The sequence below is a fragment of the Microtus pennsylvanicus genome, chromosome 9 (assembly GCF_037038515.1).
Source record: "Microtus pennsylvanicus isolate mMicPen1 chromosome 9, mMicPen1.hap1, whole genome shotgun sequence".
NCBI lineage: Eukaryota > Metazoa > Chordata > Mammalia > Rodentia > Cricetidae > Microtus > Microtus pennsylvanicus.
The window spans coordinates 15,858,056-16,117,247 of record NC_134587.1 but is presented as its reverse complement, the minus strand read 5'-3'; the positions used below and the strand labels follow the sequence as shown (position 1 = coordinate 16,117,247).

General features: G+C 41.2%; 1 protein-coding gene across 4 annotated transcripts; it reads left to right on the top strand.

The window, feature by feature from the left end:
• The first annotated feature begins 48,078 nt into the window (after nucleotides 1–48,078).
• Nucleotides 48,079–220,283, top strand: Csrnp3 (cysteine and serine rich nuclear protein 3). Of its 4 annotated transcripts, XM_075985003.1 has the most exons (7): nucleotides 48,180–48,222; nucleotides 64,556–64,717; nucleotides 79,786–79,873; nucleotides 149,648–149,818; nucleotides 205,613–205,872; nucleotides 216,176–216,472; nucleotides 218,761–220,283. In XM_075985003.1, exons 3-7 carry the CDS (start codon nucleotides 79,861–79,863, stop codon nucleotides 219,814–219,816), a joined length of 1,797 nt encoding a protein of 598 aa, XP_075841118.1. In that variant the 5' UTR covers nucleotides 48,180–48,222; nucleotides 64,556–64,717; nucleotides 79,786–79,860; the 3' UTR covers nucleotides 219,817–220,283. The 4 variants fall into 4 exon arrangements, with proteins under 4 accessions (XP_075841117.1, XP_075841118.1, XP_075841119.1 ...); XM_075985002.1 differs by lacking the exon at nucleotides 64,556–64,717 and having other exon boundaries at nucleotides 48,079–48,222; XM_075985004.1 differs by lacking the exons at nucleotides 48,180–48,222; nucleotides 64,556–64,717; nucleotides 79,786–79,873 and adding an exon at nucleotides 131,468–131,810.
• Nucleotides 220,284–259,192: the final 38,909 nt, after the last annotated feature.

The following is a 259,192-nucleotide window of genomic DNA, read 5'->3' as shown; positions in this document are numbered from 1 at the left end:
TTGTCTATCTTTGGGATTTGTAAAGTAAAAACATGTTTCTCCTATCACGTTCTGATAAAAAAAAAAACTGTCTGTGTAAAATGTGAAGAGGACACACTGTGACAAAGACTCCATGGACCCACGAATAGTGGTTTTGTTTATTTGTTTGTTTGGTTTTTTTTTTCTGTTGTGGTGCGGTTTTTTTAATCCTGTTCATACGCACCCAATAAAATCCAATGCATCTACAACCCCTAAGCTTCATAATCAAAGCTGAAAGATGCAGACAAGCCTGCGCCACCAGACTCTGACAGTGTGGTTCTTAGTAGCAGGCCCAGAACTGGGAAGAAAAACAGAAACAAAAACGGATTTTTATTTTTTAATTAGCTATGTGAAGGAAGAGCTTCAGTTAGAGGCAACGGCCCTGGAAAGTCATGTGAGAGTCTGTTGAGAATGCATTGCTCAGCAGACTGTGCCTGTACCATCAGAGAGCACTGTGCAGCAGTATCGCTGCAGGGTCTCGGCTGGTGTCTTCCGGTCAGCTCCCTTTCCCGCTGAAGTATTTCACTGTCTATCCGTGTACCAATTTTGTTTATACAAACATTCCTTTTTCAGGTTTCCACTCATTTGCTGTTTCCATATATAAAAAGAAAATCCCCAGGCTCTCACCTCATTAGCATGAAACCATCCCATGCGAGTCTGCGCAACCCACGCATCATGTTCATGTATTAGAATGAGACCGTCTCACTTGAGTCCATTCACCACTCAGTGGGAATACAATCGTTTCTCTCCTTCCTGTGCCTGCTGTCATGATGTTGTGACAGACAGAAACACAACCTTTGATTGGTGTACTCTTGGTTAGAAAATTACTTTTCTTTAGAAAAGCAAAACCGTGAAAGGCAACAGGCAGTTTCATCTTGTTTAAAGTCAGTTTACTATAATTACACCACAGACAGGCACCGTGATGGTGTGAATACTGCAAACTCAGAAGGGCTGAGATTCTACTCCTTCAAATAGTTAATAGATAGGAGATTCAACTATTTAGTCTGTTTTTTTTTAAGAGAGAGAGAAAAAAATTAATCTTCATAAGGATGAATTTTTTCCCCAACTATGCTAGGCTAGGTTCCAGAATAATAAATGGGTAATTCCTCATGTGAAACTTAAAAGTAAAGAACTGTTCTTTTGCTTTAAACAAATTATTGCTAGTTGAGTAGACTACAATTTCTTTGGTAAATAGTGCGAAAACATTTTTTAAATATTAGTTTTTAACTTGCGTGAATGTTTCCGTGAATATATGTGTATAGATGTTTGTAGAGGCCAGAAGACTGTACTGTGTACCCTTGGAGCTAGAGGTGTGGTAGTCATGAGCCACCTTTTGGGGATTCTGGGAGCCAAATTCAAGTCCTTGGAAAAGGATGAGGGGCTCTGCCAGTCACATAAAGAAAATACTGATGGGAATGATACTACTTGGTCCAGAGGTCCCTAACCAAAGCCATTCTACAAGATGGATTGGCTCCCTCTTAAAGAGACGGTTGCTGGCATTAATATTGTACAGATTAAATGATAGTACTCATGAATCACGCTAATACATTAGGGCTTCTAAGAATAGCAAGGAAATCCCAGCCAAGCTCTTTTGACAGTGTCTCAGGGAAAGCAGTCTGATCCACCGGGTAACTAGTTTTTTTTGAGAAGCAGTGGCCCTCACTTCAAAATAAGTGCCTGGGGACTGAGTAGTAAAATTCAAGCTGTGTGTTGTATGACCTTACAAAATCAGGCCTTAGCCTGAAAGCAGGTACTGTCTTGCAGATTCTGCCCAAACGTGGCTGTTTCTTTCATAATTCCCCTAATACTATTTCTCTGACCTCTGAATTGCTCATTGGTTGAGTTCTTCATGGGAGTTCCTGTCCCTCAACTATTGGTTCCTCCTAGCCACCCTATTGGTTCTGAGCCTTACCTAGTGCCGATCTAGAAGCTCTTCTGTATGGCTCAGGCACTTCCTAGGATGAGCTGAAAGGACCTGTACAAGCAGGAATCAATTGCCTGCTGGGGAAGCCCCTGCCTGATGCCTCCTGAATAGTTGTGATTCTCTAATGAACCTCACACAAAACATAGAATGTGACAATTGATTCCTTACATCCTATGATGGATGAAGTATGTAAGCATACTTCAGACAAATTTCATAAAATACTGAAGGACAATGTCTAAAGCCATTGGCAATTGAGAGAAAGTGTCAGTTTGGGGTATTTTAAATGCTTCTTTTTCAGACCAGTGAGAGTGAGCACTCGGAGGTTACAGTGCATGTCACCGATCCTAAAGGTCTGAGTTCAAGCTTCAGGACACACCTGGAGGAAAGAGAGAACTAACCATCAAAAGGTTTTCTCCGACCTCCAAATGTGTGCTATGGCATTTGCATGTACACACAATCACATGCATGCATGCATGTGTACACACTAAGTAAATGTGATTCAAAATATTTCTTAAAAGCAAAACAACAACAAAAGCACCATGGGATCCATAAATTCTTGTGGAGGTTTGATGAAAATGTCTTCCATAGGCCCATACATTTGAATGCTTGGTACCCAATCAGTGCAACTGTTTGGAAAGGAGGTATGGCCTTCTTGAAGGAATTATGTCACAGGTAGGAGGTGGGCTTTGAGGTTTCAAAAGTCCACACGAGTCTTTTCCCCTCTCCTTGCCTGCCTCCTGTAGATCAGGATGTAGAGTTCTCAGCTACTGCTCCAGCACCATACCTGCCTTCTTTCTGCCATGATGATCACAGACTCACACTCTGAAACTGTGAGCAAGCCCCAAGCAAACACTTTCCTTTGTTAGAGTTGCTAAGACACATTTGTATAGAGAAAGCAGTGAAAGTTCGGAATGATCCTATTTGACTATGCTACAAAGTTTAGGATGAAACATTGACTGACTTTGTCTACTTAGCTCATTACTGTGACAGCGTTCATGTGCAAACAGTTTGTATTTGGTTTGGCTGTATTCATGGCTCAGGCTCTCGTTTTCCCATCCAGGTGAGGGATTCGTGTCATCAGCAATTATGTTCTGAGACGTTAGATACTTATGAAGCAAATGTTTTATCACACCATTTCTACTTTATACTGGCAGTGGCAATCTTTAAAAAACTAACCTTGCCTACATAAAACAAGGTACTTCTGTCTCCCCGTAATCTAACATCTTACATAAAGGCTTTGATTCTCCTTCCTGTCTGATTATTTTGGGGGAAATACAAGGATGCTTAGGTACTTTTCACAGGATGTTTGATTTTTTTTAAAGCATTATAATTTTTATTACATTTTATTATATACTAGGTCACAAAAGGCAATTTTGACAAATCTATGATATTCTTTAAACCTTTCTGCCTTATGTTCTTCTTCCCCTCCCACTTCAGTATTTTTTTTTACCTAGACAATTTCATGACTACTTTCATATCATCTGTACATATATGATTTAGATATCTGTATAAAACCTAAAGCCCACCAATGAGAGAATGCCCGTAATAATTTACCTTCCTGGGACCAACAGAATTAAGATTGTCTCTAGTTGCAGCTATTTTCCTGAAATCATTGTGACTTTTTCCTCCTTTCCCTTATGTATAGACACTATACCTTTTTGATATCCATTCTTCTGTTGACAGACTCCTAGTTTTGTGCTATAGCTTAGCTACTGTGACCAGAACTGTAATCAGCATTGAGATGCAAGTATTTCTGTAGCATGTTCATTTGGAGCCTTCGAGGTAAACACCCAGGAATGATATCTGGGTCGTGCTGCATCTATTTTGAAGAATCTCCATACTGACTCCCATAGTAGCTGGGCAGTGTGCATCCCATCTGCAGTCTATGACCGTTCCCTTCTGTTCCCATTTTACCAGTGACCACCATTCTGAATGGGGTAAAATGGAACCTCACTGTAGTCTTATGCAATTCCCTGGTGACTACTGAAGCTGAATGTGTTCTTCATATTTTTATTGGTCATTTGTATTCCATCTTTTGAGGACAGCCCCTATTTCATTTGCTAATTGGGTCGCTTGGTTTCTTGCTGTTTCATTTTCTGAGTTCTTTGTAATTTCTTGATATAATAATATAATAAGAATACTTCAGTCAGATGTGTAAGTAGCAAAGATTTTTCTCCTCTTCTGCAGGCTGCCTCTGCTCTACAGAGGCTTTATAATATTATGAAGTCTCATTAGTCAGCTGCTGGCATTATTTTGTGAGTAACCGGCATCCAGGAAGTCTTTACCAGTGTTGGTACCTTAAGTGATTGTTCCTGTACCCAGTTTAGTCTTACATCAAGATGCTTGATCCATTTAAAGTTGATTTCTGTATGGAGAGAGAGGTAAGATCTGCTTTGACGCATACATTCTTTATTAAAAACAAACAAGCAAATTAATTAATTGTTTGCTTGTTTGTTAAAACAATCTCACCTGTAGCCCAGGCTGGGCTGGATCTCTTGATCCTTCTGTTCTAACCTCTCAAGTGCTGTGGTTATAGGAATGAGACCCCATACCCTGCCCCCTTTATCGTAAAGATTTCTGTATACACAGCATTAGAATAGTATATATATTTTTAAAGAGTCAAACTACATTTTAAAAATATTTGATCATTTAGTTTTAATTAATGTTCAATCTTAATTGTTATCCTTATTGAATTTTTGATTAACTTTTTCCTATGACCATGTTTATAATTTCTGATTTTCAAAAACTCCCATTCTTTCCTGGCCTCTTTAGCATTGCATTTTCTTTATTTTGCTTCAGAGCCACCTGCTAGTTGGGAAATTTCTCATGGTAGCAGGTCTTTCTTGTCAGACTTTTTTTGAACTGTGAGCCCCCAAATAATCATACAGAGGTTTATTAATTATGAAATCTTGGCTTTAGCTTAGGCTTGTTTGCAAACCAGCTCTTATACCTAAAATTAAGCTGTTTCTATTCATCTATGTTTTTGCCATATGGCTCTTTTATCTCCCCTCGGTACTGTGTGTCCAACATGCTCCACATCTCATTTGCAAAAATCTGCATCCCCTGAATTCATCTGTCTGCCCAGAAGTCCCACCTAACCCCTCCTCACTAACTATTGGCCAGTCAGCTTCTTATTAAACCAATCACAGTGACACATCTTCACACAATGTACAAATATTTCGAAACGTCTCACGATCCCATCACCTTCCATTTTTCTTCCTTTTTTTCTATTTCCTATATAATTATTCTTACATTTTAGTCTTATGTTTGATGTAAAATGTGACCCCTACCTGTACACTCACCTGAACAATGAAGGATATTGTTTTAGTATATTACTGCCATTCTCTTTGTTTCTATGTGTGTGTGCATACACACGTGAGTACATGTTTGTTAGGTTACACATCTGTGTGCATATGCATTTCTTCATGAAGGCCAGATATCAAGTTTGGGTTCTCCTCCTCCTCCTCCTCCTCATCCTCCTCCTCCTCCTCCTCCTCCTCTGAGATAAAGCTTCTCATCAGCTTGGCATCAATTAGACTAGACTGCCTAGACAGGGAGCCACAGGAATCCCCTTGTCTCTGTCCCCAGTTTTGATGTTACAAGCAGTTTCCAGCTACTTGGCTTCTTTACAAGGATGCTGAGCTTAAACTCAAAAGTCTTTATTTGCTGTGGGACAATGGTCTTGTACCCTGTAAAGGTTTGTCACTTGTAACGGTTTAATAAAATACTGATTGGCCAGTAGTAGCCAGGCAGGAAGAATAGGAGGAGCAACCAGAACAGGAGAATTCTGGGAAGAGGAAAGGCTCAACCTGAAGTCGTCACCCAGATACAGAGAAAGCAAGGTGAAAATGCCTCACTGACAAAAGGTACCAAGCCACACGGCTAACACAAACAGAATTGTGGGCTAATGTAAGATATAAGAGTTAGTAAAGCCTGAGCTAACGAACCAACCAGTTTATAATTAATGTAGATCTCTGTGTGTTTCTTTGGGACTGAACGGCTGTGGGACTGGGCAGGACAGAAACTACTGCCAACATTTATTCTTGCATGGCACAAGCTTTACCAACTGATCTGTCTCTCTAGCCACCTCCCCCCGCCCCTTGTTCTTATCCACTACTTCACCTAACATTTCTACTTTAGCTTGGGTGACTCTTAGATGGTAGTTTGTTGCAGATTCTATAGGCAGGTACTCTACACATGTGCACACTGATTAGTCCCTTCCTTCCCTTTGCTCAAGTTTGCTTTTCCTGGGGTGTCTTTGTTTTGCCTTCCATCCTCCCTCAGATTCTATTAGCATGCAAGATCTGTTAGTAAGGCCAGAGAAGACAATGCTTCGCTGAGACTGGCCTTATTTGAGGTAGATATTTAAAGTAGTTGTTTAAGTGAAAATTATCTTTGTATTTTGAATTTTTTGGAGTCTAAGGACATTTTTCTAAATCGGCCTTGGAATTCATTCTACCATAATTTAGAGTCCACAAATCTATTAGTCTTTCTAGTTCAGAACTTGTCAGGAAGATTATCACCTGTTAGCACTTACCACTTCACAGCCTCTATTTTACTTCCACCTGGAGCTCCTGGGTGCTAGGTATTAAAATCTTCTAAATCTTTCTCTCGCGTCTTAATGTCCTTTCCTTCATTTTCAGTGCTATAACTGAGAATTTTACAAAATATTCATCCCTGAGTTAATTTCCATAGGTTTATTCCTCCCGTGAATTGGTAGTGTAAGATAATGTGGAATCTGAACACTGTGAACATTTTTAACTAGACATATCGAGTCCAAGTTCTTTAACAAATATTGGCTTAAGCTCTTTATTTTAATGAGTTGTAATTTTGCAAGAATTTGCTCATTTGAGCGAATAAATTTGTTTATTCATTTCTGATTTTAAAAAAATCTGTCAGTCTTCCTCTTGATTAGCTTCTCTAAGGAGTCATCATTTTGCGATCATACTAAAAACCATCTTTAGGCTAGGGGTTTTATTCCCTGTTTAGACTCCTAATTCATGGGTCTTTGCTCTCCTCAACCCATCTCACACCGGTTTCATTTCCCCTTTTTATTTCTCTGGATAACCATCCAGGACAATTCCAGAGAAGAATTGAGTGTGTTTTGGTGTGTTTTGCTTCTGGCCATAATGTGGGAAGGTGTTCATACATAATTCACCCTTGAACTTGCTGTTTAGTGTTTGTTGTTGTTGTTGTTGTTTTTAGTAGACACACATACACATCCTTTAGTAGATCTTACAGTCCCCAATTGTTCTCAGAGGTTCCCATCCTGAATGAACACTGAGTTCTGCTACCATTTCTCTGAATCTCACTGATCCATATTGTTTTCTTTGTTTTTTTTAAGATTTTATTTATTTATTTGATATATAGTGTTCTGCCTGCATGTAAGCTTGCACGCCAGAAGAGGGCACCAGACCTCATTACAGATGGTTCTTTGCCACCATGTGGTTGCTGGGGATTGAACTCAGAACCTCTGGGAAGCCAGTCAGTTCTCCTAACCGCTAAGCCATCTCTTCAGCGCCAGTATTGTTTTCTTTAAAAGAGGTTGGTTACTCCTATAACATTTGTGCCACAATTGCAATAAGTATGTGTTGCAGGCTGATCATTGTTGCTGGTTACAGGGTTTGTAGCTGAGTGATATTGGTAGTTACTCACTGGACAGCCACAGAAATGGCCTTTTCTACACGGTGGGGAACTCCTTTACATAATCTTCCTCAAGTGGGGTCTGTATTTGTTAAGTTCTCTGAAATTTGGATCTTCACACATAAAACACAAATGTGACTATGGACTTACATATTCCAAATATGAAGTTGAGATCGTTTTTTTTCATTTTCTAGGGTAACTGGTTTTTGTTCCTTGGAACAGAAAGCCTCATAGTCTTCATACAACACAGAGGCTTCAGGCAAATGAGAGAAGCTTATTGAGAAAGTGAAAGGCAATAGGAAACCTGCCAAGGCCTATTGCAGTAGGCATAAATAAGAATGTATCCATGTTTCCAATTCGATCAATCTCCTACTGGAAACAGTGTTAGCATACTGGGAGAGATGGTAGTCTATGTCCTGTTCTAGAAGCTGGTCCAGAAAAAGATAGATTTGGTTTAAAGGAAGAAAGGCCTAGTGAGGACTGCCATTCTTCTTCCAAATTAAAACCGTCCTTCAGGAAAACTTCTCACACCCTAGAAAATTACTTTCTCCTGCTTCTTAGTTGTATTTTCTGTTCAATTCCCCCAAAGATGTAACCCCAGAATTAGCATATGGCCCAGCGAATCTCTCTCCGGGAACACTCCTAAGAGAAAAGGGCACATATGTCATGACAGAAAGGATATACAAAGAAAAAAATTGTTTAAGACAGAAAAAAATGGAAACAAACCAAAATGCCCATCTGTGGCTAGATGAGTCTGAGCATATCAGCACAGTGGGCTATTGCTCAGATCTCGACAAGAGCGGAGTACTGAAAACACTAAGACTATATGGGCCTCAAGACATCGTGATAAGAGAAGGAAGAGAGAGACCACATGCCGTGGGCTGTATAATCAATCCATTTACCACGACATATCTAGAATACGTAGGTGGAAAGAAAGCCTGGGAGGTCAGAAAAGGAAGTGGGTGGTGGTTGTTGTTTATGGAGTGACCAGAGCTGTGAGTTATAGAGCCGGTGTTTAAATAACTTCAAAGTAGACTTCCAACTAACTACTTCCACTTGAAACTAATTGCATTATCAATTTCAAAACCTCGGTGAAATTTTTATGCAAACCACTATTTGGTAAGCATTATGCAGCCTTGTCCACGAGGGGGCGCTGTTTCCATTATAAAACGCGAGGTTTTATTGTTTGGGTTTGGAATGGCTTTTAGACTTGCAAAGCACTCCCCCGATTTATTCTGCATGCATTTTAGATATGAACAATGGAAGCAAACATACATTTTAGTAGCTGCTAATAGAAATTATGTTATATTTGAATGTGTCTTTTAAAACGAAGCTTGTGAAGTGACTGTCTAGCAAATATTTTTTTTTCTTTGAACACAAATCTCATGGTTGGAAAATTAAGCCAGCACCAACAAACCACGACATTAAAGAAATGGCTCATGGAAGGAGTTCAAAGTCTCAAGTGAGACAGAATAAGGGAGCCGTCCAAGTATTCACATCTTCAGGGAATTTCAAACATTTCTTCCTGACCACTGTAACTTACGGAACCCTGAAAGCTTATTTTTCATAAGTAGAATAAAAAATCATCTGTTCAAATTAGAATGACAGTATTAAAGTTCTTCACAGAAGCTACCTTTTGTAGCTCTCTCAGGAATAAAATAATTAGACCGTTGTGTCCTTGAATGTCTGTGGCCAGTGGCTCAGGGAGAATAACGCAGTGCCTGCCGTGTAGCCGCCAATGTGGGAATTCTTCCCAGCTCCAAAACCACAGAATACATGGCTCTTTATGCCATGAGAATGCCCTCTCTCCACCAGCCAGAACAAAATCAAAACGCAGTACGGAAAGTCAGGCAGGGAAAACACAAGCTCCAGAGTCGATCTGAGTCAAGGCCCTCCGACTAAGGCTTGTAATTACAGACCTGGCTTCTATATAAAGCCAGCGGTCCCCATCTTCTAAAACGTGGTACAGGGTGGCAAAGGGACAAGCTGTTGGATTTTAGGACCACACTGAAGAAAACCAGAAGGGCTGGCTACTGGATCCTCTAGGAATCAGGAAGCGGCCTTTCAACAGAAGAGAATGATTTGGAAACATTTAAGAAACTATTCTCAGTGAAGAATGTAAATGGTACGTCACGTTCCTCAGTCGCTTCTGTCCTGCCACTGTGAGAATAAGCCGCTACTGCTGAGATTGGACTCTATTGGCACCCGCTGGCTCACGTGGTGGTATGATCCTGGGATGTGAGGCTTAGCTCCGAGCATGACCCGCTAAGATATCTCTGTCTACAGGCTCTCTCCCTACCGCCTTCTTCAGCCACCGTGAAGTGAGCAGCTGGCACACTCTCTTACCACCTTCCTGCTCCGCCTCAGTGCAGGCCCAGTGAAATGGGTTCAGTCAACCAAGGGCTGAAACTGATCCAAAAAAGTATTCCCTCCCCCTAAATGGTTTCTCAGAGGTTTTTGTCCCACCCATGAAATACGGGCTAACGAAGAAAAGCAATATCAAAGAGTAAGGTTGCTGCTGTGACTTTACCTTACACGGAGGCTCAGAAGCCTTTAGAACTGGCTTGGGGGAGACATCTGGAAAAGTTTAGAGGTGCGGGCTAAGAAATACAACCCGGAGTGTTGAAAAGGAAGCTTCAGTGGACAATCTGGTGGCTCTGAGAGGACGTGAGTGTGATGGGAGTGTGGACAGCGACAACTTTGCTCACAGCAGCTCAGCCTGTAATGGGACTAGAGGCTACTGTCTAGATTTTGTCCGTATCCTGAGACTTTGTGGAAGGCCAAAGTTCAAAGGTGATGGACTACTTACTTGGCAGGGGAAACTTCAAGCCCCAACACCACACTGAAGCTTTGCTGTGGGCTTTGGAGGACAAACTACAAAGACAAACATTTTTTTTTTTAACTTGTGGTTGTGTGAGAAAAGGCACGCTGTTCAAGTTGAGACTAAAGAAGGCTGACCCCTCCAGAATTTAAATAAAAACGTTTTTCATAAAATGAATTCATCTCATCTGAGTCTAAATTTAAAACATTCCCAAGAGACTATACTGTGTATGGTAGAAGATACTATATTATCTTATTTAAGTGTGTGTGCATGTGTGTGTGTGTGTGTGTGTGTGTGTACCTATGTGGCCATATACATCACGTGAGTGTTTGAGCTAAGCCATCTCCTTGCCCACCTCATCTCTCTCTCTCTCTCTCTCTCTCTCTCTCTCTCTCTCTCTCTCTCTCTCTCTCTCTCTCTCTCTCCTTGTAGTTATTGTTAATTTCAGAAAGCATGAAAAAGGGATTTTTCCTTCATTCACCTCCTTGAAAACGGAGCATTGCAGTATTGGAGACTGCCTTTAGTGACTCTCCTAGACTGGAGACCAAATGAAGAAACAAACATAATTAAATGGAACTCGGGATGCAATTAGCATTAGAAAAAGCCTTTTATAGTGTTCAGAATGTTGCCCTGAGGCTATTTCTTCTTTAGGGGGGCTTAACAGCTTCCCAACTGTGAGGGAACATTTTAGGTAGCCAAATTTGAAATATTTTTAATTAAAGGCAAAAGGTAACAAAATAAAAGTGGGGTAGACTGAGAAACGCTCGCTTCTTACGCGGCTATTTCAAATAAACGTGTAAAAAGGGGGGCATGGCTTCATAGCCTGCATTGCTGCCGTTACATTTTCCAAAAGTCCATCTTCAGTGTCAGATTCTGACTGCGACATTTGACAAGCTAAATACTGTAGAGTAATCCACTGGGTCAAAGTGCAAAATGGGAAGAAACCGTGCAGCAGATTGCAGCCCATGCTCACCTGCTGGCATCACCTTCTGATATCTGAAGTCACTCCACGTACTCTGACAAAAGAACAAAGCGTGCTCATAATAATAAATGTACAGACTCAGAGCTGGACTACGAGCCTCTTATTTGGGTTTTGTTGTTGCTGATTTATAATTTTAGTTTTATCAGCTCTAGAGACGGTCACTTGGAAAATGGTATATGTTTGTTTGTTTTGTTGTTTGTTTTTTCAAGACAGGGTTTCTCTGTGTAGCCCTGGCTGACCTAGAATTTGCTTTGTAGACCAGGCTGGCCTTGAACTCAGATACCTGCCTGCCTCTGCCTCCCAGAGATTAAAGGTTAGCACCACCACAACCTGGCAAATTGGCCTCTTGTTATTCAAGTGTAACAAGACCAATTGTAGCCATTGCCACTATTGTTGGCTTAAATTTTGTCAAAACTCCTTGACTACTCTCCCATCCTTGGCCAGTCCTTTGCCTTACTTCAGACTCTTGGGGGAACTTAAAGAAATTGTGAGCCCAGGGTCGCTGCTAATGACTTTATTGCTCCTTGTAAAGCTCCTACCACACCTTTGTTGAGGAAGAACTACGGGTCCTCACTTGAGCCACTTGATCAACTGCTTCAGCTGACGGTGAGTGAGCCCTGGCTGGGCACAGAGTATTTCTAGTTATTCCCATGTGCAGCTGGGCTAGGGGAATGGAAGCGGCTTTGAACGCAAAGAATGGGAGGGAGCACTTGTAGTTTTGTTTGTTTTCATTTTAAGCTAAAGAAGGAAATTGTCAAAATGGTAGCGGGTAGATTTTTGTACCCGGATGTTAAGCTTCTCCACTGATGCAATAAATCAGATCATGCTGAATTAAAGTCCAGGTTTTAGTCTGAGCAGAGCACTCCCGGGTGGTCCCAGGGGAAGAGGAAAAACCACAAGGGAAAACCACGAGGGGAAGTCTGTGGGCCTGACCTTAAATAATTTGGGGGATGGGGAAGGAGCTGCTGTTGGGTGGGCTTTCTTTGGGCTGGTGGGAAGATGGCAGCTCCAGGGGAGATCCCCAACAGTGGCTGTTTTAGCTTAAAAAAAAAAAAAAAGACAACAAAGAAACAAAATACATAAAGAAAAATAATAGCATAAAGTTCTACTGAAATAATACATTCACAAGCTTAAAAACAGAGGTTTCTGACAAGACTTTGGTGCCTAAATCTGGTCCCTTGGAGACTGGGGATTGTTCATGTAGATGAGTTAGTCTAATGATGCTGGGCAGCAAAACTCGTTCTGATCATAAACGTGGAGGATTCTAATCTGCACTGGATTGAGAAGAACCAGCTAGAAGGCAGGGGGAAGAAAAGTGTAACCATCACACTGTTCTCACGGATTCTCAAAGGCTATGTTCTGGGAGTGACTCATGGGCTCCATGAGATAAGTATCACACTAGAAATGTTTCCTTTTGAGTAAAAAAAGGCAGCAGCTAAGGTGCACAGAAAATGATTTTGCTACAGTAAAATTGCATCAACTAACAAGTCTGGGGCAAGAAGTATACACCACTAAAAAAGGTTTACTTCAAAAAAGTATTATGCAGAGCAGGAATTATCTTTTTAGTTAGAGACATTTAATGATGATGAATCGAAAACATTGCTCTACGTAGATGGGTCTCAAAACTTGCTGTTAGTTGGCAATGGGAGAATTAGTTGTTGGTGTGGACTTGAGTCCCAACAGTTAGCACACCTAGAGTTGCTCAGACTGAATCACAGCACAGGACCTTGGAAATAAGGGCAGCTGCAGATCTGAGGTCAGGCAAAACTCAAGATGAGCCAATCATTATGGATACCAGGACTAATCCCAAGTTTGGAGAGTCCAGAGGAGAGTTCAGAAGACTCAGTATGTGTTTATAAATTTTAGAATCCTATAAAGGAAAATTAATGTTTAGCATAAATCACATTATTTGTGTATACACTCCAAGCACAATAAGCCAATTGGCTGTCCTTTTTAAAGTTATTCTATTTTACTTTTTGTAAAGCTGCATATTTTCCCTAGAAATTGTTTACCAGCAAAGTTTCCAAGCACTAGTCAGTGAACAAGCCACCAACCTGACCTTTCTAAAGAAAGTAGTATTGGGAGATTAACTTTTCTGTGTAGCTTAAAAGCTATATATATTGTCAGACAACTAAAGTAATATTTTTAAGAGCTGTAAAAAGGTCAGCCTAGGGATATTCAAGCATCAATGTTATGTCAAAATGAGATTCTGTATATGTATATGTGTATGGATCTATCATTCTAATCTATGAGGTATCAAGTGATTGGTAAATAAATCAGTGCCATTATCACTTTTGGAAGTAATGTAGCAAAAGAATCTATGACCAAAAGGATACTAAACTGTTATCTACATCATGCATTTAATATAAGTAGTTTATGTACAGATGGCTTTTTAATATTCTTTTCTCTCCATTACAAATAAGAAAATACCTGTTTCATTCAACACCAATCAGGCTGAACTCTGCTAATATCCTGCTTCTCTTTTCTGTATGGAGAACTGAATTTAGGGCCTTGCATGTACATGGCAAGATCTCGACCTCTGAACTATGGTACCAGCTTCCATTATTTTTTAGATTAGTATCCATCTTAACAATCACAAGTGATTAGGTTAAAAAAAATGGGGAAAAAAATCACACTTCTCTTATTTATTGATTTTAGACACTTGATCTCTGGCGAAAGGCTGATACTCGATATATTTATTGATTTGTCAGCTAACAATGAATACAGTACAGTGGCAGCAACTCCAAGGAGATGCTTAAAGGTCAGTGCTCCAGCTCCTCTTAGGTTTCTGCCCCAAGTAGCACACAGCTTTCACTCAGTAATGTCAAGGAAGATGAAAGGTAGCGAACTAAAGATAAAGGTTTAAGAAGTAATAGGTTCTAGTGAGGGGAAGCAGGGAAGAGTAAATGTCATACTTGCCAGCCTTTTATTGAAGAGGGAGACCCCGGCAATGAAGTGAAGGTCCAGGGCTAAATTGCTTAGACAAGTCTATTCTGAGTCTGGGATGTCAGAGAACCATCTGACAGGAGCACTGGATCCATCAGAGTTCTGCCTCCTCCAGCGTAGGTCCATCTCAGGAGTGGAAGGCTGACCATCCATGTGTTGGGGAACAAGGTGAGCACGTACGTACATCAGCTACAAAGTCAAACAGCTTTAGGTTTCTCAACGCTAGGTGAGCAGCACTAGCCACCAAACAAGAGGCCGTGGTGTTCGTGATTCCTACGGAGACAGGGAAGTCTGGCAACTGTGAAACACAAGAACATGGAGAAGGGTAGCCTGGCCGCAGCACGGGATAAGCACGCACTGTGCTCCTTTGAAACACACAGACGTGGGCATGCGTACTTCCGGAGGGGGGGGGATCCTTTAGAGGCTAGAGACCTGTAGAAGTCAACATAGAGGACCTAGAAATATTTGGGTAGTTGAAGTTGGGCAGCAATGTAGCTAACTCGTGGACTTCCTAATCCCGACAGCATTCAAGCCACCCTTCCTGGGGTGCCACTGTTCCCAGCAAAAGAGTTGGTCGCCCAAGTTACAACTCCCATATAATGCAATTGTGTATGCTGTTTAGAAATAGGTAAGAATTTAAATAAAATACCTTTGAACTACACATACTTGAATAACTCTTAGTCAGTCAGAAGAGCAAACCTGGTAAAGGTGTGAAAATAAACCCTGTCTTCTGGGCCAAGCAGTCACAAACCTGAGCAAACCCAGGGAACACACAATTTTTTCCCCAGTTAAAAGTTCTAGAATATTAGTGGGCCAAATTTTACAGGTTTTTACATCTATTCTTAAATTATACTTTGAAGTTATGCAATTCAGAAATATAAATACAATTATGTATGTTCAATTCCACAAGTTGGAATTTAAAATGTGATATAAAATATGATATATATAAAATGTGATATATATAAAACATATATGGATAGGTTTAATGCATATATACACATGTATATTAATTAAAATTAACGATTTCATGTGTGCTGCTGGCCTGCTGGATGGTTTTTTTAATAATTAAAAATAGTATCTTGAGCATGCAGAACATATACAACCTTCTTAATTACTTTTTCATATTTTGTTTGATTGAGAAGTAATTCTTCCAGACATGAACGGAAAGAAAGGGATAAGCAAAAATCACACAAAAGTACTGCTTCAAGAGTGGTGACCTTGAGATCTCTGCTGCGAGGTCAACGAGCAGGGAGCGGAGAGGGAGTGGAGGCTCTTTTCAACTGTGTAGCCAGCAGCTCCGTCAATCATGCCTATACATCGATACTCCAGTAAAGAACTCAGGACATCAAAGCTTGGTGATCTCCAGGGAGTAATGCTTTGAATGTTGCCACACCTCACAATGCTGGCACAATGACTGTGACTCACCGCTACTCCACAGGGAGGCTGGGGCAGGGAAATGGACAGGTTCATGCTTCACCCTCTACGTCCCTGCCTTTGGGCAGCTCCGTGGGTATCGTTTCTGTTAACGCAATACTGTGCATAACAGCATTTCCCCAGGGGCTCAGAGATGTTCTGCTAGCTGAATCTGGGGAAAAGGAAGAGTTGTCAAAAATGGTACTTTAGCCCATCAGCAGTGACAGGGTATGGATGAGGTGGGGCGAGGTCACAGCTGCTGATTAATAAGTGAGAACTCCTTTGAGGGAAACCGGCATCCACATTCTGTGAAACCTGGCTCAGTTATGGTTAGAGACACGTAGGTCATCCCCAAGGAGTCAATATGCCTTTCTCGCACTTATTCCCACAAGGCAGATCCTCACTCCTGGGCTCTCACCCTGTGGACCTGTGACCAGGAAGTGTCAGCATTTGGGGGGAGCATGTTAAAGATATGAATTCTTTTATTCTACCTCAGAGTACTGAATCAGAGACTTGGGAGTACGGTCAGAATACATGTCAGGTTAAGGTCTCTGGGGTAATTTAGATGTACATTAGAACATTAGTATAAAAGTTATGGGGCAGCTGGGCAATGGTGGCGCACGCCTTTAATCCCAGCACTCGGGAGGCAAAGGCAGGCGGATCTCTGTGAGTTCGAGGCTAGCCTGGTCTATAAGAGCTAGTTCCAGGACGGGCACCAAAGCTACAGAGAAACCTTGTCTTGAAAAACCAAAAAAAAAAAAAAGTTATGGAGCTGAGGAAATGCTGCCTACCTTCACACCCAATCACGTTCCTCTTTCTCCACTAAAGACTTGGTAGGCCTAGACACATGGAACTCCTGGGAGCTCTCAGATCCTCTGTATTCTAACACAGCAGTTTCCTTTTTTTTTTTTTTTTTTTTTTTGGCTCCAAAGCTCTCTTGAAATCCAGTATTCCTCAAATCTCTTGCAATCTTCAAAAAGCCTTTTTGTATGCATGGAACATATTCATTATGTTATAAATTAAAAATGAGATAATTTAAATTTTTATTTGAAAATAAAAACAGAGACTATGTTGGCATAAATTATTATTTTTTTATGAAAGTTACCGTCTTCCAGAAATAAGTGAGAAAAATGGCATTGGTTTAATGACTGCCTGATAGGAGACAGCTGAGTTCTTGTGTTTGTTTTTAATGCTTAAGCTGTTGAAATATGTTGTTTTGGTTGAAGTAAATGAGGAAATCTTGTCCTCACACAGACCTTTAGTAGCAGACGGAATCATGTTAATAGCCTCTGCAGATCACAAGGGCTGCTCCTGGCTGCTAGTGAAAACTTAGCAAGGGTTGTGTTTGAAAGGTGAGGTGCAATGTGAAATTGGAATGGTGTTACCTTCACCTTCGTACCCCGCCCCATGGAAACTCTTTGGTCTCTCCTAAATGGTGGTCTCATCATAGCATGTTGGGTTTTTTTTTGTTTTTTTTTTGTTGTTGTTGTTGTTGTTTTTGGTTTTGGGGGGGTGGTGGTAACACTGTGTCTTAGCTACCTACCGTTGTTTGGCTGCGGTGAAGAGACACCATGACAAGGCAACACAGAAAAGAAAGTGTTGAACTGGGGGAGTTTGCTTACATTTTTAGAGAGTGAGTCCATGACCATTATGCAGGAAGCATAGCCTCAGGCAGACAGGCACAGCACTGGGGCAGCAGCGGAAAGTTTACATCTGATCCACAGGCTGGAAGCAGAGAGCTAGCACTGGGTCTTTCATGGGTTTTTGAAACCTCCAAGTCCACTTCCAGTGACACACCTCCTCCAACAAGGCCACACCTCCTAAAGCTTCTCAAACAGTCTACCAGCTGGGAATCCAACATTTAAATACACGAGCAAACCACCATGCTACAGTCACTGGCTCACTGGGTTATGAAGAATACCAAAAGCTGTCATATGTCCTAAGATAAATACAAAAATCATCTTGTTGGTGCGTGCCTGCATTCATCTTACAAGTATCCTGATACATTGGAAAGGCCTCAGGTTAGCAATGGTAGACACATTTTAGGATTCCAGTCTTTGCTGGGAAGCTCAACGTTTACCAGTGGCAACAATCAATGTTCTTGAATTGACAGACTCATTTCCCTTCATATTCATGAAACAGCCTGTAAAATCCCTAAATCTGAAAAGCATACTGTGTCTTTTCCAAGTGAAAATGACTTCACGCCCCCCCCCCCCCACGCTCGCAAGAATGCGCACGCATACATGCACTTTGTGCTTAGCTCCTTGCTGAAATAATACCACATGCATTTTTTTCCTGAAGCAGCTCCTGTGCTACGGTAGCAAGCGCAAGTGGCTTAACCGTACTTTGCATTTAATCACACAGGTTAGAACTTAGTCCATTGATTTTTACTGCTTCATCAAAGACAAAGGGAAGCTCACTTTTACGTCCCTCCCACTCCCCCACCCCTGCAGTGAAAACACCATAGTCGCAGGACAGGACCAGACCCCTCTGGTTTCCTCTGGCATTCTTTGCTGGAACTCTGGCACCTTCACCACCCTGACTTCGGTGCCCCTTAAGTAAACGTCAGCACAGGGAGAAAGGCAAACGGTGTCTTTCGTGTGTTCATGAAAAGCATTTTCACTTCATGAAACCTCAGGAAAGGTTTTGGGAACGCGCCGGAAGGAAGTCCACTTTGAGAACATTGCTACTGCTGAGCTTTCTGGTGCCCATTGATACGGTGGGGACCTATAGGAGGCAGAGGGCCCGTCTTCTTTGGCCTTTCATTTTAAAGCCGACGAAAGTACAAACGGCACAAGATAAATAGATTTAGAACAAATAAATGGCTTGATCGTCAGCTGCACTGGAACACTTTGCTCTGCTTTACTGTTCGTGTTGATCTAATAAATGTGTACCAGCCGCTGTGGGAGGGCAGGAAAACCCCACAATCAAAAAGAAGCCAAGCCGTATGAACCAGGTCTTAGAAAGTTCTCCCTGGCATGTGAAGGTTGTAAAAAACCCATAGTGATAAGAGATTGGGTCTGGTTTCATGAGGGAATGCTTCTGGTGTTTGAAAGTGAGAGGCAAGGTTTCTGGGGTGCTATAGGATGATTCCCCATCAGACAGGCCTGCCTAGAGAGCCAGGTTTTCCATGGCAACCTCTTCAACAAATACTGCAAAACATAGTCTTTCCTTTTGGCTTACGTGTGTGTGTGTGTGTGTGTGTGTGTGTGTGTGTGTGTGTGTGTATTTCTTTTTAAAAAAAGTGTTGAGAATTATTAACTATACAACATTTAATGTCCACTCGCCCTTCTTAGTACTTTATTTTCAGAATACCTGTGACTTATTTCAAGTGTTTTGTCACTACAGGAATCATCATATTTCTCACAATTACATTGTTTTGTGTTTTTATTTTTCTATGATAAGTTTGCCAAGCTTTAAAACCACCTATCAACAGCCCCCATGAAAGAGTCAGTGCCTCCAGACACCTATGTATGCTCTCTTCTCTGTGTGGAAATCTCTCTCTCCATTTCCAGACAAGTGAAGCCCCGTGTTGTCAGCCTCTCGTCCATATAAGAAACACTGATACAGCTGGTTTATAAGGAGAATGTGTCTGCTCTTGGTGGGCTACATTGCTTGGGTTTGTGTCCAGACAGCACACAATGGCCATAGCTCAGACAGAATAAAGCAAAAACCATTCACCTCATGGCTAGGGAGTTTGAAGAGGAATCTTCTGAGTGTCCCCAAGACTCTTCAGAGACACAAGGGTGCTCCCACTATTTTCTGTCTGTCCCAGGTTCCACTGTCTTCCCATACTGGGATACTGAAATCAAATCTTCAATGCAGGGACCTTTGGGACTCATTCAAAAGCCAAACTACAGCAGTTTCTGACTGAAAATTATTCTCTTTCCAGATGTTGTTTTACAGGGATTATGTAATTCCTAAACTCGGGGTCCCCAAGATCTGATATGTGTTTAAAAAGCAGCCTTTGTCCCCCAGAAAGGGCTCTATTATGAGTCCATCTGTGAGAGCCAAAGTTTAATTTTAAGTTTTAATTACTATGCCTTAGAGAGCCAGGAAGCAAAAATGCCTCTGACCTGCGAGCCCCTTGCCCAAGGACAGACAGTTCCTGAAATGCAGGAGGCTATTGCCTATGGGAGGGAGATAACAAACCACAAGTTTTCAGTTTTGCTTCCAGAAACAAGTTTGTTTGACCCATCTGCATTGAATGTGCTTGATCACAGGTGGGCAGGAGGCTCACAAGCAGCAAAGGAGCCAGGATGTGCATTTGCTCCTGATTGGATGCAGGCCGGAGGTACTTAAGGATGTATGCTTGCCCCAATGGACCTGGTGGGAAATACTTCAACTGCTGCAAAACTTGATTCAGGGCCATTTTCTGGAAAGCCAGAGAGGGCCCGAGCACATACACTGACCAGTATTTAATTTAAACTTGCTTTGAATTTGGCTTTAAATAGTAGTCTTATTCTCGACTGTGAATACATGTGATAATTGTCTTTCTGGGTGTAGGTTATCTCACCCAAAATGATGTTTTCTAGCTCCATCCATTTGCCTGTGAAATTCAAGATGTTTTTTTCTGCTGTGTAGTACTCCATTGTGTAAATGTACCACATTTTCCTTATCCATTCTTCTGTCAAGGGGCATTTAGGTTGTTTCCAGGTTCTGGTGATGACAAACAATGCTGCTATGAACATAGTTGAGCATGATTGAGCATCCTTTGGATATATACCCAAAAGTGGTATTATTGGGTCTTGAGGAAGGTTGTTTCCTAATTTTCTGAGAAATCACCACACTGACATCCAAAGGTGCTGTACCAGCTTACATTCCCACCAGTAATGTAGGAGTGTTCCTTTTATCCCTCATCCTCTCCAGCATAAGTTGCCATCAGTGTTTTTGATCTTGGCCATTCTTATAGGTGTAAGATGGAATCTCAGAGTTGTTTTGATTTGCATTTCTCTAATGACTAAGGATGTTGAGCATTTCCTTAAGTGTCTTTCAGCCATTTTAGATTCCTTTGTTGAGAGTTCTCTGTTTAGGTCTTTACTCCATTTTTTTTATTGGATTATTTGTTCTTTTGATGACCAATTTCTTGAGTTCTTTGTATATTTTGGCAATCAGACCTCTGTCTGATATGGGATTGGTGGAGATCTTTTCCCATTCTGTAGGCTGTCGTTTTGTTTTGTTGACCATGTCCTTTGCTTTATAAAAGGTTTTCAGTTTCAGGTCAAGTATCTCACTTTGAAGACTGATATTTGGTGATCACCGTCCCCGGGGACTTGATAAAATTCTGGATTCTCCCACCCCATCCAGACCCACCCAACCTGAGTACCTGAGTCAAGATGCACGGTTTCAAGGCAAAGCATACAGCACAAAGTGACAGTATGGCCCAAATCAGTTGTTCCCATGATAGAGGAACAGGCTTGCTTGGGAATCTACTTCTCTTGGTGACAAAATTAACCTCATGTTGAGTTCTGTCCAAAGTCAGCTAGTATGGTTAGAACCTGAAATTTTGCATTTTAAGGTGATTTTTGTGTGGAAGGCTGGTGGTTTCTATGCCATGTGGTCTATATAGTTGGTGAGTCTGCAAAAAGAATTTTGTCTTCTTCCTTTCAGGATGCTTTAAGATTCATGGTTTACATGCGTTTCTTTATTTGTGTGTCCCAGGGCTGCACCAGCACAGTGTCCTGGCACCTTTAGAAATACAGCTTTTTTTAAAAAAATATTTATTTATTATGTATACAATATTCTGTGTGTATGCCTGCAGGCCAGGAGAAGGCACCAGACCCCATTATAGATGGTTGTGAGTCACCATGTGGTTGCTGGGAATTGAACTCAGGACCTTTGGAAGAGCAAGCAATGCTCTTAACCTCTGAGCCATCTCTCCAGGCCCTAGAAATACAGCTTTTTAGACCCCTGCCTGAGAGACTAAACCAGAAACTAAGCAGCTGGCCCACTGACTGGGTTTTAACAAGTTCTGCGTGGAGTTCTGATCCCACGTCCATGGGAGACTGCCGGTTTGGGTCAAAGAATAAAAGCCACTTCCCTTTTCTTGGTCATCTTTGGTCTGGAAGAGATTTTATCTTTTTTTTTTTAAGAAACTGTACGCTTAAGAGCCAGCTCAATGGCTGGGAAGATGTATTCTTGGCAGTGAACAAAGCAGCCCATTTCCTCTGTGTCCCCTCTGTGTGCTGCAGATGTTTGCAGTACAGCAGTGTTATAAACACACGCAGTGCGAGAGCCCGGGAGAGAGCAGAGCTGAGGAGATCTTCTCAGGTTAAATCCGCTCCAGGACTTCCTCTGGAAGACCCTGTGCCAGTTCGTGATTTCCAGGCAGATGTTTTCCATTATCCTGCTACTGGGTCATGACAGGCACTGCCACGGTTTGCTGTTGCCGTGGCAACCACATTTTTTGGTCTGCAGAGAATAGTATACAGCTCAGAGGTATACATTTCTTCTTGGGAATGGAAATGCTGAGCCGCTGGAGGAACTGATTAAGCTGACAACTCTCCATTTGGTCTATTGGCTGTAAACGTGAAAGCTCACATCTTCTTACACAACCTTTATCTAGTGGGCAGTCACGTGTTCCCTCTGTTAATTTTTAGACAAATAAAGATCTGTTACTAAAACCACCATTCTTTACAAAGCCTATTCTTCCACAAAGATTCTAGAGACAGTCACAAATTTTTGTGATTTCTGCTTACTGTTTTCCATTTGAGTCCTATTTTCCATTTGACCATTTATGCAAGAATAAAAGCAAGTATTAATTTGCAAGGCAATGATAATCTAATAACACTGTAGACTTGAGGATAGTATACATAGCATCTAATTGTAATTTCACTGGGGAACTTGTTACCTGAGGTATCATTAGATCCTAAAAACACGAAAATGGTTACAGCAGAAACAGTTTCAAAATTGAGTTCCTTTGAAAGCTGAGCTAATTATCATTTTTAAATTAAATCAGACAAAAGGCTTCCTTTCTCCTTTTCTACCAATGTATGTTTATAGTTGGATAATTTTGCTTTCAAGTATTATCCACAAACTGCTGGAATTATGTTCCGGTTGGTTTATATCCTCTGCAGAGAATGAAGATCTCTCAGAGAGAGGTATTTTAAATTATGGTGATTACTTGCAGACCTGGGTCCCATGAAGTCTGAGTCAGAGGCCTGTGCTCATGTGCTATTCTGGGAAATGGAACTCTGCTTCTTCTACTCCACCAGTGACCACGAGGAGGCTCTAGGCTAGGCTCATGGCCAGAATGCTTGGCTGTTTTTTTTGTCTTCTAATAAATATTTTAATCAAGTAATCAGTCATGTCATTATGTTCTAAATTGCATTATTAACAATTATAACCCCGAAACGGCTTTATTTACTTTGTTGTTATTTTTGCATTGGAAATGGTGACATTATTTGTGGACTTTCTTTGCAAGTAGTTCTGAATCACAGGCCGGATGTTATTGTGTATGGTGCTTTGAACAGGTCTGTCTACGGGCTTGGTACTAGAGGTATATGAATTTACTCTATTTCCTCATCGGAGATTGCCTGTTTCCTGAAATTCACTATTATTTCTTTGGCATTCCTCTTAGTATCTGGTGCACTCAGAGGGGCTCAGTAGATCCTTGTTATAATCACTTGAAATAAATAATCTCACCCATACATGTATATATCAATACGGAATGTATGGACTCAACACTCAAGACATCCTTGCAGAGGTTTAAGAAACACATCTACCAAACTGGGCAGGGTTGGCACACGCCTTTAATCCCAGCACTCAGGAGGCAGAGGCAAGTGGATCTCTGTGAGTTTAAGGCTAGCCTGGTCTACAGGGCTAATTCCAGGACAGGCTCCAAAGCTACAGAGAAGCCCTGTCTCAAAAAAAAAAAAAAAAAAAAAAAAACAAATAAAATAAAAACATATATACTGTAATGGCTGTTAGCCTGGTACTATTTTAAGTATTCCTGAAATTTTAAAATATGATCAGTTGACATGTCTTCTTCTGTGATCTGAAAAGCAGCACATGGAAGATGCAAAAATAGCAATGAAAATGAAATTCCTCAGCTACCTTTGTGCCTCGTCGTTCTTCCCAAAACACCACCTGGGGAACATGTGCCGTCCCAATGCTCCTCCCACTCCCACTTCCTCTGCAGCTGAGGATGGGATCTGTAAGGAGTAAACCTTCTTCTCTGAGAGGGATTTTGTCATCTGTGCACCGGAAGCTGAGCATTCCCGGGCCTCTTCATTCTGTGCTGGCAATGTGATCGGCCAGCACTCATTCTTATTCTGTGTTGGCCTTTTGGGAAAAGGAGAATCAGAATTTCAGAAGTGGAAGGGACCTAAGAGTTTGTAAGGTGTCTCTCGTGCTCCTAGCATTGCACGCAGCTCAAGGCAAAGTGGGTGCTGACTATTGACCGGAGAACATTGCTATAGACAACACAGTGCCTGTCAAGAGAGCCATGAAGTCAGTGCCTGCTCATTATTAAAATGGAAGATTACAGTCTGGCTCAGGCAGCTGTGTCCAGAGTATCCAGAAGTGGATTTTAAATAAGGTGCCCAAATTTTAAATATTGGCGACTTATGCACACACAAAAAAAGGGTATAGCCTATCAAAAGAGACATATCTTCAGGCCAAAATTAGCCAACTATCTTCTAGTTTAAAAACAAACAAACAAAGAAAAAAAACACAGTTAGACAGAACTCTTGTTTTATAAACTAGGCAGCAATCCAAAGTGACACAAGAACTTGTTCAAGGTCATCCTGGGCAGATTTAAACTAACACTGCTCCAAATCCCAGCTGTTGGCCACCCGGAGCTGCTAGTTCCTTAACAAGGCAGAGGGGGCATTTGAAAGCCTGTTCTCCATGAGGATGCGGCTGCAGGATCTGTACCACGCCTGCCTTTGACAGTGCAAAGAAAAATGTGGGTTTGTGGGTCAAGAAGTTGTAAGGAGGTTTTGTTGGTGATTCTGACTCCAAAGAGTGAAGTAGAATAACAGTATCGACTTCACAATCACTCTATTCTTTGACAACTCCATGTTTTGCTTGTTTGTTTTTTTATTCCTGGTGCTCAGAGTGCCTTTAGAACAGACAGTCCGCCTGTGAGAGTTTAAACAAAGATGCCCGAGATAGAACTGCAATTTCTACATGGCAGGGCTGGACACAAGCTTTGGGCTGAACCTTGAAACCTCTCTTCATGCAATGTTTTCATAACAAAATACTAGCTGTGTCTAAATACGATGCCCTTTTGCAAAACAATAAATTAGGGTACCACAAAAGGCTGACGGAGATCAAGGGCTAACCATGCTCTCTCCAAATCTATCAGGAACTACCTGGAAACTTTCTGCTTGCAAAAGTAATGCTTCAAAGCCAAGCTCAAATCAAGGAAAAGGGCGTGAATCGTCTAATGTCACCACTGTCACAGATTGTGAAATAATACTTTTAAAGAAAAGTATGAGTCTTCTCTGTTGATAATTCCTCCCTGATCTGATCCCAGAGGGCACCATTCTCTGTTGCTTTGAGACACACATGCCACCACCACCACCATGATGCTGAGTCAAAATTGGTTCCGCAACTGCAATCTCACAGGAGCAGAATCCCCACCTTCTACTGCTCCTCATTATTTACTCTGGTAACTAATTTTTGAGCCCTCAAGACAGCAGACCGCTTATCCTTATCTACAGAACAACTTGCCATGGACTTCTCTTCCCAGGAAGATTAACTTCAGGGTTTTATGGTAGCTTTCTGTCCTAATATAAAAGACTTTTCATTTATCTCTGTGGAAGAGGGAAATTGTGAGCTATGCATACTTGCCTAAGTTTAATCTTTAAGTGATTCCACAATTTACAGTTATAACTCTGTACACCTTCAAATGGAGGTTTGTAAGTATAAGTAGCTGTTATGAATGTGCATATTTAACATCTGACCTCAGCTATATTTGTCTAGTGAGCCCAAAACCATGTCAATGTTTGTCAAACTGCTCCAGAGAACTAGCTTGCTTCCTATGGTTTAACAAAGACACTTATGCACATGCAAACACACACACACACACACACACACACACACACACACACACACACAAGGATTTACTGGCTTGGGATATGCTGTCCTAAAACAATTGTAAATTAGCATATTTATTCTAAATGTATGAAAGTTCATGCCAATTAACATCAAGAAGAAATATTTTGAATAGTCAATCCATTTCACAGGGTTATGTGATATGACTGATTTAAAAAAAGAAAAGACCTCCAGGAAATGTGTTCTACACATGAACTGGATAGTCAGGGACCTTTACATCCCGTATGGATTTTGAATTCTGTCTTATTATTCACTGAGCCATCTTGGTGACTATGGATGAGTCACTTGATTTCTTGAGTAGAAATAGATAAATAATATGTTTTACAAGGTTGTTCTTAGATTAAAAGAGGTGAGTTGTGTGAAGACTTTGGAAATAGACATTTACAATATATCGACCAGTGTCCACTCATTCCCTCTGTCCGCACAATAATCTCCTGATTGTCCTCTAAGGACATAAGGATATGCCACCACATGAGTCTAATCAGGCTTCACACATGTATTTTGTTCTTACTCTACCCTTTCATGTGCTCTGCATGTGGCTCTGTGTTAACATAGCCCACACCGCTTAATTGGGCAGCGAGTATTTTTTGGTATCAATCACTAGCTTCATTGAACATTTCTTATTGTGCATTTGGATTATTTTCACATTTTCCCTTTCATAAATGGCTCTGTGTAAATGCTGGGAACAAATCCCTTGTTTGCTTTGAGATTATTTCTGTGGAGACTATTACCCGAAGTGAAATCACTAAACCAAAAGGGGGAAGACATTATATACTTTTTGTCGCACGTAGCAAGACAGAAAATTTGAACCAATTTATAATGTCATTTAAAATACATTACCCTCTCTCTACCCTAACTTCAGTGGGTTTTTATTGCCCAGAATTTATTCCCTGTTGCCAAGTACTTGGCCAGTGTCTACTCTGATTTATTGATGCGACACAGGGATAGTTGTCTGTTGCCAAAATGGAAACTTGTTGGGGAGGGAGGATGTGTTCTTTGACTTGTTGAATGGCTAAGACATTAACTTCCTTTTTGTCCTAAGCCTTAGTAACTATAAAATCACAGTTTAAGTTACTAATTGATGACAAACTAGATGACCACAATAAACTCTAAAACGCTATCATTTCATAGAAAATAGTGTGTGTTAGTAACACAGCAAGCAGAAAAGCTCTCTTTTGCCAAGACAAAATAAGGACTCAGTTATATGCACACACATGTCTCAGATACTGAACCCTCTGTGCTGGAGAGTATGAGGGCTTTATAAAAGAATAGTTTATTTAAGACTGTGCACTTAAAGAAAACCAGCAGGGGAGTGAACTCTGGAAATGATAACTGGCCATCTGCAGAAACAGCTCATTAGGTGTCTTGGGGCCCTTCACCCAGATTCATGTTGCCGTGAGAACCCACTGGTTAGAAAAGTATAGCCAGTTTCCTGCTAAAGAACTCCTATCACTCCAAGCTGAAGTTGGTGGAGTACGAGGGTAGAAAGAGATTCCAAGTTATAAACTTTAAGCTTTAGGCAATAGACTTTAGAGCCCATGCACTTTGACAATGGAAAAGTGATGTCATTATGCTTAGTGGCCATCTAATTTCATATAATACATCCTGAGAATAGAAAATTTTGAAAACCGAAAACCAAACAACAAAAAACAAAAAAAAGACCTTACAAAATTAGTTCCAAAGAAAAGAGTATAATATTTTTGACAAATCTAGAATTTTTTATATAAACACACACACTACACACATATATGCACACATGCATGCACTCTAAGACATTAGATCATAGAGTACATCTTACAAACTTTTAGAATATTAACACATTTTTCTATGGGCACACACTTGCAGCTTAATGGTGTTCTGATGTGGGAGTGATTTCTTTCTAATCTGTTGCTTTTATTGGTTAATTAATAAAGAAACTGCCTAGGCCCATTTGATAGGCCAACCCTTAGGTGGGTGGAGTAAACAGAACAGAATGCTGGGAGAAAGAAGCTGAATCAAGGAGTCGCCATGATTCTCCCACTCCAGACAGACGCAGGTTAAGATCTTTCCTGGTAAGCGCACCTCGTGGTGCTACATAGATTATTAGAAATGGGTTAAGAGGCTGAAACTAATGGGCCAGGCAGTGTTTAAAAGAATACAGTTTCCGTGTAATTATTTTGGGTATAAAGCTAGCCGTGCGGGCGGCAGGGTGGCGGGACACAGCCCCGCCGCTCATACTACAACAGTGTTCTATGCTTGAGATCCTAATAATTTTTTTAAATGTCAGTGTCACTACTGGAGAAGAAAAGCAATCATCAACATCACCCAGCTGCTAACCCTGGGGCCTATAATAGGTACCAGCCTGCAAGACATGCTAGTGCAGTGGTGGCATAAACGTTATGGGAAAACCAACCATTTTCTCAAATTGAATTTAAGGCCCACTCCCTGAGATGAAACACATGCCTGACTGTGCTAAAGAAGCCAAGAATTTGAGAGCAGATAGGTCATGGACCCTAGAGGAAAACCCACTATTCTTATCTGCTGAAGGAGATAGCTGTACAGTGGTTACGAAGGGTCTGTTGCTAACTCACATATCAGTGAATTGCTCAACCCTCATTAGAAAAGTTGCTTTTTGCTGTTTGTAGATAGTTATTAACACAGAAAGCCACAACTGGACAATGTGCGGAGAGGGAGAGACTTTGGAGCACTCAGCCCTGCTGGGATGTCTTTTTCAAACCACTCCCTTTAAGGCTCACGGATCTATGTGGAACAGGTGACAAAAAGAGTACCATCGAGGGGTGGTGGGTGACTCCAAAGGAAAAGCATCATGAGGACACGACAGGAATGACACACATATGAACTCACGGAGAGTATGATAGCGCTCATAAGACCTTGGCAGGTGCCAGCCAGACAAATCCCAGGACTAGCACAGAGGGAGAGTGGACACGAAGTCCCATCCCCAGTCACTAAGCTGCTAGGAAAGGGAGAATATGCTTTCTTCAGCAAAGTGTCACTGAGTATTTCCACCGCACTCCGGAGCAGATGCCACGGCCAGGAATAACTGAACAAAATGGACTTTTGTGTAGTTTTCTTTTTCTGTTGTTTTTGAGAGAGAGGGAGTGAGACAGAGAGAGAGAGAGAAAGAATATGAAGTTGGGTGTGTCAGGAGGTAGGGAGGTTTTAGGGATCTGGGAAGGGTTGAGAGAGGGAATTGAATGAGATCAAATTATTATAAAAATTTTAGTAAAAATTAACGATAACCAAAATGCAAGCTTCAGTGTACTTTATTACATGTTCATATTAATGTATATGGCATCAATAACCCTACTTAAACTTGTTTTGAACTTTTATATAGAATTTTCCTTTGAACTCACTGCATAGAAATTAAAATATGAGAGTAAGCCAAGTTTTTGATATAAAAACTGCTTACTGCTAAGATTTCAATAGTCAACTACCTATATTTATTGAACAAATTCTTAACTTTCTAGAAGTTCAAATAAGTTGATAGGAATAAATTAGGTTCTGTCATGAGAAAGTTTTATATATTAAATTATATGCTGGTGAAATTTTAAATTGTGTGTGTGTTGGGGATTGAATCCAATGCCCTGTGAATGCTGAGTATGTGCTTTTCCCCTAAGCTCCTCCACCAGTCCTTGGAACACTGTTCTCTTCAGATGGCACAGTGCTAAACAATGATGACCCAATGATGAGTTCTCTTCTTCAAGCAGCTCCAGTGGCTAAGCTACATACAATGCCTGTTCCTTACACTTGGCAACAAGTGATAGTTCCAGGAGCTATCTTCCACACCCACGCAGGAGCGGAGCCTGCTCTCAAACCTGGTTACCATGGGCTCCTAAAACTAGGTATTCATAAGATAACAGCAGCATGTTCCTAAATTGTATTAAAGAATCTATGTCTATTTTATTATTTATTCTCTCATCAAATATTTACTTTAAAACATTTGACATTTATTTAAAATTATGAACTGCGGACATAGTTGTATTAAATATGTGCCTAGAAGCAAACATGTGTAACGTAAATACGTTAAAGGGCTCTGCAGAGTAGATATTAGCATTAATCTTACTGTAGTAAGGAAAAGAGTTAGGTGTAGTAAGATTACATAACAGATCTGGGTCTAGAATCAAGTCTCTGCAACTAGAACATGAAATTTTTTTTAACTGCATCTTAGTAGGTAGTGAGGAATTAATGATGAACATATTAAAATTTTCCAGTATTTCATGGGGTGGGTTGTAGTCAGAGAGACTATAATTAAACCATTGCAAATATTAAAAGAAAAAACAATAATTATGTGTTCTAAAATGAAAATAGAGAATATTAAAATAAAACAAAAATAGTTTAAGATATAACATAGTGCTGTTAGTAGTGACTCATGCCTTTAATCCCAGAACTTGGGTGGCCTAGGCAGGAGGATTTCTGTGAACAGAGTTCAAGACCAGCCTGGTCTATAGAGGGAGTTCCAGGACAGCCGGAGTTGCAGAGAAAAGCTCTGTCTTAAAAAAACAAGACAAAACAAAAAATTACAATAAATTAGCAATTTGCAAACAAAGAACTTTTTTTTTCAGAGTTCTAAAGGCCAAGAAGTCAAGATCAAGGTAAGTCCTTGTAAGATCAAGATCTGGTAAGTCTTCTTTTCCTTGTATCAAGTACCTTTTTGTGTTATTCCTTAAAAGGCACAATGAACATCCATAAAGCTCCAACCCTTGTGACCTAACCTTCTTCTCCAAAGGCCCAGCTTAGAAGGGGACACATTCAAACTAGAGTATGGGGAAAGGGAGTGTGTTCTCTGAAAGCAAAACATGTGATTTGAGATGCATTCTGAGCACAAGGGAGCTTTCAGCTATGGAGGAAACGGAAAAGACACTGGTGGCTAAAAACGTTGTCAGATCGAAAGTTCCAAGGCAAGAGAGCACAGGGTAGGAGGAAAACAACGTGAGCCTTCCTGAAAAACATGGGGAACTCTTCGGAACAGCCAATGTCTGGCTAGTGATACTGTATATAAGCAGACTATCCCAAGGTTTTGATAGTGGTAAGAGAAAAAGTGTGTGATTATGTGGAAATAAGAGAATGTCCCATAATTACAAATGTGTAAGTTTAGAATTTCAGAAAACAAACTGAACCCTGGGGAGAAGCCGGGACAGGCGTGCAGCTTTGGATGCAGCGAGAGAAAAGTCAGTCACCATTACAGTTTAGGGATCATCGAAAGGGGGTCTCATTCTCCCGGGGGCAATTACCACGACCCACAACAGTCAACAGAAGGAACGGTCTGCATCAAATCACCATTCTATTCAGCTCGTGTAAAAAATGACATAAAAATACCACTCTTGATACTGTCATAAAGAAAGACGCATAGAGATGTAGAGACCAACCAACCACTCAAATTTTCTATTGTAATGGAAATCCATAGTCAGGAAAAACACACAAGAAGAGAAATGATTAATATGTATGCACAATGACTTGGCTCCTGATAAGCAAGCAATAAGATAACATCAGGTCTACTTAGTACATTAGTACAACTTGGCAGGATTTGTGACTTGTCTTAGCATCCTCCCCAGGAAGTGAAGTTTGGCTGAGGCAACACCATCTTAGGAAAGGCCAGATCTGCATATTATTAACATTTGTGTTGGTGGGTTCCCAGAAATGGGTGTAGTCTAACCCAAAATGAATGTTATAATGGAAAAACTGTACTTGTTCTCAGAGTGTGAAACCATCTGAAGGAAGTTAAAAAAAAAGAGAGAGACATTTCTTCAGCACAAATGGCTGCTGTCAAAACTAGGCATGCTCTGCCCAGCAGCTGCAAATGCATGGTAAGCAGGGAACTAGCTGGCTATGAAAGTGTGTTTCTTACGTTGGCATTCACAGTGGAGGATGGAGCAGCCCGTCAGGGCTCCTGGAAATGAAATGGGCTTTCTTTCTGCCCTCCAGGCCATCAGTCTGAAGCTTGGAGGGAGAAAAAGTCAGGATACGATGGTGTCTCCATTTGTTTAAAAAAAGAAAGAAAAAGAAAGGGTGTTGGGGATAGCTGAGATGTCTCAATGGGTAAAGGAAAGCAAATACCTATTAAGTCTGCTGACCTGAGTTCAATTCCCAGAGCCCACAGAAAAAGCAGGTGAGAACCAACTCCACAAAGTTGTCCTTTTATTTCCATATGTATATCGTGACAATAGTACACACACACACACTAATAGTAATAATACATTTTTAAACAAATATTTTTCTCTGCTAATAAAATGTTGTTTAGATTTTTTTATCATTCCATGTCACAGTTATCTCAGCTTTTCCTCTTTAAGCCATTTTTTTGAGAAACCCAGAATTGGCCCAAGACTAACTTATTTACTCTATTCAAAAGCTTGTTTCTCAAGCTCAGGTATCCGGAAAGTTTGTAAAATGTGTGTCTTAGACTGAAGAAGACGGATTTTTAGATCCAGTTTGTTTTTAAATCAAAAATTTCAACAACACTGCTTTCTTTTATTTGGAGGAGAACATAGATTAAAATATTAATAAGGAAATATAAAGAACATTGTGTTTCAACACCCGGTAGATTTGCTCTATCAGGCCCCTTGGTGGAACTGAAGGAAATATTGAAAGGATTGCATCTAGAAATGAAGATCTCCCACAGTGCCTTACTCTTAATTAATGACCTTAATGATTTGGAAATCTTAAGGTTTTAAAAACCTAAAAGTAAATACAGATACACATCTTTAGCAGCTGTTGGGGCTAGATGAATAAGTCAAAAGCAGAAAGGACCAATAGGTCAGTCTGCAATCCCCAGCAGATCAAGCCCAGGAGTTTGACAGTCACTAAGTCTTAGCTTAGCCTGTACTAAAAGATGGTAAAGATTTCCTAACCCACATATGATTCTTTCTCATTTTATAAAGTGCTTTTTGTTTAAAGCTGTTTTCAAGAGACCTGAAATTAAGTTAGGCTTTCTCTCCAACTGTTTCAAACTATAAAGACAAACTTGCCATCTATGTAAAAAAAAAAAATTGCCTAAGGGTTTTGCAAGTCAAGTAAAAACACTTATGCTTTGGGTTGAAGGTAGAGGCTATTAGCAAAAGTGTTTACATGAACCACAATCACAAAGCAGAAACAGCAAAGTTTTGCCTCTCACAGTGTGTATTTGAGCCAAGCCTTATGGTGCAGGTTTGTTAATCCCGGTCACTAAGAGACATAATCAGGAAGTTCCCTGACTGGGGGCTACTAAGGAAGCTTAACTCAATCCTAGGCAACTGATTGATACAGCCTTAAATTTTAAATACATAATAAATAAGTGTCCTGGAGATGTAGATCAGTGGTTGAACATCTGTCTAGCACATCCGCAGGTTAATTGCCTATTCACACAACTGCAACTTTGGGCTTTGTGGTGATTTGAATGAGAATGGCCCCATAGGTTTATATGTTTTAAGGCTTGATCCCCTGTTAGGGGAACTGTTCGAAAAGGATTAGGGAGTGTGGCCTTGCTGGAGGAGGTGTGTCACTGGAGGTGATGAAAGGTTTGAAAAGTCAACACCAGGCCCAATGTCTCTCTGCCTGCTGCCTGTGAATCAAGATATAAAGGTCTCAGTCACTGCCCTGGTGCCTGGCCTGCCTGCTTCTCACAGTGATGAAAATGAACCAGTCTTCTAAAACTGTAAGCACGCTTCCAATAAAATGTTTTCTTTTATTAAAAGTTGCCTTAGTCATGGTGTCTCTTCATAGCAATATAACAGTAACTCAAACAGGCTTGCAGAAAAATTCACACCTCTGGAACTCTAGAGGTTAGAGACACAGGGAGGCTCCTTTTAACATGGCCTGTTAGAATCAGATCTAAAATATCAAACATGAAAGAAATTGCATAAAGCTGCAATATTTACATAAAAAAGAATGGAAAAGACAAGATGTTAAATGCCATATAGCATTTGAAAGATAAAATAGTACACAGTTCTTTTCAGCAGAGTAAAGAACACCCTTGCCACGTATTATACAGTATGCTAGCAAGTTTAAGGATGTATTTTATAATTCCTTATGAAAAGAATATATTTTATTGGATGCTTCAGAAACTAAATTTAAATCATATGTTGAGAGTATTCAGAACTTTTAGCATTTGGAGAAATAAAAAAAAAATGTCTAAATGCACTCATGGGTTTTTATCAACATATTCCTTAGGAAGAATTGGTTTCCCTGCATTCTCTCATGTGCAGAGTCAGATGAACTTGTGTTCAACACTGACATTCTCCTTAAAAAAAAGTAACTTCTTAGTAGAGATATTTCTCATTTCAAATAAATTGTTACGAATAGGGAAGGTAGCAAACTTCCAGTTGAGAGCCTGATAGTCAATTCAAGGAAATCGCTAGCAATAAACTCAAAATACAGTAGCAAGAGTTTGGGCATTGATAAATAAGTACAATTTCAATATAACTTAGGACGAGGCACAGTGTAAATGGCTTATAATACAAACAAAGAGAAAAGAAAATATTTAAATAGCATACTTATTAGCTTATCAGGTATTTGTATTGGTTCCCTTTTACAGTTATGTCTCATATTTATTCTTTTTAAATTTATTTTTATTTGTGTGTGTGTGTGTGTGTGTGTGAGTGTGCATGCACATGCTATGTTTGTACAGGAGTCTGTGGGGGCCAGAAGAGGGCATCAGATCTCCTACTGAAGTTGTAGATGTTTGTAAGCTGCCTGTCCTGGGTGCTAGGAAACAAATCCAGGTTCTCTGGAAGAGTGGCAAGCACCCTTGATCACTGAGCCGTCTCTCCAACCCTCATGTTTATTCTTTTAAGATCAAAAAGTCTTAGAGAAACTTACTGCTCCAGATATATCTCAGCACTCGGGAGGCAGAGCCAGGCAGATCTCGGTGCATTTAAGACCAGCCTGGACTACATAGCAAGTTCCAGGCTGGCCAGAGCTACACTAATGAGACATTATGAAAAAACAAAGCATGTCCAGGGGAAATTCTTCCATTCCCAAACTCATATCTATGTCGAACCCTCTATTTCTTCTTTAAAAAAAAAAATGGTTCTCCTTATGAAAATAAACAAAACAAAATCCACTACCAAGCTTATCTGAAAGTAACTTGATTTTGTACTTGAGATATTACACACTGACTTCTTATTTTTCACCCATTACATTCTTCTGCTCATATGTCACTGGAACTCCATCATAGGTATCAAAGTACCCTTCATCCTGATCCAATTCAAATCCCAGCACATGACTGCATCTCTTGGGATCACGCCCACAATTCATTGGATCTATTTCTATGCTGCAAACTTCTTATTCAAATCTCAGTATTTCACCTACAGTATTGACAACAAGCCAAGATCTGACAACATCCTCTATTGGCAAGGCTGTGACAGAACAAATACTCTCAAACATGGCTGCTGATAGCCGTACAAAATGGCAAGATGCCCTTAATAAAGATATTTGGTAAGTTTTTTTTTTTTTTTTTTTTTTTTTTTTTTTTTTTTTTTTTTGGTTTTTCAAGACAGGGTTTCACTGTGGCTTTGGAGCCTGTCCTGGAACTAGCTCTTGTAGACCAGGCTGGTCTCAAACCCACAGAGATCCACCTCCCTCTGCCTCCTGAGTGCTGGGATTAAAGGCGTGCACCACCATCGCCCGGCTTATTTGGTAAGTTTTTAAAAGTTTGCCTAGCATATACTATTTGGGCACTTATCTAATAATCCTAATTTTCATGACATGTATTAACTTTTTGTGTGTATATACCTATGCTACTTGCACAGTTGATTCTTTGCTTCCACCACGTGAGTCTTGAGGATCACACTCAAATCACCAAGTTGGCAGCAAGCATCTTTGACTACCAAGCCATCTTGGAGGCCTTTATCTCATTATTTTAAAAAATAAAGAAGGGCAATAAGATTTCTTTTGTATTTATTTTCTATAGGAATCCTTAACTCAGAATAAACAAAAACTGAAGACAATAAATTTCTGTATGCCAGTTATGAAATTTAAAAAGAAAAATATGATTAGCTTATCATTAACATTCATTCTGACAAAAAGCAATGTGTATATGTTATGATTATGGGTATCTGCCTTCAGAAAAAGAAAGTCAAAGGTACCTGTCCTTACAGAAGTACGGCAACCTAGGCAGAAAGTGCCCATGGGTGATCAAACCTCTAGATTTATGAATCAGACAAGTATGTTCAACAACACTTGGGGGTGGAACCAGCAAAATTAGGACCATGTTCTCTAGTTATCAAATGCCTGATTTTGTCAGCAAACACATCAAGACAGATGTTGTAATATGGAGTGGCGGGGCTGCGTCCCCAATACCCCAGCCGCCTGCCCGGCTAGCTTTACCCGAAATAATTACACGGAAACTGTATTCTTTTAAACACTGTTTTGGCCCATTCCTATCTAGCCTCTTCTAGGCTAATTCTCACATATTAATTTAGCCCATTTCTAATCATCTGTGCAGCGCCCCTAGGTGCGCTTACCGGGAAGATTCTAGCCTAAGTCCATCCTGGGTCGGAGCTTCATAGCGTGCGTCTTCCCTGGAGCAGGTAGCATGGCGTCTCTCTCTGAGGTGTCTGCTCCCAAGAGGAGAGCTGTCGAGTCTGACCTCACTTCCTCTTCCTCCCGGCATTCTGTTCTGTTTACTCCACCCACCTAAGGGTGGGCCTATCCAATGGGCCTAGCAGTTTCTTTATTGCTTAGCCAATGAAATCAACAGATTGATATATGACACTCCCACATCAGACAGAGAAGGACAGAGACAAACAGATGAGGACATTAACCTACTGAGGGACTGCCTGCATTGTCTAGTGTACAGATTGTAGGTCTCTTTTTCTAGGGTCCTTACTGACTACAACAGAAACTAGGTTAAATTTACTAAGCACTGGAAAAACAGGAACACACAGTATACATTAATTTATAGGTGGGAAGTGATGTTTTTTTCATTTCTTTATCTCTTATGAATTTGTATGAATACCATATAATACTCTAGTGGGTTTCAACATGCAAGAGAAGTGGACAGAGTCTCGAGTGGAGAGATCATCACTGCACACTGAATTTTGTTGAAGCTAGATGAAGGGCCCACAGGAATTCATCTTAAGTAATCATAAGAATTCATTTTAAGCTATAGCTTAAGAAACGTTTGAAACTATTGTTAATAAGTGAGACTAGATAGACAGCTTAGTGGTTAAGAGTGCTGGCTGCTCTTGCTGGTGACAGGAGCTGAGGTCCCAGAAGCACAGGAAGTGGTTCACAGTCACCCACAACAGTCACCACAGAGGATCTAACACCCTCTTCTGGCCTCTACAGGCATCCACACATGCTTACATGCACTCAGGTAAAAAGAAAATAAATATTTTTTAAAAGATACCATATCTTTTCTTCATAAAATACAGATTTCTGTGACAAAAAAAAATTCATGATTTTTAAGTTCTAGGGCTGAGATCAGAACCAAGAATTTTGTTTTTAGGCAGAGTCACAAATGCTTCTTATATAGGCTATTAAAATGGTTTATTTTCTGTCTCCCCAGAGCTTATGCAATAAAATATGATTATGCTACTGTATAATAATTGTTGGCATATAGGTTTCCTGTGGTCTTAAGATATGTTTTTAATTTCTCCCTCAGATTTTTTGTCTTCCCTTTTATTTTCATAGATAATACCTTTATCATAAGCCCTCAAAAGATTAACATATTTTATTCCTCTTAAAGATGTATCCTTAGGTCAGGTGGTAGTGGCACATAACTTTAATCCCAGCACTCGGGAGGCAGAGGCAGGCAGATCTCTGTGAGTTTAAGGCCAGCCTGGTCTATAAGAGCTAGTTCCAGGACAGGCTCCAAAACTAGAGAAACCCTGTCTCAAAAAACCAAAAAAAAAAAAAAAGATAGAAAAAAAAAAGAAAGAAAAGAAAAAACTGTATCCTTAGTACACAAGAACTTTTCCTGAAGCAAAAATAATACAAAACTAAATTATGACATCAAGGCATTTTAAAGCCAACCACTTATGCTTCTTCATAGATCAACTGCAATTTTGTTTGACTTAGATGAGAAAAATATATAGGACCTCTATATTTATTTTTACTTTTTGCTTTCAATAGATGCACAACTACAGTCATAACCAGAAAACAGTTGATAATCATGAGTTGGCACGATGCCACGTGCCTGTGATCCCAGAACACGGCAGGTGGAGGCAGCAGGGTCAAGGGTTCAAGATTTTCTTTGACTATGTAGTGAGTTTAAGCCTAGCTGGTCCAGATGAGATCATATCTCAAGAAGAAAAAGATGCAATAAGAATAAGAATAGCAAATACCTCATACTATCTGTTCTGATGAGAACTTTAAAGCACTGTTCCGAGGGGATGGGAGGATAGTATACTTGATGTAACATTTGGCTCACAGCATGTGGACTAAAGAGCTGGGGTCCCAGTATCTACACCAATGTTAGGTGGGTTTTTCCACACTGGTGTTACGTGTAATAGGCCATCTATCACCTCAGATAATTGAATTCCATAGGAAACTTTAGGCAAATCTCACACCATCATGTAGTTATTGAAATAGGTCTTCATATTCTGTTTATTATTTCTCAATAAAAACTCTCGTACTTGCAAAGTACAGTTATGGATATTATTTCTCTCCTTCTTGATTGAGTGGGAAAAATCAAGCACATTTAAATATTTCATTTATGAGGCAATATCATATTCTTAATTATGTTACTACTTGTTTTCCATTTTCCTTCCAGAAAATCCATATTTAAAGAATATATTTTTAGAGACTCCTAAAAGAAATGTGTTTGGCCTCATTTTTTTGCTTTAATATATACATATATATATATGCATGAAGGGCTGTGATTTCTTGTTATGATCAACCTAAATTTGTAATAATTATCTGTTTACTGAAAAAGAAGTTGTGCTTGCCCACAATTGTCTGGAAGAAATTCCTCAGTTGGAGTTATGGCTGAGCTATGCCGAGGTGATAAGTGACAAAGAGCCTTTACTTCCTGTCACTCATTCTGGGTTGACCAGAGAAGAACAGGATGTATGGCCCTCTTGAACCACTGTACAGATTTGCACAAATTGTTCCTTTCTTTCAGATTGCTGTTACTTTCCTCGGTGTTACATACTGTCATTAAATTCTCCACCCTCGCTATTACAGCTTCCATTACCACCCACATGGCGCTGAGGCTTTATCCATGGGTGGCAGATGTTATCACCATATGTCATGCCATCAATTTTCCATTCAAGGGTAATGCAATGTTTGGGGGAAAGCCAACTCACACTTTAGTAAAGGCTGTCTCTGTAGTCTTCACCAGCAGTAAATGCAAGCGTCCTTTCAACTTCTTGGCTCGGATATTTAACCAAAAAATCAGCAGGGACCTCAGAGGCACTTTGCATGCCTCTGTGTCAGTTGGGCACTCTTTCTCGCTGTCACCTGCCAAATTGTTTCCGATTAAGAAGGTTGGCTTTTCTTTCTTTCTTTCTTTCTTTCTTTCTTTCTTTCTTTCTTTCTTTCTTTCTTTCTTTCTTTCTTTCTTTCTGTAACTTTTATTCATCTCAGAATATTCTGAACTGAAAATCATGAGATGGATGAGAAATGGTGAAAAGTACTGGTCTCAGATCTAGTTCTCAAGACTGTCTGCTGCTAGCTTATTTGAAGCATCTCATGTCATTGTTCCCAGGGACTAGCACCACTCAGACTTAGCAGCTTTATTCTGATTGATTAGACAGAGCAGCAGGGGCTATTTATCTGCATGGTTTCAACTCTCCTCTCTATCTCTCTTCCTTAGTTTCTTTTTCCTCATTTCTGCAGTTGGCTCAATGCCACCCTTATGACAGATTTGTATCTTTCCACATTAACAAACAACTATTATTTGTTACTCACTATGTTATTTTTTTATATTAAAACATTAAATGCAGTTCTTCCAAGATTTCTGGAAGTTGATGATAAACCTTAAATCATTTTGAAACTAGTCTAGTCCAAACCATAGTGTTTCTGACTGCCTGTGCCCATGTTGGGGAATTGCAATGTGGAATGTTTGGGAACTGAGAAAGAAGAGGGAATTACTTGTTTTTAGTGTTCATGGAATTATCATTCCAACAGCAACGCTAATTGCCTAAAATATAATTCTTGACTTTGTTTATACTATCTGTCTGCATTAATACTTAGGGAACTAAAACTATGGCCCTTTCCCATTTTTATCTTATCAAGTAATCCAAATTTCATGGTCAAATATAATCTAAACTCTAATTCCAGTGATCACCTAACTTGACATTATTCAGATATATTGTGGTTATTCACACTGGTATTGCTATCCAATAGATAAACAATAACTAACTACTGTGCTACTTCAAATAGAGAATCTGAATGAACACTATGCATTTTTATCTGGTGTGTGTGTGTGCGCGCGCGTTGTGCGCCATAGTATGTATGGCAGTCAAAGGGCAACTTGTAGGAGTCAGTTCTCGTCTTCTACCAGGTGAGTCCTGTCCTGGAGTTTTATATAAAATATGTACTTCTCTTAAAATTCTCACTTAGTATCATTCCAAAAGAGAGCCGAGTTGGAGGTTTTTTTTTTGTTGTTGTTGTTGTTGGTTTTTTTTTTTTTTTTAGCAACTTACAATGATGTATTTAGGAAATAGTCTAAAGTGATATATCTTTCCCTGATACCTAAGACTGATGCCTGAACATCAGCACATTGTAACACTTATTTACTTTGTGATGGGACAGCCTCAGACCAACATTCTTCCTGCCTCAGCCTCCCAAAGGCTGTGACTGCAGGCTTTCATGACTATACCTGAAACTTGACTTTTGTAAAACTAGCAACCTATCTTAGTTATTTTTCCTGTCACCGTCATGAAATCCCCAGACTATATGGACATAAAAAATAAAGGGTTTATTTTGGCTCACATGTGGAGGATATGTCCCACTGCAGCTCACATCGCATCCATAATTCAGAAGAGAATGGGGAATGCTTGTGTTCAGTTCACTTTCTCCTTTTCACAATCCCAGCCCAGGGGATGATGTGGCCCACAATGGGCAGAACTTCCCACCCCAATAAGTGTCATCAAGGTAGTCTCCCATAGCTATATTCTGAGGCCCATCTTCAAGGCTGCATTGTTCATCAAGTCTATAATTGAGATCAATCATCACTCAACCTTATTCGTGCTATTTTTGGATTCTAGTATTACTATTGTCATGATCTTTTCTTATGTTACATAATAAGCTAGGATCTGTCTCCAGAATAATAAGCATAAGTCCTAGGACCCATCTCTATTTAAGATGTAGTTTATTGGGCTAGAGAGATGGCTCAGTGGTTAAGAGCATTGCCTGCTCTTCCAAAGGTCCTGAGTTCAATTCCCAGCAACCACATGGTGGCTCACAACCATCTGTAATGAGGTCTGGTGCCCTCTTCTGGCCTGCAGACATGCACACAGACAGAATATTGTATACATAATAAATAAATAAATAAATAAATAAATAAATAAATAAATAGATGTAGTTTATTACGTAGATATATGACATATGTTTATTATTGTCTAAATATAATTTGCCTTCATTGGAATGTAAAACTTCATGAAATCAGAAACTCGACCATGATTATTGTAGTATTATAGTGTCCAGAACATTGTCTTCGTATAAAAATGCCACAAATGCATCTGAATTTAAACATTTAGGAGAACACTGCAGTTTTCATAGGCTACAAATAAATAGATTATGAAACTGTATTAGTACCTATCAGTTTTGCGAAACATCTATGACTGTTATGATCTTCACACCGGGCCATGGCTCTCACAGAACTCCTGGGAATTGACAACACACAAAATGTCTTGGTCAGCTATACCAAATTTGATCCCCAGGTTCTTAAAATGTAAATACCGAATTAAGTCTTGATCTACTTAGTCCTGTGCATTGGTTAGGCTGACAGCCATTATCAGCTTTTGTTTTGGCACTTCAGAGAATCTTCGCTTCAAAAGCAGTTGCTTCCAAACCTCCCAGTTCCGTTCACTCTGCAGACTTAATTTCAAAAATGTAAGTTTAAATTTTTTAAAATTGTGTTGGGTCAGCTAGATAGGAGGAAGTTGGGTTGAATCATTTGGCCAGGGCCACACCATAATATAATATAAATGAGTACCCAGCAAGTACTCATTTATATAGTGTCTGAGGGTCTGAGCATCGCACTTCAGTATAGGAAGTTACTCAGTTAACACACACAGTCTGGATCCCGTTCCCATGACAAGCTGCCTGACTTGGGGTTTCCTTGAATGCTGGATATTCTGTTACTTTTTCATCATTTCTATTTCCCATCTTTTAAACCATGCTATATAACCACTGACTATTTCGTATGTTCTGTCAAGAGAGATTTTTAAAAATCACTCAGACACACTTCAGATCGGTTACCTTTGCTTCTGGCAAGCTGGGAAGTGTGCAGGCAGCGTTCCATGGTCATCTCAAAACCCAGCCGTCAGGAATCCTCAGGAAGCTTCCATCTCCCACCGTTCCCATCCTGTTAGCATTGTCAAGTTAGTGTTCTACAGAAGAGATCCATGGCATCAAAGCCTGTCTTCTCTGAAACTGAAGAGACGGTCTGGTGCTAGACACTGTTTGTGCTAAGTATAAGGAAAGCGTGCAAGTTGTCTCCATTTATTTTCTCTCCTTCGCTTTTACAGTGTACCACTGCAGGCTGTCTGTAGTGTTCAGACCACTGCCAGTTACTGCTCACCTTCAGCTGGCAAAGAAATAAAGGTCAAATTCAATGGCTGACAACAATGCTTCTCTATCTGAAGGAGGAGCATGTGACTTACCTTCTTGTTCCTCATCTCATTAAATTGCAGTTAACTGTTGATATTACCTGGCGCAAGTGAGAAGGAAACATGGAACACTCAATAAACCCGCTTAGGGGTTTATTGGCGGGGTGGGGGGAGTGGGCGGGTGTACAGGCCTGGTGAAGGTCGGTGTCGAGTGAGGGGGAAGGGGAGAGAGAGGGGAGAGAGGGGGAGAGGGAGAGAGAGAATGCTGAAGACGGTGTCTCCAGCTTAAAGCGCCACTTAGCGCATGCGCACAGGGGTATGGCATGGTTACGCGTGGTTTCGTCATACGCAGATGATGAGGCTCACACACGCGCACAAGGCCCATACAGTTGCGTCAGGCGTAGGTGAGTAGGTGATGCAACCATGCCGCACGCGGATCCCACAGGGTCCTTTAAAATCCCCAGGGTCATAGGCTCTTCTGCTTGAGGGCTTATCCGCACGTGTCAGGCACAAAACATCTCTGGTTAATGCCAAGACTATAGTAGACCTGGCTTTTAGAGGGTGTCTAAAACATTGTCAAGGTTTTCACTCCGACCAAAGGCTAACCTTTGGGGTGTATCCTTCTACTTCTACTTGTGTTTCGCTATCCCCCACTCTCTTGGCTCCCCTTCTGTATGCTGCTATGAAACTTGACCTGACTCCCTGTTTTGTTTGTTAGAAGTAAAGAAACCTTAGAGTTTCATTCTCAAACCGTGTTTTGTATCCCCAGTGTTGAATCTAAAACTTGAGTGCATAAGGAAAAGTTCTGCTGAGAAATGTATGTAAAATGGTGCCCCTTAATAATTTCTACTCCAGAGATTTGATACAATGAGTGTGGCATAGACTTCATTAGTATGGATTTCAAATTTGGATATCTATTCGTTTTAAAAGTAAATTATATTTGTGCAGTTAAGGTACGTATGAAAATTTTATGGTATGCATACAGGGAGTAAGAAGGCGGCTAGAGTGAACTAATTGACACTTTTACCATCTCAAGGATGGTGGGCTTAGGAGAGGAAAGTTGGCTCACTGGGGCAGTTCCACTGAGGGGGCTGTATGGACCCCATCCACGTTCTGTCTCAGCCTTTGCTTTCTAGCATCCACGTTGCCATGCCTCACAAGAGGCCCCATATCAAACTATGAGACAAAATAAATGTAGACATGAGAAACACAGATCCCTACTCAAAGATGACACAAATTTATTTTAGAGCCAAATGGGTGAGCCTGGCTCAGGAATACAGATTTGAGTTACCCCAAGTTCAATATTCTGTTAGGAATTTTTCCTAACTTCAGCTCTCTGCCGATGTAAAAATCACAAGCCAAATCATAAGCAAAATTAAGAACTATCCAGTTTAATGGGATTCCTATGCTCTCGGGTGGCCCTCAGGGGGACAGGACACCATGAGGAAACTTTCCAGGGAAGCAGTTTAAATAGACTGAGGGTGTGGTCAAGATTTTGGCGGGTTCATCTTGACCCTCTGAGGAGGAGGGGTCAAGACTTGGCAGTTGGCGGGCACAGGGCCGGGCATAGGGACGGGGGCCTCCAAAGATGGAGGCCAGAGACCAGGGCTTACACCAACATGATAGCTGTTTCGTGACGTTTTTATAGTAATAGAACAAGAAAGTCATAAATCTTTTAAAAAATATATCTGTGGAAACACCAGTGTTAATCCCAATGACGAGAATAAGATCACTACCTCAACTGGAGACAAATTTGAAGCAAGTTTGATTTTTATTGGCATGCACTCAAGAGCTGCCAACAACTGCCCCCTAAGTCACGTGAAAGAGAGCAACCCTGAATCCACTTCTTGGATCCCTTTTCAGGAGTAAAATCACTAGTAGTTTTACAAATGGAAATCAATGGAGCATTAAGGGAAAAAAAGAAACTTAAAAAAAAATCATGTGATCACCCACTAAGTGATTAAGAGGGGTCAGGGAGGGTCAGGGTCAGGATATTCTCAAAAACAAAACAAGGTCATGGTTTGGTAAAGATCTCGTTCCAGGAAACAGAGCTCTTCAACTCTCACAATAAATAGAAACCTATTTTTAAAAATAAAGCACAAAGGCTCCAGCCTTCAAAGTGGAGTCAGGCAGGTTCCTCACCTGGTAGACAGGGTCAGGAAAGTGGAGAACAGTCTTAGCATCGGGTGGGTGGAAGCCAGTAGTGTGCTACCAGGTGCCTTCCCAAGGTCTCACATGGTAGTTAGAAGCACATTCAATCAGAGAGCTGGGCAAGGGAAGAGCATTAAGGAGGCCAAAACTACTGTGAAATAAATGTAATTAGACTTCGAACTTGCAACATCCCAACCTCCGCAATCATTAAGGCTCTATTAAAGAGCCTGTTTACACAGTTCAATATAAGGTATAGCTTCTATTGAAGAACTTTGGTTCTTGGCCTGAAGAGATGCCTCAGAGTTTGAGAGTACTGGCTGCTCTTCCAGAGTGCAATTCCCAGCAACCACATGGGGCTCACAAGTATCTATAATGAGATCCGGTGCCCTCTTCTGGTGTGGTGTGCAGGCTTTTATTTCAGGTGTTTGGTCACAAAATGGAAAACTGACTAACACAGGAAGGATATGAGGTGAATCTCACAAGTATTTTGGTTGGCATTTCCCTGACAATTAGTGATGCTGAACATCTTTTCAAATATCATTGGCCATTTTTTTCTGTCTTCTTAGAAGAAGAAATGTCTATTCAGGCATTTGGCATTTTTCCAGTAGGTTGGTTTACTGCCATCGATTGGTAGTTTTAGTTATTAACCCCTCAGCATACACATCCAACTTCATTGCTGTAACCAATCATTTCTTACAGGCTGACAGTTCCCAAATGAGATCGACACCTCAGCCCTGCCCGTGAGGTCAACAGTAAAGGAACCACCGTCTGACGGTTTGCATCTGGGGAGCACTAATCTGTGACTTCCGTTGATAAAAGGCCACCTCAAAATCATCAAGGGAGCTCTCGAAGGGTGGTGAGTCACGCCCTGTTCAAATGCAGATTAAGTCTGGGTGGGTGCGGCTTTTGGAGCTCCCTGCTTTAACAGGTCCCCTGCTGACTGTGATGCAGGTGTCCCCAGTAGTCGCCACTTCAGGAAATGCTGTCTATCCAAGGATTTCTCTAACTTCACCTGGTAACTAGACCACAGTGTTTGTGAAGTATTTTCCTCGATAGAGAACGTAGGGTGTAAAAATAAATGATAGTTTAACACTTTTCATTGTTAACATTACAATTTGTGATCAGGGGACTAGAATTTCTGGGCTGGACACAGGTGGAATATTAACATTCCAACTGGACAGGTTTTGGCTAAAGGAGGGTCCCCACCTCTACGCACACCCAGCCCCAAAGGTAGGTTCTGCTTAAAGCAAGCTAAAGAGATAAGTGGAATAATTGTACTTTTAATAAGACACTGCATTTTTCCTTCCTGAATTCCAGCCCCCTACTGCCACCCCTCACAGAGCTTTGAAAGCCTGACCACTTCTCTGAGTTGCTCTAAGAAAAACCTCACAACAAACCTACTTCAGATTATAGGACCCAGCCATTACAAACAAAAAAGAGGCCCGAGTCTCAGTAGTTTTCCCCGAGGCAATACCTGGTTCTGATAAAAGACCACAAACTGAGACTACCCAGGCACCACCCTGGAACAGACCATCCAAAGGAAATTCCTAAAGTTCCAACCATTGTAGATAGGATCACCTGCCAGCACAAACCTCCATGACAGAGAGCAGCTGCTGGCTGAGAGAAAACCCACTAGATTGAGGCATAGAAAGATGGCTCAGTGGTTAAAAGTTTGCTGCTCAGCCGTGTGGTGGTAGTGCACACCTTTAATACTAGCATTTGGTGGGCAGATCTCTATGAGTTCAAGGCCAGCCTGCTCTACAAAGGAAGTTCCAGGTCACACAAGACTAAACAGAGAAACCCTGTCTCAAAGAAACCAAACCAAACCAAACAAACAAATAAATAAAAGTTTGCTGCTCTTCTAAGGGTTAGCGTTCAGATCTGAGCACCCATATTAGGCAGCTCACAACACCAACATGTAAGTCCAACTTCAAGGGTTTCCTCTTAGAGCCTCCATGGACACACACACACACACACACACACACACACCCCTGTAAATAAAATTAAATCTCTAAACAAACAACCATTAGTGCATATCTTCCCAAGGAAACTTCCTTTGTCAGACAATCTCAATTAACAATGAGTTTTAAAATTTATAGAAACTGTGTATGTGTATGTATGTGTGTTTACTCACATGACATGGCACTGGAGCAGAGGTCAGAGAACAGCTTTCACTAGCTGGTTCTCTCTTTCCGTTATGTGGGACCCAGGGATTGAACATAGGTTGTCAGGCTTTTTGGTGGCAAAGTCCTTTGCCCACTGAGCCATCTTCCTGGTCCAATTAGTAGCATTTTAAATGTAAAATAGACTGTTTTTTTTTAAGTCTTTGTTCGTTTAATTAGCTTTCTTGTCTTTAGCCCAGCACTCAGGAGGCAGAGGCAGGCAGGTCTTTTTAGGTTCGAGGCCAACCTGGTCTACTTAACGAGTTCCAAACTAGCCACAGCTGCATGGTGAGACTTTTTTTTTTAAATATTTATTTATTATGTGTACAATATTCTGTCTGTATGCCTGAAGGTCAGAAGAGGGCGCCAGACCTCTTTACAGATGGTTGTGAGCCACCATGTGGTTGCTGGGAATTGAACTCAGGACCTTTGGAAGAGCAGGCAATGCTCTTAACCACTGAGCCATCTCTCCAGCCCCGGTGAGACTTTATTTAAAGCATTTCCCCCCCTTAAAACTGCATATGATTTTGCGTTGCTGTCTTAAGTAAATCTAATTTGATGTTTTCCTCAATTGTTCCTTTATTCGTGTTATGCTTTTTAGTTCAGAAGTGAAATGATTTTGCCCAAGGTTATTAGAGCAAAATTAGAGTCCAATTAGTCACTTTGAGACTTAGCAACCAAGTGGCTGACGCCTCTTTAATCTTTAACAAGCTCAGTTATTCACAAATTGATGCTGGTATCTAAGGAATTTGAAGTCGTGCAAACCACACAACTCTAAAATATTTGAATATTCTATTCTGAGTTAAAATGTATATTCTGCTCATCTGGCCCTCAGACTGTGAATAGAAACACTGCCAAGCAGAGGTTGTCATGTCGACCGTAAGAGATGTCATGGTTTGATATATTTTGATTGGATCTCTTTGAAAAGGCAGTATTGATGATCCGTCTCCCTCCTTTGCCTGTATTTCAACATGTACAATGAGGAAGTGTATATTTTTTCCACTGAAAGAAAAAAAAATCAATGGGGTGAGGGAAAACAGGCAATTTATCTAGGCTTTCCTCAAGTGCTTGCTCTGATTTGTGGTGGGCGAGGCATAGATTAACCCCGTTTTCCTACATCCAAAACAAGACTTTTGACTCCAGCTGGCTGTTCTTTGAAATCTTTCTTTTTCTGTTTGTCTCTCCATATTTCTTTTTTCCTTCCTCCCTCTGCAGCAGGGATTTGTCCTCTAAAAGCTCAGGGTGGGAGGGAGCAAGGGCTGGGAGCAGGCAGGCAGCGGGAGCTGGAGGACGCCAGGATCTGGCTTTTGTTATTGGTTGGCTGCGGCCTGATGGATGGTCGAGGGCGGAGTGAACTCTCCTCAGTGTGTTCTGCCGGAGCCCAAGTACGGAGACCATATTTACAGGTAAGAGCAAAAATAATAATACTAAGCAGAAGGAAAGATAATTTCTTTTCTTTTTTGGAAAAAGGAAATGCTTAGTTCTAGTGGAAGCATCCTTTGGGGGCGGGAATTCCGAAGGCGCTTGGCGAAAGCGGTCCCTCGCTCGACTCGGGGCAGCCTTGGTTCGCCGTGGCTGCAAAAACGCTTCCCCGATTTAAACACGAAAACGCACAAACAAACCAGGGGCATGTCTTCTTCTGGATATCCATCTAAGCCAACGTTACTGAGCAAAACCGATGGATGAACTCGTGTGTCTTTGTGTGTTTTTAATCAAGGCTTGTACTCGTGGAAGCCAAAGGAGGCATAGGGAAAGCTTGATAGATTCCACAGGTCTTGAGAAAATGGAGCCTTCTCTGGACCTACAGGATTTCATGTGGGGTCTTTATATTTACCACCGAGTAAGGATCTTTTGAGAACTGTTGTTCAGTTTGCAGTTTCTTTTAGTGTGGACTCGGAAGGAATGGTCTGTGTGCATGCAAGCCCTCTTCTCTCCCTGCGTCTCACGCCCTGAGTAGCTGCAGCGTTTTAGTCAGCAGATTGGAAGCTTACGTGTGGTGTGGCGATGAAGTAACCTTCAATAGATAGCTGTCAACATGCGCGGGACTGTTCTCACTTTAAAAACACACACGTCTAGCTGGGAAGGGTGAGACTGCTGAGAAAAGTCATGTCTGACAGAGAAGTTTCATTTGTGAATCGGATACGTCAAGGTGAAGAAATTCCAACGCATATTGATAGCAATAGCCTCACGACAGGTTTTTTTCAAAATATTCCCCAAGTTTTGACTTTACTGGTTGCTTAGAATGCATAACGTTATGTTTCATTTTCCTTCAGGAAAACCAGGAAAGATTTTTAACGGTGTGGAATAAATGATATATTTATAGTAATAGAGACAGAAAAGTAATTTTATTCCTCTCTAGGTCCTCTGCTGATTTTAATTTTAAGATCATTTAGGACTGAGAGGATCTCATTCCTTTTGAGCTCTTAAGAAAACAGCACAGTCATGGACTCATTGACAATTAATACCTGTTGACTGGAATAAAACACTAGCATAATAGTGCCGTAAATAATTCATTCATATGTATTTTTGATGCATTTGAATGAATTAATAACTACCAACAATGACTTTAATTCCTAAGAAAATTGGTCTTGCATTTGATTTGATTTGGAAGGTGGGTGCTGCAAACCTTTTAATAGGTGGTACCAACGCGGCAATTCTTAAGAAAGTCAATGGGAAAGAAATATGCTGGATATTGAGTAAAGATTATTCTAGTCACTGAAAACCTACTTCGAACTTTCTAAGCATACGAAATATACTTAATGTCTTCTTATGCTCAGGTGTTATGTTGATTTCTTCTGCCGTTTGTTTTGAACCATTTCTGAATTTAAAAAATGATGACATAATGTTGAAATTTGTTCTGTGTGTTTAATTGCTAATGTTTTTTTTTTTAAAGTAATTTCTGATTTTCAAACAAAATGGTCATTGAGATTAATTCAAGCTTCCCACCCTCATGGGACTTAGGTGATATGCAAGACTAAATAAATATTCAGTTACTGGAATATGTTGCAGACAATAAATTGATGCAGCTACATTTAAAGAAAAGGAATTATAAATTCTGAACAAAGCTACCTCTAGGAATGAAAGGGGATTGATGAAAATTAGAGAGCAGAGTTCCACATGGTTTTAAATTATTCTGTTTCCTTGGAAACCAGCTGCTGCAGATGCATATTGCTTTCTTTAGCTAAAAATATCATCCTTTTAATAATCACTAAGGGGAAGGTTCTGAATCAAAGCAGGGTATATTGTTGTTGCTTTTTATAATGTTCTTAATGGCTCACGTATTTTGGATGGAAAGTAGATAAACCTGCTCTCCATCATCTTTCCTCTCAGGCACTGGCAGACGTCTGCATGGCTTATAAAAAGGAGACAACTGTGGCAGTTTCTACTGCAGTCTGTGGGAGGTGTGTGTGTGTGTGTGTGTGTGTGTGTGTGTGTTGTACTGGAGGCAAAAGAGAGGAAAAGGCCTGAAAGAAGATACAGCATATGAAAGCCAAGGCTCTTCGGGAAGCTATGGCAAGGCGAGGCCATTTGTTTTCCCTTAGTGCTGCCAGCTTTAAGATGGAAATATTAGGTTTGCAGGGCAGATAACTAGTATTGTGGTTTTTGTCTTCTTTTGATTTCATTTTTCTCCCCGTGCTGCAGTGGTTAATAATGTACTGAGTTGAAAGATGAAAATAGAAGAAACATTTCTTTTTTTAATGTATTGCTAACTTAAAAAAAAAGTGCTGGAGATGCGTGCCCGGGCCGTGAACAGTGAGCAATCGTATTGGACACAGTGGAGTGAGGACCGTGTTAGCTCATGTCTAGACCACATTTTACTAATTCAGTCATTTTCTTACCTTGATAATCTACCTAATGAATAAAAGACTTCATTCTAGCAAGATTAAAAAATTGTTTTAATATTAAGGTTATTCATTTTTAATTAAATACTTTTAAATATATGTACATATATATTTGAAGTATTTGTCTTTGTTTGGAATAAAGCATTTGTTGTATATGGCTTCCCTTTATAAGAAAAAAAAAGCTCCTCACAATTATCATTGCTCTAGACAATTTCTCAAATTAAAATATTTTCATTACATGCGCTTTGAAGACAGCATTGTCATCCCAAACACCATTTCCTTTATCATTTGTGAAGAAGAATCATCATAATGCGTTAGTTTTGGTATTATTGTTATAATGCAAATGAGGTTTTCAATCCTGTTATCTCTTTCCCGCTTGTTTGAATAACTTTGACAGGGAGTATTTGGTTTTCATAATAGTTATCTTAGCCGCCTAGACTTAGCCTTAGCAGTGCAGCAAGTACAGGTCTGTGCACTTAACCACGTGCTAAAGGATTTACTATCTGACCAGTACATTATATGCAGCTAAACTCCCTGGGTGCATCACCGCCTTGCTTTTCAGGGGGCCTTAGGATAGTGGGGGGTATTTAGTTTTTCTCAATTAATGTGAACAGATTACTCCCGAGATAACACTTTCAGCATAAACGATGGTGACATTGAAAAGTGGACTAACAAGCAGGAGGACCAAGAATTGCTCAAGTGACCTGTGCAGATAACCTCATGAGCAGGCACAATTATCTAGTGTACTCCAAGTTTCTGAAGATTATGTACCAAATACACTTATTATCCACCTTAGATAGAAATACAGTTTACTGCTTGCCTCTACAAAGTTTTTATGTTCTTTTGTTTTCTAAAAATGGCTCGCTACCATTTTAGATGCGTTTGTACAGGCCTCTCAAGTCTCATAAAATATACTAAGGAAAATGAATATTTAATAGCTTCCTCCATAATATTGTTAGGCAACTTCATATCTGTAGTAGAAATGTGATAGTTTGGCAAATGACCCCATATTTCTGGAAATGGGAAGGGCTGGGGTTTACAAGAAAGGGTAACAATATCCGGGTAGGAAAGCATGGGTCCGGTTTCCCCAGTTTCACAGATGCTACATACTTTAGGTGATCCAGACAAATGAAAACCCACATTAGCGTGTGCCCTGCCAGGTGCCATAACTCAAGACTATTACCGGTCAGATGATATTCCTGCTTTCATCTACATGAATACCCAGTTTTTAGTGTAGGGTTGGTTACACAGGAATGAAATGGGAATTGACACCACGTAGTTGCTGCTCTTCCAGTCCTATTTTCACGCATCCAGGAGCCAGGCACGGAATTCGTTATCGAGCCAATGACATCATTTGGATCCTCCACAAATCTCAGCCAGTGGGCGGGACCTTGCATTTCTCAGTCAGCTGTTTAGATCTCAATTATAGTGGACTTTTTTTGACCTAAAAATTCTTGAATGTACAAATTTTGTAAACAGACTTGGTTTAAGATTTCAAACATTTTATTCAAGGTGTGATGAGTTGGCTAAGTGTTGGTGCTTTCTATGCAATGTGTATTGGCCAGGATGTCATGAACAAGAGAAAAATTTGATGGATATTAGACTCGTCATTTAAAAAGATAGATAAGATGGGCTGGGGAGATGGCTCAGTGGTTAAATTACTTGCTATGTAAGCAAGAGGACTGGATTTGGAGCTCTAGAACCCATGCTTATATCGGGCAAGCACACCGTTAGCCAAGTCCCTGAAATTCTGCTATGTCAAGATTTGAATGAGAGACACTGCCTCAAATAATAAAGGAGAAAATTGGTAGAAGAATATTCCCAATATCTGTATGAGTTCTCCACACACATGTGCACATTCATGTATGCATATCTTCCTTTACCCATGGGTGCCTATACATGTGAACATGCATTTGCACACATGCATAGCACATGAGAAAATAAAAGGAGATATAGCCACGTCATATATTTCTCAAGAGCCCTTATATTAAGGGTATGTCCAGTTTATCAAAATAGTTCAAAACAGTAAGGAATCATGGCGTATGCAATATAATTCTGTTTTTTTTCCTGATTCACTTGTACATTAGTTAAAAACGAAATTAACTTAAAAGAAAAACAACGTTGATGGAGGAAGGTCATTGGCTAATAAAGGAACTGCCTTGGCCCATTTTATTGGTTAGGACATAGGTAGGTGGAGTAAACAGAACAGAATGCCGGGAGGAAGAGGAAGTGAGCTCAGACTCCACAGCTCTGCTCTCGGGAGCAGGCAGACGCCTGAGAGAGACACCATGCCCCGCTCCCGGGCAGACACACGCGATGAAGCTCCGACCTAGAATCTTCCCGGTAAGACCGGTGCTCACAGATTATTAGAGATGGGTTGATCGGTATATCAGAATTAGCCAGTAAGGGCCAGAGCTAAAGGGCCAAGCAGTGATTAAATGAATACAGTGTCTGTGTAATTATTTCGGGGCATAAGCTAGCCGAGCAGGCGGCTGGGGTGTTGGGGACGCAGCCCCGCCGCTGCTCTTATTACTACACAACATGCTTTTTGCAAAAGTTAATGTCTTTAATCAAAATTTAGCACACAGTCTTTCGTCAATATTCATTTTTTTGTATGCTGTACATTTTAGGCTCTGCTCCCTAGGAGCATGTGACTGATGCACAGAGCTATCTTCCTGGAGTCTTCATTTCAGACACTAAGGCATAGAAAATTATTCTTGAGGGGTAGAGGGAAACTAAGCCTTTGCTTGTCCACAATTGTGATCTCCAACGACCATGTCTTTACATTAAATGTGGGACGTGTTGCGTTAAAGACTGTGTAGAAGAGATTTGGAGTTAGGGAGGGCTTTGGAAGCATGTAAAAATGCATGACTGGCCAGATGGTCTCCAGGGCGTAACAGCATTTTGGAGCTTCAGAGAATTCTGCACTTAGACCTTTTCTGGTTCCCAGTGAGGCTGGTGGGTTTGATTTGCTGTCACTATCCCCTTCACTGTTTACAGGTTTGACAACAGGGTCAGAAGCATAGTTAGTGTGTTTTCTAGCAAGTGTCTAAACAGTTGCTTGCTGTCGCATCATGGAACCACCACAAATATTTAATAAATGAAACAATTTCCTAAGCAGCAGGAGGGATGAATATCTGTACAAATCTCTCTTTCTCTCCCTCCCTCCCTCCCTCCCTCCCTCCCTCCCTTTTTTCTTTCCCTGGGTTAGCCATGACAAGTTATTGGTTCCCAGGCAGTTCTGGTTGTGATGGTGTCAGCTTAGTAGGGGCAAAGTGATTCTCAGAAAGGTTTATTTTTCTTTTGTTTCCCTGCCACTAAGTCATAGACATTCTTGTTTTACTTAATCAAAATTCCTTCCTTCCTTCCTTCCTTCCTTCCTTCCTTCCTTCCTTCCTTCCTTCCTTCCTTCCTTCCTTTTTTAGATGACAAGTCTCAATTTTTAGACTGTCTACCCACTGTGATGCCCAAACCCTCTAGGGGTCCCACAGAAGTCAAACAGCTCTGGCTGTCAAATGAGAAGTTGAGCTTGGAGACTGTGTTATAACCTTTTCTTTTGAGATTATTACACAATAGACAAATGAGGCTATGGAGTGAGAAGCACCTTCCTTGTCCTGCACTGCCTGGACTGTTTCCTGCGTGTGGTCATTGTATCTGTTCTCTCTAGCTTTCTCCAAACCATCTAAGTTATAGCTGCCACATCAGGGCCTTACACAATCCCTGATAGGTAGTTTGTGTTCCAAATTGTGTTGCTGACGAAATTATGAAGTGAGTGATGGTCTCAGCCAGCCAGCCTCCTAGTCTCTTCTAACCCCTCAGTGACAGGCGCACCTCGATTCACCCACATTCCTTTCCTTTCCTGTACTTCTCCAGGAATGCTCTTCAGAGTGACAGCATCCATGTCACAGAAATGTCATGAAGCCAGGCAAATTTTCCCGCTGCAGATTTTTATTGTCTAAGATGCCACTTGAGTTTTCCTGTGCTAATGAGGGATTTCATCTGCATGCGCTCCCCATTTCACGCTTCTCGTCTTTGCTTCATTATAAGGTGGCAGCCAGCCCTCCATGTTAGCTGGCATCGCAGCCACAGATTCAAATACAGGATGGACATAGTCAAAGGAAAAAGGAAGAGAGCGTAACAACCGCGAGCATCATGTCTTCACGGCATCTGGCTTTACACAGGATGCAGAGGCTGTCCGTCATAAACCGTAGGAGGCCACTAGTGTGCCTTGTAGAATCCTGTGTGTTTTCACAGGTACAAACACTTGTGCATTTTAGGACAGAGAGGGTTCTTGGAACAATCCCTCACAATACTGAGAAGTGACTTCTACATTCTATATACGTTCACTCAAAGCATCCTATATTCAGCAAATTAATTAGCTGCAAATTAATGTAATTAAGTCACATTAATATGTAAGTATGAATATTGATGCATAAAACATAGTATATATTAAGCACATCTCTTTTACATTTATTGCGGGGGGTCAATGAACCCCACTTTGTTATGATTAAGATGTCCAGTAATGTGTGGGGCTTGTGGGTATAGCTCAGTAAAAGAGAGCTTGCCTAGCTAGAATGAGGCCCAGGGCTTGACTCCCAGCACTGAAAAAAACAAACACAAACACACAAGGGAAAAAAAAAACAAGTAAACAAAACCATTGTTCAGAAGTGATTTTCTGACAATTACGCTGTGCTCTGCTATAATAATCCTAAATCCCAATGCGGGGCAGTGCCAAATAAAGCAAGCATAGGTCTTTTCACACGGAGACTCGGTGCCATTTTACCGAATCCTAATACAGGTCAAGGCAAAGGAGAGCAGATAATGCGGGAAGGTTGACGTCTTTACTAAAATTACCAACACAACCAAGTAGAAAGGATGGAAGGAAGAAGAGTGAAGGGAGAAAAGCAGGATGGGGGGACAGGGGAGGGAAAGTGTGTGGGTGGTGGGGGAGACAGAGAGAGAAAATGAGAATATGTATCAGGGCCCTGAAAAGAAAGGGAAGGAAAAGAGGAAAGGGGAAAGGAAAGGAAGGGGCGGGCAACTGAGAGGGAGAGAAGGAGGCCAGTTTTAAGCAATGAGGTGATGCTGAGGGAGTGAGAAAGCACGGTGCATGGTTCCAGATGTGCAGACATCTGGGTTTGGGTTCTGGTTTTGCAATCTACCTCTATAACCTTGCCTTTATTATCTAATCTCTTTGTGCTTCGACCTTCACCCCCCCCCCCCCATGATATCAACAATAGCAATAGTTAATGAGGTGGTGTATCCTGTTAGTTTTCTATCACAAGCATAACAGGTAAACCACTCACACATGTTAGCTTAGAACACCCAGACTCAGACGTCCTGAACAGCATGGCTGTACTCATTGATCAGGGTCCCACAGGCTGGACCCCCAAATGTCGGTTCAACTGAGTTCTTGTCGCTTGCTGTAATGCATGTCTCATTCGAAGCTTCTCATGTTGATGGTAGAATTCAGCTCCTTAGACTGATTGTCGAGAACCGTGTTCCTAGAGGTTGTGTGCTTTCCGTGCCGTTCATTTCTAGCTCCACACAAAGGATCATTCTCACACTGAATCCCTCTCGTTCTTATTATATAACTTCTTGTCAGTGGTTTCTCAACATGGGGGTCGCGACCCCAAAGACCCTTTCATGGGGTTCGCCTAAAACCATTGGAAAACACAGATATTTGTGTTACCATTTATACAGTAGCAAAATTACAGTTATGAAATAGCAACTAAAATAATTTAATGTTCAGGGTTACCACAACAAGGAGAACTGTATTAAAACTGGTCACAGCATTAGGAAGGCTGAGAACCGCGCTCTTGTCCCCCTTTGAAGGACTTGGGTGATTAGGTCATAGCTGCGTCCTCCCCCCCTGCCCCAATCAGATCACTGGTATGAAACCCTTTTTTGCCACATTCTGTATAATCATGAGTGTGATCACCAGAGTGGGTTCTCATTATTTTCACAACAGTGGACTAAAGTAAACATGTATACGAGGACCAGAGAATGCCAACGACTCTTCTGGAATCCTGTCTGCCACTCACCTGAAACACTGGAATGGTGTCTCGTGCAAAATAGGCAATATGTGTATGTTAACAATAATTATTAATTTGAGTAGCTGACAAATTTGCAAAAAAAAAATCGAAAACGTCCTGCATTATTGGCACAGGCATGGTAAAAAAACGTATCCAAGAGCACCATCCAAGACCTAAATTGACTGGGCACCGTGGCACACGCCCTTAGTCCCAGCATGTGGGAGGCAGAAGGAGGGGGATCTCTGATCTGAGTGTGAGGCCAGCCTGGTCTACAGAGCGGGTACCAAGACAGGCTCCAAAGCTACACACACACACACACACACACACACACACAAACCCTGTCGCGGGGAAAAAACAAAAAACAAAACAAAACACAACCAAATTGACAACCAAGCTGGCAAAGCGTTTGGAAACACCATTATTCCACCTTTAGGAACTTGTCTCGCGGTTGTTTGTGACAATATAAAAATATGATAAAATGGTACTGTGATTTACATGTGTTTCCTCTGAGTATGTATCTTTGAAAAGAGCCCAGCATCCTCTTTTAGAAGTTTAATTAAATATTTATAGTACAGTTAGTCTGTGCAATACTCTATAGCCCTAAATACAAAACCAAAAGCCAATTAGACAGCGACAGAATGGGATGTTTTTGCTGCATAACTGGGGAAATTACAGCGTATGAAACTGTGTGTGTCCTGTTAGTACAGTCACAGCCCTTCCTGGACTGTGAGGTAGGCTTTAGGTAAAATCTGATGGTTTGAACAAGCATGCCCTGACAACTTCCCTCAGATTTGTCCCATGTCAAAATAAGCATCGAGGAGTGGGAGGCAGGCTTTTATGTAGGGTGTGGCCGCTCAGTAGGGAAAGATCTAGACATTGCCCATGTTCACCACTGAGGAGGAGGGTGCCCCCAATGGAAGATTTCCACTTTTTACCCATCTTTGCAGTGGTCATCTATGCGAAGACCCCCAAAAGCAAGCAGTGCATCTTGGTCCCTCACCCCTACTTTGTCATCCTGCCTTGTGTTAATAATTTGGTTAAATTTCACTCTCAGCAAATGTTTGTTTGCATGAAATTGATAAAGAGCTCAGTTTCTTACAGTTCTGGAAGTGGGTCGGACAAGATCAAAGGGTTGCATTTAATAAGGGTTCTCTTGATGCTGCATGTCATGGTGGAGGGAGGCCAGTTACATTGCTCAGCAGGTAAAGGCTGGTGCCACCCAACATGATGAACCTGGGCATGATTCCAGAACTCACGAAGTGAAAGGAGAGAAGCAACTCCTTCAAGTTGCCCTTCTCTGATCTTTATATACCTGCTACGCCAAGTATGCATATTGCACACGCATGCACGCACATGCGCGCACACACACACACAGAGACGCTCTAAATAAAGAAATGAGTAAATGGATGAATGTTAAAAAAGATATTCCTTCGAAGGAGGTGAGAAAGCATGGCAGCATAAGAGAGAGAGAGCACAGGAGAGGTGGGGAGCAGAATCCGAGCTGTCCAGACCTTAGGGTGTGACTTGTTCTGCTTTAGCTCTGTGATGCTTCCTGGAATAGATCATTCTCACGGATGGCAGGAAGGTGTAGAAATTATCAGTCGCGAGAACACCTGGAATGTGTAGTCTGACACTGTCAACGAGCTCCTCATTAGCCCAGCTTTATAAGTGAGAAAACTCCAGGAAATTAAGTCAGCCACCCATGAAATTGTAAGGAATCGTCAAATCATGTTTGTAGCAATGGGCTTTCCATCAAATGGGTAATTTCTGGTGAGTCTTGGGACTATGTATTAAAAAAAAGATTCTCCCAGGATTGTTTTCCAGTTGACCTGAGATACAGCCCGCAGTGATGAACACCACATCCCACTGTGGGACAACTTCTCCTCTAGGGATTCTTTATCCCTTGCGATTTTATTTTCTATCTGTTACCCCCGAGATCTTAGCATTCAAATCCCACAGATGTGCTTTTAGCTGGGGGATCTGGATGTCCCCAGACATGTGGGTAAAAATGCTTCTTCCCAGCTGCTATCGGAGATTTGGTTCTAAGATGTTTGCCTCATCCCCCACAACTAGCCTGATTTCTTCTGCTTTTTGTTCTTTTATGACTAAATCCTTGACGAAAATCAATGCCAAGACCTTCTAGGCTCCCAATTGTGCTTTTTCTCATTTAGAGATTTCTTGGTCTTCAAAATCTCATCACCATGTTTTGGCTTCCTTGACCTGTGTCCCCAGAATTGTTCAGTCTGCTTTCATTTTTAACCTTTATCTCTCTGTAGCAATCCAAGCCCGTGATTGTACCGGGGCTACCTGGTCAGCATTGCTTTAGTGGGAATGAGAGCAGGATGTGAAAACAGCACGGGATGGTGATAGGTGCGGGCCTGCTGTTCAGTGTACATGGTTATTCGGGAATATAACCCATAATATAAACCTCGACATAGAGTATTTCCTCTATGACACTTGTTGGATAAGCCAAAACCCAGGGTCTGTGGAGACGCACTTCTAAGCTCTCCACTAACTTTAGAAAATTAACTTTCATTTGTAGAAATTTCGTCAGACCCAGCATTCTTCACAGGTCTTCTCTCAAAACAACAAATTAGATTTTACCTTTTTATTCTAGTGATCTTTCCTGAGTCAGTAGCTAATTCAGTTATTTCTCATGTATGTCCTCATAAAATCTAGCTTATAAGTTAATGACTTAAATTTTCTACACTGACTCCAGTAATCTGCTTTCTCTTTTGAGTTTCTGGGCACATACATAATTACTATACTGTTGTTTTAAACATTGTAATCCAAAGTATCATTATTCTATATTTTACTCCATTTAGGTTGCTATGGCAAAATACCATGGACTGGGTAGATTAATAACAACAGAAAAAATACTTTTCACTCTTCTGGAGCATGGAAACCTAGAATCACGATGTCATTCTAGTCTGTCTCTGGGGAGACTTGCTTCCTAAGCCTTCTTCTCTGTAAGCTCACAGAATGGGAAGGAATTTGGGCAGGGCTGAGGGGCTCTTAGAAGGAAAATATTTATGAACCTCAGTGACATAATGATTCCTCTAGAACTCTCCTCTTGATGCTATCACCTTGAGTTAAGTTAGGGCTATAACATTTGTGACGTTGCAGCAATGCAGGAGCAAAAGCATTCATGATCCCCTGATTGCAGCCCAAATTGTAATTATTTTTTATATTAGGACTAATACAGTATTGCCAGTAGGCAGATTTCAGAAACCTAACAGGCCCCACACATTTCGCATGTAGGAAAGGTGGGACCTTGTCATGGAACCCTGAGGTAGAACTCAGACATATTCGATTTACGGCAGATAGACAGCAAATGCAATACTCGCTGCTAGGAAATATCAGTCAAGTCGTCTATAGTTCTGATTTTGATAACGTTCCTTTCCGGTTATGAAGTCTCAACAATTCTGCGTCATAGGGTGATTTCAAATATGCTTAGGATTTTCACTTACTGTAGATGAAAAAATTAAAAAAAACCCTCATTAAAAAGCCTTCATAGTAACTTCCTAAAACATATCCCTCCCACCCATCACTGCAGATATCTGAATGGGAATAGTATCCTAATCTCTCACAGCCTCATTCCTCTTGAATGGTTTTTGTGTTACCACGAAAGTATTACATGGTGATTTCAGGAATGGAGTCAGACGGTAGAAACCGGGACGAGATTGGTGAAGACAAGGCAGGATGAACAGTTTTCTCTTTCTTCTTCCTTTTTTTCCCCTGTCCCTTCTCCCCTTCTTTCTGCCTCCCTCCCCTTTCCCACTCAAATGCCCAACTATACATTTCAGGCTTTCTCTAATTAACACCAGAAAGAGAGGTACACCTGAGTTCCGTTGGATGCCTTCTCTTTCAACTGATGGGGGCTTTAGTTCATGGGTCAGGGTGCCCAGTGGTCACAGTCATGCAAAAACATCCACTGAGAAAGTGGCTTCGGGAACTTGTCTTGGGGACTCAAACAATGCAGTTCATAGGCCACAGAGGGTGGGTTTTAGGAAGAAATTTTATTGTATTATTCGGAGGTGGAGCTTAGTAGAAAAAAATCAGAGATACTGGGTAACTGGAGGAGTCCCGTCAGTGGCATGATGTCATGCTTTCAATCTGAGACACTCTCCAGGATTGATGGCAGAAACTAAAGTGAGGCATGGAGATGAGCTGGGGTGTCACTGAGTTAGGCCTTTTTTGTGTTAGGTGGACTTTAACTTAGGAATTGGGTTGTAGGACATGGAGTTACCCAAAGTGTTTACTGAGGCCTTTCCTCTAACTTCAGGTGGACTTTAGCTGAAGAATTCAGGCATTAGATACTCACAATTACACACAAAGTCTACTGGGTCAGTGACCAGTGTGTTTTTGTCTCATGACTTTGAAGAGTGAAATTCAAGGCCCACAGAGGGGGAGTTTTTCGGAAGAAGGTTCATTGTAGATTCATAGGTGAGAGTTTGAGAGAGTTGAGAAAGAGGAACTCCTGGGTGGCAGGGGCAGATCCAGGAATGGGTGTCAGCAGGTGCTATGCTGTGTAGCTTCTTGGCAGGGTTCTCGACCTCAGGAGAAGAGACAACAAAGAAACAGGGGCCAGAGCCCTTCTGGCGTGCCTGTTTCCTGTCAGGGACATCCCTGGAACTCTATTGCTTTGGGATCTCTGTCCTACATAACCAGTTTCTGTCACCTGTTCTCAGCATAGTGGACATGTGCTTAGCACATCCAGACATCAAATACAAATTGAGAAAAATCTAACAAATGCTTTATATTGATTCCACATCATGACTGAAATCAATTAAAGACCTTCCCCAAGCTACTCTGCAAGACTTAAAACACCTCCACATGAGTGGCTTGAAGGGAAGCAGATTCTTCCCACCATAGGTTAAGCACTGTCTGCAAGAGAGTTTTTAAGGACAGACCACTAGATTTCAAACAAAGCCTACATGGAGCCCAAGCCTTGAACTTCTTGCAGAGCAGGTAGTAATTTTACATTTGTCTTAAAAAGAAAAATATTGACTGAGCAACCTTAGGAGGACACGACTAAAGCAGGTATTTTTACTTTTAATTCTAAATCAACAAATAAATACTTGCAATGATTACTATTAATTTATAACCACCCCCTCTATTTATTTCTTTAACTTGATAAAGAAATGATTACTTTTTATCACTAATTTTATTTGCCAAAGAAGCCTACAAAGTGGCACAAAGTATCTGAATTATTCTATTGAATAGTAGCAGCAAGATTTCACCACCATTATCAAGTAATTGATAAGTGTACACACACACACACACACACGTACAGGTATGCACACATGCCAGAATCCTGCAATGACTTCTTCTCAATTAGAAAAATGTTAAAAACCTTTTAAATTCTGCTTTCTATTCCCTGTCTAATTTCACCACTAGCATGCTCTTCTTGGGCCTTTGACACACAACTGTTCTTTTGTCCTGGACCATTCTTCTTCAAAGTCCCAGGTGCCAACTCACCTTCTTGTCCATATTTCTTCTTTGTGACACTCACCAAACAAAAATTAAATGTCCTCTATATGGCCAGATTACGGTCACTATATCCCTCAAGTGTTTGTTTTTCTCTTTAGAAGTTAACCTTCATATAACATATTATATATTTAAGTTCGTTTGTATGTTGTTAGCTTGCCTCTGCCCACATCATTAGCTCCCAGTAGATGAGTCCCATCATACAATAGTAAGAAGTTTGGTTTGTTTTTTTTTAAAAAAATACATTGCTTCATTGCCATTCTCTATCATCTAAAATAATATCAGTGGTGCTAGAGACATAATTTAGGTAAGAATGTTTGCTGTTATTCCAGAGAACCCAAATTCAGTTCTTAGCTCCCATGTTTGGGAGCTCACAATTGCCTATAATTCTAGGCTCATGGCATCCAACATCGTCTTCTGGCCTCTGTAGGTACCTGGACTCACATGTACATACCCAGCACAGATCCGCGCTCATACACACAAGTATAAGTAAACTAAATCTTAAAAACATAACAGTGTAAACATGAGAAAATACAGTAACCGTTTACCAAGTAAATTACACATGCCTGCCAGAGAGGCAGAAATGATCAATGAAGACACTCAATTGGAAAAACAAGCAAATAAAAACTCATCACGAGACACTGCTGATGGTAGCTGGAGATGGTGAGGTGAGAGAAAGCTTTTGAAGATGAGAACCGTGTGCCAGTGGGGAGCCTGGGGAACCAGAGGGCACAGATTCAGAGGAAGCCTGTTACCCAAGAGACTTGGAGCTAAAATGTCCCCCGGAACTGTAGTCACCTAAATTAAGGGAAACTATCTGGTCAATAATGACAGAAAGAGAGGGGACAGACCCCAAAGTAGACCTTTCAAAAATAAATCCCTGAAGTTTGACTTTCCATACTACTAGAAGCCATGTCTTAAGTTGCCATATTGAGGGCTGTCTTAAGCGGTCACTTCCCCTTTGTGGCTCTTGCTGCCAGGGTTTCTTGTGCTCTTGGTTTGCTCAGCGATGCATGGCTGGCTAAGGGCATTTGTAGGCCTGTGTTGTTTGATACCCCAGGCAGTCAACCATCTAAGTCACTGATGCTGATCATTCTGGTCTGTGCTGTTGAATCAGTACAATGTGGGCTTCAAATTACAGCGTAATTTGAAAGTTGCTTCTTTAGCTTTGTACCCAGAATCAATAAGTGATAAGCGGACGTGGACCATAAAGTCTAGTACTGCAAAGTGACGCTTCCGGATATGTAAACAAGGCACTCGCCAGGTTACAGTAGGTTAGACTGTGAAAGCCTGTAGCCAAAAAGACCTAGTCCCAGGTAGGCATCTCTCACGCAGCCCTGGCAATGCGGCTTTCTATTTAGCACATCTCAGAGCCCACCACCTACTGTCTACTTGTTTGGGAGGCTGTTTATTCTTGCAGTGGTGTATCATTTTCCCTTAGAAAAGGCCTATTTCTTGGTAGCCTTGTTACAAACAGCACATAAAAGAGACAAGGAAGAAGACTGCATGATTTTTAGCACAGCTGATCCCGTTCCCTCCTGAAGTTCGGCCCCTGTAGGTGTTTGTGTTTGCAACCCCTGGTTATGTTTTCTCTATAGATGCAGAGAAATTGTTACTCTAAGTGGTTTAATGATTCATCAGACTTGACATTAACAATTTTTTAAAATTGTGAATCTACCTGCGTCTGACTGACTCTCCCAGCCTGTGTTACCACCAAGAGTGAAGAATTAATGCTTTATCCAGCAAAAAGATTTGGGGACTAGTCTGTCATGTGTAAAATCTATTCAGCTCTCCTTAGCAGCCCTTGAATATTCCCTGTGGCTTGGCTGAATTGACTGGAAACAAGATAAGTCATCTAAATTCTGCAGGTATTGCCATTCCTAGCAACCAATTTGATTTTTGATGGACAAAGAGCCCCAGGAAAGTAGATGCCTTTGTATATGAGAAAAAAGAAATCCCCAACAAGATAGACATACCCTCATCAGCATGCTCCCGGTATGACAGCGTGCAAGTGAGTGATCCATTTTGTTCTGAACTCCGGCTCTGCCAACGCAGTACGCGCTTTAGCAGAACAAATCAAAGGAATGTATTTGACTTGTGTTTTGGCATCTGAAAACACGAAGCCATATTTCCTCATGCGGCATTCTTCCTATCCCACATTTTTTTAATTTGAGCTCTTTCTCACAGACACCAGTGCCAGAATGAGAATGAAAAGTAAGAGTGAACCAGGGTGTCATTGCTCACCACGCTTCCCAGTGTTACAGCAAGTGCTGTCTGTGGTTCAGAGTACCCGACCCCAAGAAGACACTCAGTCCTTGACTATGCAGTCAACGGGCACAGATTTCAATCCTTGGCTCCCGTTCCTTCTGCAGGTCCATGTGACAGCTATGAGTGGAATTTTAAAGGGGACCTTTGAAGAAGCTGACAGCGCCTCCCTCTGCTCCTCTGTGCAGGAATCAGATGATGAAGTTTTTAGCTGTGACAGTGCTGAGGGTCTTGATAGTATCAGTCTGTCCATACCTGATCATTTACCTGTGAGTATCTGAAGCCGTATTTCATGTTTTCCTTCCTCTACATCATTTTTGGATGGTTCGTTCTTGGGGGCTTCAGCTTACTTAATTCTACTCCCAAGTTCTTTATCATACAAATGCATCTGAAAGTATCATTGTTTAATTAGTCCTCAAGGTATGCGCCCCCCCCATCTCTAATGGGATGGGTCTGGAGGAGGCAGAATTTAATTAGCAGTAAGCAGACAGCAACTGAGAACCATTTCATCTTGGCTTTCTAAACTAGGTCTTTGTTTGAGAAATCGAATTAATGGTATCTGATACTGTAATCACGGTCAGTGGGTTGGGAAGTATTTGACATCCAAGTGTTGTACACTCACGTAGACTAGACTTGATTTTGTAATTTTGAAGATCAATCCCAGATTCTTGCACATGCAAGGTGCGTACTTTGCCACTGAGACACATCCTTAGGACAGAGAAAGGGGGAGGAGAGGAGAGGAGAGGGGAGGGGACAAGGGAAGAGAACCACCAAGCTTGATGAACCCACATGGTGGAAGGAGAGAACCCGTGCTTGAAAAGTGTCCTCTGACCTCCTCATACACGCCCACACGTATTCGGACACACATAGAAATAAATAAATAAATGTGATATAGTAATTAAGCGGATTTCAGAAGAAGATATGGTGCTACAAAAGCCAGACTCTGAAAGGTCTGAAATTTTACAGACAGAGGCAAAACTCAGATGTGAGGCTAGGCTCATGAACTAGAGTAAAGATGGCTTTCTTTACATATTTACATCTAAGGAGATTAACGTGAAGAAAACGAGTGGAATCGTAGGATATGTTCTGATTTATTACCCCACCCATTTTCTTGTAGTATGTATTCTAACTGTTCTTAATAAAAACCTGGAGTCAGATAAAAGGGGGTGAAAGCTAAGAGATCAGAGTAGAGCCATCAACCACTAGAGAGACCTTTTACTTCTACTGATGCTCAGGCCAAAAGGGTGATCCTGTCTTCAGATGGCCTCTGCCTCCCCAGACTGTGTCCTTTGACTGCTCTAAGCTCCCGTCTCCTCCCACCTTATATTCCTCTCTCTGCCCAGCCGTTTCATTCCTCTCTCCACCTCCCTCGTGCTGGGATTAAAGGCGTGGGATCCCAAGTGCTTGGACACCTTTGTGTGAGCTCTCCTTTAGACAGAGTTGATCTCGCTCACCCAGAGTGGCCTTGAACTGTCTGCCTCAGACTCCACAGTCCTGGTATTAAAGGGTATGCTACCACGCCCTGGCCTCTAGTAACTTCTCTTTGCACTTTGATCTTCAGGCAATCCTTATTTGTTAAAACACAAATAAAGTATCATTACACTTTTTAGGGACAGTTATTGTAAGATTGTTTAGTGACACTGTATTTTGGGAGACTGTGCTTTTTTTCTGTTTCCTGCTCTTCCACACCTTCCTCCAAGCAGCTGTACTCTTGAGAAAGGCCTGGATGCTGGCTTTATGTCTTGCTATGACGCTCAATGCCTAGAATGGCATGCAACATTCATTTGATGATGTTTAAATTTTTTTTATTGAGCAAACAGATCCATTCTGATAGTTCTTTCATTCCCTTTTGATGTCGTGCTGGAGTTTGAACTTGTACTTTGTATGTCCTTGACAAGTTCTCTAACACTGAGTTACACTCCCTGCCACAATTCAAAATTTTCAAATGCCGTAAGAACGAGTCAACATGCATTGTATGGAATGCCAAAGAATTAGGTCAATTTTTTTTCTTAAAAAAGAATGAGTCCACTGGAGGCTCACATCGTTAAAAATGCAGTAGTCCACATTGAATGCAAGATGGTGGGGAAAACCCTCCAACAGTACCCCTTCTCTGTGCTTGGAGAGTTGCCTTTTCACGCTGACCACTGCAGAAACTGGGTAGCATTTCTCAATCATTTTCCAGTCAGGCACTCCTGAAAAGCATCCTTGTCTAAGAGGTTGCTTCCCCGAGGAAGCCTCTAATCTGATAGCACAGAGTACTAATCTAGTAGTACAGAAAAGCAAGTTGTACACCTCTGTGATTTTCTTTCTCCTTAAGCTCCAATAGTTTTTCAGTATCCTTGGCTTCCGTGCATCTCCTAAAGTCTCAAATTGGTTCTCTCCTGGAAAAAAAAATCAATCTCAAGACTTCTCTATGCAAGACATCAATTGATTTCTGTGGCTTGTGAGCTCACAAAGTACCTGTAATGTTCATTTAAGCACCATCGGATCTTACAGATGTGGTTCGAGAAGCATTCCGGATGAGAGTGATGTTCTGGCACCTTAGGGAAGGCTAGAGAAAGTGCGGTACAGCAGTTGATCGGAACATTTGAGCAGTTTCCTGGAAGAATAGAAGAGGCAGGTGGGAGTTTCTTTCCAAAATAGTTTGATATGTAGTAACTACTCCATTACCTCTGTAGGGCGCCTGTAGAGGAGGAGACTCAAACCCATCATGGTCAGAGAAGTCTTAGGTGGTAAGCCTTGTTGAGTTTCTTTTCTGTTGGGGTCTTGGTGGTTTTTTGTGTTTTGTTTTTCCCGTCATCAGCTCGGTGATGAACTTGGCTTGGTAATTTTTTTTTTCAGTGTTGAAAGGGAATGTCTGCTGTTTCCCCTTTGGAAGGGAATGGTAATGTTTATCATTTGGTAGATTGCAACTGAGAGCTGCAGAGCTGCGAGTGGGGGGCCCCAGTAGGAGGAGGATGAAGAAGAATGGGCAGATACGATATCCTGGGGACTTTTCTGTCACTGTGGGTTGCACTCGGTCTAGTCTCAAACTCAAAACCTTATTAACTAATGGGAAGCTGGGAAAAAAGAAGAAACCCCACAACCCCACATCTTTTTCTTTAAGAAAAACTGATGGCTTGGTACAGGCTAAGACAAGAGACAGCACTAGTGCTGAATCTCATTTTATGACTCCAGGAACATTAGCAGGGCTTTGGAGAGGAGCTGGGCTGCCTGCCTCTCGCTCTCCAGCTGTGGAGGCCAAGACCACAGAGAGGTCTTGACAAGAGTAAAAATGTGAGCTGTGGCAGGGTAGTTAAATGGCAACCTCTAGACCCCGCCTTTCTACCCAGCCCTGCAGCTCCATGGTTTACTTACTTGACTGACTGCTAAGTATGGCAAACCAGCTCGTCACGGCTGTGACATGGCTGCTGCTTTCCTGCCAACTCCTCCTAGATGGCAAGTGCATCTGTCTTTTGGCAAACGCAAATGAGTCAAGAAATGGTATAGCAGAGAAGTCATTCTGCGTGGAGTGGCAGTCTGCTTCCCCTTTCTGCTAGGAAGCGACAGGGCAGGTTTTCCTCGTGTGTCGCTGATGGAAATATCGCAGAGCAAATACGTACATTTGCGTGAAAGAAATTGGTTTGTCCTTGGGGCATAATGCTTCTTGTGAGAGTGATGGAAATGTTGCCATGAAAAGGAGGTGAGCCGAAGAACGCAGAGAGGATCTTGAACAGCAGCTGGCTAGCTAATCCAGGGCTGTAGTATGGAGCGGCAGCCGCCCGACTCCTGCATGGCTAGCTTTACCCCAAAATAATTACACGGAAGCTGTATTCTTTTAAACACTGCTTGGCCCATTAGCTCTAGCCTCTTACTGGCTAATTCTCACATTTTGAGTAACCCATTTCTATTAATGAGTGTAGCACCACGAGGTGGTAGCTTACCAGGAAGATCTTAACCTGCATCCATCTTGGAGAGGAGAGCTATGGCGACTCTCTGACTCAACTTCTTTTTCCCAGCATTTTGTTCTGTCTACTCCACCTACATAATTTTCTGTCCTATCAAAGGCCAAGTAGTTTCTTTATTAATTAACCAATGAAAGCAACAGATAGACAAGTGACCCACCTCCATCACAGGGCTATAGAACTGCCTCTGCAGATAATGATTCTCAGGCGTTTCTGTTTTGTCCCAGATGGGAATCGGGCATGTTGAACTCCATGGAAACAGATCACATCTGTCTGTGTCTTTAACTCCAGGGCACAGTATTACTCATTTCACAGTTCGGGCCTTCAGAACCTTCTGCCCTCTGATTCTAGTTGAACCCACTAAGTCACAACTAGCCATTAAGGGGAGGAATTATATTCTTGCACTGGCTAGGTACATAATTCACTTTTATATTTGTTTGTTTTAAACTTTGACAAATCACCAAAATTCAGCATTGAATGTAAAAGCATAGTTGGACCAAATTTCCAAAAAAATCTGATGTATCTGCAATAGGCTATCAAGAATAACAATGTTGTGGTTTTAACTCTGTTAGCTGCTGGTGAAAAAGGAAACGTAAGGGCAGTTCTGTGGTGTGGATGGGTACTGTCTTTCACCTGAGTTGAAGGTTAAGGCTTTGCTAGCATGAGATCTGAGATATATAATAGAAAAATTCCCACTTCCTACATCTATTATTTACTCAAGATGTTTATAGGTGGATTGATTTTGTAGCCGTATTTCATTCAGAGAAGAATTAAAGTCGTTATTAAATATTAATGATACCATCTTCACATTAGTGATCGAAACGCTTTTCTCTGACAGGATAATCTATTTACAGATAAATCTTAGAATGTTTACATTTTATAAACATCTCAATAGAGAGTCATATCTGTCAAAGGTGAGGGGACAGAGGCAGCATGCTGTCACTCACTCTTAGTAGCCCCAGGAGTTCCCTTAATTGTTTATGAACTTCTACCAAAACTAAATTGAAATTTTTATTTGTAGGGCATAAAAGAATGTCAGGAATAGCCGGTTGGAAACAGGAGTTCTATTAAAGATAATGTTAATGCAGACTTTCAACAGAAGGGTTAAGAGAAAGTGTGGGAATTGGCTCTTCCAAAAAAAGTCACAACTAACTGTCCTAAATTAGCCAAATATGCATTTATGTGTGTGTCTGTTTAAAGCTACATCTCAAAAAGTAGCTGTAAAACCACTTTCCCCTTTCTCTTCTCTTTAATAAGTGAGATGATAGGGAGGTGGGGGAGATGCCTGGGGTGAAATTATAATCTCATAAAACTAGAAGAGGAAGGATTACACAAAGGTGTTCGTACTTGTCCATCTCCTGTGAGTGGGCTTTCTGGTGAGATTCCTAGAAAATTACAGGTATACACCTGGGACTAGAGAGGCTGCAGTAATTGATACACAAGCCGGAATTCTTCCTATTTTGCTGGGAAGAGGTTCCAGCCAGATTTCCAAGGAAAGGGCTCTTTTCCATTCTGTGTCCCCATAGTCCCCATTTTTCCTTCTGTTTACCCCAATGGCCTTACTCTGGGATCATCTAAGAGTGGCCACAAGCACTGAATGATGGATTGCCCCACTGAAAAATACTGTGGCTTGTAGGCTGATCTAAATAAAGTGAGGTGATTAAAATTCTAACGTCCATCTTGCCAGAGTCACAATCTTCTGGGTTTGTGTTGAAAAACGGAGACTCAGTAGCTTCACACTGCTGCTTATGATGCTGGTGGCACCAGTGCTCGAGGCGGAAGTCCTAGGTATTCTCTGAAGACCTTACAATTTATTGCATAGATCAGGCTTCCTGACGCTTTGGACAGTTCAGGGGAGGCACATCTGTGTGATGTGAATGCAGAGAATAATTGCTTAGAAAAGTAAAAAGTCATTTGGGGCGATTTTTGTATAGGATACACTATGCAATGCTTTAATTTTAGGAAGTACATGTTTTTATTTTTTTAAATTTAAATCCAGTTAAAAGTGTAGTTTGTAAAAGCAACAAAGAAAACAATCATTATAAATATAGCAAAAGCTAAACCAAAGACTAGTGTAAAAATGTGTAGAGGCATTCATTTTCATTTCTTTGTTGTTGTTGTTGCTTTTCAGGACAGGGTTTCTCTGTGTAACAGCCCTAGCCCTGGCTGTCCTAGAACTCCTCTGTAGACCAGGCTGGCCTTGAACTCACAGAGATCCAGCTGCCTCTGCCTCCTGAGTGCTGGGATTAAAGGTGGGTGCCACTATGGTTCGGTTATTTGTTTCCTTTTAATATTTAATTCTCAATAGGAAAGTACTTCAAGTGAGCTAAAATGTTAGTAAACTCAGGTGCATTTGATTTTGGCTTTTGTTGCAAATATAGCAATGCAGTACTACTAAAGATTTAGCTATATACTTGGCAATGTTAAGACTTTGAAGGAAAGTTTCTTAATTGATTCAAATAGTCAACTGGTAACTGTCATTTGACGATTATTTTTATGGAGACTTTAATGAGTATCACCGAATACTAACATGACCAAAAATACTCCTCTTTAAAACAGTAATCACCACATTAAAAAAAGAGAGAGAGAAAATCCAAAGCAAACAACAACAACACACTAAACCCTAACTACAAACAAGTCTCAAAGCTCAGTGAAGGTTGATGAAAACTAGGCAGGATGCTAACACACTGGGTGCTTGCGCTGTGAGCCTTGTTGATTGGAGTGAGGCCAAGGTGGTTTCTTGGTTGGGTTCATTTGTTGTGGGTCCTGCTCCTTATCACACAGAGAGACCTCAGGTGCAAGGATTATATGTTTTCTTCCAGGATTAGAAGATAACGTAGCTAGAAATACTATAAGGTAAAGATGTGTATATTCATTTTAAATCCTCTTTATAAAGTTACTCTTAAATAAAACAATAATTACATTTTATTTGTAATTTAATGTCTACAATTCCTACATTTTAAAAAGTAGATTTATTGTAAGATTTGATATCAGAATTTGGCATTGATTCTATTTTTAAGATTCTTGGTTTGGAAGAAATAGTAAAAGTGAAATTTAAATATGGGTCATACTCCCAATGAAGTTAATCCTGATTTCTACAAATAAATTGGTTCATTGATTTTTTTTTCTTTCCTTCTTTTTTTGATCCCGTGTCAGACTTGATTTTCTGCCATTGCTGTTTCTATGGCAACTCTTATTTTGACTTGTAGAGTAGTAGAGATTTCAGACTATTTACATTTTTAGATATTGATTTCAAAAATACTTATCAGATTTCATATTTATTTGCTTAAAAATAGAAATGTGAAAACAATTTTAGCTTTATGGATTATTTTTGAAAGATTTTTGTGACAAAAACTGTATATAACCTAGATGTCTTGCAATTGGTTAGATAATTTCTGGGATACTGAACAAATTGATTGCTATGTGGGGGATAAGACCAGTGGGAAAAATATATCAATTGGGATAAAATACATTCCCATTGCTAAACACATATGTTAAATTGTATGTTTCCATTGAAGTGTGTGTATGTGCTTTGTATTTGCAAGATGTAGAAAAGTAAATGTATTTTCTGAGATTTTTCACTGGGTGTCAGAATTACGAGTGATTTATCTTATCTGTCTATCATGTCTATCTATCTGTCTGTCTGTCTATCATCTTCTCTTTCATACAGTTTTTTTCCTAACAAGAAATCTGTGTTCATGTATTGTAAGTTCCTTTTCTTTTTTTTTTTTTTTTGTTCTTTTTTCAGAATTTGCTCTGTAGACTAGGCTAACCTCCAGCTCACAGAGATCCACCTTCTTCTGCCTCCCGAGTGCTGGGATTAAAGGCGTGTGTCACCACTGCCTGGCTGTCACTTTTAAAAAAGATGTATTTATTTTAATTTATGTGTGAATATTTTGCCTGCATGTATGTATAGGCATGATTGGTGCATGTGGAGGCCAGAAGAGGGTAGTGGGTCTCCTGGAACTGGAGTTACAGATGGTTGTAAACCATGTGGGTGCCTCGAATAATGAAACCCAGGTCCTGTGTAAGAGCAATGAATGTTTGAAATCACTGAGCCATATTTACTACCCCTGTAACCTCTTTCTAGAAGGCATCATTTACCACTGCTGTTACAACATGTTCATATTTAAATCTTAGGGAAACCCCTTAACAATTGATATAAAACTTGATCAATTTATATACCCACTTTGACATGTGACTGCTTATATACTTGGTATCTTGCCCAAACAGACTTGAAATATGGACGTATGTGTATATGTATGTTTATGGGCAGATTAATTTTTATGATATCTTTCTATACCAAAAAAATTAGTGCTGTGTATACAACTTATTTTTATACACAGTGGAATTTTATACTTTCATTTATAGCGTTTATTAAGATTTGAAAGTGTTTTTATTTTGAGGTGGATTTTCTAATAACGTTATTTTTAGTATGAAAAAGGTATAGTTTTTGCTTGTTTATTGATTTTTTTTTAGGTATCATGATTTCCACGTGACACCCTTTAATTTGGCCATAGATTGCTTTGCTGTGTGTTAAAGATGCATCCTTTTGTTCAGAATTTTAACTTAGTAAATATTGAACCTCATCAAATTCCTTATCAATGCATCTGATCATGTTATCTTAACCTGCTAATATGATGATCTGAAACATTTTTCCAGTATAAAACTGTTACTATCTTTTATTCTTTTTTTCTAAAACAATATTTTAACTCACACAAATCCAATTTGATATAGCAATGTATGTGCGTTTAAGGTTATTTTTGAAATGCTATTTTTTAAAAACTGGAAGTACACATTAGTTATTTTGTATGCATATGTACCCGTGTGCAGAGAAGCATTCTGGGAAACACAGCTTCCACCTACTACATTAGATACCGTAGAGGAAAAGTTAAGACACAGTGGCATGGGGAGAGCCCAGCAGTACACAGTAAAATGTATGGAGAGATCAGCAGCGGACTGTGAGTTCATTCTTCAAACAGCGTGAGTAAGAACTGACTCACTCAACAAATTAACAAAAATCACTACCCAATTTCAATTTCCAAGAATTTCTATTCTATCAAGCAAAATTTCCTCCCATTTCCCCTGTGACGTGTTCTAAGTGGGAGCGGTGTAAAGAAAGCGCAGAGATGCGGCATTAGGGTGGGCAGGGGGTAGTGGGCCAGGTGACCAATCATCGGCTCACCTTGTTCCTGTCATTTCTTCATCTGTCCTGGAGGTAGCGTGCGAGGGTCGGCACAGCCTTGCTCTGAGAGTTGCTCACTCTAGCTGCAGATTAGCTTTAGGCTTATACATCTATGTCTTTGCCATCGTTTTTCTTCTGATACCTCCATCAGATGTGTGTGTGTGTGTGTGTATTCTTTTTGAAGTCTGATTAGCAGGCAGAAGTTAGAGAATCAAGTGTATAAAAGACGGGAAGAAATTATTTTTCTAGATTCTGTATCTTTCTTTTATTTTTTTTGACTTAAATATTTTATTTAAGATGAAAGCAAAAGTGTTAAGATCAGTGACAACCTGCCTACCTAACCGTGTTAACTTGCCTTCTTTGTTGGCAGTGTATAACTAAGTCCATTAGTTCCATTTTTGATGTTTGTCCCAGCACCTCTTTTTCAGATCTAATAGTCAGGGTTACACTGCCCTTACACTGAAAGCGACAAAGGCCCCTGTACAATCTAATTGTAAAAGAGGCATCTTAGTGTGTATAATAGAAATGGCAGAGACAAGATCCATCACGCAAAAATGGACTTGAAGCTGGTCCTTCCTTCTCCACTGTGGTATGCCTGTCTTAATGGGGAGCTGGGTTTTCTTCAATGGCCTATGGGACTGTAGGCTTCCCAGCTGAGCTGTGGAAGGCTTAGCCCGCACATGCCCATATACATATACAGCCACCTAGCACCAAGCTCCTTTTCTTATTGTTCGATAATACATACATACATATATAATGTGTTTTGCTCAAACCCATCTCCAATTCCCTTCCCTCTAGCTCCTATCAGCCCTCTCTTCTCCCCCAGCTGTACCAACTCTTTGAAAGCAGACGGAGTCCATTTAGTGCCTCCCGTGTGTACACATGTGCAAGGCACACTACTGCGAGCATGAGTAGCCTCTTGGGGCTCATTTCTGAAGAAAGGGGAGCTCTCTGTCCCCCAGCAGCCTTTAGTCACCAACAGTTCTTCAGCTTGTTGGGACTTCCATTGAGTCCACCCCCCATCCCGCTGCCTACTATCCATACTTTCAAGATTTATTCAGCGTTTACCTCATGGCAAAATCATCCTATTATAAAGTCTCTTTAGAGATAAGCTTCTGCAGTGAAATTCCATACCCAAAATGGATCCTTCTTTACACTTTATGTTTGGCAAACGTGCTCCAAGGTGTCGCAAGCATGCGAACCTGATACCACACAAACTCCACAATTACACGTGCCGCTTCTGCCTCCTACAACACGCAATGGTCCTCGGTGGAAAAACCAAGTACATAAATTTCTATTAGGTGCTGAAAATATTCTATAGAGGAACTTTAACACGGTTTTTACATTTTATTTTGACAGAAAAGATGAGGACATAGTCTTATCAGAAAGTCTGTTTTTATCCCTCCCCCCCCCTTTTTTTTTGAAACAAGGTCTCACTATGTATCTCTGGCTGTCCTGGCACTTACTCAGTGCACAAGGCTGGCCTCCAGTTCACAGAGATCCACCTGCTTCTGTGAGTGCCACCACACCTGGCTTTCTAGTTTTTAGAAACAATTTTCTTTTCTATTATTTTTTTCATTTTGATTACATTTTCCTCTCTCCTAGCAGATCCTCCCCTCCTCTCTTCCTACCCCATTCGCTTCCTTTCTTTTTCTCTCATTAGAAAACAAGCTGCCATTCATAAAACTGTAGTAAAGTAAAACAATATAAAATAAGAACAAATGAACCAGAATCAGACAAAAACAAACAAACAAACAAATAACCAAAGAAAAATGGAAAGAAACAGATACCGACACAGAGCCATACCTGTTTGTACATCCAGAAATCCCATAAAAACGCAGAACCGGGAATCATAATATATATATGACCAGTAAGGTAAAAAAAGAAAATGCCCTGAAAACCATTATGACACTAAGAACCTCCAGAAAATTCCACTGGCTTCATTTTGTGTTCCTCATCTACTCCTGGGCATGGGGCCTGCCCTTAAGATTGGTTTGTATACCCAGTGAGACCCCATTGTAGAAAACCAGTTTTTCCTTTGCAAGTGGTTACCAATTGGAGCTATCTTCTGGGTGAACGGTGGGAATTGTGTCCATTTCCTCTCTTAGGGCAGGGGCCCTATCTTATCTGGCTTAGGCCCTGTGTGTGCTGCTACAGTCTGTGGGTTTATATGAGCACCATTCCTATGGTGTTTAGGGGCCTTGTTTTCTTGATGTCCTCACTTTTAATCCTGTTTATCTATGTGTGGTCATGTTCAATAGTGCAATGCCTGTGGGAACCAGAAGAGGGTGTTAGAATCCCCTGAAGCTGTAGTAATAGGTAGTTGTGAACTGTTGGATGTTGGCACATATTGGCGCATTCCTAACTGCTGAGACATCTCTTCAGTCTCTAGTCCTCATCTTAAGAGAGGATAAAGGTTGTCAAGGTTGCCCTAGCCATCAGTTAAGGCCTTATGTGGGCATTCATGCCCTGTAGGCTGAGGTATACAAAAAATGTTCATCATAATTATTAAGTCAGGCACCTGAGTGTAACTAGTCTTTCTCTGTACTGCTGGCTCCCAAATAATGACATGGAGATTTCTTATTAATTATGAAAGCTCAGCCTATAGCCTAGGCTTATTCCAAATTAGCTCTTATCACTTAAATTAACCTATTTCTATTAACCTGTGTTCTGCCATGTACCATCCATCCTGATTTTCTCCTGGCATCTTTGATTCATCCGCAGTTCCTCTGTATGCCTGGAAGTCCCACCTATTTTCTCTGCATAGTTATTGGCTGTTTAGCTTTTTATTACACCAATCACACCAACACCTTCACACGGTATACAAATATCCCACAACACCTGAGGCTGCTGAATTAGAAATTGAGCCAGCAAACACTGAAGAGCTCTGAGTTTCCTTCATGACAATGGACATAGTTTATTTTTTCTCAGGGCTTATTTCTATTTTCTATGGTTGATCATGAAAGTCTACTGACACTGTGTTCAGTTTAGATGTCTTCCCAAGACCATCTGTAAGAACTTATGCATTTCCGGGGAGCCTGGTCATTTTTAGCAATTCTCCGTTTTCTTTGTGAGTTTAAGGAACCCTAGTATCAACAAAAAATCCAAAGCATTTTTGAAAATAGACTAAAATATTGTGAATGCTGTATTCTGATTTGTTGGTGAGTGTGTTTATAAGTAGTTGGGAGCTTTAAAACTGATTGATTTCAAACAGAAGAAAGGCTTTATTATCTTCATATCACAGAAATTGTGTATGTCTCTTCTTTTCTAATCCTATTTTTCTCTTTCCTCTGGAGATAACTCTTCTTCAGTCTTTCATGTTTTAATCGAAATATACATATTCCCATGAAAGCATTTTGTGAAAATATGAATCATGTATATTATTCTGAAAACTGCTTTTCTTACTCAATAGTACTTCATGGGATTTCCCAGTGTTATTTATCATAGCTTTATTTTACTTGTTAAAAATGATTACATGACATTCCAACATATGAGCATGTAAAATTGAGATAACTATTCCCCTGTGAAAGTTTTCCCTCCATTGTAGTTTTTATCCTACTATGAACATGCCCCAATACATACATTTTAGAAAGTGTTCTTATATATTACTGTTTCAACTTGGTTGGATAGGTATATCAAGTGAAGACAAATATCACAATGTATATTGAAATATTTTTCCTCTCTCTCTCTCTCTCTCTCTCTCTCTCTCTCTCTCTCTCTCTCTCTCTCTCTTTCTCTCATTTGTTTTGCTCCTAAGACAAAGTTTCTTGGTGTAGCCCTGGCTGTCCTGAAATTCACTATCTACACCAGATTGGCAGAGATCCACCTGCCTCTTCCTCCCCAGTGCTGGGATTACAGGCGTGCGCCACCATGGCAACTTTATTTAGTCTTTTAAGAACCCATTTACCTCACACACGATAAGCAAACACTCTACCACTGAGCTGTCTTCTAATCCATGAAATAAACTTTTTTATTTTAAAATAACTTTAGATTCATGGGGGATTTGCAAACAAAGCATAGAGAATTCTCTTGAATGTCTTGCCCAGTTTCCCCCAGTGTTAATTTTCCACTTAACCTTGATGCACTTGTCATAACTAAGAAAATACCACTAAATAACTCCTACCAGATTTTTAGTTTCTCTATGAATAGTCTTTTTTGTGATCAAGGAACAATTGAGACAATGCCCTGAGTTAGATGGTGTGCCTTGTTAGCCTTCTTCATCTCCGTTTGTTCCACGGCCTCGCTTTATTCAGTAAATCTAGTTCACCTTCATGTCAGGAGCGGGGAGCAGCCCCTATTTCTCTTCTCTATGTGTTATTTGGAGATCACTGTAAGAAATCGTTCCTTCTCCAGCATTTTCCAGTCATTTATTTCAGGACACAATCATTTATACTGGCTTTGTTCTTTGGGTTATGAGTGTATGGTATAGATACATAATTTTTATTGCTTACATTGTTCTGACATTGGTCACTGACATCTTTCTGCTGGTTGTTAAGTCTTTATTTCTTCATTTTTTTCCTGTTGTGAGGGATTAAACCCTGGTCTTCGAGCATGGAAGCCAGACGACCTACCACTAAGCTACAGTAAGCCTTGCTAGTAATGCATTATGAATATTTTGTGTTCCTTTCTTTCTGTATTATACGGTGCTTCCGGTTGATCTTGGAATCCTACTGTCTCCATCTTTGAATTCACCGTTTTTCTAAGATAACTAGGTTTTTAATGTGGCTAATTATTGGTCTGAATGGGGATGTTGCTTAGAGTCCACCAACTGGCTATTCAATACTAAATAGTCCTTCCTGAAAACATACATACAAATAAGACTATATGGACTAAACAGGTTCTATTTATATATTTAGGAATATCTGTAAAAGCAGCAGTTAAAGAAAAAAGCCATGAATTTGAAAGTCAGAAAGGTGGAGTAAAGGGAAGAGTTTCAGAGGACGAAAAGGAAAAGGGAAATTATATAATTAAATAATAATTTCAAAACTACTTTTTCAAAAGAATGCTTCCTCTTTCCCAGAGCACCTGAGCTCCAAGGGCTTATTCTCCTTTTCCTGTCTTCTGTAGGCACCTCCACATGTGGAACACTCGACTATTCTCTCTCTTTCTCTCTCTCTTACACACACACACACACACACACACACACACACACACACACACACACAAATAAAAATATAAATTTGAATGGTGACAATTGTAGCACTACTAATACAAACCCAGAGACATATGACAGATATTGAGGTTCAACCTGAAGGTCAAAAAAAGCAAAACAGCCAGCCCCTGGCTCTTTCCTCTACCTCAATCTGAAATGACGATCCTGCCTCCACGAATCTCAGAATGAGACTGTGTGTGAGAGCTGTCTCCTCATTTTGTATTCTCTGTAGTGCTGGGATTAAAGGTGTGCACCACTACCGCCTGATTTCTATGCAAACTAGTGTGGCTACTAGGATTAAAGGTGTGTGTCACCGCTGCCTGTTCTGTGTGACTGACCACTGGAGCTGTTTTACTCTCTGATCTCCAGGCAAGCTTTATTTATTAAAATACAAATGAAATAGCCTACATGGCATACACTTAAATGGGAAAGACAGAAAGCCTGGAGGGGGCAAATTTGTCTCTCTTTATTGTTTCCTTTCTTTTCATTGCATTTGCTGGCATTTCAAATGTAAGAAGGCTGCTGGCCATTCATGTAAAACTGTGGACTAGATTATAAGGTGCCTGCTACTCTCAAGGTCATGGTCCACATCTGGTCTAGAACTCTGATCTGACTTCTTTAGGTCTATTTACAAATGGTACTATTTAAAGACGTGGTGCTAGATATGGTTTCTTATGATTGAGTTAGAAAAGAACTAATGACCAAATCTGCTAAAGGGGGAAAATCAAACAAAGGCTGAGAAAAGATGATAAATGAGGAGAATGCAGCCGATTGGGGAGCCATTAGAAGTCTGAGGCTGTAGTTTAAGTTATGCCAGGAACTCAAGGACCTTTGGTATCTCTGGTTCCAGTCCTCTCTTTAGCTACTGGAATGGGGAGAAAGCTGTGGTTAGCTAGGGCTGCTATTGCTGCTGCAGCCCCTGCTTCTGCTAAGAGATCTGGGAGGTGAGGCAGGAGAGCCCCCCAAAGGACTTGTAGTCAGTTTTACTCGTTGAACATAGAATGCTGTGTAACATTGAAACATGGTTTCTTTCTTTCTTTTTTTTTTTTTTTTAAGAAAAAAGTAAGAAGATATCAACAGACTGAAAAGGTATATTCAGAAGCCTAGACTCTCGGGAGGACACTGCAGTTCATGAGGCCACAAGGTGAGGTGACTCCCTTATTACTCTTGTCATACTTTCAAGCATCTGATGCGACTCCTTAATTGTCCTAGGTTATGATTGCTAATGTGTAATTGGAGAAGCAAAACATTCTTACTTAAAATACATATTCTTAACCATGCGTCTTTGGGGTCATTAAAAGCTTATCCAGAACAGAATTATAATATTTGGTCTCACTAGGGGTGATTTAAAAATATGTGTCTTTTACTAAGGAATGCTGCTTCTTGTAAATCTCTCACTTTTAGAAGGTAGTACCATCCTCAGGAAAATAAACATGAGGCATTTCTATTCACTTTATTTCTTATGACCAAAACAGCCAGGCATAATGATATGGACATTCCATTCCATTTGGGAGGCAGAGGGTGATGGCTCTCTGGGAGTCCAGGGTTATATAGTGAGAGCTAATTTCACAAACTTTACATTTCAGTTAAAACAAAAAACAACCTACACTTTCTAGAAGAAAGAAAGAAAAAAAGAAAGAAAGAAAGGGAGCACTAGAGAAGAGGTAGCGGGTGGGTGCATCTGGGAGGAATCATGGGGAGGAGTTGGAAACAAATGTGATCAAGTCACCCTGAATGACATTCTTAAGAAATTCTATACATACATACATATGCCTAGATGTGTGTATGTGTATATATACATATATATTACACATAAGTGAATTCATTCTCTGACTTCCTTAAACGTTTAAGAATCGCTTTGTGAAGAATATTTGCCAGCTATGAAATGATGATTCGTTTGAATGGTCAAAAACATCCTGGTGTGTGTGTGTGGGGGGGGGGGGGGTCACATTTAACATGTAAGACAGGTAAAGAAAAACAAGCTAAGCTGTTGTTAAAGAGCTTGTTAAAATAATTGCTGTAAACTATGCATTTAGAAGTTAAGATTATAGTGAGGGCTAAAGTTCACAATCATGGGATCCTCTTAAATAGTAGATTTCTTCCTCGTTGATATTGTGAGACAAATTGTCATCGATTGCAATTTTAAATGAAAAGGGTTGACAGACTTTTATGTTGATTTGGTCAAGCTTGTCTTCAGCCTGGCTTTTCTTATGCATCTAAGAGTTGGATCACTTATTAGCATTTACCGTATGTAAATCAGTGGTTTAAATGCCTTAGTTTTTGAAAATGAGTAAGCTATGGTCTTGGTTACTAACATTTATCCAATGAATATTTTACCCAGAGCTAATTTTTATTGTTAATTCGATACATTATTTAAGAAGAGAGGCTAGATTGTATAAGGGTGTGCAGTGAATTCTAAAGCCAACTGGGGACTATCTGGGGTAGTCCTGATTTGTCATCATGCCTTACCTCAGCCTAGAAAACCAAGAGTCTGTACCAGAAGAACCTTGCTCTGTCTCAGCTCACACCCAAAGCTTGTTTTCCAGGCTGACTGTAGCTCGTTAGGTGCAGCATATAGAAAAATTTAGTCTAAGGCAGAAGAGGTTCCCTGGTCACAATTGCAAATTGAGTGTTGTGGAAAATAGTTATGCAAACACCTATGAAAATAACAGGTAGCCCCACCCACTCACCTTTTTTCTTATTTGCGTTCATTTTATTACCCTCACTAGGGACTCAACTCGTTTCCTGGTGACTGAGAGGAGCTAGCAGGGGGAGTTAGGATGCTATAAGCTCCTAAGGGTCTTAGGCGGATTACAGCTGAGTGAGTTGCAGGGCCTGAAACTTTGTCAAGAAAGTTGTTTTTTGTTGTTTTGTTTTGTTTTTCTAAATTTAAGCAGTCAAATAACTGAAAGCAATTAACTTTGCTAAGGTGCAGGGAGGCCAGGTGTGGTGGTGCATACTTTAAGCCTTTCATTTGCTCTTCAGGAGGTAGACGCAGGTGGCTCTCGGCAAGTTTGAGGCCAGCCTGGTCTGTAACACAGGTTCTAGGACAGTCAGAGCAACTTGGAGGGATGCTGACTTGACAAACAAAACAAGAAACAAAGAGAGTCAATGAAAATGCCCCACACCCGGTTTTATCATTAGAAAAGTAGTTCCGTTCATTCATTTTGTTATTCCTTTGGTCCACTTTTAAAAAACAACACATATACTAATTGTAACCATTCAATTGTTGTGCTAAGTTTGTGCCTGGAAGTGGAGAAAGTCCACCAGTGTGCTCGCCTAAGTGAAACCCCATGCTCATGGGAGATAATATAGGTAATGAGTGATGTAGTGATGTCTTAGGTTTGGTGGTGTTATTGCCATGGGGAGAAATTAGAGGAGAATACAGGTTCTCTTTAACGATAATCAGGTTGGGAATTTTCCACACGATGTTTTGCTTTGAACACATGAGTGTGAAGATGTGTACGGCCCAGGTGTTTTTTCCCCCCATTTTTCATATCCTGTCATAACTAGAGATGAGCCCATCACATTAACTGACATCCTAAAAATCTTTCAGTCTTAACTAAACTGGATACGATTGAAAAACTTATGCAATTTTGTGTGTAGAAAACTATAAATCTAGTGATTTTACTTCAGGTAAACATGGTGGGAAAATGTCATTACTCAAACAAGACAGACTGGATTACAAAATCTCAAAACTGTGCCTGGTGTGGCACACATTTGATATCCTTGCTTCTCAGGGAAGTCTAGTAACTGAAAACAGTAGACATTATAAAAGTCAAGACGGCCAGGTGTGCTGATGGAGTCATGAGGTACAGAAACTCCAGGATATTCCCATCTATTGGTGAATTCTAGAAGGAGTTTGGGTCAGAATAACAAAAACAGCAACAGCAATAACAATAAATAAAAACTCAAATAGATTTCCAAAACAGCTTAGGGTAACAAATCCTGAGTCTCCCGAATGACACTTATCTAACCATCGTATCAACTGAGGAAATTAAGATACCGGCATTGTAGCAGTGAAAGGGTCACAGAGTGAGCGCTGTATTTGTTTAGTAGCTATTTGAATCTGTCTATAGCCGATTGTGTTTATTCCATGATGTAGAGAGCATTAATGGCCGGCTCTAGGAGCTGACCACAAAGGCAACCTTTATCTGTTTTAGAAAACCAAAATTATGGGGAGAAAAGGGACGGTGTGCAAGGCAGAGGGCTGTTAGAAACTTAGAAAGAAATGGAAGATTTCTTGTGCAATGTCAGTGTGTTGGATCATGGATTTATTTCAAGCCTTTCCTTCATTCATATATGAAAACTTTTACTTAAGGCTACCTAAGGCATGACTTTGCCAAAGCAAATGTGTCCTCGATTCCTTTGATTTCATCTTCTCCAAATTTGCTTTACAAATTTGCTCTCCCCGGAATCCTTCTCAAACACATAGCGTGACTCTGGCTCCCTGCAGAGTCTCCCTGCTTCTCACAGACCTGCTCTGCATGCACGCGGCTCAATCTGGCATCACCTGGTGTGGTCCTGCTGCGGGCCAACTTTCTCTTCTCTGGTCACGTCATTCTCTGCGATTATCCAAATGCTTTTTCTGGTCTTGTTCTTCTGTAATGCTGATAAAGATTTAACCTAATCCACAGTACTCAACCTCAGCACTGTTAACACGGTTGATGGAATTCTATGCGTTATGGGTTGTGCCTATGGCGCCCCACTGGTATCCTCCTCTATAACGTGGCCCATTGTCTCACCGAATCAAAATAATCTGCGTCTGGAAATCACTAATCAAATGTGAACATCCAGACCCTCCACACAGAAGCTTTCAGGTAAAACTTCTCACTCCTGCTCAGGGGACCAGGACTGCTGTTTGACCACTTGTAGTTTTTAAATTTCTTTATTGGCTTCTTCCTAATTTTATATTTATAATATGATTTATAAAATGGTAAGCCTGAACATAAAAACGGTGGGGAAATTAAGATAAAGAAGGAATCAGGTAATGCTTGTCTTCCCCTCCCCGATGTTTTTATCGACTCGGTGAAAATTCCAGTGCCTTTGGGCTTTCCATAATTTTTCCCAGGTAGATCCGGATTTTGCGCATGTACCGGTGCCTGGTTCTCCTTTGCTCTCTGGCTTGTTCTTAGACGGAGCATATGACCTTGAACCCACACTACTACTACCCTACTACAGGATTTGTAAGTGCCACGAGAGCAAGCCAGACACCCCCTGTGCCAAGTCTGCTCTTTCACTGGAGTTAGTCCCTGAACAGCAGTCAGTAATCCCTCCCCATGACTGTGGGCTGACACCTTCAGAACTGTCACCCGGCTCAAGCCACAGAATCTCTCGCCTTCACTCAGTGCCCCTACTATTTTAACGAGAAAATTGAGGTCACTGTGCGGAAATGACTTGTGAATCCTTGCAATTTCTTCTCTATAAACATTCGTATTTTCCTCCAATCTCCAAGTAGGATCAGTCCTTCCCGCTATTCAGGCCAAGCCTGTGTTTGATTCTCTCCCTTTCCCCGGGCGAGACCTTTGCCCTCCATTATCTCCGTTTGTCCTTTATCTTCAACCTTGTCTCCACTGCTGACTCTCTTTCTCTGCCTACTAGATTCTGTAGACTTCCATCCAGAAACCAAACAAAAACAAACTTATCCCTCCCTCCCTCACTGCCTACGCCTTCGATCTCTCTCCTTCCTAATACATCTGAACTCTGAAGCAGCAGGCTTCATTCATTTTCCCTTGTCTCCGAGAGTCAGTCAGTCCTCAGCCCTGGGCCATCTGATTTCTAACCCCATTTAACAGAGCATGCTCCCTCTAAAGGCATACACGCCCTACAGCCTTTATCTTGTCTGGCTCTCAGGCATTTCACAGTATTAACTCCATTTTTCTTCTATTCTCTAGGCTGCTGTTTCTCTCTTCCTTTGTTTCTCTTTGATCTCTTAGGGATCTTTTTGTAAAGGTCTGTTCCCTAGCTTCCTCTTTGTTAGATCTTCCCTCGAGAAGTAATGAATCACAAACTTAAGCACCAGAAAATGGTTACAGGTACAGGTAAAATAAGTGAGTTTAGTTGGCTAACTGAAAACAATAAAAACTATTGGGTTTAAAAAATGTGCCCACCAAAATACTCAATATTTACTCCTGCTTTGAATGACCATGGCCCTGAAATATTGTTACACAGCCCATGTTCATTTTGTCCTCACATGCTCCCTGACTGTGCTAAGCTCTTCTAGAGACTGTCATGTCACAGATGCCTCCAATCTTGTCCATTAAAGATATAGAATTACATTGGAGATACACAAGCATGCACACACACACACACACACACACACACACACACACACGAAAGCAATGCCTCGTATCGCTTCCAGCAATGAGTGCACTACAATCTTTCAGTGTCATTCTCTGCCTCTCTCATGTATGTAAAGATATAATCAGAAAATGCAACAAAAAGATAAATATAAGTCATTAAAGAGGGTTTTAAAATTTGTTAATGAATCCAAAGATTCATAATGAGTTAGTGCTTGATAAAGACATTTAATACAGGAAGAAGAGCTAAAGATTATGACTTACTGAGAGGGTGGTTCTGGATCCATTCCTTAAGGTCTTGAGGAAAAACTAGATAAGGCATATATAACATAGCATCAAAGTAAATTTTAGATGGATATTTAAAATATTTTTTAAAATTTTAATTTACAATGTAACATGTAATTTTTTGCACACTGACTTCTCACACTTCCCACCTCCCTACTACCCCCCCCCCCCATATATGCCAAAAGTTCCTTTCTGTTGTTCTGTTTTGTGATCCACCAGGATTAAACAGGGGCATGTGTGTGACTTCAGTGGATAGAGCTATCAATTGAAGGCTGGTGGGCTCATCAGAGATAGCGATTTCCCTCCCAGAATCTATTGGTAGAGTAGTTCAGAGGTTTATATGCGTTCAGCTGGTTTATATGAGTCTCTCCCTTTTCTTGATTGATTGTTAACAGCTAGTCTTGTGTTGGCCCAATGCAGGTAGCTACAGTTGTTGGTTAATGAATAGAGTAGTTGTAGCAAATCTAGGGAATGAGGGCCATTACCCTTCATCCTGTCTTTCAGTTCCTATATACTACAGGCTCCCTCTTCAACCTTAGAGTTGGTAGTATAGGTTAGAGCATGAACCACCCCTTCGCTTACAGGCACCCCTAAGTCTCTACATTTACTACTTTTCATTGTAAGAAAGAGCTTCTCTGATGAAGGTTGGGTGTTATTTTTGTCTATGGTTAGAAGCAGAGGTATTTAGAAGGCAGTTTGCTGCTATGCTAATTTAGTTAACTATCAGAAATAGGTTCCCCATATGGGTCGATTACCTTCCCAAACCTGGGTTGTTAGCCAGGCTTACAGTACCAGCCATTTATTTATAGATGTTATCGAATATTCAGTAAATCCATACAATTTGCAGGCATCCATATAACTTTTGCCCCTCAATATTTAAGCTCTGCAAGATCACAAGGTGAAACAAAGGCTTCCATTTGTTTTAAAATTTAAAACCAGTCACATTTTCTCTTGGTGTACAGTTCTACTTGAAGTGATGACTGCATGGCCATCTGTCTTCACTACAACCAAGAGAAAGAATAGATCCATCCATCTCAAACTATTTTGAGCTGCCCCTTGACAACTTCTTCCCACCCCAGTCCCAGGCAGCTAATTCAATCTAGGACGTTGTGGTTTCCCCTTCTCCAGAATGTGGTTATTGGTCACAAAACAAAGTCTGTAGCCTTTCGCCTTTGCTCCCTCCATTAACACGATGTTCAGAGACTCAGTAATGCTGTTGTATATCCCACGTTTGTCACTTATTATTGGTAAGTCCCAGTCTTCCTCACAAACGTGCCACAGTGTGTCTACACTCTTTCCCTCGGAAGAACATTTGGGTCATATTTTGGAGCTTTAAGGTAAGTTTCTATAAACATCAGTTTAGGAAGCTTTTTGTTCATTTGTTTTTTTGTTTTTTTTTAAGAGGACTTAGTATGATCTGAAAATGAAATCTTATTTATAGGCTGTTTGAACATTTGATGTGGGGGCACTCTTTTGAAAGGCTCTGGAACCTTTAGGAGGTAGGGCTATGCTAGAGAAAGTGGATTACTAGGGGCGGGCACAGCCTGGCTCCACTTCCTGTCTGCCTGCTACTTCTTGAATGCTGACACAGTTCCTGCCTCTATGCTTTCCCCCACTGTGATGCACTGTATCCTTTCATAATCTGTATACCCAAATCAGTCCTTCGTCCCTTATTGCTTCTTAGATATTTGGTACAGCGGCAAGTAGGTATTATACAAAATTCATACAAGGACGTGGGGACGTTGTAGTGGTGAACTCGACTAGGTGTTTTTAGACCTTAGGAACTTTTGTTTGTGGGAAGGATGTGGAATAAATATTTTGGAACTTTGTATTTGGAAAGGCTTAGATGCTGTAAGTAGAACCCAATGGGCTGTTCTGGGGTGAGTTTAGAAGATCAGAATACCGAGAGAAATGCAGGCAGTAGAGGCCTACCACCTGAGACTGCAGAGGGGGAAGGGCGTGTGTTGGGAGCTGGGACAATCCCTGAGTGAGAACTCAAGTGAGACTGTATGCGAAAGTAAGGAACCAAGTCTTTTGGCAAAGAAAATTTCAGGACAGCATAGTGACTGGACTGTGTCCTAGTGACTGCTCACGTCTCTTGTCTAGGTCTACAAGGAGAAAGAACTGTGGGAGCAGAAAGGTCCATGAAAGTGTGTAGTGTGTAAGAAAGCAGCGTGGGGGTGTTGAAAGATGTAGGTGCTGTTGAGTAGCTGTAATTGTTAAAAAAATAGTGCCATTAATGAGAAGACATAGTGCCCTGCCCTAGGACAATATGAACAATCCCTGAGTCTTGCCTTCAGGTGAGATCTAATCCATGAAAACTTCAACCTGCAAAATGTGCATTCATTTGAAAGGTGAGAACCTGAGCTTCTGATACCAACACCTTTGAGCAGGTCCCTTGCTTGGAAATACATGCTTAGGAAAGCATTTCGGCCTCAAAGGCATGCAGAAGGCATGGCAGCTATGGTCCAAGAATGCCAGGCTACATTTTGACCTGATGGCAGAGCTTGGCAGCATTGGCCATGAGGGCTCTTAACCACCGAGCCATCTCTTCAGCCCTAGTTTGTTGACAGAGGTTTCTGTCCCACCCGGTCCTGCAGCTGTTCATTCCAAAGAAATACACAGAGGTCTACTTTAATTATAAACTGGTTGGCCTATTAGCTCAGGCTTCTTCTTTTTTTGTTGTTTTGTTTTTTTTAAATATTTCTTTATTTATTATGTATACAATATTCTGTCTGTGTGTATGTCTGCAGGCCAGAAAAGGGCACCAGACCTCATTACAGATGGTTGTGAGCCACCATGTGGTTGTTAGGAATTGAACTCAGAACCTTTGGAAGAGCAGGCAGTGCTCTTAACCACTGAGCCATCTCTCCAGCCCCTAGCTCAGGCTTCTTATTAACTAATTCTTACATCTTAAATTGGCCCATTATTCTTGTCTGTGTGCGCCACGTTGCTTGATACCTTTATCAGTGGGGTGTTCTCATCTTGCTTCCTCTGCATCTGGATGATGACTGCAGACTGAGCTTTCCTCTTCCCAGAATTCTTATGTTCTCTTCACCCCGCCCATACTTCCTGCCTGGCTACTGACCAATCAGCGTTTTATTAAAATATAAGTAACAAATCTTCACAGGGTGCAAGACCATTGTCCCACAACACTAGTCCTTGGAGCTTCAGTTCAATTCCTGTCTGTTCTCTGCTTTTTGACTAGATATGATGTGGCCAGCTGCCCCACACTCCTGCTGCCATGCCTCTCCTGCTATGATATCCTGTATATCCACTGAACTCTAGGTCAAAGTCATCTTTCCCTCCCTTTAGTTGCTTCTTGACAAGTACATTTGGCCACAACTGCAAGGAAAACTAATAATAGAGAACCTAAAAGTTCACTAGGGGGGGAATTTTGTTTAAGTGATACAACACTGTAGGAGGTGGCTGGTTTCATACTGTATTTCCGTAGGAATATATGAACTTCCCGTTTTTTTCTCTGCTTCATCAACATTTGGTACTATTGTGTTTTCATTTATTTTAATCACTTGATTTGACACTGTGGTTTTATTTTTAATGAAGAGCAATATTGAACATCTTTTCTCATGTTTATTCACCATCTGCATGTGCCCTTGTAAAGTGTTCAAATATTCTGTCCAAATTTTATTAGTTTTCTGTTGTTGCATTCTGAGATAGGCAACTAGTAATCATTATCTCAGTCGATAACTTTTTTTTCCTGATTAGAATATTTAGAGTAAAAAAATTTTTTTTTGAGACAGGGTTTCACTGTAGTTTTAGAGCCTGGCCTGGAATTTGCTCTGTAGACCAGGCTAGCCTGAACTCACAGAGATCCACCTGCCTCTGCCTCTGTCTCCCAAGTGCTGGGATTAAAGGCATGTGCCACCACTACCCGGCTTAGCATAAGAATTTTTAAACTTGATATAGCCATGCTTTTGTTTCTTCTACAATTTTTTTTTTACTAACTCAAAGGTACAAATATTTTCAATTGTATTTATTTTTTAAATTTTGGTTTGCATTTAGGTGTGGGTCTATGTTGAAGCTTTTTCTCTATAATTTGGAAAACTGAAATTTAATACTTTATGTGAAAATATCTAAATATTCTATCATATGTGAAAAAATTATCCTCTCCATTCAATTTCCTTTACATGTTTTGTGAAAAATTAGTTATTTTTATGTCTGGATATGATTCTAATTTCTTGAATTTTTTTCCCTTCTTGTTATCAAGTATCATGGTTATAATATTTTTTCATTAAATCTTTAAACAGCATAGGATATCTTCATTTATAAATGCATTACTTTTGTATTATAATATCTTTGTCTTACCCCGTACATTTGGAGTCTTCTTGTTGATGTTTATTAAAATATCTTATTGCTATTTTGATTGACATTTAGTTACATATATTAGAACAATGCCTTGTTGCATATATGAGATTAAGTAGCTATTATTATTAAAATGTAGTCATTAAATATTATCCTAAGTCATATCAAGATAATTGACAAGGTCTTGTCCGAGCTTTTTACAAAACAAATTCTAAGACTATTGAAACTACAAAAAGAAAAAAGAAAAAAAAACCAACCCTCAACATGTTGATCAAAGACATTAGACATTGACAGTATAATGGTTTCACAAGCATATAAAACATTCTTTTTTTTATTTCTTATGTATACAACATTCTGCCCCTGTGTTTGCCCGCACACCAGAAGAGGGCGCCAGATCTCATTACAGATAGTTGTGAGCCACCATGTGGTTGCTGGTAATTGAACTCAGGGACCTCTGGAAGAGCAGCAGTGCTCTTAACCACTGAGCCATCTCTCCAGCCCCCACAAAACATTGTTGCTTTCTGTAGATTCTCATGAACCTAACTTGTCAGCACATACTTATAATCTGAAGATTACTGAAGATTACATGAATATAATAAAATTGAAGATGAGAGTTTTCTTCTTTATAGGGATTATGGAATGCTCCCTAAGAGACTGGAATGGAACTCCGCGGGTTGCACATCCCCATCCATAGACACACACACCAGCACAGTTCTGGATATATCAGCATGGGGGAATAAGTCACTTGTAGGTAGTTTGTGAAATCTTGTTTAAAAAGGCAAGTAACACCTGTCAGCCACTAACAAGTCATCTAAAGAAAAGATCTCAAGTTTAAACTAGAGGGAATTCCATTCAAAAAGTTTGGTTGATTATATATTGACTACTGCCAAGTTATATGACATTGAATTCCAGATGTCTATACTTCCAGAGAAGAAATGCAAGAAAATTATAAAGAAAAATCCCCTTAGAGTTTGGGTGTAGGAAAATGAATACCCAAAGGGATAACAAAGTATCTGTAATCTAATGTACAAAGCTTGCTTTTTGGGGATAAATTCAAAGCACATATCTTAATATAATATGAGATGATTGATTAGAAATGATTTTATTTTTTTAAAAGATCTTTATGAACATGATGAATTTAAAATCTTTCTTGGGCAAGGCAGTGGTGGAGCATGCCTTTCTTTAATTCCAGCACTTGGGAGGCAGAGGCAGGCAAATCTCCGTGAGTTTGAGGCCAGCCTGGTCTATAGAGTGAATTCTAGGACAATTGAGGCTATGCAGAGAAACCCTGACTAGAAAAACTAAAAATAACCAAGCAAACAAACCTTTTTTAATAGGGATAATTTCAACCCAGTTTTTTTAGATTTCTAACATCAAGACAAAACAAAGCAAAATCTGAAAAGTTGTGTTACTTTTGGCCAGTGTTGTCCTGTTCTCTGAATAAATGTTTTTTACCTCAGCTATGCCTAATCTTTAAGAGGCAAAGCACTGGATATATAATATGAGGCATTCCTTATTTATTTATTTATTTATTTATTTATTTATTGTCATTTTACATACCAATCCCAGTTCCCACTCCTTCTCCTCCTCCTGCTGCCCTCACCTTCTCCCACCTCACAGAGAAGGTAAGTAAACAAGTCTTGCACATCACTTTGAGGCAGTACCAAGGCTCTTCCCTCTCTATCTAGGCTGAGCAAGGTTTTCCTCTAAAGAGAATGGGTTCCCAAAAGCCAGTTTAAGCACTAGGGGTAAATTCCAGTCCCACTGCCTGTTTCCCCACAAACTGCCTAAGCCACACAACTGTCACCCACTTTCAGAGGGCCTAGTTTGGTCCTAAGTAGGTTCCCCTGCTGTCAGCCCAGAGTCAGTGAGCTCCCACTAACTCAGGTCAGCTGTTTCTGTTGGCATCTCCATTGTGGTCTTGACCCCTTTGTTCCTCCCTCTGTTTGGACACTGGGAGTTCAGTCCAGTGCTTAACTCTGGATCTCTGCATCTGCTTCCATCAGTTACTGGATGAAGATTCTATGATGACAATTAAGGTAGTCATCAATGTGATTATAGAGGAAGGCCAGTTCAGGCACCCTCTTCATTATTGCTTAGGGTCTTGGCTGGGATCATCCTTGTGGATTTCTGGGAATTTTCCTAGTGCCAGGTTTCCCTCTAGCCCCACAATTGCTCCATCAATCAACATATTTTTTCCTTGCTCTCCCCTCTGTCCTTCCCCATCTTGACCATCCCATTCTCTCAGTTTCTTCTCCCCCTTCCCCTTCTCCATTTCTCTTCTTCCCTCCCCCTACCCTTTTGCCCTCAGGAGAAGTTCCTTATTAAGAGTATTTTAATTAAGATGTTTTTAGTAGGTGGAACTTCATCTCAGAGCACCTAAAAAATAATCTAACTTTGAAGTTCTCTCTCTACAAAGCTTTTTCAGAAGGTATAGTATGATGTTATATAAGCATTTAATTTTCTTCATCAGTGTGATTTTGACTTACCATTATAAGTGTCATAAAACCACCTCTGTTCAATACAGTAGAGCTGTGCAGGAGTTTTACTTTTGAGATATTCTTATTTCAAGGTAGAATGAGTAACAGCTATCAATATAGAAGTATGATAGAATATTCTTTTTTAAAATATTTATTTATTTATTATGTATACAATGTTCTGTCTGTGTGTATGTCTGCAGGCCAGAAGAGGGCACCAGACCTCATTACAGATGGTTGTGAGCCACCATGTGGTTGCTGGGAATTGAACTCAGGACCTTTGGAAGAGCAGGCAATGCTCTTAACCACTGAGCCACCTCTCCAGCCCCATGATAGAATATTCTAATAGGGAGCGGGAGAGATGGCTCAGTGGTTAAGAGCGCTCACTGCTCATACAGAAGACCAAGATTCATTCCAGCTTCAAGGGTCCCAGGCACACACATGCTATACATACATATATGTAGATAAGCGTATATATAAGTATATAGATAAGTGTGTATATATATATGTATATATATAATTTAAAAAGACATTTTAAGAAGAATATCCTAGCAGATGTGTATGCATTCTGTCTGTCCTAACTGCCACCATACTCACTAGCAAACACGAGAAACTATACTGCTTCCAAATCCCCCGGGCATGCTGTCAGAAGGGCAGTTTCTTACTTAGCCAAGTCTCGTTGATGACTTCATGGGGTCAAAGGGCACAACAAGGTGCTGCGAGAGGCCAAGTCACTTCATGCTCGTATGTATGTCTGTGTCGATACTTCCAGAGGTTTATTGTTGCAGGGGGATTTGAAAAATGAGAGCAAAAGCCATTTTTTGCATAACCTTCACCCTTTCTCACAGACTAGAAGATAGCCACTGCTCTCAAATGGACGCAGCAATTTTCCTTTTCTATTTTTTTTTGTCAACCTAAAATAATTACTTTGTTATTAAGGAAAGTTTTGTACAGTAAGTATAAATCGTGGCCAGGTAGGTTTTCCTTTTTTGTGGGGGAGGGGTACAAGTACAGTATTTCTATTTTATTTTCTCTATTCCTCAATGTCAGCAGTAAGGCTATTAAAATAATCTTGTACTTAAGTTTGAAATCTTCATGTCAAGTTGATGAGAGTTAGACAAGATCAACTAATATACAATGTATGCACATACGGAACTATCCTATCAAATCCTGCTAATTTGCATAATTCAAATGTGTTAATATTATTGTTTTAAAGGAGTTAGATTTAAAAGAGTATTTATGAATAAGAATAAACAACCTCTAAGACAATATTTTACTATTTTCAATTTGTGTTAATTTTGGTGTATATAAACAAATGTACAGTAAACCTTATATAAGAGAGGATGAACTTTGTGTCTAGCTGCAAACTGTACAAAAGAAGTAAAGAAAATACGGTTAAAATGGCATATTTAATTAAAATTAGCTGTCTCATCAAAACCTGGCCTGCTTTCTCTAACAAGCAGACTTCTGAGCTCTATGGTTTTAAGCTAGCGGCTGGAGAAGTAGTACTCCTGTAAAGTACTTGCCTAGCTTATCTGAGGTTCTGGATTTGATCCTCAGCATTGCTCAAAACCAAACAACAAAACAAATAAAACAGCCTGAAAGCTGCATATATCCATGAAGATCAGAGCTTAAAACCAGAAGCCTCTGGACAGAAAACTGAATTCATGGTTTGTTTACTTCTTGTTATATTTTCATATTAAATTTGCTGAATCTCCACTGCTTCTCATTGCCTTACTCTGTGCTAAGCCCCGTGTATCTTGTCTATGTGGCCTAACCGTTACCTGAATTTGCTTGCAATCTCTGATTTAGAAATTTGTGAAGACTTAAAAACACGAAAAACTTTGTTGCAAGGCTCTTTTACACACTAAAGATAGGCCTGCAAATTTCCTTTTAAATATTTAGGGTGTATGCATTTGTGTGTGCATATGTGTGTACACTTGTGTATATATGTGAGTGTGTGAGGTATATATGAATGTGGGGGGCATTGTTCGTGAACCTGTGTGCATGGGGAGGGCTGAGTAGGGCATTGGGTGCCCTGTACTATTTATTCTTCCTTTTATTCCCTTAAAGCAGGGTTTTGCACTAAACCTGGAACTAGGCTGGTGGCAAGCAAGCCCATGATCCTCCTGTTTCTTCTCATGTAGTCCTGGGGTTACAGGAGAGTGAGGTTGTTCCCAGCTTTTCACAAGGGCTCTTGGGCTTTGAACACCTGTCTTTGTGCTTGTACAGCAATGCTCCTACTACTCAAGCTCTCTCTCTAGCCTGATCAAACTCTTCGCAGTGGTTTTGGGAAATAATTTTCAAAAGCATCAATTCCTTTGAATCGCTCATCACTAATTGATGTACAGATCCACTCATAAAGGTATATGAAGGATGCCGTGGACACGCTGTTCACAGGAGGGAAAAGTGTAAACCTTTCTAAAGTCCTGTCTACCTGTCAATTTCATCAGCCTAGATAATGGAATAATATATATATATATACACATATATACATATATGCACATATAGATACATATATATAAAATAAAAGAAATGAAGTATCTAATATCTAAAAAATGAGAGCAGTAAAAATTAAAAAGTTAGAAAAATATTTTTGTGTCTATAATAATAATAATTTCATATTGTTAAGATAACATACATTGGTTCATTGATACTGTATACCAGATTCATAATAGCAGTTATTCTTCTTTTATTGATTTTTATTGAGCTCTACATTTTTCTCTGCTCCCCTTCCGGCCTCTCCCCTTCCCTTCAACCCTTTCCCAAGGTCCCCATGCTCCCAATTTACTCAGGATATCTTGTCTTTTTCTACTACCCATGTAGATTAGATCCATGTATGTCTCTCTTAGGGTCCTCATTGTTGTCTAGGTTCTCTGGGATTGTCATTTGTAGGCTGATGTTTTTTTTTTTTGCTTTGTGTTTAAAAATCACTTAGGAATGAGTACATGTGATAATTGTCTTTCTGGGTCTGAGTTACCTCACTCAAAATGATGTTTTCTAGCTCCATCCATTTATGGCAGTTTTTCTTGAGAGGGGAGGATTATGCTATGCTTCTAACATCTTAAACCTCTTTTTGTTCATAACATTTAAAATTATTAATGAAGTTACACATACTATACAATAAAAAAAACTTGCTACAGGCGTCCAAAACACTAAAATATTTTTATGAAATGTTATCAAATAAGAAACCATTGCTTATGTTGAGGCATAAGACTTGATTGACACAGTAAAACTTTGAAGCCCATTATAGATGAAATTATAATTACTCAGAATGTACTTATCAGTATTTGGTTGCATTTTGTTTTCTTACTTAGATGAAAATATTATGCATGGATCTTTGGATCTTGCAGAAAGGTTGTGTGCTGATGACCAGGTACATAATCAAAATGTTTTAGCAAGCTGTTCTTTTGGCCCAAATTTTAAAATTTCATAATTACTTATTTTGGAAGGAGAACAAAAAGCATACTTCTCCTGCTGCCAAGAAGAAAATCTTGTCATCGTAACCTTAATTATGAAGTAGTCGTGGGTTGCAAAATGATTTTGGCAAAATTTAGATGCCCTATCCTTTTAAAACATTTGGTCCCCAAATGGACAGATGATCTACAAAGTGTCCTTCCTCTCATCCCGGACAGCATCAAGAATGAGGCAAGCCTGCCTGCAAAGAAGCCAGCGCAGGGAAGGGAACTGCTAACCTTGGCAGTTTTTATGCCTAGTCTGATCACAGTGACAGGTTTATGGCCATGATGAGAGAAAATAAAGCCTTGCTGGCCTAGAGAAGGACTTGAAAATGAAGAAGGGATCGCTGTGTGGAAAATGAGATCATGGCTTGGACCACTGTCACCGTTATCGACAGCAAGCATGTACGGAACGGCGCTAGATGAAGGGCACTGAATTCAGGGCGCTGAGGTTGTGCTTATAAGGTCCACATGTGCAGCTGACAGAATGATCGATGCTTCCAGTAGATTTAACGCTATATCTGGCCATTCCAGACATTGCTGGAATTGGTAAAGTTTGAAGGTTTCTGTTTTCCACGAAACCATGACTCGTTTTTGTCAGAAAAATATGCTCGAAATTTGCATGCAAAATTAGAGGTTCTGTTATCCAGAGATCCCTAGTTCTATTTTTGCAATAATTTTTTTAGCCTTACACAGGAGATGGGAAAAGACCATTTAGGTTTCATCTCCATTTAGGTTATATGCATCTTTGCCTGCCAATAGCATGCTTCCAAAATTGAATTATTCAAATATGTCACTGTAAAATTTTTAAGCTTTTCTGAGTTTCAGTATGATGGATGCTCTTAGGTGTTTTTGCTGTGTGTCAAAAGGTAGACTCTTGTTGTGAGAATTATCATTTAGGACAATGAAGATTCACTTCCCTATACATTATAATTGGTTGTTTGTTTGTTATTAACTAACTTAAATCACTTTTGATCACGTCCATCTTAGTATTTTTCAACTTCTTCCATGAAAGTCTGTAATGTTTCGTGACATGTACCTGAATATGGCTTCCACAAGCCTCCTGCCTGTCCACCTACATGCTGGTGCTGAGTGGCCATGCAAGAGTCCCAACTTATAATGTGAAAGACTGTTTCCATCCAGTAAAAACCAATGATAATCTTTAAGATTTTCATATTTTTTCCTGATTGTTTGTGGACACCACCTTAATGGAATTACCCTTGAAATTCCTCGAGTGCTCAGTGTGAAGTATGTGTTATGTTCTTCAACTCAGCATAAAGAACAGAATATCCGGGTTCTTCGGTGACTCTGTAGAGACATCAGTTTAGCCTTCCCAAAGTAATACCTAGTCATAAACTATGCGTGTAGATTCTTACGTATACCAGTTATTGGGAACATTAAATGTTATCTTGCAGGAGAGCATGATTTCAAAATAATAAAACTTTGCGATGTCAATTAGGTAGAGGAACCAATACTATGCATTATTGCTAACTGTGTGGCAATTGAGATCTGTTGGGCTGCACTTTCTACTACCAGTGCTTACATAGTCTGTTATGTGTAGGGTGTTCCCCCAAGGGAGCAGGAAACAAGATCTAGAACTCCAGCAGGAAACATGCCTCCCCTTTCCTCTCCCACTCTCGGAGGACTCTCAGAAAACTAGCCACAGTAATCTAGCTCTCCGTTCTTTTGCCACACTGTGTTATCTCTGCAGTCCAGGGACGGAGATGAATGCCCTTCCTGAAGTGTCAGGTCAGAAGGACGAAAGGAACATCCCCCAGCACTAGTAACGCAACCCACCCACTTTGATTTTTTTTTTCTTTTTTGCTTTATGAAGAAGCAAAAACAAGACTGAAAGAACCTACTTTTGGGGAGCTGGTGTGTTTGTAAATCCCCACCGTGTGGGGAAATGGTGCTTAAGGCTTTTGTTGGTACAATGATTTAGGAGACGAAATCTCAGGGATCGCAAAGTTCCTTGGCATACCGGAATATAACTTTAATTTCTCAAATGAAATAGTCTTTCCTATTTGCTAGATAGAGAATGATATTTATCTATTCTTTCAGGTAGATGTCAATGTCATACTAGGAGTAGCTGAAAGGAAGCTTTATTATCATCAATTAATATGTCAGGTTTATGAGTGTGTAAATGGAAGTTTCTAGCAATTATTCAGAACATGACTCCTACTTTCAAAGAACTCACTTTAAAAAATTATTTATGCTACCGTGAAGAATTATCAATACATTGCTCACTTAGAACTTTTTTTCATTTGGTCTTATTAAAGTTTTCTTACTCCTTTTATCTTGCTTTTTCTTTTCTTCACAGCCCCCTTTCTATTTTCTCCTTGTATTGATTTTAAAGATTTTTTTTTTTAAACCTTACCGTCATTGAATTTATGGCCTGGAACTGCAGCTTGCCTCCCATTTTTCTTTTTGATGTGTTCAATTCAGAATCATTTATTAGCTCTCACGTGCATAGGTGCAGAGGAGCCCACATGAAACAGAGGGAGCCCGAGTTGATGGCACCACTGAGCTGTCTCCCTTCTGCTCTCAGGAGGGTAAGAAAAGTAAAATCAGAATCATTGTGGACAAAGGAAAAGGACCCAGTGGCCTTGGTCCTGAATACATTAGTGACCCACTCCCCTGCCCTGCCCTTGGCCAGTTCTTCCATTCTGTGCTCTACAAAGGATTCAGCATGTGAACAGGCTACAGAGAAAACTGGTCGATTAAGTTCCTTCTATTTGTGATGCTCGTGGCATTTCTCACCCTCACCTTCGGAGATACATGTAGACATTGTACTTCATGCCTTCAGTTGAAGTGCCTTTTCCCTCCTACTAATGAAGCACTTTATCTTGTCTCTTAGGTAGGTTTCCATTGCTGTGGTAACACACTGTGGCCATCAACAACCAGGGGAGGAAAGGGTTTATTCCCCCTCACAATGCTCAGGTCATTACCGCATCACTGAGGGAAGTCAGGCAGGACACTGAGGCAGAGGCCCTGGAGGACCGCTGCTTACTAGTTTGCTCTGGATGGCTTGCTCAGTCTGCTTTCTCACACATCCCAGGATCACCAGCCAGGAGTAGCGCCACCCACAATGATTTGGTCCCTCCCATGTCTGTAACTAGGAAAATGGCACCCACAGTCCTGCTTGTTAGGAGCATTTTAACAACTGAGAGAACCTCTTCCCAAATGACTCGATTTTGTGTCAAATCGAAATAAACCTGGCGAGTACACTTGACATAGAGGTGTTTAATCTTTCCATACTTCCTGGCATGTATCAATGCATTTGTGAGCCCTGTCTCGGGAACACACGCCTCATGAATGATCTTGTGTTAGGAAGGGTCTTCTGCATTTTGTTGTTGCTAGGTAGCTCCCCTAGTGAATTTCTAAATACCAAGAGCTATGAATAACATTTTCTCCACTCTTTCCTTCACAATTATCCCAAGTAACCACGCAACCTGTTTCCAGACTCGGTGAAAAGAATACTCTCACTGATGGGTGTCACGAAGCATACGCTATCATGTTGGTAGGCAGGATATGTACAAACAAGCCAGGCTTGCTGTTATATTTGAATTTTACCTTTTTTTTTAAAAAAAAATTTAAACGTCTTTTTGCATCAAAGATCATAGTTTATTGATGTTTGTAACAGTACAAGGCAATGCTTGTATTATTACGAAGATTGTCTGTGTATTTTCTGTAAAACCCACAGATCAATGCGATCTGTTTTCACTCTGCAGCATCATGGGAAACCCACATGCTTTGCTGGACAAAGAGGCAGGAAGGAGCAAGAATTTGCCTCTCCTTCACTTTTCTCCACGTCGGCCACTTAACCCTCACAGCTAATATTCCTCCCTACACCATCTCCTTCTCTAAAAGGAGCTAATATTTGTATCTGATGTGATAAAAATGCCTCCCCCGTTTTATCAAATATTAAGCGACTTTTTCACTAATGCCCAGGGAGTTTAAGCCTTTTTGTACCACTCCTTCTGTATGTCTTTGGTTAAGAACTCTACGTAAACAAAGGCTTTCAGTACTTCAGTAGCTCACAATGTAATTCAGAATCAACACTGAACAGAATGCTTAATAAATGCATTTTGATTTTTTTAAATTTATCTTTTAGTGTTTCCTAGTTTATTTATGTATTTAGTGTGGAGGGTATATGTTTATGTATATACATCTGCTCGTGTAGATGTGTGTGCAAAACCAAGTGCTTGTGTGGAGACCACAGGTCCACCACAGGGGTTTTCCTCAGCCACTCTCCACAGGATATTTTTGAGATAGGGTCTCTCACTGACCCTCACTGTTTTGTCTAGACTAGCTAGTCAACAAGCCATAGGGATCTCCTAGTCTGTGCACCCCACAGTTCGAGGGTTTTAGATATTTATTTCTGGCCTTACTTCTAAGCAATTCTGTGGATATAAGCTCAGGTCCCATACCTGCCCAGGAGACACTTTACCCACTGACGTATCTCCTTACTCACTCTATCTATCTATCTATCTATCTATCTATCTATCTATCTATCTATCTATCTATCTATCTGTATCTACTATCTATCTATCTCTATCTATCATCTCATTTTTAATTGTTAAAGTGCTATGAATCTAATCCAAAGTCTTGCATATACTAGGCACTGTGTTATGTTAACTGCTTCTAGAATCTTTTTGTTTGAATTAATGTGGGCTTGTATTTTAGCTGCAAATGGTTGGCAGCTTGAGAGATGGTGAGCAGTGAGGAACAGGGGATAATGTAAGGATGTCTGGTATTAAATGAGCAGAAATGGGGATGAAACTTGGCACATGGCAAGAACCAGTTAGCACACTGGTTCTCAATCTTCCTAATGCTGCGAGCCTTTAATACAGTTCCTCATGTTGTGGTGACCCCATAAGATTATTTTCATTGCTACTTCATAACTGTAATTTTGCTACTGTTATGAATCGTGATATAAATATTTCTGGAGATAGAGGTTGGCCAAAAGGGTCGAGACCCACAGGTTGAGAACCACTGCTTTATATCTGAACATGTGCAAGGTCCTAGGTCATATTCTTGAAGGGTGTGCATGCACACGCACACACAGAGGCACACGCACACACACGTGCATGCACAGATTTTGAATATTGACAAATTCTGAGCCTGGGCTCTTCTTATTTTCTTGTGAGGCTGACTTATTTCATAACTAAACATATGCAAGCAGCTTTGCTAGAGGAAATTATTAGACTTAGATGTTGGAAATCAGAATATTGAAAAGCAAATACTTCCCTTTGCCTCTTGAGAGGTTGTTGCGGTTTTGTTGACGATATGCCAGGAAGCTGAAAGGATGAAATGCCAGATGGGACTGACCTGTAGTCTCTCCCCAGAAACACAACGCACACTACAATGCTGTCCAGCGCAGCCTCTGACCTCTCTCTGCTCCTGGGTAGCAGAGCGCATTGTCTCGCCGAAGCAAGGTGTTGGCAAGCGCCCAGCTAGCCTCTCTCTGCACCAACTGCTTTGAATAAGCTGCTGAATGTGTTTGTGTTATTTGCTTCAGTGCCTTGCCTTGGCAACTGCTCCCTGTCTTTATTGTTAAATTTAGTGTGCTGATCGTGTTTTAATTTTAGTTTTCAGCATGCTGTTTAACATCCCTACCAGTGTAAACAGTGCCGGTTAAGTTGATGTTCTCTCCAAGACAGACGCTAATAAAGTTTTCACCCTCATTTTTTTGCATGTTAAATTTTGCATGTTAAATTTTCTTAGTTCTGTGGGGGTGAAAATAACCACGATCTGCGATCTTGTCCTCTGCCAGGCATGACGGGTTGCTTCTGTTGCTTAACTGTGAAGTCAGCTCCTCTTTCGCATTCTCTGCATACTAAACCCTAGAGATTCCTGCCGACTCTGCCTGTATCCCACAGCACATCTCATTGATCTTTTCGGTTTGATTGTACCAGTTGGTTGTTTTCCTCAGGAATCCCCGCTGGCAGGTCCCTACAGGATTCTGGCTACCTCCTGAATTACCTACTTAGCAGGAATTTCTCAAGCCTGAATAGTGATTCCAGTGACCTGGGAGGGCTGACTAGGCGAAGGCGATGCAGCCCTTCCTGGAAGCTGCCATCCATTTCTGTGCCCGGCGGTTTAGTAATCCTTGTGTTTTTCCTTCGTATCATTTCTGGGTAGTTTGTGTAATGTATGCATCTAGAAATAACATCACAGGAACATGTTGAGAGTATTTATAAAACCAAATCCCTTCACACGGCAATGACAGTGTTTTCTCTGAAAAATAGGACTTGAGGAAGAAAATGTTACATTATAATATCTGTAACCCCCTGACTGCTTGAATTTGGAGTTGCTAATTTTTTCTATTTTTTTAAATGTGTATTTCTGTTTTCAAATGTCATGTAATAATTGTACATTTTTGTGGGGTTCAGTGTGACATTTCAGGCTTGGGCATAGTGTGTAGCCCACGTGTGGTGTGCCATCAGTATCTGTCTGAAGGGTCAGTTACTGTTCAGAGTTCCAAATCTAGGTGAGTCTGCGGCTAGAGCATTTGGTTTTTCTGTCCGCCTGATTAAGTGCTTGGAACCACAGCTCTCCATCAGATGACACCTCTGTAAATAGGGAAACGTGTTATTGAGTTCATTCTCTTACTGCACAACACACATTTTGGAAACAATGTATATTTATGGAGGAGGGACAACTTTGCCTTCTTTGCCACAAGATAACTTACATCTAGCACATAAGACTGTGGCTCTCAGTGGCACCAGGGCACTAGAGCAGAGTCCTCCAGACTGGTCATTGCCCTAAGGCTTCTTCTGTCCACTTCAAAGGTTACCACGAGCTGGAGCTTTCCCTGCTCTGTTATGAATGGCACCTGCCTTCAACATTTTCTGCCCAGTATAGCACAGATTCCTCACATTAAATGGTTTTTCATTTGCCATATATTGTAAAATTCTCCCTGTGCCAGCAAAATAGTCAACGACCTCCTAATTGTAATGACTGCATACTACTACATTGCATCGATATAGCTAATCATCCAATCAGTATTAAGCAGCAGGGTTTTGTATGTTTCCCACTTAGGTGCACTGATACTTAAGATATAATCCTGAGCTGGCGAGACAGCTCAGTGTGTAAAGGCGCTGGCTACCGAGTCTGCTGAGCTGAGCCCTGTGCTGGGGTCCCGCATGTGGAAGGCAAGAACCAACCCTCACAAGCTGTCCTCTACCTCCACACATGTGTGCTGGTACATGCGTCCCCCAACACACACACACACACACACACACACACACACACTTACACAAAGTAAATAAATAAAAATTTAATTAGAAATATAAATACTGTATCCCTTTCACACATGTATGATGGTTCTCTCTCCATGACTTTTTAGAAGTGAATTTTAGTATTATTTTCAATAGAGATGCCTCACCAATGGGCATTTTTTACATGTTCTGACTGCAAGGGTTTCCGTGTTCTTCCATAGTTACAGGATGTTGTGTTGGAATAAACATGATTATATAGTTATAGCCATAATATAGATTTCTGATGGCACATTTGTATAGAATTGCAAGCAATAAGCCAAATGTTACTTTTGTTTTGAATTTACCAAGAATCTGGGGGTTACCTAACTGGAGCACATCTCCCGACTCCTTGAAACAAACAACCAATTGGCTCTTATGAGCAGCTGAAGTATGTCACATGGCCCTGTCATCTCCTGAGTGAACCGAGAGTGACAGGTACCTGACTTCCAGGATGGCTGAAACATCAATTGACTCACATTTAATTTGAAGCCTTGGGATTTGCTTCTTGTTTGCTGGCCTAGGCGGTATCATCCATCTTCCTTAAGTGTGCCTGCATCTTGGACTGCAAGCTGCACTCGCCCGTGAGGGCTTCTGCAATCAAATTTGTTATTCTTCTATCAATGGAATTTTTATCTAATTGTTTCACCTTGTAATAAGTAGAATAAATGCTTATAGTGAAGGATATGCAGGTTAAAATACATTTGTCTAATAAAGATAGGTGTAAGATACTGGTCTACCTAAGATCATGTGAACATTTAATTAAATTTTAATTAGATTTTGACACTGGATATGCAATTATTGCCTTGTCTCCAAAATCATTCAGCTATGGTTTAAGAGATCATGCCCAGCTTTTTACATATGGATTTAAAAGTCTCGTATGCCAATACCAGGGTAGGGAAGGCATTTAATTCATCATATCCAATCACTTTTTCTTAACCAGGATAGTATTAATAGTCTGTTGCTTGGAAGGAAAATATACTAAAACATCAGGACTGAATTTGTTTTGAATTTGTAATAGAGTGTTTTTAAGTCACTCGTCCAATATTTATTAGCTGAATTCTTACTATATACAAGGCCAGTGTTTTAGGACTTTGAAAACATTAATAAATCAAAAGGATTGACACACCTGCCCTCCAAGTGGCTTACCTTTCTAATAAAAGAAGATAATTAGTAATTGTAGAATTTTATTTTAGTGTATACATACACATGCATACACATATATACTTTGCATTATATAAAATGTAAGTATTTTGTGTTTAGTGAATATCGTGTAAGATAACATAAAGTAAAATGGAAGAAAAAAAGAAAATTGGAACTAGGTGAATGGAAACCGAAGTAGAAAATATTGGTGATGGTTGTCCAGCTCTGTTTCACCAGGAGGATCGAAGGTTTGTGAGCAGAGAGACTGTGTAGGGGAGACATCAGTGTTCTTGGAGGAGACAGAAGTAAGGCCCCATGTCTGTAGCACAGGGATGAAGCTATGGATGGCGGATATGGCTGGTGAGGAAAGACTTGTCAAGGACGGACGACTTCGGAAAGATAAAGGAGCCTGTGCATAGGGGCCTTCGGGCTAATAGAGGACATTAATATAAATAAGCATGAACCATTGGCGGGTTTTAGGAAGTGTGATGTGATCTGACTCGGATACTTTAAAGGCTTGACTTGGTTAAAATTGAATGTGAAGGAGAAGGAAACACGAGGAAGAACAAAGGAGAACATCTTAGGGCTCGGATCAGAAGGATGCTAATGAGATACAGGCACTGGACTGTTTCTGAAGACAGAAAGTACTAGCCACAGGATCTGTTGACAGGTTTCTAAGGTGCTAGCGAAGCAGGAGTAGATAGCAGAAGCTGAGATGTGGACCATGAGCTTAGAGTGTCCAGTGTACAGTGGACGGAGATACTGGCGAGAGAGTTAAGTTGGGGCAAAGGGTGGAATCCAGGAGAGCGGTGGGCCCAGAAAACATGAAATCACCAAGTACTTCTCAATAGAAGACATAGTTGAGAATGCATATTGAACCCTGGCCCTCTTCCATCAAATTAGCAGATCAGGGCTGGTTAAGATTTAGGACTGGCGGGCTGGAGAGATGGCTCAGTGGTTAAGAGCATTGCCTGCTCTTCCAAAGGTCCTGAGTTCAATTCCCAGCAACCACATGGTGGCTCACAACCATCTGTAATGAGGTCTGGTGCCCTCTTCTGGCCTGCAGACATACACACAGGCAGAATATTGTATACATAATAAAGAAATATTTTTTAAAGAAGATTTAGGACTGGGATTATATCTAGTCTTGATTTAATTTTGGTAAGTGATATTAATCCAGAAAGTTGTCCAAACATAAAGCAAAGAGAACCAGCTCACAAATCACAATCCCAGAGAACCTAGACAACAATGAGGACCCTAAGAGAGTCATACATAGATTTAATCTACATGGGAAGTAGAAAAAGACAAGATCTCCTGAGTACATTGGGAGCATGGGGACCATGGGAGACGGTTGAAGGGGAAGGGAGAGGCAGGGAGGGGAGCAAAGAAGAATGTAGAGCTCAAAAAAAAAAAAAACTAATAAAAAAAGGAAAAAAAAAAGACTTAGGACGGACCAGCAAAGCAGGAGGAAACACAGAAAAGGGAATTCTGGGGAACAGAGATGAGTAAGTGGCTATCAGGAGGAAGCAACTGGTGTCAGCTGTTTCCCTGAGAGGTAGATGTAGATTAAGCATTAGTCACTGAAGTTGACGTCATGAGTGGTCTTGGTCTGTGTGTTTCCATTGGCCAGGTAGAAATAAAGTCTGACTTAAAGATTGTTTTTTCTTAATAAAGAGGTGGTTGGAGAAGAACTTAAGTGTCCATTAACAACTATTTCAGGGAGTTTTGCTGTAAAAGAACCCCAAGAAAGGGGTAGCAACTTCTGGGGAGAGCATATGAGTGGCTCTTACTTTAAATAAGAGAGATCACACTGTTGGGAGCTGATCCATAGCAAATGAAAGTCAGTGGCCGGGAGAAGGAGAGCTGCCCTGCTCGGTGTCCTGAGCAGGGTGGGCAGGGCGAGATCGAGTTTATTAGGGAAAGGATAATGTATTTCACACTGAAGAACGACAGCGTCATAAGCCACATGCAGCATTCATGATACAAGGAGAAGACATTTGAAATGATTGTCACTTCTTTTTTCCTCTAGATTTTGAGTCCCCCACATACTTTTTTTTTTTTTAAGTTTCTCTATGTAGCCCTGGCTGTCCTGGGCTTCATTGTGTAAGTAGAAATGACCTCAGAATGCTGGGATCAAAGGTGTGTGCCACCATAGCTGGGTAGATTATGAGCACAGATCACATCTGTATGATAAACCCTGTGAGCGTCGATGGTGTTCAGAGTAGAGCTTGGCACCTTATGCAGGAACTTAGTATTTGCCAATTAACAGATTATGTGGCGAGTTTATTTTCTTTCCTTTCTCTCTTTCTTTTTTCTCTCTTTCCTTTCTTTTTACCTTTCTTACTTCCTTCAGTGATTCTTAAATTTATCTCAATAAAATCTTTTTTCATTTACATGAAAAAATGAACATTCTTAAAGAGGTAAAAGATTCCAAACACCTATAATTGGTGGTTTAAATTGAAAATGTTTATTTAAAAAGTTCTGCTTGGCTGATTTGCTCAATATTCTGTGATTCTGAACCAAAACGTAAGTAGGAGCTAGATGCTTGCCATGTGTTGGGGCTTTCCAGTTATGTAGGTCAATGTGTACTTTTACTACAGATCTGGGAACCCAGAGACGTCAGTTGTCTTGACTGAAACCGCAGCCTGGAGAGACCCGCTGGGCCGGAACATGGGCCTGTCCGCTCTGTGGCTTTCTCCTCACTCTCCTGCTTTCCAAGTCTGTCGGTGGCAGGGCTGGTGTTCACAGATGCTACTCGAAAGCCCAGGCAGGGCAAAGTTGTCTTTGAGTAATTTATAGCCTAAATAATAACGTCATCGAGCAATTTCAGAGCAGTTTTCTAAGAATTTCATTTGATTTAAAGAATCCATTTGTAAATAGTGGCTCTTTTCAGAAACGCAGAGCTCACTGGAGAGAACTCAGAGAATTTCCCTCAGATGACACCACACGTAGTCAGAGTTATTTCCTTCTATCTTTGTTTTTGGTAGGTGCCTGTCTATTACATGGAAGGGAGAGGGTGATTTAGAACTCTGGAAGCCATTGGAGAAGAGAAAGTGAATTATTTATGCTTCTTGGCAAAGACGGGATTCCAACCGACTTATAATTCTGTCCGTTTTTGATTTTTTTTAATTACATAAAATTTAACATGTTAAATAAAAAAAAGGAGAGTTTCCCCTCTGTTTTTAATTTTCCCTCCTCCTACCCTTTGTTAGTGTTTGATATGTTCCTCGTTAAGCCTTATGTGCTATCTTGGTTTTCCTTCAGAGTTGCAGTATTTCTAGGGAGTGACTCCATTTTTATATCCATAGAACCTCCGATATTAGGGTACCACCAATCCTCATTTAACTCTTTCCATGTGGAAGGCCATTTGAATTTATTTTCAAATTTTCGCCATTATAAATAGTGTTGCAATAATCATCTATGTAGCTACAAGGGACTATGTCCCTAGAAATTTCTGGCCGAAAGGCCTGTGCATTGAACAGCTGTGGCAGACAATGTCACGTTAGTGAACAAAAGCTGTCTCTTCAAAGATGTCATCAGACAAGAGACTGCTTATAGAACATTGCCTCCCCTACCTACCCAGTTCTGAGTATTCTGCAGTCGTAATGTCTGCCAGTCAACTGCATTTTTTCCCCATTGGTATGTCATGAGCGTATTATGTCAGAAGCAGATGGATATGTTTATATCTTTCCACAGTGTCAGAGCTTGTTGACTAAAAATAAATTCATAAGTTACAGTGGCTTCAGTGGCAGCCACCGGCCAGATGCTCACAGTTTTCATGATAATCCCAGCAGAAATTCTTTTATTCCACTCTTTATGATATTATAATAGTAACTCTCGTATCACACATTACACATCACCATGCACACATATCTATGTGTGTATATATGTAGGTTTGCAGAATGAATTGAAAGAGTTATGAGGCCATAGCAGGATTTGAGATAGCAATAGTTCTGGGAAGCAGAGAAACAGAGATGTAAATAGAGTCTTAACTGGCTAACAACAGAGTAAGTGGAAGAGAGAAAAGACGCCGGAGAAGGCACGTCAGCTGTGAGTCAGGCCGTGCTGGTCACAGGAGAGAGAGCGAAGCTGCAGAGTTGAGCTCATGGTCAAGGGAGAGAGAGTATGGCCCATTTTGCTGTGGTAAGCGCCACAGGGAAAGTAACTCAAGGAGGAAAGGATTTATTTCGGTGTACAGCTATCAGAGCTCGAAGCAGGAATCTTAAAAAGCCATGGAGAAATGTTGCATACTGCCTTAATCCTCACAGTGCAGTACCTGCCCAGGGATGGTACCATCTGGTGTGCTGGATCCATCCATATCAATCATGGACCAAGAAAACACCCTATAGTTCTGATTCGAGGCCCATCAGATAAGGGGTGTGTTTCTCAGTTGAGGTCCCCTCTTCTCGGGTCACCCTACACTGTGTAGGTGACAAACAAACAAACCAAACAACAACTAACCAACACAGAACAGGATGAACTAGGTGCCAACAAGCATGCGTGGGAGGACATATGACAGGTCCCGATGGACCAACTGAAGGATAGTAGGGACTGAGCTGAGCTGAAGCTCTTGGGACAGTTAGGAGTTCTCATCCTCGGTGCGCATTCCAGGCTGTCAGAAGACAGGACAGTGAAGCCATTGCCACCACATGGGTAGGTGCCCAACCCTTTCCGGGGTTCAGGCGAGGGAGTTACACTCTTCCCTTTTTCTGGTGCCTCCAATAGTTCTTGAGGTTAATTTCCCCAACATGATTTTAACACATCCATGTCTCCCTACAGTCCCAATCCCACATAATAAATTTACAGAGGGCCACTCTTTCTGCTCCCAGGATAAGCCACTTAATTGCCTGTGCTGCCTGGGTGGTGATAGGCAGATGGTGTTGATTGGGTGTGTGTCAACCCAGGCCATCCTCCGCCTTCACGGTGGAGTCCAAAGCTACAGGTAAAATGGAGTCACTCATGGCCAGGTGCAGTAAGAAAAATCAATCTATTACACAATAAGGAGCGGTTTCCAGCCTCATTCCAATTGTATCTTTTAATATCAATTTATATTTATTATAAAAAGAGTTGCCGTCTCATATGGGTATTGGCAATCTGGAGTCCTTTTTAAAGCTGCCACAGAGAATTCAAAAGATTCCCAATTTCTCCTTGTTGGCTTCACTGAAACGTTCCAGCCTGTATCTTCATTACTCAGAGAATGTTGTATGTGTTGGTCACTGTAATCTGAATGGGAAGTGTTTCTTTTGAGAGTATTGTTTCCTTGACTATAAAAGTGAGAGGTGTTAATTGCAAGGGAAAGATGATTTCAATGTGCAGAAGCCAGTAAGGAAGACTGTTAAGAGCACAGGTAAGAAAGATGCCTGCCCTCAAGCCCGAGAACCTGAGTTTGATCTTAGTGACTCACATGGTGGAGAGAGGTAACCAACTCCAGCAAGCAGTTCCTGCAGCCACACAGGTACAGTGATATGTGCAGGCCTACACATGTGCAAAAATAAAACAATTTATAAACATTTAATGGTGCATACGGTTAATACCGAGATAACTTCCTGGGCTCCCTGCTGAGTCCATCCCCGTACTTGAGTGTGCCTTTCTTCCGTTCTTTGGGGAACAGCATACCCACATGGCGCTGTGTCTTTTCACTGGGTGCCACACTCTGTTCCTTAACCCTCATGCTTAAACCTACATCAAAATGTCTCTAATAAAATCTCCAGCTCTGTTTCATCATAAACCAGTTGGTCCTCAAATTCTTTTTTGTATTGAAGACCTAAATACTGGTTTGGCCTATGTCCTGGTCCCCCAAACTCTAGGGGGACCTTAGGCTGCTGAGCATAGCAGCATGGAGCATTGCTGTTGCCCCTGGCATCCTATAGCTAGATTAATGCAAGAAAGAATGTCATTTTCACAGTCCTGTCAAGAGAAACATAGCTATAAATAAGGATGAGCACGAAATACAGCAGGGTCGTCTTGATTAACTTTTTAAGTGACATAAAAGGGCAGTATTTAATCTTAGATACTGTGGTCTTTCAACTCTGTTGCGGACAGGATGGTGTTGGAATGAAGGGGTTAGTCTGAATTGTGTCAAAAATGAACACAATCCATATTCATTGAGTCTTCAGAACTGTTCTGTTAGGGATTTCTATTCTGAGCTGCTCAGAAAGGGAATTAACATTTTAAAAGACTCATTATCTTACTATCGACTCCAGCTACCACTCTCTCATTGTTTTCCTAGTATAATTTTTCTTTTTTAAGTAAAGAGAATGATAGCCCACAAGAACCTGCTTTTGAATTCCTGTCCTGAAGGCTTTAAATCTGACTACTTCATCTACTTATGACTGAATTTTCCTTGGAAATCCTGAAGGCGGGATTCAAGGGGCCGGCTCATCTTGTGAACCTGACTTTATTTCTAATCTACACGGAGACGGCATAGGTAGGACATCTAAACCTCAGAGTTCTATGAAATCCTGTACATACTGGAATGCTTCATTTTTTTTTCTAGTATGAAAATATGCTTGCTTCTCTGAGATTCACAACTGAAACCTATTTATCATGAGAATGTACAAGTAACCTGTTCCAATTCAAAGAGACCGCTTTGAAAGTTCAGATCTAGAGTCAGAGAACTCGGCTCCCTCCGCAGTGAAAACATAAGATTTTTGTTATTATTTCAGTTGACTTAAGAAATATATCCCAGGTGTAACCCGACCCTGATTTTAACCGAAATGTAACAGTTCTCAATTGCACATGACAGTTGGGGTTTCCCTGAGCTGCAAGGGTTTCTTTTATCTTCGTCCATTTATATCTTCACAGAACTGCTGAGACACATCTCACTCAAACTGGGAGAACTGAGGAGGTCAGAAATACAGCACAATTCAGAATGACAGAAAGCCAGAGGACCCCCTCCCCTTTTTCTTATTCTGTTTTTCCTTTTTCTTTTTGCCATAAAAGCCCCAGCAAGTCCACCCAGGTTCTAGAATAAAATGAAGATTCATTGTCGGGCGTCTGCGTCTGCAGAGGCTTCCGTGTGGTGCTGATGCTGTGCCCTTTCGCATTTCTATTGATGTCGAGAGATAATCGTCAGAGTGACCTTGGAGATGTGGAGGGAGAGAAAAGCTCTCAAGGCCCCTAGTTCTCCTCTCGTCTGCCTCTGCTCACTAAAGAACCTTAGCATTTCAGTACAGGAAGCTTAAAAAAAATCATCAATTAAATGGCCATTGTATGTGTGGGACCTTGGGTCTTCTGAAATTTGTCTGGAAGGCCCTGTCTTCGGCAGGGATTTAGGATGAAGGGAAACGATAAACATTCTTCCAAGATCTGTTTTGCTCACTGATAATGGCTGAGGGTGAAGGGCGAGGACGTTAAGAGAAATTCTCACATTTTAAATATGGCATCACGTGCAAAAGACAAGAAAAAAAGGAAAGGGAGCAAGAAGGGGGCAAGAAGCAGATGCTGAAAGAAGGCAGGGAAAATGTTACTTTATAGAATTTTATAATAAATAAAACCCTGGTTTAGAGAGAATTCAATTTCCCAGGGAGCCCGCGGATGAATTATGATTTGGTCCTGCGGGAGACGGAAAAATCAAGGGGAACAGAGTGGACAATTTATTTTGAATAGACTGGGAATTGTATTAACGGCTCAATTAAGTGCCAATGGTTTAGAATTAGCCGAGTCATTGTCTTCCTGGGACAAATAAATTCTAGCTGCTGGAATTTGCTTTATGTTTCCCATAACTGTGGACTAAAATGTGCTTACATTGTTCGCGCTGACAACAGAGCAAACCCAGACCGCCTTCCTTTGAGAGTAGAAAGGAAGAGCCAGTCATTCATTTCTCCTGCCTCTTAGAACAGTCAAGGCACAGATTCTCCTGAGTTTCTATTCTTAGGCGGATGGAGATAGTTTTTCACGGGATCAATTTGGCCCGGTCTGTGCTGAATGGTGCCCATCTTTCTGCCCTACTTTCTGCCCCTGCTTTTTGCACATGTTCCCTGACCCTCCCAGAAGGAGGCCACCACACTTCTGCTTAGGTAGGAAAAGCTTCCCGAGCCTACCAAGAGCAGCCACTTAATAGAAAAAGGGAGGTCAGCTTTTCCTTCAGCAGACTTGAATTCTCTGCTTCATTGTTTAATCTCTGTCTCCACCTCCCCTCCACTTTCACATCTGAAGCCAACTCTCTCATATCCACCATTTCCCCACAATAGTCTGGACACCTATTCCCTCCCATTGCTAGACTCTTGTTCTTTGAATCCAAATCTGCCTCGGCCTGTAGTTTCATTCCAAACTCCTTCCACGTGTGTTGAAGATAGGTTCCTGCCTGCTAAATGCCCTCCTCACTGCCTCTCTCCCAGCCCTAAGCTACATATTATGTTACACATTTTCTCCCCCCCGATATAAACTCTATAAAAGAACGTTGAAAGTGAAATCCTCAAAAGTCCCCACTAAGAGAATACTTATTTCCATGGGGTCTTATCTAGTTCCCTAAAATTTTTTTTATCAGTTTTCCCTGGATACTCAAGTGGGTCCTGAGACCTCTGCCTTTCTATCTGCTGCAGTCCACCCCCACGCCCACCCCATCTCTTGGTGCTAAACAACAAGCAGAGATGGAGGAATTTCCCATCAAAAACTCTCCCCTGTGTCCTCTGTGTTTCCAGTAGCGGCAGGAGGCAACTTCAAGCCCCCTGAGGATCTTGATAATAGCTCTTCCTTTCTAATTCTAGCTGTTCATCGCTAAAATAGGAACAGAGCAAGGGTGTATTCCCTGGGGAACCTAAGCGGTGGCACTTCATAACAAAGTAAAAAGCACGTTCCCTGGCACGTTGATTTGCAGACTGTGCAGCCTGACCAGGAAGTGCTGGATTACCGCCCTGCCTCTGGCAGCAGGAAGGGTCCAGTGGGCTATTCCAAAGAGAAGAGCTAAAAACTTCCTGCAAATAACGGGGTCAACTTGCTGTCAGATGAGTCAGATCACTAGGAAAGCAGCAACCACGACAGCGACAAACCCGCCAAGAGCATTTTTCAAGTAGCTGAAGAAGTAGAGAAATTTAATAAATATGGAAAGGGTGGAAGATATTTCTAATAATCTTAGCCTAACCATGAACCTTGTTAGCTAGATCGTCTCAGGCTTTTCCAGGACCTGTTCCAGCATGCTCCCCTTATATATGAGCTTATAATATGAGAAAAATAGAAGCAAGATAGAACCTTGTTGCCCTCAACCTCCAGCCTCGACTTTCCTCTTCCCATTATGAATTTACGTCATTCCCTCCGACGCTGCGTGCTAGGCATGCGTAGTAGGTCTCGTTCCTTTTCATCTTCGCAAAGACTCCGCTCTTCAAATATCCCCCTCTCCTGAGTCATCAGGCTTTTGTCATATTACTTCTGCCAGCATATAAGTATCCTGCTTTTCTCTTAAACATGACAAGTCTTGCCCCCTCCCATCTACACTTCCCCATGTACCGTCTGTCCACAGCTTTTTGATTTGCTTGGCAAGGCCGCTAGAAAGGAGCTTTTTCTGTTTCCCATCCACTTCATCAAAGCTGCTTGCCGAGGTCACAGTGCCCTCTGTGATTTTAGAGTTAATTGTAAATTCCGTCTTTTCCTCACTTGACCCATCAGTAGCTTCTGAGATTGTTCCTGACCTCTTCATGCTCGATGGCCATGCTTTTTTCTTTCTTCCTCAAAAAAATGTATTTTGCTGTGAGCCAACAACCTCTCCTGGTCTTCCTCCTTTCAGATTTTCTGTCTCTTCTCATTTTTCTCTGCTGCTGCTCCAATGGGGTGCATGGGCCTCAGCCCTCGGATGATTTCTCCTACATTATGAGCTTGAAGCCACTTTGTTCTACATGACACTTAAAAAAAAAAAGATTGTGTGATAGCAAGCTGAATCCTGTAGTCTAGAGGTGCTTCTTGTGTCTCCGTGCTCCATTCCAAATCTCTGGGCACCACCTCCAGTCCAAGCAATAGACTTCAAATAATAGTCAACAGGTTTTAGGACCTATTTGTTTACTCTGTTCATTCCTTCCGCTACTTCCGTTGGAATGCACACTCCTTGGAAATATGCAAAGCAAATTCTGTGCACAAAGAGTGCCTAATACACACGCATATATGTATGTGTACTTATATGCATACATATATGTATTGAATTCATTTGTAATAAATGAATTAATATTTAAGAAATCGATGAATGAATAATTTAATAAATGAATGGCAATTCCTTTTCACACATAGGGAAGGAGATTACAAAGCATATGGTCCAAATCACGCACCAATAAGCTGTACTCCTGGGATGATAAATGGGCAGCGTTACTTCTGAGCTCCCTGTTCAGCCCCTTCTCTCCCAAGCCACCATGGTTTGCCAAGTACCTCCACCCATTCATGCTCATCAGTTAGTGGTCCAGGATCTGCAGCATAAATGACTCAACCTACCCAGCACTCTTACTGATGGTGAAATTCAAGTGATTTTCAAAAAGCAAAGGGTTATTTTCCAATGCAACTGGGAAACAATGGGCTCTTCTCCTCATTTCATAAAATCAGAGGGAGATTCTTTTTTTTCCCCCCAGATGCTGGAAGGAGGGAGCCACTTGTTCTTCCTGGCCACCCGGCTAGCTTACACCCGAAGTAATCACACAGGAACTGTATTATCTAAATCACTGCTTGGCCCATTAGCTCTAGCATCTTACTGGCTAACTCTTACATATTAATTTAACCCATTTCTATTAATCTATGTATCGCCACATGGCAGTGGCTTACTGTCAAAGTTTCGGCATGTCTGACTCGGGTGGCTCCATGGCATCTCTCTGACTCCACCCTTCTTTCTCCCAGCATTCAGTCCAGTCCTCCCCGCCTACCTAAGTTCTGTCCTGTCAACAGGCCAGGGCAGTTTCTTTATTCATTAATGGTAATCACAGCACACAGACAGAACTCCCACATCACTGAAAAGGGTTTCTCTGGAATTAGGTCTTATAAACCAGGCTGGCCTTGAACTCTCTGAGCTCCACCTGCCTCTGCCTCCTGAGTGCTGGGATTAAAGGTATGTACCACCACCTGACTGAAGGAGATTCTTAATAGAGAGCTAGACATTAGTCAGACAAAGGAGATTGCCTTTTTAGGTAGTCGGAATAGCATGTGTGGTACTATGGAAGTCTACTGTTGCCTCTTTAGTTCTCTATCACTTGGGAATAGGTTCTACAATGGTAAGACCAAGGCCGGAAATGGAGGCAGTATCGTAGAGGGCTGTATGACCATGCTAACTACTCAATGAAGGCTTTTCTCTTGTGGAGATTAGCTTTAGATCTTATCTCCACACACTGTGAGTGTTGATCAAGAACTCAACCAGGGCCCTGATCCAGTTAAGCAAAGCAGGCTAGACTAGGGATTCTGTGAGACATGTACAAGTGGGAAACATGTGTAGGAAAAGTAATGATGGACAGTAAATAGGTCTAACTAGAGCCAGGGCTGGGCAATGCTGGGAGTGGCTACTAGTATCTTAGGATCAGGATGGGGTGCTACACCCAGGCATCTGATGGGAATGACTTCAGGTCACTGTTTTTTTTTCTTAATATTTATTTATTATGTATACAATATTCTCTCTACACGTATGCCTGCAGGCCAGAAGAGGGCACCAGACCTCGTTACAGATGGTTGTGAGCCACCACGTGGTAGCTGGGAATTGAACTCAGGACCTTTGGAAGAGCAGGCAATGCTCTTAACCGCTAAGCCATCTCTCCAGCCCCCTTTAGGTCACTGTTTTAAACGCTGACTTTGAGATGCCCTAGGGAAATCCAAGTTGGTAAAAAGAAGTCTGCAAATCTAAAGAGCGGCAGAAAGGAGTACTCCTGGAATAGGAAGGAATGAGTCCAGACTCAGCAAAGCAACCAAGAATGAAAAGCTGAACATAGCGGACAATGAGGACTACTGAGGGTGGCGGGGAGGAGGCAGAAATCTTTAATAAATAAATAAATAAAAAGAAAAGCTAGAAAAATAGAAGACAACTAAGGGAATTTAATTGAATGAGGGACAGGAATGAAATATCAAGACAAGCTCTTCAGAAACAGTAGAAAGAGACAGTATGTACTTGGGAACCGTCAGAGTCAAAGGAATTGTGTTGGAGTCGCTGTGTCATGGATAGGAGACAAGAAATCACAAGTCTCAGGAGCGTGGAATGTGCAGAGTAAAGAACAGAGCAATGTTGAGATAGTCACATGAAGAGAGCTTTGTTTCTTCTTCCAAACAAGATAAGCAGATCTGACGTGGATGCACCGAGACCGTCCCCTGGCTGCTCCCAGTGACTGGATTCCTAAAAGCTCAGTTGCATTGACCACTTTTTCTGTTCTTAGTAATTAGCACCCACTTCCTGGTCAGTGTTCAGTCATTGTTAAATGTAACTGCGTACCTTGGCTAGCAAAGAACAGTAGAAAACCTAGGGAAACATGGCGACCTGTTAAAGCAAGGATTAGCAGCTCTGGTGAGTGGCCCAAATGTGTCCTCACTTTTGTATGTTTAGTCAAAATGAAATGGTGTTTAAAACAAAACAGAGGACATTTCATGACAAATGAAATTTTAATGAAATTTGAATTTTATTGTGTTTACATGAAAGTTTACTAGAAGCTGGTAGCATCCATTTATATACATAATTTGCATATTTGTACGTTTGTTTGCGTACACCTTCTTTGGCATTACCCCAGAATTAGGTGGTAACAACAACTTCTGTATGCCTTTTAAAAGCCTAAACTATTGCCTATCTGTCTTATTACAGAAAGACCTGGGTGACCTCTGATTTACAATACAACCCCTGCGAAAGGAGAGGGAGGGGTGGTTCCAGAAAATGGACAGAGGTGGTACCAAAGGTGTGCAAGGGAAGCTTAGCCGTGATTGCAGAGGATGCTTCAGCCTAGGAAGCCAGAGGAAAGGCTGATGAGATTGTATGAACACAGGCAGGTTTGTAAGTGCTGGAGAAGAAAGAGGAGGACCCCTCCCCCACCTCCCACCCAAGTTAAGGTGTTGAGCTGTCATTGATCATGTCCTTCTAGAGGGCAAAAACCTCTCCTGTTCTTCCCTGCCTTCCCACAGCCTTCAACACACGGACTTCCTTTCAGCCACTCTCGCTAAATATTTAATTGAATCCCAGGTGAAGCTCTATTATAAGCACATTCCTAGAAACCTCTGCCCTTAGGGCCTTGTATTGAATTCTCTTATTAGCTAGGTTCACATTTATTAAAGTTTGATGTTATGTTTAGAGCAGTAAAGAAAAATGGAAGCTGGCTTCTTATTTAGCTAAGTTTCGTTTCACTAAATGGAGTCAATATAGTCAGAGAGAGTTAATATTCTTATTAAAATTGGCCATTTTTTCCAGTATGAATGGTTTTGTAAGTCATCAAGAGTTTAGGAGGCAGGTGATATCAAAATAGAAAGCATTAGTGCAGATTCTCTTTAAAGATTACAGACGATGTAAATAAATCACCACAAGGAGAATTGCAAGCTTAAGAGGGGAACAAAAAAAAAAAAAAACCTGGTACAGAGCAGGAGGGATGAGAAAAACTCTTTCTTTGGGCCACATAGAATTCACTCTTAAGGTGTTAATTGTAAGACCTCTGGGATTGCATTTGCTCATTCACTGAAGCACTAATTAGTGCCTTACTCTCCCACGTAAATCTATTACCAGTCTGGATCTTAAAAGTAGCTATGTCACGAGGACTCTGAATGACCTGCTTGAGACTCACCTTGGGTCTCTGCACACAGCTTCTCAAAAGACTTTACACAGCCATCGAACCATTTCTTCTGCCTCCAGGAAGGATTATGTCTTCAAATACCCGTTTAGAAATGGATGTTCACAGTAGACACTATCCAGGAAAGAAAGCAATCATTTCATCGTTTAACAAAGGGGAAGTGTCCACATAAAATGATTGAGTTTGTAAGATACAAACACTAAATTACATGGATATAGATATTGTCACCCCAGTTTCCTGACAACCACAGTGCTTAGTTCCCTGAAACGAAAGCATTGTGTATTCACCCGAAGGTGTTAGTGATTTAAGTATTGCTCAGTCTATGATGAATTTGCTAATTAATTTCACACTCCTTTATTTGGTGTCCATCATTCTCCCCAGTAAATCTTTTTATCTTCGAGGGAGTTGGCCCTGGATGACCTATAATGATATTCATCTTAGCACACCAATCTTCAACATTAATCTGCTTGTAGACATAGATTGCTGAAAGGGAGCCTCTAAAGCAGTGATTCTCAACCTGTGGGTCATGACCCTTTGGCAAACAAACCTCTGTCTTCAAAAGTGTTTGCATTGTGATGATTCATAACAGTAACAAAAATTACAGTTATGAAGTAGCAATGGAAATAATTTTATGGTTGGGGGTCCCCACAACATGAGGAGCTGTATTAAAGGGTCATAGCATTTGAATGGTTGAGAACCACTGGTCTGAAGTCACTGATTAAAATAAAGTTTCAGTTCCTTGTGGCAGATTATGTGTCTATATAGTATATAGTAGTAACCCAGCATACTACATAACAGTAATGTAACCAGGCACATTTCCACACCTCCATGTCTTAGCCTGTAATCCATAGGTCTCTGTCTCTTCTATAGTATAAGAAGATCTTACAGTAAAGAGATGTGTTAGAGATGGCAGGAGAGAAGGGGGGAAGGATGGGAAGGAGAGAGAGATAATAATTATAACTAAAAATTTATATAATCTTAACTACACTGAAAGATCTGTGACAAAGAACAAATAAAAATTGTATTAATTCTTTACTTATATCCTCTTTATGTTCTGCTTGTTGCATCGTGTGGCAAAAACTGTAGTAATATTTAAAATAGACAGTTTACTCTTTAAAACCATCCCAAGGTCAAAGGCCCAGATGAGTTTCTATTACTTGTCTTCAGAATCTCATAAACTCTCTTATTATTTTACCCATAAATTTTCCTCAGCTCCACAGTGCAGTAATGGATCTTTCTCCTTAAACTACTCCAGAGTGGAACTATAGATGTAAATGGGTTATTGCAAGGTTTACTCCAGCAGAAAAGAAAAATTGCACACTCTTGTCTCTAAAGCAACATTGAACCAGTCTGCTGCTGGCCTCTGTAATGTAGGATGGAACAATTACTTTTTCTCACCAGAATTCAAGTCAACCACTGTGTTCTGAACACCAAGGGCTACTTCTCTGTCCATCACCTTTCCCGTGCTTTGTCCTGTAACGTTCTGCAGCTCAGCCAACCTGTACGCCATTCTCTGTCTGCCTGGAAGCCACTTGGCTCTTTCCATCCCAGATGGCATCACCAAGACTCCGGAAAGCACAACTGCAATTATGTAGCATTTGGTACCCAACAGAGCTTTCTATTTCAAATCCTTGTGACTTTCATTGAGAAAGAAAGAAACACAGAAGTAGGTATGTCAGAAAGCCGACCAAATATCTCTGTATAACATCATAAGTTACTCCATCCCATACTTGATCAGCCTTTTTTTTCTCCTCTTTGTACTTGGCTAAGCAGTTACTTCTTTAATCATTTGTCTTTACTGTTTCAAAAATCAGATTTATTTATTTTATTTTTATGTGTATGGATGCTTCGCTTACATGTATGTATTTGAGCCATGTACATGCCTGGTGTCCATAAGGGCAGAAGAAGGTGTTAGATCCCCTGGAACTGAAGTTTTCAGATGGTTGTGAACTGACATGTGGGTGCTGGGAAGTGCTCTTAACTGCCCCATTGCTTTTCATCTTTGGGCTGTTTATTTCTGTAGTATTCATGAGGAGCCATTAGAAAGGCACATGGTGCTTTCGTTCTTTTATTTAGTTAGCGTTGTCATCCAGTTGCACGGACTATATTTAGGGACAAGGAACATGCCTTTAAGTACTGTATACGTGTCTCTCATAAAGCGAGTACTGTAGTTCCTTGTCCTGGTGAGGATTTCTATCTGTCAGATTCTGTATTTAAAGAAACTTTGTTTCCTGTAGTTGTTAAGAAGAAAGTCTAGCCGGGCGGTGGTGGCGCACGCCTTTAATCCCAGCACTCGGGAGGCAGAGGCAGGCGGATCTCTGTGAGTTCGAGGCCAGCCTGGTCTACAAGAGCTAGTTCCAGGACAGTAACCAAAAGCTACAGAGAAACCCTGTCTCGAAAAATCAAAAAAAAAAAAAAAAAAAAAAGAAGAAGAAAGTCTACCCAGATTAAAAGAGCATTAGTTGCATCAGGGAAGTGGTCACTTGTAATCCCCGTGCCTCACTTACAGTTGTGAAGCCCAGTACACTTATGAGTGGCTCTTCTACCCTGCAGGAATACTTAAGGACAGCGTAAATGTTTAAACCTCAAGGCAAAGTGGGGATCCATTGAAAGACAGGGCAATTCGTGTTAGGAAGCACACACCCTGTAACACTGTGTGAAATGGGACTCATAGAGACCATGCTGGGCAACTCTTTTTTTTTTCTCTTTCTAAATCATCTCCAAAAATAACTTTTACTTCTCCAACTCTGTAACAATTTTTTTTATGTTCTAGATATTCTTCAAAATGTCATTTCAACTTTAGCTGTTGGTTCACTGTGTCCAGAATAGACTGTTCCTTTAGATTTCACTCTCCTCGCAGATACCCTCAAATCATATTTACTCCTACACATTATCTTCTATGAGCGCAAGGCCAGTGTTTACAAAATTATTGTAATTCATGCCACAGTGGAATGTCTGTTGTTCAAGACAATTTTCTCTAGCGCTGAACGTCTTAATATAGTCTATAGTACACCCTGTCCTTTGCTTCCGGAGAAAAGAATCAACAGCATGAATTAAAGAAAAAAAAAACTTCTATTTTATAAAGTCCTTTCCTCTCCTGGTTTTCTGTTCCATCTTTTGCAGATTTGCTTGAGGAGGGGATTCTCATTGTTAAGCAATGTCTCGGTGATATTAAATCCCACTAAACTGCATGGAAACTGATTCCAAGTGGATCTGAAATATTACTCTTCGCGTAGGAGTCACCAACGGTTTTATCTAACGCATGCCATAAACTTAAAGGACACCTCCATTGGCAGAACTACTAATGTCCTTTGAGTGACTTGTGTATTGTCAGGTGTGTTGCTCTACAGTGCGGGAAGGCTTGTGAGAAAAGCCGGAACACCCCCACGATGGGTGCGTAACTCCACTACTACCCGTGACTCCAAAGAGCTTGTTAGGGAGTGATGCGCGCGAAGTCTCAGGGACCATTCACGGAATTGAGAGCAGGTTGAAACATATCTTTAACTTATTTGGAAAAAAGAAGAAAGGGGAAAAATGTTGACAGTAAGATTGGTGGTGATCACTGGTGCCCGAGAAAAAGGGCCCAAGAAATATTGTCAGTAGGAAAAATTTTCAACTGAAAAATTTTAGGCTGAAAATGCGTTACCAGCTGCAGAGTGGCTGTAGGAAGGAAAAACCGCAAGCCATCTTTCCCAATGCAATTCTTGTAACCCTGTCCTTGGGAAGAAACAAGGGTTTGCAGTGTTTCCAGCATTTCGTCTGTTTTGTTTAGACAAGTTTGGGATACACAAACAGGGAGTCAGTGTGAAACAGTTCTGTCCTCTTAACAACCTGAAGCTTTTTGCCAGCAATATCTAATATCCTAAAGATATCTGTCTCACATGTTTGTGTGTGCCTTCTGTTTGTTTCAAAATAGAAGCTCCCAAGAACTTATTCCTTAGTTTTCAGTACCTTTAACCAGCAAGTTTCAAAATGGGCTCTGTGTCTGCGAATTCAAAGTCAGGCAGGTCCCTTGACATAGACACCCCTGTTTCTGAGTGTTTCTAGAAATATGAAATCATTTGCATATTGTGCAACCAACGAAAGAAGAAATCATGAGAAATAGGACCAGAAATTGTGGGAAATCAGATGATCAGACATCTTACAGAACTGTTACCACTGTACTGCCCCCAGACATGGCACTTCTAGGGGGCTCCCTCTTAGTTATAGCTGAAGATTGATTGCGCAATGCTCATTTAAAAATGTCCCTCATGCTGTTGCCTGGGAAACAGCCCCCAACTATGCAGCCGTGATTGGTTCTTTTTTCAGTATCAATTAGTAACCATAATAGAATTCACTGCTCATCACGTTCAGCTTCAGAAATCTTCAGCATCAGATCTCCCTGGGATAGAGAGAAAGGAAGAGCTGACCTGAGGAACCTCTGCCTCCAGGGCACTCTCCAAGCACAAAGGAGCCTTGGCAGGAAGACACTAATTTTTTTTTCCCAATTAGGCACTTTTACCCCGGTTCTTTTGTTTGTTCTTTTTTTCCTTCCAGCTGTTAAATTTTAACTGGAACTGCAAAATATCCAGCTATAGATAATCTAAATTATCTAATTAGTTTTCTACATTCTCAAGCTCTCCTTCTCACTTAAATAAATATCATACTCCCCCAGGTGCCCTGACCATTTCCCCCAACATTTTTCTTACCCAGGCAGATAAACTGCCTTATCATCACATTGTGGCCCCACAGCCGTCAGGAGTGCCACTCACTTGAGTTTTTGTGGGCCATAGCCCATCACCCTTTTCATCCCTTGCAACTCTGGGAAGGAGGAGTGGGCACGAACCTGCTCTGCAGCCCCTGTGAGGGGACCTTAGTGAGACACCCTGGTGTTTGGTTCCTTGTAGAAAATGTTGCAGAGGAGTACTCATCAATCAAAAGCAATCTGGTCCTTAGGGAGCCTAGTAGACAGCTATAGTAAGCTTCAGATCTAGCCCAAGGGTAGAGTGTTGGTGTCATGGATTAATTCCTTTCATTTCTAAAAGCTTAAATTCATAGCCATTGAAAATATTTAAAGGCACATTCTGATTTTTAAATGATTCTCTTGCTAAGATAATTTTAGTATAACTAACTTCAAAACAATAACAATTTGAATACAGTTTCATTTTATATTGCATCACTAGCAATAAAACTAGGAAAGTATAGAAAAGGTACAGGTAGGAAACACCAAAACCGTCATTGCCTCATTCCAAGAGATTGCTGTTGTTTTAAGAGCTAGTTCCAGGACAGGCTCCAAAACCACAGAGAAACCCTGTCTCGAAAAAAACAAAAACAACAACAACAACAACAACAAAAAAATGATTTTATTGGGTTTTTTAAATTTAGTTTATGCTTATATATTTAAAACACAGCAGTCCCTCGGTGTTAATGGCATGAAGATTCTGGGATCCCACTTGGGACAGCAGGATGTGGGATGCTGTAGAACCTTGCCACTAATAAAATGGTGCTGTATTTGCACAGAGCCGTCCTCCTATAATATACTCGATCATTTCTAGATTTCTTATAATACCCAACACAATTTAATGCTATGCAGATAGTATTTAGGGAGCAATTGTGAGAAAAAGAATCTGTCCAAGTTTAGTACAAATGAGTTTTTCCCTCAGTGTTTCTGTGTTTGGTAGGCGTCTGTAATTGGACACCAGTGGCTACAGAGAGCCAATTGTACTATGACCACAGTGTGTATATTGTTTTATTCTCGTTCATAACCACTAATTCTCTTATGTTCCTTTCCAGTTTTCTTTTATGCACACTAGTTACAATTACATTTACTGTATTTATGACAATTTTGACATTAATTTTATTCTATAAACATTTTTATTATAATTGCATCCTCATGGCTATAGTTTTAATGGCTATCTGATAATCTACAGTATGGAGAATATATTTTAAATATATTTGCATGCTTCTATTTCTTTAGCTATTATAGCATATTCTTTAGCATATTCTTTAGCTGTTATAAATGTGATGTATTCAAATACCTTTGTATTCAAAACTACACTCTTCTTGTCCATTAAAACTTGCTGTCCCATGGTTCCAGGTTTCTAAACTATCATAACTGGACTGATATATGTAAGCATAAGCTCCCACAGGTCAAAGACATATGTATGCATATAACAAATTTGTTAAACAGTGAGTGGCCATGAAGAGTAGCAATTATCAAGCCTAATATTATCTTTCCCATGTTTATTACATGTTCCATAGATAGCCATCAGGAATTAAAGAGGTCAAGATGGCCGACAAACAGTGCTCAACTAAATTTACCGAGTTCATATTATTCTAGTACAACATAGTCCTCTAGGAAGTATCTCTTCTGCTTTCATGTTCCACACATGTGACTCTGCATTTCCATATAAAATCTAGGAATGGGGGCTGGAGAGATGGCTCAGTGGTTAAGAGCATTGCCTGCTCTTCCAAAGGTCCTGAGTTCAATTCCCGGCAACCACATGGTGGCTCACAACCATCTGTAATGAGGTCTGGTGCCCTCTTCTGGCCTGCAGGCATACACACAGACAGAACATTGTATACATAATAAATAAATAAATGTTAAAAAAAAATAAAATCTAGGAACCACACATGAGTGAAGACATGGGATAATTGTCTCTCTAGGGCCGGCTCAGTTTAGTCACTATGATTATCTCGAGTGGCTTCCGTTTTCCAACAGCCAATATAATTTTGTCTTTATGGCAAAAATAATTTGTATATCTAGCACATTTGTTTTCTAATCATTCCTCTTGCACCCCCTAGGCTGGTCCCGTGACTCAGCTTCTGTGAATAGTGCTGTAATAATAGCATTGATGGCAAGGATTGCTGTGAAATACTCATGTGGAATTTTTCAGGTAAATATTCAGGAGTGGTAGAGGCATGTCATACAGTAGGTCTTTTTTTTTTTTCATTTCTGAGGGCCCTCTATACTGAGTACCCAAAGAGCTGGACTGGTTTGCATTTTCGTTAGTAATATATGAGGGTTCCCTCTTGCCAACATCTTCACCAGTATTTATTGTTAAAATGAACACATTTTATCAGTTTGTTTATATGGTTATTGGTTTTCTCCAATGTCTTGCTGGTTCTCCAAATTACTACAAGTGAAAAAAGAAGTCTGTGGTTCAGACAGATTTCCTAAATTAAACACTGCAAGATCCAACCTAAGGAGCAGACATCCTCCTTTACCCATATGTAGCGTATTTGTGACTCTAGCAGACACACCCAGTATCAGAAGGATGCATAGTTTCTTCCCCCCATAAATAAAACCGAGAGCCAAATATGCTTGGATTGTGGTTTCATGTAATGGTGCTCTCTGATAAAAATAGACATGAATAATGAATACTAAATAGGAACCTAACTATATGAAGAAGAAAGAAAGACCATGCTTCATACCAAGCAGCCTGCCACTAGCATTAGCAGCCATGGAGGCAAGCTCATTAGTACGTTTGCCTAAAGGAGAAATCTAATTTACTTCTTGCATTTATTCAGCTTGTATGTTAACATAAAGCATGGAGGTGGATTTCTTGATCAGGAGTATGGTTTTAATCTGCCTGAGCTACTTTTATACAGTGGTGTCTTATATACTCATCACCGTTGCATTTAGTTGATGACATTCTAGATGTCAAGTGTTGTGGAAAAGGCAGCCTTGCTTTGTTCATATTTTAATCTTTAATAAAGTCACTAAGAGAAAGTCTGTATTCTTAAAAGTTAGCTGTGACGGAGCCGCTTGGTATCTAAGTAATAGATTTTGTCTGCAAGCTTCTCCTGCCGTGCCTGTGCACTGAGAGACAAAGATGGTGTCCTTATAAGCCTGTCCTTGCCTGATGCGTGAAAATGACTTAAGTATAGCATTGAATAGCTCTCCATCTAAGTTTCTGGTATTTTTAGCCTTGCTTCATGTTATCATCTTTCTTTTCCCTAAATTAAAAACCCTGCTCATTGAGTTTTCTTTCCTTCCTCCCCAGTTTGAGTGTCTGCCAAGTTCATTGCCCAGTCTTCTTCTCTACCTCGAGACTACCACCCTATTTATTCAGAGCTTTATATCTTTTTTTTTCTGAAATAATTTAACAATCTCTCAGGTTCTTTCTACAATTCATTCTTTGAAGATTTTCCAGAGCCTCGTAAAAACAGATGTAACCAAACCCTTTTTGCTATCTTGTATGCGAAGAGGGGCTCCAAGAATCCCGATGGCAAAGGCTTGGTCCCACCAGACCAACCATTCTTGGACTGCCTTCCCTAGTGTTCTCCACGGATGTATCAGTCATTCCTCACGATTTTGTTGTCTTCTGCAAAGCCTATCATCACTACAGGGTACCATACCCCGAGCCAGACTAGATTGAAACTTAAGTCAGGCTTAAGTTTCCTGGACTGACTGAGCTACTTACCTGGCCTGAGACCCAGTTATGTCATCTATAAAAAAGAGAGCTTAAGAAAACCCCATCATAGACTTGTTTCAATGATTTATGTGAATTAATTATTAATTATAAAACAGTCAGTATTTGGTAACTGTGCAGATTAGGTGAATTTGGATACTGTTGTCCACTCTTGTCTTTATGTTCTTATGCATTCTTCAGTTATAAAATGTCTTCACTGTCCTACTGATCCTTCGTATCTGTTCTGTAAGTAGATGGAAAAATTACTTGGGTCACTGGCTACACTGTTTATCTCTCTCAGCATGTCAGAAAATAAAACTCGTTCCAAACATCGATAGTCAGTGAATATAAAATTGATGCTGCCATCAAATCTACATCTGCTTATGTACTGGCATTAATGATTCCATATAAATAATAATCCAAGGCTGTTTCTGTATGTACCCATTTTATATACAAAAACAATTTATTTGATTGGTCAAGTATTTGTGGGTTTGTGTTAATGAAAAACAAAATAACAACAGCAACAAAAACCATCTTTCTCTTAGTCTTGTCTCCAAAGCAGTCTTGTGGTCTCTTTAGTTATGGAATATAATAACCTCATCAACCTGAAAAATTCATCCATTCTATTCCATTCTTCTTTTTGTTTTCTTTGCACTGTTCAGTTCGTGGTTGATTTTAGGTTGTCCCCTTTAATTCCATATTTTGTTTTGTCCTAAGTTAGATATGTAAATCAGCCTGAGAAGAGATTGCTATTACCCTTGCTGATGCCACTACGACACAAGTGTATCCTTTGTGCTCCTGGGAGGTTTGCTTCCTTTGGTCTTTTCTCTTAACAAATGTTGTTTTCTAATGCCTTTGTGAGAGTAGAAGGAAGGGTCAAAGCAAATCTGGACTCTTCATTCTTTGGACCACTTTGCATACGGATTTCCTTGCAGCCAGGTTCAGATGATTTATGTTCGTATTGTAGCTGCTGAAGTTGGAGCTATAGAGCAATTCCAGCCATTTAACCTGTGCCCTTCACAGCGTCCATTCACTGACTGCTAAATTCAACATCTGCTGCTTTCATAGTCTAATGTCCAAACAGAAGGCAAAGCTACAAGGATGAAACTCTACGTTTCTTTGTTTTGACAGGTAGCAGTGGGTGGGGTGTGTGTTAGCCGGTATTTCTGAGAGTATGTTAACCCTAAAGCTTTGTTACCAACAGTACATTTTTCTTTTCTGCCCAGCCAGAATGTATTCTTTTCCCTCCCTTAGCCTCTCACTGGGTGATAGAATCAGACATAAAAAAATAACGTAAACACTATTCTGTGCGGTTTTTATTCACAGAAGGTTGTCCTGGCCTCCCAAACACTTTAGTAATATTTGACATTAAATGTTTTCAGATTATTTGAAAGTTGACCCTCTGAGGGCAGTACAAACCAAAATATGTGCAAAATTATCGACCGTGATAAAGTTAGCTTAATTAATGTTCTCTAGTTTGGTTAGGACTTGTAGCTTAACCTTTGAAGCCATCAGTGAGGTCAAGGCCAGTTTATCTCACTATGGTTTAAGATTCCACTGTGCTAGACTCTTGCCTCAGTTAGCACCCTTAGTTCAAGCTCACTGTTTCTGTCCAAGTCTTCCAGCACTTTGTTGCTGGCCCAGTACTGCAGGGAGCTACCCAATGGCAAGTCGTCTTCTTTATCTATTGCTCGGACCTCTCTCTCCTCTGCTCACCTCACAGCAGCATGTACACACCAGATATACTCTTCTCTCCAGCTTCATGCTGCTCAGAGGGGCCACCCCCTTGCTTCTTTGGTTTTAACTTTTGAACACGTGCCTGCATCTCCTACCTCACCAAGTCAGCTCCAATTTCCTCTTATTATATTTTATAAAGCTGTGCCCTTGTCTCTGAGTAGTCCCCAAGGTGACATTTATGTTGTAATTCCTTTTCCCCTAGAGGGCCTCTGGGTGGCTTCCCAATCATCCTAATGGTAGATCTGGGGTAAGCAATCCCCTTACACAGTAGCTCACAGAACTTGGGAGTGTTTCCAACTGAAGCTAGGGGTTTTTGAAGATCTGTCCTTACAATGTTCAGACTGCTGGAAAAGAATTCAGTAGAGGCAGCCACAAGGGAAGAGGAGGGAGTTAAGCTGTACTTATTCACTAAAGAATAGCAAAAAATTTGCAACCATCATACACACACACAATTTTATTATGAAAGATTTGATTTCTCTTTTAGGTTATGATATCCAAAAGGGAAATTTTCAATAGATTATTCAATTAATTATTTTATATTGCATCAATGTTTTTCTGAGTTTAATAGGAGTATCTACATACATAAATTATACTGATTAGACACAAAGTACATATTGAATTGATAAGATGTTTGGAATCGAAACAGGGTTCTTGTGTCTCAACCTTTCTTATTCTCTATAGCAATTTTTTTATTGACTTTTTTTTTTAAAGATAGAAAGACTCTGATCTTCTGGAGAACAATTAATAGTTCATTTTCATATCCCTGGCAACTGTCTCAGTGTGAGACATGGTGCCTTCCAATAAATGTTCTTCAAATTGGACTCACTTATTCCTGGATTTTTAAGTTGATACGTTGAACTTACTGACTTCCCAGAACAGACTGGGAGGAGACGCAGGGCAACTGCATCAAGGGAGAAATCAACAGGAGGTGTTGGGGTAGATGCCAGGGTAATGCAGCCTTGAAACCCAGACACTTGGGGATATAACCTTCCTTCTTAGCGCATGATCCTTTTAGCACAAGTCAACGCCTGTGTTACTTTGGAAGCCAGAAAACAAGCGCCTTAGAATTCCATTGATAACCTTTGCCGATTTTGAAGGAAAAAGTATGAAACAAACTGATTCTATGATGTCGATTTGCCCTCAGAGGAAAATTAACCTAGTAACAATTAATAGCAAGAGTTGAACTTTTTTTTCCCAGTCCACGACTTTCAATATCATGAATTAAGACATGCCTTTAATCTTGGACGCAACATACTGTTTTAAGCTGTGAGCTTGTGTTTCTCTGTCGATTTCAAATCTGAAGAACTCTTGGCTGGTGGAAGTGTTACATAAGCAGAAGCGCCGTTGTTGATTGTGTCATGTGAGAATCTGTGCTGCAGACAGAGAATTCCAGAGTTTTGATTGTAATGATATGCCTGCATTGTGACTTGTTTTAATCATGAGGCAAGTTCCTGAGGTTCCAAATTATTTCTTAAATGTCTTCCATTTTTTTTTTATACATTAGACAAAGGATGATCTCTTCCTCCAAAAGTCCCATTTGTACTTGATGTAAAAATAATTTATTGTAATTATTGCAATCAGTTATTAAAATTTTATGACCTATGTTTTCTTATTATTAATATTTAACCAGTGCTTGCTTAAATCCAACGTAGAGAGTTGAAACATAGAAGTATTACTGTATATTTCAAAACTCGCACACCAAAAAGGTGCTTTTTCCTGCTTTCCAGACTTGGAAATTGGGTCCAAGTGCTACAGTAACTTACCAAGGCCATTAAGACAATAGCAACCTGGGTTATTACTATTGTGTGATTCAGTCTTCCCCTTCCTAGGTCTCCATGGCTCTGGCATCTACCTTTAATTTTCTTTTTTCACATAAATGATTTTATGTGTATTTTACATTTAACATATTGTGTTGATAGTCTTCCTCCCAGCGAGTCTTCATTTTTCCCTAGACATTTATTTGTAGCTATTTTTATATTGATTTCTCTTATCTTTAGTTCTCACATTAAATTATTTCTGCACACTAATCATACCTGTACACTAAATTCACACACAGACAGATTTTTTTCCCTCCTCCCTCTCACCCTCTGACCCCCGCTGCAGAACCATCAAAGGAACTCTGAAGTAATTTGATTTTTTTAAAACGGGTTCTCTCATTGCACTTAGCACCCATTTTTCCTCACTGTTTTGAAGTGGTGCAGTAAAAGACGAAATGGCTGCTTTTTGTTTATTTCCTTGTATGTCCATGTGTTGATGCCATTATAGGTGTTCATATGATGCAACAGGAGCCTTTTGTCTGCAGATCAGTAATCACCCTTCAAATAATATTTAAAAAATGTTAAAAATTGTTTTAGTTAAGTACTTATTTTTAACCACACTGACGTATTCTGCATTGTTTTTTAAAATTAGCTGACAAAATGCTCATGTTACAATGTTCTTCTCTTAGGAACTAAGTCTATTGATTGAAGTTGATGTGAATGTGTGTATATTGATAAACATATGAATGTATGCATGTGTACCTTCATTCTTTTTAAGATTCAAGGCTGACATTTTTATTAGGGCCATGACAATGCCCTGTATATCCATATACTGGTGCAGGAAATTTTTTATGATTATTTTATGGTGCTTCTGGCATTTCTTTCTGTGATCTTCATTGAATTTTCATGTATTTGCTGTAAGATAATCACTGACATTTGTGACTCAAAAGCTTTCAAATATCAATTCAAGTTAGACAGACTACCAATAAACTATCTCATAAATGTGTGGAATGTTTAATCAAATTCCGTCAACTAAGCAGGCTTTTTGTTTATTTGTTTGTTTGTTTGTTTGAAGATCCGTAATTGATTTTCAAGTTTTGAGGATTTATTTTTGGGAAGATAGTGTGATTGTGTGCAGACATACACAGTATATATGCATTAAAACAGCATCTAAGCCGCTAAAGGTTCCTGTAAATGTTGAGCCATCCTCTCCAGAAGTACTTGTTAGCACTAAAATCAGATAAGGTAAACCATATGCTTTATTGAGGTAAGCTGTCTAAAATAAGTTACTGCGATCTTAAGAATTAGTATGAACCATCTGTTCTTTGACTTGAGATCTTCATTGTTCATTGTAGTCAGCTGTTCTAGGGATGTGTCATCGTTTGAGAAGATAAATTAATTGCCTACCTCATTTATATCCTTCAATAAAAATACCCTAACCCTCTCATCTTCCTTATCACAAAGAATTGGCATCTATCTTTGTTCACATATAATATCTTTTAGAGATGGGGATTTTACTGGAGGAAATTCTCAGGGAACCAAAGTCCTGCCTTTTAGTGGGGTTGTGGGACCAAGAAAAGAAATGGTTGCTATTAAAGGGTTAAAATGTACTGTAACTTGGTTCTTTAGAACAGGACTCTTCAATAATATTAATGCAACAGTATTTTCAGAAACGGAAGGTAGGAAAAGGCTTGAGCAAGTTTGTTTCCCATAAACTCTTACTCAACCTCCAATTAGCATAAAATCTAGCTCCCTCCCCCCCCCCCCCCCTTTTTAATGGCTGGCGAATCATTTTCAATACTAATAAAATGTCGTGTAAGGATTTCCCCAAATTGTGCTGCATAAATGTCCTAGGGCAGTTCCGTAATCTGTTATTTCTTCCTCCTAGTCGAGTCAGCTGATAAAAATATCCATAGGCACAGTGAAGTCAGTGGCAAGCCTGGCTTTCTCAGGCAGAAAGAACTCCATGTGATCACATCTAGGCAGCCTCACGGAGGCTGAGGCCGTGCGTGCAGCAGGAGGTAATGGGTCTTTGTGCGAGCAAAGCTCTTGTCTCTGAACAATAAAGCATATGGTACCGGCAATAAAACACGGGGCTGGGAAATGTAAGAAGATTCCACTGAACCAGGAAGAGCGATGCCTTCCGCGATGCTGACACGTACTATAAAATGATAATCGATTTATTTTGGATTCTAATGAATAGAGAGCGCCAGGACTCGAATGCGGCTATTTGAACAGGTCGGTGACTTTTATATATCCTCCCCCCCACCCTCCCTTGTCTGTGATTGCATTTAAATTAGGCTGGGCTAATGTGTGTTCTGCCTTAAACAACAACTTTACAAGGTATTTGCAATGTGTAATAGGAGGGACGCACTTGAACTGATCCAGCAAGATTGAATTTTTGATGAAGTCATATATAACAGAAATGCTGATATTATTATATTGAACTGAAGAGTTAGTCTATTTAAAGATTGATAGGTTAGAAAATTTTCATTTAATAATTTCTAATACTTTAGGGATGCAGAAATATATAAAACAGAATGGCTAATACATAGCTGCTATAAAAAAGCTTCACTTTTTCATGTTAAAAATTCTTTATTGCCGTAGTTCATATTTATTATTGAAGATGAATCGTTCAGAATTTGCTAGTGTTTTTTAAATATACTATTTATGTAAAATGTATAATTTTTTAAATAAGTATTTTAAAAGAAAAAATTGCAAATGTTATTTAAAGATATATTTATACTTTAGTAATATACATACTAGTATTTATTTGCTTTTTCTAAAACCTTTTATATATTAAAAAATCTTTTATATAATAGATGTTAGTTATAAATATGTGAAGAAAAGCAAATTAACTTAATTTTAAAAACAGGATTGAATTAATCATTTGATTATGAATATTTCCACTGGTTTACCATTTCAGAAAAGGAAATCTCTGCCTTTGTGGGTATTTATAAAATACCTACACACATAATGTTTATCTGGAGAATAACTAGATCTTGGGCTTATGAGTAATTGAGAAGTTTGTATTTCAAATAGACAGATTGCTCTGTGTACGAATCCGAGGCCAGGAGTAAACTCTAGCAGATAACAGCTCACCACTCAAAATCATTGGAAAAGACCAGCGGTACCTTGAGGTGACTCTTCGAGCTGAAATATGCAGTTTAACTTTGTTCTACATTTTTACCGCTGTGTGGTTTAAAGGCATCCTGGGACCTAAATTCCTTACCATTAATATTTGGGTTCCATTTAGGCTGATGATCTCTAACGCACTCGGGCACATTTAACATTTTTCCGAATTACTAAAGTGACTGCATCTATGTGTATAGTGCCTAATGTAAATTGATGTCTGTAAATGTTTAAACCACAACAACAAAAAAACCCGCCCCATATGCCGGATTATGCATGCGATACATATTACACTTTAAAAAAAAAAGAGCCATGTCTCCAAAACAAGCGAAGTTAATGACAATTTAAAATTGGCCCACTACACGTATTTAAATGAAGTATTTGACTATTTGGGTTTCCTTGGTTACCAGAGTCGCTGCAGACAGCTTATGGTGGGGAGACGGTAAACAAGTAGCACAAGACTGAAAAAACCACTGAAATCTTTCATCTATTAATGGACCTAGGGGGTGTGATGTTGACAGCCCGGTGAAGCATGCCCACTCCCAATTGCGGGTCCGGGTGCTCGGGGATGCAGGTACCCTGGCTGAACCGCAGCTCCACAATTCCTTACCCAGCATTCCGCTCTGGCTGCTGGAGCATTGCCGGAGCCTTATGCAAATGAGACCAGCGCAGGCTTTGACTGCAGAAGAGGAGGGGGCAGAAGGGAGTTCAAAGGTCACGGGGCTGGCTGAAAGCTGGATCAGTTGCCTGAAAAAAAATGTATCCTGGGCTTCTGCAGCCGTGTTTTGCAGCTGCTAACGGAAGTGCGCTTTATTTCTGAAGATTTTACAGCGTGTGCCGTATTCATTTAAAGTCCATGCAGGTACGGTGACATTTCGTGATGCGCTGATTTTATTTCTTTTAAGGACACTGATGGTGATTGGTTTTTAAATTCTCTGTGGCAGTTGGCAGGATGTTGCTGGTCTTCAGGCACCCTTGCTAGTTCCTTCTTCTTATTATCATTATTCTTTTTTTTCCCCTCCTAGTATTTCTCTATTTGGGTTTTTTTTCTTGTTCTGATAGACTATTTCATGAGAGAAACAGGCTTGCTTGGGTTTCTAAATAATTCTGCCTTTTGGGAAGTGTTAATTTTGGAGAACTGGCTGGTTGAAATATCTAGATAAATATTAACACTTAAACCTTTCAGTGGATTTTTTTTTTATTTTAAGGAAATATATTTTAAATAAGAACTGAGCTCCAGCCTGAGATTTTTGTGAGGTATGTGGAATTAAATAAGGGAGTTCTTTTGTTCATAGCTGCAAAACACCATAAGGATAATTTAAGAAGTTATGTTTTAATTTTAATACAGGGTTTGGTTTTGAGAATCTTCACTCTGTTGCATTGTTAAAAATATTACGAGAGAAGTGATTACTTATTTTCGGTTTGGGTTCCCGTGATCCTTTTCATTTTTTAATTGTTATTAGATTTCTTTGGACTTTTCAGACAGTGTTGCTTACATTTAACACATTCCACTGCCGATGACTTTGCCTTTTAGTTAAATCAGGATCCTAAGGGGATCTTCATGACCGTCATAGCAGGATGAAGCCCCCCCCCCACTAATATCACACTTCTGTAGAATGTGTGATTACATCCTAGTAGTCACACTCCTGTTCACACTGCTCTTTAATTTTCACACCATATTTTAAGTAAACTTAAAACAGCACAATCCAACTATGCTCATCCACTTCGTTAAACAACTACATGTATCGGTTAAATAGTTGCAGTGTTGATGAGGAAAGTATGTTATTTTCATTTGTGTTGACTGCACGTCTGTCTCAATTACAGGTCTATTTATTACATTGTGTGTGTGTGTGTGTGTGTGTGTGTGTGTGTGCGTGTGCATGCATTGTGCATGTTGGGTACGTGAAGGTACAAAATAGGCATTTAGCCATGAAACTACTGCTTTAAACGTCCACATTTATGTAAAAAGTTTTAAAGTGAAATTTGTACTGCTTACCTCTAAGGAGCTAGTACATATTTAGAAAGACGATTATTTTCTTTGTACCTAGAACAGGGAGTTAATTTTAGTGTAAAGGTTGCAGTGGGGTGGCTTGATCACCTGAAATGAAGACAGGTTGAGTGGAGCACACCACCAGGAGCGTATGGACATTTAATCTGTGAAGGACAGTTATTTCAAATATTTATGAAATTCACAGTGTAGTGATTATTCATTGCCAGATTCTCACCCTTTATCACTCACTGGGGACAGTGTGACATTTGTCCAGGACACTTAGTTAAGTTGATGAAATGGAATTCACGTTTTCATTTTTTAAAGTGCAAAAATTTCAGGTTCTTTTTTTTTCTTCTGAATACTTCTTATTGTGAAACTTTTCAATAGCTTAAGCTACAGGAAATATATATTCAGTAAATTACTTCCTCTTTTCCATTGACCAGACCTCTGATCCCAACATCATTTGCAGATGTTTATGAAAATTACTAAACACTGCATGTGTACATGTATGGATTCTATGCACTATAGTGCACATTATATATCTATTACGTGTATCATTGTATATATATTATCTAATGAAGAAGCTAAACAGAATCTTTCAGACTGTTTAGGCATACTTGACTGACAATTAAAAAAAATTCTGTTAATTTAGATAGTGCCAGTAGTTTGGTGCCTACACACCCTGTGTGTGTTAGAGGCAGAGAAAAGAAAGAAATGAGGTTAATATTAATATAGGCAGTGAAATGCTTTTAACTTTGGGCCTGTAGCAGTTACCAGTGAGCATATTTTGAATATAGAAATAAAAATACAGTGTGGGCAAAGAAACAGAGCCCATGAAGCGTCTTAGAGAAAACATGATAATAGATATATGAGGAATAAAGAGAATTGTTGTACTTCTGTGAGCCACGAGAGAGCTATTTATGTCCTGCAGCTAATTTATGGCTTTGAATATCCTGGGTAATTTATGTCTCGATGCAAATTTGCTCCAAACTTTGAAGTCTTTTTGCATTGGCTAATCCATCCTGCTTCCATACAGATCCCAGCATGTAGTGTGCTCGTGGTCTGGCCTTCTAAATGTATATAAAAATGTATTTATGTAAATACAATTCAGATTAAACTTGAGAAGTAGAAGAGTAAAGAGAGGAGTCTAAACACAAACCCTTGGGGGTAGATAGGTATTGTGCGTGACGAAGCAATGTCATCTCCAACTTCAAAGTAATCTTTAAAGATTTTTTTTTCCCCAAAACCAAATATCCAGATTTCTGATCCCAAGTCTGTCTTTGTCATCGTTTGAAACTAAAGACCGTATTGTAAAAGGTTTTAGGGCGAACCATGTGCTCAGTCTAGGAGCATGGAACAGAGCCTAAAAATCTACAAATAGCTGTTGTCTCTCAAAATCGGCTGTGTAGGTGTTCAGTTTTATGATCCCCGTGTTTGTCCAGTCCTTGAACTTCTGCCGTCTTTGAAATGGAAAGAACAAAGTGACTTTTAGCACCAGTAGGGAAGTATTCAACATCATTACTGAGTGTTCAAAGCAGCCACATTATTTTAACATGGCAGTTCTTAAGAAGCAATCAAAACAAGAGATTGCCTTTTGATTGCCTCTTTTAGAATTTAAATAAAATTGAATCATTTTGTTGAAAAATATAAGCTCAATGCAATTATATAAGGATTTTAAGGGTTTTATTAGAACTATAGCAATATTACAGAGACGTCTTATGTAGATGGAAATGAGACTATTTTCCGAATAGCAGGAGTTCATAACTCTCAGGGTCAGTTTTTTTTTCTTTCCAGCGCTAATAACTTTCATGGAAACAAACACAATACACATCATTCTGCTTGTTGAACAATGTAGAAATAAGTCTGAACTTTTCCTCCCGATAACAGGACAATTAATTCATAACCTTTATTTATTCACCTGCTCCGAAACACAGAACTGCAGCCTGATTGTCCTCCAGCACCAAGTAGCTTCTTAGTAGTATACTCTTATTATATTCATATTTTTATACTCTGTGAATTGTATTGTCCCTTTACAGGGTTAATTTTTATTTTAAGCATAATAATTATTCCACAAGGCACCCATTCAAAATTGAGCTCTGTGGTCAATTTCTTTGTGGTTTTACACTAAGTTCTCAAGCGTAGAGACTTTGTTGAGCAAGGAAAGGAAATTAACATGTCACCATACTCCCATGTCCCATGTTGATATTCCTACACACACACACTCACACAAATGTACATACACACTTACATACACACACACAGTATGATAGGCACAGACTATAGAGAATAAGCAAATTGGTTTTTATTTTGTCCTCAGGGTAATTTTTAAATAAATGAGAAACTACTCCTGTTGTTATAAGAAGACTGTCATATTAGACTATTGACAATAACTTGATAGTATTTTATATCTAATAGGGAATGAGTACTCTTAAGTACATAATAAAAACATAAAGCCGGGCAGTGGTGGCGCACGCCTTTAATGCCAGCACTTGGGAGGCAGAGGCAGGCGGATCTCTGTGAGTTCGAGACCAGCCTGGTCTACAAGAGCTAGCTCCAGGACAGGCTCCAAAGCTACAGAGAAACCCTGTCTCGAAAAACCAAAAAAAAAAAAAAAAAAAAAAAAAACAAAAACATAAAGACCAGCCGGGCGGTGGTGGCGCACGCCTTTAATCCCAGCACTCGGGAGGCAGAGGCAGGCGGATCTCTGTGAGTTCGAGACCAGCCTGGTCTGCAATAGCTAGTTCCAGGACAGGCTCCAAAACCACAGAGAAACCCTGTCTTGAAAAACCAAAAAAAACAAAAAAACAAAAAAACATAAAGACCAATTTTTATTGCCATTAACTAATTGTTAGAGCCAGATGTACCTCTGTTACCATTTTAGGAGTTGCGTTTTTCAAGCCTGTTGACGTATTCACAGAAGTCTCACCAAAGGGTTGGAGGAGGTTGCTTGGTGGCCTTTGGGCAAGCTTAGGAATCCTTCCACGCGTTGAGTTGCCCTTGAACCTGTTGAAGCTCACATTGTTCTAGTCTGAAGGAACTTGTGACGGCATGCCATTTGAAAGTCACCATTTGAAAGTCGCTACAGATGAGCCAGAAAATGGGTTATGTCATTTACTACTGTTTTTATAGATATGTAAATGCACTGTCCAGAAATGTGTGATTCTGAAGGAACATGGATGCTGTGAGCTTACCGTGGAAACAAATATTTAAGAATGAAAACAGGCTGGACAATTACAGCACACACCCTTAATCCCAGCACAGCTGAGGCGGGCCAATCTCTGAGTTCAAGGCCAGTTTGGTCTTTGAGTTAATTCCAGGGCAGCCAGGAGTACACAGAAAAACCCTGTCTCAAAACAAACAAACAACAAAACAAAACAAAAAAAATCAAACAGCTTAGTATGAGAACAAGTTCAAAGTATCTGGGAATAGCCCCATATGCCATACATTAGCCTTTTGTTTTCCTTCTTCTTCTTATTTTATTATTTTTTGGTTTTGGTTTTTAAGTAAACAGTGTACCCCAGTCTGGCCCAACTCACTCTGCAGCCCAGGTTGGCCTGAAGCGTTTGACCATCCTTCTATCTCAGTCCCAGATGCTGGGATTATAGGTATATACCATTACTCCTAGCTTCTGATCTTTTTAACACCAACACTTTAAGGAACTGAGAAATCTTACTTTCAAATCTGGGTTGTTTGTTTAAAACAAGAACACATGTAAACTTAGGAAAATCCAACAACAGTTCAAAAAATATAGTATATAATATTGTGTACTGTATGTGTACTAGGTAAGTGCTTGTGTTATATAGTTTGTTCTGTAGATTGTTATATAGTTGGCTGTTAAATAGTTGCTATATATTGATGTGTGATTTCAGTCCTATGGGATGTGCAGAGGCTGAATAAGGGCGTGGCTCAGAGTTTAGATTCAAGTCCCAATCTTGATGTCATTTCCAAGATGTGCTCTGTAACTATGACACATCTTTTCCCAAAGCAAAAAGTGTAGCAGATCTCACTGAAAGCCATGCTTAGACGACACTAAGAGCTAATGCCTTGAGTTGTAATGGGGCAGTGGTAGGGGCAGTCATCGTGATCATTGAGGTTCAAACGACACGTGATGCCTTGACTCTCCAAACTTCTGCAGATGTGATGGAGCAATGTGTAGAATTATTTTGTAGCCTGTCCTAATTTTCACATTTCTGCTTTTGCTGTACCATTTTTCCTTGCTTCATGTAGTAAACATGTTAGTTCTTCACCTTGGAAGCATTCATCTGAGGATTCTGAAATCTATCTGTCTGTCTGTCATCTATCTATCTATCTATCTATCTATCTATCTATCTATCTATCTATCTATCTATCTCTTATTTATCTGTCTATCTATCTGTCTAGTATATATCTTCTATCATCTATATATCTGTCAATTATCTATCATCTATCTATCTATCTATCTATCTATCTATCTATCTATCTATCTATATCTTTTATCTATCAGTCTAGTATCTATCTATCTATCTATCATCTATCTATCATCTATATTGATTTTTATCACAGCAAGAGGTTGGCACATTTTAGTTCTACCTGATGACGTAGAAGTAACTAATTTGTTTGCTCATGAAATGACCTTTACGCCACAGATTTATTGCTCTTTTAAATTTCTCACAAATTACAATGTTGCTTAAATAACATTGCTTGAATTGATTTAGTCACAGAGGTTCTCAAATTAAATTTAGAAAATCTACCTAAGTTATTTTATTAAAAATAATTTTAGTAGCATGGCTGGAAAGGCCTTTTCTGATTCATAGCATGATGCTGCTTCTTTAGAACTTGCTTCAAGAGGAAAACTTCTAAGCCATGGTTTCCACCTCTGAAAATACAGGATGGCCTTGGTGAAACTTTCTTTTGTGAACAAGTTTTAATTTGTGCTGATTGAACATTTGCTGATATATGAAATCCCAGGTATTCAATCTGGCCACACAGATTACTTCTGCTAATTGCTGTGTAATGCAATGTCTGATTCAGGTTGAATGCCAGTTGTTCTTTGGTAGAGAGTAAAGATCCCTATCTCACCTGAGGTGGTGAGTCACTTTAAAGACTGGCCAGAGTCCTTTCTCTTATCCTGATGTTTGAAATTCCCTTTCTTTTCTGTGGAGAGTCTCGCTGATGGATCACTAGGGCGTGGGCAGGTGTGACTCTGAAGCCTGGCCTTGTCTGTTTCTCAGTCCTATTTTAGAGTGCCTTCTGAGGAAAAGGGTGCTGTTTTTAAATTCTGTTCTTTCATACTAGTCTGATAATCCTTCTGAAGGAAACGCTTTCAGAGCTCTTCAGTACTCTGTATCTACACGGGTTAGTCATTTTATTATTCTGTTAGGAACTTTCTAAAAACTGAGAGAAAATTTCGAATGCTAAGTAGGAAAAGTAGAGTTGGATTTCAGTGCCAAGATAATAATAATTCTAAGTTTCTCCATGTCTGTATGGTAATTTATTTTTCTTTCTTAATGTTATTAGTCTTCACAGTTGCTCAAGACATTAGGCTAAGTACTGTTCCTTGGTCCTAATAGCAAGCATTGAAAATAAACTTTTCATTGATTTCACTCGATACATTTGCTGTTAGAATGGAAAAATTAGCTGACAACAGGCAGATGAACATTTTTCAACAGTTCTAAAAGCCTATCATTTTCTTGGCTGGTTCTCTCTGCCCTCGCTAACTAAAACGTCAAACACTTTTTAAAATGTTGACTTTGGAGAAAGAGTTTTGACTCTTAGACCAGCAGCATCTAATCAACTAAACTAATTTCCTAAAGAACAGATGGTCAAATCTTGAGGGAAAAGCCTTGAAAAAGCTGGTCTGGAAGGCCAACAACCTCAGTGGCACACAAAGGCAGGTAACATGGGAGCTTCTTAGATGAGCGTTCCTGGTGCAGTCATCCAAAACCCTTTGTCGTTCAATGAAACAAGTCAGTTTAGCCATTTGGTCTGCTCATTGAAAAGGAAGACAATGTGAAGAGCTAGACACCAGCTCTTCCTTGGAGGCTACAGCCTTTGTCATTTAGCCCCAAGCCAGGGAAGTGACGGTCTCAGAATGGCTTCCTAGTCCCGCCATGCCCTTTATTTTGATAGAACTGTTGACTACACTTGACAAGTAACACTCAAAATTATGCCACTTGTTAACAGTTGACCCAGATATGATAGTACACATGCTGAGAGTACCTGAGTATGTGTTAGTCCACAGCAGCTTGTAATTCAGATGGGATCTGGCGTCAGGTGAGCAGCAATTTTAGCAGTGTTCTTCCTGCTCAGGTCCTGGCAGCACAGAGCAGTCCCTTCAACTCAGTTTGCTACTGACTAAGGAATTTTTTTTCTGGGAACAACAGACTGTGTTCTAAAATTTTGAGCGAATGATCTATAGAGATGTCTGAAAACTTGGTGTTTGAGGGAAGGCTATGGAAGAGGCATACAAATAGCCCGTTTGGTTTGTAGTAGATGTGCAATGAATTCTGACTGGAATTATTTTATGTGGAACGAGGCAACATAACCATAACCATCTTTTAGGAAAGGCAGATGTTTGGGGAATTATACTCCAATCTAGAACATTCTTATCCCTAAACCAAAAATTTAGAGACTCATAAATGTATAAACACCAGTCTGGGGGTGGTTGGTTAAGAATGCTGTGGGCCGGTGAGACAATAATGAAATCCAAGGAATATTCTGGGAGATATAGCAGGCTCTTTCCATGCCTGCTGGGAACTATGATATGAGGCTATAGCGCTAGGGTATGGTCCAGTGGTAGAACACTTGCTTAGTTCACATGAAGCACCGGCTTTGATCCCCAGCTCCTCCTCCAAAGCACAGCAACTTGAGGGAGCCGCACAGAGCTTGTCCCACAGATTGAATAACTCACTCATGTGGCAAAGCAAAGGGGGACAAAAGATTCTCAAACTTCTTTTGACTCTGTGAGCCAATGTGTTCACGTGAATCATTTCTCCAAGTTCATTATTCATCAAAGTAGAGGGAAAGAGGGCTAATAACCATAGCACAGCTTGCTAACCTGGGAACCCATGAATAGATGTCGTACATGTTTGTGCTTCTATGCATTTTTCCTCCGGAAGTAGGGCCCATTGCTTCCCTCACATTTTTTAACTTCGAATCATCAGATGGCAAAAATGTTGATGTAAAGATGTTGATCAGCATAAGAACTAAAATCTTTAACTCAAAGTCACAGACAACTCTCGCTCGGGGGTTCCTACATAACTGGGGAACCCCACAATCGTTTCTCTAGCAAAAATATTTATTAGGCAGGAGTGTTGCCAGGGTTCTTGGCTTACACAGACACCTGGGCAAGAGAAGTGTTGGCTGACTTGTGACGCTCACGCTGGCACCTCACCAGCAGCGTTTTTCACATTGGTAGTGCCCCCACAGAACACCTACGGGATTTTACCTTAGCAAAGCGCTGCCAAGGCCTGCTCCTCTTGGCAACACATAATCTGTTTTCTTGCCAAATGGGCTTAGACAGAAATGGCCCTAGGATCAGAGAGGAAGATACTTTTACTTTCTTAGGAAGGCACGGATATTTCCTCCAAATGTATAGAGTGATACGTGTCCAAGGCCTCCTCATGCTCTTCCAGTGGCCACTGACAGAGTAGCCTAGAATGACGGTACGTGAAACCTAGGTGTTGTTTCTGAAGAAGCATCCGCTCTGCACACACAGGTGCTTTCTTTCCTTTAATAAAAGCTGATGCACTGTACTCAACACATGGATGTTTGGAAAAGCAAGAAAGAGCATGGTGCAGACATACACTGAGTTCTACTCCCAGATGGTTGAGCATCCTCAAAAAGTAGCTAATTTGGGGTCTCATGGCACAGTCAAGAAATTCAAATTGTCTTCGTCTTTCCCTATTCCTTCATGCAACTGTTGTGCCTTACGTTTTCCCCTAACTTACAGGTTTTGTACTTCTAAAAGAAAACCATAAATATGACGGGAAGAAATATCGCTAAACAGTGGGCACAAAAATAAATAAGGCCAGCGCCTCTGCCAACACTTCTCCACTGGGTTTAAACAATGCCTTCAGCCACAGTGTAGAAGCATCTGGAGAGGAAGCATTGAGGCTAGGGAATGGTACACCTGAGCAGGTCTTCAAATACTCGGCATCTGAGTGACGGTGATGTCAGAGAAGGGTGACGCCACCAAATTCTTGGTACTGAAGCAGCGGTTTTTGCTTTGTACTGATCTCAGATCTGCAGACCACTAATATAAGACCGCGAAAATCCAGTGAACAAGAAAAAAAAAAGGTGAAAAAAATAATTTTTAAGATTCAAAGAAAATATTTTAGAACCAAATGAAAGACTTTGAAAAAGGAAAAAAAAAACATTTCCAGCTATTATGATTTCTGACAAAAAAATAATTTCTTTTAGAAGGAAACTGATTAAATAGTGATCTTTTTTGCAGAAACTGAGGACTTTAGTCATTTTTGATTAATATGATCACATAAAGGGAGGACATCAGAAATTAATTATAGTTTTAAAAAATTAGGTGTGAGAAGGATTTGGTACAAACCAACAGTTTAAAAAGTTATTCACACATTTAGGACCATTTGGTGAAATGCAGTGATTACCCCAAAGAGTAAATGTCATATATAATAGGAATTTTTTTTTAAACTAAGTCCTCTTTTATGTTGCAGTAAAACCTATCCACGGTGAATTGAGTGAACCACTGTCGATGGGGTCCCGTGGACAGCCTGGCTGCTCGTGTGTCCTCGTGGCTCACTGCTTGTTTACTTCTTACTCAGTTTGTCCCTCTTTCTGTGACAAAGGAGCCTCTCCCTCTCCACCGTGTGAGCATCACTCACCGTGTTTGCAATGTCTCTCACCCCATTCTTCGAACTGGCTGAGGCAACCAGAAGAAACATTAACGTCACTACCATCTTGGGTCATGTTGAAGAACAGACTTTTCTGGACCCCAAGGGAACTAGAGCAAGTACCCTCTCCTGATCAAGTTCATTGAACTAGAACTTGGTTGTAGTTCTAAGCATTTTGTATTTGTCGAAGAATTTGTTAAAAGAGTGCAACGAAAAAAATTCTGAATTGTTCTTTGACTAGTCCTGACCCCCAAAATAAAATAAAATAAAGCCCCCATTTACACACTGCAGTGCAGGTCCTCTGACTGGCTCTGTCGGTGCTGCTGCAGAAGAAAGGAAATGGATTTTCATTATTAGTCTTTGTGATTAAAGGTTACTTTCTCCTTTAAATTGTTTGCAAAATTAGCAGTGCAGAGATTCCCACACTCCCCCAGGTAAACATGAACAAAGGGTTTCTGTATGACTGCCATTGTTCCTGGTAAAGTGTTCCCTAAATATTAACCACGCACTTAACCCTTTCATAGAACAAAGACTGACTAGATCAAATGAATCTGGTCCTCCTTGTCCTGCCCCTCCGTCCTTCAGGGTAAGCGAGAGACCGCTCAGTCTTCTCCACAGCTGCAGCTTTCAACCTGCGGGGTCGAACCAACCTTTCACAGGGTTTCCCCATCAGCTGTCCCTACATACAATTCATAATAGTAGCAAAATTACAGTTAGGAAGTAGCAGCGGATTAATTTTAGGCGTGGGGTCACCACAGCACCAGGAAGGGTATAAAAGGGTGTCGACCTCAGGAAGGTTGAGGACCGCGGTGATAAAGAAACACAGGTCAGGCCATTGTTATGTCACAGTTCATTTGTTCCTGCTGCAGTGACAGGCAGGCCTGTCCTTCAAAGAGAACCAAGATTCTCCTTGTCACTTCCCCCATTGTTGGTGATTCACCCTAATGCCTTTCTTTTCTTTCCTGGTTTGTGGAAGACAGGAGGACAGTGTTGCTGAACAGGGTTCCATGCCTCAGCTCGTGTTTCCTCCATAGATATTTTTGGTTGGTTAGACATTAAGTTTGCTTCCTTACCAGGAACAATTAGGATTGTCAGATTAAAATGCAGAAGGTTCAGTTAAGATGAATTTCAAATGAACAAAAATAATTTAGGCAAAAGTGTATTTGAAATGCCGTCCATTTTTCCTTTTTTGGAATATCAAGTAAAACTGGGTGTATTACATTTTCACTTATTAAATCCTAAATTTTAAATTCTAGAGTGCCACATTTTATTAGATAGCCTGGTCCTCATTAGAGTGGGGTTTATTTATTTATTGTTAAGGTATATTTTTTGTTTTTTTTCCCCTCGGATCTCCCCACGCTCTTTCTTATGTAAGTAAGTTAGAAATATGTTAAGGGGAATAACGTTTATTTTTTTCTAAATTATTATTTCAGAGTGCGTTTTCATCAATGTGTTCATAGAAGTCTGAACAGTGCTTATATCGAATACAATGTGAAATAAATAGCTTATGTAACTTAAGAACAGTATGCTAGTAAACATGTTTGTTAATGTTTTAACATAAAGCAGTTCTTAATTAGATTTGGGAGCAAAATAAGGGGTTGTTGCTGGATGTGATTGCATGAGACTTTAACCCACAGCACTTGGAGGCAAAAGCAGGTGGATCTGTTGAGTTTCAAGCTAGCTGGGTAAAAGAGTTCCAGGTCTGCCAGGGCTATCGAGTGAGACCGTGTGTCACAAATAAGAAGTTTTACAAACAGAGAATGGAGATCTAGGTTAAGCATCTAGTCAACTAAATTCCAGGCTTATGATAATAAATGAAAAGAAGTATCAGGTAGCAGGACACTGGCTTTCAATCGGAGTTGCCTTCCACAGTGAGAGCCCCTGGATTAGTATCCATCCCCTTTCTGCCAGCTGATCAAGAAATTGTCTGATTAGAGGCCAACATCCCTAATTCAGTAGATCCCCGAAATAAATCAGTTTTTGGAACATTGAATTCAAGCTACGAGACCTGCTGACAAGTTACTGGACCCTAGTCATAGTGACCGCAAAGCTGAGCCAAGCTATCTAAGACTTTCTGCAGCCCTGACTCTGGTCATGCTATGATCGCAAGTTTCCTTTTTTCCCATCTCATCTTGCATTGGGTGAACCGGTCCGGGAGTTTTGAAAGTACCTTTTGGGCATGTCCTGCTTATAATTGGCTTCATAAGTGGGGGAACATTTTGACGTTGGTTTCATCTCATTTGGATGCACATTTAATCAAATATTCCAGCTGTCTTGTTACAGGATATGGATCCATGAATTGGGTGAATACCTGATTTCCCTTCCTGGAGTTTTCAGTCTAGAAGGGCAAACATCGTAATTAAGGCTTAGAAGTGAGGGATTTCATTCAGAATGTGAACATGCATCCACTGTGTACCTGTCACATAGAAGGTGCTCTTCTAACCACGGAACATCAGTAAGGAAGCCAAGGATCCTCCCCTTCTCTCTGTTATCAGAGGCTAAAATGCTAACACATGTAGAGACTCATAGATTCAGTTAGAGATTTGGGAAGTAGTAAACGCTGCAGAAAAAGACGAAAATGTAGTTAAGAGGACAGTTATCCAAAGTAACTTAGAAGACAGAGAAGTACAAGGTTTAAGGCGCTGAAACATCCTTAGAACTGAAATATCAGTGAAGCAGAGGCCCCCAAATCAATGACACAGCTGGTCAAGCTAGAAGGTTGAGTTTTTAAAGGCACTGGGGAATTTGAACTTGTAAGATGACCTGAAGGTATTTTGGAGTTTTAAGCGTCAGACTGGTATGATGATGGTTTTTGTATTTTAAATTCCTCATTCTGCCTGTAACTAGGAAGGTAGCTCAAATGCAAAGAAAAATCTCAAAGGAGAGGAGAATGATGGGCATTTTCCCCAGTCCAAGTGTAGCGATAGTGCCTGGGACTGGCACGTCTTCTGAACTGGACAGAGATGGCTGAGAAAGATAGCTACTCTAGCTTCCCACTGTCTTACGTTCAGGATAAATCAGTGCCTGCCCAACTGTTCTTTGGCCTTTCCTTCTGTGTAAAACCTACTTGAAATGTCCATCCCTTCCTGTTTTGTGAACCATCCGGTTTGTGTCTCATCCTTTAAGGAAAACGTAGAGTATGTGCTTTTAGGGAGCAATGATAGGGGTAGGATGAACATCCATTGTCATCACCTGAATCTGTGTCTGTGCAGCCACAGATTGTTCTGAGATGGGCCACCTGGGGGATAACAAGTTGGCAGATAACACACGCTAACAATATTACCTCCCTAAATTTGTGTACTCTCCCTTCTCCTAGTAAGATCAGAGAGATAAAAAAGGAGGTGACTGCATCTCCCTTTTCCACTCTATTAAATATGTCAGAGCTTATACACCAGAAAGGAGTGGACCATTCCTGCCCTTCCCGTCTCATTTCCATAGTCTGATATGCCCATATAGTGAGAGAAGACAGATATCCAGCCCACTTCATTGTTGCGCAGGGGAGCTGGGCCCTCAACAGCTTCACAGGAGATGCTGCCCCACTAAGCCCATGTCCTCTGTGTTTTGTTCAGCAGACGCCCTTCGGTTCCCAGACTCTAAGACAGAAACTGCATCCAGCCTTTAACTCCATCACTGTGGTTCTTGTCTGAAAAGAACTAACAAAGAAAGGCAAAAATGTCGATCTTCATCTTATCAACAATTCCTGCTGGAGGGACTGAGATAGGAGAGAGGATCGCCCATGGCCAACTTAGATGATGCTTGGGCCGGGCTCCCTGTTGAGAGATTTCCTGTTCCTCCACTTTGGGAAATCCAAACCTGCTTAAGAAGCTGGGGGTGAAGGGAGTAAAACTCCGCAGTGATGCTGGAATGGCTTCCATTGCTGTATCTTGTTACAGAAATGTGTATCTTGACCGTAGCTTTCCATCTCGTATTATTTTGTGTCTTGGGAGTCTCTCCCTCATGAATTGCTTTGCATCTTGCTTGAAGTGAAATCATTTTAAAATTTATATCCTGTCCTACTTTTATTTCAAGACTCCACTTAAAATATCCTTTTTCCCCCTCTTTTCTGGCTCAGATATGCATGAGCATTTTATGCTTTTCACACCCTTTGAGATGAAGAAAATAATAGGCTAATCTGAATAGTGGTAAAATGAGAGAAGAATAGAGATTTTATTCTCAGGAGAATGGACAGAGATATGTTTTCCTGTGGCTATCAGCTATCTCCATAGCTAATTCAATCAGGCAGAAGCTGAACATTTAATAAAGCTGTTAACTAATTTTGAGGTGTTTTGCTATTTGAAGGAGCCCATCAGAGTGATCCCTTGCTCCGACAGCAGGTAGCTTGCTTTTACCTTTTAAGAAAAAAAAATTCTCCACTCTATGAGTTAAACATATCAGCTACTCGGCCCTTTCCTAGAAGAATTAAATTGAAATTAAGAAAAAAGACATGATGCATCTAACGTCAATGTTTGATTTTCTTAAAAGTCACACCAGAGGTGGCCAGAGAATTGACCTGAAATTGGGCACCGAGTTGTGTCCAACACATTCATGGAGAGTAAAATCCAAGAAAGAAGGTGCGGGAACACAAAGTGAACATTTGGCAAGGGTTTCTCAGATGTCTCAGAGATGCCCGCCTGTTGCTTCGCAAAAGACTCTAATGCCTGCGTCTTTTTGAGTTGGTAGAGCTGGCTCACACATCGAAAGATGCATTGCTGAGCGTCTCTTTCCCAGGTTGCACTGCTGCTACTGTTTCAGCTAGTGCACTTTGAGAACTCAGATCAGACTGGCGAGAGCCGGGTCAGCCCAGGGCATTTGAGCAGGCGCTTATGCTGTGATCTGCACAGGCCAAGGGTGGTTTTCCGAGATTTCTGAGAGCAGTTCTAAGATCACTTAAATGAGTGGTTTTAAAATAATTTTAAGGGACTCGTTCCCTCTTGATCTACCAGACTGACTGACGGCTGTGTAAGTAAGGGGAGAACTTACGCGAGAGTTCAAATGTCTCGAATCAACTTGCAATATTTTGGGCTAAGTTAACTTTTAATTTCTCCAAGGGAGATCGTACTGAAATACCTGAGCTAATATATTTACTAAACTATCACTATACTGAGAAGAAAGTTGGTATCCTTTAACTGGTTGTCAGGGTAAAAGAGGAATGATGAGGGCTAAGCAGGCACCCGGGGAAGAGAAAATTCATTCATGCAAAGCAAATAATTTAGAAGGAGACATGTCCGCTGGTCACTCTGTGGCTCCACTCAGTTCAGTCGCCAGCCTCAGAGCCTCAGGAAATTTCTGGAAAGGTAACAGCAGCTTCAACAATCAGGTAGCATGGGATCAAAGTTCATCATGCAGCAGCTTTAAAATGGAAACCACCTAAAATTCAGAATTGATTTCATATGCTTCATTATGCTCTGCTAACTAGGCTCCTTGAATTTGAAATTTTCTAAATATAAAAAATTTGCATCCTACTTTCAGTGTTTCTCCTAGATGGATTTTGCACAGAGCGGTAATCACTTCTGACTTTGGGGGCATTGCCATTTTATTTTTTTTTTAACAGAATTCCATGAACTCAAGTGGATTTTCTTATTTTTCCAACAAAAAGACTAACGGTACTGCATTAAGCCGAACTCACTTTCTTTCTCTCTCTCTCTCTCTCTCTCTCTCTCTCTCTCTCTCTCTCTCTTTCTTTCTTTCTTTCTTTCTTGTTTGGTTTTTGTTTTTGTTTTTCAAGACAGGTTTTCTCCGTAGCTTTGGAGCTTGTTCTGGAACAAACTCTAGTAGACCAGGCTGGCGTCGAACTCACACAGATCTGCCTGCCTCTGCCTCTCAAGTGTTGGGATTAAAGGCATGGGCCACCACTGCCTTCCTGAACTATTTCTTAAAGACATTCGAAAAGCATTGAAATGTTGGACTAACTGAAGTGTCAAGGACTCCAATTAATTTTCACCCTGTTTTTTTGTTAACTTGAAATAGAAAAAGAAATCTGCTTCGTGATACTTTCATGGGACAGCTACAGCTCAGCCCATGTATCCAAGTCACATGAGAAACTGATGGGAAACGCTGGCCCCACAGTCCGCAGTCACATTTCAACGTTTGGCTGCTCCTTCCCGCTCCAGGTACATGTAACAACGCTGCAGCTATGAGTGGAATCTTAAAGAGGAAGTTTGAAGATGTGGACGCCTCCTCGCCCTGCTCCTCTGCCCGGGAATCAGATGACGAAGTCTCCAGCAGTGAGAGCGCGGACAGCGGGGATAGCGTCAACCCGTCCACCTCTAATCACTTCACCCGTGAGTACCCGTGTACCGGAACCGCTTCCGGAGCTGCTATCAGGTTCTGCCGAGGGGGCGGGGCAGCGGGGGCGGGGGAGGAAATCTTGTGTAGTATTGGTCATTTTCATGTTTACCTTTATGGCTAGACGTGTGTTTTTAAATTTCAGTAATCAGTGAAATAGAAAAATCAAATAAAAACGAGATAGTTTTGAGACACACCTCAGTGGATTCCATTATGTAAGCAGAGTTAGCAGTGTTTTATTTGGTCCTGTTACCCACTGAGTTGGCAAACGTGGCTTTCCTCCAGCTCTTCAAGGAAGCATATAGTACACGGGGCACAGATGGGAAATATGGAGTAAGGCATGAACTGACGGTAGGAAAGCAGGCATATCCCCGTAGCCGAAACGATCCGGGAGGAAATGAAAGGTCGCATTTTGCGTATGCTAGTGGAAAGTGTTGGCGGTGTTAGGAAACAGTTTGCTCGGTCACACACTGAAGCGTGAGAGGCTCCAAGTTCTCCCCAGCTGCAGCCCCTTCCCAGGTACTTCTTTTGCACCCAGTGCGTTACAAAGTCCACTGAGGTGAAAATAAGGATGTGTGTTGTGTCCTCCATTCCTTTCTCTGCAATGCTGTCGCCTCAGTAATGCGAGCTTTAAAGAAGGGCTGTGAAAAATTCGGAAGCTCTTGCAACCTAAGCACAAGAAACTGACATGGACTAGTTACATAAGCAAGGGACTTATGTTTTTAAAACAAAGAGATTTTACTGTGAGTCAGGCAGTGGTGGCTCATGCCTCCTTTAATTTCAGCTCTTGGGAGGCAGAGGCAGGGGGATCTCTGTGAGTTCAAGGCCAGCCTGGTCTACAGAGCTAGTTTCAGGACAGGCTCCAAAGCTACAGAGAAACCCTGTCTCAAAAAACCAAAACAACAACAACAAAAGAATATCATGGTAGACAGCCGGACTTTTGTAAAACTGTCTTTTGAGATTACACTATAAGAATTACATCATTTCCTTCTTCCCTTTCCTCCCTCCAAACCCGCCCATGAATTCCTCCTTGTTCTCCTTCAAATGCATGGCCTTTTGTCTTTTGTTTTGTTAAGCTGCATGTATGTATTATTGGCTTTGTGTACAGTGAGGGGGCAGCGTGTGCATGAAGCCGTGCACAGGTCGGGGGCAGAGAACAATCTGTGGGAGTTGATTCTCACCTTCCACCCTGTGGATTTCAGGGCTCAAATTCAGGTCCCCATGCTTGGTGCTTTGCACCTTTACCCACTAAGTCATCTTGCCAGCCTTGTTTGTTTTATTAGCTGATATTATTAATATGTGAATCTCAAACATCTCCTTGCTTTTGGAATGGTGACAGCCTCCGTTAGGGAAAAAAAAAAACAAGCAATGATTCAAACTTTTAAAAAGAGACCATAAAGAGCTCCATAAACATTGAGCCTGAGGTGTACATGCTATAATTGGCAATATTCCTCCGAGCAATCTGAAATAAATGGAAAGTAAGAAAAGATGTTACAACTGGTAAAGCAGAAAAGTAATAAACCGTGGGAACAGCACATGGTTTGTACATATCATGAGGTTACGAGGTAAGCTTGTGTTTCTGATGTGAAAGAGGTATGTGGACCTCTGGCTTTGATATCAGCGATGAAGGCAACATCAGCTTCATCAAACATGGCAGGTGAGGTGTTCATATCATGCACACGCTGCGCCATGGATTCTGATATTACCTAATCTTTGCTGGAGACGTGGTCACGGTACTGGTGACAGAGCGAAGAGTGTCCACAACTTGAGCTTAGCTGTTTGCACGTGTCTCACGGCATAGTTTTTATCTTTCCCGTTATCTCTCTCAGCTCCTTTACTATACAATAATACAAATGTCATCTTTAAAAATAGTATTGTTTATTACAAAAGATTTAATCAAGGTGTATATTATATCTTTGTATATAAAGTTATATATGCTCTCTGGATTGGTTTATGATAACAGAGGTCAAGTCCCGATTAACCATCAAGTAGGTTGTTTTAAGAGGTGAAATGAGCCAGGTGGTGGTGGTGCACACCCTTAACCCAGCACTGAGGCGGGGGCAGGTGGGTCAGGCCAGCCTGGTCTACAGAGTGAATTTCAGGACAGCCAGGAAATTACTGAGAAACCCTGTCTCAAAAAGAAAACAAAAACAATATATTGAGAAATAAGTTAATTATAAGAAGATATTTTTAAAAAGAAGGCGTAGCCCAGGATTGACAGTGTGACAGAAACCAGAGGCCTCAAATACAATGACTCATCGTAATGAACACAAGTAAAGAGAAGACCTAATGTTGAAAACCCATTCCAGATATCAAATTATCACTCACAGCGATAGAGTTGGGTTTTTTCCTGTGATGCTTTACCTAGCAAAGTATAGAGAATTCTCACTTTGTATATGCAAGAAATTAATATAAAGAAAATAACTGATATCAAATGCTAAGGAGGAGGATTTTAATAAATATTCATACAATTAACAATTTTTAAAATGAAGCAATATAAACTCTCTTCTCATGCTATGACAAAGTGTGCTCCATATTGACTAAATAAAAAACTGAAAGATAATGAATCATGAATTTGCATCTATAAGACATTTGGTAGGATTGCTGTGTGTTTTGAAGGAATAGGAAGAATTCACATTGGTACACATTTGACATACTTAATGATATTAAAATATCAAGCATATTTGCTGTAAAATATCAAAGTAAAAAAGAAACAGCTTATATTAGAAATGTGTATTTAATAATGTATACAATTATTCTCTAGTGTATAAAAACACATGTATAAATAATTTTGGGGGGGACAGTTTCTAATGTATCCAAAGCTGGCCCCCAATTTGCCATGTAGAGAAGAAAATAGTCTTCTTGAAATTCAACTTCTGCTCCTCTGCCTTTACTTTCAAATGCCATAATTACAGGCCCATGTTTCCTTGCCCTGTCTACGTCATGGTAGGGATTGAACCCAGAGCTTCGTGTATGCTAGGCAAGCCCTCTTCCAACTGCGACACACTCCTGCCCTCACAAGAGCCACCAACTAAGGCATACCCCAGAGATAATCCACAGTAGAAAATATAATCACCTCATACAGTAAAGCATTTAGCAATCATAGTAATAAAACATAGATTAAAAGAGTATATATTTTATTAATATGAAATCATAAAGATTTCGCCGCTATGAAGCTAGTATTTTTCCCTGTAATAGAAAATGCTAATACCGAAATGCTGGCAGAAGCCGCGGTATACATTGTAGGTGTACATGTTGCTGTTAATGACTGTGAAATTCAGAAAGTACTTTCTCAGTAGAAGACCCACTCAGATATTCCTGACTCTGTATTCAGAGAATACATGTGAAGAGGGAAACCTCAAAAGCAACAGAAAATTCTGTAAGTGAAAATGTTGGTAGCAAGAGAAGACGGGGTGGGGAAGGATTGCAGCATATTCGAGAGTGGGAAAATGATTCATTATGTTACAGGAACCCATTAATGAATTTATTTTCATGGTAGTTATAAAAATCACACAATAATGTGAAATGTTTATGAGATAACGTGAAGAAAGGCAGGAGGCGGAATCTCCTTTATACCCGCAGGGAAAGCTGTGCATGCTCAGAAGCAGAGACTGGTTCCATGACCTGAAAATTGGAAACGATTTGATTTGTTGAAAGATTAGATTGATGGATGGGTTTTTTATACCCACTAATTTTTAATTCTGTTAGTGTTATATTGCATTCTCAAGTGAGATGTTTCAAAGTTGCACTGCAAAAAAACAATCGATCATTGTTCCTCACCTTTTATTGACGTATGCAGAACAGAGGAGAGAAATTGCATGAAGGACTGTGTGTGAGCGCGCGCATGCACGTGAGTGTATGTGTGTGTGTGTGTGTTGACTTTTTTCCCGGTTCTTACATCTTACTCAGGGTCTCATTCTTGTACAGCAGGCATGTTAGCTACGGATCCAGCCCCTCGTTTTCCCATCAGAGAACATACTCTATAATGTCTAAGAAGTCCCTGAAATGTTTGGGATCATTGTTTACTATTGGCTCTTAGGGAGAAAGGAGTGTCTTAGGTTTATCAAAGTGTCATTGTAACCAGGTACTAAGAAGAATCTAACAGCTTCTGATTTTCTTGTTAAGATTTATTCTCTCTCTCTCTCTCTCTCTCTCTCTCTCTCTCTCTCTCTCTCTCTGTGTGTGTGTGTGTGTGTGTGTGTGTGTGTGTGCATACCACTCGTGTTCAGGTGCCTGGGACACCAAATAAGGTCTCTGATCATCTGAAGCTGGAGTCAAAGGTAGTTGTGAGCTGCCCCAGGTGGGTGCTGCGAACCATTGTTGGATCCTTTAGAAGAGCTGCAGATTTCTTTTAACTGCTGAGTCATTATTCCAGCTTTACAGATTCTAATTCTTAAAGGCAGTGCAGTTATTAATTTGGTGACAGCATCCTTTCTAGATAGTAGTCTGTTTTACTTCTTGCCTTCATATTATGCGGGGTGGGAGATGAGCTGGTAGAAATAGCATAGAATCAAATGACAGACTTCTACCCAAAATACGTAGGCTAAGAGCTTTTCAGCCAGTGTGAGAACAGCAGGGAACGTTTTTGTTTGTTTCTTTTAAAATGGATTTTGGTGCTGGTGTAGTAACATACTTTTCATCCAAGTCCTTGGGAAGCATAGGCAGTTGGATCCTGATGAGTTTTAAGCCAGATTGGTCAATATAATGAGTTCTAGGCCAGCCAGGGCTACATAGGGACACTTTGACTCAAAGAAAAATTAATAATGGTTACAATTATTTGTGACTCCAGGAAATCAATGTGTAACATTTTAGAAAATATTTTCTTTACTATTTCAACTAGATTAGACAAAAGTGTATTAGCAGTATCTTCTTGATGGGAATCTATGATTGTAACCTTTTGGAGTCCTATTCCCCTACCTAGCTTTTCTACCAGCAAAAATTCAAAAATGAAGATGGCATCTTGTCTTGAAATAAGGAAGGATTATTTTGCTCTGTTTTGTTTGGTTTTTGTTTGCTTTTCGAGACAGGGTTTCTCTGTAGCTAGCTTTAGAGCCTGTCCTGAAACTAGCTCTTGTAGACCAGAGCTGGCCTCGAACTCACAGAGATCCACCTACCTCTGCTTCCTGCCTGGCTAGGAAAATTTAAGCCTATTAAGCCTGTGCAGCAATATGAAACATTTGGATTCACACTGAGATTGTGGAAGTGTGGTTGCCCTTCTTTAAGTTTCAGGCATCATGGCTTCCTCCTTCCACTAGAAGCGAGCGGTGTGCTCTGCAATGCATGCTCTCCAGCACACCGAACACTACAGCGTTTTGTTGTTTTCGCAAATACAGAAATTAAAATAGGATTGGTCGGTCCGTGTCAGCCACCGAGGTAGCGCAAAACGCCACCCTGTTCTCAGCCTCCTGTTAAAGCGTTCAATTTGTAGCATACCGCATTATGATAATGACAGCTTCAAAATGCAAATTAGGGAGAATGCGTTGGCTTTTTCCTTGAACTTCTAAATTTTGCTAGGCAACTAGCACACTTAGCAGTGATCAACCAAGGTCGTAGTTTGTACTCTCCTCGGAACAGAAGCAGCAGACTCCATAGGCCCGAGGAACCCTTTGTTTCACCAAATCCCGGCGACTCTTTCACCAGTCATTCTGTCGAAAAGAGAGCTTCAGGGAAGAGAGGAACGGCTTTTCTTTTTCATGCCCTCTCAAGGTTCTTGGCACTTTGCATAAGCAATGAGAAGCTGTGTGATGAAACATGGTCCCTAAAGGAACGTATCATTTCTCCTGCAGCCGTGTTACAACAAATAAATGCATACCATACAGGCCACAAATTGTGACAAGGTCAAGGGGTGGCCATCCTAAACTGCACACAGGAGCAGGGAGTGGCTGTCTTTCACCGTGGTATTGTTTTCCAAGTCACAGAAGGCTTCCACACTGTTGCGTTCTTTTCACATCCAACAACTGGTGTGCAACTAGGAGTTATTATAGTCATAGCAAGTGGAAATTAATTATCACAATGTGTGTATGCTTTTCCCAAGAGCCGAGAAGGTTGTCTTCCTCCTTCCCTCCCTCGTCCCACGGCCCACCTTTTCCTCTGAATCCGCCGTGCGTAAACACATGAGTTAGAGCTTTCATCCAGGTCTCCTCTCCCTCGTTCCCCATTTCACAATAGGGTTTAATACAGAGAATCAGTAGAAAGTAGACTTCAATGCCAGGCTTTCCTGGAAGTACAGCTGGGACACATCTGCCGTTTAATCTTTATTAAGCAGTTAAAGTACACTAAAGACTTGGATTTCACTTCAAAGAATGTAATAGAATTCATGTCACAGGCTCTGTGCTCACAGCCACATGTGAGTGATGACTCCAAAGAGTGACTGTTCCTGCAGTCAATAGCACAGATGTTATGACCACCTTATGATCGTATTTGAAAGGCTCGTTTTGCAAAGGTAGTTGCAGCAGTCTATCCCTTGATTTCCTGATATGTATGTATATATATACATATTTCCTGATATATATGTATATATATACATATTTCCTGATATATATATGTATATATACATATTTCCATATATATATATGCAACTGTGGAGCAGTTAGGCAGAAGCTCACTATGGGTGTCTGGAAGTTTGAGCAGGAGGTGAGACTCAGTGATACTAAAAGTATCCTTCCTACTCTGTGATACTGACCCTAAAAACAAGATTCTAAGCTAGTCCTACATTTAATAAAATAGCAATATAAGCAGTTATAAAGTCGCTCCTGAAATGTTACTGTTATATTAAGAGGTTCCCCCCTTATTTTGGGAAAATAACCAGTTAATTTGAGCTTATGAGAACAGACCAGAAGCCAGCTGTAGGCCACCTCTGGCATCATGAAGATCACCGCCAGGTCACGTACACATCTGGGTGTGGGATAGATCAGCCGAGTCCTTCCATGTTAGGTTTAGTTGTCAGAAATGAGATGGTGAAATCACGGGGATAGAGATGAGAGGAGGAAGAGAATATGAACGAGCGGTTATTTAGAAAATATTAACTTGAGTATTCTGTAAGGCTTATTGATTGATGCGGACGAGCTGATATTACATGCCTGAGAGAGGCTGTGAAAATCAATAGTGTGTTAGATATAGCTACCCACACTATGTCCTCTGGCAACTTAGATCATATCCAGGCTGAAATGTGTGTCCTGTTGTCTTCCGCTCTGAAATTATTCAAGTTCTCTATTTGCTAAAAGGCTCATATAAAATATTTTCCCACCACGTCTCACCCTAGTCTTCCTTTTTACCACTAGCTTGGACCGTAGTGGCATTCCACTAACATTTAAAAGCGTTAGCGATGGGACTGTCTCTTCGTCCACGCTGTGTATACTAGCAAGCAGCCATGATGTCTGCAATGTGCAGTGTTCCACCGATGACTTGCAGTCTTCCATCATGAACCCTTTACTTCTGCTGCTCTCCTGACCTCCACCAGCACTCCATAGCACCTGGGGAGCTCCTCCGGAAACGTCTGGAATATAAAATTCCTGTACTCCGAATTTAGACAGTCGCCCCCTTTCCTCAGCTTGCCTCTGTATTACCTCAGTCTCTTGGTTTCCCAAAGATCATTGTGCCCATCACTTGGCTCTTTCCTTTTCAGTTCTAGTGGTTAAACCAGGGTCTCACACCTTCTTCACACCTTCTAGGAAGCAAGTAAACCACCAAGCTGTACCCAGGCCCCTAGTGTTCAGTGATCCTTCCAAACTCTGTCCCTGGCTCCATTACGTCCATCTATTTCATTAGCGCTTAGTAGATGGTCCTGATCCCATACCAGTCATTTGGAACACCTGAAATCTTTCACTATTTTTGAGAAAATTAAATAAATGACATTTTTCCAAAGCAGTTTCTCATTAGTGCATTATAAGCATCTTTCTAGGTGTCTAGAGTCAATTTTCTTTCTTAAATCTGTGTTTATGGTTCTCCACTTCCTCCTCCCTGCATTCTCCCTTCACACACAGCATCCCTCCTTGCCTCCTCATCTTCCTGCAACCATCTTCCACATCTGTCTTCCACTGTGTATCCTTCCATTAGTAAGCAGGGAACCTCTCACGAGGTTTCAAGGAATGCGTGCATGCTCAGGCAAAGAAGGAGCAAGGTCCCGTGTGACCGACCAGCAGCCGGTGAACACTTAAATATTTGTACGGTTTGGTGAGTATATGGACAACCAACTGGGCATTACCTCTCTGATGTTCACTTCTGTACTAGGAGGAGGTAGAAATAGAAAAGCAAGTAGGACATAATCTGCTCTGCAGAGGAATTCACAGTCCACTGTCACTTTAACATCTTTTCAACACAATGTATTCTGTTTTTTACATCATTGCTATTGGTGCAAATGGCTCATCTTTTTTAGATATTTAAAGGACTTTACTGTTTATTATTTTTGCTATTTTTATTGGTTCTGATTAAATTCTTGATAAATATCATTCATTCTATTTTATATCAGCTTTTTTCAGTAGCACAAAATCATAAAAGAATGATGCATTAATTTAGGACCTAATAGTGGCATGGACATTGGTGAAAATGCATATGAATTCACATGTTACTAGTAATTTATGACTTGATGGGTGTTGTTGCAAAGTATCAAGATTCTGGTTTATCAGTTACCATATTCAAATATGCACGGAGTCATGAGCTGTGCTTTAAAAAGGATTCCGCCATAATTATGTATTCACAGCATGCACCTTCCCGGTTTCCTTTGCTCATATATAGCTTCCCCTAGCAGAAGTGTCTCTGCTTAATTGGCGGCTGAGCAGCTGTTTATGCAGTGGCAGTGCAACGTACGGGAGGGAATGCACGTTGCTTTCACCTCCACCAGCTTTTCAGTCAGCTGGGAAAAGGCATTACAAAGTCAGATCACTAGCATCCTATAAATACAGTTAATTTCGCTTTTATTCCGTTCATTTGAAATTCAGGATGGGGAGCAAACATTTAGCCTCAATAAATAGTGACATTAGATTTAGCTTTTTATCTCAGGCTGCTAACATTTATTTGGGAAGAGAGAGAGAGAGAGAGAGAGAGAGAGAGAGAGAGAGAGAGAGAGAGAGAGAGAGAGCGCTACGTTCTTTTTGGTCCTAGATAGTTGTTTCTCTTCCACAGTCATATTCTATATTAATGTACTTCAGCCCCTCCCATTTTTACCCCTTGTTGTCCCACTACCAAATTCCACATAGTACAACCCTCCTGGATTCTCTCACTTGTGCAAGCCTCCAGTCTTCCCCGAGTAACAGTCGTTCAAACTCTGCAGGCTCCGTGGCCCTCAATAGCACCCTTCGATCGCATCTACACTCTTGCCTTCCCGTCATCCTCTAACCCCAGCCACAGTGATCTTCAATCACTTCTTTAAACAGAAAAGAAGCCTTATTATTTTGTACTCTCATCTTTTTTAAAAAGTACATTTTATTGATTTTTAGTTTATTTTGTGAAATTAGTACATTTTTAAGTTTTTAATCTATATTTTTATTTGTATTTTTATTGATTTTTAAAATTTTTATATGATCTTTTATTTTATATTTGAGCTTTTGGGTCAGTCCATCTGAAGGCTACAAACCCACAATCCTCATCTCTTGGAAGTATGGTTAAAAAGTAATGGTTATCTTGGAAATTCTTTCAAGTCGCCCAGCAAAAAGAAAAAAAAAAGAAATGATGCTGAAAAATCAAAGCATTGAGACTGTATGTTTATTATACTGTTCTCTGCATTTTGCATGAGTTTACATTCTATAACACATAAAATACATCTGTGGGCACATCTTGTTATAAAATTCCTACACAATAAAAAGGGTTTTAAGAAAGGCCAAAGCCGGGCGATGGTGGTGCACGCCTTTAATCCCAGCACTTGGGAGGCAGAGGCAGGCAGATCTCTGTGAGTTCGAGACCAGCCTGGTCTACAGAGCTAGTTCCAGGACAGGCTTCAAAGCCACAGAGAAACCCTGTCTCGAAAAACCAAAAAAAAAAAAAAAAAAAAAAAAAAAAAAAAAAAGAAAGAAAGAAAGGCCAAGCACAATTTTTAAAAGGAGTGAAAGGAAGGGTTCTATGTTTCTTAGCTGAGCTTGACAATTAAAATCCAAAGATGGTTTAAAATGCTGCATTAGCCCAAGTCTGTACATGGAACAAGTGGAGAGCATAGAGACAACCCCACATTTAACTGACAGCTTTATATGTGACTGGAGAAAGACTGTGGATGAATTGGGAAAGAAGTAGCTACAACAATACATGGCTTTTTTTTTTTAAAAAAAAAAGATTTTATTGATTTTTTTTTTAATGTATGCAGGGTTCTGCCTACATGCCAGAAGAGGGCACTAGATCTCATTGTAGATGGTTGTGAGCCACCATGTGGTTGCTGGGAATTAAACTCAGGACGTCTGGAAGAACAGCCAGTGTTCTTTAACCTCTGAGCCACCTCTCCAGCCCACATGGCAATTTTAATAAAAAGATAACATTAGTTCGTCACCTCATTTCCATATAGGAAAATAAGTTATCAGTGCAGTGAAGAACTAAATGTATAAATTTAAAAACTTTAAGATTTGAAAAAAAGAATGTCTTTGATAGTAGAGTAAAAGGGGAAAAGTATGAAAGAATGTTTTCTCTATGAGTACATCAAAACACAGCTATATAATTCAATCTATCTTCAAGAAAGCCAAGAGAAGAGCTGCGTATTAGAAGGAGATATTTGCAAGGTACTAACTGGTGAAGAATTGGTATTTGGATGACAGAAGGACATCTTCAAAACCAAGGAAAAACTAACGCTATGGTTATGAAATATTTGTATAATACACATAAATGCTAATCCAGTTTTAGCAAGTATGTTAGGAAATTAGTGAAATTAAAATTGAACATGATGCCATTTTTCATATGTCACCTTAGCAGACTGTAAAGATTGCCGATACACACGGGTTGCTAATGACCTGTGTGTGTAGGTAAAGCACCGAGAGGAACCTTGGGCTTCACAGAGTTAAAACCGTGCTTGAGAACAGAGGATGGCAAACCGTGGACACTAAAGAGGAGAAGGCTGGGCTAGGTATCTGGTTGTGTTTTCCCACTTCCGTTCTTTAAGTAAAATTCTCTTTCGTTTTAAATGAAGTGACTTGAAGTAAGGAGGGCAAGCATTAACATCCATAAAATGCGGTTATTAAGTGAATTTTATTTTATGTAGAACTTAGCAAATTTGTGGGTTATAAATATAAAGTTTGATCCTATTATATAATTTTAAAAGACTTTCTGTATCTTTTGCAAAGATTTCTTGCATTTCTTGGAGGGGATGTCCAAAGATTAGCCCACCGCTCTTGGTTTCTGTTATTTTCTCTTTCAGTAACTTTCCCGTTGTTTCTTCACAGTGTATAGTTTGATATTTTATACTGTATTGATTCCTTTCAAGCTGTGTCTTGTTTATACTTTTATGGCCATTGTAGGAAGGTAGAAAAACCTATAACCCAATGATACAGTCCTCTATTTCCATTGTAGGAAGGTAGAGGGACCTATATCCAATGATACAATCCTCTATTTCCATTGTAGGAAGGTAGAAGGATCTATAAGCCAATGATACAATCCTCTATTTCCATTGTAGGAAGGTAGAGGGACCTATACCCAATGATACAATCCTTTATTGGCATTATAGGAAGGTAGAGGGACCTATACCCAGTGATACAATCCTCTAAGCCACACACTCATCATTAGTCAGAATTAACCTGTCACACATTTACTCCCAGTGATATTGTCAGATGTTCCCTAACTGTAGAGATCCTAAACGTGTTGCAGTGTTAGGCTTTTGTCCTCACAGCCATTTGTAAAAGTCCCCGGTGGGCATTGCTATCATGCTTCTGAAATACACCACACACTGAAATACACCACACATATCTACAATACATACATGCAATCTGGTCCCCCCTCACCACCTCCGGTGATTAAAACAGAATATTGCTTCCTTGGAGCCTTTCTGAACACTAGCAGTCTCTTGTCTGAGAACCATTACGTAGCTTTGCTGCGGTGTTGTGTCCGCAGGATGTCAGCTGAGCTTGAGAGAATGACATTCTGCTGTATATTCATTTAATTTGACATAATTGAAAAAATCCACACCCGAAGACTGTAGGTTTTACTCTGTGGCTAGAGTTAAAATTTGAGCTTTCGTTTTGTTAAGATTAATTTTGATGGTGATGAATCGGTTTCACATATTTCAGTTATAAGATGTAAGACTAGGTTGATCTTGAAGTTAGTGCAGGCACCCGCTAATGCCCTTTCCCGCCAACTATAGTGTACTGTTCATTTCTCATATCTGAATTATTTGTAGTACGATATTTGAGGGAAAATGTATGCGTTCAATGTTTATTTCTGTGCGCCTGTGGGTATTATTTGCATGTCTTGAAGTTCTAGTGATCATTTTCTTTTGCTTTCAGCTTGTAGACTCCACTAAAAGTAAGAATCCTATAAATATTGTAGTAAGAATCATATAAATATTGTAGTAAGAATCATATAAATATTGTAGTGGATTTTGTTTTGAGCTGTCTTAATAGAAACAGCCGTGGACTTCAAGTGTGCTGCATTAGAACAGAGCAGAAGAGTTTAATACAAGTCTGGACCAAATTAAGGGGAGCTGGTTAAAACAAGGAGCTGGAACTGTTTGTTAGACCGCTGCAAGCAATGTTCTGCTAACTGAATGGAATAGTCAGCATGTTCTCAATGATTTCTCAGCTGTCTTCAAGGCTGCCTGAAATCATGATGGGGCATTATCTGACAACAAAGTAATATGTTAATGAAAATTCCCTAAGGGAAGTCACAAAAGAATGAAGAAGTAGAAGAAAGGAAACGTCACTTGGAAAATCAAATGGATGTTTGTGGTCTAGGTCAGAGGTGCTTGCCTGCCAAGTGCAAGGCCTTGAGTCCGTACCTAAACCTAAGTGGGCATGTCCCATGGAAACAGATGTGTTGCTCACGTGCTAATTGTGTCTGAATATTTCTCAATTAAATGTGTCAGTCCAACATATAGGCATTTAGCCAGCATATTTTTCAGAGTTTTAGGGGTCATAAAGTGCCCTCGGTCACATGACTGAGAATCTTACGATTAATATAACCCATATGGGATGACCCTGCTGTATGATGAGTGTTAAAACTCACACATAAAGTATCCTGTCGTTCAAAATGTGTCATGTTGCACAAATTCTAATAAAAGATTATCTACTTAGACACAAGAATTATAACACCTATGACCCTAGGTTTGCTTATCTGTAAATACTAATAAGGATTGATGCCTTCGTCATAAGCTAAAATTATTAAGGTAAAATGGCTTAAACGGTACCTATATTCAATAACACCCCAAAAGGTTGCAGTGGTGATGGTGATAATGTCTATGCGAAGGGCAACAAGAATTTTGTTAGTGGCTAATATGAAAGACAAACTTAAGAGAGAGTAAATATTTAGATAAGACACACGGTTGGTCTTTTTCTGCCTGTTTATTTTGACTTTTTGTGTTTTGAGAGAGAAACCTGGAAAAGACCTGGGTCAGGAACTCAAGGCAAATACCCCTAAGTACAAGCAGGTCCTGTTAGAATAAAAGAGTCAGATGGGACAAGATGGAATGAACCACAGCAGCGGCAGAAATATATATCTCCAGAGTTTGCTCTTTCCATTTTTGCTGGCTTTAGTCTTTTAAAATTAATATTTGTACAATAATCACAGTAGTAAAAACTGGTGTATCAGAGCCTTTAAAGATTGTTCACTGGGAGGTTCTGTGCAGACATCTTATGCGCATCATCTTAGCACTTCTGTGGGACATATTTAAAACAGTTAAGCATCTTCCCAGAGTTCCAACAACAGTGAGCAACTTGTCTGGCTCTTCGTCCTGCAAGCATCTGACTGAATCCAGTTTTAATATTCTTACATCGCTTCCTACAGTGATGACTGGAAATAATTGTATTGCTCATTCTTTTTTTTTAAATATTTTTTTATGGTTTATTTAACTTTATTTTATGTGCATTGGTGTGAAGGTGTCAGATCCCCTGCAACTGGATCTTCAGACAGTTGTGAGCTGCCATGTGGGTGCCGGGAATTGAACCCGGGTCCTCTGGAAGAGCAGTCAGTGCTCTTAACCACTGAGCCATTTCTCCAGCCCCTGTATTGCTCATTCTTCGTCTAGCATTACGTTTCATCTCATGGTGTTTTAGCCCCAATTCCCAAAATATAATATAGTCTACTATTAATAAAGCGGCCCACAGATTCCATTCTCAATGAGACATCCAACAAGTATTCCATGAACTGCATCCAAATGGAATGTTTTGTATTTGCTCACTGGCTGTCTAAAATCTGCTGGTATCAGACTCCTGAATGTCTGTATTCCTGGACAGTGTCTCGTAGAACTCAGATGGGTTTTGACTTTTTGGGTAGTCCTAAAGCTGAAACTTTTTTGTTTTTTAAGCAGTATTTTCACCTCCTTAGAGTAAAAGGGATAAAGGAAAGGTGGCGGATACTGTCGTGAGTGACTGAGCAGGGCAGCCTGGGCTCTCTGAAACCCTGAGCTGGCCCTGTTAGAAGTGCTCCAGGGATGCTGAAGCAAGGGTGTTTTGGCAACTGCCTCCCTCTTGATTGACTGCATCAGGCTTTGAAGATACCTATGTGTTTAATAGCACCAGACACTATCTGAGTGCTTGTGCAGGCCTTCTTAATGGGCACCTGGGAAGGCTTGAAGAACGCTCTCCAAGACACGGTTTATGGGTGACAGTCACAGCAAGTGTTTGCTTGGTGTCATTTAGACTCGGTCCCCTGAATTCTCCACACATCTGAGTATCCATAAAATGTGACTTTTCAGAAGATACCAGGACAGAGAAGTAAGTGGTGGCCCAGGTTATTTATTTCTTTTTTTTTCCCGTAACACTTATCCAGTGTGGTTTGCTAGAAGAAATCGATGCCCGGAAAATCAAAGATGAAAGGAGGGAGAGAGAAGCAATGATACAGTTGCTCGGACAAAAAAAAAAATGTGTACTTAAAATACTCAAAAATAGGAGATTGGGAAAGGATAAGGGATGAGAAGACAAGGGAGGGAGCTGTGCTTGGCTCCAGCCCAGCACACACACAGTTCAGGAGGAGGGGGTGTTGCCTGAGGAATGGAGTGCTAAAGCCAGCGGCTGCTGTTACTATAGCATCTCCCAAGCTCCAGCAGGAAGACAGGATCTCTTCATTTCAACTCACAAGCAGGATGGCCTTTTATCTTATAATGATAAAATGGTAAGAAGAAATATGTATAGCTTATCTTTTATATGCCTTGATATGTTTAATTACTACTCCAGCACCATGACATGGGTACTGATTTTGCAGATGGTAAAACTGCGATTTCAAGAAGTTTGGTCGTTAGCGCTTTCTCCGCGCCCTTCTGTTGGTAAACTGTGGATCCAGGTTGACATCCTTCCCGTCTCCACTTAGCATTTGCACTATTCATCTTCAAAGTGGTTGGTCAGTTGGACCCTTTATTTGTTTACTGAGAAGCGATTTCTAATCAAGGTACTATTTTAACAGTTGCAGAATTCTATGTAGGCATGATTTAATTTTTAAATATAAACTAAAATAATTATTGAATTTCATAAATCAAGAGAGTTGCTATTGCACAGATTTTATTCATGTTGCCAGCAAATAGCAACACATACTTCAACACATTAGCTCTTTCAGTTTGTTTTAAAGGCTTACTTTTCAGCTGGGCTGTGGTGGAGCATGCCTTTAATCCCAGCTCTTTGAGAGGCAGATGCAGGTAGATGTCAGTGAGTTCAAGGCCAGTCTAATCTACATAGCACCCTGAGTGTCAGCATCCTTAGGCGTTTGACTTAAAAAAAAAAAGCTGTGTTCAGAACAGTAGCTGAAGAAGCTAGGGGGAGTGAGCTAGTGAGCAGCATCCCTCCATGCGATCAGCTCCAGTCTCTTGCCTTGTGTTCAGTCAGGCCTTGGCCTTCCTCTATGCCAGACTGGAAAGTAGAAGATGAAGTAAACCCCTTCTACTGCAAGTTGGTTTTGTCATTGTTTTGTCACAGCGACAACCGAGAAAAACAGAATATTAGAATATTACTTAGCAGAAATAAGAATAAATTTATCAAACCCAATAACATACACATTCGCTGTCACTGGCATTTCATATATACTCTAACACACAGCTGAATTTTTAATAATCAACAGTATGTAAGTTTTTGGTCTAAGAATTTTTATAAGATTTTATTTTATTTTATTTTATTTTTTTGGTTTTTCGAGACAGGGTTTCTCTGTGGCTTTGGAGCCTGTCCTGGAACTAGCTCTGTAGACCAGGCTGGTCTCGAACTCACAGAGATCCGCCTACCTCTGCCTCCCGAGTGCTGGGATTAAAGGCGTGCGCCACCATCGCCCGGCTATAAGATTAATAGGATAAAAAAGATTCCTTTAAAATGTCATCACACTATTTGTTAAATATTACAGAATCACCTCTTTTGAGAGATTATAGCTGATTTTTCCATTTTAGTCTACAGTGCAAAGCCATAGAGGGCAGGATTACAATACCCAACCTCTGCACTGTCACAAGGTGCCAGGGTGATGTTCAGGCCCAGACTGCAGCTGATGGCCATGTCTGGGTCTGTGTTGATGTCAGTGGCTCCTGATACTTTCCAATGTCATGCTGCTGCCGGGGTCTGGGCCACCACCTGGGGCCATGTTGGTGTCTGAGGACCATGTTGCTGCTGAGTGGCCTGTGCTGCCACCTGGGCCATTGTGACATCCAAGCCCAAGCTGCTACCAAGGACCATATCTGAGTCCATGCTCCTACCACAGCCAGGTTCTGTGTTGATGTCCATACCCACGGTACCACTGTAGGCCACATGGATGTCAGAGGTCCATGCCACCACCAGGCCATGATGATCTGGTGGGCCTGTGCTGCCACAGGAGGTCATGGTGTCCCAGGGCCTTGCTTCACCAGAACCATACTGATCTGCGTGGTTTATGTTGCCATCTGGGCCATGGTGACATCCAGCTGGCCTCAATATCATGGGCCTCCGAGAGCTGTCCCCGGGGCCCAGATCGACCAGCTAAGCTACTACTCAGTCCCACATTCTGGGCATTGGGTTGGTCCTCCCTAAAATCTATCCCTTCTCCTAGTGGCAAGATTTCATGAAGGGACTGGTTCTGCCAACAGTGACAGCAGGATCTCCATGGGGCGTTTAGGTGAGGGCCCTGTGGTGATGGTGTGCCAGAAGTCTTGAACCAGACCAATGAATGATTCATTGCCACGAACACTGTGCAGGTAGGGCTGATTGAACAAAAAGGTGCACTGCGTGACACACCACAGCTTCTGATGCCACTAGGACGAAGGAAGAGGTGTTGGAAAGATGGAGGAGTGATGTGACTTTTTGTTTGCCTCTTTTGTTTTGCTTTTAATTAATTTTAGGGGTTCTTTCGGGGATCATAAAGTGAGAGACAGATACAAAAGGACTGGGAAGTGAGTGAGATTGAGGTGCATGATGTGAAATTCCCAAACCATCAATAAAGAATGATGTTTAAAACAATTGGAAGCATTATAGGAAGGAAAAAAGAACAAATGATCCAATCCATCAATCAAAATAGAGGACCATGCAAATCATACTCTTTTTTTTTTTAAAGTTTTAACTCTTTTTTTTAAATATTTATTCATTTATTATGTATACAATATTCTGTCTGTGTGTATGCCTGCAGGCCAGAAGAAGGCACCAGACCCCATTACAGATGGTTGGTTGCTGGAAATTGAACTCAGGACCTTTGGAAGAGCAGGCAATGCTCTTAACCTCTGAGCCATCTCTCCAGCCCCAAACCACACTCTTAATAATTAAATCAGCTTGTTTTCCTCGTATTCTCACTCGTATGGCCCGCTGTCCATCTCCCTCTGTACCCTGCAAGCGCAGTCCAATCGTGCAGTATTGACAGCTTACACCACTATTGGTAACGTGTCTCTTTGTGCAAAGGATTCTCATATATTTTCCTATCCAACCTCAAATCAAAACTTCACCTTGGATGTGTAACTAGTTGTCCATCAGACGCCTTTCTAGTCTGCTTCTCACCTCTTCCTAGTGTCTCATTGTAAAAGAGCACGAGATGATCCCGCTGTGGTGTGGCTTAAGCTAGACGTGGGACACAACCTACAGCAGGGACAGTCCCTGGTGAGGACAAGCACTCCCGCATCACCGCAGTCTGGGCGCCGAGTTGCGGTTTCTCACAGCTGTCCTTGGCAGGTTTTCCTGCAGGCATCCTCCCAAGATATTGTTTGCATTCTGCTTTCTGCCTCGGTCTTTCTCTGCTTTAAAGCCAACGCTGCCGATTCCTCTTTTCTTCTCATTCTTCTCCCAGCAGGGATAATTTTCTTTATATATTTTTCTATTTGGTAAGCAAAGATGGGAGCTCAAGGAAATAAAGCAGCCTGGCCCTCAAGGAACTCCCAGTTTTATTGAATGGAAATAGAGACAAAAATCGGCTTTCTAACACAGCATAAAAATAAGTCAGTAGACAAAGGAAAATGCACGAAAGAGCAGTCAGGCTGTTTAGGGGGGTGTGGACTTACAGACGGGGGTGTGGACTTACAGACGGGGGTTTGGAGTGCTTTTGCTCTTGTTCAGTCGCAAAAATGATGTATTTTAAAAAATGGAAATACTACATAGAGAGACATATATTTATGTTATAGCTAAATTGCATGAAAGAATTTAGTTCAGGTTCTCGTTGCCTTGTTGTCTTATGGTTCTTGATAAATTTATCCTAGAGAAAAACACAGTGGATTTTAAATAGTCTTATATTTTAATCTATGCCTATATTTATGTGCACACCTGTGCATGTACAGCACATAGACACACACACACACTCACACTCACACACACACCTCCCCAGCGTTCAAGCATTCCTCGTTCTCCCTGCCTGCCTCCTATTTCGATTCCCACTTGATCTCTCTCCCCGTGTGTGCTCTTCAATGTTTCTAAGAGGAGAATGTTTGCTTTGCTCTTAGAGCCGTCAGCTTTCTCCCTTGGAGAATCCTCTGCAGGTCTGTTACCTGGTGCTTCTCCTCTCACCACTTTGAAAGGCAGACAGGCCTTTCTCTTTGTGCTCGTCTGCCTTGAGATGTTTCCTTTCCACTACACGTGGGTCTGCATATTTTCTCTATTTTTAAGACACCGTGATTTCTGAGTTACTAAGTCAATTTAAAAAAGTATCCCTTGACTGAAATTAAAATCTTCTGCCTTATGGAAAAATACTTTTAATTTTAGCTGCTTGTATTTCTTCTTTGGTAAATGTTATATTACCAAGTTGTGCCATCATATTATTATGTACCTGGGCCTGTTGTATGAGTGAGTTCTCTTTGCTGAGACAAAATGCCCAGAGTAAACAACTGGTGGAAAAATTTGTCTCGGCTCACAAGGTCCGAGATTCAGTTCATGGTCACCTGGCTCCTGGAGTGAGGCGGAGCATCAGGGTGTGGAACATGTGACAGAGGGGATCTATTTATCTCATGGTAACCAAAAAGTAGAAAGAAAGAGAGAAAGAGATAGAGAGACAGACAGCAGACAGACAGGCACACACACGGGGGTGTGGGCAGGGGATAGAGACAGACAGGCACACACACACGGGGGTGTTGTCAGGGGATATATATTCTCCAAATGTATCCCATTCTGTGCTCCTGCTATCTAGACCCTGACCTCAGAACGTTCTATGTTCTCACAGCACCATCAACACAGGAGCTATTGTGAGGCATTTTAAGATCCAAGCCGCAACATTCCCTAATTCTCATTTGTCTTTTGGGTATGTTGATTCTAGGCACATATATTTTTATGAGTCAGATTAGCCATGTTGGGAGGGAGATAGGTTAGGGAGAGACTAGAGAGAGTTTGAGGTAAATCAAAACTATTTACATTACATTCATAAATGGATGAAAATTTCAATGACTAAATAAAAGTATTAAAAAGGTGCTACAGAGATGGCTTAGCAAGGAAGAGTACCCTCTGTTCTTCAAAGGACCTGAGTTCAGTTCCCGGAATAGTGCAGGACTCCAACTTCAGGAGCTCTGATGCCTTCTCCTGTTTTCTGAGGGCACTAGACATGCAGGCAGTGCACATACATCCAGGAGGATTTGCATATACCCACAAAATAAAATAAGCAAACAAAAGTGTTGAAGAAAGGAGACGTGGGCAAGGCTGAGCAAAGGAAAAGGGAAGGGGAAAAGTGATGCCTATAAAATTTAATTAAGATGTATAAAAATGCAGGCAATATGCATAATAAAGATAAGCATAAATTTCATAGATCTTTACTTTGTTATTGTGCAACAGTTTGGGTGTAATAGCAGAACAGTGGTGATTTTGACTATATTATGGGATGTATGTTTGTGAGAGTGAACTACGCATGTGGAGGTGGGTGACATAAGCCAAGCTGAAGTTTACGTCTCTCCATGTAGAAGGCCGGTCATAAGCAGTCTTCTTTTGGGAACCTCCATTAATCTTCTCCCCATCTGCCTCCTGAGTTAAACCGTGGCTAAGTGAGCTCCTCTCACGTTCCCATCTCTGGGGCAGGTGGGGAAGATGGAGGAAATGAAGAGAACCGTAACTTTCTAAACAAGCCCCGGATGTTGCTATGTGGTTTTTTGTTAATTGACATCCACTGGGCAGGAGATGGTCACATGATCTTTCTTCTCTGCAAAGGAGTGTGAGGGGTTAGCAGAATATTACATAGCCACAAAGTAAGAGAGAGTCTGGGGATCGGAATGCTGTGACCCTGAACCCTTGAATGTGCTGTGCTTCTCTGCCAACCCCCAACCAGCCATCCTCCTTTCAGGGCTTTAGCCTTTGTGAAGAGATTATTCACTCAGGCTTTTGAAATAGCTAGCGAAGTCTAATAAATACACTTACATAATGATTTTTAGTCTAGATTTTTAAATTGAAAATAGTTTTTTTTTCAGACAATATATTCTGACCTCAGTTCCTCCTCCCCGACGTCCTCCCCCTCCTGGCCCACCCAAATCCTCACCCTTTCTTCCTTTGTTTCTTTAGAAAACAAACAAGCGACTAAACAAACAAACCAGAATAAGACAAAACAAATAGTAAAGAGACACAGATAGATACACACACACAAACTAATCCAATAAAAACCTAAAATCAGAAATCATAACATAATAAGGAAAAGACCTGTAAGATAAGAAAGGGCCTGGACAAGGCTTTATGAGACAAGCATAAGTTATAAAGGTGCTGGCATCAGCAACAGGGCCTTCCCATCAGTTTGTTGAGAGCCGTCATTAGCCTTCGTAATAGTCTGGGTTGTTTAGGGGTTTTCTTTCTTTTTAAAAAAATATTTATTTATTATGTATACAGTTAGCCAGAAGAGGATACCAGACTTCATTACAGATGGTTGTGAGCCACCATGTGGTTGCTGAGAATTGAACTCAGGACCTTTGGAAGAGCAGGCAATGCTCTTAACTGCTGAGCCATCTCTCCAGCCCCCTGTTTAGGGGTTTTCAGTGGACACTGTTTGGCCAACAATTGAGTTAAATGTAATCCATTTCTGACACTGGAGTTTTCATCTGGTGGCAAAAGATGTCTAGTTGAGACTATTATTTAGTGATTCCGTTTTGATTTCTGTCATATATGTATATATTTTAAGAATCTTTCACTATAGTATGACCCCTGAAATATCCCTCTGCTTTAGACGACCCTCGCTTACCACCACCACTACCCCTGTCTTCCCAGCCCTTCTCCATTTAATCCTCCTGTTCAGTCATCCATCCCTGTTCAACAATAACTATTTATTTTATTTCCCTTTTCTGAGGAGATTCTTCCCTTGCCAGCCCTCATTCCCTATGGTTATATGGAGCATAGCCTGCTTATCAAAGACTTTAAAAGCTAACATCCACATATAAGCAGTTATATTCTATATTTGCCTTTTTGAGTCTAGGTTACCTCACTCGGGATGATTTTTTTTTCCAGCTCCATTCATTTATCTGTGAATTTCATGGTTTCATTTTTTTTTTAACAGTTGAGTAGTGTTCCATTGTGTTGATATATCACCTTTACTTTATCCACTCTATCCACGGATAGAGTTTAGGCATTTTCCAACTTTTGACTCATGAACAGTGGAGCAATAAACATGGATGAGCAAATGTCTCTCTAGTAGGATGTAGAGTCCTTTGGGTATATGCCCAAGAATGCTATAGTTGGCTTTCTGAGGAACTGCCACACTGATTTCTATAGAAGTTGTACTAGTTTGCATTCCAACCAGCAATGGAAGAGTGTGCCCCTTACCAGATAGTCTAAGTAGCATGAGTTGTCACTTGTGTTAATGACCTTGGCCATTCTGATAGATGTAAGAGGAAATTTCAAAGCAGTTCTGAAGTTCTCTGAAGACTAAGGCTGTTGAACATTTCTTTGAATGTTTCTCAGCCATTTGTGTTTCATCTTTTGAGAATGCTCTGTTTATATTTGATTGTTTTGTTTTGGTGTGGTCTTTGATTTTTGGTTTTTTGAGACAGGGTTTCTCTGGGTAACAGTTCTAGCTGTCCAGGAACTAGCACTTGTAGACCAGGCTGGCCTTGAATTTATTGTTTGTTTTGAATGTCTCTTTGAAGTGAAGTTTTTCACCATAAGCTGTTTTGATGGTACATAGTGGTGAACTTTATCTCCCTTCAGGACTGCCCACTGCAGAGACATGGATTCCATAAAGGTGGCTGTTTGGGGCTCTTTGTTTCCCAGCATTCCGTTTTCTGACTCACTTCTCTTCCCCTTTCCTTCCTGCTTCCTTTCTCGAGAAAGCCTACTGTCTGCTCACTGGTCCCACAGCTGCATTCCTTTAGTTTCTGCCATGCTTTCTCTTAATGCTTCCCACTCCAACAAGCTGGGAACGCGGGGTCCCAGCTTCCGTGAGCTGTTGTTATTCCAGCCCAGCTATTTTGTTTCTTTGGCTTGGTCCCAAAAGAAGGTCTTGGTGAAGCATGCAAAAATCCATTGAAGCAGAAAGCATTTGTAATTTGGTAGTTTTATTTAATAAATATTATTAAATATTTTATTGATAAAAAAAACGCTTTTGCTTAGAGCCAGGAGCTAATGGTAAAATAATCCTTATTGTATGACAGCCACAGACTTTAGGTTCTCAGTATGTGTCCCTACCATGGCTTCACAGGGCATCTGAAAGGGACTGGGCAATGGCTTCTGTTTCTGGTGAATCTTCCTCTTTCTCCAAAGTTTATGGTTTATTTCCTTTGATGTAGGCTCATAATCCCCTCACTCTTGAGTATTTAAACCACTACATTACCCCAGGTTTGTTCATTCCTAGGTAGCAGAGCACCTTCCCAGGCCCTTTCTGGCCAGCTGCTCTCCTCCATGTTAAAACACACACCTCATAAATGTCCCTTGATGAGTCCTCCTTACACACAAAGGCTGGTTGTTGCCCCCACCTCCACTCCTAAGAAAAATGTGTTTCTTATACAGTCAACGAGGAGTGCAAAACCCAGAGAAGTTGTCAGCTTTCCTTCCGGGCACCCCCCTCCTTCCTCCTTCCTGTCACCTCATTCCTTTGTTCCTTCTACCCAGGCAGTCTCTCCGCCATTCACGAGGGTTCTCCTAGATGTGGAAGTTGTCCTGGTTAGCCTGTGAAGGAGTCATTCTCATTTCACAAAGACGGAACGGCATGAAGAGGCTGTGAAGGCTGCGGAAGGAGGGGCTCTAAAAAGTCACTGAGCCAAGACTGAAATCCCAGCCTGACTCTCTGAAGCCAACATCATGTCACCCTGCTCTTCAGACATTCTTGTCACACACTGTGCCTGTAAAGAAGTGACAGAAAGCAGCTGAAACACTGGGGCCGCCTAAAAGATCCAAATCTGTGTCTTGATCCATCATCTGAGTTGTGTCCTGGGCAAGTCACTCAAGTCTGAAATCATTCCTTCGTCTATCAGTGTTGCCAGCCCAGTACATATGGGGCCAGATGGAGTTGCCAAGTTCCTTCTGTGGGTCATGGGCAGTCACGGACACAGGGATTATGACAAGGCATAAGGCAAAGCATCCCTGTTTTCAAGGAGCCACCATTTTATTGGAGGACGGGACATAAACACTTAAGTCATGGTCTTCCAGGTGCTGTGAAGAAAATGAAAGTATGAGGAGAGAAGGGAGGAAGGGAGGAATTGAAACTGTTTGTCCAACATTGAGAAACATAAGTAGGGCAGGCCGAGTAAAGGAACCACTGTGTAGACAGCAGGGATAGAAATATTCCAGGGGATAGGAAGGGTGCTGAGGCCTTGTGTTGTATTTGATAGTAACCAATAAGCCTATAAACAGTCATGTTACTACTTAGCATGGTTACTAAACAAGGTATTGCAGTAGGCAAACATCTTTCCCCATCAAAACACTGTTAACACTCAGTATTTCTTTCTCCCAAAGCATAGGTGTCTTAGAGTTTCTGTTGCTGTGAAGAGACCATGACCATGACAACTCTTATAAAGGAAATCATTTTACTGGGTGACTTACAGCTCAGAGGTTAAGTCCATTGTCATCATGGTGGGACATGGCAGTGTGTAGGCAGACATGGTGCTGGAGAAGGAGCTGAGAATTCTACATCTGGACCTGCAGGCAACAGGAAGTGAACCGAGACACTGGGTGTTGCTTGAGCATATATGAGGCCTCAAAGTCCGCTTCCATAGTGACGTACTTCCTTCAACAAAGCCACACCTACACCAGGAAAGCCACACATCCTAATAGTACCATTCTGTAGGAGCTTATGGGGCCAATTAAGTTCAAACTACTCCAGTAGGGTAAGCATGCAAAGGACTAAGCACATCTAAACCTTCCACATCAATGCACTGTTACCATGGGAATTTCATTTGCTGTCCTGTAAGCAAGTCAGCCCGGATTGTGTGTTACCACATCCCACTTCTCTGTCCTTTGTACCCAGTGGTCACATGGTCTTAAATGTTTCATGCTTTCTGCCTGGGATTATTTATGTTCTCTCTGAATTAGGGAGGATCTACATGTTGACCTCTCTTTTCCACACCTCCCCATGTATCCCAGTTCTCTCCAGACACAGTGAACTTCTTCCTCTCTCTAGTGTGTCCCTCCCCATCGTGGCACGTGCGCTGCTCTGTCCCTTCTATTCTGTGACTCAGCGTGTGGCGTGTACTCTCTTTTCATGTTTTATTTCTCATAGGAAGTCATTTCCTTTTCTTCTGAAACTCCTTCAGACTCCTGCTGACTGGTTTCCTTTAGACTCTGATATAGATCTTTTTAAAGTTCAATATTTTAATTTTAATACTTGCGTGTATGTCAGTGGGTATATACCACATGTGTACAAGAGTTGATGGAGACCAGATGAGAGCATCATATCCCTGGGCGCTAAAATGATACACAGGTTGTTGTGAATCACCTGTCATGGATCCTGGGAATGGCATTCATGTGCTCTGCAGTACCAGAAGCTCTCCAGGATAGCAATTTACCTTGAATATTCTTATCAATGGATCAATTTTTTGCTCGATATTCAACTGTTTAGTGAACATGTGTGCATGTATGTAACATAGCTGTTGCATCTCCTCTATTTGCCACATCCTCCTTCAGCCTGAGAAGATTTGTATGTGTCAAGTATATCCTCCTGTCTCCTTTCTTGAGCAGGTTGAATGTCTTTCTGTCTTCCGAATGCCTGCACTGTCCATGCTGGCTGGTTTATTTTCATTCCGTTGTCTTCCCATTTCCTGAAGTCCTTTCACAGTGTCCTCTGGGAGGACTTTCATATTCACTGCTCTCTGTTAGAGCCATGATGGCTCAGTCAGGGTCACTATTGCTGCAATGAAACACCATGACCACAAACTGGGGAGGAAGGGGTCTATTTGGCCTACCACTCCCATATCACTGTTCATCCTTGAAGGAAATCAGGACAGGAACTCAAACAAGGGAGAAACCTGAAGGTAGGAGCTGATGCAGAGGCCATGGAGGGGTGCTGTTTGCTGGCTTTCTCCCCATGGCTGACTCATTCTGATTTCTGTAGAACCCAGGACAACCTGCCCAAGGGTGGTTCCACCCACAATAGTCAGGGTGTTCCCCCATCAATTTCTAATTAAGGCCCTCCAGGCCTGCCCAATCCTGATCTTATGGAGGCATTGTCTCAGTTGAGATTCCCTCCCCTCCAGTGATGATAGCTGGTGTTAAATTGATGTGAAACTACCTAGCACACATGAGTTGAATGCCTGTGATTGTCTTTCCCACTCTAGGCCTTTACCTGAGAAATCATGTGTGACAAGCAGTCCACTAGGAATAGCCATTCCTTCATCTTCACCCTTGACATTGTCCCCGTTTTGCTTTCCTCTTATATGACTGATAATCACTTTCCAGCTAAAAAGAAATCTCCACCCAGTGATGAACAATTTCTGCTGCTACATGATCTCTCTTTTCACATAAGTCTTCTGTGCCCATTAGTAGCTGTGCGCACACTGATGTCCTTCCTTGCTCCTTGCCACACAGGGACACAGTCAGGGGGCACCATTTTCTCATTCAAGAACCAAGGGCTGCACCTTGCAGAGTTCACAGGTCACACTCTCTCCCACAGCTCCATTATGAATGAAGAGCTACTGCAAGGCCCTGTTTTCAAGACTATGAGGCCACCCTCTTACATCAGCCCGATTCATTCTAGGCCATGAGTATTTCCAGGAGTTCAGAAGGCAAATAAAAACGGTCCCCTGAATACTATTAACATATTTTGGAAACAAATGAGCAGGTTTTAACCTCTCCGTGCTTGGCAGAATTACTATGAAGTTATCTAATTAACTATGTTACCATTTTTTTTTTAAACCAAAACAAAATCAAGCCTATCCTTGATTTCTTATACTTGTTTTGGGTGTTGTCACTTAGGATGAATGTGCCTGGTTGGGAGGGAGTTCTCCAGAGACCACTGCCTCACAACCACTAACATTCTTCCTTCAGGTTATTGTCCTGATAGCCTTGTATGCGCGCGCGCGCACACACACACACACACACACACACACACACACACTTTCTACATTCTTTACCCTCCTAATCGATCACAGTGCCACCGCTTTTCAATTTCTTTCTGTCCTCACTATCTCTAGAGTTTCTCCTCGGAGACTATGGTTCTCAGAATGTGTTCCCTGAAATAGATCCATCAGCCATGTGAGAACTACCAATCAGAAAGCTGGGGATGGCACCCAAAAATCTGTGCCTTTAACACGTCTCCAGGTGGCATTATATTGGAACCAGCTGGTCCCAGGCTCCTTATATCTTCCTCAAATCTGCATTCAGCGATTCTATGTTGGTAGCTTAAAATTGGTCGAATTGGGAATATTTACACCACAGAAATTGGCAAACATGACGAACCAGAACTTTCTGTTCTGAGAGACGTTCTCTAGCCCAGGACCGCTGCCAGTTGATTCTGATAGAAAGTTTGAGAACATTTTCATAAGTCATTTCAGGCACCCCACCTCTTTTAGTGAAATAGTCTATGTTTCAGTTCCTTGGGCTTCTGCCACACTGCCTCAGTATCCTTCCCTCCTTCACACTTCAGACTGTGTAGACGGAGAAGAGTGTGCACTCATGGCTCTCCTTCTCTCTTTAGGGTGTAGCAATAGTACACAACAGCTCTGGAGCCCACAGACCTCCATTTCCCTAGGAGTGCTCATGCTCTCCTGCATCCTTGGGGAATCTCACACATGGGGCTGTAGGGATAAGTCCCGCCCCTTAGGGGGCGTGTTCGCCTCGGGCTAATGTTTGCCTATAAATTTGGTGAGCGAGATCCCAGACACTGCTTCTGCTTTCCTGGTCTCCGCGGGAATGGTGGTTCTGTAAGTTTATTTCTACATTAAAGCTATAGATATATATATTTTTACAATCTGTCTGCATTCGTTTACGCCGTTACATTTTGGCGCCCAACGTGGGGCTCAAACCCACGACCCTGAGATTAAGAGTCTCATGCTCTACCGACTGAGCTAGCCGGGCCAGGCAGCCGGGGTGTTGGGGACGCAGCGCTGCCGCCCATATTACTACACAGGGCAAGCATCCACCATCTTCCCTCCAGTGCTAAGGGCTCTGGAACACACCTGGGGTTGACCTTCCTGTTCTGTAAAGCCACTGATGCACTCTGGGTGTATAACTAGTCCAGGGTCACTAGTTTCCAAGTCAAGAGAGAGTAACCCCATTTATCCAGCATGTTCTATGAAACAGGCTACCAAGTGAGCAGTGAAGGTACCCAGGCATTTCCTGCAGAAATCACGTTAGTAAATTTTAAGATACAGGGCCACTGACTACCTAAAATAACACCCTGACATTAATTCCTTCCTCCTAATCCTGCCTTTCTCCCCATTTGAAAACTTCATCTTTATCTTCCTTTTGCACGTTCCCTTCCATTGACTCTCTTTTATTTCTGGCCACCCTGCCTGTGGAATTCAGCAAGCCATGCCTTCCCTCAGATCTAGAGGGCCCCAAGCTGACTTCCTGTGGTTCGGCTGTGACCACTTGAAAGAAAGGTTGCAGCTTTTCCTTTTGTGCTTGGTGAATCTGATTGTTTAAAACAAGCTGCCTTTCAAAGACTCAAGAAATCCTACAAAAGCTTCATCATTGTGTCTCTATATAGACTAAAATAAGGCCCAGGCACCATCTTAGGGTGTCAGTTCTTTGATTTTTGAAGAAATAGAAATCTTCTTTGTTGCCTCTTTTCTGCTCTGAAAAATTAAACTCTAGTGTTCTTGGTGAACAATGCATTAATCCTGAAGCCCATGTGTGCCTTTGGAATTGGTCTTTTCGTTTTTACAAAGGTGGCCTTTAGAATTGCGTTCTTTTTTTTTCCTTCTATGCCTAAATCTGATTCTTTTTCTTCCAGGTTTTTATTTATTCCCAGTACTTTATTGCCCCTCTTTACCTTTTGGGGCTATCTATTTGAAGCGCTTTCTCTTTGATCACTTTGAAATATGATCTGTGTTTCCTGTTTGTTACCCCCAGTTCCCTGTGGCATTAGCTGCAGTCAGTGGTAGACATATTGACACCCATTAGAACTGTGCTGGATTTCAGTGGCTGTAGCTAGCCAGTAATGACCCAGAGCCCGGGTCCATAGGAGCCTCTCCAGTCCACTCTGCTGCGTTTTCTGTCCTTCTTCAAATGAAAGGCTCACACAGCTCTCGCACAAAGTGAATTTAAGTGCTGTTTTAATAAACATTGCCCTTCTATAGCTATCAACTAGTAGAAATTTTTATCAGAAATTCTTCCATTTCTCATATCATGAAGTTGATGGTGTTCAACGTTTTTGAAATCAGCCTTCGATTCTTCAGGGCCAGTAGAGCGAAAGCCTATTGCCTTTACATATCCACCAGATGTTGACTGGAAGGCTACCAAGAGACACACAGAAAGGATATATGAATGCCCAGGAGAGGCTAATTATTTGCTCAACGTTTTCTTATTGGGGCCATGGTTTTCAATTATATGTATACCTGTTTCATTATGTTCAAAGTGAGAGATGTATTACCTGCATGAAACATTATAGGACATTAAAACTTGATCATAATTGCCTTGCTATGACACTTTCTGAAGCAGATAACTTCCGAGGTAACGTATCAGAGGGTTTTACATTGGAGTGATAAAATCAATCAGTCATCCCTGATGAACAATTGTTCCTCCATGCTTTCTGCAGCATCAGTGTTTTCTGCTCCCAGTGACTGCAGTTTCAAGCAGTTCGCTGGAGACTGGGAGTGGTGTATGTGTGGACTAATTGGCTCTGCCTGTACACTGAAAAGGGCAGCCTGGTGGATCCTCAGCTAGCCTCATCAGCACGGGTGAGAGTTGAATGGAAAGGCTTTTTATATTTTAACCCAAGGGAGCTGCTGCCTTTGTTTAAAACAAGACCAGTTTACAGCGTGCCTGTCTTCTATAGAAATCCAACTTTATTGACACATATATTCAGTTGGTTGCATTGATATTCTGTAATTCCTTATGCATGGCCTCATGGAAAGCAGCCCTTGGCTGTCACTCAGTTTGTCTACCTATAAGTATTAGGAAAATTAAGAGAAAGACATGAGGGACTGGCTAGAAATGGGGCTCACATGTGTGATATAACATGTGTGAGGTGCTGAGTTTAGTCCTCAAAACACCCTCTCCCAGAGAAGGAAAGCTTACCTATAAATATCAGGAGACTTAAACCTCGCAGAAGAGGCAAGTCATGTGAACCAATAACTAGACAATCAAAATATGTCAGTATGTTTCAATTATATTTGCATAACTATTTTCCAGTCTATAAATCATAGTTTATCGAAAACTATAGTCTGTAGTAAGCCAAATTCTTTCTGTCATTAGTTTTTTATAAGTAAAATTTTATTGATTTCTATTCATTTACATATTGTCTGTGACTGTTTTTGCTCTACAGTGACAGGAAATTGGACAGCCCACAAAGGCAAAATGCTTCATATCTGGCCTATTAAAAACAAAAAAGACTAGTTGGTTGTACGTTAAAATATGTACTAGCCTGCCTTGATAGATGACTTAAAATATGATTGCCACCTAAAGCATCAAGTTTACACTTAGGCCTGGTGTCTTCGTGATTTCAGTGCAGCATGGCCAGACCACAGATGACATCAGGATATGATCATTAGCACGTGAGAACAGAACCACTGCGCGTCTTGGATCATAGAATTTACACAGCCAAGATGTTAAACCTGAATTTGAAGAGAAAAAAACACTAATTTAAAATTTTCTTCTGTGCCATACAGTTGCTTTCTTATTAAGAAACAAAATCAAGGGTACTGGTGAGATAGATGATAGCTTAGTGGTTAGAGCCTTGCTGCTCGTCCAGCACCCACATGGCAGCTCACAATTGCCTCATCCTCTCTTCTGGCCTCTGTGGGTATCAGGCACACACATGATGCATAGACATACATGCAGATGGAACACCCATACACTTAAAATAGAAATAAATGTCTTTTTTAAAAGAAAGAAAAAAAGTAACAACAAAAATTAATCTACCTACTTGATCACACATCTTGAAAATAAACTTTAGACTTACATCCAAAGCAGAACCAAAATAGAAATCAACATTTTATCATTTGTGCTGAAGTACATTCTCTTTCAGAATTCTTTACTTGGGTTCATAAAAACAGATTAAATGAATGTTTTTCCACAGCATGTCTTCACTAAGTATGCCCTGCCCCTTGACTCACCCCTGTGGTCATTGTACCACTTTGTTTGAAATCGTAACTCTGCATTTAGTTTAGTTAATATAACATGTACTACACACCTTCCCAGACTTTGCATTTCTCATCTGCAGAGGAGAAACCCCTTATAACGTTTTTAAGGCATGAAATAATATAACCTGAAAAATACTTAGTACTAGGATTGATGTGAAAAGTATCCATTTTCCTTTGTGATATTTAAACTTTTTTTTTCCATTTTACACTTGATGCACTTATTTCTGTCTCTATAAACACGACAAAACAAAAAAAGAAGCAAGCAAGCAAACAAACAAGCAAAACCCCTCAGCAGAGTGCAGCAGGCAGTGGTTAGGCAGTCAAGGCTCGCTGAACAGCTCTTAGATGATTCACCCCAGTATTAGGGACAATACCAAGTCAAGTGACCGCTTGTACGGCCTATTCAAACGGGACTTGATAATGTAATCATCCTGGTGTCTAAGAAGACAGCCAAGACCAGCGCTGGGGTTTCTTTTTCTGTCTTCACTGGGAACGAGGTTGGGTCATGGCTCATCAGCCTCTTGGAGTCATTAAGTCTGAGGTCTCCATCATTAAAAAAGAAGCAATGTGATGGCCTATTGTGAAGCCAAACACGGTCATTAGTGTATTTTTATCTGTTGTATTTCGTTAGGATTTGTTAAAAATCCTATAGCAAAAATATTTAGGTACTTCTTAATTACCAAAAGAAAGAGGTCTCTTTTAAGCCTCCCCACTGAGCACAGAATAAAATCGGAACCTCTTGATACCAATGTTTAAGCTTGAATCCAGGCTAACTTGTTACTTGTTCAGTGCCACAACTGTGTCTTATTTTGTTGTTCATTTCCTGGCACAGAATATGTGCCTGGCCAATGTTACCAGTAACTAGTAACTTAAGTGTAGGAAGAATGCCCTCAGCCCCTACTGCGTGCTGCTCTCTTGGTGTGTTCTGTTATTTACGGCCTCTGGGAGTTTTCCAAAGCTATCAAAATCTTCCCTATACTCACAAGATCACACTGCATAAAACCTCTCCCGATCCTTTAGTAGCTATAGTTAATTTCTTTACAAGAATTCATAGCATTACCTGAATTGGTTACACTATTTTACCAACCTATTAATTTTATTAAATATTATCTGAGTGAATACATGGGTCATCTATTTCTTTCTGCAGGGTATGGATTTTAGCACTTAGGTTATAATGATAAGCCAGAATGCCAAGGGCCTTGCTCTCTCAAAGCTTGTCCTCTGGACAGGGTGCCTGATACACAGATCACTGTCTGACATGACATAAGACTGTACTCTCCAAAATGTAAGTGAAGGAAAAGAACGAGAGAATGATGGTGGGTGGGTGTCCAGTGGAGACAGAGAGGTTAGGGGAGGCCTCTCAGAATAAAAGACATGAATAAGGTCCTGATTTACAGGAGGACATTGTCTAGACCCTGTGTTATGCATATGAACACAGAAAGATAGGAAGCACATTCCTTACTCGCAACCTACGTGAAGGCGCCAGCAGTTGCACTCAACGGCAAGCTCTGGAATAACCCGCAGATGGAAGACATTTAGCATCGGTCTGGTTGCCGTGCAAGTTTTCTTCTGCTTCTGTGTTCCTTGCACCATTGTGACCATATGCTCTGTTCATGCGGGCACTCCCAGAGTGTCTAACAGTCCCCGAGTACAGAAGGCTCAGCAGGCTGCTGAATTCAACCAGCACCGTCCCGAGAGGCCTCACAGACTTACTCTGCAGCTGGGAGAGCAGCCGCCCTGCAGCTCCTGTCTTGAAGCTCTCAGCTGAGCTAGCTGATTGCCCTCCCCCTGTGAATTGCTGTACATACTGAGCAGCCCCGCAGCATCCTATCTGAGTGGGAGAGCTGCCAAAGCCTAGTAGCCAGGCTGGGCCCCTGGGGTGCCTGTGCAGTTGTATCTTCCGATCTGTTGAAATGGTTGCTGCCATCCTCCCGGAGATGACGGTGCAATCTGGACCGACTCATTCTTTCCCCTCGGTGTCTTTTAAAAACTGTACCAAACAAACACTGTCCAGAACAATTTGAGTCTAGCCGTACTAAAGACAACTGCCTGCTTCCGTTTTCCTCCCCCGAAAAGAAAGCATTTTAAATTTAAGTAGCCTGCCTTTGCAGCATCCTGAGAAGCACACCTCAGACCGAGATGGTCAAGCGCTGTCTCAGAAAGGCTGACATCAGGAAATAGCAAGGGGGAATTCAGTCAATATGATTTTATTCAGGTAGGAGCAGTGCAGACTGTGAACACAGAGCTGATGCCGATTGAGATAGCTAAGACAGAAGCTCTGTGCTGTAGTCACAGTGGCCATTGCATGTTAAATGGGCAGCCTTTCTGCATCTGTTCATCTACTCACTCTGTTCCTTTGTTTCTCTCCCATTGTTGCCAATCCATCCCACTCCATTATGCAAAATACTACAGGTCATAAGCTTCGATAGCTAAACATAGGGTGGTGATTTGTTGACCAAGAGTAAAGAAGTCTATTCAGTTTTGCAAACCAATATTCCAGACTTATACAAATACATACATACATATATATATATATATATATGTTCCAAAAGTTTTCTTATCAGCATAAAGAGGAACAAAAGACTGACACGAACATCCTTGTTCTTACGAGCTATGGCCAATGGCAGACTCCTCTGTAAACAGATTGGCAACTTCTGCAGACACTTCTTGGAAATTGCCTGAGGGAGCTGGGGACAGCACACTGCACTCCTGGCAGATCTGGGCTCTGTCCCTAGGACCTGCGCATGCTGCACATAACTGCCTGTAATTCCATCTCTGGGGCTGGGGGTGGGGAACTCAACACCTTCTGGCCTCTCAACTGCATTAATAGTGCGTATACCTGTCTTTTTCCACCGTAGACACACATGTATACACATAGTTCAAAATCAAACTAGATCATAAAAAAACCAGAATGCTTGAACCAAAGGTACTTACTATACTCTCTTCGTGAACAAATGGATATGAACCAATGTATGCTAAATTGGATGCAGGAGTGAATGGGTGGATTAGTGGTGGATAGGTGAGGAGCTGTTGGGAGTTTGTAACCCAGAATGACTGTCAGTGTTTTTAGATTCTGCACATGAGAATAGCTCTTCATTGATAAGGCATGCGGGTTGGGATGCTTTTCTGGTAATATGAATGTTTCATGTTATTTTGATCCATCTTTTCTCAGTTCTCAAAACCAACGGCATCAACATGAGAAATGCATTCTCACACATAACTTTGGCTTTATTAGAACCGAATTATAAAATAAACCTCATATTTATCATCCGCAGATGGAAACTGTAAATATGATAATATTTATGCATGTGATATAGTTGCATGCATACTGTAACTCAGAAGAAAAAAAATACTTTTCCACCAATTGAAAAATTTCATCTTGCTGCATTTGTTTTGCTTTCTAAGTAGATTATTAAATATTCATCAATTCATTAGACGAAAGACTTTTGAGTCTTTCTCTGTGTTGGAGCATGCCACAGTTTGGGGTTATGACCACGGGCTTGAGGCTGCAGTTGTAGAAGAAACTCAGCAGAACTGTTCACGGGAACAGTACTGTGGACTCAACTCAGAGCCAGGCCAGGTTCCCCTTGTTGCCGGTTTCTGTTTTGTTTTTATTTTTTAAAACTCCATATCTAACACGATAGCGCTAAGTATGGCAGAAAGTATTGCTAGACTAGGTCAGCATCTCAGAGAGCTGCGATTATGGGCTGACCCAATGAGGCCATGTTAGGGAAACATAAAAAAAAAAAAAGTAGCAAATCTAAATCCTGAATAACAGGAATGATCTTTAGAAGACTAGGGTTCTGATGATGAGAACTTGGCATCTCAGGAAGAAATAAAATGTAAATCTTGGACTCCAGTCGAGGCCCTGAACTTCCGGTCCTCACAGAGCTGGGTGGTCCCGTGGATGTGAGCACAGCCCTGGTGGGAAGGAGCAGGCCACTGTTCGCCTGGCCGCTGCCAACAGACTTGAGCTGGCGCTCATTCTTCTCCAGGCTCATTCTTCTTGGCTCGGAATTAGGGAGATTAGTGCTCACGATTGGCTGTGATTGGGACAGGAAGGGAATGGCACGTTCATAACTATTATTAAGTGGTTTCTGTTCTTGAGAATAGCTGATGGATTCCATGAGTAAGTGCTAGTGCTTACGCTTAATGGGATTTTGAAAACGTAAAGCATATGGTCATGAGTGTCTGGGTATCAGATGACTCATTTGTCGTCCTGCCATTCATGAGTGCATTAAACTGTATTGTTCGCAATCCCCAAAACTACGGAAGTCTTCCTTAACATACAAACTAGAGAAAATGAAGTCCTGGAAAATTTGCATTTTGTGATATTCACTGCTTAAGAGTTGGAAAGTTGGTATGATACAATGGAACAGACTGTTTTGAAAGTATGACTGTATCACTCCAAGACAAGCAACATTAACATTAAAATTTATTGTCTTTGAATTTTAAAATATGCGTTATTATATAATTGTTATGTATTATTCAACACTTTTTCTCATTTGCTTTTTGTTTTGACTGAACGTGAGAGAAGATTCTTTTAATATGGTTATAACATCTGCAAAGTCTTAGTGGTTTTATAGGCTGCAAAAAAAAATCTCCATGTGTTAAGCAGATACACATATCTACACACATATTTCTGTAGCAGTGATTATTTAGATGGTTTTTACTTTGCCATTATTGGGCACAGACAAATAATGAACATATTTACATATAAACTTCACATTTTTTTCTGAATGTATTCTTAATATTGATTCTTAAGTTTAGAACTATTTCTTCAAAACAGATGAAAAATTGCTGAAGTTAATGGTACAGACAGAATATTTCTTATAGTAACAATAATTAATATACCAATTAGTAATGCAGCAACAGACTCCTATGTTCATGCCACAAGTGGTGATAAATACATTTTTATTATTTATATTTATTATTATTTATTGTATTATTTTTATTAATTTATTTTTATTATTTTCTAGCTATATGGGAGAAAGTTCTCTTTTGTCATTATTTTGATTATTTTATAATTCTCTTGTCTCCACCTCTCACGTACAGAAATTACATGTGTGAGTCACCACACTTGATTTCTTAATAACGTTCATTTCTCATGAAGTTTAGCAATTCCTTGTAAGTATCTAACACCTCTGTATACTTCTAATCAGCTTTCTATTCATGAACTTGGCTCATCCGTATCCTCTAGCAAAAATATCTGATGTTCAGGGGGAAAAAAATTACTGTCAGTGTATTAGTTACTTCTTGGTTGTTGTGACAACCGTAACCAAGGTGACTTAGGAAAGAGTTATTTTGGCTTATGGTTCCGTTGGGATAAAAGTCCATTCTGGGTTGGAAGCATGAGAGGGGGATGGTGGCAGGGGAAGAGGCTGAGAGCTCACATCTGTACACGGGCATGAAACATAGGAAGTGAAGTGAAAATGACTTGAGACTTTGCTCTCAGAGTAAAGCCATACTTTCTGCAACAAGTCCATGCCTCTTAAACCTCCTTAAACAGTGCCACCAACTGGGCACCAAGTGCTCAAATACTGGAACCTGTGAGGGACATTTCTCATTCAAACCACCACAATCACCATTCTTTCTTGGTGGCCACGTTCTGTAAATACTTAGTAAATAATGAGTCATCAAATAACGAGCTGTTTTTTCCTATGTAATCTAAGAATTCAGGTCCTGTGAGCCTCTGGTCTTGACTCTTTCATCTGTCAGTCATTTTGCTTCTTTGCCTTGTTCAAATGTCTGGTGTCTACCAGTGAACACTGAAATGAACGGCGACAATACTGAAACCTGCCTGCATATTCGTTATCTAACACAGATATCTAAACACAGCCCTCTGCTTTTAAGAATAAAGTGAGATTAGCACTGTATTTGGGGGTATTTAATTTTTTTTTTTTTTTTAGATAGCACAGTTACCAACAAAAAAAACCTACAAAGGTGGTTTAGCAGTTAAATATAATGTTGCTCTTGCAGAGGACCCAGGTTTGGTTCCCAGCTTCCACAAGGAGGCTCACATTCATAACTCCAATTCTGGGAGATTTGATGCTGTCATCTGATGAATGAGTGTAACAAGTATACATCTACTGCACAAACACACATACAGGCAAAACATCTTTCACACACGTTGAATAAAAGTAAGGAATCTCTGCTAGGCATGGTGTGCACCTTTAATCCCAGCACTTAGCAGGCAGATCTCTATGAGTTTAAGGTCAGTGTATTATGCAGTGCGTTCCAGGCCAAGCAGAGCTACACAGTATCTCAGACAAACAAATGAAAGGCACAAGATTCAAGGCGTATGGCACCAAGAACGGACAGGATTCACAGTAGGTGTGTACCAGGGTTTTTCTTTTAGGACACCAACCAGCTTCCAAATCCTGACATGGAGGCTTATTAGTTTTGAATGCTTAACCAATCTTAGGTTTATTTCTGGCTAGCTCTTTCCATTTAAATTAACCTGTTTTTCTCTTTCTACCCTTTGCCTCAGAGCCTTTTGCTTTTCTTTCCTTCTGTATGTCTTACTTTCACTTCTTTTCATGTCTGGTTGGCTGGTGGCTGCCTGGCTTTAGGCCCCAGGCATCTCCCTCATTCTCTCCTCTTCCTTCTCTTCTCATTCCTCCGCTGGAGCCTAGATATGTCCTCCCATTTGTTCTCCCTCACTGCCTATCCTTTTCTTGACTACCTATTGGTCATTCAGCTTTTTATTAGATCAATAAGGTTCCTTAGGCAGGCAAGATGAAACAGATGCAAGACACCTTTACATAATTAAAGGAATGCAGCATAAACAGAAGTCACACAGTTAGAGTAATATTCCGCGGCATAAACAAATGTAACACGTCTTTGCCTAGTTAAAGTAATAATCCGCACATAGGAGAACCAGAATGTGTGCATATGTGAGGGGGAATTTGCTATCTTTATAGATGTGTGATGTGGCCCTAGAATGAATGGTGAAGTACACAGGTGAGAAAAGACACAGAAGGAGGGAGGGAGGGAGGGATGGGTGGAGGGAGGGAGGGAGGGAAGGATGGATAGATAGGTGGATGGATAGGTGGATGGATGGGTGGGTGGATACATTGATGGATGAATGGAAGTCTAGTCATTTTAAAAGGATAAATCAAAATAAAAGTCCCATAAGTTCTATAGTTTTAAATTATTAAGCAAGAGTCACCACAGCCTGCAGCAATGAAAGCACACATCCGAGAATGCTGACGTCCTGACTGGCACCTAAGAAGCAGCAGTCGACAGGGAGATGGGAGGGCATGGCTGTGACGCTGGGTGATGCTGAACCCGTCTTACTAGCCTGGTGTGTGACTTTAGACAAGACTCGCTCTGGCTCCATTTCCTCCCCACAAAGACATTGCTTTCTTAGACCAAATGTCTCTTTTGTGTACTATTCATAGATGATAGTCTGAGAACATGGCTTGGTTCTTTTTTTTTTTTTTTTTTTTTTTTTTTTTTTTTGGTTTTTCGAGACAGGGTTTCTCTGTGGTTTTGGAGCCTGTCCTGGAACTAGCTCTTGTAGACCAGGCTGGTCTCGAACTCACAGAGATCGGCCTGCCTCTGCCTCCCGAGTGCTGGGATTAAAGGCGTGCGCCACAACTGCCCGGCTCATGGCTTGGTTCTTACATATGTTTGTCAATTATAGTAGCATCTCTTCTCTCCCTTCTTCCCCCCTTCCCTTTTAACACTTTGAAGTATTAAATATGAGTATCAGCTCATATTTAAGAACAAATTAAAATCCTCAAATAGATGGAAAGATAAGAGGCCAGCTGGAAGGACACAGATCTCCTCAAACACCACCACAGGGATTTAGGTGCCTTTTTCCTCCCTTAGGAGGTGGATGACGGCACAGTGAGTTGCCATATCTTAAAATGTGGTCAGTTCAGCAAACAAATGTGCCTTCGTAACCATCACTAAAGTCAGTTATGAACACCACTCTGAAGGACTCTACACACCCTTTTTGTATATAATTCTTAATAATTCTCTTCTTTGATGATTTTACATAGTGGTCTCCTTTTATCCATGATTTGACCTTTGCAGTTTCAATGACCTGAGCTCAAGAAAGGTCCAAAAAATACTAAAATGCAAAATTCCCAAACTGAGCTTTCTAAGTTTTAAACCGTACATCATTCTGCAAAGCGTGATAGAGCCTCTCACCATCCTGCTGGCTTGCCTGGGGCATTAATTATCCAGTTTTTCCAGTGTGTCCCTGCTGTATATGCACCTGCTAGTCAGGCACTTAGTAACCATGGTGGTCATCAGTTTGTCTGCCATGTATTGCAATGTATTTGTTCATCTAGCCCCGAGAGGAATGAAGCAGAAGAGACACGGTGGCATAACACATTGGAGGGCAGATTAATTTTGTTACCATGTGGCAAGGCTAAAAGGCACCTAAAAGATTTGGTACTGAAGCCATGGCTTGCCTTCGCTGTCAGTTTGCCTGGCTTTTCGTCATCTGTGAAACACGTAAGCAGGTGTGTCTTTGAGGTTGTTTCTCGTAAGGCTTAAATGAGGAGGAGCGACCTGACCTGAATATAGGCAGTTCCATCAATGACTGGGGTCTCAGACTGAATCAAAAAGTACAGCCGGCTGAGTGCCTGCTTCCCTGCTTTCTTCTCCTTTACAGCCTCAGTGTTAGGGTTCCAGCCAGGTGGATGCTTCTACCTCCATAACTGCTTGAACTTCTCTGGCATGATGGAGGGAAGCCTCTTGAACCGTGAGCCTAACTGTATGCAGCTTCCCTTACATTGCTCTTGTTGGGTGTTTGGCCACAGCAATTCATACGGGTAGGTTCAGGCATCTGATGAGTATTTTAAAATCCATCCCCAGATACGGAGGTGCTGCTGTACTTGTCCACACATCTGTTACTTAGTCTCCATTATGTCTTGTATAAGGGCAATAGTGGCGCACGCCTTTAATCCCAGTACTCGGGAGGCAGAAGCAGGCGGATCAATATGAGTTCGAGTCTAGCCTGGTCTACAGAACTCGTTCCAGGAGAGCTAGGGCTGTTACACAGAGAATCCCTGTCTCAAATAACCATAAAACAAAACAAAACAAAACAACAACAACAGAAAAAGACTAAATAAAAGAACTAAAAGAGGAGCTGGAGAAATGGCTCGGCAGTTAAGAGCACTGACTGCTCTTCCAGAGGACTCTGTTTCAATTGCTAGCACCCACATGGCAGCTCACAACTGTCTGTCACTCCAGTTCCAAGGGATCAGAAAGTCTCACACAGAAATACACATAGGCAAAACACCAACGTCACACAACAAAAAATTAATAATATATCACTAAAAAAAATTAAAACAGCCGGGCGGTGGTGGCACACGCCTTTAATCCCAGCACTCGGGAGGCAGAGGCAGGCGGATCTCTTTGAGTTCGAGACCAGCCTGGTCTACAAGAGCTAGTTCCAGGACAGGCTCCAAAACTACAGAGAAACCCTGTCTCGAAAAACAAAAAAAAAACAAAACAAAAAAAAATTAAAAGAATTTTCTTTTAATTCCAGAATATTACATGTTTCAAAAGTACCAAATACAGGATATGGTCCATCAACACCACACCATGGAAGCAGGGGAGGGACTCATGGGCCCCACCCCTCCATGTATGTGTCACCAAGGATTGACAAAGCTGAGACATTTTCTGTAGTAGCATAGGCATTGGTAAAGTGCCCACACTCGGGTAAACAAACTCTTCCCATGCGATTGTAGCAACCCTAGGGAAAATCATTGGTTAAAAGAAGAAAAAAGAAAAGAAAATAGGAGGGAGAGAGCGAGCCGAGGAGAAGAAGGGATTGGTGGGAGCAGGGGTGGAGGGAGAAAACAGAGGTAATACTTATTACAATGTACTTATGGACGTGTGTGGAAACATCATAATGAAATCCATTAATATTCGCTACGAAAAAATGTTAAAAATAAAACCACCAAATAAAGCATTTTAATTGCGAGGTCATGGTCCTGCGAGGCTAGTTACTACCAATACATAATTAACATATTGACGGTTTAGAGTCAGGAATTCTACTGCGTTAAATTACATAAACAGCTTATTGATTTCTTTGTTTTTATTTAACAGATACTTTCACAGTACTTACTATGTGTCAAACGTGGTCCAGTGCTTTACAGATATGAGTTTCTTCCTTGTAACTGCATTATATGGTATTATAAAAGCTATGAATGAATTAAGCAGTGTGTTCGACACCATTCAGTAAGTAAATACTATATTCAGGATATGAGCTAAATGATTTGGTTCTAGAGTCCACGTCTATCACCATTCCATCCTCTAAAAAGGCCTAGCAGAGTTCACAAAAGGACTAGGCCTGAAGGAACTGAGCTAAGGTCACAGTGAACCTGTTTCTGATTCAGAGTCTGGGTCATTTTGGCTTTATAGTTCAGGCTTCCAGGGGTCTGATAACTCAGCAGAAGCTCCCAATGGCTTTCTACTGACACCTCTAAGAATCAGGCAGCTTGCTGTGTCTATTGTTTTCTTAATTATTTAGCATGATGATCATTCCGTAGTTGCAGAATGTGGGTGTAAGAAGGAGGGGGGGGGGTCTCACATTCATGAGGTACAAGCAAGAGGAAGGAACATGAGATCATCTCAGAACCAAGCACAGAGAGTCAACATTCATGACTTCAGCAAAGGACTAGTGTGGTCTGTGCTTAAACAAGGAGGCTGTGGTGCCGATTTGGTAATTTGACTTCACCTTACCGAACCTTCGTTTCCTTTATAAAGTTGTTATCACCATCCTGTCCTTCCTGTTTAAACGATGATCACATTGCCTAGCATTCAATGAGTTCATTCTTCTGAAGTACAGAGTCGACTAGGGCCGGTGGCAAGCACCCAAAGAAATGATTGCCGAGACAACACTTAAGCCCACGCCAACTTTCCTTCCCCCCATTGTTGCCTCCTCTGTACCCCACATTCCTGCTGCTGCATGCCTCCATCATTACAGTGCTTGGCCATCACACAGTGTCTTGATGTGATGTATACGGTATAAAAAAGCACTGCTGAGGAGCTGCACAAGGGAATAAGCCACATCACACGGTATCAACACTGTGAGTTGTTCCCGAGTATTTGTGGGTTATCCTGGGTACCCTGGATTGTCATCCCTCAGACTTTCCCTCATCTGAGAAGAGTTCTTGAGCTCCAAGGATCTGCCAGCCATCCTCAATTCCAGCATCTTACTGAACACCAAGAGGATCCCCTTTTGAATGACGTAATGAAATGCATCATGTCTAGGAACAGTAATGATCCTTTCATTTTCACAGGAATGCTCACATATTAAATAGTTTTAAAAAATGAACGTTGTTTTTACTGAGAATCAAAGGCCAGTAGCCTGGGGACCAAGGCAGGTCAGCCTACATTCATTTCACTTCTCCCGTTTCTCTTTTGCCCAATTCTTGAGTCCAAGTGGCCTTTGGTTAGTGAATGGGTCTCAGGCAAGAACCAGAGAAGAAAGTGCTGCTTCTAATGTCACTGCTGATGGACCCTAGACCGTGCTCCTAAGAGGAACGTGGAGGAACTGGTAACCAGACTGCTGAAAACCAATGTGGAAGTTCGGCTGTGTCAAATGATTAAAGGAGAAAGGAAATTGTTTGGAACTGATGCTATTTAAGGATGCAAAGGTTGAATCATGCTTTATGAAATGTGGCTGTCGTTATCTGCCCGTCTTCTTGCTTCTGTTCCAAGGAACATAAACTCCTAACATGTAAACGGAATGGAAACATCTTTCAACTCCACTTTTCTTTTATCTTCTTTCTTTCTTTCTTTCTTTCTTTCTTTCTTTCTTTCTTTCTTTCTTATTTTTTCTTTTTTTTAGACAGTCAAAGCTTGAAGTTACATTTAGCTTTGAAAAAAAATGTGTTCTTCTGACTGATACTCCAAATGACATGGCAGTAGCATAGATAGCCATCCTAGAGCCTCTGAGATGGCTTCTGTGCATCGAGTGGTATTTGATGAGTGGCCTATGACCTCTTAGATGTAAGAGCAGAGCTGTGGGTAATTCAGCTCTATGGAGCTGCAAAAGTCATTGCAGAGGTCTCTGGGACTGATCCCCTTCGGTATGAGTGCAAAGCAAAACATCTGGGCACCTTTTAAAGACTATAGGGGGAAACCCTGCAGTTCACCAGCATAAAACACTTCGTTAAGCATTTTTTGGGAGAGTTTGTAGTCGGTAGATTTTCTGCCCCGCCGGGTAGATTGTTTCTTTACATACTCCGAATACTTCTTTCACATCAGAAGCTACTTGATGGGTACTTTTGAGATGTGCTTTTGTAATTGTCATTCTGCGAGAATTGTAGTAGTTAGCAGTGAAGAAAGTGGCCTTAAAACTGCAGTCTCCGTATGCATTGAGTCATGTTCTCAAATGGTGCTAGCTTTGGAAATTCCAGCAGGCATTTGATTTGGGAGAGAATAATGTGGCTCAGGAAAGTTTCATTCCTTCTTAATTTTCTAGGAAATCTAAAAACCATGATGCATCTCTTTGAGAATATGAATAATACAGCAAGGAAGTTTATTCTTCAAATTTGTTCTCTGTGATATGAGTTGCGTGCTAGAGCAAAAGAGAGGGTAGGATTAAAGAGAGAGATTCCACAGAAATTTCAGATTGTTCTATTATCTATTATTCTGATCTTCTATTATGAAGTAATTTTTAAAAGTGTTTTAATTTCATCCATTGATTCAACAAATATGCATTAAATATCTCCTGAATGCAAACCCTATTTTAAATGTTTGGGGTGTCTGAATGGATAAAATAATCAAAATAGTGCTGGAACATACTTTCTTATGAGTTTCTTACACTTTTGAAAGGTTTAGAGTTTTCCTTTTTTAATTTTTGATGTGGTTGAGTCTTCTATGTGTATATATGTACCATGCATAAATCTGGTGCCAGAAGAGGCCAGAAGACAGCCTTGGATCCCTTGGAATTGATGTTACAGTTGCTCTCTGCAATGTGGGTGGAGTTAGCGTTGTAAATTTGGGCTGGGAATCAAACTCAGATGTTCTGCAGGAGCAGCCCGTGTTTCTCTGACCAGCGAGCCTCTGTTTTTTGCACTTTTATATGTCTTTCTGAAGACAAAATAAATATACTTTCCTGATCTCCTTGAATTTTCCGTGTCATGATTGTTCTAAACAACCCTGAAGTCTGAGGTCCTGCCTTCCGTTAAGAAAGAACAGGCTTGCTCACTGCTTGTTATACCAGCTACGAAGCTTGCTCCACCTGTGGTTCACATCAAACCTGCTGTCTATCCAGAATCTATTTGGCCCCTGCCAAGTAGAACTTTTGGTGCTGGGATGGGAGAAACAAGGATACCAAGGTGCTCCTGTAATGTGGCCCTTTGTTCTTGAACCAGGAATCTTGATTTTTGATCCCTATCCTTTAAATATTAATAGGATATTTATGATGATGCTAGGCATTGAACCCAGGGCCTCAGGAATGCTAGGAGATCCCTCTTCCCCAATACTATTTTCCAGTCTCAGACAATGTTTTAGTTGTAGGATAAAGTCAGTCCCAGAAAAACAATAAAAAAAAGCAAAAAACTACCTACCCTTAACTGCTTCACTGCTTCGTTACATGATTCTGTCAAACCACTCATTGCTTATTTATCTGCTCTGTCTCAAGTTCTAGGTCTCATAAACAAGAAAACATATATCTTAGAACATGTCTGCATCTCCTAAAATTTCATAGGGCATTTGCATATTTTTAAGCAGCATGATTTTTTAACATGGCAGTCTCTGCTCTAAGCACAGATGACAATTTAAATAGCAAGAGGCAAAAATCATTTCAAAAAAACCCATCGCTAATGGACTGCTAAAGGCAGGAACGTCAGTCATGTTTTTGCTGGAGGTCAATACCAATTAGTGATATGTTATCTGCAGGGTTTTGCTTTCAAAATCATTTCCATTCAAGTAACTCTCCATGCTACCAGCTCCTTGCTTCAGAGAGATGAACTTGCAAGCTCATTACTGATGGATTGTTTAGAGCCCAGGTTGGTTTTGTTATGTTTGATCTTCTGATATGTAAAATACAGCATTTTTCAAATGGGTTGTTAATGTAAAGTTATGTGTGCCCTGGAGCCATGAGGACAACATGTCCTCTCTTCAATACATGCTTTACCCCTTTGACAAATTACGCTGGGAAGTAGGTAAACCGGCTGGAAATTAATGAGGGAGGAAGACGTTGGCCACGAGGACCCCAGCCATAGCTGGTGGATCTCATTTTTGTCTGAAAGTACGGCAAAGTGGTTTAGAGGATGCAGGCGCTGGTGATCTTGTCCATTGTGCTGCATCTGTTCCTGTAGTGTTGTTTAAAAGTTGTACTCGAAGCCCTCTGCTGTTTCCAGAGATCCCACACTGAGTGAGGTGCCTGCCTCCCACTGCCCTGTGTTCTTGTCAGTAATGGCCAAAGGAGGGGCACATGCCTTGTTTTTTGCTGCTGTTTATGAGGCTTCTTTTGTTTGTTTGTTGTTTTGTGACTATTGAATGGTCAGATTCTGTGTCAGACTTTGTGCTCAATAAATTCTTTCACTCCTTGTTTTAAAGGGTGAGTCTTTGTCCTTGCTGTAACAAAACATTGTGAGTTGGGTTGCAGAAATTTATTCCTCCCAAGACTGAGAAGCTGACATACTATCAGCAGATATGGTGTCCAGGGAGGGTTTCATAGCTGCCACCTTCTTGTTGTGAAGATACTGTGCAAGGGGCAAGGGTCTCGCTTGGGTCTTTTCTAGAAGAGCAGTAATCTTGCCAGTTAGGGAGACACCCCCACCGGCTGACCTTGCAAAGGTGACCATCTCACCCTTCTTCACTCTCTCTCTCTCTCTCTCTCTCTCTCTCTCTCTCTCTCTCTCTCTGCTTGTTGCTGAGAAAATGCCTAGTGATAGCAACTCAGGAGGAGGGTATTTTAACTCACAGTGGAGAGTGCAGTTCATCACAGAGGCTAAGGGATGGTGGCAGGGACTCCATGGTGGCAGGACTGTGAAGCTGAGTCTCCTCCCTTCCTCACGTCTTGATGGAGCAGCAAACAGAGAGCAGCAGGAACTGGGCCCTGGTTATCAAACCCCAGAGAGCCTGACATCAACCAGTAAGACCCTGCCCCCCCTAAAGATTCCACAATACCCACCTTTCAAACCAGCCCTTTCAGGTGGGGACAGATGTCCCAACATTTGAGCCCCTGGGACATCTTTCATTCACGTCACAGAATACTATAACATTAGATGTTGGGTTTCCAGAAGAGAACTTTTGAACAGCGTAAACATTCAACCATAATAGGTATGGGGAATTATGAAAACTGGAACCACAAGCTCAATAACACACACACACACGCACACTTATAGAAAAGTCATAGCTCAATGTTGTTGTTTTGGATGTTTGAAACCTGGCCCCCATCCCTCGCTGCCAACCAGGAAGCAGAAGGTAGGCCAGCCGCCCCAGCTGTCCCCCCAGCTGCCCTTGTACTTCGTGCTTTAAGTCTTCAGCTTCTCAACTTCCTTCAGAATTTCGTGACATATGTAGCCAGCAGAATCCCACTGATTAGTATCCTTCTATTATGCTCTTGAAAGTGATTTCCATTTTAATTTGGAGTACACATAGCAAGGGCTCTTTTAGGTCAGAGGAAATTTTTTTTTTGAATCATGTTTTCATTTTTCATCATTTCTGACAGAGTTCAAAGCTCAGGGGCCTGGTCTTTGACTCAGTCTGGCACTTCAGAATAAATTCCAGTGATCTCAGAAGAATTTTCTTTCTTTTATTGCAGTGGAGATTTGTTGTGCTGTGTTCCGTTGTTTTTAAGCACTGTTAGGACCTGGATTATTATGATGTATAGGGCTTGACAGGGCTATATTGTTGGAGCAGATGAGAAACTGTTCAGGAAGTCATTGAGCAGGTGGAAAATGCTGCTTAATCCTTCTAACCGGAGCAGCTTATGGTGGTATTGAAAAAAATGTAAAACACGGTATAGCAGGTTAGCAGAGCTGCCGAATAGCAAACATCTCCTCTGTTCATTGTGGGAGAATGCCTCATGCACTCATTTTTACACTGAGATAGTCCATGTCCCCCAAATATTTCTCCAGTAGTGGTAATGAATTGCATTGCCCTCTTGGTTGTAAGAGCGCCGGTGTTCTGCTGAGGAGACATATGGTTTCCATTTATTTTAATGTGTCTTTGACATCAGGAGAATTGCTGAGACAGCAGACGAAAGTACTTGCACCTTGGACTGCAGCCAGAGCTGTGATTATTTATGTGCAGCAAGGCCTACCTTTTCCCAGTAAGACGCCAAGTGATCTGGAGGTTATGCGTGTTGAGGTTCTAATGAAGCTAGAGCCAGAGGTTTATGTGTTTTGAAAAAAAAAATCACTGTTCCTTTAGTGGCAGCAAAATGTGTTTCCTGGGCACGAAGTTTTAATGCTTAATTGCACATGTGAGAGATTAAGGAAACCAAATGGGGAAGAGGTGGTGCTTGCCTGCTTTGTCCCTGATAATAAAGAAGAGCATCACTGAGATAGTGCTGGGCAGATGCAATATTTTCCATCTGTGATTCGGGTTTCTCACGGAAGTAATTATGTCTCATAATAGTCCTGTGAGGTAGATGAATGTAATGCTGAGAGTATTAGTGAAGGAACTGAAGAATGCTGGTGCCCATTAATACAATTCATGCAGTACGTCATCGCAGCTAGTATAATTCTGATTTCATTGACTGAATCGTTTGACCATATATGAGCTTGCAGATATTAGGAAAGGAATGCCTCTTCACATTTATTTCTGGTGCGGCTTGCTTTCAATAAGGAAGCACCCTTTACAAACAGAAGGCGAATAGATCCATCGATAGCATGTGTTCCATGTGTGATTGTGAGTGTTGCTGTCCTCTCAATAAATAAATAAAGATAGTAGAAAAAACTAATAGCAGTGATTAAGATTCTGTAAAAATGATTCTCAATGGAAATAATGTCCCGTGCCTAGTTGAAACCATGAAACAGGAAAAAATAACAATAATATTCACAACCTCTGGTCAGCCTCGGGCAATTCTGAGCAGAATGGCGTGCCCGGACTTTGCTAGTGACTTTAATAGTATATTGGGCTTCAACTATTTTGCTCGAGTATTTTAATATATAAACTTCACTTAAGTGATTTATGGTACAAACATAAAGCCGGAGCAGAAGTAGGAGAATTGGAGTGTCAGAATTCCTGGTGCTTTGGACTAGAGGCTAGGTAAATGAATTGATGCAAAAGGAAAAGCATGTCTCTCCGTGAGAACAAGAGGCTTTACACCACCGTTGGTGGCACAATTGAAACTTGCTTTATGTTATTAATTTGAGTCTCCAATATTAATAACATTTTAATGGTACAACATTCAGCACCCATATAATGGTAGGGCATTTGGCACTCATACCACACCCATGGTGAAATCGAATCTATATTAAGGAGCTTCTCCATTTTGGCCTAATTATATTTAAAGATGAGATAAAAGGGAGAAATCTGGACTTTTTAAAAAAAACCTTTTGCTCTTTTAATCTCCACTTTATAAGCTTAAAGTGCGTATGTTGCTTTTGTCCCAGCAAGGGTGATCAAAATATGCCCCACTTTCATGAATATTCGTAAGGATTATGAAGCAAGGAAGTGGTATCTTTAATAAAAGAAGTGCGTGGATGAAAATAGCCGCCGAAATGTCACCCTCTTGTGGGTTAATCGTTTTAATTACATGCGGCCTGGAGGCTGGAAGGTCAACTTGACATTTGCCTGCTACCTGCAGTGTTTGGGGTTTCCATCAGCATCCCGGGCAGGAACGCTGTCTTTGGTACCAAGCTGAGAATATCAATAGATGACAGCTCCGTCGCACCGACGGCATAAAGGAAAACGCGGTTTACAGAGTGCCCAACACCCTGGGCTCTGCCTGTCCAGAGAGACGGAGGCGAGCTGGTCCCTGCATGCAGATCTCCTGCCAGCTCGTGTGGATGGAGCTGACAGGGTGAATGGATGAGGACGTGACGTGCATGTTCATGATCTTAAACAAAGCTTCTGTCAGGCAGCCTCAAGGGTCAGCTTTCCATATAATTTCTGTTCCTGCCACTTTGTTGTTTTTTTGCATGTATATGCAGTGCCTTTGCCCGCCTTAAAGGGCTCTTGTCTTTTTCGTATAATCTTATATAAGCAGGTTGTTTTTATCCTTCAGGTAAACCGGTCAAACAAGAGTCTCATCTTGAATGGTTTGACTTAGAAGCTACAATTCAGCAGCAAGCATTACGGATAAACCAAATGTGAATATTTTTAACTTAGTATTAGAATGGGGCGGGAGGCAAACCGACCTTATGGCCAAGAATCGTACCTAGTCCCATGTTTAAACTCTAAACCTTGTCCTGCAGTGAACTGACATCAAAATGCTAAGTGCTTTGTGGGTGTGTTTTTATATTGGTACGTGGTCTCATCTGCTCGCTGACTCACTGGTTCCTAAGCTGGTAGGTTGTCTTGAGGTGTGGAAGAATGGCACTTTTGGGATAGAAAGAGAGGTGCGCTATGCTTTTGAAAAAATCAGGTGGAGGGTGTAGCTCACTGGTAAAGCACTCGTCTAGGTTGTGTGAAGTCCTAGGTTCAATTCCCAGTACTGCAGAGAAAGAGGGATGTGTGTGTGGGGGGGGGGAAGAGGGTTGTCATTCACAATACAGAGAAACCAGAATATCAGTGAGGAACAGACTTGCACGTGAGATTATTTTTGAAGATGACCTTCATAATAATAAGGGCAACACCTTAAGGAGCAAGGCCATAGCTTGTCTTGATTCTGACAATAGGTAGGTAAATGGTAAATGTACATCACATACTTTAAGTGATTTGAACTTCACTGATGATTCTAGAGAAAATATTCTCAGTCTTTGCTTTCATATTACCTTTCTTGCAGCCAAGCTTCTTGGTGCTTCCTCAGTAGTACTGGCCCTTTGAAGTTTCCCTCACATAAAGGAATTGCCCTGAATACTTGAGCTAAATAAATTTGAAAATATGACTGGGGCCCATATTTTAGGGAATCTTCAAATAGGACCAGAGGAATAAAGGGGACACTTAGAAAAAGGCAACATTGCTTTTTGATAATAAATGTGTAAACGGAGACTCTATTTTCATTTTCTGACTGCTTAGACCTAAATAATCACACAGAAACTATATTAGTTGCAACATTGTTTGGCCAATAGCTTAGGCATATTTCTAACTAGCTCTTACATCTTCCATTAACCCATTTCTATTAATCTGTGTATCACCACAAGGCTGTGGTTTACCAGTATAATTCTGGCATCTTTCTCCTTCAGCAGGTACCTGGCTTCTGCCTGACTCTGCCTTCTTTCTCCTTACATTTAGTTTAGTTTTCCTCCCTACCTATATTCTGCCCTGACATAGGCCAAAGCATTTTCTTTATTAACCAATGGTGAAAAAAAAACACACACACAAAAAAACACCCAGCATACAGAGGGACATCTCACATCATAATTGGGCCTCACTTTCAGGGGAATAAGTCTGTCTTGGTTACTGGACCCGTTTCCATTTCTCACTTGTGGTTAAGACTGAGGCCATGTATGAACATCCTGACCAGGAGCTCAGTTCTGATAATCATTCTAGGATGGAGAGAAAGAACATATGATCACAGGGAGTTTGCAGGTGGTATTCATAAAGACCAAGTTAATCTGAACTTTACTGAACATTTATCCATTACCTAATCTGTTAATTTCTACATAAAATTGTTTCTGGTGAAATTGGATCCTCTGAAGCTATGCTTCCCAACTAGATATTGAGTCTTCCCTTCAAAAAGTAAGAGCCAGTTTTTACACATTAGAATCCCACACTAATTTTACCTGTGTGATTTAAACACACACACACACACACACACACACACACACAAGCACATTTTATTGTCTGGGTTTTTCTAACAACAACAACAAACAAGATTTTTTTTTTAAATTTTTACTAGATTTGTCCAAAATCCAAAAATAAACGTAACATGTGAACTTAGCAAATTCACTGACATGTTTCTTTTGAGTATCCAGCATAGGAGATAAAAGTATATTGTTGATGCTGTACCTAAAAGATATAATTAAATGTCCCCTTTGTTTAACGTAAGACTGGATTGCAGGCTTTCAACTTCCATGTGCCAAATTTAATGTCAAACCACGCAGCTCCACTTCCTGTTTCAGCCTCCAGCAAGACCTCGTTGGTGGTTGTTGCCACCAGAAGGAGAGTCTGATGATAGTGCCACCTTACTTTAAGAGCATTTGCTTTGTATAGCTGTCTGTGTGGACCCCATGGTCCAGAGGTGTGTACAGAAATCACCAGTGGAAGGACACATGCTAGTGGTGTTGACAAATTGATTAATTATAAATCAAATTAATCAGGAAAAATAAAACTAAGTCAGGTAAAAACTCTTACAGTTTTGAGGCTGTATTCCAGTATAGAAGGACTTTTTTTGAAAGTAATGTCTTGATAAATTTTTTTGAGAATTTCATATAGGGATCATATTATCTTTCTTTTCAACTCCTTACAGATCCTTCGCCAGGTCCTCCACCCACCCAATTATGTGGTCTGCCCTCACACAACTCATGGAGTTGAACAAAATCTGTTGAAATTTCTTAGAGCCTAATATGATTCAACTTTTATTAATTGATTTACTAACTTTCATACATTGATTCGTTCATCTTCTGACAAAATTATGTAATTCTAATATGACTACAGACAATTTCTTTTTCTTTTTTCCTTCCTTTTTTTCCTTTCTTTCTTTCTTTCTTTCTTTCTTCTTTCTTTTCCTTTCTTCTTTCTTTTCTTTCCTTCTTTCTTTCTTTCTTTCTTTCTTTCTTTCTTTCTTTTTTTCCTTCCTCCCTCCCATCTTCTCTCCGTATCCCGCCCTCTCCCCTCTTTCTTTCTTTCCTTTTCACATGGTCCTGGTCATTTTTCCTTGAGGCAGGATCTCGTTCTGGCTTGGAACTTACTATATAAAACAGGGTAGCCTTGAACTTCTGCCTTTATCTCTTCAGTGCTGGGACTACCAGTATGTGCCAGAAAGCCTAGTTTTCATTGGTTTTTTGTTTGCTTTAACTCATGTTTTTTATGGGGTCAGAAAATGTTTGTCAGGGCATTTGCTTCTTTTAAAAATGGTCAATTGTGATCCAATTCTTAGGTTTGATTTTACATTTTCAATTCACCGCATTTATGAATTCTTCCTTTATATTGAAGATTCCGTTATTTATCTGTATTCTTAGCTTGATGTTGTGAGTTCAACCATTTTCCAACCTTTGGGGTTTCATTGTTTTGGTTTTGAGAGTTCTCACTCTGTCACACAGGCCCTGGTGCTCCCAAGATCTGTCTCCTGGGAGGTAGATGTGGCCTCATTGTGCTTTGATGCTTTTGTATTGGGGTAGCAATTGAGGTTGGATAAAAGGAAAGATGCTTCAAATTGGTGTGGAATATGAAAACTACCGTTTTTGAAAGCAGTATTAAAAGCCACATTCTCATTTTTCCTTTTCTTGCTCTTGACCTCACAGCTGTAAAGCTTACACGACCACGGTAGACACACACAGTGGTGTTCATTCATTCTGTAAAGGGCACAAATGAATATATAGGTCTATCAGGGATGTGCAGAGTCCCTAAGGGAGGTGTGCTGAGTGAGTCTTGTCTTTTTTCCAGGCTTGAAGAACACAGATACTTTCTTTTTTAATGATTCCACCTTGTGAAGTGTGTCACAGTGAAGGCTGGAGGCAAGTGATGCCTCTGATGGCCCATGCTGGGGCTCTGATTTAATCATCAGGAGAGGGTCCCGGATGTTTCCTAACATTCGAGAAACCCACGGAAATCTCCATTAGACTGAATTTTGAGTGTTTCAAGGCCTTTGATATCCTCAGCTTTTTGATCGTTCTCTTTACAGTGCTGTTTATAATATTAAAGCAACCAACAGCACAGGTGTGCGTTGTCACCCCTTGTGTGCCGGGGGCAACACCGGTCCTAGTGCACATTTTTATGGTGTTAGTCCCACCCAGGTCACAGCTGGCGTCTGCCCTCTCCCACATTGCCAGTCTCACAGCCATCTCCAAACAGGGTCGCTAATTTAGCCTTGGGGAAAGGGTAACAAAATAGGTTCATCCAAATGGGTTAAGAACACCATGCTAAAAAACAATTTGTCTAAAGAGCCACTGGTTTTCTAAACACGTAAGCCACAAATTGTCAGAAGTATTTATGGAAATAACCCCAGTGAGTACATTAAACACTTCCCCTGGCTGCTACAATTATGGCTCCTAAGGATAATTTCTTAAGGGTATTGTTTTAATGATAACTCCAGAGGGTCCTGCTTCACCTGCTGTCAGTCAGTGACAGTTGAGGGCTTCTGACCTGGAGACAGAATTTTGTTTTATATGGGGATCTCTTACATCCCGACAGTCTTCTCTGTTTTGAGATGATTTAAGCTTAGAGTTATGAAGCAGAGCAACATCTTTCAATCAAAGTTACAAACTGTCTCCACTGCCAGGAATACAAGGAAGTTGCGGTAAATAATTTGCAAGAATATACAAATAAGTATTTAAGTTACATACACGTGGCATTTGCTTTCTGGAAATTTTCTCTGAGAAGGTGAAATAAGAGAAAAGAAGGAAGGAACCTGAGAAGCTTGCCACCAGCCTGACAAAAGCCTGTCAGCCATCCACCCCACAAAATTAATAAAATGGTTTTTGTTGTTGTTGTTTTAAAGAAAAGAGAGTAGGTAGGAAGGTTGAATTTTCACAGCAAAACCGTTCACTTACTGTCTAAACTTTGAGTCTCTTTGTTGCCTCGTCCAGGTTTGTCCACAGGTGTATCTATCCTATCTAGAAAGTGCTGGCACATTGTAGGCCCTCTGTCCGCATTCATTATGGAAATAAACCTACATGATGAAAAGCATCATACCAGGCTTCCTGTAAATGTGCACCGATGTAATCTTGCTGTCTGAGGCCTTCTCATTCACCATCTGCTATTCTTCATGAGCATCCATGCTTTCCCACAGCTTCCATAAAAATGCCCCATGAAGAGGGTGACTGAGAACCACACAAATCTCTTTTCTTACAATTCTGGAAGTCAAATTGCTGGCTAGGTGGCAGCCCCTCTGAAACTCACAAGCAAGAGTTCTTTCTTGCATATTCCTACTTCTGGTGGCATCTTTGACTGTTGGAGGTGTAGCTGTCCTGCTGGGTTGGGGGAACTAATGATTTCATTTTCATCTGTCTATATCTGTAAGGATCCCGTTTCCAAAAGGATTATATTCTAAGGGACTTCAACACCTCTGAGTGGAAAGGGCATAGGTGTCAGACCTGGAGACGAATGAATGTATTTCCTCTGAGAGATGTTCTTCCCTTCCAGATCATAAGCCAACTTATCATATGACATAAAATTTGGAGTTTTTAGGTTTAAGCTTACTTAGTACATTAATTACATTCAACAGAGTCACTTGGACTCCCTAAGTCTGGCTTTTCTCCCGTGGAATAAAAGAATTCCTGTCGTCCAGCAGTGGGAGGTCCTGAAGACAGCATATGACTCTCTTGTGCTCAGTCTCAGTGTGTGCACAAATTTTCCTCATGGCTCAGTCCATTCCTCTGTCTCCACAGCTAATAATAGGGTTTCTAATCATCAACATAGAAAAATAGGTAAGGATATGCCAACATTAATTATTTTGATCTGGCAATTCCGTGGTATAACACCCATGTTGTATATGAAAGCGTGCAGATTTTGTTAAATAAAAAATAATATGAAGAGAACGTGGTCCTGACATATTCTATGGGATTTTTAGTTATCACAGTATTTGGATTTTAATACAATGTTATTTAAAGGGGAATACTGCTTTACCTAATGAAAGCTATGTTAGATTTAAGTTGTTAAAATCTCTATACAGTGTCAATAAGCTCTTTTTCATGGACTTTTGATTACTTTGGATTAGTTTATCTTTTCAGTGTTATGAGCAATGCATTTCTATTGGCATGTGACAATAGTGCATATCCACAGTGCACAGCCAGCTCTTTCAATACATATATCTATATAGGATGCAATTATCCATTGACTATAAATAGCATTTCCATAAGTATTTGTTATTTCTTTGTCTTGGAACCCTTTAGTGCCTTTATTCTTTATAAAATATTAAATACATTTTCGTGCCCTTTAACCACCTTTATTTTCTGCACAATAAGTGCTCTTTTCATTTATTTGATAGTTGATTGTTTTTTTTTTATTTAAGACATACTCTTAAAAATGAAGCCCAAGGTATGGAGGGTTACATGTTCGGACTTTTCTGATCATAATATAACAGTACCTGTGTGAAATCCAGGAAACCAAAGCTCAAGGGATTCAAGGAAATGAGGAATTAAATTCTGCTGCTAATTCCAAAAATAACTGGCAACTCTCCAGAAGTTTGCTTCAACAGCCATTACAGAAACATTTAAAATCTACTCTACTGCACCTAGGGAAAAAAAAAAGAATGTAAGAAAGGAAATCAAAAGGCCCTTTTGCCAACTCTGGGACTCAGTATTTTTTGAGCCGGCAAGGCTCCAAACATTCTGGTCCTCAACAGACTCAGGATCCAGGATGTTTTGTTGGTTTCACAGGGGCGCTGCTGCCCTGGGCTTCACTGACCCGCTTCTTTCTCTTCCAGCTTCCTCCATCCTCAAAAGAGAGAAACGGCTGAGGACGAAGAATGTGCATTTCAGCTGTGTCACCGTGTACTACTTCACCAGGAGACAGGGCTTCACCAGCGTGCCCAGCCAGGGGGGCAGCACTCTGGGCATGTCCAGTCGTCACAACAGCGTGCGCCAGTACACCCTGGGCGAGTTTGCAAGGGAGCAGGAACGGCTGCACCGGGAGATGCTGAGAGAACACCTCAGGGAGGAGAAGCTCAACTCTCTAAAGCTAAAGGTGAAACTTCAGTTCATTTTTTTTTTTTGCAAAGATCTTATATTCTCACATCATCTGAGCTAACCATTTTTATTCACAGGCCAGACTGTGTTTTGCATGCCGGACATTTGTCCACAGGGTCTTTTCCTTCTGTTTCCATTCTTTTCTTTCTTCTTTTTATACAGCAGTAAGTATACTGTATTCATGGGGTGCTTATCTGACATTATTCATCCATTCTAAGAATACTTACTATTGGCTATTGCTACATCATACACACCTTTATAAGAGTGTGCTTGGACTGGGGCCAGCAGGAAACTAAACACAGTTATGGTTTCCTGTCTATAGGAACTTGCATTTCAGTAGGAGAGAAAAATATCAATCAAGTGGTCAAAGGAAATTGAATCGAAATTTCATTCAGGGCTATGCAAGAAAGTTGTAAGCTGTTATGGAAGTCTTTGACGGGAAACAGATGTGGACAGGAAGTCAAGAAATGTGCCTGAGAGAAGTGACAGGAAGATCTGAGATAGTGGCTAGGCACAGAAGATGGCATGGGGTGTCTGCTGGACCTGAGGCAGGGGAGTTACATGAAGGAGGCTCAGGTGTTAAAGTGTTTGTCTCTCTTCATCCTCAGGGACTCAGAAGCTATCCTAAGTCTTAAGCACAGGTTGGAGCTGTTATGACAGTCACGTAATTATGTGATAAGAGTTTGAAGGTGTAGAAGGCCATGGTAAGGGAGAAGCAGTGTCCTCTCAGACCAGGAAAGGGGCTCTTAGAGCTGGCCCGGAGAGAAGCGAGTGTAGGGTAAATCGGACTGAACATAAGGAGAGGAAAAGAAATGTTCAAGAGGAGACAGGAACTTAGGAGAGAAGGGCAGTGCTGGGTAGGGAGCTGAATTTACAAGGACAGAGGGATAGTTGGAAACCATGGGGGTCTGGCTGTAGGACGAGTGGCTGGAGGAGGTATACTATTGCTTACCTGCTGTGGCATGGCCAAAAAACATAGGGAAAGCTACATGTGTGGTGAGGGTAGACTTCCGGTATGGGAGTTCGAGGACTTTTATGTCGTCAAGAGGTATGGGGACAGCATCTAAGTTGGAGAAAAACAAAATGCAGAAAATGCCTTGATCTATCATTGAGTTATGTCATGTGAAGACAGTAAGTTAAACTGAGTTGGACATAAATCAGTCCCCATGAAGTTCACATTCCTTTTGTCAATATCTTTGGCAAGTTTCACTGAAAATTTTTTCTCATGCTTGTTTTTGTCTTTCCTGACTGATTTTTGTGTACTTAATTCGACAATGATTATTAACTTTGCTTCTGAACTCCAGCCTTTCTCTGAAAACTAACTCCCTTTCCTCTCCAGAGATGACACCATTCTCCAAGTTCAAATAATAGTAAGTCAGTGGTAATGGCTGTCAATCACTAGGTGATTTTTTTTTTTGCTAAGTATTTTATACGTATGATCGAATAAATTCTCACAAAGTCTCAATGGGATAAAATCATCAGAACATAGCTGAGATTAAAAAAAAAAGTCCACAGGCAGCAAAAAACACTCACCAAGTAGAAAACTAGTTGATATTATTTTGGTCCTTCTTATTATTAAATTAATTGATTACCAAGTATAGAACCAGGGAAGACACCCTGTTCTTTTTTCAGGACTTGGGGGTGTGTGCAATAGATTCTAACAGCTAAGCAACTGTAAACCATCTGAGAGCCAGAAGACTTATAATGATGGCCGTGCATGCGTTTCTTTGAAGGAACCACAAGCCGCAGCAGCCTTCCCTTCGTGAGGCGGAGAGCTCCTCTCATGCTGCAATTCTTACACCTCTTTCTGTAGATGAACATGTAAAGTGGTCCCACATTAGCTCAGAATGGAGTATGATGATAAAGGGTTCTTTATTTAGGGGTAGGTAGACTCACAGATCACAGTCCTTTGCAGGAGCAGGAAACAGAAGCCAGATCCAGCAGGACAGAGAGAGAGGGAGAGGGAGGGAGAGAGAACCCTGTGGAGCTCTGTGCAGGCTTCAATATGCATTTATAGTACAAGAGACCACGCCCAAGCGGGCTGGCTTTTTAAGGCTATTGGCTGAAGGAGTTCCCACTGCATCTTTTCACACTACTTTCTGGCAAGCAGAACAAGAAAAATAGAAATGAGAAAAGTACCATTGGTGACCATTGTGCTTAGGGGAAGGTGTGGACAAGCCAGAGGGTGTCGTGCCAGCAGGTGTCATCCTTAGGGTTTCATTCTCCTGTGAAAATGTCTGGCCTTTCCTTTGGTTGTAAACGTATGGCATTTGGTGATCATCCCCTCTTCCAAATGAAGGTGAAGCTAACGGGATTCTACAGTGGACTTAGTGCATATGTACTCAGAAACACATATTACGTGAAGCTAAAACCTGACAGTATATATATCATTAGAGATATATTATAAAGATATATATATACACACATATATAATATATAGAGATATACTATAAAGTATATGAGAGGGAAAGTCTCTGTGTTTTCACTGAAGTTCTTCTAGCATTAATTTTTAAAGTCATAAATTATACTTTGTCTAAGGTTTAATTATCCCCAAACTTGAATTAACTAGCCCAAAATGATAGCTGTGCCAAAAATTTCACTCATACTAGGAATCTTTCTTTTAAATACATTTGTTTCCAAGGATAAATTCCCTTGTGGGGGAAATGTGGCAGAATTATCTCGGTGGCTTTGGGTGGGAGCATCAGAGAAACCTTCCTTGCTGCAGAAGGGCGGTCCAAAGAGGAGAGAAAGGATTGTTAATGATAAGCTTTGCTGCTGGGCTCGATGACACACACCCATGTTCCTTGCACTCCAGAGGCAGAAGCAGGCTTGTCGGCTCCAAGTGGAGTAGGGCTATTAATAAAGCCTTGTTGAGACAGGAGTGGGGGAGGGAGAGGAGGAGAGAGAGAAACGGAGTCCAAATGGATTTTTTCCCTGAGATGGTTTTCTGGGAGTGTCAGTAAACTCCCTGCTGAGTAGTGACAGACAACGTCTGGCACTATGAACCTTCCCCAAACCCTCATGTTGGAGTCACAGTAACACACAGGGCTTTCACTCTCCTTCTTTGAAAAGTCAGTGACCTTATGCGGCATTGATTAAGTCCTCATACACAATGCCTCTGAATTTCCCAGGGCATCCGCTGAGTTCCAAACCGAGGTTATACATGCTTCTAGAAGTTTCCTTAAAATAACAAATTGGAAATAAATCAAGAATGGAAATTTAGGTTTTGACTATAAAATTGCTTTTAATTTGGTCATTCATTTCCTGTGTTATGAGTTACATAGATGTCAATAAATTATATAGATATAGACAGGGACTTGTAGGACAAATATAATTTATTGGGGGGTTTCAAGTATGTCTTTCTTGTTGGCACCATGATGTTTCACACATCGACCATAAATAAGTAATGGAGAAAACTAATTGAATAAAACGCGTGTTTCTAGGAGAAATAAGTAGCTTTAGGTTTCTAAATTACAGAGAACAGTATTCCCTTTCCTGTCAAGCCCATTCAGATGTCACACACTTCATGGTAATCAATACAGTCATTGTAATACTATGCTCCTTTGCAAATTAAGTGCTTAGATTTAGTAATCTGCAGCACACGGTAGAACAATTGCATTGGCCTTTCTTCCCATCTCTCTTGTTTCTGGGAAACGCATTCAGCGGCTGTTTGCCGGTTCCACAGAGTCGTGTTGTCCTAGCTGCCTCTGTTTTCATCCTAGAGGACTCTACTGCATTATTCTGAGAAACCAAGTGTAGCTTGTGCATATGTGACCTTCCTCTCCTTGCCAGTGTTTCTACAATCAAGTCGTTCTTCCTTTACTTCCCGGGGTCAAAGCTCCAGTCTTCAGCTTTTGGTTACCATCTCTAGCTGCTCTCCTGAATTATATACCCATCTCAATTTCTTCTGTGTCTTCATGGGTCGTGCTTGGTTACTGGCTCCTCTTTCCAAACTTGAAGCAAAGAGAGTAGCTAGCTTTTAATTATGAAACCCCTAAAAAAAATATCTCCAACAATCTTATTCACTCAAGATCTCTGAGTGCTGAGTACTCTGGTCATTCAGTGGCTTATTCACGCAACCTTCCCCATCACCTCTAGGTCAGCTCTCTACATCTCTTTAACAGTCTTGGGATTAATGATCCAGGGAAAGAATTTAGATGTTCTTAGAAATACGTGAAATAAATCCACCTGGAAGGGATGGGTGAAATATCTCTCAAACCCCATAATTTCAAGATTTTTAGCTTTGGTTTTAATTTTCTTCCTTATGCTGCAGCTTCTCTTTAGATATAGTTTATTGTGTTGGTCGTGGGGCTGCTGAGAGCTAATTACTGTACAGAGCCTCCCTGTTAAGCTCTGCAGAGATTGCTTCAGAACATACTAAGTAGCAAAGCTCTTATAATGCATCTTAAACGGAGGCATGTTTCAGCACCAAATGGAAAACATTGCTGTGCCAAGTACCTGCTCTGTCTTGTGCACATATACACAGCCTATTTTGACAAGGACAGAGAAAATTTACCTAAGCAAAGTGATAGAGACTGACAGGGTGGGTTTCTACCCTGTGTGTGTAATGTATTTAAGAATATGTTCTTTCAAAATATTGCAGTATTTTAGCTGACAGGGAACAATTAAGCATATGTAATCAAATCTTTAGGGTCTTCCTGTGCAAGAAATGTTACTTTTTGGATCTAGGAAAAATGCTGTATTTTATGTGGGGTGCACCCAGTGATGTTGCTCACTGGAACGAATTCTGTTTTCATTCTTCCCCGCTTCTCAAAATTAGCTAGGAAGGGAATAGTGAAGCCTCAGAACTTGTTAACCACGAGCAACGATAACTATGTCTTGACAGTGTCAAATGCGTAAGTATTTACCAGCATGCTCTGGATGCATCTTGGCTTATGATTTGCCACTGGAAGAGACAATATTGACCTAAGCCAGAGGGAAGGATGTATTTTAGAAAAGATATGTTTTGTATGTTGACACTCTTCTTTCTGGTGACTTTCGTGGTAATGTGGATTCCAAAGACATCTTATGATTTTAGATGACTTATTTATTGACCAGGAAGGCTTCATTATGTTGAAGTGATTAAATTGGTTTTAATTTGCAACCTGAAGGTCATAGTAAATAAATTGAAGAACTATATATAAATATAAAATTGACTCAGTATCAAAGTGCTATGCATGTTTTTCTTCTTTGCCAAATACCTTATGAACTGGGTCATCCTTCTTAATTCAGACCACACAACTGGGAATTCTTTCATTCAATGCATGTCTTGTACATGCCAAACTAAATTACCTAACTCTGGTTACCCAGAGTACATCACTTCGTTAAAATAGTGTCTTCCATCTTCACAGCTTTAAGGGGGAGTTCTTTCTTTTACAGAGAAACCTACCACCCTATCCCATACCTTCCACCCCACATCTGCACTGTAGAACACAAGATGTATTTATTTTCTGAACTCCTAATGTATAAAAACAGTGCTTGTAGACATGCACATACTGAACGTAGTTTATGGCATCTATGTGTTTCCGTTCTGTAGTGTTCAACGTTCCCAGTTCTTCCCACCAAGGGTTCTGGGGCAGGAACGTTGTTGCCCTGGATTCCCCACCCCATACAATCCTGTTTATGAGTACCCATACAGCAGATGTCCCAGTGGGCAGATCCATCCAGTGTGCAGGAGTATGCTGCGTTATCCACTCTCAATTCACATATGTCCTTTCCGCAGATGCGCATGAAGATGGCAATAGCTTTGGGGAATCTTGTTTGGTCTGTTCATATTAAATAAGTAGAACAAAGAAGACGGTAAAAGGAGAGATAAACAAGCAAACAACTCTTTCAAATCAAACATGCATCATGATATACAAGGTTTTAGTATCTCCAGGTATAGAGTGCTCTTTAATGCCAGACATAAAGGATTGGCAGGGTTTGGTTTTATTTTAATAATCATTCCTACCCTTATCCGGGTCTTGATTTGAAAACTGTTTTGCAAGCCTGAGCTCAGTTTGGGAAATCCTGTCAGAGCAGTGATCCTTAGGAGGAATGGGGGAACTGTACCCACTGTTCCCACCAGTAATCCTTGCCAGGAGGAGCCACTGTCACTGATGGGCGTAAACAATGCCAGTCTTGTCCCTGGACACACTGAAGGTGCAACAGAAGCGGGGTTACCTTTTGCAGAGCTGCGTTCACTGTCCGACCTCACTCACTAAAGAGATAGCATTGTTTCCTGTGAACAGTGTGTGTGGAACCTTCTCAGAGCCTCCAGATGAGTTCTTAGGACTACACAAGAACAACAAATTCCCAAGACAATAGCCCTGGGCTTCCCAGCTGTGCTGTGTGGGTTGCAGGAACAGGGGCCAGCAGAGCAGAGGACCCAGGCCTCTGTGCACCTCACCCTTTAGCTTTCCTATAGTGTGGTTTTGCATAGAGCTCATTTGAAACATGAACTCTGTTAGTTTTCTCTCTCAGGAACCCTGTCAGTAGTTTAGTATTCAACGCTCTCATTTATCCCCTCTACTGAGACCATCTGTTTAAATCATCCTTTTTAGAATATTGTTTTCCAGAATTAGCATTTTTTAAAAAAAAACAATTCATTCCTATTTTGATCATCATTTAATTTCTTCCCCCATGAGTCCTCACAGATGTTAGAATGAGCAATCATAACTTAGGCTTTTTCATTACTGTGAGGCATAAATTGTCTGGGCCTGGGAATTGGCACATAAAGGCCCTGAGCGCTCTTCCACGGTGCCACTCCCTCCTATTTGTGCAGATCCTTCCTGGCACGCTGCTCTCCCATCCCTGGCTTGAGCATCACTCTCTGCTAGGACATTATAAATTCAGGAACGCAAGTAAATAATTCTGCTTTATATCTCACCTGCCTTTCATCCTGTCCTTCCGTCTCCCTTTTACTTTGACAGTGTGCATGTATGTTTTAGTGCATCTATTATGCTGTATCATGTTTATTACATTCTTTTCCCCCAACTGACTTGAAGGTTTTAGTGAAAAAACTTCTGTCCATTCTAACGCCGCCACATCGACTGTAGGAACTGGTAGCAATAGCATAGCGATTAAAAAAAAATCTGTTCCTTTATTAAAACAAGTTTATTAACCAATTATATGAGACGACGCATTATCAAGGTGCCAGGAGTAGAGGAGATGAAGACAGAGGCTTTGCTCACTGTGTATACATAGTATGATAGGAGAAACATATATGACATCAAGCAGCAAAACTAATGTAGTATGACTGAATTAGTGAACAGACTGCGTTGGTTAGAGGCAACCCAGAATAAATGATGAAGCTGGGAAAATCAGGACCGACCACATTAGGTCACCCACCTTTGGCCAGTTTCTCCTAATAGGGCCCACATCAGAAAGACCACCTCCACATGCAAAATATACAGATCCCCCCCCCCCAAGGCTCTGTTTTCTTCTGTATTCTTTTTTTCTCTCTGTCTAGTTCATATCCTGTTTTTCTGAAGGAGCTAATCTGAAGGAAGCATGTACCATGTTTTGTCTTCTGGCTCACTTTTGTACTGAGGTCAACTCTTTGATCATAGCTGTTAGCCTATGATCTCATGTCCGCTTGTTTGTTGTTGTTGTTGTTGTTAGTTAGTTAGTTTGTTTAGTTTGTTTTTAAACTCTTCTGTAAACATATTCGAACATTACTCTAAAAGATTTTCTCTCTAAACTAGTCTTGATGATCTGGAAAGATTTTGGGGTCGAATAACCCCCCAGGTTGATTGTGAATAACGTCAGTCACTCCGCTAGACTTGGATAAACCACCTTTTACAAGCACCAATTGTTCCAAGTATAAAATAATTACTATGTTGTCCATGAATTGAGATAATTATGGAATTCCATATTTGATGCTGAACATGCAGCAGCTCAGCTCACTCTCAGGAGCAGCATCCTTAATGTGCTGGACGGCAGTTGGTGCTTTAGAATAGGAGTTTTCAGTCATATTCCCACGGTAATCTTCATATGTTAGTGATATTCTAAGGACGAGAACATTCTATTGCTAGACAAACCATTTAGGTGCTTTATTGAAGTGATCTTATTTTTCGGTTTTCTTTTTACCATTTGAATTCATCCATATTTTCATCATTTCTTCTCACCATACCCATTTTGCATTGAATTGGTTGTTTGGTGTGCTCACTGACACCAATAGTTTTAACCGTACATTTCCTAGAGCACAGTGCATTCATTAGCCTACATATTGTCCAGCTTATTGGAATCATGGGCTCAACCCATTTCTTGGTTATAAACAATGAAATTGAATGGAAATAAATGGCAGTTAAAGGTGAAGATTTCCCTACTGCCTTAGACGTGATGAGTAATCATCCTGTAATTTGATATGATGATTTTTCTCTTACATTATATATTTTTTAATTTGTATATATTTATCTGCATCATACTGCCTGGACCATAAAATGCATTGGCAGTAGGCTATATCTGCTTTTGGAATGAGGTAAAAATAAAGTTGAAAGGCTGCTGCTGATTGTATACCCATGCATGTACATGTTGAAGTGAATGGGCTTAATGGGTTTAAGAGAAAAAGGCAGAAGGATTACATCAAGTTGGAAAGGGAAAGGTCTCGAGATAGAGAAGGAATTTGGTGGGGCAAGGATGGTGATGGATATGTTCAAAACCTATTATATACATGGAAATATCAATAATTTCAAATCATCAATCTGAAACTCTCAATAATAAAAACAAAGTAAGCTGTGGGGAAACAAAAATTTAAATCAACAATTAAGATGGAAGAAAAAAAGAAATTGAATGTTATTTTTTTCTCTGAGCACCCTGAATTTGACTCAAAGATTGTAAAACCACCCTCTGATTCTCACGCTACTGTGTCATGTGTCTCTGGTGTGTCTCGATATGCAAACTGACCTCCTGAAATGACTTACTAATACCAGTCAGTGGGTCCACATATGTAAAATTGAAATGCTTGGATTCTATCATTCTAAGGCAGGGTGTAGTGCTTTTATTCCCACAGTGAGTGTGAACGCATTTACACAGTTGCTCAAGAGGAAAGTCCCATGCTCACAGTTGTCAGTGACAGAACTCAGGCCACATTTTACAGTACAAGCAGTATGAACTTTGCAGTGTATCTTGGGGTACGCTAATTTTTATTTTAGTGTTGCTCTGCACTACAGAGCTGGACAATGCAAGTCTGCTGTCCAATAATAACCATTTCTCCCTAAATATGGACTCCTTCTATAAAGATGAGAGCAAAACGCCTCATGTCTCTAGAGTATTTTCACTGTCTAATGGATGAGTTGTCAAGATCATCATGCATAGTAATAGCCATAATTAATGAAATTTGGAAGGCAATAAATTAAATAATTAAAAATACCTTCCATATTTAGAACTCGCATGGTTTATTTCTTATGAAGTTTCTGCTTTTGTTACTGGGCTGTCCCCCCCCCCCCACACACACACACAATATCTTGCTCATGATTGAGTAAAACTTCTAAATGTTCTGTATGTAGGAAACACTCGGTGTTTTTATAATAATAGCAAATGAAATATATACCCAGGGCTTACTGGTGGATGAGATTAATATAGAAAAGAAATATAACTAGGCACAGCCATCATGAGTAGCCAAGGAAAGAAGAGTGTGCACAAGAGCTGTTGAGCGGATTGCAAACCTTTGGTCTGGGGTTTGCGCGCACTCCTGTGAGAACCCGGTTTATTGTCTCAGTGGCGGACTGATGAGTCCTTGCCGGCACTAGTCTATGTCCTTGTTCTACTGAGAGCATGCTGACCTGGCTCATTATGTCTATCAAGTGTCTCTTCTTGGAATGTTCTGGATAATAACCGGTGTTTGTGACCCTGGCACAGTGCAACCCTGGGTCCTGATGTGCACTTTGCTGGGGCCTGGAAGACGGACATCTTATTCCAAGGACATGATGTTTACTGAGTAAGGTAGTGACGGCTCCCACTGAGATGCTGTCAGCTCTGATGCAGGGCACATTTCCTCTGACATCAGAGATATCACCATGAGCTGAGTGTAAAGACAGCTTTCAGACAGCGCTGTCTTGTAACCTCTGCTTGGTCCACACTCTGGCCTCTCAAGCTGTAACTGCAGTCACTGACATAAGGAGGTAAAGAGTTGCATTCAGCCATTGTCTGTGAGCAGAGCTTTTTAAAAAGCCAACTGTTTTGACATCACTGTTCCCTTTCCTCTGACTTCTGTGGTTGCAGACTCGGCGCGCGACAGTTCAGCTCATCCTCACCCACACTGAAGTGGGATTTTGGCCTCTGCCCAAATGACATCCTTGTTTACTTCCTTCTGCCTCCAGATGACTAAGAACGGCACAGTGGAGTCTGAAGAAGCGAGCACTCTGACAGTCGATGACATTTCCGACGACGATATTGATTTAGACAACACAGAAGTAGACGAATACTTCTTCCTACAACCCCTGCCCACAAAAAAACGAAGAGCCCTGCTGCGTGCCTCTGGAGTGAAGAAGATCGACGTGGAAGAAAAACACGAGCTGCGAGCCATCCGCCTGTCTCGGGAAGACTGTGGCTGCGACTGCAGAGTGTTCTGTGATCCAGAAACATGTACCTGCAGCCTGGCAGGCATCAAGTGTCAGGTAAGGATTGGCATTTCATGTCCCATGTCACTCCAGAAAGAAGCGGTCATGTTGGGTATATTAAGTTTTTTTGTTTTTTGTTTTTTTTTTCTTTAACCTGGAAAATTGGGCTGGGGAGGAAAGACACATAATTCAAGGGGGAAAAAAAACCAACTCAAGGGCATTCATAAAATGCTTATGCATAATATGTATAGTGTAAATGGAAACTCAAACTGCAGCTGAGTTTGTTGAGGCATTTCCTCCCAGATTCTGTTGTTACATCAGCTTATTTTAGCTTTTTTCTTACATGGGAGAGGACACCATCTTCTCCACTTGAATGCGTACTTTCTGGTCCATACACGGGATATAAAGTAATAATTCATCACCAGTGATATGGACTACTGGAGAAGTCCCTGGTCAGACAGACCTTAACAGACTAAACTGCATTCTTACCTTGTCTGGAGTAGGGTTTCCAGGGAAACCCTGCTCTCCATGTCATTTCTACAGCGAACAGGTTGAGATGCTGTTAAACTCACAGTGGAATCTCACCAGACACACTTTTGTAAACAAGGTGTACTGGGGCCCAACCCCTGTGTTTATCCGTTACTTGTGACCAGTTTTATTCTTCAAAGTACTGCAAAACCCCCAATGGTCTCTTGCGTATTCAATAAAAATAAAGCAAAGCTACCATGTAGAGCATTGACTCAGGACCGCTAAGGTTTCCTTAACAAGAGCAGGTGTCTGTCTTATTGAGACACCAAGATTTGCTTGAGGAATGTGAGGAACAAGTGAGCAAGAGAGGACTTTTGCTCTCTGGGAATATCCTCCTGAACAGTGAAAAGTCTGTCTCGTTCCACAGAGCCTCAGACTTGTGGACAACAGTGGGAAACAGCCTCACGAGCCTCACCTGCTGATTTCACTGTTTAAAACCTCACAGTTAACCTGATGAAAAAGAAAAGCAATAGCTTACCAATGCCTGGTCAAGGTGATTCTCTGCTCCTGCCCACCTACATTTCAGAGGAGTCCTGTTATTGGGTACTTGCTCTTACTTAAGGCAGGAATAGCTTTATTCGTTTACGTAAGCAGCTGAGAGCAAAGGACCGTTCTCTTCCACTCAGCTGATGAAGACACATTTGCCTTTTCCATTCCCTCCCTCGGTTTCCTTTCTCTGTTGAGTATGGTGCCTCGCAGACACAATCGGCAAGTGCTCTACCCCCACTAAGCATATATTTGAAAACTATATTCTTGCAAGAAAGGGTTTTACTAAGTTGCCTGGGCTGCTCTTCAGCTTACAGGCCTTCTGATTCCCTACTGTTGCATTTATTGGCACAAAGTAAATCCACCTGAGTTGGGCTTCTAGTCTTAAGTGAGAAGCAGGTCAAGAGACCTGCATCCATGTGTCAAGGGTGTACTCTGACTTTCCTTTGGGCATCCAGCTCACAGATAACATCACGGAGATCTATTATTCATTATGAAATCTTGGCCTTAGCTTTAGCTTTGTGCAACTATCGCTTATAACTTAACTAACCCATAATTTTAAAACTACGTTCTGCCGTGTGGTCCAGTTACCGCTCCTCAGGACAGCACGTCCAACTTGCCCCAAGTTTGCTGGCAAGTCCCGCACACATAGATTCCTCCTCCTCTTCCTCTCTCTCCTTGGCAGTCCTGCCCATCCTCTCCTGCCTAGCTATTGACCATTTGGCTTTTTATTACACCATTCACAGCAACACATCTCCACACAGAGCACAAATATTCTGCAACACAAGGACCCGTTGAGAAGACAAGGCAATGAGACTATAGCAGGGTGGCATTGTGTGGCCCTGGGTAGTGAAGTACCTGGAGTAGTGAAGGTCATCTCGTTAGATGCAAAAGAATGAACGTAGTGGCTTGGCGGTCCTGTCATGGGTGTTAAATTAGACTAGCAGCCTAAAGAAGAACAGTCTATGTGTTACTTAAAAGTGGGTGGATGCGTTGGAATGCAATGGAAGGGAACCAGGGTTGTGAAATGGGAACAAAATGAAATGGAAAAAGAGAAGGAAAAGTAGATAGTGGAAAATAAGAAAGCCCTGGAGGATGCAATGGAATTTAAATTCTCACTTATACCCTAGCCCACCGCTCTTTTAAAGATGCATTTAAGACCCGCTCATTGAAAAGTCTTCACTCTCCCTGCTCATTTTTTGCTTCATCGTCGGCTGTGGCACAAGCAGAGCTCGAGAGCATTACCCAATTCAGAGGAGTTGTTAGAAAGCCCTTGATTTTATTTGGTCTGTAATAATTCCATGGCGCTAATCCCTGTTCTTCCTCCCAAGGTGGATCGTATGTCTTTCCCGTGCGGCTGCACTAAAGAAGGCTGTAGCAACACAGCAGGTAGAATTGAATTTAATCCTATCCGTGTCCGGACTCATTTTTTGCACACAATCATGAAACTCGAACTCGAGAAAAATCGCGAGCAGCAAATCCCCACACTGAACGGCTGCCACGGTGAGATAAGCCCCCACGGTACTTCCATGGGCCCCGTCGCTCACTCGGTAGAATACTCCATCGCAGACAATTTCGAGATTGAAACAGAACCCCAGGCTGCCGTGCTGCACCTGCAGGAGGAGCTGGATTGCCACGGAGAGGAGGAGGAAGAGGAGGAGGATGGAAGCAGCTTCTGCAGCGGAGTCACTGACTCCAGCACACAAAGCCTGGCCCCCAGTGAATCGGATGAGGAGGAAGAGGAGGAGGAGGAGGAAGAGGAAGAGGAGGAAGAAGATGACGATGAGGACAAGGGAGACGGCTTTGTAGAAGGGCTGGGAGCCCATGCCGAAGTCGTCCCTCTTCCTTCTGTTCTTTGTTACTCGGATGGCACCGCAGTTCATGAAAGCCACACAAAGAACGCTTCGTTCTACGCTAGCTCTTCAACCCTGTACTACCAAATAGATAGCCACATCCCAGGAACTCCTAGCCAGATCTCTGACAGCTATTCGGAAAGAGATACTGTCAAAAACGGTGCCCTGTCGCTGGTGCCTTACGCCATGACCCCAGAGCGATTCGTTGACTATGCCAGACAAGCGGAAGAGGCCTACGGGGCCTCCCACTACCCAGCTGCCAACCCTTCTGTCATTGTTTGCTGCCCCACTTCTGAAAATGATAGTGGGGTGCCCTGTAACACCTTATACCCCGAACACAGGCCCAATCTTCCCCAAGTGGAATTTCACTCATACTTGAAAGGCCCTTCCCAGGAAGGGTTTGTCTCCGCGTTGAACGGCGGGGACGGCCACATTTCCGAGCATCCAGCGGAGAATTCTCGGAGCCTTGCTGAAAAGAGCCGCCTGCACGAGGAGTGCATTAAGTCCCCCGTGGTGGAGACGGTCCCCGTTTAGTTGCTTAGGTTATTCTATTAGAGCACCGAGTCTTCTATTTAAGGCACTGTATTGCATTTCCTGGGCTCGTTTGTTTAACCGGAAGACCAAGAAAATGTGGACTGTGATGACCTCCAGACACGATTTCTTTTTCTCCTTTCTAGCTTCCCAACTCTGGCGTGACACAAATAAAACAAAGTCGCTATGGGGATTTTAAATGATTTTGAACTGTTTTTGATAGAAAAATGCTAAATTAAAAAAAAAAAAACGCATATCTCACAGTTGCCTACCTTTCAAACTGGGCGAAACCTGCCGAGCTATGCAGATCATAGCTCCACGTCTTAGATTGTCGGGCCTGTGCAAGATTGTTAACTAAGACTAGAAAAATAATCAGATTTAGAGACCTAATTTTCGATATATCTGAAGATGGTGGTGACTTTTTAATGTAAAAGTAATGATTGTCAGAAAAAAAAAAAGATTGAATCGTTTCTTGTGTATTTTCTTTCCGGTAGTTTAGAAGTCACGCTTTGAAGAAAATGAACAGCGGGCTCACTGAAGCTGCCGTTGCGTTAGCTAGCACCACAGAGCATGCCCACGAGGATTGCACCTGGAATCCGCCCACGTTTTTATGATCCTGACTAAGCAGATTTGCAGATACTTTCTTAAGGATGACATAGGCCTATTTTTGCTATGTGGGACAAATGAGTCTATATATATATGCGCAGGTCCTTACGCAGTTCTCTCTAAAGTTCAGAGTCAGGACAATCCTCTGGTGAGGGTCCAGTTCGCTGCCCTCCCCTCGGCTGAGAGAGATGGAATTGCCTTTCTTTTTTAAACAGTGTCATCTTGTTTATTAGCTTTGACTGCACCTTTAAACTCTACCCCCTCCATCAAAATGCACTTTAGTGCCCCTTCCCGGTACCTCGCCTGGGGTGGGGTCTCAGAACGCTTTGAAATCAAAACTTTTTACTTCTAAAAAAGTCGACTATTGTGAGGTTCATACAATAGAGGTAGAGGATCCTTCCAGTGGCGTGAGGGAAAATGGCCTGTTTTTCTTCACCGCTCCGAGGACCTAGCTCTGTAACACAGAGGAGGCTGTGGGGGAAAAACCAGACGAGCACAGCCTCAGAAACCAATCTATTCTACACCGTGATCAACCCATCTCTACAAAAGCAAAACCATGTCATGAGACTTCCACTTAGCCGCTAGCTGATTGAAGGCAGGCCTGCACTCAGGCACTCATGAGGCCTGACTTTCCTGAAGCGTTTTTTCTTGGTCTTGCCGAGGACAGTTAGTCCCACAGTCCATAATGCATTGCAAAGGCAGCAACCTCGCGTTCTCTTGCTTAGTAAAGAGAAAGCGTAGAAAAGAAACATACTTTCACGTTCTCCTGCTTAGTAAAGACAAAGGACACGTGCCCTGCCTTCCGCTGGATTGCCTGCTTGGTGCCCGGGAGGACTCTGAGCAACCTCTTTTCCTGTAAGCTTACATAACTATAGCACACGCACTAGCATTCCCCCAACACAATGATTATGCTGAGCCCATTTCCCAGCTTTGACATCCTATTGCTTTGATATCATTTTACGTGTTTTACGACTATTTAAGATGGAGACATGCCCTGCTATGTACTATTTAAGATAGAGACATGCCCTGCTATGTAGTAGCTGCATCCCTAATGTTTTCTATGCCTCCTAGACTTGGGCATTTCGATATCTTACAGATTTCAATTCCCCATAACTTATTTCATTTGCCCAAATGTCAATGGGCTTCGGAGTCCTCCCGTGAGAAGTTTCTCTTTAAACTTGATATGGTGAAAGGGTGTTTGCTTATGGAGTTGGTTCCTGCCCACCTCTCCAACACCTCAAGGCCAAACCAACACTAATTATTACTAACATTAGAAAGTCGTTAGGGGCAGGCGGCTCTTTGTGTTGGATTGGTGGGGCTGCTGTGAAGGACGCATGCTCTGACTATGCTAGTATGACCAGAGTTCCCTGTAGTGTTGCCTTTTTGTAGTGTTTGATCTCCAGCCTCCCTGACCCCCGCCTACGCAATCTAAAGAGCAGGTGCTCGGAGGAAATGACAATAGGCTGCTGTTGTTCATTCAAGCAAAGGAAGGAATCCCATGTTCCATATGTGCTTGTCCGTTCCAACCTCTGGAGGTATGGACTGGTGAGGCGCTCTCGGGCTGCTCTCAGGGCAGAGAGTGGGGGGCACAGGGCAACCCTGACTAGGATAGAGTTGAATGGGGTCATGGCAGTCCAATCCCTGAACCCTTAGATATGCATATTTCAGTCCAGCTTCGTTTTTACAAGACTTGGGTCCTGCCTTTGTGTATTTGGCTGGGTTTCTCTTCTGCAGCTTTATTTTCTCCAAAAGGACACTTCAAACACAGAACTTCCTTCCTCTCTCTATTCAGTGGGGATAGAAAGTCTCACTCTGCTAAGGATAATCACCTTTCGAAGCATGAGAGCCGCCATTCCAATATTTCACATACCTAAGTCATCCACAGACATCTCTTGCAAATCATACTAGGTACAGGCTACCTATTTTAACAACAACTAAAACTCTACATACTTTATCTGTGCTGCACACACGCACAGAATACACATGTCCCATACCCTAGAGTGGGACAGATTTTAGCCAGTAGCTGGTAAGGAGTACTGGATAGTTTGTTCCTACAGAACAATCAGGTTGCAGTTGATATAAAAATACAGAAGAAAAATTTGAAAGCAATTGAAAGAAAATACTGGGTTAAAGTTACAAATAATACTAGTGAGAAATTATCTCCTGTGTCTTCCTTTCCCAGTAAAAGTTGAGAATACAGTGATTCTTCTGGATCATTCTTCCCATTAATAGACCTTCTATTTGATAAAAAACTGCCCCCGTGTAAGGCCAGTGCTACAGTTCTTTCTGTTTCCCTAGGGGAGGATGCAGCTGTGTCGAGCCTCTTTAAGTCTTTGCACCGAGGCACAATGATAAGACCTACAGATGTTGCATTGCATGGTGTATCTAACCAATCAGAGTCTTTGTGTGCATGGCTCCCAAGCCTTGCGCTATCAATGCAAAGCCCAATGCTCCAGACCCTATTGTTTTCAAGATTTGATTCCCAGCTGTACTCCTGGCCAAATTGATTTGTGAGTCAAGTGGCCTAATCAGCCTCATCCCCTTTATCTTTCTTTTTTTTTTTAATTTTCATTGATAAAAAGAAATCAAAGGCCATTTTAAGTCCCCCCATCAATTATTTAAAATACAATTGTCTCTTTTCTTTTAGTAGATTGAAGAATAGACTTTTTTGAAAACCAGTCTCTGTGAGGGAATCACGTTTTTCTGATCATGTCATGCCAAGCACATATATAATATCCAACATTTCCTCAAGGGATGAAATCCGTGTAATCATATGACCCAGCAGTACCATCTCCCCAGGCATGCTCCTACACAACAGCACCAGCTATAGAAGCGTGCCACAATTCTCAAGGCACACAGAGGTTATACTGATTACCTTCTAGGCAAAATTTTGATTAAGATTTCATTAAACACGAATATGTACCATAATTAATTTCCTAATCGATACCTCACTTTTTAATTGTTACCTTGTACAAGTTCTTAAGGACTTAGTGTTGATCCTCAGAATGTGTTAAATATCTGCTTATTTTTCGCTTTTAACAAATATTTATTGAATCCCTCCGATGTTGTAACAGCTGACTTGGCAGCAAAAACAGCAGACGGACGGGTAAGGGTAGCGGAGGGTGGCATGAGGTAGTCAAGCCTGGCCAGATCCTTTGACATGGAATCCTCCAGTGTCCCATGGGAAACGTCACCAGCTCTTCTCATTCAGCCCAAATGGCTTCTAAAAGGAGCTGCTTTTCTCTATAGTCATGGAGCTTACTACATCCTCCTGAAACTTAGGAAGTAAATTTGGATTCAGGGAGAAGATATTCAGAGAGTTGTTTCTTGGATGCAGAGCTATCTAAGGAAATGTCGGCTGTATGCCAGTAAAGTCCCAGCAGATTTGATTCCTACAGAACCCAGAGAAGGACCTCTTACTCATTTTATAAGCAGACGATTTCAATGGTAGAACCCTGCGCCAAAAGCATTGCCTAGAAGCAGGTAGAAAATGAGGGAGGTCAGCTGTGGCCACAGTCAGGTGCAGTTTACAGTCACTGTCGTTGACGTACAAGACGGCAAGTGTAAGTGGGAGCACCTTATGCTTTCAAGGTCAGAACGACTGTAATGTGAAATTGTAACTATTTGTTGTATTGTGGCCATGGCCAATACCCAAAGTGCAAGGCTGGCTCCCTTTTTTACTCCTAATGTGAACCTGAATTTTCTTGTATCCTTTCCCAAGAACCGTGAGCTTGTGCTGGAAGCGCCCAGCTGTTACGACTTGCACCAGCTCTTCCGCTCATCAGCCACGCTCTGTGGCAGGACGGAACTGAACGGACTGAGAACCACGGTTTGAAGGCTTACTACAGTTTTGAAAGGGACAGGATAGGGGTTCCGACCGAATGTGAGTTTGGAACTGACAGTGTCTGCTAAGAACTGTTGATCCATATGTCTCAGCAGAGTTGGGCTGGGGGTTAGTGAACTCAAGAGTCATAAGTAGCAGGCCCTCCAAAACCAGGAAGGGCACTGCTGATATGTCAGAGCCCAGTTGGTAGTCCCAGCTTCCAAAGCAGTCATGGTTCATCCTCTAAATCATGAGAACACCGACCTCCAGCAATCCGAAGAAAGTCTCTAAACACACATGCACGCACACTAAATGTTAAATGATTAAACAGCTAACGTTATTGAAAAAAGTGAGGTTTATTTGGAACCTTAGCAAACGTGGCTCCGAATCAGTCTTTCGTAAGCTTTGCCAGTTCCTTCCATGCCAGTACTCCTCAAGCCAGACTAGGAGACCCAATGTCTTCTAAGCAGCATGGGTGTCTCTCTTTTTTTGTTGCTCGCCAGAAACTTAAACCAGAAAGCTTGGTACTGCCTGGGTGTTCTGGTAGTCCGTAGTAGGGCAAGTCTAACTGTATGCTCTCTTGCCTACCATGGGGTCATAGAAAGTCAGAGTGAGGACCCGAGGAGAGAGTAGCAATGAGCTTCAGAGCCCAAAACTAGGATTTTTAAAAAATTTCTCCTTAGGAGCTGGAACGTTAGTGCATGCAGATTTGTTACGTATGGGAATAGAAATCACCCCGAAGGTTCACGTCTTGCCGGTTGCTGTTTTCTGTCCTTACTACTGCTTGGCATCTGACCCTTCATGCTTGCTTACATTTTAAGAAAAGACAGTTTTATTGTAATTTTATTTCATCTTTCACAGAAGCTGGCAGGACCAGCCTTGTCGAGGAGGATGACCGATGTCATTTTAAGCAGCCTTCCTGCTCAGCAGGCTTGCTGCAGTTCCCCCAGACTCTCATTAGCATACTGATAGCTAAGTCAGTTCAAACTGAACTTTTCTTCACGTGTGCAAGGTCGTCTACGTATTTTTAAGGATAATGTATATTGATTAGAAAGGTCTATGAGGAGATAAATTGGGTAGAAATCAGCCTTGCCTTTGTCAAAATTGATTTACATGACTATTGATTTTTAGTTGGAGCATTAAATTAGCTTCACAGTTAAATGTCTTATTTCTTTTTAACTCTTTTTCCAATTTTTTTTGGGGGGGTCTGGCTTGGAATGAATCTGAAAGTTATTTATTAATGAATTCTTGGAAGAAAACTGAACTTTTAAGGTGTCTCTTTAAAGATTATCTAGAAAATTCTATGTGTGCTGAGCCTTACTGTGTAGGAAATGAGACTCCTTACCCTCCTGTCTGAGTCATGTGCCCCTAAAGAGTTTGATTGTTGCCACTGCTGGAGAGATATCAAGAGGGAATTTGTAGCACATTTTATCCAGTATTGCTTTGCTCTTTTTCATGTTAAACACCCATTTTTCCTCCCTTTTCTTAGAAATGCTATCAGCATTGAAAACAAATTCAAAGACCTATGTAAATTATGAAAGTATTTAAATATGAAGAAGAGAAAATGCTCAATTTTAAATCTGAATTGCCCTAAAGAGGAAAAAAAAAAATATCTAAAACTTGGGAATAAATTGTTGCCCTTAAAAAAAAAATAGTGTTTGTACTTGAGTACTGAAATGGTACCCAAGTGATATCTGGGCTTGATAGATTTTAAATTTTAATAGCTAGAAAAGTCATCTTGGTTTTCTTTTTCTTTTTTCTTTTTTTTTTTTTTTTTTGGCACCATTAATCACAGTCTACTGCCAGGGTATACTATCTGAACCCTGATTTGTTGGGCTCTAGTCAGCCAAACAGGCAACTTAGGACAGCTTAATCTTCTTAAAGGTATTCACAGAGGCCAACTAAGCATGAGTAATGGGAGATTTGAGATTCTTCTATGTTATTCAGATTGTATAGGCTTGAGCCCAAGAGAGCTCGCCAGAGGTCACATGACTCCTTCATCTACCTCTGGGGAGAACTGTACCCAGGCATATCCAACAGCACAGATACCCATTTCTACTTGACGGTTTCCTAGGCAACACAATCCAACTCTTTCAGGTTTTCCCATAATAAGAACATATCATGGTCTGTCTTTGTGGATGAGGTATCTGGCAACAGTTGTGGCAACTGTACCGAGCGACTGGAGAAGTTGGGTTCTCTGTTTATTTGATGGTCAGTATATAAGGCGATTCTCATCAGATGTCTTCAGAAATCAAATTCTAAAAGAAAACGACAGTACTCAAACACTTAGTCAGGTAGCCTGCTTTTGGAAAGGCTTTTATTCATACGTGTTTGCTTTCTAAAAATCAGTGCCATGTCCGTGCGAGTGACTGGTTTAGGTCCCAGCAACGAGCATCAGAGCTAAACTCAAGTGATTTGACTTTTATACTGTTCCGTTCTCTGAAAAAAAAAGGGGGGGGGGACATTTTTCTATGTGCTTGCTTGTGAACAAGTACCTTCTTGTTACCTGTTCCTTAGCATAAATAACAAATAAGACTCTAGATTTTTTCCTTCTCCTTCTGGAGAACACGTGACTGTCTGTGAAGAATCTGATCCGGAATAAAATGTCTCCAAAGACTCACTCAGCCGCCATTTGATCCCAGCCTGTGTCCATGAGGATGTTGTGTAAACAGTGGGCGCTCGCATTCTCAAGAAACAGGAAAGTGATTTTAAAAATTGTCTTCTTGAAAAGGCTTGTAAACTAAATGAGGCATTCTGGGAAAGGGGGATGTTTGGTTTTGTTTCTGGTTTGGTTTTTCTTTTTCTCTCTTTTTCCTTTTTCCCCCCCGATGACATCACTTGTCCCAGACACTCCTTGCAGCTTTCAGAGCGTATCTGTTTGCCTGCAACTCAGAGAGAGCACCAACAGGAAGCTGAGGACCACCCTGGACATCAGGGTTGCCTTCTTCCGTGGATCTTGTCCAATCTCAATACGGCTGCTTTTCCCCACCTGGGTGCTTGTGTGAAATGGCAGTCACATCGATGTACTTGGTCCCCATGGGGAACACTATGGGGAAGCGACCTACTGACACTCTTAGTTTTCAAGAAAAAAAGAAAAAAGAAAAAAAATGAAGTTTTTGTAGAATGCTAATGTAATGAATGGTGAATAAAATTTGGCCGATGTTGAAATTGACTCTAGGCACCTCAACAGAAGTCTGAGGTGCCGTTTGTGAAACATGTTTCCAAGGTGTTTGATGCTGTATGATAAATACTAGACACGTACAGTACAGAAATAGTAAAAGAAAAACCTGCGCCTGTAGATTACATCTCTGTTCCTAAGAACTCAGCCTTCCTTGTGTCTTAGTAATGTCTCTCTGCTTTTCCTTTCCTTTATTGCATTTTGGTATAATCGCCTAAGGTAGAGCTATTAACGCCTATGTACTGATTACTGCCTGGCAGTGCAGAAAAGGCACTTTGTTATTTCAATGTGTTTCCCTCAGCGTCACAGGGTATATGAATTTGATAGGGAAGGTCATTTGGCATTGGTCAGCAAAACGTTTTCCACATCTAAAACCCATGTACACAATTGCTTGTCACCCTTTGCAGTGTCTTTGTCTAGACCATAGTCTTAGACATCAACCGTGTTTCTGCTTGCAAGCTGCCGTAGGAACTTGGTCCATTTGAAAACCCTGGTAAGATGTAGTGAACTGATGTGTTAGTAGATCATGAGATCCCGAGGACTCGGGTATCCTCCCGTGTTGAACCACCCATGCGTTAGGAATAGTCCTTAGACAAAGGCAGTCTATTGAGGGTGTTTGTTTCGGGTGTGTGGTGTTTTTTTTTTTTTTTTTTTTGGCCTGTTGGAAGCTAGCAGGGGGGACATGCATCACTGAAAACTCAGAAAAACCACGGGTCTATAAAGTACATTTTGACATTGGTTGATTGAATTTTCTCTTTCAACTGACTTGTATCATTGCTTTTACCCAGTAGATCTTCACTAGCGATTTCATTGCTGTGATGTACATTCTGATGACTTGTAAGGTTGAAAGGGAAGAAAATCAGACTGCCATCCATACGGTCATTTTACAGTACGATGTCATGCCGTGTGTCACAGTTTCTAAACTGACTTTTCTTGTGTACAAGTTATGACATCAAAGATGCCAAAGGGGATATAAGATAAGCTACAATGATATTCAACAGAATTTTTATCCTGGATTTTACGTTGTAATAATTTATTCATATTAGCTGTAGTCCTCTGTATTTATATTTTCAGTATTTATTAGGAATGACATGGAAATTCCTGTATTTATTGTGGCTTTTTGTTGCAGCGTGTATGTATATATATACATATATATATTACAAATAAGCATTTTTAAGTCTGATCTTTAAGTTTCTTTTATTAGTGGCACTTGTATTGTGCAGTACTTTTTATTATATATTGTACAATAGCTTGTCCATTTGTTTGCAACAGAGTAAAACTGGTTTCTAAGTTGTAGCTCCTGTTGGGTTTTTATTGTTGTTTGTGTAAAATGGATGTTCCTGTGTCCTGAGCACCACTGTCTTCCGCCCTCCTTCACACTTGTGTGCCTACCAGAACACCCACACTGGGCACTGGGCACTGGGCAGATAGCTTCGGTGGTTAAGTGCAAGCAAAAGGACCCGAGTTTGATCCTCAGAACCCACATAAAAGAGCAAGGAGTGGTCCTCACAGTGGTCATCTCAGCCCTGCAAAGGCAGAGACAGGCGAATCTCTGGGGTCACTGTGACATCTCCCTGCTATAGGCCAGTAAGAGATCTTTTCATTAGAAAATGAAGAATACAGTGAAGGTTGTCTTCTGAAACACACACACGTGCAAGCGCGTGCACACACACACACCACCCTCCAGTGTCACAGATAACATTCCTAAAAAGCTGTTTGGGAAGGCAGTTTCTACAAAATGGCTCATTACGTTATCATTTCAAAGATGTGTTAACTTTATTATGATTGATCCCGGAGTGTAGATGCTTACCACACTTTTCCTTCTCAGCTTCTCAACCCATTCATCAAGTAATGATGTGTAAACAAACATGAACACCGAAGGGAGCTCAACGTAAGTGAAATATCAGAGGATGTTGTTACAAAAACAAGCGCCCTGTCTTGGAACTAAGTGTCTTTTAATTCAACTGGATAGGATTTTTTTCTTTAATTTTTATTTTTTGCTTTGCTTAAAGCCAAAGTGGTGTGATATGATGTTGAGAGCATGCACACACAAAGATTCTTATGTATGCCTATCTGCTTAGAGGTGTGAGCTCAAGCAAGATAATCAAAGCAGTTTTATTAGGATCAGAACATAGAAAGACCTTGTCCTTTAAACTCCTGTCAAAGGCAGGGCATTTGCTTATATCTGGATACTAGATCTATAGTCTTGAGAGTTAAATTATATGAAGTTGTTTGAAAATTCTCTAACTCCAGTTTGATCATATTGTTTAAATATCTTCCATCCTTACTGACAATAGAATGAAATCTACCTTCTTTAAAATGCCTTACAAGGTGTCCTGAGACCCGGACACAACCAACTCTTCCCAACCTTTATCTCTTCATCAGACTCTTTTTGCCTCTCCTGAGCCCCCTGACCCACAAAATAGATTGCTTAGCTATCACATGTAACCCAGCTTCCCACACTCATCATGGCAGCCAGCACAATTCAAATGGGAGGGAGGGAGGGAGGGAGGGAGGGAGGGAGGGAGGGAGGGAGGGAGGGAGGGAGGGAGGGAGAGAGGGAGGGAGAGAGGGAGAGAGTTAAACTTCAGGAAGAAAGATTTTTCTTCTGTGTATGTCACTTCGGTGTAAGGCAGCAGACTCTGTTAGGAACAGATCATTACAGGTCTGGCATGTTGGCTCAGTGGCTAAATTCTTGTCCCACAAGTGTGAGAAGATGCATGCGATCCCCAGAATTCTTATAAAGCCAGGATCAGTAGCATACGTCTGCAATCCCAGTGCTTCTACAGTGAGATAAAAGGGAGAAACAAGAGAATCACCAGAAGCCTCTAGGCCACCTACCCTGGTGTATTCAGGAGCAGAAAGAGAAAGACCCTGCCTGTCTCAAACAAAGTAGAAGCAAGAGGGGGAGGGAGAGAGAAAGAGGATCAAAGGGGAGGAAGCCCTTCAGAAAAGAGGGACATGTCAGCTTTCAATATGAACCCAACAAGTTCTAGCCAGGTGTGTGTGTGTGTGCATGTGTGTGTGTCTCTGTGTGTGTATATAGAACATTAGGGGAAAAATTGGTCCATAGAGTCATCCCTTGGTAATTGCAATGGCTAGGCCTCTCAAGCCACCTCACAACTGTTCATTGAATGTCACACTAGAGTAAGAAAGGGGTCTTGGGTGACGTGGCACTCTGCTGCGGAGGACAAGTCTGTGACAAGCAGAAAGCTGAGGAGTTTGTGGACAGCAATCTCAGAAGGTAGGACAGGTCCATCCTTGTAGGGGTGCCTAGGACTGTACCCCAGCTTTGTGTCTTTCCATCTATTCCCCAGATCTTAAATTTAAAGGAACAACGCCCCTATGGCTCTGGAAGTCTCTCTTTCCGGGAGATACTTAGAAGAGCATAGGAAGCATAAACTACAGCCCTTGCTGCTCTGGCTGTTTCTAGAACCACATCTGACACTCATTCACATCTTTCTTTAGTGGTTAGTTCCCACTCTCTCTTGTCTTCAGCTAACACGCTAACACTTCTTGCAGCCCTAATGACCTAACTGGTGACATGATCTATACCCAAGAGGCATCTACGTGAACTGCTTTCCTACTCCTATGTATTTAAAACTAATATATGATACTCACATGTCTTACATGTAATGGAGGTGTGATATTGCATACCACCTATGTGCATTTTTTTCATATATCATACAGCATCCCCAGATTACTTCTAATACATAACACAATGTAAATATTGTATAAATAGTAGCATGCTATATTGCTTAAGAAACAGTGACTAAAAAAAAAAATCTCTATTTAGGTAACAGGTATTTTTTGACAGATGTTTTTCATCCTTAATTAGTTGGATGCATGAATGTAACTGAGCAGATATGGAAGGATGGCTGCATGACTTTACAAAGGTTCTTGACCCAATCCACAAACTGCATCCATTGAATGAATAGTGCTTCGTTCTTACAGAGTGTTGTCCTGAATTTGCACCTCAACTCCACTATAACTACGAGTTATAGATTCAATTGCTGTGAAGCCTGTTTATGGCTGATGGCTAGCATGAGAGGATGTTCTGCTCACACCTCCTTTTCCGTGAGTTAGTTCTGTTCTCATGTGAGACTCTGTGGGCTCCCATATCAGAAGATCAAATCAGAGCAAGCCTCTGAGTTCTTACGGTACCAATGACAAATTTATGCTTTGACTATCTTTCTATTATTTAGAAATAGACCCCAAATAGTCCTGATCCTTCTAGGATATTAAAAAGGGCCAGTATGATCCACTGCCCACCTTGTATCTCATTAGACTTCAGAAAAATAACAGCATCCCAGGGCTGTGTCTGGAAATCTGTACAGTTGGCAGCAGCTGGAGTTTTATCCTCCTTGGTGAGAGGTAGGTCATAGTCACAGGCCAGCTTGTGTCTTCATGTTTCCCTGACACCCAATCCCTGAGCCTGCCATGGCAACACTGGGGAAGCCCAGGATCAGGGCCAGCTCCTGTCAGCTAGCCAAGATAGTCAGCCCATATCAGTACTACCGAAAATAGATGTAATATGAGCTACAAGGAAGCTGCACACCATTGTAAATTTTCTCGTAGACACATTTAAAAAGGAAATCAGCATTGATAACATCTTATCTAGACAAATGCATATTTTCAAAGTCTGAACAACATACGATTACTAGGAATGTTTTATCCACATGTTACTGTTTGGAATCCAGTGTGCATTTGATGCTTTGATATATTTCAGCTTGGAGTCATGACATGTGGGTAGCTAGCGGATGCTCTGTTGGGTATCACAGACTCAGAATGTGATTCCTCTCCTGCAGAGTGTACTGTCTTGTTGTGGTTGACATACGATGCAGATGTATTTACCCCATGGCCCCTCTCACCTGGAAGACCCACGTCTTCCATACAAACTCAGTGTTCAAGTGCTCCACCAAAGCTGGAGGTTTTCCTTGCCATTGGTTTTTAAGACTCTCCCTGGATAAGGCTAGAATGTTACTTCTATGCATTTTTTGGGGGGTGCATGTGGGGGACCCGCATAAGAGCGCTTTGTAAGCCAGTCCCTCAGTGAGGCGTGGTCAAATGTTTCTCCTTCTCTGTCAATTGGCCATTCAAGATTGTCTGTATGGGATGAGGCCCATGCAGAGGAAGAGGAGCCGGCACAAAGTGGCGAAGGCATAGAACATACACCCACTGATTGACTGTCCGTGTGCCTCGCAGCTTAGTTCATGCTGGAACCTTGTGTCTGGCTTGTAGGATGCATCTGCGGATGGAGAGCTGTAAGGTCTGCATTTTCTTTTTGTGATGAAACTGTTTGTTTATTGCATGTAGGTGTATGTTTATTGTATGTCTGTCTGTGGATGCGCACAGGCCATCACTGGTGTGGGGGTCAGAGGACAACGTGAGGAGACTGTTTCTCTTTCCACTATGTGAGTTTTAGGGATTGAACTCTGGTCGTTGGGCTTGGCGGCAGGTGCCTTTACCTGCTGAGCCATCTAGCCAGCTCTGTGTCTTCTTTTGACTCTGTAGCAATACATGGTTCCAGAGGCAGAGTCACACGTTTAGTCTCCACGAGGCCCTGGTGACTAGCTGCCGGCTGTTTTTCAAAAGATCAGTATGTCACTCGTGTAAGTGACTTTTCCCGTTGCCGTGACAAAGATATTTGGCAAAAGAAAAGCATGGAAAGAAGGTAATAAGAAAAACAAAATCCACTGTAAGAGTGAAGAAGCAAGGAGAACCTTGAATTTGGATTTGGAAAACTGAATGGGTGTATTTACTGGTCTGGGGGTTGGCCTTCATGAATAGGCCACATCGAATAGGGGGTTAAATTCTGATTGATGCTATTTAAGAGGGATTCACCTTCTAACTGTGTTCTGAAGAGAGCGGTAGAACAGGAAAGGAACTGAAAGCCAAGGTAAAAGAACCGACTTTTAGCACTGGGTAGTAGGTACCTAAAGGGTCACGAAATTATACCCTGTGGAATTAAGGGATGAAATCCCCGGAATACAATAATTGCTATAATGTCAGGGAACAGTTTTAATAATTAAAAACAAATAAAGCAATGCAGATATAAGGCTGGGTAAAAGGCAGAAGGGGCCTTCTGTGATCAAAGCACCTATTACAGGCAACCCTGGAAATGTCCGATTAATTAGATGTAAGACCCTAAGAGAGTGACAAGAAAGAGACCCACTATGAAGCCAGCGCCGGCTCAACTCAAGTCCTTCAAAGCCATACTTGGGGCTTTTGCTATTACATGGCGAAGCAGTGAGCGGCTTGGTGTTTCCAGGGGCGAAGCTGCAGAAGTTGAAAGTGGTTTGGAGGTCGGATTTAAGAAGTAGCAATTGTGAGTAGCCAGGGCTGTCCATCTGACTTACCTCCATTTGCAGTCCCTGGCTTTGCCCTGCATCGGGTTGCCCCAAGTCCAAATCAAATGGATGAAAGTCAACTAAAACACCGATGGTTATCTAAACAATGGCCTTGGGACTACAGTGGGACCAACGCGCTCCAAAGATAAAGGTTCGACCGAAAGAAGGAGTCAAGGATGACAGATGGATTGACCCCGTTTGTCCCCGGTGGTATGCCTGCTGCTGACCGGAAACATTAAAGGAGGAGGGACTGGTGGCTGGGGGGGTGGGGGGGGTGGGGAGGGAAGGACAGCAAGAGACAATGAATTTAAAAGCCCCACTAATTACTGTCCTCAACCAGGCGCTGTCTGTGGAAATTTCAATACAAACTCTCCACGCACGTGCTTTTCCTATGCACGCGTTCCGGTGTTACCATTACCCTGCTCGCGCGCGCGGAACTGCTTCTGTTTCTTTGTCGAGTTCTCTCCGAGAAGGCAAAGCAGTAAGCCAATTACCGAGATCATTCAGATGAAAATTTTACTTTTGCCTGAATTAGCCAGAGAATTGAAGCATAAATGGACCTTTTCACTTGACTGATTGAGATAATTGCTTCGTTTTGCTAGGGGAGACCTATCCTTGGAAGTCCGTGTTTGGCCACCACAACATGTTTGTAATATCCATTATCGACGTTTCTTGAAACAACCATGTGTGGCTAGTTGCCACCCTCAAATGCCCGTCTGCAGCTTTTTAGGTCGCTGGAACAGTGCAGGAAGCAACGGCACCTCTGAGAAGCTCAGTTGCTTGAATTATTTTATTTTTGGCTATCTCTAAAACATGTCTGCTCAGTCCTGTAGAAAAGACCAAACAGCAGCTAGGGAAGTAGGGGGAGGTGACTGGGCAGGGCAGGGCAGTTCAGTGGAAACACACACACACTGAGAATGACTTCCAGGTGCACGGGAACAAATGGCTGTTCCTGAAAGCCTGGGTAGGCGGACTGGAAAGAAACATGTAATTTACATTTAATATTGGAGGAGTGAGAGGAGTTAATAAAGAAACCTGAGTAGAAGCAGACAATTAGAACAGCAGCGGGACTGGCAGCGGAGCCTTTGGCCAGCGTCCTGGGGAGTAGATGCTTTTGCTTAGCAGCGTGGAGCACTAGGAAAGAGGAAATCTAAAAGCTCAGTCTTGAGCTCCGCGGCAGCTTCTCCTACGGTGGCTGTGATGGGAGCCTGGAGGGTACATCGCGGTCGGCAATGGCCTAGAAATCCCACTGAACAAGATGGACATTAGAAAGGCCTCGCAAGCGGCTGGCCTCTGTAATCACTTTGTGATGTCGCCCCCTACTGGTCAACAGGCAGAACACCCGAGTTCCAGAACCTGAATGGAAATGGAAGGCATTCACGGTTGATTCCTGTGTTTAAAACAACAACTTACTAGAGGAGACTTTATTATTTTCTGAATAATGAAAGAAAAGAAAACGACAGCTGTGGCTTTTATATAACCCATAAGTTTTATTCTTTGATTTGTGTATGTAAAGAGTTAAATGCTAGGTTTTAGGATTATAGAATAACTGCTTTAAACTGTTTAATGTTACATCGCACAGATTTTCTTTTTTTAAATTTTATTTATTTATTAATTATTTATTAAAGATTTCTGCCTCCTCCCTGCCACCACCTCCCATTTCCCTCCCTCTCCCCCAATCAAGTCCCCCTCCCTCGTCAGCCCAAAGAGCAATCAGGGTTCCCTGACCTGTGGGAAGTCCAAGGAACACCCACCTCCATCCAGGTCTAGTAAGGTGAGCATCCAAACATCACACAGATTTTCAAAGCCATCTGAGATGGTGAGACACATATACACCACAGAATTGATTAATCCTCTCTCTTTTCTCTTCTTCCCCTTCCTTCCCCCTCCCCGCCCCTTCCCTCTTCTCCTTTCTCAATGGAGTCTGGCATAAGGAAGTTGACACTGTTTAAAATAACCACTTTCTTTTTTGGTAGCTATTGATTCATTGTTTGCAATGTTGCTTTAATTATGACAAATATCAATGCTCCCAAAATGTGCCTGACATTTTGTAACCATCACAAGTCACTGGAAATCTACTATATTGAAGCACAGATGAACTGAGAAAATCAAACCGTTGTATCTAAAGTAATAAAAATTGGATGCTTTGCCTTCACGTTGTTCTGAAGGTCATTAAAATATCAAATAATCCATCAAGTGTATCTCACTTATCTTTTCCCCAATCAAGTTATACATGTTGTCAATGACTAGAAATAAAACCTGGAATATTTGCCTCCATAAATTTATTATTGTTGTACTGGCAATATCCGACATTTTGTGTGTATTTTGTTATCAAGAAGTCTTTGGGGACCAAGTGAATTGCTAGTACCAGAGCAATACTTTCTTTTAATAGAAATCAATACTAAGCCATCTTACTGTGCAGAACTAATAGTATCAGCATGAGAAATGTTTCCATTATTATGAGATTTCTTTTTAATTTCAGGAGATTCTGTACTAAGTTGACACTCTTAAAATAGTTTGTTTCAAGTTTTTCATTTTTGTATACCATTTTACTTTATATTTTTAGTCTCAAGATTCTAGATTATTTTGCAGAAACAGGAACTTCCATCGCATCCAGTGCACCAGATCTGGCCTGCCTTCAGGCCTCTGGACTAGGTCTCATTCCTCTCAGACACTGGGGTTCACAGAGGCTTTGCCTCTGCCGCCTCTCTCCCCTCACCCACACACGGACACTGGGAGAGGCGGACATTCATGAGTTATTCCCTCAAGGTTTCTAGTTGGGAGTGACACGTGTCCCTTCCGTGCAAACACTGCAATGTGCAAAGTCAGCCACACGGACCCAGAACTGGGTTTTAATTTCTATTATTTTAAGTGGTTGCCTACAAATACACTTTAAGCTGTCACAAAAAGCGAAGGTGAGAGGTAACCCTACCAATATCACACATTTGGAAAGAGGACAATGACCGGGAACAGCACCAGTCACTCATTCCCACAGGAATTGAGTACATGGACGGGAATACAGTGCAATTTATGTTTGATTTTTTTTTTTTAAACAGAAAGAGGCCTAACAATTTATTTGCTGGTTGGATTTAATGTCTGAACTTCTTTCCAGGTCTTACATTTTACTGAAATAAATTGCGCTTAAATTGAGCTCGTGGGAGATTTCACGGTGATTGACTGATTAGATTGTTAGGGCTACTCACGATAGATGTGAGGCACTGGGGCAATGGCATGGGAGCAGCTGCTTTCAGGTGTCTGGCCTCAGCTTGAGTGTTGTCATGGTGACAACTGCCAGCAGGAACCTACTGGGAGCGCAGCGGATGCCTTGGCTGCCAGAGCTGTGTATCATCAGACAATGCGCCATTCCCAGCCTCCCAGAAATAAGCGGAGTGAACTCTTTCGCTGGGGTGCTCCGTGCTCGCTACCTAAGGGAAGATTTATTCTTGCTTGAACTACCAATTGCCCACTGTCAGTTCAGACAAAGCAACTCTATTTCCTCATTTGGCCTGTATGCTTCCTCTCCGCTGATTTTTCCATACTATGCCACCGTTTCCACTTTTCAAGACATACAACTGATGCGGTTAGTGGAGCAACCTCAACTCGTGATTTTAGGTGTATTAGAAAAATCAAAGCATAAACGAGTCCTCTAGCATTGCACTGCCTATCAGAGCACCTTATACATATCAGACTATCTTATACTTACAGACCATGGCCATGTAAGTCAGTGTCTAAACCCATATGGCACCCAACACACTTGCCGGCAGCTCCATGGGAGGGGTCACTGTTGGTATATTGGTATCTATCCAATATAACCAGTAACTGTATTTCCTATCTGATTCCTTCCTTCCTTTCTTTCTTTCTTTCTTTCTTTCTTTCTTTCTTTCTTTCTTTCTTTCTTTCTTTCTTTCTTTTTCTCTGTCTCTGTCTCTCTCTTCCTTTCTCTTCCTTCCTTCCTTTCTTTTTCTTTATTTTCATGTAAGTAGCTACATGTAGCCAGGGATATTGTATGGAAAGCTTAGTTTCAGAATTACACTCAGATTCAACTACCTAGCTGTTGAGGAAGCCAAATCACCAGTATCTCACTCAAAATTGTGCACTTACTGCCTTCTCTAAGGCATACAGAGAAATGTACCGTAGTATTCTCTAACTGGTCCTTGTAAATTTCACTTCTGCCTCTTAATTACATAGCTAAAAGGGAGTAGCAGGAGGGAGGCTGGCCTGAGTAGTGATGGGTCATAACCCTTCAGAAGCAAGCCTTAAATGGGAAAGACGCTGCTGCCTCTAAATAATTTAGTAGCCGCACTATTGTGATTCTGCAGGGATGCCAGATCCCAGCTAGACGATGACAGCTCTGTGTCCATGTTTTGCTAGTCAACTGTTCCATTAGGGAGGATGCTCAGAAGGGCAAGTCGTTTTGTTTTGGTTTCTGTTTGTTATTGTTGCTGGTGCTCATTTTGTGGCTTTGCCGAAAATTCCGTTTCTGTATTGAAAGGGACATGATATTGAATGTACTTACAATATGCTCATGCCTTACATAAATCTCATATGTGATTTTTTTAAACAGCCCCTAAATTAAGGGTTGTTTTGCACATGACAAAATTAAACTGAAGCTTAGAAAAGTTAAGTAGCTGAGAGTCCCCGGCTAATAACTGAAAGAACCCACATCCGTTCAAAGGGTCTCCAGAGCGCAAGTTCTTAGGAAATCGCATTCCAGCGGCTCTAGTATCTCTTCCAACTCTTAATTACCATTTAGACAGGTTGGAAATTCCTAACTGCTCTCCATTTAAAAGTGTGAAAACAGCTCTAACTATTAGCCATGTCCTAACCTGTACCCACATAAGATGCTCCAATTCAGCCAGTGGCTTTTTATCTTTGCCTTGAATTAACATAACTTTGGATGTTTAGAAAGCACAGATGCCAGGGACTTTCACATGTGGGTGAAATTGGAATCTCTGGGAATGGGCCAAGGGACCCATCTTGATTGCCCTGGGCAGGTTAAAGTGAGAATAGCTCTAAGAATGGGGGCTGCAGAAAGATCCTGCCTCGAGCCACCTGTTGTAAATTTAGGAATCCTCGCCCAGGATAAAAGCTTTGGATGTGGGTTGATTCATTCTGTGCTGTTGATTCATCCTGGAGAAGCTGCTCAGTTGCGGTGAGGGGGCCATTTCATCAAGCAAACAGGACCCTGTCCCTGAAGGCTGATGCCAAAGAATGTTCCTCTTTTAGAGTCTAGAAGCCTCTGACATGTGGGAAACAGGAAGAAAGGGCTGTGAAGAAGCGGGTCTGGCACTCCTACCTACTCTGCTTCCTTCCCGTGGTCACGGGTGTTGTGACGGGCGCTGTCCGTGTTCAGGAGGCGATGCGGTTTCAGAGGCTAGCTAGCCTGAGGGCTGACAAAGTGAGAGTGAGCTGAGAAGACTTGGGACGGGCGCGTTTCCTCAGGAAGTGAATGATCTGCACAACTCCAGAAGACCACAGAGCAACAGATAGACCACAGCAGTAATATGTTCACGGCCAACTCAGATTTCCGTTCGCTTTTTGGTTTTTGGTCCACATTTGAGGAACCAGTCCCACCACTACCACCACCATCACATGCACCCATGGACCACTGCAGACCAATATCTCAGAATCCCCTAATGCAGCAGATTCCAAAGACATCCAAGCTTATCTGAAAACACCATTGAATAGAACTTCATTTTCTTTCTAAGGTTTTATGGCTGTGCTGATTCCTACCCTGAAGGATTACTTCCAGGATTCTCACTAGGGCTCATCTGGTGGATATAAATTCTTTTAAACCATTTGTAGAATCTCTCTTCTTCTTCTTCTTCTTCTTCTTCTTCTTCTTCTTCTTCTTCTTCTTCTTCTTCTTCTTCTTCTTCTTCTTCTTCTTCTTCTTCTTCTTCTTTTCTCCTCCTCCTCCTCCTCCTCCTCCACCTCCTCCTCCTCCTCCACCACCTCCTCCTCCTTTTCCTCCTCCTTTTCCTCCTCTCCTTCTCCTTCTTTTTCTTCTTCTTCTCCTCTCAACTGTGGCCGATAGTTTTTCTGGGTACAGTAGCCCAGGCTGACATCCGTGGTGTTTCAGACTGTGGAATACATCGCTCCAAGCTCTTCTGGCTTTCAGAGTTTCCATTTGATTGTCCCCTACAGTGGACTGATACTCTGCTAACAGCTTTGCTTCCCGCTTCTGCCCCTTCGGTCTCTTCAGTAACAGCGTGTGCGGTTTGAAATCACGGAGTGGGCGATGCTGTGGCAGAGCAATAATACGAAATGAACACTGTGTCCTTTGGAACAGAGGATTCTCCCAAATGAAACACCTTCTTAGAAACAAGTTCCACTCCCCTCGTCTTGAAAACTAGCCTAGAGCACACAGGGAAGTTATTATCCTACTTCATCCAGGGACTTGAAAAAAAGGCCCAGAAAAAAGTAGGATTCCATTCTGGCAGGTCATCTCACTCCGTTTTTCCCCACATTATCCTGTGTTCCTGTCCCTAGCCCTCCGGATAAGCAAAATAGTAGGCATGCTTTTTATTTGACTACAGCCAATTCATTTTAGTGCTGACCTCCTAAGTTCGAGCAGCATTGCAGCGTGCATGCATGCTAAGGATGGTCTTGACTCCCTTCAGGAATTGATCTTGGAACTCTGTGTCGTCGCAGCTGCCCTGTAGTGACCTCAGTGAAGCACGCCAGTGTATTCGTTCCTCAGCGTGAAGATCCATTAGTTCCTCAGCTTGTGAGCACCCCCTAATGTAACATCGAGGATGAGTACATGACCTCAAAACCAAGCCAACTGTCTGGATTTTCAACTTCTTCTTATGATCTAGGTTTCCACAACTCTGTAAAAAAAATAAATACTCAGTGAAATTTGTTTACTTAATTTGTGAGTTTAGATAGTGTATTGGTCAGTTTTCCGTTACCAGAATGAAATATTTTAGGTCATTGCTGTGTCATTGGGACCCAGTGTTGTAGAGGGTCTCACGCATGCCCTATTGGTCTTTGAGTTTGGGCCTCTAGCAAGACAGGGTAGGGTACAGGAGAATGGAGAGGCAAACTGCTCACCTCATGGGCAGAAGAAAAGAGAAGAGCAAAAACAAGGTCCCATAATTCACTCTGAGAGCACTATCCCAATGACGTAAGAATTTCTTATTAGCCTCCACATCTCCTATTAACAGGTCAACCTTCAGGAAAAGCCTTGGTAACTCATGGACCTATAGGTGCCATTCAGTGTTCAAGCTAGAGCAAATATTTGTCTTCATTATTAACTGTTAAAGTTTCTTTGATTGATTTGAAGAAGATGATAATATCCGTACCTCAGTAGAACAGTACAGCCCTTTAAAATATATTTTTTTACTGACATTTAACAAGCACACTGTAAAAACATCATGTTGAAGTGAGTTAATCATTACTGTTCATCTATTTTCAAATGCTTTCTCTATTCCAAAAAAAAAAATTGTCATTTCTTCCATTCACCCTTGCACAGGCAACTAGCAATTGCTAATCTAATAGCTCATCTCATAGACTTGTTTGATTCTGGACATTTTATTTAAACTAAATCATTGACAAAAAAAAAGAACATTTGTGGCTTGCTTCTCTCCCTTATCTAACTGCTCCCAAAGCTCATTTGGGTTGCAATATGCAATAGTAACGTTGGGACTAGATAATATTCTGTGGTCTGGGTGTGCATTTTGTACATTCACCCCTTGCAAAACCTTTGAATACGTCCCATCTTCCACCTAATATGGATATAACATTGCTAAAAGAATTGCTGAAATCATTTTTATTGTGGGAGATACATTAGTATGTTTTAGATTTTATTGGATATACACTTAAGAGTCTAATTGTTGGGTCGAATGGTAATCTCTGTGTTAAAATTTCTCCGTTCCCTTGTCCTGAAGGCTACTATAGCCATACTACTGGGTTATCTATCTCACTGTGCATTTGCTTACATTTCTGTAATCAATAATGATATCGGACATCTTTTCACATCCAATATTGATCATTTTTAGGTCTGTTTTAGAGAGAGATCTCTTCGGATTTTTAATCATTTTTGAGGTTGCAGAGAATTTTGGACTAAATAACGGTCTAGAAACTGGGTATGCCTAAAAGCACTAGGCAGAGCCTTGTCTCATTTTTTTTTTAATACTAACTTATTTCCGATCATCAAGTGCTCTAGGGCTTCTCTTGACTCACAGCAGTCAAATTTAGGACTTGAACAGGAACTGCATGGTGAGATCACTCTCCGTCCCCGAGTGCTTCTGAGGGGCAGCATGCTGAAATGACTGCCCCTGTTCACTCAGATCTCAGAGTCGGTGATTGACATTCAATCTGTGGCCTCCATTTACTTTCTGCTGTATTACTGCTGTACTATTGCATAGTTTTGTAATTATTATCTGACACATTTCATTTGCTTGTTAATTATGACATCTTCTGGAAATGCAGAGTCTACAAAGCAAAGCCATTGCCAATTATCACTGTATGATAAGTGTTAGCAGGGCGCCTGCCATGTGCTAGACTGGACATGAGTTTCAGGCACACAGCATTTGCTCCTTGGAATGCAGAATGGTCAAAGAAATGTGAGACATAGGGAAGAATAATCTAGAAGACTGATAGATTTTTCCAGTGTCAAAAAGCACTAAGAAGCAAAAAAAGGAGGAGATAAAAGGATCTGCCACAAGAGAAATACCATTGCGGTTTTCAATGCTGTTTTTATATTTTCTCTTTCCCTGGTCTCTGGCATATTCTCACTTCAGTATCACATGAAGCTCAGACGAACCCCCAATAAAGCACTCCTTCACTTAGGAAATAAACCAGGCATTTCTCCAACACTGTAAAATCGAGCTTAGCTTAGGGGGAAAGGCTTGTTCCCCTTGCTACCTTGTTATAGTCTAATGAAGCCTACCCTGTTTAATAGAAGCTGTTATCTAGCATTAGATGGTTGATAGAGAAATGATAGATAGATAGACACATACATACATGGATATATATGTACATATATACATAGATATATAGATGGACAGATCCCTGATAAACATATACATAGACAGATTACATAGATAGATATCGCACCATCAAAGATAAACACTACCTTAGGGTGAGAGAATGATCAAAGGTTTTTCACACAAATTGAACCAGGAAAGAAACAGTAATCACTATTTTAATCTCTGGAAAAATAGATGTCAACCAAGACCAGTAAGAAGAAATAAAGAAGGTAACTTTATAATGATTAAGGGAATAATTTATCAAGAGAACATTATAATTTTAAACATTCACATACTAAGCATAGATATACCTGATTTTATCAAACAAATATTACTATATATAAAGTCATATATTAACCCCAGCATAGTCATGGAAGGTGGCAGAAAAATGAATATGGAAACATTGGAGTTAAATGACATCATAGATTCAAAGGATTTAATGGACATCTACAGTTCACTCAAATGCTACAAGATGCATATTCTTTTCAGCAACCCAGGGACTCACTCTAAAATAGCTCACATAGTGGGGCACAAAGCTGGTTTCCACAAGGACAGGAAAATGGAAGTAATTTTCTGTATTCTATCTGACTACAATAAAATCAAGCTAGAAATCACTAAAAGAGAAACGAGAGAAGATATATAGACTCACGGTGACTAGCCATTACCTTTGACTAAGGACTGGATCACTGAAGAAATCAAGAAGGAAAGCTGCAAGTTCCTAGAATCAAATGCCACATATCAAAACCCACGAGCAACAGTGAAAGCAATTCTAAGAGGAAATTTTAAGTTCCTAAATGCCCACATTACAAAAATTAGATAGATCTCAAATTAATAACTTAAAGATACGTGTTAAGACCTTTGAAAACCAATAAAAAATCAAATCCAAAACTAAAAAGACAGAATATTGTAATATCAGGACAGATATAAATGAAATAGAGCTGGTGGTGCACACCTTTAGTCCCAGCACCCTGGAGATAGAGAGAGGCAGATCTCTGAGTTCAAGTCAGTCTGGTCTACAGAATGAGTTCTAGGACAGTCAGAGCTACACAGAGAAACCCTGTCTCAAAAAAAAAAAAACCAACAAAGAAACAAACAAAACTACCATCAGTGGAAAAATGAGATAGAACTTTAATAAAAAGAAAAGAATTCATTAACATAGAGTTGGTTCTTTGAAAGAAAAGAAAAGGTTGGCAAACTCTTAGCCAAATTAGCTGCCCAAACCCTAGAACATGGTGAATCTCAGACATCAGATATCAAGCCACAGAAGTCTGTATTGCTGGACTCATTTTACTGTGGTTGTGTTTATGTCCTGGATCCTCTCTTTTGGAATGTAAGCTTCTAACTTTTTATAAGGTTTTATTTTTCAGGAACACATAGTTAAGAGACCATGGATCCTTTAAAGAGAGCGAACTACTATGAAGTAGTTCTGTTTGTTTGGGTTGTGGTGTTGGGAATCGAACCCACGGCCTTGTGCATGCTGAGAGATCCCTAGCAATGAGCAACATCTCTAGCCACACCTTGAATGTGTGGAGTGTCTGTATCTTTTTAAAAGACTATGGGACTTTTAAAAATGGGGCTATGTTTCATATTGTTATATTAACATGAGATTTTGGTGACAAGATGTGAGAAGGTTATGGATAGTACGGTTGTATTTGTGTGTCAAGCAGACAAAGAGTCAGCTTTGATGTTTAATGTTTGTCAATTCAACATAACCTGAGACAAGCAAATATCAGCTGAGGAACTGTCTTAATCAGCTGAGCCAGTGGTCATATCTATAGAAGCATTTTCTTGATTGATGATTGATGTGAGAAGGCCCAGCCAAATGTGGGCATTATGGATGCTCACCCAGCACAGGGGATCCTGGGTTATATAAGAAAGCAAGCTGAGCAAGCAATGGACAGAAAACCAGTAAGCAGTGTTTCTCCTTGGCCTTTTCTTCTGTTCCTGCCTCTAAGTTTCTTCCTTTGTTCCTGCACTGGCTTGCCTACATGATGGACTGAAACCTATAAGCATCCCTTCTTCCCCAGATTGGTTTCGGTCAGTGTTTTACCACAGCAACCTAAACCTAACTAGAACAGCACCTATAGCCTGAGCACAAAGAGTTTCATTCTGGCATTTGCAGGCATGCATATAATGTACCCGAGTCCTCTTTACCGCCTCTCTCCCTCTTTCTTCCTCCTCTGCTCCTTGCCTCTCTTCTCTTTCTCTTCCACTTCTCCAGTGACACCCTTTGTACTTTCAAGTCTTGTTTCTCCCTATGTATCTATGAGAGAAAAACTTCTATTTTATTGCACATCTTCCTGCACAGGACATAATTGCAGTCTTCTTTAAGGCTGAGTAAAACTCGTTGGTGTGCTTATAACACGTTCTCTTGATTCACTCAGAATTCATGGGCTTCTATACTGATTCCATAATTTGGCTATTGTGAATAGTGCAGAGATAAATGTGGGTGTGTGGTATCACTATGGCAACCCGATTTGATTCTTGGAGTATATACACAGAAATGGTGTGTCTGTATGTATGTTCTATTTTCAGTTTTTTTTTTTTGAGCAGCCCCATACTGACTTCCCTAGCAACTATAACAATTTATATTACCAATAGCAAAGAATAAGGTTCCTATTTTCTTCACATCTTCACCAACATTTATTGTCCTTTTGTCAATGGTAGACACTCTGGGGTGGGGTAACATTCTAATGTAGTGTTCATTTGCACTTGAGGGCTAAGAGTATTGACTATTTTTTTCATGCATTAATTAGCTGTTTACAATTCATCATTTAACAAGTCTCTGTTCAGTTAGATTGCTCAGGTATTGATAGGAAATCTTGTTCTTTTACTGTGTCATGTTATAGCATTAAGAGATGGGGCCACTGGGAGGTGATTAGGGCGGAAAAGTGAAATCCTTATGAGTGAAACCATGGCCTTTATAAAAGGGACTCTAGAGAGTAATCTTGACCTTCTAGACCGCATAAAAAAACAGTGGGAAGGTAGAAGTTAGCAACACAGGAAACTGCCATTGCCAGAACCCGACCATGTTTGCACTCTGGTCTTAAAATTCCAGCTCCTTGAGCTGTGAAAGATGAATTTTTTTTATCCACAAACACCTCAAGTCAATGAGTTATTATCACAGAATTAACTCAGATTCCCACGCTATTCCATTTTTACATTTGCTTTCTCTCTCAAACCTTGTCTCCACTTGACTCCGTGGAGTATAAGTAGAAACATGGTGTCCATTCCTCACTAAATCCTTCACCCCTGATTCAATCCATTCTGCTACCCGGGTGAGCCTTAAACCTCTGCAAAATATGGAGAATGGCATGATAAACTAATGTCAACTGTCAACTTGACATAAGTTAGAATCGCAAGGGAGGTGAGCCTCTGGGCATGTCTGTGGGAGTTTATCTTGACACTAATTGAAATGAGAAGACCCACCCACTGTGGGTGGCACCATCCCCTAGGCTGCAGATACTGGACTGGGTAAGAGCGGAGGCAGTGACTACACACTAGAATCTATCATCTATTTATGCATTCCTTGCTCTCTGCTTCTTAACTGGACATGCAATGTGACTTGCTGCCTCATGCTCCTGCCGTGACTTCTGCATGCAAAGACAGCCCGAGAGCCTTAATAGAGAGCTGAAACAAATCCTTTTTCCCTTACGTGCTTTCATCCAAGCCTTGTATTGCAGCAACAGGAAAAGAAACAGAAACAAATGAATACTCATAAACTCCTTGAGCTTTTAAATTAACATCGGATTCAGGTTTCAACTGGTTAGAACATCTTTTCAAGACTTTGAAACAGTTTTTGGACTCACCTAAAAAAAAATACAGCAGAAAAAAGCAGTAACAATTGTTAACCCCGTCAAGTGTTTCTTTTTCCCTGACGCTTTTCAACATTTGAAGCTGCTCCACTATGGAAAAAAAAAATGTATTTCCTCTCATCTTAGTTGCTGACCTAATTCAGCAGAGCATACCCTATTAAATATTTATTAAACATCAGTTCATGGAAGCACTATATCAAATGAGTCCTCAAGGTAATGAACGGTGGGCAGGTTTCCCGTTCCTAAGACGTGTAGCTTTGAGTCCAGAGGGAGGCTGATGCTCAGAAAGGGGTAAATACAACATGAACTCGACTATTTGGAAAAAAAGCATTAGCTCCCTTGCCTCTACAACAGCACCATAGTATAGAGGGATAGATTAACATGCGAAGTCAGAGAGGCAGTGTGCGCAGGCTCGAACAAGCGCCTTCCCCTTGTCACTCAGCCCTGGCTTGCAGCTGCGTCTGCCTTTCATCAGGAAAGTGCAGCTCTGAGGGTGGGAGCTGACGCTGGTCTCCTCTGAGAGCATCTCCACAAGGAAGTAAAACAAACTGAGGAATGCAAAATAAAGGAGAAGGCTGAAGCCTTATGTACAATGAATACTTGCATCGAAATGAGTCTTGATTGCTAAAAATAAAGCACGGAATCAACCAACTGAGGTTTCTTCCGTGTATCTGGCAAGCCAGGGCCGCATCTTTCTCTGCGGTTGAAAAAATCTGAATCCTTTAAAACAGAGCACAGGAAAATAATTCCACCCTATGTCTAGGTTCTTAACTAATATTTATATCAACAATCTGATTCCTTTTTTTTATTTTGTAGGGTTAATTTTAAGCAATTGCTTTAAACGTCCCCTTTTAGCCGCTACCTAGATCCTGGGACACTGCAGGAGGAAATTCCCGATTGCCTTCTCAGAGAGCTAATCACAGATCATTCCAAAGGTGAATCCTGCTCCATAGAAGAGCCAGAGGCCCCGGGGACTCCGGGAGAGAACAGAAATGAATGAGAACAGCGGCACAATGGAAGAAGAAAGCAGAAGTGAGCTGTTGGACTGACCCTGCTGAACGTTGGCCTGTGGCTTTTGGTAACTTGCTCTCTTCTCCCATCAAGTATGAAATAAATCTGAATGCCAAGAGGCAGCCCCACTTCCACCGCTGAAGAAACAGATCTAAAAATAAGCGGCAAGCCGATGAGAAGGACCAGCGTGAGGCGATCCGCTTTTAGGTTGACTGGAAAGAGGCAAGCACAGATGGCGGATGTTAGTTTATCTTTGCTTCAAAAACAGAGACCAGAAAATATAAATGTCATCGACGGTTGACTATTCTCAAACCAAAATTTCTGGTTTCATATTTGAGACCATGCCCATTTAGAACAAAACACATTCATTTGGGTTTCGTGGTTTGGAAAAAGGATGGCCGGGAGGAGGTGGAAGCCACGGTGGAGAATTCCTGGGCAATCTGTTGCAGGCCTCTGGAGATCACCATGTCGGCAGCTCTTGCACCATCGTAGTGAAAATTGCAACACGACCACAAACAATTCAAAGCTGGAAGCATTTCCCCCCACCAGTTCAAACTGGTTCTCTCTGATTCTCTCAGACAGACCAGGCAGCTCTGCCACCCCCTCCCTTCAGAGTTTGCCTTTGCTGAAGCAGTGGCAGTTGCCTTTGCTCTCTGTCTGATAGAAACACACAGTTCCCACGGTTCCCCTAGGGCTCCAGTAAATGACCCCCCAGCTTAAACACGATGCAGGTCCTTCTGGGCTGTTTGTTTGATGTTCACTTTCATATCTGGTGGGCTCTCCTAGCTCAATGTAAATTCTACATCTAACTCAAGGGCCTGTTGTTACGCAGCAAAAATTCCTATCCTAATAGAAAAGGGTTTGTCAGTGATACACTAAGATGAGTTCGAGATTACTGGTCGCTTCAGAGAAAGTGAGAACCAAGTGATGGCCAATGTTGTACCCTCTTGGTATACGCTTGCTGGCTTCTCCTCCTTATCATCTCTCGGACGTTTCAGCCACACCCAGGACCAACCTCAGCAGACCAGATAACCCTTGTTCCTCTTACAGGAAATGTCCTGTCTCCTTTATCTGCTTTTTCACGTCTAACCACGACATGTTTTGTGTATAGGGGAGGCAGCATAAAATACACCTGCACTTTAAGCAATAAAAACCAATATACCCATGTGCATCCACTTTGAGAACTGGAACCAAGGGCTAAAGAGATAGTTTGGCAGTTGGGCCTGGGCTAGCACCTACCAGGTGGCTCACAACTGCCTGTGACTGACCTGCAAGGGTCTGATGCTCCAACTTCCTCAAGGGCGTGCGCGCGCGCACACACACACACACACATGTACAATTAAAAACAAATCTTAGAAGAATCCACAATTATTTAAAGAGACAGAATTACAGGTCCTGGGGTGTCTGTTCCCAATCCCATGCCCACTCTTCCACATTCCCAGCTGCTTCTGGGTTTCGCTCACTTCAGTTGTGGCCGCTGGAAGCTTCCCTACCCTTGCTTTACCTTAACATGATTTTGTTTTTACCCCTCAGTACAACCACAAGCCAGGTGGAGGAAAAGTCAATTCTCCCCGGTGAGAGGAGACAAGGCCTCAGAGGAAATGAGCTGAGCAAGGTGCTTGGGCTTGGGAGGGCTTTACAGACCTGGGCAATTTACTTGGTAGGGAAGGGAGGCAAAGACAGAAGGAGGTATGACCAGGCTAACTAGAGCATGGGGCGGGACTGGAGCTGGAGGCCAGGTGGCCGCAAGGTGAGGATTGCAGTTCTCCTTCTGAATGAGGGCAGGCACAAGATCACCCTATTAACCTGGGAGGCACCTAAGCCTAAGATAACAGCTGGGGACCTGAAGGGCAGTCGAGCGGGCTGACCCCACCATGCTCTCTAAAACAGAATCCAGCAGGTGTCATCTTCCAGGACAGCTCTGACACCCACACAGGAGACGCTGCGCCCCAGGGTCAACTTGTCCCGCCCTTTGTACTCTGTGCTACCTCCTCATCCCTCTTGGCCCAGCTAGATAGTCTCTTCCTTGTTAAACTGGGTGTTTCCCGAGGGAGTGGATTATCTTATTCATTTTTAATAGGGCAGCTGATGTTTGTTTGAGTACATAAATTTGTACAAACCCCAGTCTCTTGAAATGTAAAGTCGGAAGAATTATGAGGTGAAATTTGTGTTCCTGGTTCACTGACTTTATTAGGAAGGGAACATTCTGAGTCTCCCTTGGGTCAACTTGGTTCTCCGAGTTCTCTGGCATTCTCTGTGCCTTTTTGGTCTGGCACACCTCACCACGGTTCAGGTTTTCTGTGTCATTCCACACGCCGGGAGACCTTCGCAACAACAGGGCAGAGAAAAGAAGTGGTGTGCGAAATGAAATTTTCACTTCCTAATTTGCGTATACTGTAGGCAACCAATTGCGTTTTAATAATTTTCTTCTACTCTTTATGATAAAACCCATAGGAAGTGAGCAGCCACAGGATTAAGACCAGAAAAAGCTGCAATCAATTAAACTTTTTCAGCCTTAGCTTTCTTCAAAAGAATACCTCTGCTGCTTTAAGTTACCCTTGAAGTACAAGGTAATACAAGTGCATGAAAATGTCAGGCATTATCCCGTTCAGATGGATGCTACTGCTGTGTCAATATTTTCTCTCGCTGATGGGTGGAGTCATCATAGAGGGGATGGATTTGAGTTTGAGCTTTGAACCTGAGACTTGCACTCCAGACCTTGGCCATAAGTATGTACTCTACGGCTGAGCAATGATCCTACCTGGATTTTGCTTCTTTTTGTCTATTCATATATTAATGTGTATGCATGTTTTGACTTCATCTATGTCTGTGCACTGCTGTGTGCCTGGTGCTTGCAGAGGTCAGGAAGAGGGTATTGGCTGCTCTGGAGCTGGAGTTACAGATGCCTGTGATCCATCTGTGGGTGCTGAGAATGAAACCTGGGGCCTCTGAAAGAGTAGCCAGAGTTCATAGCCAGTGAGACCCGTCTCCACCTGCCCTATTACTTCTTAACAAGATGTTTCTGTGCGGTGTTTCCCAAGGATCTTCCTATGTCAGGAAGTATTCTTTTAAATCTCTCCAGTTTTACCTGTACATATATAGTAAAACTGAAATATAAAAATAAAAGAAAAAGCACCCACCAAATTTTTAAAAAGTAGGTTTTTCTGGGAGAGAATTAGGTTTGCTGAGTCTAGCCTCATTTTCGAAAACATTCCTTTCCCATATATACATTTCATACACAAAATTTCCTGTGAGTATTATTTTTATAATATACGAACATATGTCAAAACAATCCCATTCCAACAAGCATTTCGGTTATTGCAAATTTTAGCTAAAAGACCCAACATACATTTTATGATTTTTAGGGCAGGTCACAGTGGTCCATGCATTTCACCCCAGTATTTGGCTGTCAGGGTCAAGTGGGTCTCTGTGAGTTTGAGGTCAGCCCGGATGACATAATGAGACTCTGTCTCAAAGATATAAGATATATGTTTTATGCATATGGATGTTTTGCTGCGAGTATGTGCATAACCCATATGCGATGCCCATGAAAGGTGGAGGAGGGTGTTGGAGCTTCTCTAACTGGAGTTACAGATGACATGAGCTGCTGTGCAGTTGCTGGGAACTGAACCTGTGTCCTCTGAAAGGGCAGCAAGTGCTCTTAACTGCTGAGCCACTTCTCCAGTCCCCATCACAAATGTTTGATGTGTTATGTTATCTTCTGTGTGTATGTGGTGCGGGAGTGGGACTTGGCCACTCTACCATGGTGCAACATCTACTTCTGTCTTCTTTTTATCTAGGAGAAACTTCTAGGCATAGACTTAGCGAGACAAATGGTTTGTACAATTTTGAGGCCATTAAATACATACTGCTAAATAGCAGTCCAAAAATGTAGTATCCGTTCCTGGTTCCACCAGCACTATATGTGCCTTTTGCTCTCATGGAGGAAAAAAGTGCCTGCCAATTTGATTAGGAGATAACTTGTCTTCTGCCTTTTCTCTACTTTGAATATTTAATTGGTCAACTGAGTGGTCTTCGAAATGCTTTTGAGCCATTATCTGCTTTCCCTTTCATTTTATTTTCATTGAGGCATTATTCATTTCCCTTCTATTTTTATGTCTTTGCTGAGTCTTCTGATAGAGGCCTTGCGATGCCGTTCTCTGTCTCACAAGGAGCGGAATCACTACTTCCCCAGATGTCTGCTTCCTCTTGCCCTCCCAACCTCTGGACTTGGTTTACTCCACAGCAAAGGAGAATCAAGCTGGCTAATAAACCAGCCTGAAAACAGGGAAGCTATTGTAGAACAGGTCTTGGTGTGTATGTCATAGGAGCCTTGGAAGCTGAAGAGAGGCAGAACCGAATTAACAATGAGAGAAACGGGAAAACCCTGCCTTGCTGGCTTCGATGGCAGAGGAAAGCAGCAAAAATGAAAACTACTGGTTGATGGAACCTGGGAAAAGCAAGGGAACAGGTTTTCCTTTAGCATTTTAAAAAGCTTTGTCAACACACTGGTGCTTTGTCCAATGAGCACCATTTCAGCCTTCTGACCTCCAGCACTGTACAGTAACAGGTATGACCTACCAGTAGCTGACCTCCAGCACTGTACAGTAACAGGTATGACCTACCAGTAGCTGACCTCCAGCACTGTACAGTAACAGGTATGACCTACCAGTAGCTGACCTCCAGCACTGTACAGTAACAGGTATGACCTACCAGTAGCTGACCTCCAGCACTGTACAGTAACAGGTATGACCTACCAGTAGCTGACCTCCAGCACTGTACAGTAACAGGTATGACCTACCAGTAGCTGACCTCCAGCACTGTACAGTAACAGGTATGACCTACCAGTAGCTGACCTCCAGCACTGTACAGTAACAGGTATGACCTACCAGTAGCTGACCTCCAGCACTGTACAGTAACAGGTATGACCTACCAGTAGCTGACCTCCAGCACTGTACAGTAACAGGTATGACCTACCAGTAGCTGACCTCCAGCACTGTACAGTAACAGGTATGACCTACCAGTAGCTGACCTCCAGCACTGTACAGTAACAGGTATGACCTACCAGTAGCTGACCTCCAGCACTGTACAGTAACAGGTATGACCTACCAGTAGCTGACCTCCAGCACTGTACAGTAACAGGTATGACCTACCAGTAGCTGGAAGGTGTGTGTTGGCTACAACTAGATAGAAAACTGCTACACATATTGCAAAGGTTTTCTCCAAGTTTTTCTACATAGAATCTTTTTTTTTCCGAGACAGGGTTTCTCTGTGGCTTTGGAGCTGTCCTGGAACTAGCTCTGTAGACCAGGCTGGTCTCGAGAGATCTCACAGAGATCTGCCTGCCTCTGCCTCCCGAGTGCTGGGATTAAAGGTGTGCGCCACCATCGCCCGGCTTATACATAGAATCTTGACCAAGCTCTTTTGCTATGAACTACAAAGACATAGACAAAGGTTGGGCATATTTACTTGGGGAGAAAAGAAAAGGATACTATTATGTTTTTTCCTTTCTGTTTTTTTAACTAATCTTTTCTTGGAGGTGGCAGGTAGTTAAGGCTAAAGAGATGAGAAAATGGAGTTTGAAGAGAGAGCTCAGTGGCAGAGAGCACATACTGCTCCTGCAGAGGACTGGGTTTGGTTTCCAGTCCACACTTCAGGGAGACTCACAGTTGCCTGAAACTCCGGCTCTAGTGTATCAAGTGTCCTTTTCCGGCCTCTGTGGGCACCCATATGCCAATGTGCTCATTGTCCACCAATGCCATTAAGAAAGATGACTGAAAAAAGTGGTACTGCTGAAGGCTGAGAAGATGCTGAGACCAGGGTTGTCTCATGACTTTTCCTGGGGAGATGTAAAGAAATGTATAATTTGGTGAACTAACAAGGTAACTGTGGCTACTGACAATAGCATTTGGTTTACCCAAGCCAATGGTTTATGACTTCTAGAGTGGTGATTTGATTCTCAGAGATGGAAGCTTCCCATGAGAAGCTCAGGAAGGACTCATGAAAGCCTCACGAGTCTCCTAAATCCTACAGCCCTCACTTCCCTCAAAACCGAAAGCAAATAGGCCTAGTCTCCTGAAGGTCATGTGTCATCACAGCTACTCTGTGCATGATGGTGACATGTTCATGGCATGTTCAGAGGAAAGGGCTACCTGTGTGTAGAAGGTGTGCGTTGGCTGGTGGGACCGTCAGAAGACCAACTGTATGCAGGACTGTTAAGCAAACAAGGAACTAAACTGAAGCCTGGGGCCTGGTTCTCTGATACACAAAAGATACTTCTAAATAGAAACAGAAGGGTTAAACTATTTGATGTGGGAGTGTCATATATCAATCTGTTGATTTCATTGGTTAAGTAATAAACAAACTGCTTGGGCTCATAGCTTAGAACATAGGTGGGTGGAGTAAACAGAACAGAATGCCATGAGGAAGAGGAAGTGAGGTAAGACGCCTCAGACAGAGACGGACAGCTCTGCTCTCTGGAGCAGAGACGCCATGCTCCCGGCTCCTGGGCAGACACACGTGATGAAGCTCCGACCCAGGATGGATGTAGGCTAGAATCTTCCCGGTAAGTGCACCTAGCTGTGCTACATAGAATATTAGAAATGGGCTAGTCTAGGTGCGAGAGTTAGCCTAGAAGAGGCTAGATAGAAATGGGCCAAGCAGTGTTTAAATGAATACAGTTTGTGTGTTGTTATTTTGGGCATAAGCTAGCAGGCGGCTGGGGTGTTGGGGACGCAGCCCTGCCACTGCTCCTATTACTACAACTATTAAACTACGAAAAGGGGGAGGGTGAGGAGAACTACAGCTGTGATGTGTGTGTAGGCCGATAGTTAGGATATGTGGTATTGATTATAACTGTGCAGGCACAGTTTGGTCACACAAGAGGGCCTAGAATTTATGGCACCTTCGTGGCAAGGAGCATACTGGCGTTCCAGATCTTCACTTCTGGATACTTCTCCTAAAAACAAGTGGGCTCTGTGGAGAACCAGACAACCCCAAGGCTGGAAATGAACAACTGAAAAATGAACCAGGATATAGAATTACCTGAAGGGTGATGGACACATGGGGAGTAAACCTACATGGGCTTGAACTGGCTCAATCTCAGAAAGCAATAATAGTAGCCAGATTATAACCCATTGAAAGTGGAAATTCCTCAGGCTGCAGTGAGCCAGTGAACAACAAAAAATATATCTCATGGGGTATAATGCCAATGAATTGCTGTGGCTGGGATGTAGTGCCACTGAATTGCTGTGGCTGGGATGTAATGCCACTGAATTGCTGTGGCTGGGGTGTAGTGCCACTGAATTGCCGTGGCTGGGGTGTAGTGCCACTGAATTGCCATGACTGGGGTGTAGTGCCACTGAATTGCCATGACTGGGGTGTAATGCCACTGAATTGCCGTGGCTGGGGTGTAGTGCCACTGAATTGCCGTGGCTGGGGTGTAATGCCACTGAATTGCCGTGGCTGGGGTGTAGTGCCACTAAATTGCCGTGGCTGGGGTGTAGTGCCACTGAATTGCCGTGACTGGGATGTAATGCCACTGAATTGCCGTGGCTGGGGTGTAATGCCACTGAATTGCCGTGGCTGGGGTGTAGTGCCACTGAATTGCCGTGGCTGGGGTGTAGTGCCACTGAATTGCCGTGGCTGGAGTGTAATGCCACTGAATTGCCGTGGCTGGGGTGTAGTGCCACTGAATTGCCGTGGCTGGGGTGTAACGCCACTGAATTGCCGTGACTGGGGTGTAGTGCCACTGAATTGCCGTGACTGGGGTGTAGTGCCACTGAATTGCCGTGGCTGGGGTGTAGTGCCACTGACTTGCCGTGGCTGGGGTGTAATGCCACTGAATTGCCGTGGCTGGGGTGTAGTGCCACTGAATTGCCGTGACTGGGGTGTAATGCCACTGAATTGCTGTGGCTGTAGTGATGACACAGTGAGAATGGCAGCTGAACCAAGTAGGAATGTCAGGTTGTCCTTATCAACCACAAACCGCATGACCATAAGTGAAGAACTAGCAAGCAGCTCCAGGTCGAAGAGAACTGGAAAGCCCCAAGCACCAAACACAGTGGGAAACCTCTGCAAGCTTTTCACAGGTGGCTGGGACATTCCAGTCTGCAAGTCGTTATCCAAACGTGGAAAAACAGAAAAGCTCTAACGTGAGTCATTAGTCAGAAGTTGTTTAGAGAAGCTTTCAAGTAAAACGTGTTCAGTTAAATAATCTGTCATTTCCCCGAGTGTTCGTAAGTAAAGGGGAAGTTCATCCCACTTGGCGTCTGCAGAACGCAAAGACAGCAGAGTCACGGGTGTGTAAAGTCCACGCTGTTTTAAAATGTGGTAAATCAGTTTGTGGTATGTTCCACAAAAACACTGAAGGATTAACTTCCTTGTGCCTTTTTCTGACAAAGTACAGAGTTCTATCCTTAAAACTGTGCCGCTTCCACCGAGAAGACACTGACGGGGGAGAATGAATGACAGAGAGGAGTGAAGAATTTGATCCCCTTGTGCATAGAAGCAAAATCAGTACTTGGAACTGTGTGGTACAATAGAGAAACTGAGATAAACTCCCCTTATTCTGTGGAATAAGGTGCTTCCCTAAGTACCTATCAGCAACCTGTACTCTACCCATGACTAGCATTTGGGGTCCAAAGTCTGAAAGAGCTTCCCCATCAGCCATGTTTGGGCAGACACGCTAAGAATGTTCTTCTGAAGGGTGTTTGACCTTCACTGGCTACCCACTGAGAACTTACAGGCAGCCCAAAGAAACAACCTATGTTTCCAAAATAGGGAAGGGGAATAAGTGCCAGAAACATTGGACTCTGACGTGACCGGAAGAGCTGGACAGAGCACGAACGAGGAGGTCTGCGGGGGGTCTGAAAAGCACACACGATACCAGACAGCAAACAAAGAGCAATGAAACTCAGTAATGCTCCAACTCCAGATTCTGCTGAAGAAAAGACACCAATTCGGCCCTCAGAATGTTTTCAGATGCTCAATGCTTGAATCTCAGTGAAATGTAACAAAATTTAGGTGCAGTACAGAGACCGACTATATTGAGCCAACCTCATCTCTAGCAGTTTGATGGAAGCCGCCCCCAGTTCTCTGTGGGAAAGACTAAATGTGCTTCTATCACATCTCCTTTAGAGACTGTGCTCAGTGCAAAACAAGAAATAGCAGGAAAGAAGCAGAGAACTATTACCCGCAGGACACAGAAGCAGGCACAGGATGTACTTACATTGGAAATGATGAATGGGGACTTGGAAACAGACTTGAGAAATGTGTGTGGACAACTGAGATTTTGAGCAGGAGAAGGGAAACTTTATTAAGAATCAAGGGAAAATGCTGGACATAAAAAAAAATCAGCATCCAAAATGGAGAATTTCACCAATGATAGAGGTGCACATGGGAACACATACATGCACACACACACACATACACACAATATCAGTTGCAACAGGCGATATCAATAGCAGGTCTGAGCAACAATGTAAAACAATTTTGCCTAGTTAACATTATAGAACACTGCGCTGAGTCTTCGTGAAACACTAAGAAAAACCTGATCCCATGCTAGGCTGTGAGCCACCTCAGTAAATCTCTAGGGGGAAAATCATGAGAGGTATGGCACCTGACCACAACAGAACTGAACTGGAGACTTCAGAAACCCAGGAGTCAGAAATGCTTGCTTATCTGGCATGTATGAGAACCATCAACCACAATACTGAAAAGACACTAGAATAGATCTAACCAAGGAAACTGGGCAAAGAGGAAAATACCAGCTCATTACAAGAACCAAAGCTGTTTCTATTCAACAAAGCCATGGCCTTTTATATAAAAGAAAATTCTGAAGCCTGCATTAATGGAGTCTCAGGACTAATAAGTTGAGCAAGGTTGGAGAAATTTGGCCAGTGTGTAAAAATTATTTTCATTTCTATACATCTGCAGTGAAAACTCCAAAAACGGAAGTAAGAAAATCTCATTTATCTTTATGGCAGACACTATTAAAGCTGATCCATTTTAAAGAAAAGCAATGCAGAATTTATACTCTGTAGACTCTAAACCATTGTTGAAAGACACTGGGTACCGCAGGAAGTGGAAAAATGTGCACCGCCCACATCAGAGGATTTCCTGTGGAACGGTGGCAGTCAAGACACTGTGACATTGAGTAACGAGATCTACTCAGGCCCAGAACAGAGTCCACGGGCTCTCAGAGATAGCCCCGCTGGAGAAGTTCACAAGTGGTATTGGGAAAAATACCTTTATAAAAAATTAAGTGAAGAAATCTCAACACCCTTGATTATCCCGTGTAAAAGTTATTTCCACAGGTATTGCTGACCACACATGAAGGCGAGAATGGTAGAAACATCTCAGGGCAACATAGCCCAGTGTCTGACCTGCTGCATGAGGACAAAGACCTCCTCGGGAGAGTACGTCAGGAGCAGAACATTAAAGACGTGATGATTTTTTTATGGAAGGTAAAAAATTTCAGACATAAACGGGCATTGTGAAATAAGCAGGCAAATTCTAGACCAATATGCAATTCTCTTGCCCAACAAAGGACTTGTATTTAGTATATATAAAATCTAATAATAAAGAAATTGTTCAATAGGTACTCGCAGAAATCCAACTTAAACATGAAAGTGTACTCAAAAATTAAAACCACCACAAATACCATTCCACACTCACTAGAATGTCAAAAAGCAAAACCTGAAAAACATGGAATGTTTACAAGGGTTTGGATCCCGAGAAGCTGCATGGGTTGGTGGCAGGAATTATTAAAACTGAAAGGACCCTTCACAGCTAAGTGTCTATGGGATCCAAGAGTCTGTCCTGAGGTGTGTACCTTTAAAAAAAAAGTGAGAAAAACCTGGGCGTGCACTGTGGTCCCCGTATTTCAGAGGTGGGAGGAAGGGAACTGGGGATTTGAGGTCAAGGTCAACCACGTGGTACACCCAAGACCAGCCTGGCTGTGGAGTCTGACTCACACAGGGCAAACCGAAATGTGAAAACGTATTCACAAAAGGTTTGTCCTTAGCTCCTCATAGTCCCTATGCTCAAAGCATTAAAAGGATTTTAAAAAGGGAAGCAAAACAAACAAACCAACAAAAAACCTTGAAATTTCTATCAATGGAAGTAGAGATTATTAATGTTGAGAGACTTTGAAATGACTATAAGTGGAATATTACTCAGCAATGGAAAACAAGAAAGTCTAGAGGTAAGAAAGAGCTCACGATTTAATCTCCAAATGCATTATATAACCCATAACAAAGGAAGATATAAAAATATGAAATGTATGATTATACTTATGTGAAAGAAGCAATAAACACAAACATATGCTCAGAGGCGTCACAACAAATATGTCATTCTGGGTGGAAAACTCAAGTCCAAGGAGACACAGGGCATTTTCTGACAGAATAAAAACTTATTTCAAATATCTACATGTGAAAGCTCATCAATTTGAATCCTTAAAACCTGGACATTTTAGCAAATATGAGTCATTGTTATAAACATCAATTTAATGGAAGCATAGACACCTGCAGGGAGGAAACAAATCAGAAACAGGCTTTCAGCTGCTGCTAAGCAGTCACATGATGAAGGATCGGCCCCCAACAAGGCAGTATGTGCAGGAC

Bases quoted from the DNA above. Each gene is read 5' to 3' on its own strand.
- Csrnp3 (XM_075985002.1), top strand. The intron at 149,819-205,612 runs GTGAGTACCCGT...TTTCTCTTCCAG, and splicing joins CACCTCTAATCACTTCACCC to CTTCCTCCATCCTCAAAAGA. The intron at 216,473-218,760 runs GTAAGGATTGGC...CTTCCTCCCAAG, and splicing joins TGGCAGGCATCAAGTGTCAG to GTGGATCGTATGTCTTTCCC.